The sequence below is a fragment of the Phocoena phocoena genome, chromosome 16, assembly GCF_963924675.1.
Source record: "Phocoena phocoena chromosome 16, mPhoPho1.1, whole genome shotgun sequence".
Lineage (NCBI taxonomy): Eukaryota > Metazoa > Chordata > Mammalia > Artiodactyla > Phocoenidae > Phocoena > Phocoena phocoena.
This window is the reverse complement of record NC_089234.1, coordinates 611067-891292: the sequence shown is the minus strand read 5'-3', so window position 1 is coordinate 891292 and position 280226 is coordinate 611067. Positions and strand designations below refer to the sequence as shown.

The window sequence follows — 280226 nt, the reverse complement described above, 5'->3', positions numbered from 1 at the left end:
ACCACCACCACCAACCACCCACCACCACCACCCACCACCCACCACCACCACCCACCACCACCACCCACCACCACCACCCACCACCACCCACCACCCACCACCACCCACCAACACCCACCACCCACCACCACCACCCACCACCACCACCACCCACCACCACCACCCACCACCACCACCCACCAACACCCACCACCCACCACCACCCACCAACACCCACCACCCACCACCACCACCCACCAACACCCACCACCCACCACCACCACCCACCAACACCCACCACCACCCACCACCCACCACCACCACCCACCACCCACCACCCACCACCACCACCCACCAACACCACCCACCAACACCCACCACCCACCACCACCCACCAACACCCACCACCCACCACCACCACCCACCATCACCCACCACCACCACCCACCACCACCCACCACCACCACCCACCACCACCACCCACCATCACCACCCACCACCCACCACCACCACCCACCAACACCCACCACCACCACCCACCACCACCACCCACCACCACCCACCACCTACCACCACCACCCACCACCCACCACCCACCACCCACCACCACCCACCACCACCCACCACCACCCACCACCACCACCCACCACCACCACCCACCACCACCCACCACCCACCACCACCACCACCACCCACCACCACCACCACCCACCACCACCACCCACCACCACCACCCACCACCACCCACCACCCACCACCACCACCCACCACCCACCACCACCCACCACCACCACCCACCACCACCCACCACCCACCACCACCACCACCACCCACCAACACCCACCAACACCCACCACCTACCACCACCACCACCCACCACCCACCACCACCACCACCCACCACCACCACCCACCAACACCCACCACCCACCACCACCACCACCCACCACCACCCACCAACACCCACCACCCACCACCACCACCACCACCCACCAACACCCACCACCCACCACCCCACCCACCACCACCACCCACCACCCACCACCCACCACCCACCAACACCCACCACCCACCACCACCACCCACCACCCACCACCACCACCCACCACCCACCACCACCCACCACCACCACCCACCAACACCCACCACCCACCACCACCACCCACCACCACCACCCACCACCACCCACCACCCACCACCACCACCACCCACCACCACCACCCACCACCACCACCCACCACCCACCACCCACCACCACCACCCACCAACACCCACCACCCACCACCACCACCCACCATCACCACCCACCACCACCCACCACCCACCACCACCACCCACCACCACCACCCACCACCACCACCCACACCACCCACCACCCACCAACACCCACCACCCACCACCACCACCCACCACCCACCACCACCACCCACCAACACCCACCACCCACCAACACCCACCACCTACCACCACCACCCACCACCACCACCCACCACCACCACCCACCACCCACCACCACCACCCACCACCACCACCCACCACCCACCACCCACCACCACCACCACCACCACCCACCACCCACCACCACCACCCACCACCACCACCCACCACCACCACCCACCAACACCCACCACCCACCACCACCACCCACCACCACCACCCACCACCACCCACCACCCACCACCACCACCACCCACCACCACCACCCACCACCACCACCCACCACCCACCACCCACCACCACCACCCACCAACACCCACCACCCACCACCACCACCCACCATCACCACCCACCACCACCCACCACCCACCACCACCACCCACCACCACCACCCACCACCACCACCCACACCACCCACCACCCACCAACACCCACCACCCACCACCACCACCCACCACCCACCACCACCACCCACCACCACCACCCACCACCACCACCACCCACCACCACCACCACCTACCACCACCACCCAACACCCACCACCACCACCCACCAACACTCACCACCCACCACCACCACCCACCATCACCACCCACCAACACACACCACCCACCAACACCACCACCCACCACCACCACCACCCACCACCACCACCACCACCACCACCCACCACCCACCGCCACCACCACCCACCACCACCACCACCCACCACCACCACCCACCAACACCCACCACCCACCACCACCACCCACCACCACCACCCACCAACACCCACCACCCACCACCACCACCACCCACTACCACCACCACCTACCACCACCACCCAACACCCACCACCACCACCCACCAACACCCACCACCCACCACCACCACCACCCACCACCACCACCCACCATCACCCACCACCCACCAACACCCACCACCCACCACCACCACCCAAGTCCCCCAGAAGATCTGGCAGTGAGACCCTGAGGAAACAGATGGGACCAGGACTGGGGGGCCCGGCAGGGTGAAGCACTGGGGGCCCCAGTCAGGAGCAGAAACTCACCGGCAGCAGGTCGCTCTGGTGACGAGCGAGGTGACGAGCAAGGTGACGTTTATGTACCTCCAAGTTCCTTTGTACTGTTTTCAGAAATTTGGGGCTGCCCTATTTTTATTCTCTTTAAAAATAGCTTTATTGAGAGGACTTCCCTGGTGGTCCAGTGGTTAAGACTCCACTTCCACTGCAGGAAACGTGGGTTCGATCCCTGGTTGGGGAAAAAAGATCCCGCAAAACATGTGGCTCGGCCAAAAAAAAAAAAAAAACCTTTTTGAGATATAACTCGCATACCATACAATTCTCCCGTTGAAAAGTACAGTCAGTGGTTTCAGTGCGTCCACAGGTGCTGCACACTGCAGCCATCACCACAGTCCACGTTGGAGGAGTTTCATCATGTCAAAGAGAAACTCTGTCCTGTAGCTGCCACCCCCTGCGACCCCGCCGCTCCCAGCTGCTGGTAGCCGCTCACCTGCTCTCTGTCTCTATACATGCACATTTTCCGGACTTTTCACATTAATGGAATCTTATAATATGTGGACTTTTGCATCTGGCTTCTTTCACTTGGCGTGATGCTTTCAAGGGTCATCCGTGTTGCAGTGTGTCACTAATTCACTCCTTTGATAGCTGAATGATGCTCTACTGTGTGGATGGACCACATTTTGTTAACCTTCATCCACGGATGGACAAGTAGCTTCTTTCACCTTTTGGCTCGTATGACTAACACTGCCCTGAACATTTGTGTCCAAGTTTCAGTGTGGACATAACGTTTTCCCTTCTCTTGGGCATAACCCAGGAGCGGAATTGCTGGGTCCCATGCTAACTTTGTGTTTGACCTTTTGAGGAACAGCCAAGCTGTCTCCTAAAGTGGCTGCACCTTTTTGCCTTCCCAGCAGGAATGAATGAGGGTTCTGATGACGCCACCTCCTCCAGCACTCGTTGTTATGTCTTTTTAATTCTAGCTGTCCTAGTGTGTAGGAGGTGTGTAAGAACCCTGCGGTGCTTGGGGGTTCCCTCACTTCCCAGTGAAAAGCTGAAGCAGATAAATGTCCAACAGCGGGGGATCAGATAAATAAATCACAGTAGGCCATAAACAGCACATGCCAAAGGAATGAATTCTAGGAAATGTGAAGTGGTGATTGAAAACAAGTGTGTGGACAATTAAGAAGATCGTGAAACTATTGCAAAACTTGAAGAGGCAGAAACACGGTTGAAAATGAAACTGGCGAAAGCTGCTAGTTCTCCTGATCCCATACTTTTAAAGCTTATTTAAAATTTTTTTTCTTTGTTTTAGGGTATTTAATTTTTAGAATAAAATGAATTAATATATGGGAAGAGCTCAGAACAGCTCCTCTGGGTTGTTATTGGTATTGCTCTGGTTATTATTTTCTTATTGTGTGATTATTTTCTCCTTCAAGAGAGGAAGTATGTCTTGATCAATTATATTTCTTGTATAATATTTTTAAATCCAGTAGAAACTTTCGTTTCTATTCTGTAGACAGTGCAAATCTATATATTCATGCCCAACTGATCCTTAAAGAATATCTTTAGCAATAGTTGCTCCTGGGAAAGGAGCTGGAAATCCCCTTGGAGGGGCTGAGTGACTTCATCAAACAGGAAGTTTTTTTCTGCCAGTGGCCTTCAATCTAAGAGGTGTCTTTTAATTTTATTTTTTAAATTAAAATTTTTCTTTTTTTAAATCTTTGATCCCCTTCACCCATTTCTCCCATGCCCCCATCCTGCCCCACCTCTGGCAACCTCCAATCTGTTCTCTGTATCTATGAGCTTGTTCTTTGTTTTTTAATTCCACATATAAGTGAAATCATGTAGTATGATTTTTTCTGTCTGACTTATTTCACTTAGCATAATGCCCTCAAAGTCCATCCATGTGGTCATAAATGGCAAGATTTTCTTCTTTTTTTTTAATCTGAATAATACTCCATTTTATGTATATACCACATCTTCTTTATCCATTTGTCTATTGGTGGACACTAAGTTTGTTTCCATATCTTGCTGTTGTAAATGATGCTGCTATGAACATGGGGGTGGTGCAGATACTTTTTTTTTAAATTAATTAATTAGTTTTTGGCTGCGTTGGGTCTTTGTTGCTGCACGCAGGCTTTCTGAAGTTGCAGTGAGCGGGGACTACTCTTCGTTGCGGTGCACGGGCTTCTCATTGCGGTGGCTTCTTTTGTTGCGGAGCACGGCTCTAGGCATGCGGGCTTCAGTAGTTGTGGCATGCGGGCTCAGTAGTTGTGGCGCACGGGCTTAGTTGATCCACGGCATGTGGGATCTTCCTGGACCAGGGATTGAACCCGTGTCCCCTGCATTGGCAGGAGGATACTTAACCATTGCACCACCCCAGGGAAGTCCCCAGAGATCTTTTTTGAGTTAAGTGTTTTTGTTTTCTTTGGACAAATACCCAGAAGTGGAATTGTGGGATCACATGGTAGTTCCATTTTTAATTTTTTGAGGAACCTCCATACTGTTTTCCACAGTGGCTGCACTAATTTACATTCCCACCAACAGCGTAGGAGGGTTCCCTTTTCTCCACATCCTCACCGATACTTATTTCTTGTCTTTTGATGGCAGCCTTTCTAACAGGTGTGAGGTGGGATCTCACTGTGGTTTTGATATGATTTCCCTGATGACTAGTGATGTTGAGCATCTTTTCATGTGCCTGTTGGCCATCTGCATGTCTTCTTTGGAAAAAATGTCTTTTCAGTTCTTCTGCCCACTTTTTAGTCAATTGTTTTTTGTTTTTTTGCGGTACGCGGGCCTCTCACTGTTTTGGCCTCTCCCGTTGTGGAGCACAGGCTCCGGACGCGCAGGCTCAGCAGCCATGGCTCACGGGCCCAGCCGCTCCGCGGCATGTGGGATCTTCCTGGACCGGGGCACGAACCCGTGTCCCCTGCGTTGGCAGGCGGACTCAACCACTGTGCCACCAGGGAAGCCCTAGTCAATTGCTTTTTGTTTGTTTGTTTGTTTTGCTATTGAACTGTGTGACTTCTTTATGTTTTTTGGATATTAACCCCTCAGATATGATTTGCAAATATTTTCTTTCATTCGGTAGGTTGCCTTTTCATTCTGTTGATGGTTTCCTTTGCTGTGCAGAGGCTTTTTAGTTTGATGTAATCCCACTTGGTTATTTTTGCTTTTGTTGCTTTTGCTTTTGGTCTCAAATTCAAAAAATTATCGCCAAGACCTATGTCAGGAAGCATACTGCCTAAGTTTTCTTCTAGGAGATTTATGGCTTCAGGGTTTACATTCAAGTCTTTAATCTATTTTGAGTTAATTTTTGTGTGTGGCCTAGGATAGTGATCTAGTCTCATGCGTTGACTTGTGGCTGTCCAGTTTTCCCAACACTGTTTATTGAAGAGAGTGTCCTTTCCCCATTGTATATTCTTGGCTCCTTTGTTGTAAATTAATAGACCAGATATGTGTGGGTTTATTTCTGGGCTCTCTATTCTCTTCCACTAGTCTATGTATCTGTTTTTGCGCCAGTACTATGCTGTTTTGGTTACTGTAGCTTTGTAGTACAGTCTGAAGTCAGGGAGCATGATTCTTTCAGCTTTTGTTCTTTTTTTTCCTCAAGATTTATTTGGCTATTTGGGGTTCTTTGTGGTTCCACACAAATTTTAGGATTTTTTGTTCTAATTTCTTTGAAAAATGCTATTGGAATTTTGATAGGGATGGCACTGAATCTGTAGATTGCTTTGGGTAGTATGGACATTTTAACAATATTAATTCTTCCAATCCATGAACATAGTATATCTCTTCACTTATTTGTGTCTTCTTCAGTTTCTTTCATTAATGTCTTATAGTTTTCAATATAAAGGTCTTTCACCTCCTTGGTGAAATTTATTCCTAGATATTTTATTCTTTCTGATGCAGTTGTAAACAGGATTGTTATCTTTATTTCTCTTTCTGATAGTTAGTTACTAGTGTATAGAAATCAACAGATTTTTATGTATTGATTTTATATCCTGTAACTTTACTGAATTCACTTATTAGTTCTAACAATTATTTGATGGAGTCTTTAGGGTTGTCTATATATAATACCATGTCACCTGCAAACAGTTACAGTTTTACTTCTTCTTTTCTAATTTGGATGCCTTTTATTTCTTTTTCTTGCCTAATTTCTCTGGCTAGGACTTGTAGTATTATGTTGAATAGAAGTGGTGAGAGGGGGCATCCTTGTCTTGTTCCATATTTTATAAGCTTATTTTCTTATTACAAAACCAATCCATGCTTCTTAAAGAACACTCACAAAACATTGACCATCAAAAGTCATGTTCTAAACCCCCTCACGTTTCCCGCACACCCTGAGACAGCTCCTGTTAACCCTGGTCTCGTCTTCTCAGAATGTCTTTAGGTGCAGGCACAGGTCCGTGTATGTAGGTAAGTGTGCATTTTTAGCCTATGTGAGTTTATGGGCCACCATGGTATTATAGCCAGACGTTAACTAGCCCCGAAAGGCTGAGCATTTAGGGTCTTTCGAAGTGTTCCTCTTACCAACAGCGTTGCAGGAGCAGCTGGTGACAGAGGAGAGGAAAGGAAAGTGAAAAGTGGGGAACTCGGGGCCTTTTAGAGAAACTGCAGGATGTATTTACAGAGCAAGTGAGCTGACACCAGAAAAGCAGGGGCTGGGCTTGGACCTGATGGCCCTTGTCTCCACTTTGTGTGTGGTTGGACACATCCACAATAAAAATGTTTTAAAAGTATGGAAGGGGACCAGAAAAATCTGAAAAAAATGGAAGAAAATACATGTGGTTCTTACAAGGTTGCTCTGGAAGACCCAAAGGGGCCGGGCTGGAGTGTCCCTCTTCAACCTCGGACTTCCGGGCCAATTGTTCCCACTGTGCTCCTCCCTGAGGTCACTGGCACTGACCTCGGGTCCACATGAGCAGCGAGGTGAGGGGACCCCAGCCCGCACTCAGACCGGGAGGGATGACGGCGCTGTACTTTTGTATGAATACAAAAATAATTTGCAACTATCAGCAGTGAGTTAGCTCTTTAACGGGACTTCAATTTTCACATGAATATTTGTGAACTGCTGCCAACTGCGCCTGGAAGTTCCCGACTCTGAGCTGCGTGACGGTGGCCTGGTTACCCTCCCAGACACTCCAGGAGGGGCTGGTGCTGTCTGGAGCTCCCGTCCTCGGGTCCACCCGGCCTTGCGCATCTGCCTGGTGCCCCCACCCTCTGCTCCTCTACAGTAGCCCGCGGCCCCTACCCCTGTCTGAGCACTCGGCCCCGCCTCACCCCCTCAGCCCTCTCCTCTGGGCTCAGCTAGAATCAGAGCTGGGGCCTAGGGCGTTCCGGGTGGGGGGAGCATGAACCCTCCATCCCCATCTCCTTTCCCAGGACACCAGGCCCCCTTCTAGGGGCACCTGAGACACAGTAAAGAAAAACCCTGACTTCACAGCTTCTGCCAGGTGTTTAAAGGGAGGCCCAGCAGGCGAGAGGGAGAATTTGGCTTGAAAATGAAGGCTCGGAACCAGCCACAGGGAGAGCTCTCAGTGACAAAGTAGCCGAGATTTGGGGTCTGTTCCCATGGAGATGTGCCCAAAGGCCCCCAGAGTCCTCGGAAACAGTGGGCGGGGCCGGGGGTTTAGGGGAGAGTCCAGGTGCCCCAGTGGTGAGGGAGGCGCCCTGTCATAGACTGCGTCCGGGTTTCTCTGCTGTGCATCCGTCCTGATGAGAGGCCAGCTGTGTCCCAGGTTGGGGGTCATGTCTGTGGGCAGGGGCTGTGCCCATAACGAAGGGCTGTTCTAGAAGTTTCCTTGGACAGGCCCAAAGTGGAAGCCACTAGCTGGTGAGCTGTTGTGACGGGCGGTCCGCCCTGGACAAGGCTGTCCTCGAGGGGACAGGCGGCCGAGGCAACCACAGCACCAGGCCAGCCGCGCGGCCCCTGTGCCCCACATGAGCTGGGTGCTGGGACTCGCACGCTGGTCATGGGCTTGAGGACCTGGCACTGCCCCTCCTGCTTCTGTCCCCTGGACTCCCACCTCCCCGCCCCCAGCTGGTGGGCTCAGGGGGAGTGGAGCGCCGGGAGGGGACTTTCCCGTGGGGGCTGGGGGCAAGGTGACAAGGTCCAGGCCCTGGTCAGCCTCGGGAGCCCAGGCAGCGGAGTGAGGGTGGGCAGGAGGGGTGGGACCCCGAGATCAGCTCGCTGGCTACTCCAACCCGCCCCCACCCCAGGAAGGAACGTGGCTGGGTCAAGGTGGGGTGGGCAGGCCCCCTCCTAGTCGGTTGCCGAGGAAGCCTCAGGTGCAGAGCTTTCCGGAAGCAGGGAGGCCTAGGGAGGGCTTGTAGACTGACCGGCTGAGAACCTCGCAGCTCCCTGCTGACTCACAACAGGAGAGACACAGAGGAAGTGCATTGGGAGGAGCTGGAGGAGGGAGGAGGGGGAAGGGGAGTAGAGGGAGGAGGGACCTGCGGGGCGGGAAGGTCAAGGGGAAGAAGGGGAGGAGGGGGGAGGAGGAGGGGGAGGGGAGGAGGGGGAGGGGGGAGGGGTGGAGGGGGAGGGGGGAGGGGAGGAGGAGAGGACGGGGAGGTGAGGAGGGGAGGAGGGGAGGAGGGGAGGAGGGGGAGGGGAGGAGGGGAGGGGAGGAGGGGAGGGGAGGAGGGGAGGGGTGGAGGGGAGGAGGGCCGGGGCAGGAGGGACCTGCGGGGCGGGAGGGGGGTGGTGGGAAGGCCAAGGCTGGGCGTCCAGGGCCCCCCCAGCAGGCCCTCCATGGCATGGCGGCTCCCAAGGGCCCTGGGTGCTGAAGGTCACAGCTAGGGGTCAGGGGGCAGGGTCCCGAGGGTCTGCCAGCTGGGCCACAGGGCCTAGGCCCTGAGGACTCAGGAGGTGGGCCTCTGCCTCTGCAGGCCCAGGAGGGCCAGAGGAGCAGTGCTCCGGGGCGGGGGCCCCTAGAGTGATCCATGTGGCCCAGGAGCCTGCCCCAACATGGGGTCGCGGGGAGGAGGCCCGCCTGGTGAGGCTGGAGGGCCTTGGGCTGTGGCGGGTGGGCCGGGCACGGCTGCGGGAGGGTGCTCAGAGAGGCCGTGGCGTGGGGGGTGCGTGTGTGCATAGGTAGCCGAGGTCTGGGCGCCTCCTGGGCCCCTCCTGGCCCGTCCCAGTCGCCCCCCATCCCCCCACCGACCAGTAGGCTTCCGGTTCTCGCACAGACCGCAGCCACAGCCACCCCTGACCAGAAGACCTGCATTCCTCCTCCCAGCGCCCCAGGGCCTGGCTGAGGCCAGATGAGGTGGCCGGAAAAGCCGGTTCCGTGCGGCTGCCTGACCCCAGAGGCCTGTGCTGACAGGTGGATCCTGGGGGCCAGGAATGCGGAGGTGGGGAGGCCCAGGCCGCAGTGAGCTGGGAGGCTGGGCTGGGCTGAGCCCAGGGGGCTGAGGACGTCTCCCCCACTCTTGGTGCCTCCCCACCAATTCCCAGGGACCGAGGGTGACGACATCTACGCTGGGTTCTGAGAGACTCCCTGACCCTGGAGCGGGGGAGGGCGGTGCAGGGGTTGTGCAGCGGGGAGGCCGGGAGCCCCGGAGCCGAGGAGTGGTCTCCCCTGTGTCTGGGAGAGGCTAGTGGCTGCTCCGGCAGAGCAGGAAGCAAACGGCCTGTCAGATTTGTAGTCCCATCCGGCATACGCGCTGGCTCAGCGCTGGGAGAAGGGAAACCCCGCCAAGGCCAGGGTTGCAGCTACCTCCGCACAGGAGGGCACTCAGCGCAGCGTCCAGAGTCCTGCTCAGCTGCCCCACTGCCCCCTCTGGGGCGCCCCACCCCAAGGCCCCCCAGGCCCGCCCCAGCCCCGTCCCAGCTGGGAAGGCCCTGAGCCGCCTGGGCTCAAACCTCCTGGGAACTTAGGGCTTTGCCTTACACTTTCTGTTTTTTAAATAAATGATAATTTTTAACGAAATAAGGTAGTGTAAAAGCTGCTCATTATAGAAAGAGTGAAAATACAAAAAGTCATCTCCATCCGGGAGAGTTGGAGAAAGGAGCGTGGGGATGGAGGGAGGGTGGGAGGCCGTGGGCTGGCTGTCGTCCAGGAGCCCAGCCTCCTTGAGCTCAGCACGGCATGGGAGAGCCTCTCGAGCAGTGCGCCCAGCGCCGCGGTGAAGACCCGGCTCCACGCAGGCTGGGTCAGCTGCTGAAAGGCCCAAGTCCTGGAAGCCCCAGACACGGGGCCCACCTGGGCCACGGTGAGGATAGGCGGGGACAGGTGGGGGCAGGAGGGGTCAGCTGGGACTGGGTGGCAGTGGCGTGGGTGTGGATGCTGGGCTGCAGCCCCAGGGGGGCACGGCCTGCACGGTGGGATGTCCCCCACGCCAGCCTGTGTGTGATGCGTGGACCAGGGTGACATGGACCGTCACCTCACAATATGGATCCCCTCTTTAAGTGTGGCTGTGATTCAGTCTATGAAATAATCACATCATCTTTCTAAATAAGAGCCTTCTTTATGGTGCCGCCATGAAATATTCAGTTCTGAGTTGTGCTGACCCAGCCGACACGCCGGATGCGGGTGAGCGAGCCACAGAATCCCCTTCCCAGGTGCCAGGAGGATGCTGCGGCTGGGACAGGAGTGCTCAGGGAGTTGGGTAGGCAAGTCCCACCCTGGCACCGGGACCCTCCCCACAGGCCGCGCCCTCCGCTCGGGAGCTCCTGGGTCCACATCCACCGGGCAGGCTGTGACCTTGAGCAGGAGATGGCCAGGAAGGGGGTGGGTCTTGGATTTCCAGGGGATGCCTTTGGTGAAGGGAAAGTGAGGGCCAGGATGGGTCGCCCCGGGAGCCACTGAAAGGGCCCCTGTGCCCATGTCACCCTGGACCTGGAGTCCCTCCCTGTCCCTCTCCCCTGCCCAAGCCCCCTTCCTCCGCACCTCCTCTGGCCCCTCCCCAGACAATGGCTGGGAGGCAGAGTGGGCCCTCCTGCATGTGCTCTCGGCCGTCCCCCAACCAGAACCAGGTGTGGGACCCTCCGCGCCTCCGCCCTTAGCAGGCCAAAGGGCTCCCCCTGTCCCGGCCCCTCCTGGGCCTGTTCCTTCCCGTCTGTGCCCTCCAGTTCTGGGGCTCGGATCTCTCCGAGGCCACAGCTGTGGAAGCCACCAGACGGCATGTTACCAGACGTGTGTGAGTGTGAGCACGTGTGTGCACGTGTATGTTCGAGTGTACGGCGTGTGTGTGGCATACGTGTGGGCATGCATGTGTGCACATGGGCATTAAGACTGCAGGTGAGTCTGTGGAGAGACCCCCGGGTCCTGGGAGGCCCTGGGTTTCGGAGACAAAGAACTGAGTCTGGGGGCCAGGAGGTCCAAGAGGCTCAGGCAGGGCTGGTCCTGAAGCAGACGAGGGGACCCCGGGCAAACACCATCCCCTGGGAGTGAGCTGCAGGCTCGGGTGATGGCCCCCCTCGCCTGCCTGCCAGCCCCGCCCAACAGGGCAGGCAGAGTGGCTCGTGGTGCCTCAGAAGGAACGTTCTCGCAGGAGAGTGTCCGGAGGGAAGCTACCCGTGCCGGCCGAGGGCTGGACGCACGTGCGGCTCCAGGCTATTTGTGGGGTGGCGGGAAGGAGGGAGCGAGGCAGCCCCTCCTGGCGCTTGTGTTGGGGGGACATTGTTGGGATGCTCAGCTGGACAGGAGGAGTTCTGGGAGAGGAGGGGAGGGAGGAGGGCCCACCTTGGGAGAATGGGGGGCCGACCTCGCCCCAGGTGTGCTTGGGGTGAAGGGACCCCATGGACTGCGGGGTCAAGGCCTGGGGGGCATGGTGAGCTGCAGCCATTGACGGAAAACCGTGAGCCCCATGTGGGGGGCCGCGGGGAGGAGGCTGCAGGCCCCCAGACCCTCCTGGCACAGACACGTGCTGTACCTGGCGGGAGGGGGGGAGGGGAGAGGTGCTCAGAGTGGCCACCAGAGCCTCCTGGTCACCCATCAGAGCACAGCCAAAAGTGCCAACTGGCCTCCAGTCCCGGAGGGAGGCTCCCAGGATGGGCCAGCCCAGCCTGGGGCCCTGTGCTGTCATCTGGGCACCCAGCAGGCTGGCCCTGCAGTCTCCCTGGGGGGTCCGCACCGCCATGGAGGGGCATGGGGGCCCTCTTCTGGCCGCACTGCAGAAGACATGGCCGCCGCCAAGCACGCAGCCCCCTCAGGCACCCAGGTCGCCCCAGGCCGGCCCACGTCCCTCACCTTCCCCAGCGGGCCCTTTACCAGCTCCCTGGCCTCATTGGGCCTGGCTTCCAGGACAGAGGGCTGACCCTCCATCCGTAGGGAGCTGGCTCCAGCCCTGTGGGGCCTCAGCGTTTCCAGCACCCCTAGGACTGGGCCCCCAGAGCTCACGGCCCACCTGGGGCTCAGGGCCAGAGGGATCCTGGGGAGGAGGGGAAGGCTGGAGTGCCGGGCTCCGCTTGGACACTTCAGGCAGCCGAACCTGGGCCAGGTAAGGACCAACGGCCTCCTGTCTCCGTTTCCCCCTTCAGAGCCCCTGGTGTGCGGAACTCCAGACGTGTGAAGCCCCTGCAAACCGCACAGCCATGTGAGTCCCTGCTGTCTCACTGGGCCCCTTTGGGACAATTCAGCCCCGCCGGGGACTTCCAGGGCATGGTCTCAGGCTGGGCGGCGGGGGCGGGGTGGGGGGGGGGGGTGCCCGGAACGCGACTCGTGCCCCCTGGCGGTGTGCCTTTAAGTGCGCAGTGAAGCATCATCACGGGACGGCGATGCCACCTGCCGACGCTTCTCAGCATCCTGGCCGGAGTGGCCGCAGCTGCTGCGGTGGGTGCGGTCGGTCGGGGAGGGGCGAGGGGCCCAGGCAGGTCTTGCAAAGCCGGCAGATGCAGACACAGTTACTCCCGCCTAAAGGAAGGGTTTAAAAACTGAATAGCGTCCACTTATCTAACAAACATTTGCTAAATCAAGGCAAGGGAGGAAGCGCACAACAGGTTGATTTCAAAGGAAATGTCTTTTCTTCTGGGTCTGAGCGTGCAGAGTTGAAGTAGAAGCCCTTCAGGTGGAGGAGGCTCGGGCAAGGACCAGGGCGGGCCGGCAGAAGACTGGGGGCCAGGACAGCAGGCGGGGGGCTCAGCCCCGCTGCTCTTCAAACCTAGACTTCCACTCTTTTATAGATGGATTTTGGGGTTTTTTTGGCCTTGCCGTGGCTGTCAGAATCTTAGTTCCCCGACCAGGGATCGAACCCAGGCCCTCGGTATTAAGAGCACGGGAGTCCTAACCACTGGACCACAGGGGAATTCCCAATAGGCTTTCCACTCTTTTGAAGTCCATACTCCACGTCTATTTATAAGTCTAAAAACTGTCACGGGGTCTTTGAATAACTGTTCCCACTTACAAACTTCCAACATTTTAAACTGCATTTATTAGTTTAATATATTTTGTTCCTTAAGTAGTTCGCTGTGTGGATTAACAAACACAACTCTGGTAACTGATGTATAACGTCTAGAAACCTAACACATTTGTTAAAAAACAATTTTCAGTAAAAGGTAAGATTGTGACTCCCAGATATAAAAATGAGCCCACGTGAAAGATGTTATTTACTTATTAGTCAAGGGAGAACCAGGCAGATGTTCTAAGCAGCTCCAGAGACAAGCTGCAGGACAGACGTACTGAAAGGTCCCTGATGTTGAAACCAACAGAGGAAAACCTGGTTTCTGCGCGGGGGTCGGGGAGGGGAGATGGAATTTCGCATCTGCCCCCTTGGTGGAGCTGAGCTGACTGAAAGTCGGGTCAGACACCCTCTGCACAATGCAGAATTCTCCACTGAAACATAATTTTTCGGTCTAAATTACAAGTGTGAACACTGAACTTTAGCCTCACTTAGTATTCTTGCAGCATCGTCAGCATCTATCTGGGAGGATTTGTCTGTTACGCACTTTGCAGACGTGAGGAAGCTGGCGTTCGGCCCACGTTCTCTGACACGTCACAGAAAAGACCAAATGTGCACAAGTACATTTGCAATACTCACGGTAACCTCGGATACACTGTGACTTCCTGCCCGTTTCTGCACCGAATCCCAGCTGATCCCGGGCAGGACGGGTGTCTCCCACTGGAACGGTCCTTGGGCCAGGTAGGCCGAGCCCTTGGTCCCCAAACACCCTGACCACGAGTGGTGGGATGTCGAGGGCCTGATGGGGAGGAGTGGGGCCCGCAGGGCTGGACAGAGGGGTGCAGGTCGGAATTGACCGAGACCTGGGGGTTTGGTTAGGGGTGGTTCTTTCAATGCAGGGGCGGGGGCTTGATCAGGGCTGGGGAAGGATCTGGGTGCCTCAGTGTGGCGGACAGGACAAGGTGAGGGCTCGGAGGTGAGAGATTTGCGGGAGCTGAGGCCCTGATGGTCAGTGTTTCCTGCTGAAGGGCCCATGGTCTCTGGAAGTCCCTGTCACCAGCAACCGAGCTTCCTGCCGGGCAGAGGCTCCGGGAGACGTGCCGTCCTGCTGATGAAGACGGTGGCCCCAAAGGCGTGTCTGGGATGGTGAGGGCTGCCGGTGCCCAGGGTCCAGGCTGCACCTCCAGAGAGTCTGGGGCAGGTCCCGCAGGGCTTGGGTAGAACTGGGAGACAGGCCTGCCTGAGGGCCCCTCGTCTCTCCATCCCCGTGCAGAGCTTACTCTCTTGTGGAAGGGTGTCTTGGGCCTGCCCCAGCGCTGACACACGCAGACAGGCAGGCTTGGATGAGACCCGGCCCCTGAGTACGAGCTCACCGAGGGGCAGAACCCTGGCTGGGCTCCCACCCCAGCCTCCCTGCTCCCGGGTGTCCAGCAGGAGGCCTTGATGTGGACAGAATCAACCGCCAGGCCGAAGGTAGTCATTTTCAACCCTGGGCTGGAGCCCAGTGAGCCGCCGATGACAGGGTCTTTGGGGTGAGTCACATTCAGACGTCAAGCGTGACCTAAAAATATGACTCCTGCAATTACGGCACCACAGCAGGGGGAGGGAGGCCTTCCAGATGAGGACACGAGCCCAGTCCCGGGGGGCCCTGGTGGCCCATCTATTATTAGAAGAGCTAAAACCTCCTCGAACCCACACAGTACAAATACCGGCTCCGTTCACCCCGAGTGCGGCGGCCACCTTGACCTCAGTCCAGGGGCTGCCCACTGCCCACGGGACAGAGTCAGCGTGGTGGGTCCAGTCCTGCCCATTTCCCGGGAACTGCGCCCCAGTGTGGGCTGGCGCTGGGGCACGGGTGGGGAAAGAGCAGCGGCCAGGGCACGTTCCCGAGGGAGCAGCTGACCGTGTCCCTGCTGAGAGAACCCCTGGGGAAGGCCCAGCCGGCCCCAACCCTCCTGTGACAGTGACAGCGAGTGCCCAGCAGGGCTGGTGGCACCCTGCGACAGCTGGAGAAGGCGGCCTGGGTGGGGTAGCCAGACCCTGCCCCCAGGCTGCTGCAGGGGGTCAGGGGTGCAGCCCGAGAGGAGGGGCCCGGTCCTGCCCACCCGCTGCAGCGCCCGCCACCGCCGGCAGAGGGCGCCCCGCACACCTCGCTCCAAGCCCCACTGCGACCCCGTGAGCTCCGTCGTGACCACCCCCCTCCTCACAATGCTCACAGCTCGATCTTTGCTCCAAACACCCTGGCTACAATGCCACAGGGGCTGCTGCAGGACACGCGGCAGCCTAAAGAGGAAAATGAGTGTCCGACCCAGAGGGTCTCTCCTCCCAGACGCTCTCCTAAGAGGGCAGCTTTCCTGCCTGTCTCCCCACGTCACTCAAGCTGCACCCTGTTTCACTCGCCCCGTCGCTGAGCGCTTAGGCCCCTGCCAGCTCTCTCCACGAGGACGAGGACGCTGCCGTGACAGCGCGCCGGCGGTGTGGGAGCCGCCATTGTCTTCGTCTCTGCCATCGCCATGTTGCTCCCTGCCCGCCCCCCCCCCCCCGCCCCCCGCCGTCGAGTCTGGACCCAAAGCTGCGGGTCTGAGGGCTGCAGTCCGTGTCAGACAGCGCGGGGCTTGTCCGCCCTGACCTCACGTGACTGGGCGCCCAGCTCTGACCTCGGAGGGCTTGACCACAGGGTGGGCAGCACAGGAGGGGCCGTGGGGATGGTCACCCTGTTACCTCTGCCCCCCGCAGTGCTCCCCAAGCAACTGTGACCCCAGACAGGCCCCTCCTGTAAAGCCACGGGGGCTCCAAGTGTCTCCCAGGCTGACCGTCTGCTGTTCGTGACCAGCATGAAGGCCAGAAGGACGGGGATTACGGGCTGGGGCGCCCAGGGCGAGCGGGGCGCTGCATCTCACCCCGCGGTCCTGCTCCCTGGAGCTGCAGCCACACACGGACTTACTGTCCACATGACGACCTGGGGCTGACCACAATCGTGTGGTGACCACGGGCGGTGCTGGGCCTGGTCTTGCCGTGTGTGTGTGTGTGTGTGTGTGTGTGTGTGTGTGTGCGCGCGCGCATGTGAGTGTGTATTTGCATATGTGCGTGCGTGTACACAAGCCACATTCTGTTCTTGGGCAGGACTCTCCGTTCCAAGAAGGAGGGTGTATGAGTTTCTGTGGCTGCTATAACAAAAGGCCAGAGTTCAGTGGCTTAGAAGATGCAAACTTATGGTCTTACAGTCTTGGGATCAGAGTCTGACATGGGTATCCCTGGGCTAAATCCAGGTGAGGGCCGGGCTGCTCCCCTCCAGAGGCTCCGGGGAGAATCCATTTCCCCTCCTTTTCCAGCTTCTAGAGGTACCTGCAGCCCTCAGCTCGTGACCCCTCCTCTACCTCAGGCCACCAGTTGCCTTCTCTGATCCTCTGGCCCTCCTGCCTCCCTCCTCCCCTGTGAGGACCCTTGAGATTACGCTGGGCCCACCTGGACGGTGCAGGACGATCTCCCCATCTTGAAATCAGCCAACCATCAACCTTCATTCCAGCTACAGCCTTGACGCCCTTCTGCCATGTGAGCAACAGAGACCCAGGCCCCGGGTCCCTTATTTTCCCACCACGCGTGGTCTCTTCTCCGGGCCCCAGGACCTGTGCCTGGAGTCGAGGCTTGGAGTGGACAACCTGTGCTGTACTCAGGCCGCCATTGGGATGACCAGCACCACCGGGGTGCCTGGCCATGGGGGGACCAGTCGCTGGGAGCACAGGCTTGGGGCTAAACCTGCTCGTCAGGTGAGCTGGGTCTTCCAGGGGCTGCAGCCTAACCCTAACTCCATCAGCTGCCTCTCCTTCCAAGGCATCAGCGTGGGCTGCCCACCCTGGAGTTCTGGCCCCCTCGGGGCCCCCTCCCCTTGCAGGCCCCCTCCCCTCCCAGGGCCCCTCCACTCCCCAGGACCCTCCTCCTCCCAGGTCCCCTCCCCTCCCAGGGCCCCTCCACCCCCTCCACCACACAGGGGCAGGGCGTTTCCTGGGGAGGGAGGGCTGCATAGCACGGAGAGGGCAGGGCGCCACATCACAGAGGCCTGAGCTCAGTGGTTTGGGCCCCAGTGTATGTCTGGCGCCAGTTTAAAGGCTTCAGCAGATGCCTCTTGAGCGACAATGAGGGACTCCTCTTTGCTCTGCGGGTCAGGAAAGCCATCAGGATGCAGGGTCGCCCAAAAGTGGAGCTGCCCCAGGACACTGCCGCAGCCCCCCATTGGCCTAGGAGGAGGAGGGGCTGGCCATGGGGCAGGGTGACAGCAGCCAGGGTGGGCCTGCAGCAGGGCCCAAGTTGGGGGCGGGGTCTCTCCGGGCCTGTCCCAGCCGTGCTGGCGAGCAGAGAAGTGGACAGGGCGAGCACAGCGATTCCCGGGGCGCCCTGAGCCCCCGGCCTGGGGCAGCTGCAGGCAGGTGGGCATCAGGCGACTGACTGTCACACAGGTAACCTGTCTGGGCACCTGTCCAGCCTGCATGCAGGTCTGTTCGGTCCTAGAGGGCTGGGCCTGCCCACGCCCTTGGAACCTGGGGGCCACCGAGGACTGGACTCTGGGCCTCACTCACCGGCACCAGCCAAGCCCCTGCCCTTCCCCTCCCGCTCCAAGAACACATGTGTCTCCTATGCCCCCCACCCCAGCTCAGTCCTCACCTCCTCCCTGGAGCCCTCTCCCATCCTTTCCCCTGCAAGGCCCCCCAGGCCTGTCTCTCCCCACGGCCCCAATGCCCCGCCCCTCCCGGGGTGTGAACTGCTCTGCTCCGGGTCCCCTGCACCAGCCTGGATGCTCACGTGCGTGTGCTCGAGACACTAGGCTGATGAATGAAAGTGGGGGGACTGGGCATTGCCCACCTGAGTGGGACCTGGCTGGCTGGTTCCCGGGCCCTGCCCTGGCGTTGCATATGGGTCCCCGGGACTCGGGCAGGACGGAGCTCTGGGGGCACTGGGTCGGGGAGTGGGGTGCTGGCTGCCGGCTGACGGCGCCAGGTCTCCAGGCTGGGGTGGGCCTTTCACTTCAGACCTCTTGGAGTTGCTGTCTCCCGCTGTGGAAGGGAACCTCGTGGGGGGTCCCAGGAGCGGAGGCTTGGGGTCCCCCCAGGAGCGTCGGCCGCGGTGACCTGAGTCTGCACCTTCCAGATCTGGAATGCAAGCTGTCCTCCTCACGGCGTTGCTGGGTTCCCCTGGGACGGGGTCTGCAGCTGGGGGCGGTGCCGGTGAGCACCCCGCTGGAGCAGCCTGCCCTGCCACCCGCTCCCGCCTGCCCTACCGAGCTCGCTGCCTTTGCGGGCGCCTCCTTCTTCCGAGGGTAAATCAGGTTACCCACAGCTTTTCCTCGAGGAATAAGGAGGCAGCCTTTGAAACCAGGACAGATGGCAGCCCTTCTCCAGGGGGAGCTGGCTCATTAATCGTTTCTAAATTAGTCAGAGGGATGGTGGGACTTCACGGGCTCTGGGAACCCACGGAGCCACCTTCCCAGCCCCAGCGGCGGGGCTGCAGCTTCTGCTCTGGCCCAGCCGCCTGGTCTCATGCTTCCTTCCTTCTCTCCCTCCCCTGCCCCTCCCCATTCTCTCCCCAGACCTGAGCAGCTTCTAGAAATATCTGGGAGAGAAGAGCCTGCCTGCAGGGGGCTGTGGGAAAGGACAGTGGGCCAGGGGGCATCAGGCTGGTCCAGGGCTGGGCCCTGAGTGCCCCAGCTGGGACGCAGTGGGGACAGTGGCTCGGGGCTGCTCCAGGCCCCCTCTCGAAGGGGAGGGGTGGGAGGGGCAGGCACAGCTGCAGTGGACACAGGCCAGGCGGGGCAGAGGGGCCAGCCAGGACCAGGGCAGGGCCGGGAGGCTGGTGGGCCGACGGCCAGGCAGGGCCAGGGCTGGCAGGGCACCTCAGAGCTGACGTAGGCGCTCAGGTGCCCAGTGCACGTGGTGGAGGCTTGAGTCTGGGGGCGGCCGGGACTAGGCCCGAGACGTGGGCTGGGGGTCTGTTTGGGCTCCAGCTGCAGGGGCCGAGCTCCCGGCACTGTGATGGTGGGTCTGAGGCCTCTGATCCTGTCTCCTCAGACGTTGTTGCTGATGGTGGCCACTCCCTCAGCTCCTTCCGGCTGTGCCAGCATCGGGGAACTTCCACCGGCCTGCCAGACACAGAGCCCGGGATGCCTGCACCCTGGGGCCTGGGGTCCAGGCCCAGCTCGCCATTCAGGGACTTGGGGAGGACTTGCCTCTCTGGCTGCTGTTTCCTGTAAACCAGGCCGTGGACCCCTTCAGCCTGTGCACCAAGGGGCTGGTGAGAGCCAGTGCAAAGACCCAGGCCGACTCTGCTCAGGGGCTCCCTTCCCTGTGCCCCCGACAGAGACCCCTCCCCACTCCCCCGACTTGTGTCCTCGGGCTGTCTCTCCTCTGCTGGACTCTACGATCCCTGAGGGCATGGTCCTCCTCGGCCCCCAGTACAGCCGGGACAGAAAATGAGCTCTCACCCTGTCTGCAAACCTGACTGACACAGAGGAGAGGAAGCTGTCCTGACAGAGGGTCACCAGCCCACCTCTGTCCCCAGGAGGGAGGCAGGGCCCCCTCTGCTGAGCTTCCCGCCCCACTGACCCCCTCACCGTTCAGTCTCCCTGCATCTCTGGGGCCCATATCACAGATAGGTAAGTGGGGCTGAGGGCGGAGTCACTCACGGAGGCCACCCAGCCTCAGACAGCGTCTCAGGGGTCAAACCAGGCAGTCTGGGGCCTTGACCCCGAGGCTGCCTGAACCCACACCCCACCCCCGTCTGGGGCCAGCAGCCAGAGCGCCCCTACGCTCCCATCACATGCCCCGCAGGCTTGTGGGATGGAGGCCAGCCCAGCAGACACCCTCGCTGGATGCCCACGTGGCCCCCAGGGCCAGCACCCGGAGAGGACAGGCCTGGCAGCCCCCGGCTGGACGAGGGGAGCCTGCGGTGGAGGCCGCCCGGCCCCGCCCACACTCCCTGGAAGGGCCGCCCGGCCCCGCCCACACTCCCTGGAAGGGCTGCCGGGCCGCGCCCACACTCACTGGGCCAGAGCCGCATGTTTTCCGGCTTCGATGAAAACCAGCTTGTTCTGTCCAAGCCTGGACCCGGCCCAGGCTTCCAGAAGGGGCCGAGCCAGCCCGAGTCTCACACTTGGCTCGGGGAAGGCCCGTTCTCTCCAGCATTCCTGAGCCTCCGCGCCGTCCGCCTGCCTGCCCGCAGGTGTGCGGACCCGGCTGGCCCAGCAGATGAGGCTCTTGGTGAAAGCTGACCCCAGGGCAGGTGTGGGTCTGGGCTGGGATGAAGGGAAACTGAGGCCCCAGGGGTGGTCACCTCCCCTGGTGGTCAGGCTGGCCCCTGAGTCTCAGATCTGTGTGCCTCACTGCTTCAGAGAAGCCTGTGGCGGGTCCTGGGGCCTGGGGTTCATGGGGCTGCCTCCCCCAGAGAGCAGGGGGGCTGGGATGGGACAGGGAGTGGTTTGTGGTGGGCGAGGGTGCCCCTCCTCCAGGGCACCAGACCTCGCGGAGGCCGCTCGTTCTTCTCTGGGAGCAGTGCTCAGTGCTGGCCCGAGGCTGGGAAAGGCAGTGCCAGGCCTGGCTCCCAGCAAGCGCAGCTGGTTTTCTTCTCTGGCTGGAGTCCATGGCGTCGCCTGCCATGACTGGGAAGCCTCCAGGACGCCCTGCAGGCCGAGCCACCACACCCAAGCCAGGCGGGAGGAGGAAGCCGAGACGCAGGCCGGGGACTCAGCTGCTCGCGGGCTGGAGCTCGGGCTCCGTACTGACCTTTCAGAGCCTCAGCCCTTCACCTGCGAGGTGGCGCCCACAGCCTGGTGCCTCCAGATCAATCACGGGATGGTGGGAGCAGCGGCCTGGCCTGGGGCCCACCGGCCAGGTCAGCGGTGGTAGGGCCCTCGTGGCTCCCTGGCTGCCGGCTCCTGCTGGGCCCGGAGCGGCCACTTTCTGTTTCGTGAGCCGGGAGCCGGACTAGAACCCTCGCTGGGCCCGCCTGGGCCTCGTCTCCAAGTCCCTCTTGGAGTCACACAGAGATCTAGCCAAGAGCTCCAGGACCCAGCACTAAAGGGCTAGGGGACCCCGTGTGTAGCCCCACACAGCGTGAAACGTGTGAAGGAGGTCAAAGGCCCGCTCTTTCCCGGACAGACTACGTGGATGCATTTTGGAAATGACAAATATCAAATCCTTCCACAAACGGTCGCCGGAGGTCCGCCCCGCCGGTGCCCAAGGCGTGCCGATGCGCAACCCCGAGTGCCTGCCTGAACCGCGGGGGGAAGCTGTGGCTGTGAGCCGAAGGACAGGCCGCACCAGGCTCCTCTCTGGGAAGCCCCTGCCGCTGCAGGCCCATGGGCTCCGGGGGCTCAGCCCCCCTCCAGGGCGGGATCTGCCCCAGGGCGGTGAGACAGCCTGTCCTAGCTTCCCCCAGTGCCAAGCTCACCCCACCCCGAGCCAGGCCTGGCTACCTGCCCACTCCATAACGGGGAAAGCTGAGGGGATCCGGGCCGCTTGGAGTGGGTTCCCCAGGAAAGAGGGTCCCTCTCGCGGGAGGGAGGGAAGGTGGCTGGGCACGCAGGAGCAACGCGCGACTCTTGACGGACCCGCCACTCTCGAGTCAAGGCCACGTGTCACCCCACACCAGGTGGTCCTGGAGATAGACCGCAGGCTCTGCTGTGTGCCCCATGTGTCTGGCTAGTCCCCGGTCCTCTGAGCACACCTGGACAGGTGGGGGCAGGGCCCGGGGCAGCGCCTGGTCTCATCTGATCAGACTCTCTTGCACTTGGGGACACAGTGGCCAGGAGGGGTCAGTCCTGCCTGAGGACGCAGGACTGCTGTGACAGCCCAGGGTGTGGGTGGAAAGAAAGACCGTCCCCATCTGGCCATCGCTGGCTGAGGTTGCGTGGAATCAGCCGCTGAGCTGGCTGCTCCTTGCAGGCAGGGACAGGGCAGGGCACATGGCAGGTGACACCCTGGGTGACAACTCGATGGGGAGGCCTGGAGATCCAGGCCCTGGGGCCATGTAGAGCACACGGTCACCAAGGCGCCCCAGCTCGTGGCCATTTGACTAAAGAAGGAACAATCTGGAAGAAAAAAGGCTGGCCCAGAGGGGAGAGTGTCTGCGGCTCAGGCCTCCTGTCTTTGGGCCCAGGGGATGCTCTGTGAAAGGGGGGCTTTCGATGAGGGGGGTCACCCGGCCAGGCCGCGCACCCACACCACCATCGCACCCTGAGAGCACCTGGCCTGAGCTGACCTGTGCTCTGGCCATTCCTGCCGGCCTGGGGGGCCGGGATTGGAGAGGCATGTTGGCACCTGTGGGGAGAGACTCTGGCCCTGCCCCCTCCCCACATCCCAGCCCTCCCCTCGGCCGCCCTCATCCCAGTGCCCCAGATCCTGCTTCTGGAAATACACTTGCAATTAAATCAAAAGGCCCAAGCGCTGCCTGGAGAGCCAAGCGGTGGTTACACAACCCTCATCCCTGTGGCTCCCAGCGGCCCAGAAGACACACGTGCCGCCCAGGCCGTGCTCTGGTCCTGGTCGCAGCCTCCCGGATGGGGCGAGCTTGGGCTCCAGGAAACGTGGGTCCAACCCGGGCGCCCTCCCGGCTGGAAGGCAGGAGGAGGGCAGGGAGCTGGTGTGGCTCCAGGGCCTGGTTGCCCTCTGCCCTCTGCCCTCTGCTTGCAGGTCCCTCAGGGCTTCATGTGGGAGGACACAGCCCCTTCCCCGGTCTGGCTAACAGACACAGTGTGTGCGGCACAAGGTGGCCCGACAAGCGGCCGCCCGTTTCCAGGCTAAGTCTTGAGGGAGACAGTCGTGCTGAACAGAGCAGCATTGCCTGAGGGTGGGCTCCAGGCCGGGAGGGGCAGCCAGACTGTGGGCTGGATTCTCAGGGCTGGGAGAGGGGTGACAGCCCCCTGGGATGTGCCCGGAGAGGCTGGTGGCGGCTCAGGTACGGGGGCAGCCCCAGGGATCAGGACCCCCGCTGGAACAAGGCTGAGAGCTGGCCAGCCCGCAGGGTCCCCAAGTCCGGACTCGCTGGCCTCCGGCCACCAGAAGGGGCCGCAGCAGGAGTGGCGGCACCAGCCTGGGGCAGGGCTCTCTGGGCCGGTGGACCCGCTGCTGCCCCTGCCCCGGGCCCGCTCCTGCCTCCTGGGCAATGGCTGGGAGTGGCCGGGCCACGTCACAGCTGAGAGGCTCTGGCAGAGCTGGTGCTGGCCGCCTGCCCTGGGCAACAGGACACTTCCGGGGCAGGAGGTGTTTACGGCCCTTTGACCAAGAGGAGCCCAGCCAGGCCCTGTTGTGTGGCCCAGGCCCAGCACCGGGCCCTCCTCCCTGTCCCGCCCCCTCCGGCTCCTTTCTTTGCTAAGTGTCCACAGATGAAAACTCAGTGGGTTCTCCTGGCATTGGCTTTCCCTTAAAAACAACGTGTGCTGCCTTTTCCAGTGATGGAGCTGACTTGTCAGTACAGCAGAACATCTGCAAAACCAGACGTCACTCATACATCCATAGACGAAGGGACCGTGGTGAGCACACTAGCCACGCCCTTCTAGCCTGTCCCCAGGACTCCTCTTGCCCATTCTGTGCCTGCCTTAGCGGTAGTCAGGGTCCCTGTCACAGTGATGCTCATGCCCTGGCAGGGAAACCAACGTGCAGACCTGCAAGAGACCAGGCACCAACAGGGATGAACCGGGTGTGCAGGGGCCGCCGTCCAGCCGGGCTGGCTACAGGGTGGGGGGCCCAGCTGAGGACGGTACATTTAAAAAGATCTGTTTGTATAAAGGAGGCAGCAGTGGGAATATCTGGGGAGAGTGTTCTGGGCAGAGGGCAAAGCAAGTGCAAAGGCCCTGGGGCAGGAGATGGTTCGTGGCAGGAGCAGAAAGGGCCAGTGAGTGAAGCCCTTGAGTTGGGCAAGCCTGGGGAGGCTGGGATCCCTGCGGGCCTCAGAGGCCCAGACAGGGGGCGGGTGTTTGTGGCAGGCAGGTTGGGGAGGTGGGGGGGGGGCAGGGATGTGCAGGGGCCTGGCATGGAGAGGGTGTCTGCAGCAGGGTGCAAACCTGACATTCTGTGGTTTAACTTTCAGCAGCCCTTCCTGCACTGGTGGGGGGGGCGGGGGGGGGGCTGCCAAGTTTGTCTCCAGGGGAAACTGCTTATTTGTTTAGGAAGATATGTTAACGGACCTTTCGTTTCTAAAAGGAAAATTCCAGGGCTTAGTCTGGACCAGAATCAAAACAGAGTCAAAGTGTCCCCCCCAAGAAGGAGGCACTCTAGAAGTAAAGCTATTAAGTGACGCCACCCCCCCACCCCCGCCCCCGCAAACCTTGGGCCTACAGCAGGGGAGGGAGAGGGAGAAGGCTGGACCACGAGGTAAGGGGTAAATCGGACCTAGTTTTCACTTAATTTCTCTGATGGCTGGAGAGGTTAAGTACTTTCATTTTAGACATTTGAATTATTTTATGTAAATTGTTTTATCCTAGTCTTTCCCCATTTTCCATTGGGATATTTGTCTTTTCTATTAGTTTTGGAAGTCTTCGTCTGTTACAACTATTTTTTCCTATTTGTCACTTGGCATTTAATTTTTCAAAGATATTTGTATATATAAAAATGTTCAAATTGTATGCCCTCAAATTTATCCATATTTTCCTTTCATGACTCTTCTTTGGGTTAATACTTAGAAAGCTCTTACCGAATTTAAAATTGGTGCAGTACCTCCGTACGCCTTTTTAATTTATACCATGATTTTATTCTGTATTTGCTTCTCTAATCCATCTGGAATTTATGTGGATACTTGGCTAGGGATATAAGTTTATTTTTCTCCCCAGATAATTAACCAATTATCCTGTCAGTGTTTGTTGAATATTCACTATGTAACAGAGTTCTCCTGCTTGGTCTGGTACTTTGACTAAGACTTAATAAAGGGGGTGACTCAGAGACGTGGGCAGGGTTTAAGGCAACAGAGAGGGACTGAGCCTTGCCCAGGAGCGTGGAACTGGGGGGTCCTGGGCCTGAAGCTGCACAGAGAGTGTCACAGGGCCCCACAGGGCAGCTGTTTGCAGAGAGACCCTGCAGGGTCCTGCCCCTGGGGAAGAGACATAGCCAGTCCAGAGCAAACTGGCTGAGCCCCTCAGGAAAGAATTCCCTGGCCTCTCTCTCCTCCCCTCTGGTAGGTGGAGGAGTTCTCAAAGGCAGAGGGAAACCTCTGCAGTCCCACCCCTCAGGGGGGATCTCCTCAGCCCCTCCCCCGGGGCGGTCACCAGATTGCCACCTCTCCTCTCAAAGCCCTGGGGCCAAGGGGGCCCGACCTGCTGGGCAGGCAGGTAAGGAGCAGACCGGGTCTAACTCAAACTGCTGTCAGCCCCGCCCAGCTCCATCCTCCCCTGGACGGACCACTCCAGCCCTCACTCCTCTGTCTAGAAGGTAATGTCTAGTGGAAGGGACGTCACCTGGATCTCACCGGTTCTTTCATGCACAGTGTTAAGCTTGTAACCAACCATTACCAAACATGGAAGAGGCAAGAAAACAGGACCCACAATTAGGAGGAAAAAGTAGACAATAAAAGTGGACCTGAAGATGGATGCTGGAGCTAGCAGACAAGGACTTTAAACGGAGGAAAAGATGAATAAATAAGCAGATGAAAAACGGAAAATTTCACCAGAGAATTGAAGTCTTAAAATATGATTTAAATTATAAAAAAAAAAATCAATGGACGTTTAATAACTACAATAGTCAATCAAGGGCTTTAACAGCAGAACACAGGATTGGTGAACTGGAGGGCAGGTCAATGGAAAATACCCAAACTGAAGCACAGAGAATGAAAACAGAGAAACATGGAACATGCTCAAAAGTTCTAATGTATTTAGAGTTCCCGAAAGAGGAGAGAGAATGAGGCAGAAGCAAAGTGCAAAGAGATAATGACCTAGAATTTTCCAGAACCGATGAAAGACATCAACCCATGAATTCAAGAGGCCCTGCAAACCCCAGGCAGAAAAATAAGGCAATGATTAACTCCAGGAAAATATTAGGTTGTATAACAAAGGGAATACAATCAAATGACATTTCATGCCTCGAGTCTGAATGGCATTGACCTAATCTAATAACACAGCCATCCATTTTGATTTAATAAAAAATTGTGATAAATTCCATAAAAGTGGGGGGAAGAGAAGTTCATGGGTCTGTGTGGGGCAGAGGCAAAGGGAGAATTTACCTTCATCTTCCAAACCAGGGAGCTGATAGAGAACACCTAAAACTGAAAAATCAAGCCATGGTAGGTAAGTATGTTGTTTAGAAGTGGATCAGTAAATAGCTGGGGGAATCTCTAAAAACGGCTGAAGGCAGTGACCCCTGGGGAGCAGGGAGAGGAGAGGGTTATGCATTATATAACCCCAGACAGGCTTGACGTTTAAGGTTGATAATGAATGTCCATCAATAGAGGAATGGATAAAGATGATGTGCTACCTACACACAGTGGAATACTACTCACCCATAAAAAGGAAGGAAATAATGCCGTGTGCAGCAACATGGATGGACTAGAGATGATCATACTAAGTCAGACAGAGAAAGACATATCATACGATATCACTTATATGTGGAATCTAAAATATGACACGAATTAACTTATCTACGAAACAAACAGACCCACAGACGTAGAGGACAGACTTGTGGTTGCCAAGGGGGAGAAAGGGTGGGGGAGGGGTGGAATGGGAGGTTGGGATTAGCAGATGCAAACCGGTATACAGAGAATGGATAAACTGTGTAGCACAGGGAGCTATATTCAATATCCTGTACTGAACTATATTCAATATTCAATTATGATAAACCATAATGGAAAAGAACATGAAAAATAATGTATATATATATGTACAACTGAATCACTTTGCTGTACAGCAGAAATTAACACAACGTTGTAAATCAACTATACTCCGATAAAATAAATTTTAAAAATTAAGGTTAATGAATATTAAGTATTATCAAATGCCTTTTGTGGTGTCTATTGAAAATCAGATTATCATATTTCTAATTTAATCTATTGATATGATTGAATTATTAATACAATTTAGATTGTATAATTTTGACTCATCCTTGCCTACAATGGATAAAATTAATGCACTCAATGTATTGTTAATTTACGATAGTGACTGAACTTAATTTGCTAAGAATTTATTCGGAATTCTTATATTTGTGTTCATAATTGACATTGTATCGTAAGGGTTTTCTTGTAATGCTATCTTTGCTAAGTCTTAGTATCAAGGTTAAATTAGAGGTATAAAATTAATATTTCATTAATTATCAGTTGATAACATATATATGCACGTGTATATATGTATATGGCATTGAAACTATCTGTTCCTTAAAATTATAAAATGATTCACCCATAAAATTGCACTGGTCTGTGGCACCACTTATGTGAATAACTCTTTGGCAACCCCTTCGGTTTAGTCCGTGGTTATTCATCTATTAAGGTTTTCAAGTTTCCTAGTGAGACAATTTTGGAAAAGCACATTTTCCTAGAAAATGATCCCTTTCTTCGAGGTGTACAAACATGGTAATAGTGTACGTGATTTCACTTATTGTTTTTACGCTACTGTGTTTTTTTTTTTTTTTTTTTTTTTTTGAGGTACGCAGGCCTCTCACTGTTGTGGCCTCTCCCGTTGCGGAGCACAGACTCCAGACGCGCAGGCTCAGCAGCCATGGCTCACGGGCCCAGCCACTCTGCGGCATGTGGGATCTTCCCGGACCGGGGCACGAACCCGTGTCCCCTGCATAGGCAGGCGGACTCTCAACCACTGCGCCACCAGGGAAGCCCCGCTACTGTGTTTTTTTAAGAATTGTTTTGACATTTAATTCTGTTTTGCAATCAACTACAATTATTTAGGCTAATTCCAGGTGTAATTGATTTCAAAACTCACTACAGATCGTTCCAATTTCAGGACGTCCCCTGTGCCCTTCGTCTCCCTGGGCAGAGGGAAGGCACCTCCTCTGACAGTTCCATCGCACAGTCCCGCTCTTCTGGTTTGCTTTCATTCCTCTGAGATCTCGCTTCTGCTTTCTTTCGGTCCGGCAACGCTTTTCGTTCTACCTGATGTTTGGGCAGCTGCTCTCTTTTTACAAAGCGAATCTTATTCCACTGAGACGTCTCATTTGTCCTCTTGTTTCCTCAGTACGTTTATTCTTGATTCTTAATGAAAGTACAAAGCAGACACTTTCAAATATACACTCTTCTCTATTAGAAAATATTTTGTAAAATGTGTTTTCCGTTTTCATCTTGGCTGCTATGTTCTCTGTCTCTCAGGATGGAGGATTTTTTTTACAGGGCCCGAGTGGGTGTATGCACATGGGTGCGTGTGTATATGTGTGTGCACACACGTGTGGGTTACACGTGGGCATGCATGTGTGCACGAGCATGAACACACGTGTGTGTGTGAACATGAATGCACTTGTGCACGTGTGTATGTGTGGGTGTGGGTATGCATGTCCGTTTGCCCATGTATTTGTGTATGTTTGCATATGTGAGTGTGAGTGTGTGTGTGTGTGTGTGTACAGCCTGAGTGTGTTTCTTGTCTGTCACCCTGGAGAGGCCAGAGGCCCCGTGCCCTGGTGAAGGTAGACATCCGTGTGTGGAAGCTGGGGTGCGTGGTGCCCCTGGCCGCCCTGCCATCTGCTGGCCCTTCACCCCACGTGGAGGCCACCGGCCATCGTCCCCCTTGAGAACCCGATCCAGGTGACCCCTGGCAGCGGGCCTGAGCGCCATGGCCCCAGGGTCGGCTGCACCCATCACAGACCGGGGGCGGAGGGGAAGCGCCCCCAAGCCGGCCTCCAGTGGGCTCTGCCCTGGGAACTCCAGTCCCAGAGAGGACGCAGGCAGGTGGGTGCCTGGGCTGGGACCTCGGAGCCCAGCTGCTGCCTGTGTCCGGAGGGAGTGCGTGTCCCACAGTTGCTCTGTGCCGTCCAGGATGTGTGAGAGCCCACTGCTATCGATAAGCCATTTACAGCCGTGGGAAGGGGAGAGGTGCCGGACCCGTGGCATTTGGGTGGAAGAGCATCCATCGGCAGCGACCTTCGCGTTTGTCAGCCGCCGGCCGGCCGCCCACGTGCTCCAGCAGCCTGGTCTGCCTGACGCGGTCACGGCTGTGGGGGTCCTCCCTGACTGGGAGGAACTGGGGGCTGCAGTTGGTTCCTCCCGTGACCCAGGCGCCTGGGAACCGGGGACCCTCCTGGACGCCCACCCTCATGCTGGCAGCCAAGCCCCCCGTCTCTAACAGGCGCCCCACCCCACTCTCAGCCCGCCACCTCCCTCCCGATAACACCTGGTGCCGGGCCCTCTGCGGCCTTCGGGAGAATCCAAGCAGCGGGCTGCTCTGCCCCGCCAGCCGGGGGTCCACCCCCTGCCCCTCCCGCCCCCACCTGGGGCCCTCTCCTCCTGGCCCAGGGGGTCTCAGGCCTCACCGCCTCAGCCTGGCGCACAGCAGGGGCCGTCGGTGGAGCTGTGGTGAGGGGGTCCTGTGTCCTGTCACCATCCTGCTAGTGTGGGCTGACCTGCTCCCTCCTAGATGACCTGGGAGACCCCTGCCCCTTCCAGAGCCCGAGGCCTCTGAGGGGTCAAGAGAAGCCCCTGAGCTCCGAAAGGAGTTGGAACACCTGCTTCCTGGAAGCCTCTGGGTGGATCCACCCAGAGGATGTGGGAATCCCATGGACACCCAGGATGCTGGAGGGCCGGGCAGGCCTGTCCAGGATGGCTGTGTGGCCAGGGGTCACGTCCATGTCCAGGGCGTGCTGGTTCACTAATGTGTGGGCCCTGGTCGCCCCAATCCACCTGCCTCTTGCTCAGAGGCAGCCTGGGACGGAGGTCCCTGACGACCAGCCGGTAATCCCTGCAAAGCCACCAGATGCCCCCATCACCGGGCACAGCGAGCTGTCCAGATGGCCTCGGCTATTTTTAGGTCTGGAGTGTGTGCCGGGGCGGAGGACGCCTCCCACTGGAGTGGCCGCCGGGGCCTGGGGACATCCCTCCTTCCTTAGCAGGTGGAGACGCACCTGCTCAGGGTTCCCTTGGCCTCTGGGGTCCCAAGGGTGGGTCCGGGAGCCACAGATCCACAGCCGCAGAGCTGGGGACAAGCTGAAGCCAGGCAGGGAAGGGGCCCAGCCAAGGAGCCTGGACGCACAGCAGGGCCCCTTGCTGAATCCCCACATCAGCCCGAGGCCAAGCAGGAGAGGCTCCACCGGGCCGGCCCCAGGGGCGCTGAGTGACGGGGGTGCTGGGGGCCCCGGGCTTCTGCCCGCCAGGAGGACCCGGGAAACTGAGTCCCACGTCACTGTGTCCATGTGGGAACGGCCTCCGGGGGCCACTCCGCGCGTCCACCGCCTCCTGGGCCTGGGCAGGTGAGGCCGGAGGAAGGAGCAAGTGTGGGCCCAGCTCCAGGCCTCCCCCTGCCGCTGCCGAGCGTCCTGCCCCACGGAGCAAGGCCGGCCGCATGGCTCTGAGCCTGGCAGGGCCACCTGGTCCCGGGCCTCTGAGCGATTTCTCGGGCTCCTCAGAGGCACGGAAGGAGAGTGTGTGTCACGTCACGGGTCTGGGAAACGTCCTCCTGGAGGCCCGCAGCGGGCAGGTGTGGCGCCAGAGACAGGCCCAGCCTCGGGTGTTGGAACGGCACCCGGCCACACCCGCAGACCCCTTGACCTGCTACCCGATGAAACAGAGCCAGGAGGGTCCCACCCACCGAGACTCCACCAGTCGCAGCCACAGGCCACAGCCGGTCCAGGCAGGCCTCCGGGAGCCCCAGCCCAAGGCCCCAGCCTGTTGGCTGTGGGATCCCCCCACCCTGGGGCCTGGGCTGGGTCAGAGCCTGAGCCCAGCACTGCCTGACCCCAGTGTCTGTCCCTTGACCCCCCCAGCCCTCCCCCAGGGGCCCGGGGCCTGGTGCCAGAGAGCGGAGTCAGAAACCAGAGCCGCCAAGCTGGTGAGTGCAGAGCCCTGGCCTCACAGCACGCCCGCATGCAGGCTAGGCGGGCCCCACCCCGGGGGCCGCAAGGAGAGAGGAGCACAGGGTGAGACGGAGGGCAGGGGGCCCCTCGGCCTCAACCAGCAGTTACTCCTCCAGCTAAAATCCAAGCAGGATGAGCTGCCGGGGAGAGTGGCCCCAGGGTCTCCTGAGCACAGAGCCTCACCCCGCAGACAGTCCCCATCCGTGCGACCCTGAGAAGCGAGAGCCCTGCCCCGGCACCTGCAGGGAGCTGGGTCCTGCCAGTGGGTCAGAGGCCTCCCCGGGCTGGGGAGGGGCAGTGGCGGAGCCTTGGGGTGGGCTGCGGCTGCAGTCACAGGCAGTTGCCCAGATCAGGATGAGGGCCCCGCCCTGAGCAAGCAGGGCCAGAGAACAGGAGAAACTCCCCACGGAAACGCCTGCCCTGGGAGCGCTCGCGGGGAGCCCGAGGGCTGGGCCAGGCTGGAAGGAGTCCAGACCAGACCAGAGCCAAGACGAGCCCCCAGGGCCCCGGACAGCGATGGGAGGTGGTGCCCCTCCAAAGCTCTGAGCCCTGCCCGCCAAGCCACATTTTATCTACAATTCTTGTAGCTACATTAACCAATGAGAGTGGACACCCTTCCCGCTGTCTGGCAGCCGTGGAGCCCAGAGCGACCTTCCTGTCTCAGGTGTACATGGAACACTCAGGAAAAGTAACTGCACGTTACAAGACGGAATATACCAGCCAGTTTCCATGAAATGATACCACATAAACCATGTTTCCTGACCATAACACAATTAGTTAGAATGGAAAACAATATTTAAAAAATAATCTTAATGATTTAAGACAGTAAAAATAATCTTTTACAATCTCCATTTATTTGGAAAATAAAATACACACTTCCAAACGATGCCTAGGTGAAAGCATAAAGCATAATGGAAACTAGAGACACTTGGAACTGGAGAACGGTGAGGATACTCCGTGTCGTGCATGTCGTGTGTGGGACCACCTGTATGCGGCATATTGCAAAGCGGGGCCAGGGAAAGCTGTGTAGCCTTAAAAGAAGAAAAGAAAAAAAATAAAAGAGGCAAGTATGCAACTTAAATCAGAGAAAGAATAAGAGGCTAAAACTGATAAAAGGAGGAGGAAAAGGCACAGATATGAGCAGAAATCAATAAAATAGAAAATGAAAGGCACAGTGGGGAGAATCAGAGATGAAAGCTGGCTGGTGACTGGACAGAGAAAAGCAAGAGAGAAAGAGAGAGGCAGACAGATAGACAGCCAAATTGACATTAGGAATGGAAAGGGGAAAGCATCTAACATACACAGAAGTTTTAAAAGATAAAAATATCGTGAACCACTCAATTTGAAATCTTATTCAAAATGAACAAATTCCCAGAAAATTATGACTTCAAAAAATTGATTCAAGGGGAAAGAGAAGACAAGATATTTCTATGACGTTTAAGGACGTTTAACCATTAGTGGAAAATATCGCTACAAGGAAACTCACTGATGGGATTATACAGATGTGTTCTACCAAACTTCCAAGGAATGACTTTTCCAGTCTTACACAAACTTACACAAAAGGGTAGACAAAGGGGGAAATCTCCCGAAATTATTCTGAGGCCAGCATAACTTTTAAAACAAAACCGTGCGAGAATAGTACAAGAAGCATATTTTAGTCCAGTCTCACTGTTAAGTAAGGATGTAAAAATCCTAAACAAATTATCAGCATTAGCACCCTGTAAACTGTATATTTTTAAAAAGTGATGATATATATATACACACACACACACTTAGGTACGTATAAGGAAAACCAAGCGGCCCAACATAAAAATGGGCGAAGGGCATGAACAGCTGAGAAGAAGCAGAGAGGGGAATACAGTGACCCCGGACCACGCCGAGGAAGGGCCTTTCTCATCTCCCTACGGGAAACGCAAACTAGCAAAAGTCAGGAAGTCTGACCAGATCCAGTGCTGGAATGCTATGTTCCAAAAGGAACTCTTCCAGAGCATCTCTGGGAGCGTACCTTGGCACAGCCTGCTTGGGAAGCATCTCGGCATCTCCTGTAAAGTTAAATATTCATAAAGCTTTGAGCCGGCAAACTGACTTCTCAACACAAGCTGCTCCCTGGACGCCGGGGCTGCCTCCCTCACCTCCCTTGGGCCTTTCTCCGCGCGGCCCCTTCTCAGCAAGTTTCCCTGGCACCTCCCGTCCACCACCGCCCCCCCAACCTGTGTCTTCGTTTTCTCCAAAGCCGCGTCACCGTCCAGAACACCAGGGCCTCCTGTGTATTTCCTTTGTCTGCCGTCTCCTCCAGGATGGTGGCTCTGTGGGGTTGGGTGTGTCTGCCACGCTCTCTGGCACACTCTGAGCCCAGGGCAGTGCCCGGCACGTGCTGGACACACAGTACGTATTTGGTGAATAAAGGAACGAGTGAGGGGACGGGGCAGTGAAGCATGTAGCGCAGGGCCCTGGCCTGGCCTATTGGCCACCTACGGCAGGCACACCCAGAATATTTCGGGGCCCAGTGGAGGCCACACCTCACACACCACATGTCCAAGCCTTAGGAGTTGTTCATCACGCTGCGGTGTGGGGACTTGCCAGCTCCCGTGTCCACATCTGCAAACAGCCAGGGGCCTGGGGTGCCACTCAGGCATAGGGCACCCCCTGGAGACAGACCCAGGGGAGGGACTCACACAGGCCCTGGAGGTGAGCTTGGGACTGTGGTGCAGGTGTGTGTTCTAGAGGTGGGACACGGCTCTGCGTGGACTCCTCATCCGTGGGCAGGGGTGAAGCGGGCACCTCTGGCACTGCGACGGGCACAGGGGTCCCACGGGACCTTGTTGAAATGCGGTCCTTATTTGGGGCGCTGGAGGGGCCTGAGGTGCTGCGTTTCTAACGAGCTCCCAGGTGATGACGTGGGGCCGGGAGCAGGGCTCCTGTCCTGATGCCTGGGGACAGTTCTCAGTACTGGACTCGACTGGCACAGACCCGGCCCAGCCGGGATGGGAGGAGGTGCGTGGGGGCCCTCGTGCTCATGGGCGCCTAGCCGTGCCTCTCGGGAAGGACTCAGAGGGAAGCCAGCCGTCCAGGAGGCCAGGAAATGAAGTGCTCAGGAGAGAAGGAAGCTAAGGGGGAATGCGGGAGGTGGCCCTATGGTGTCAGGGAAACCTGCTGAGAGTGGGGCTCGGGGAGAGCAGGCCATGGGACAGAGAGGGGGGCTACCCCGCCTCACGCAGCGCCCAGTCCCCCCCACCTGTCCTGGTGTCCCCGGGTCCCGGTGTCCCCATGTCCCGGCGTGCCGAGGTCCCGGGCCACACGGCTTTCCTCTCCTCCGGACTGGGCACCTCCATCCACCTGCTCCCCCTCCCTGCTCAGGCCCCAACTCTGGGACCACCTAATTCAGTCGCTAAGGCCCTGCTGCCCAGGGCCCCAGACAGCGAAGGCACCTCTGGGGAGACGCCGTCGCGGCAGCCTCACCCCAGTGAGGGCGGCTCCCTGCCTTGGAGGCCCTCGAGGGGCCTCACCCCGAGCTCTTGGGTTCCTGTCCCTCTGGCAGGACCCGGGTGACGCTCGGCCGTGTTCCTCTCTCTAAGGAGAAGCGAGAGCTCCTGACAATGGAGCTGCGAGCCACAGAAAGGCTGGACTTGGTCAAGAAATGGCTAAATATGTTACCAGGGCCTGGGAGGGGCCCCCTGGCCTGGGAGGCCAGCAGACGACTCCAGAATCAAAGCAAGAAGCCCATTTAGCTCAGCAAACCTCGGATTTGCAGCGGAGAGAATTGTATCAGCGGCCTGGAGCCCAGAGCCAACGAGGTTTATGCTGAGAGTGTCGCGGGAGGTGTGCCCTGTGCATCCCCCCAGCCCGTCCAGGGGGCACGACCCACTCCTGGTCAGAACGTGCTTTTCCCTAAGGGGAGACGCTGAGCCCAGGACAGCGACGTCCAGTTCTTCTCACACCGCCCTCTTCGGGCTCCCTGGGAGCCCCCTGGCTGGTCGGCCCTGAGGTGGGAGCACACCCCAAGAGGGTCTCCTTGCGTCCTCAAGTGAGGGTCGCTCCGTGGGCCTTCCTGGAAGAGGAGGCTGGAGAGCTGGGAGCTGCAGGAGCCCAGACCCACTCGGCCGCACCGACAAATCGGCACTTCACCCGCCTCCACAAGGATCAAATCCTGAGCGGCTCGCTGCAGCTGCTGACCTTCAGCACCCCCTGAAAGGAGCTCAGGGTGGAGATTGGGAAGGAGGCGCTCTGTGCACGGCGGGGAAACTGGCAGAACAGGCCTTCAGATGGTTAGAGATTTTCAGGAGAAGATTTTATGAGCCCAATTCTAGCATCTTCTTGGATCTAGAAAAGCACTAAAATCCATGGTGACGTCTGCTCCTCGAGACTGGCAGTAACCTTCTGCAAAAGAAAAGCGCTTCACTGCACGCACTCCCCCTTCACCAAAATCACATCTGTACCGACCTCCCCCGCACCTTTTGGGGGAAGTTTCTCGGAGCTCTCTGAGATGCCGTCTCCTGGGCCGTAGGCCTCATTTCGCCCCAAGCAGCTCTCACGTTGTGCAATCCTTTTCTCAGCCAGCAGCCTCCACCCCCTCAGTGTGGAGCGGACCCTTCTCTGCCCCCCGAACCCCTGTGCGGGCTCTGCGAGCGGGAGGGGCTGGGTGGGCTGGGCTGGGGTCTCTCTGTCCGAGGCTCCAGGCCCTGCCCTCCATCCCCAGAGCTCCCAGGGTGGACAGAAGCCACAGTCCTGGATTTCCCCCAACATCCGGGCCTTGTGTGTGTGTCGCCCCCCGCCCCTGTTCAGTGCCCCCCACCTCCACTGGTTGCCCCTCCACCCCCAGGGCGGCAACAGCAGGGCCCGGCAAAGGCGGGCCCAACGGGGGCAGAACAGCCGCCCCTGCGGGTCCCAGGAGGCCTGCCGAAGCTCATCTGGGCCCACCCCACACGTCAGGGCTGGGTCCTGGCGGCCTTACACCTATGGGGCGTCCCTTCCAGGTGCAGGCGTGTGACCAGCAGGTCCCACTGGATGAGTCTTACTTGGTACAGAGGACGGAAGCCCGCTCTCCTGCCCTGTTAGAACCTGGCAGCTTGTAACTCTCCAGGCCCCCAGGCTCCAGTGGCGCCAGAGGACCGAGGGGACGAGGGGACGTGCAAATGGGGGGATGGAGGAGGTGGGGCTCTGTCCCCGGGAAGCACCTCCACCCAGCTCCCAGCCCTCGAGCACCGCCTCCAGGTGCTGGGCAGGGGAGGGGGCTGGGGGGAGGAAAGAGCGAGCTCAGCGTCGTGTGGTGAGAGGCTTGGGGCCTCCCCGCCCCCGCCTCCTGGGAGGAAGGTCACCTCCTGAGCAGAGGGCAGTACAGTGCGGGGAGGAGACAGGCGAGGCCGGGAGCTTCTTCCCAGGGACGCTCGCTTTGCTGGCCAGAGACCTGGTGCATCGCAGCTCTGGCCAGGCCCAGGCTGGGCAATGTGTGTTGTGTAGGGTTATGCCTTCCTCAGCAGTCCTGGCTGGGGGGACCCTGAGACACGCTTGCTTCCGTCCAGGAGACGTCTTAGGTCCACCTTCTCTGCTGCTGCCCTGTTGAGAGTCTCCCGCAGTGACCTTGTACCCACGTCGCCCCCATGTCTCCCCTGATCCTCGGCCCCGCCAGGCACCCCGCCAGCGTGCTGTCTGGGGCTCCCTGGTGCTAGCGGGGGGCTTTGGTGTCACTGTGCCGCACTGGGTCCCAGGAGGATGTGAGGACAGGGTCCTCGCCCTTAACCTGCTGCCCTGGGCTCCCGGAAGTCCACTCTCACGTGTCCTCTGGCGCCTCTGCTGAGGGCACAGCCCTGGGTGGGATGCGGGGGACACGAGGTGTGTAGGGCCCCTCAGCGCTCAGGAGGGGCAGTGGTACTGCTTCCTGTCCCGGGGACACCAGCGGGCATCCACTGCAGCCCCGGAGAGGATGGCTGCACCTTGGGCTCACCCCTGTAAAGGGAGTAAAGCCCTCCCCTCAGGGCTCACCCCTCAGCACCTTGGGGCCTGCAGAGATGAGGACCCGGGCATCCCGGACTGCCCCTCGAGGGGCGTGGTCACCTTGGGCCAGCCGTCCTCCGTGGAAAGGGCACCAAGCTCTCCTCGTCCAGCCAGAGACTCTGGGTCCCAGTCGTGAGACCCCAACAGTGGCTGCCACCTGCCCGATGCCTGGGGGTGAGAGGGCTCAGCCCCCAAGGTCTGTGGGAGCTGCAGGCGCTGTCCAGTGGGGCTTCCCACCTGGGGACGGCGGCCACAGGCCCACCCTTCTGAGGACACACAGGCCGCTCCAGCGCTGCTCCTGGCCCCATCTCGCCCTGGCCCCTGAACCTCGATGACAAGGCCTGCGTGGTGCTACCTGGCCCCTCCCCACGCACCCACACCAGCGCACGGCCCGTCCCAGCGGGCCTGGCGTCCTCTGGCCCGCAGCCTTGCTTGGGCCTGGGGCCCCTCCCCATCAGCCTCCTTCTTGTTGGGCTGAGCCTGCTGTGAAGGGGCGGACTGGAGGCCCCCTCAAGACTGCCTTACTCTCCTGCCCGTGTCCACCCCTGAGCCTGCGGGGAGGACAGCGACCCCGCAGTCCCCCCCCCCACTCACCCCGCCGGTGTCCCTGAGACCTGTCCCTGCCTGTGCTGGCCGCCCAGCCACTGACCCTGGCCACAGGCGCCACGCCTGGCCTGGCCTCAGGTGCCCCAGCCGGGGGCCAGCTGTCCTTGCTCTGCTGTAGGGCTTGAGCCTCATCCCCTGTTGCAGAGGCTCCCCCTCCATTCAACTGGCCAGGCTGATGCCCCCAGCGCAGGGCTGGACTATCTTCCGTCTGAGAAGGGCCGAAGCCATTTCCCCTGACGGTTATCCGGCCACTGCTTCCTTCAACGGGGCCGTCTCTCTTGCCTCTACTTGTTTTAAATTTTTTAATTGAAATGATTTGCTTTAAAAGTAATACCAGTTTATTATAAAAGTCTGGTACATGCATGAAACAGAAGGAAGAAAACACGCTCCCATGGCCCCATGGCCCAGCCCACACTCCCAAGCGCCCTGGCAGTATTTCATGCCCACGTGTGTTGTCACCCAAGAGTGGACACAGTACACAGACGGCACAATTCACTGTTTACCGGGTTCTTCTCTGGTCGTAAAGGTGATACACGCACATTACGGAAGACTGGATGCCTCAGAAAGGTGCCATGCCCTGGAGCCCCCGCCCCGTGCCTGCAGCCACACGCGCTTCTCTGGGGTCTTCTTAGGGGCTCTGCTTTGAGATGATTCCACAAGCCAGATCAGCGTAAAAGTATCCATCGTCCCTGGCGGAGGAAGAATGAGGAGGAGATCGCTGTCAGGTAACCTACACTTGTGGCCTTTTGTTCTCTATGAATAAAAATAAATACATGCTTCAAGGAGAGGTTTCGTGACGCAGGAAGGTGTCCTTCACAGCCTTTGGCAAGAGCAGGACACCACCCTTGACGCACGCGTGCTTTTGAGGAGGGGGCGGTCTGCTCGTTTGGGCTTCTGCCACCAGGGTCTCAACCACATGAAAAGTTCCACTGCTGCTGGGATGGGAGGCTGGCACTGAGCCACGTGGTTTGTCCAACAGGCAGGGAGAGGTCTGAACTCCGGGGGTGGGGACGGGGGGAAGATATGCAGAAACGCACCTCCCAGAGCTGGGCCCAGGCTAGGGGCCGGCAGCCGGGCACCGGGCAACCTTGCCCTGGCTGCAAAGTCGGCACCAGACACACGGCTACAGACCCACATCGGGGGGCATGGGGTTCACGCTGCTTCATTTCTCATTTGGCCAAAGCGCATCTTTAAGGACGCTTGACAGTGTTACGTACCCTATCACAATCATTACCACCGTCTTTTGTATACGGATGTGTAATAAAGGCCTTTGGTTTTATCGGTAATAAACGTTATTATTACTTTCTCCCTTGGGGGTAATGTAAGAGCTGTGTTTGAATATCTGACGGGCAGTGGCTCGGTTTTTGCAGCATTTTGAGGCAAACTGGGTCTGGGGTCCTGTTCCGGCAGCGCTGCCCAGCGTCTCCTCGAGAGGACTTGACAGGTGGCCGTCCTGCCGGCAGAGGCCCTGGGCCGCCGGCCCCCGCTCTGCTGCGGAGGCCGTGCAGTTTGTCCTGGTCCTGCCCCTGAACTGACTGCCGCCCCTTGAAAGGCCTGCTGGGCCTCCTGTTATTCACTTGCAGCATCTTCCCGGATGAGTCTGCTGGTCCCCAGACCCTCCGGCCACCGCCCCGCTGGCCCTCTGTGCCTCTCTCTGCCTGTGCGCCAAGGGTTTTTCCCGTGAAGCCTCCTGCCCCGATTCTGCCGCCTGCGGGTCTTCAGCCCCTGACGCGAGCCCCGGCCCCTCTTGTCATGTCTGGAATAAACTCCCACTTTGCGTGGGGCAGAGTCTCCCCCATCCTAGAGTAAATGTCAAAGAGTTTTCTTCTTCCTCCAAAAGATCGTCTTCAGATGTGGTGGTTCTTCTACATCTTCAGAATGATGCTTCTTTTCCTGTTTTATACTCTTCTCCCGTAGTCCCATTAGTCCCTCATTCAGCCAGGGCTGACCATCCACCCAGACCGCCCTCGTGAGGTGAGGGGGGCCGCAGAGCCTGCTCCTCCGGTCACGGGTCCCCCTCCCCATGTCCATCCCACTGGCATGGCGCTGGTGGTCCCGTCGCTCCAGGCTGTGACGGTCGCTTCCCCGTGGTCACCCCCGCAGCCTCCCAGCACCTGCTGAGCCTGTGGCTCCATCTGGTCCAGGCCCATCAGCTGAACCTTCTCCCGGGCCTGGGCTGGCTGTGGGCAGGCTTGGCGCTGCTTCTCTGCAGGGCGACTTGATGTTCTTGACAACGATCGAGCCTCTGATCTCCCCCTGCAGTCGCCAAGAGTCTCCCACACAAGCGTGTCAATCTGTGAGCAGGTGGGTGCTTGGTGTCTCTGCGGAGACTGAGGCTTTCACACCCCAGGAAACCTGCCCTGGTCTAGGGGCTGGGCCTGCACCAGTGAGAAGCCTGGGCGTGGGGAGGGGGATGCCTACCCACTCGGCATCTACTCTGTCCACCTTTTTGTGGTAGAATAAAGCTCAGATACAGAAAACCACACCACGAAGACACGAGGTTGAGTGAGAATAAACTGAGCATCCTTATAACCATAGCCGTAGCCAAAGCAAAACTCGGCCAGCTGCCCCCAAAGCCCCTGTAAGTGCCCTGCCCCCAACACAGAGCCCCAGCCCCCAGAGTAACCTATAACCATAGCCGTAGCCAAGGCAGAACTCAGCCAGCTGCCCCCAAAGCCCCTGTAAGTGCCCTGCCCCCAACACAGAGCCCCAGCCCCCAGAGTGACCACTGGTTTCCCCGACACTGACAGTCAACTGCCCGTGTCTCTCTGGAGCTTTGGCCCCAAGCGTGCATATGCTGTAGTTCAGTCCTGCCCATCCAGGAGATCCATCAGACGCAGGTCCGGTCCCTCTGGCACGTCTCGAGGGGAGTGACCGTCCCTCCAGAGGCGTGTAGGTCTGCTGTCGCTCTTTCCCTGACGTGAACAGCCGTGGGGCCTGACGCCCAGATCCACTCTCCCACGGGGATTGCAAAATGGTGACATTTGGATTCTGTCTTTGCCCTTCAGTCCTGAGTCGACATTATAAAAAGTCACTTCCCCTCATCTACCATTTGGCTGCCTCGTGGTCCAGTGCACAGAGAAAAGGCAGGAAAAATGCTGGATACTTTCCCTTTACCTACCAGCTCTCAGGATAATGAATTTGTTCATGTCATCTTCCCAAGATGACCCACCAGATTATAGATGGTTCGGTTTTATGTAACCATTATCAGCTAATGTATTTGATGGGGTGTGTCAGGTGCAACGATTACATCTTTTGAATGTCAGGTCGATCCATCTTTGGTCGGCGGGAGCCCCGTCAGGCGACCCTGAGTCCTTCTGACCTGATGCTCGTGGGTTCAGCAGCGTCATCACTCCGCTGTGACTCGACGTCCCAGGCCCTTCTCTGCATCTCCTCTCCTGCCTCGGGAATCGGCCGTTTCTCCGAGAACCCCTGGCTTCCTTGTTACTGCGCTGATCACTGTTTCCAAACCTCTTCAGATGCCAATCTCAGGACCACAAGGTCGGGGTTTTTGTTTATTTTTTGTTGTTTCAGTTCTGTATTAGGTCTGTACTTCCTTCTTTCCACACTGAAGATCTTTGTTCTCAAGGAAACGGGAGATGATACATTCAACAGCACTGAAACATCCCACAATTACTAACTGACTTTATTCCAAGTTGTACGTACAATGGTATCCCAATAGCAAAATACCACAATAACCTTATAATTACTGAGAAGAGTTTTTATAACTGTTTGCTATGCTGTTCCCTGTTTTCTAATTGCGTGACCTCACCATTAATACCGAGCCCTCTCCTACTTCACCCCCTCTTAATCTTAGTTCCGCGTAATATCTGTAATGTCCACCACTGGTCCTTACATCACCAGTGCTGTTCTAGTTATTTTGATCGTCTGGAGCTTGGTAAGGGCTCAAGCGGAAGTAGTTCCTGAGTTCCCGTATGTTGATAACAGTTTTCTTGTAGAGTTTAACACTTGAAAGTCAGTTTTGCTGGGTAAGAAAACCCTTGTCTCACATTTTCTTCCGTTGAGTATCTTAAGTACGTTACCTAATTTTCTCCTGGCAAGAAATATTGTTTTTTACAGAAAGTCTGATGATAACCTGATTGTCTTTCCCTTATAAGTCACTGGCTCTTTTGGACTAGATGGCTGAGGCATCTTTCTTTTGCTTTAAGCTCCAGTTGCTTTACTGGACCGTGTCTTGGCTCTGGCATTTGGGGCGATACTCTCGGGTGCATGGCGTGCTGTTTTGAACGTAAGTGCTTATTCTGCTCTTTGTTTCCGTTTTCTTCTTCAGGAACTCCTATTGATCCTCTTTGCCCATCTTCAATCTTCGTCTGATTCTTCCCAATAGTTGTTTTTTTTTTTTTAAGATGTTGGGGGTAGGAGTTTTTATTAATTAATAAATTTATTATTTTTGCTGTGTTGGGTCTTCGTTTCTGTGCGAGGGCTTTCTCTAGTTGTGGCAAGCGGGGGACACTCTTCATCGCAGTGCGCGGGCATCTCTTGTTGTGGAGCACAGGCTCCAGACGCGCAGGCTCAGTAGTTGTGGCGCACTGGCCCAGCCGCTCCGCGGCATGTGGGATCCTCCCAGACCAGGGCTCGAACCCGTGTCCCCTGCATTAGCAGGAAGATTCTCAACCACTGCGCCACCGGGGAAGCCCCCTTCCCAATAGCTTTAACCCCTTTCTTTTGTTCTTTCTCATTTTATTTTGCCCTCTCTTCACCTTCTACTCCTCCTAAGGTATTATCTGTGCTAATTCACTCTCATGTTCCTTTTCATTTAGTCTTCATTCCTGACGTGAATTCTTCACTTTTATTTCTAATTCTGTCCTGAGTTCTGACACCTCACTTCTGAGTTCTTCTAATTCTGATTTATGTTATTCTTTCATGTCGTGTGTGTATAATTTTCTTAACATCTTTTAACTTGTTTGAAGTAGAAGTTTTCAATGTTATCTGTACTGTGGGCATACCTTTCTAGTATCCTTTCATTTTCTGTAGGAATGTCATTGTGCTCCTTATTTAATTTCTTCTCAAAATAGCATTATATTGGATATTGCCTTGATAATTTTTAGTGTTCGCTTGTATGTTAAGTTGATGTGCATGGACTCAGAAAACAGTGGTTTTTAAACTTTTAAAACTTCACGGAGCTCTCTGCTCTTGATTCTGTGTAGCACGCGGACCGGGATTCTCTTTCCCCGCTCGCACCTGGACGTTCTCGTCCTTCATCTCCGTGGTCCCTATGTGGCTCAATGTTGTTTTCACCCCCAGAGGTCCCCTCGGTGTGCGACCCTGTCCTGGAAGGGAGCCCTGGCAGTTCTGAGGGTGACAGCGGCCGGGCCATGGCAGCTCCTGACTGTCGTGTCCCAACAGCCTGCCCACACCTGCTGCTGGAACTGGCAAACCTCCTCTCGCCTCCAGCTACCCCTCCCCAGGGGCTCTGTGTCCCCAGGGCGGACCTGTGGGCTGTTTGGGGTTCCCCTGCTCACAGGTTTGTCAGGTGCCCCATTGCTTCCCTCTCTGTGTGCCTACATGCCTGCATTCTCGTGGCTGGTATTTTGTGGAAGGGATGAGGGAAGGACCAAGGATGGGGGCTCCCAGGTGCCAGAAATTGGGATGATGTTCCCACCCCTGGGCCTGGAGGGAACAGGGGCAAGTGGTGTCCTCTGAGCTCAGTGAGGGGCCGTCATAGGATTGGGGATAACTCCCAGCATGCTCTGTCCTACCCTTCCTCCTGGGCTGGTATTTTCAGGCTCACAGGAATCGTTTTCCCCTAATTTTGTTGCATATGTGTCCGTGGGTTGTGCTTTCTAATGGCTCTGCCTGTCTCTGGTGGGAATTTGGAGAGAGTCCAACGCTGGGCCACCACCATCTCCGTGCTTCCCCCGTCCCTTCAGCCCCTGGGGTCCTTTCAGGTTCCTTCCTCCTGCTTGGGCCCTCAGGTGGGAGACAGTTGTTTCATCTGCTTCATCATTTACCCTCTGTGTTAGCTCTGCTCCTTGTAGAAGCAGATGCCAAGATGGAATTAGACACGAAGGAGGTTTCATTGAGGGAAATACCGTGAAGGATGAAGGAAAGAAAGCTAGATAAAAGCGGGAGAGAGGGCTTCCCTGGTGGCGCAGTGGTTGAGAGTCCACCTGCCGATGCAGGGGACGTGGGTTCGTGCCCCAGTCCGGGAAGATCCCACATGCCGCGGAGTGGCTGGGCCCGTGAGCCATGGCCGCTGAGCCTGCGCGTCCAGAGCCTGTGCTCCGCAACGGGAGAGGCCGCAGCGGTGGGAGAGGGAAATGAAGCAGACTGGGAAGGGTATTAGTCAGGGTTCTGCAGAGAAACAGAACCAAGAGGTTTGTGTATATGTGCGTGTGTGTGTGTACATATATGTAGATAGATGTACATATAGATAAAGACAGAGAGAGAGATTTGTTATAAGGAGCTGTTTCACACAATTAGAGAGGTGAGCAAGTCCCAAGATGTATGGGAGACTCGGCGGGCCGGAGACCCAGGGTCACCGATATTTTGTTCCAGGCCATGTCTGAAGGCCTGAGGACCAGGAGAGCCGATGGTGTGGTTCTCATCTGAAGGTCAACAGGCTCGAGACCCAGGAAGGTCAGATGCCCCAGTTCAAAGCCCGTTGAGCAGAAAGAATCCTCCCTTCCTTGTGGGAGGGTCATCCTTTTTGTTCCATTTGGGACTTCAGGTGATTGGAAGAGGCCCACCTACACGAGGGAGTGCAATCTGCTTTTCTCAAAAAATGTTAACCTCATCCAAAAACACCCTCACAGCGACACCCAGCATAAATTAGACCAATACCTGGGAACCCCTGAGGCTGCTCAAGTTGACACATACAATTAACCATCAGAGGAAGCACAATTCCAAGACAGGCACAGCCAGGCCAGTGGGGAGCCCTCAGCCGAAGTCCCCACTGGAGGGGTTCCCCACCTCCTGTGTCCTGCTTGTTACTCATTGGGAACTGTCCATGGGAAGAGCGGCCTTGGGTGAACGAGGAGGTGGACCCAGAGTCACAGCACCTGGGCCATCTCGAAGTGTAGGTCTGAGCCATGTGTTTTCATGGCCACCACCCCTCCTGACGAGATCTCAGTGTTGAGTCATGGACTAGCCTCGGAGCTGCAGGGACTTTCTTGGATCCAAGTGAAAGAGACGCAAACCCAAACTTTAAGCCACAAGGGAAAGGGCTGTCCTCTATCCACGAGAAGCTCGTTCCAGGAAGGATGGCTGTGGACACACTGGGTCACCTGGCTCAGGTGCTGTCCTTGGGACACCCCACCCTCGGCTTTCCCTCACTCTGCCCATGGCCTCGTGTCTCCCTCGTAGGAAGCCTTCTCCGTGAATCCAGGGAAAGTGAACACGAGCAGCTCCAGCCAACACTGTCCCAGGTCCCCTGAGCCCCCAGGGAAGGAGGGAGACCCTGGTCTCCCGGCCCCGCTGAGCACACCTCCAGGAGGGCTGACAGACCCAGTCTGTATCAGGTGCCTCTCCCTGGGCCAATCCCGGTGGGCTAGGGGGAGGGCAGAAGGGTCGGCGAGGCGTGGGGGTCCAGGCCCCCACTGCCAGGAGGGAGGCAAGACACGCCCTCCAAGCAAGTCCCTCCCCAGCCCTCCAGTCCACCTTGCGTCCTCCCCAACGTGGACCAGACGTCCCTCCTCCATCTCTAATTTGGCCACCACTACCATTCACCCCTGACCTGAGGCAGCATTTGGGGTTGCTGAGAAAGCATGAACTTTGAAGATGGGTCAACTTGGGTGAGGATCCAGCTCTCATACTCACCAGCTGGTTGACTTCAGGCAGATTCTTGACCTCTCTGAGCCCCAGGTCCCAAGAGCACCAGACTCTCCCTTCTCCAACAGTGCTGGTGGTGCCATCGGGCATGGGTCACACCAGGTCTCAGGATGCGACTTGCTGTGGGCCACCTTGTGTACCGGGTGGGGCCTCCCCTGGCCTCCGGGGCACCCAGGGCTGCCTGCCTTCTCCCCTGGGAGCCTCATGAGTACCACAGCTCCTCCTTGGGGGAGCTCGCCTCCCTAGGGACAGAGGATGTCTCACGGTCCACTAAGGAGGCCCACCCCAAATGGAGATGTGGCAGGTGGGAGTCTGGAGCCCTCGTTTGGGGCTGACAGAGGGGTCACTCAGCCTGGGGCTGGTCAGGGCCACCTGGAAGCTAGTCTGCTAGAAGGTTCCAGGACCCTGGTCATTAGACGCTCACACAGAATCACATGTGGATGTTCAAATTTGCCATCCAGCTGGGACCAAAGTTTGCACTTCGTCCAAGTGACATGGGCCTGCTTAACTCGGGGTGCAGGCACACACGGTTACACAGACACGCATACGCACGCCCTCTGAGCCCCACGCCTGGCACCTTGTATGTGCCTAGTGAACACCCGTGCAGGTGACAGCCTGCTGAGGAGTTTCCAGGGCAACGTGAATAAGGTGCCGATTTGATCTCAAAGGGAGGTGCTAAGGGACCCCACTCCTGGGGATTCGTGGGCCTGGAGACCCAGGGAGGCGGACTGGCCCAGGCCGCGTAGACGTGTCACCTTTCAGGTCACCCCTCAAGTGCTGCTTCTTCAGAAAGGCCACGCAGACCCCCATCCAGGTCACCTCCCCTCCCAAGCATCCAGCACTCTCACCGTCTCACCTTTGTCACCGCTGCGATTCCTCACCCCGTTCCTGTCTCTGCGCTCTGGAAGGCGAGCCCCTGGCGGTTGGTAGGGGTGGGACAGCAGGGGCTGCGCCACTTGCCTCCGCCCAGGGCCTCCTGTCCAGGGGCCTGTGGAGGGCCAGCAGCTCGGACACTTGCGTGGAGGTGACCAGGAGCCCGGCGCCTTTGCCACTCAGTCTCTCCTACACACCCCGGCGTGTGAGTTCACGCCACATGGCCGTTCCAGGAGCAAAGCCCTGAAAACGTCCCTGGAACCAAAGTAGTCCGGCTGGAAGCCACACAAGAACCGCGCCAGGACCACGTTTCCCAGGTGCCTGCAGTGAGAGCTGCGTGGTGACCACAAGGTTCAGAAACACCGGAGCGGACAGGGCGCCGGGCGAGGGGTGCTTGCTCCCCTCTCGGACAGGAACTGGGTCACCGTTTTAAACCTTCTTCATAGAAATTCTGGGGAAAGTTCACAGAAAAGAACAGGGACGCTGAGATGAGCTTTAGACATAAAATGAACACCTCCAGCCGGGCCAAAGGTGGTTCAACCCAGAAACATCCTCTGCTTTGAACCAAATAGAAAAAGCAGCAAAGCCCAAATTCAGCCACAGCCGCGCGAGAGTGCCACGTGGGCCCAGAGAAGCCGCTGTGCCAAAGCCCCAGCACAGGGACCCCGCTACCGCCAGAGGCTTGAGCAGAACCCACGAGCCCTGCGAGCTCGTCACCAGCAGCCAGGCCCCCCCGCCTGTCTCTCCTGGAGTTGCACCATGACGGGCCCGCAGCGGGGACACGCCCTGCACTGGGGACAGTCTGCAGCGGGCACACGCCCTGCAGAGAGGGTGGGAGGGCATATCTGGAGCTGGTTCTGTCAGGCTGGTCTGGCTTCTCAGGGCATCTGGGAGGACGTAAGCCCCAGAGCCCAGGGAAGCTGAGTGGATCTGAGGCTGGGATGAGGGCGCTATGTCCTCCAGCCTTGCTCGAGGCCACACCCCGTCTGGGGCCTGTCTACCCTAGGACAGATGACTGCAGGCTGGCGACTCGGGGTAAGGACACTGAGCTGCCCCGCTGGGCTGGAATGGGGGTGGGGCAGCCCAGCGCACAGAGTGAGCTGGGTGATGGGTCCAGGCCCTGGGTCAGCTCTGCTTTCCACACGGTCACCCTCAGCACTCTGGTCGCTAGACGGCTGAAGCCGCCCCAGACCCTCACACGAGGGAGGCTCGGTCCCTCCGCGGGAGTGGAGAAGCTGCCCAGATGACCCCGGCAGGCCTGACCACGTACCCCCTGGCCCTCTGCCTCCTCGGGACCGAGACTCCACCCCGGGCCACGTCTGACCCCACATACACTGGGGCCAGAGTGGGACCCACGCCTGAACCCCGGGGCTCACGGGGTTTGAGTTCTTGGAACTCCAACAAGGACTCACCCAGTGTCTGTCCTCTGGGTGCAGGGGGCTGGCCGTGGTCAGAGATGACATCACAGAATGTCTCCCGCCGTCCCAGGAGACGTCCAGAGCAGGGGACGTGGAGGGACAGAAGGCAGATCAGTGGTTGCTTAGGGCGGGGTGATTACTAAGGATATGGGTTTCTTTTTTGGGTTAACGAAAATGTTCTAAAAAGGACTGTGGAGATGACTACCTGTGAACACACCAAAATCATCGAATCGTTTGCTTCAAAGAGGTGAAGTGTGTGGGATTATATCCCAAGAAAGCTGGTTTTCTTTCTTTTCTTTCTTTTTTTTAAAGGTAGTGTCCCAACAGAAAGAATTTTCTCAGCAGACGTTTCTAAGGGCAGGCACGGGCGAGGGCGGGACCCCAGGCCAGGACCCAGTCTGGGTGCCGGTGCGTGGGGAGGTTGTCCGCACACCCCGGGGTCCTCACCAGCCTGACCTTCCCCCGAGGGACCTGCCACAGACGCCAGGCCGCACCGCCCTGGACTCGCCTGGGGAAGGTGGCCGTCTCTGCTACACGGTGGGGTGTGAGTCTTTGGATACTTGGTATGTCGGACATAAGGAGTCATGGAAATTTCCCACGATATTTAGGCCAAGATGAGTCGAAGGCAAAGGAAATCTTTTTTTAGATTTATCCCTTGTGATGACGATTTGAAAGGGCCATTATTAAGGGTCTGCCAGTTAACGTTTTTATGAGTCAGTCCGAGCGAGCAGGCTTGTTCGCAGCACCCACAGGCAGCCTGCAGAGGGGGGTGGGCCAGGGGTGGCGGGGGGGTCATCCTTCATTGTTTAAAAAAAAGGCATCGATAATAATTCTGAGGCTTCCGATTTTTCTGCCAGGAGTGTCACTTTTTCTGGAAGTTTCCAGGAAGCAACCTCTCCCACAGCAGCACTTTGGATACAGGGGGGCTGTCTGGATCTCCTGTATCCAGACTGTTGGGATACAGTCTGTCTGGACCCCCGGGGAGGGGGGCTACAGGACCCCGGCCCTCCATGTGGGCTCCTGCAAGAGCTCACCAGCCCCCGGCCGTCCTTGCTGTGGCCTTGGAGACCATCCCTTCGTTCCTTGGCCTCCCTTCCCTGGCCCAGGGCCACCCGAGGGTCCTGAGCATTTAGCCGGCCCCGCACAGCCTCCCCGGGGGAAGGGCCCAGCCCAGCCCAGGTCTGGGGACAGAAGGTGCGTCCCATGTGCCAGCCGAGCCAAGCCCAAAGGGTGCCGTGGGCTGGGTGCTAGAGCCCGCAGCAGCTGACCCCCAGCCCCAAGAACCGCCACCCGCCCAGTGGACGTTTCCGGGGAGGCGTGCTGCCTGTATCCAGGGACCGGTCAGTGCAGGACGCAGGGCCCGGGGCCTGGCTAAGACTCGGCGACCCCAATGGGCCCTGGTGGCCCAGAGCTCCCCGTGGGGTCTGCCGAGGCTCATTGCCCACGGGACCCTCTGCCCGGGCTGCTTCCCTCCCTCAGAGCAGGGGTCCCGGGATCTGCCCTGCGGGCCGGATGCAGAGATGCACAGCCCACCGCCCGGGCAGCCTGTCCCTCCTGATGGATGGTGAGGGGGGCTCAGGGGCTCTGCCCCTTCCGGGAGTATCCTTGGCTTTTGGAGACTGTGGGAGCTAGTTCTTGATGGACAGTCTCTGAATCACAAATGCAAGGTGAGCTGTTGTGTTCAGGCTGGTGAACGTGGCAGGTGGAGCTGGGGGCCTATAGAGAGGCCCCCATTCACGCCCGTCCGCCCTCCAGCACTCCCTGTTGTTTCCTTCTGAAACCGGCTGGGCCCATGTGGCCCTGTAGCACCCTGGGAAGTGCCCGGAGACGACCGCCACTGCCTCCCAGGGGGGCTCAGCCCCGCAATGGTCATGCCCGGAGCTGAGCTAGGAGGGGCCCGTCCTTACCTGTGAGCTCATACCTGGCGGGGTTGGCCCCCGCCAGACCTCAGAGGGGCTTGTGTCCATAAAAGGAGCAGGAGAGACAGGGGCTCAAGGCGGGATGGAGCCCCCTCGCACCCTAGCTGAGCGCTGGGGTCTCTTTCCAAAGGCCGCCTGGCCCTCAGGCTCTCCCAGGGCCTTCCCTGTCAGCAGGACGGGACAGAACAGGGCGGGACGGAGGGACCCTGCACCAGCCTTCATGTCAGCCCAAGGCTCGGTGTCCTGGGTCCCCCCACGGGTCATACCCAAAGAGGATCTGTCACAGCAGACACTCGGCCAGCCTCTGGGCGTGAACTGGGATCCAGAGGCCGCAGAGCCAGGCCTGTGGGCCAGGGGCCGTCCTTACACAGAACAGGCAGTGCGTCCCGGGCCGGAGTGTCCTGAGCTTAAGTAGGTGGCTCACATTTCAATTTGGCAGGAAGATTATAAACCGTCCCAGAGGAGGCCGCCGGACGCTAGGCAGAGGAGCGAGGGCTCTGAGGAAACCCTCAGAAAGGGAGCCCTGGGGTCTGGACTGCCTCTGGCTTCTGCCTCCCCTGGTCAGGCAGGTGGCTCTGCGGGGCGCGGGGGCCCTGCTCTGTGCACCCAGGGAGGCGCTCAAGGCCACCACGGCCACTGCAGGCTGTGATATGGCATCAAGAGGGGTGTGAAGCCCGTGACTCGGGCCTCCCTCTCCGCCGAGGGTGGACATGAGGGCATGCACCCGCCGCCCCCAAATCCCTGCCCGTCACACCTCTGCCGAGCGTCCCTGCTGGGGCCACACTCCTCTCCCTACACCCATGCACCTCCCCAAAGCAGCCTGAGGCCCACACATCATTGACGGTGCAGCCCCTGTGTCTCCTGGAGAACTTGGACCTGGACCTGTGGACCTTCCAGCCTCTGCCTCACTCCAGGTCAGCTGCCCCCCTGCCAGGACACCTTGAAACGGAGGCACTGGACCTGCCCCAGTGCAGTGGCTGGCTGGACCTTCAGTCTCAGTGAGTTTCAGTCTCTGCGTCCTTTCCCGATGACCCCGGGTGATCTGAGTTGGCCAAACTGGGATTTGAAGTGACTTGAGGAAGGTTGGGGAGAGCAGAGGGGCTGCAGTGAGGGGGGCTGTGGTGAGGGGGGCACTCAGCTTCTCACTCCCCATGACGTCAGCCAGTGGTTGGCCTCCTGGAGCCCAGCGTCCTGGGCTGTGGATGGCAAGGCGTGAGGTTCCGCAAGCAGGAGTGTGTGAAAGCACCTTGTGAGCTGTCAGCATGTTCCCAGTCTTTGTCACAGAGGAGATGTCCTGAGTCCAGGCTACACCTCGGACCCCCTGGGGTGGGCCCCAGCATCAGCATTTCTATGAAGAGGCCCTGGTCCTTGAGAAGCCTGACACCCCGACAAACCAACACAGGTGTGCACGCCCCCGGCCGTGCCAGGAGCACCCGGGCCCCGCGAGCAGCAGGCAGCCTCACAGATCCAGTGGGCGAGCCTGCCTGGGAGGACTGGAGAGCGAGGCTCCGGGCACCACGCAGGCCGTCTGGCAGGTGACCACGTCTCAGGCCTTATTAGCAGTTGGATTCTCAGCAGCCAGTTCTGGGCCAAGCGCCCTGGGAACCAATCTCACGCACCTGCTGGGAGCTGACGACAGAGGCCGGCCCAGCTTCCTGCCCACCAGCCCCAGGTGGTCCCAGGGAGGCTCACCACAGGCCCGGAGGTCAGAACCGGCTGGCCTGGCTCTCCATCTGCCGGTCCCGGCCAATTTGAGTTTATAGTTTACTACGCAGACCAGGCAGAAACCCTCCAAATTTCACAGAACGGTCAGTAATGTCCCAAGTCAGCACACACGGGGACCGTGGACATCTGGACAGACGGGCCCTCCCGGTGGACAGGAAGTGGTCATGTCCCAGGCAGAGTGACTTCTCCACACAAGCGTCAGCAGGAGACAGAAACATTCCCGCAACAAAAGCAGTTTCCTCGTTTGCTTCTTTGAGCCTGAGGAATGACATGGGGAGTGAACGCGGGGTCACCTGGGGTGTCCTCGGGGGATGCTGAGTGCACCTCCTGGAGAGAAGAAAATCTAGCAACGGTGGGGACATGGCAGGGCAGCCCCTGGCTTTCCGCAGGGGCGCTGGCCAACTGGAGGCCACGGCAAGGCACACGCAGAGCCCAGTGGAGCCCGGATCCGCTGTGCTGGCCCTGGGGGCTGGCCGGGTCAGCCAGGGAAAGAGCGTTTGCCCCCGGACGAACGGGGTAGGGAGGTCCTGGGGCCGAGGGTAGGTGCACACCCAGCCCCGCCTGACCCCGAGGACGGTCATCCTGGCCACCCCCATCTGCCCACAGAGCCACCGGCCCTGCTCTCCTGCTCCCTGGGCACCAGTGGGACAGTCTGTGGGCCTCCAGTGGTGCAGACGGTCCAACGTGCCAGCTGCAGCTCCTGAGAAACGGCCTGGCCGCTCGGGGCTCAGTAGGGTCCCCGACCCCTGGGCCCTTCGGGGCTCTGGACTCTTCTCAGCAAACAGGGATGCAGCTGACAGCTTTCAGCCACGTGCAGATGACCCTCCTTCGTGGAGCTCCCGAGGGTCCCGGTCCCCACGTGCTTCACCCTCAGGGCCAGGAAGCCAGGAGTGTGCCTGCCAGGAGGCAGCCCCCAGACTCGGACTCCCTGACCTGCTCTCGGGCCCCATCGAGTGGGGTGGATTACCTGAGTGCAAACCCGGGAGCAGTGCTGGGCCCCGGGCTCACTGCATCAATGAGGGGAAGGTTGAGGGGCGAGAAGCCAGCTACTGCTGGGCCAGGGAGGCGAGCTCCAGGGAGGGAACGGCAAGTGCAAAGGCCCGGAGGCAGGATGAAGTTGGCAGTTTCTTGGGACAGACCGAAGGGTGGAGGGACGGAGGGAGAGAGCTGGGCAGGCGGCACAAGGCAGCTCCCTCTGCTGGGCCAGGGCCGGCCCGCAGAGCCCCCTGCAGCCCCAGGGTGGCGTGAGGGCAGCCCGACCCCCACTGTGTCTGCGGGTCAGGCGTGCAGGCTGGAACGTGTCAGACTCTGCGGCTGGGGAGGGATGGGGCCTCCACCCAGGACTCAGGAAGGAAGACCCATTATCCTTGGAAGGAGAGCCCATCTGGCTTCCAACGTCCAAGTCTGCATGGTCAGGAGTGAGATTCCGGCTGCGGAGAGGGGGCCTGGACCTGGGCGTCTCGTCCCCGATGAGCTGGCCCTGCAGGTTGCTCTGGGCAGAGTGTCTGTGTTGAAGGGATCCCCTCAGCTGGTGGGGCAAGGTGGTGAGTGTTCTCTGCTGCTGCAAGCTGCGCGGTTGGGTCTTGGATGGAGGTTGGCGTCTCCCAAGCAAGCACAGACATCCATCTACCATGGAACCTCACAGCCACCCTCACCCCAGCCCTGGCTCCTGTCGACCCAGGCTCGGCCCAAACGGCTCCTTCTCAGGAGGCACCGACCAGCAGCTCAGGTGACCTAATGCTGCACCAGACCTTGAGCCCTGACCTTTTGGCCACACCCTCACCTGGGACCCCGAGACTGGGCGGGGCCCTGTCCCATCGTCCCTGCCCCCACCACCTGGGACACACGTGTTCTCAAGCCGGAAACACTCAGGCAGAAAGCACCAAGAGCCTCGCTGGGCCACACGGCACCCACCTGTGACCTCAGGCCAGCCAGTTGTGTCCCTAAGCCCGGGACACGTCTCAGGTGGAGCGGGGATGCGGCCTCCTCCCCCTCGTAGGATTAATGGGACGGTCCCAGGGCCCTTGTCATGACCCATGGCACACAGTGAACACCTGAGGGATGTCAGCCAGGTTTGGGCATGATTAGGGATCCGGGGAGGTGAGCTGGGAGCTACTGATCCTTCTAGAATAAAATGATGTCTTCATCGTGTAGAACTACAAATAGCTGGAATTTTCAGAACGATATTAATTAACAGTGGTGAAGGGATAGGTCTGTTGTGACTGAAGCCATATCAGTCTAGACTCTTAATTACAAAAGACGGAAAAGCCAACTGAACTAGCTTCAAGGGCATTTATTCACTCACATGGCTTTGAGATTCAGGCATGGCTTGATCAAGCATCCCAGTCTAGCTTCTAAGTGTGTTTCTATGTTCCAGCTCAGCTCTCTTCTTTGTCATAACATGCCTACAACAGCTCTAGACCATATGTCCACTCGGGGAAAAATTCAAGGGAAGGGTGAGTATGTTTCTTCCAAAATTCCCCAAAAAGTCTCGTTATTTTCCATTGGCTATCGCTGGGTCAGTTGCCCATTTCTGGCCAGGAGAACAGGACGTTTTGATTGACACACCTGGGTCACATGCCCACCCCAGGATGGGCTGGAGAGGAGAGAGAAGAAGTCTGGCAGGCAAGCATTGACCAGCATAACTGTTGTTCCACATTCTGTAATATTCTGTTCAGAGTTTGCTAAGAATGCTGGGAAAGAATTTCAAAGTTTATCAAAGGCTCTTTGGCATTTGCTGAGAGGATAAGAGTTTTCTTCTTTGACCTTTGGCCGTTGTAGAGCTTATACGCTCCTTGAAATTCAACTATCTTTGCATTCCTGGGCTAAACCTTACTTCATAGGTTATTCTTTTCATTATCTTCTTGAATTTGATTTGCTAGTGTTCCGTTTATGATTTTTGCACCTGGGCGGTCTATAATTTTCTTTTTTGAATCAGTTTCAATTTCTTGATCAAGATCATGCTAACATCATAAATTGAATTAGGAATTATCTAGTCTTTTTTTTTTTTTCGGTACGCGGGCATCTCACTGTTGTGGCCTCTCCCGTTGCAGAGCACAGGCTCCGGACGCGCAGGCTCAGCGGCCATGGCTCACGGGCCCAGCCGCTGGGCAGCATGTGGGATCCTCCCGGACCAGGGCATGGACCCGTGTCCCCTGCATCGGCAGGTGGACTCTCAACCACTGTGCCACCAGGGAAGACCTATCTAGTCTTTTTATCAAAAAGTTTTTATACCTTGGGAATTGCCTGTTCTTTAAATGTTTGAGAGGATTACTTGGGAAAACTTGAGAACATTCTTCAAAAATCTTCTACTGTTATTTCCATGTCTAGTCTTTCTCATGCTTCTTAAAGCCATTTTGCTAATTTATATTTTTATAAAATTACTTTCATTGGGATTTTTATATTTTAATTCCATGTCTGCTGTTATTTTAATTTTGCTTACTTATATTTTAGTTCTTTTTCTGGATTCTGATTGCCATGGATTTCCTCATTTCTTGCTATTTTGTCCATAGACCAGCAGCTGGAGTTATTGATCAGTTTTTTTTTTTCTAATTTTGTAGCTTTTTCTTCTGGGATGATCTGTTCTTTCCCCAATTTTGTTTTTAACTGCTGCAGCTGGTTGATTCCAGATCTTCAGTCTCATTTAGAATGGCAACATGCCAGAGTTGTGACAAGTAGTGTTTTCCATTTCACTGTGTCTTACGCACCCTGGGATTGCGCCTTTGCTGGTCTCTTTGACCCAAGAGCTATTTTGGAGGATTTGCTTTAATTGCTAGCTGCTGGGGTCTCCCTGTAAGCCACGAGAGGTGGCACAGCCCAGCGGGAAGTAGAGGCTCCGGGGCTGGCGGCCATTGGCCCTTGGGGGGCCCTGGTCTGGAGCAGGACGGCTCTGTCCCTCCGCCTGGTGGTGGGGGACACCACGGGTCCCTTGTCCAGGGAAGTGATGGGTTAACGTACCTGTGGCCTGGGCCCAGTGCCACAAGCTTAAGCTGCTTCAGGGTCGGTATCATGCTGTTATTCATGTCGAGTTTACTTCGTTGTGGCGAAAAAATGTGGTCTCTACGAGAATATTTTTTGGAATTATTGAGGTCTATTATATGAACAAACTTGAGAAAGATCTAACACATGCTTGCAAAGAAATGTATTCTTTATATGACACATGGCATTTGACGAAACAATTAGGTCAAACTTGTTATTTAAATCTTAAATCTCCTTCACGTGTCAAAAGTGGGCAGAAGGACGTCATCATCTCCCAGCACCAATGGACCCCTGTGAGCGGGCCTCGGTGTTCAGAGTGTTTGCTCCTTATACTTGCTGTGCTATTATCCAAAGCTGGGGCTTCAAGCCCTTTATCCCCCATCACGTCCTGTTACTTCCATCTCGGCTCACCTCACCTTGCTCACCTCACCAAGAGCTGTCTCTCTTAATGGCACCTCTTGCCTCACGGAAACCATGGCTCCTCCTCGACCTTATGGCCTCCCCGCCTTCCTGCAGGTTCCTCAGCTCCAAAGATGTGCTCTTCTGGTTGAATCACCAGAATGATGACACTTTGTTGCCCTTAAACAGGGCTATGGTGTGAGCTCTGTGATGTGTGCGCACGTGTGTGCTGTCAGCGGCGTGCGGGGGGGGGGGGTGTGCGCACGTGTGTGCTGTCGGCGGCGTGCCCGGGTGTGTGTGCTATTCTGTTGTGTGTGTGTGTAGGGATCCACCCGTGTTAGCCGGCAGCACGTGGGCATTGGTTTTCTTCCTCCGGGTCCACCTGGGGGCTGGTTGCACCCTGTCCCACAGCTGGACAGAGCCCCTGGGGGCACCAGCCCCATGTCCAGGGTTCCTGGGTCCTCCAGTCACCTTTGCCCCAGGCCCCGAGGTCATGGCTGCTGCTCGCCTGGCCTACAGTCCCCTTGGGAGGCTTCCGAGCAGGGTCCACGTGCACCCAGAGGAGGTCCTCAGCCCTCCGCCTGCCTGGCAGGGTTCGGAAGGAACAGAGTCTCGAGGGGTCCTCAGGAATCAACACAGCTGCCTCACAAAGCAGTCCCCATGGCTGAGGGGGCCACACGGGTTTCCAGCGAGCACAGGCTGGGGGTCCTGAGTGGGAGGCCATCCAGCCTCCTGGGGTGCCGGCAGAGGGATTGCTGCCAGCCGCACTTCCCGGGATATCTGCCAGATTCTCAGAGGAACGCGTAAGCTCTGGTTTCCCCAGCTGCTGTGGGGTTTTGTGTTTTTCCTTGTCTTCGAGGGTATCTTAGTGGGAAGTTTAAGAGGACGCCTGGGACGCGGCAGGGAACCAGATAGTTTTAATGGAAGACTCTTTTCCAAGTGATTTTGAAGTTAATGAAAAGCAGCACAATGCTTTCATCGTGGAAAATGGCTCTTATACATCTTTTTATTTTCCCTTTACTTCCTGAAAGACAGACTTAGGAATAAAAAAAAAGATGCAGAATCAACAAGGTATAATTTACTGTCATTATCCATCTTTAGGAAGCAGTTTCTTCCCTAAATATAACAGCATCCTGATACTTGAAGCAGAGAAAACAACCAACAGACACGGCAAAGACTGTGAGTCCAAGGTCAACACCAGCAGAGCTGTCTCTCTTAATGACCTCATTCTGGGAAACGCATGACAACGTGCACCCCGCAGCTGGACAGCATCGGGACACTGTGGGCCCGTGGGAAGACACCGCAGGCAGACTGGGAGGCAAGGCCGCCGTCCCTTCCCTGGGACATGTGTTTGTCGAGGCCGTGGCAGCCAAAACTACAAGGAACTGCTGGGAAGGTGCAGCGCCAGGGCCTGTAAGAACTGCCCTTTCCAGCCGGAGGGCTCTGGGGTCTCGGGTGGGCTCACCAAGTCCACCCCCACCCCCAGCTCCAGGTGTCCCGTCAGTTCAGCCCCGCCCACGGCAGAGTCGCCCCAGTGCCCCTCCCCACCTCCGAGCCCAGCGTCCCCACAGAGCCGCTGCCCCGCCCTGGGGCCGGCCCTGGCTGCCAGGGTCCTCCTCCCATCTCAGTCCAGGGGTGCCGGAAGGCCTGACCACACAGAGACAGGCTGGGCCCACGCAAACCTCCTGCTGGGTGGGAAGGTGGTGGTGAGACGGACGTCCCTCTCTGGACCAGAGGATGCTGAAGAAACGGTAGTTTACTCCAAAGGGACCAAAGCTCCCACACACACGAGTACGCACATGTGCACACGTGAGCATGAGTTTGCCCACACGTGCCTGTGTGTCCACCGCCCTCCCCGTAACCCACACGTGCTTCCCCTAGGAGGGGACGGAAGCGGGGCCTCCGGACCGCCCAGGTGGTCGAGTGACACAGCTGGGTGGGAGTCCGGCTCCTCGGCCCCGCTCCGCTCTGGTGACCTGCTCTAGAAACCCTTCCAGTAATAAATGGCCCAGCGGCCGGCTGCTCACAGGAACTGGGCTGCTGGGGGCAGGACCAGCCTGGGGACACTCGGGAAGGCACCTCGGGCACCCAGTGCCAGAGTGAGACCGCCCGCCAGAGGCAGCTGGGTCAGGACCGCATTGGGGGCCAGGGAGGCGAGAAGGGTGGGTGGCCCCCAGGACTCCCAGATGCCTGCAGGGAGCGGGGAGACCCAGGCCCAGCCCCCCTGGGGCTCAGCACGGCTCCCCAGGAGGTGAAGGTCAGGCCACATTCTTTGCTGAGGCTGGAATTCTGACATCAGATTTTCCATGCTCTGCTTGGGGGAGGAGCTGGCAACGCAGGGAGGGAGGAAAGGGGTGGGTGGGGCGGACAGAGGGCCGGAGGCTGCCAAGCACCCACGGCTCCAGGCCCAAGGCGGGAGGGCTCCACTGGCCCTGGCCTGACTGTGCCCAGGGCCCGGCCTGCCCACACTCGGTCGCCTGGCGCGTCCCGGCCACTGGCCACCGTGTGACTTTCTCATCCCAGCGCAGGGCCTTGCTGAGTCACATGGGGCTGGGTTAGGGACTCTAAAAATAGCCTGGCAGCCGGGGCCAGCGCGGGAGTTATTATTAGGCTGGGACGGAGCCCTCCTCCCGGGGGGCTCTCCCTTCTAGGGGGCCCAGAAGAGCTGGGGCCTTGGCCAGGGGAGGCCGGGCTGCCGAACACCCCACCCTGGACACTCAGGCCGAGCCCTCCTTCCTGGGGCCCAGGGCTGCAGCTCCTCCACCTGAAATCTCCCTGGACACCCCCTTCTTCCCCTGCTCCCATGGTGCACCCTAGGGTGGGGGGCGCTTCTGGACCCTCTCAGAGGTCAGAGTGCCCCCAGAGAGCCTGCAGACGGGAGTGACCTTTGCTCAAAGAGCAATCACCGCCGAGGAGCCTACAGCAGCTTTGGCCACATCGGGGTGCAGGTCCCCGAAATGCCCAGACCTGCAGTGTGTTTCCTTGGAAAAGCAGCTGCCAGGCCAGCACCTCTCGGGGCACCTCGAGCCATTCACGTGAGGCCATCGACCTCAGGGTGGCCATGTCGGCCAGTGAAGTGAAGGAACAGTGGCCCCCAGATGTGGCTCTGTGAGCAGACCCCGGATGAGAGGGCTGTGCTCTGAGCCCCTCCCGCAGAAACTCTTTGGTTAACTTCTGAGACCCTGTAGGGGACTGACCCAAGGGCATGCTCACTGGGTCTCCTGCGGGCTGGCCCCCTCCGGGCCAGAAGGATCACCCCAGGGCTCAGGCCCCTTTCCCCCTCACCCCACCCTCACCCCACCCTCACCCACCATCTGACCCAGCACTTTTGGAACCAGAGGCCTGGGTGGCTGAGAAAGCCCCGATCCAAGCTCAGCCTCCGTACCTCCAATCCAGAGACCCTTCGGGGGTGAGCCCACTCGAAGGCCGGACTCTGGCCTGGCCCCAGAGCAGACCCGTCCCCATCCCGCCCACACGGGTCATCTCTGGTGCTAAAGCTGCATCCACGTGGTGGTGCAAGAAAGCGCTCGTGTGCCAGAGTGGACTTCTGGACTCAGAAGGAAAGAACCGACAGCCTGGGGCAGGGCCACCTGCTTCCAGAAAGGGAGTGAGGTCCATGTGGCTGGCGGGGCTCACCGGAGCAGCAGCTCCCCGGACCGGCTGCTGTGACTTACCAAATACTAATAGGGAGAGCCCCTAGGTCGGGCTGCCAAAAAGGTACTCAGGCCACAGATGCTCAGTGCCTCCCAGAGAGATGGCAGCTCCCAGGAAGCAAGAGACAGCATCGCAATCACACCCGCGAGTTGTCCCAAAGCACAGCAGACACCCGAGGGCGACATGGCTGGTGGCTGAGGTCGAGGCTGGCCCCCCGGTGGTGGGCTCACCTCTGACCCTACAGCGGTCGCTTTCAGACACCCCTCCTGGTCCTTTGACATTCTAAAAGAAGAAAGCATTTCCACACTTGCCTCCCACACCTTCTGGCAAAGACAAGACTTTTCCTGCTGAAAAAGTAATTTGCAGCCTGAAAGAGGCTGCCAGCTGGTCCTCGCCTGCCGCCTCCTGATGTCCTCACGCCGGGCCGTAAGCGCGAGCAGTGCGCGCGCCGGGTGGCTGTTGAGCCCCCGCATCAGTCAGCCCCCCTCCCCAGCAGAGATCCCCCGGGTGCACAGCGGCCAGCTCTGCTGGGCGAAGGTCGGCGTCCACGCCGCACTGAGCGTCGTGAGACAGCAGATCTGAGCTGTTGGGACGAGAACAAGTTTGTCCTGGGGCTCAGAGCTGCCCATGGTGTGGGCTGCAGCCATCACGTGCTGGAGGCAGCCACCTGCAAATGTCCCACTTTCCTTCCACTCGCCGTCACGTACATCACCAAGAGCATCGAATCTTCCCAGAGGTCGAGGGGAAAGCGGGAATTCTGCACCTGATTTCTGGTGCTGTGGGCTGCTGCCCTGACAGGCCCATCTTCCCAGGCGTCCTGCCCTCAGCCCCGTGCTCCGCAGCTGAGGCCTGGGGAATGGGGCCGGGCAGCACAGCCCCTGCTGGGCCACAGGATGAGGTGACCCTGAAACAGACGCTGCCCCGCAGGACCTGCCCTAGCATCAGGACTGAGGGAAACCAGCACCCCAGGCTGCTTCTGCCCTGTGCCACCAAAATGCCCTTAGTGCCTGGAGCCCAGGTCAGGACAGTAACCTGCCCACACTCTCCCTCAGGGGATCAAGGTGTGCGCAGGTGAGATGCTGAGGAAACGTTTCAGGAGGGATGGACATCTCTTGAGAGGGAGCTGGGTGGGTTCTGAGTCCGGCGTGGAGGAGATGGGGGAGGAGATGGGGCCGGAGGGCGGGGTCGTGCCCACTTGCCCTCAAGCCTCGATGAGGAATTAAAACCCCACATTTACCTTTTTGCTCAAAGTAAGTGCCACCCTTTGAAAGGAGACATCTGTTTTCAGGTGAAGAGAAGACTGACAAGGGGACAGGTGTGACATTTATGCAGCCAAGATCAAGGTCTCGGCCCGGGCAGAGGGAGGCTGTGGAGAGGAAACAGAGCAGGAGGGGGACGGAGCCACCTGCCGTCGGGGAGCTGGGGGTCCCTGGTGGCGGCTGAGGGGGCGTCTGACATGGCCCTGGCACCTCTGCACAGCTAGCAGCTGCCACCAGGCGTCCCACCCCGGGGTCCACCCGGCCCTGCCTCACCAGCCAGACGTGCGCTGAGGACAGCTGAGCGCAGGGCCCCGGCCTCGACCGGGAGGAGGAGGGAAGAAGGGTGCTGGGCTGCCCTGGAGCTGGGCTTCTCCTGAAACTGTGGGGCAGGGGAGCCTTGCACAGCAGACCTGGAGAGCAGCAACGGCGCCGACCCGCTTAACAACTTGAACAGACCGGCCTTCCTGCTCCAAGGGCTCGGCTGCGTTTTGGAAATTCCACTTGCGGACCAGAGCTCCAGGAGGGCTGGATTCCCGCCACTTCCATCGCCATCCCCGCCTCCTTCCTCCTGCCACCTCCCTCTCCTCCCCCTCCCCCCTTCCCCTTCCAGAGTGTGGGAACCTCCCCCCATTTCTAGGCCTCCAGGGGGCCAGACAGAGTCCAGAGGCCTGGGGTCGGGGTGGGCATAAGAGGCTGAGACAGAGGAGACGCAGGGAAGTGGGAAAGCCCGGGAGGTGATGCACCAGGAGGCCCCCCAGTGAGCAGGGACCCTGTGTCCCGCCTCAGGACAGGGCCCGGGGCCCTGGACCAGATGACATCCAGGCCTCTGTGGTGCTCGAGGTGGGGCGGGGCAGGGGGCACTCAGGCAGAAAGCTGCTCTCCTTGGGGAGGTGAGAGACCAGCAGTCAGGCCCCAAACCGGGGGAAGCCCGGTGCCTGAGACTGAAGACCCCGGCCTGGGGGTGAGCACCCCACGGTGGGCTCCCGCCGGCTCAGAGCCCCCCTGTGAGCACAGCCGAGTAGGAACCAGAGACAGGACCCTCAGCACCGACCTCTCTCTGCACACGGGCTAACGGGGGTCCTGAGACCTGGTGCTTCACGGCCTCACCAAGGTCTCCACTGGGGGAGGTACCACCCTAAGCCCTGCCGTCTGTGTCTAGGTGTCCAGCTCCATATACGCCGGGCGGGACGTGGCCACCGGGGACCCTGCAGCAGTGGGGTGGGGGGCACAGGGAGGGAGAGGTAGCCAAGGGCGCAGGCACCTGGTGGCAGAGGAATGCAGGAAGGGTCCCCAGACCCCATCAGGGACCGTGGCCTGAGCCCTAGGGGCGGTCCTAGGGAAAGATCCGGCCACATGGGCCCCCGCCGGCCGGCTCTGGGAGGGTCGGGCAGGGCGTGCTCTCTTCTCGCCATCCTGGGTGGTGGTGGGGCCCCGCTGGGCACACCCGCCCTGGCCTCTGTCTAGCCCCTCACCGGGTGAGTCACTGCCCCTCGGTGCTTGCAGGGCCTGCCAGACCGGACTGCCTGCCGCGTCCAGGACGCACCACACACGGAGCGGGGCTGGCGGTGGAGGCCTGGACGCACAGCTTGGCCAGCGGAGGACTCAGGCCTCTGGGCCCGCTGGCCAGGTCCTCGGCTCCAACACGCCAGGAGATGGAAATGTTCCTAAACCCGTTCACTTCACAGCTGCTTTTACTTCTAAGTCTGTGCTTAAAATAGCCTGGAGTGGCCGCTCTGGCTCCCCTTTTCCGCGGTTGAAAAGCGGTGCAGCCCGCGGGGAGTGCTTCTGTCACGGTGGCGCGTGCGCTGCAAGGCCTCTATCTGAAAGCCAGGTGAAGAGTTTGCTCCATAAACTTGCTCTTTGACTCGGACCAGAGGCCTGGCGGGGAGGAGGAGGCAGCACAAGGCCGTGCAGTGGGTGCGAGGGCTGCTTCCCTCACGCGGTTGCGCTCAGAGCCAGGACCGCACCCAGCGGGCAGCCTGGTGCCCAGGCTAGAAGCTGGCTGGGCCCTCACCTCACCTGCCGGCCGCGGGCGCTTCTCAGCGGCTTTGCCGAGGTCGCACGGGGGCTGAGGGAGACGCCTGGAGGCCCCGCACACACCCGCCGGCCAGGACCGCGCTCCTGTGGGGATGTCCGAGGGCCCGCCACGTCTCCTCTTGCAGGGGAGGGCGGCGGTCTTCCCATCTACCTGCGAGAGTCAGGCTGCCCGCAGGGAGCCCCTGTGTCCCCCTCCAACCCCAGGGCTCACCTTCCTGCATCTGGGGTTTGGAGGGGAGCCCAGCAGAGTTCCCTGGCCAGCCTGGATAAGGGCCCCTGGGTTCTGCAGGCGCAGGTGACAGGTAAGCTGTCCCCCGTGGGGCAACAGTGAGCACCCGCCCCAGCTGTGCTGGTCACAAGTAGCCCCTGGACGCCAAGGAGACTCCCCGGGCCTGGAAACGGGTGACACCCAAGGCCTAGTTTAGAGCAGGTGCACGGCCCAGAAGTGCGCACGCGGGGCACCTGTGAGGGTGGTCTGGGCCTGAGCAGAGGCCACCCACCACACAGCTGACACCCTGGACACACTCCTCAGTGCTGGCACAGACGGTGCTCATCCATGAGCAGGTTTCCTCGTGCGACTCTGATTCTGGTCTCATGAAGGTTTTATTTCTGGTCTTGTGAATATTTCATGCCATGCTTAATTAACATCGGCCCTTTGCTTCTGCACAAAAACAATTGCATGGCCTCTCGTTTGGCAGCCACTGCCCTGCCCCTTCTGTCTCTGGTTTTGGTCACAACAAGGAACTTCACAGTCATGCTGTCACTCAGGCCAGTGGTTGGGGACTTTGGCGCTGTGCCCCCGATTTGCACGAGAGGTCCCAGTGTGTTGAGGGTCACCGCTGAGAGCTCTGCCCGGGGTGGGGTCCCCTGAGAAGGGGGGACAAAGCTGACCATGGCGGACACCTGGCTGGACGGCGCGTCCTGGGTGCCGATGCGCTGGGGCTGCCAGGGGCAGCAGCGGCCTCCGGGCCTCAGGCTGTCTCTGCCTCTGAGGCTCTAGCTGTCCCAGGCTCCACTGGCCTGCCTGTCTGCAGGCTCCTGCTCTGCGTCCTCGCAGGCGGCCGCTTCTTTCCTTCCGCAGACGGCTTCTTCGGTGGCTTGGGGAAGTTGGCTGAAGCGGCTGCAGCCGGGGAGGTGAATCCCCCTGGACCCTGCACCCCCATGAAAGGACAAGCCCAGTCACTGGCACCAGCGGAACAGGGGAGGGGTCCCCGAGGAAAGGGACCTGGAAGAGCCTGAGGGGACGAGTGAAGGCCACGAGGGGGCAGGGGGCCCCCAGACAGTGGAGGGGGTGGTCCCGCCTTGGCTCAGCGCCCTCGGAAGCCGGAAGCCGTGCTGCTCAGGAGTCAGCCAGGAAGGGGAAGGGAGCGTCCCGGCTGGGAGGAGCCAGTGGGCTCTGAAGGATGAGGACAGCTGTGTCCAGAGGCTGGGTCCCTGTCTCTCCCTCCCCGGGTCGGCAGGAGAGCGGGGCCCTGTGGGCGCCCACGGTGTCAGGTTTACCTCTCCCCTAAGCACCCTTGTGGAGCTGGGAAGCATCTGTGCTCTGTGCCTTGAATGAGGACCTGGGTCGGAAAGTCCGGCCAGAGAAACACAGCGCTTTGCCCGGGACCAGGATGGTGGCCTTCTCTAAACCGTGCGTGTGGTTAGAAGTACAGCCAATCTCCTATCCCCACAGGGTCAGTCTCTGAGTCCTGGGAAGAGCCCCACGCCGCCACCCAAGCAGCCCCAGCTGCCCCCGGGGAGTCTGTGTCCTCTCTGGGTGTGGCCCACTGTCCCACTCCGCACCCCCCCACCCCATGGCCTGCTCCCCTAGGCCTCCCCAGGGCACCGCTGGAGCGCCATCCCCTTCGCGGGTCAAGCACCGAGACCCCAAGGGAGCCCGGAGAAGCTGGCCTGGAGCCGTGAGGGGGACGGGACTGTGGTTCTCTGTTTCCCCGAAATTTCAGGGGCTCCTGTCTGGTTTGTCTCCTGGGCTCTGGCTGGGAAAGGCGGAATCTGCAGCTTTAAGCAGGCTTTTAGTTTCAAATGGATCTTCTAACTAACAAGACTGTTCCAGGAATTGATCCTGGACTCACTTGGGAGGTTGGAGGGTGAGGCTGCCGGCTGCGGCGCGGGTGGGTAATCGTACCCGCTGCAGCTCGGCTGTGAGCTCTGGGCGATGCCTCCTGCTGGCCCACGAGCGTGGGCAGAGGTGGCTGCTGAGCCCAGCACGGCGACAGCAGAGGAAACCGCACGGTGAGGTCGAGGCTTGAAGACCCAGGCCCCCAGCGCCGCCCTGGCCGGGCCAGCAGGACCTGCCAGGAAGGCTGTTCTTCTTAAAGAATTGCTGGAAATGGTTTATTATTCACGGCAGGGCATTTAACATGTTCCGATAGGACAAGTTGTAAAGTAAATATGTCGTTGGCCTCATTTCAAAAAATAAACAGTTTAATTAAATCTATTTGTGGTTTGAAAAACTATCTGTCATGCTTTTTCCATTCTTGGGGATATCTTAATTTAGCTTTAAATAGCATTAACACCGTCATTTCAAATCAGTTAATGTGATTCCCTGCCTGAAAAATCCAAGAGAATGTCTAATAAATAATCGAAGAGAGAAAACCAGAAGCAATAGTTTCAACGTTTTAAATGTATGTTTAGATTAGTAGCATTTCTATTTACAAACCACACGAGTTGGACTGTGTGACTGAAGACAGTCACATTCCCAATGACAGTACAAAAGATGAAAATACCCAGGAATAGATTAAAAAGTATGCGTGACATTAAAAGTTTAAAAAGGAAATTACACCAGAGGATATATAAGAACCCTTGCATTAATAGAAAGTCTTGTTTTTTATATTAACACATTTTAACTTTATATTTAAGGGGAGAGTAAACACTTCCTACTAAACAAACAATGCACAGTATAATATTAGAATACTCTTAATATTACTAACAGTATATTTCTGTTTAATAGAGGAACAAACAACATAAATACATATAACAAGAAAATGAAACGTTTGGTTTTTACTAATTTTTCTTATTAGACTTGAATTTTCCTAAGATATGAACAAATGACGAATTCAAGTAGCTCGTGTAACGAGCAAAGAGGTATTCCTAATTAATTATAATTATACCCCAGACATCCCTGCTTTTAGGAGTGAACCTGTTTCAATAAGATATTACCGGGTAGAAATAAGTAAATATTTTAAATAGAAGAAGATTTGAAAACACGTGGCCTTTGTAACAGAGGTGAGGCCAGTGTCTGGGGTCACCCTAAAAGGACCACCCACATCAGGACACTGGAATTACCTTCGGCCACTAGGGGATGGGGCTTTGAGTAGTGACTTAATAACCATCCGCAAATGTGTGAAAAAGGCTTTCAGGGGACCAGGTGACCAACCTTTTTTTTCCTTTTTTCTTTCTTCCTTCCTTCCTTTCTTTTTTTCTTTCTCTCTTTCTCTTTCTTTTCTTCTTTCTTTCTCTCTTTCCCTTTCTTTCTTTCTTTCTCTCTTCCCTCCTCCCTCCCTCCCTCCCTCCCTCCCTTCCTACTTTCCTTCCTTCCTCAGAAAAACTGGCTCTAAAATACAGTCCAGGTGACGTTAGCCTGCATCCAAGAACACACAGGGACACGCTTCCTTCACCAAAGGCTGGTGGAGGTGCTTCGGTGTTTCCTACCATTTCCCTTAAAAACAGAGGAAATAATACAGCTGACAGTAAGTGATTTACGAGGATCCACCAAAGCAAAGATGTAGTCTGTTGGCAAAAACGAATCACTGAGAAGTTCATTTTAATAGAGAGACATATGTAATGCACATAAGTAGTGAGATTTAATTTTGAGCAGGCCCCTACTCAAAATAGTGTCAACATTTAACAGAATGGTATCTTCTCATTAAACCATTTCCACTTAGTGGACCCTTTATTCCCGTGTTTACCTGCTCCTTCACCACCCATTCACTTCCACGCAGGGCTGAGTCTCCACATCAACAAATAAAACCAACAGGATCCTGTCTATACAGACCTCAGGAAAGAAGGGGAAAGAAGAGACGTGTGCTCACAAACTGCTGTTGATTAAGGGCTAAGATACCTGTGGAGGGTTTTTTCTTGTAAAATAAAGTTCGGGTATTTTTGTATTCTTCTGAAGATTCGAGCAAGGGACAATGGAGACGAATCTTCTTAAAGCCGATTTGATAAATACAAAGTTGCAAAATAGAAATGACAGCTGAGTTGAGAATCCTTGAAAAATGGAGGCTGTGGGTTGCCTGTGCGAGCAGCGCTGATTATTGAAGCAAGAGCTGGTACTTCCTCAAGAGCCGGTCAGCGGGAGGAACACCAGCTTCTCGCTTGAGCCTCAAGAGGACCTGAGACACGTCGGGAGCTTCGACAGCTTTAAAAGAGCAGTGCCAACTCAGAGACAGATCCTCCTTGTACGATATTCCTGACTTTGTTTCAGTTATCATTTGGGACTCAACAACTCGGGAACCAATTCGTCCTTTTGGCTACAAAGGATTAACCTCTGGCCGGGTGGTCCCTGGGCAGGGCTGGCCCACCGTGGACAGCCCCATGCGGAAATGTGAGCACTTGCCAGCCAGAATCATGGAAACGCCAACATTTCTGCCTGCGCGATATTATGTAAATAATCTGGTCCCGTCAGCAATCTGTCTCTGCCAAAGGAGAGGAGTTACGCACCTTCGCCAAAGCAGCAGGCCTCGCGTGTGCTCGGAGGCGGCTGATTGCAGAGGCTGCTAGACTTTGCCACGAGGACCCCCAATTCACTCTAATTTCCTCCAAAGGCGAGTGACGGTCTCACCCCCTGGTAGGGCCGCAGGGAAGGTCAGGATCGGTCAGTGCTCTCCGGTGAGTGGCCGAGGGGTCCAGACTGCAAGGCCCAGGCCGGGCATGTTGCCTCAAACCTTAGGAAAATTTTGGGAACAGTTATGGTGCCGTTAATCTTATGGAGCGGATTAAGAACAAACGAAAAAGAGGAGCTAGAGAGGACCTCTGAAGGCAGAACAGGCGTCCTGCAGACCAAGCATCAGGCCTGCTGGTGAGGGCTCGCTCTCCAAGAGCCAGCTTCCTCAACGTCCAGGGTTTGCCGAGTGTGTCCTGGGACGCTGGAGCCCCAGTCTCCCTGGTTAGCGACTCCCTTCCGTGGAGGTTCTGCTTCAGCTGCTGGAGCAGGCCATGAGGTGTGAGGTCCAGGCCAGGGCTCTCAGCCTCTCATCCTGGCGCCCCCTCCCTCGCGGGCGCCCTCCCCGTGTGGGTGAGGAGGAAGCCCTGCTCCCAGCCAGCGGCTGCTGCTCTGCAGGCCCGGATGGAGACCAGCCTCTTGCGACTATGTTTTGAGACTCACGACACTGGGAGTGCGTTTTCTAAGAATGAAAGTGCAGGTCTGAACGGGGGCTGTTTTCTCAGGAGCTGTCACAATTAAACCTCCACATCGCTTATCTGAAACCCTTGGGACCAGATATAATTTAGGATCCAGATCTTAGAAAGATGATAGTCTACGCACCCCACGTATCACGTACCACAAACAGCAGGGGTTGGGGGAACCCACATCTGAGCCCATATCCAAGCGTTTCAACCTATGGGAAGCAATACAGATGCGTTCTCAGGCTGAGCAGAGCATGAAGACTGTTTTGCTGTATTTTCCAGGTTATGACTTTCCAGGTTATGCCAATAAACAAATTAAAAAACGACTTCCCAATTTTAGAGGATTTGGGTTTATGTTACTCTGCATAAGAAATTGTAGATGTACATAATCGTAATGATTAATTCCTTTTCCTTTTCAAACATTTTAGATTCACCTTATTGAGGTATGATTTTCTTACATAAAATGCACCTTTGTTCAGTGGACATTTCCGTGAGTTTTGACGAACGTATACACCATGTAATACCACTACAATCGAGATCAGGAATGTTTCCTTCTCTCCAAAAAGTTCCTTCCTGTGCCCCTTGCACGAAATCCTCCCCCACCCGGCCCAGCAACCACTGATCCATTTTCTGTCACTGGAGAGAGAGTTACCTTTTTCAGAAGTTATGTAAATGTTGTCACCCCTTTGTGTGCGTTTGTGTCTGGTGTTCCTGAGCCTGTCTTATGTCATTTCTGTTACTGAATAACAGAATAATAGAACAATAATAGTATAGTCCATTGTGTGCAGACTCCAGGATTCTTATTCTGGCCATTTCTTGATGGACGTTGGAGTGTAAAAAGGGTGGCTCTTTTCATTTTTTTAACGGTGTTTCTCAAAGAACAGAGTTTAAAATTTTCGATAAAGTGCAACGTTTTTCTTTTTCATTTATGAGCAGTGATTTTGGTGTCTTCTCTAAGAAATCCTCACTTGCTCCAAGTCTCAAAAATGTCCTCATGTGCTCCTAGAAGTGTCATAACTTTAGCTTTTGTGTTTGTGATCCATTTTTAGGTTAATTTTGGTATCGTGTGCATCAAGGTTTATTTTGTCTCCTATGGATGTCCAATTGATCCCAGCACTATCCACTGAAAAGACTATTCTTTTCCCATTGAATTAGCACCTTTGTCTAAATCGATGACCACATAAATGTGGGTTCTCTGTTCTGCACCATTTATTTACGTGTCTGTCCTCATGCCAACAGAACTGTCTTCATTTCTGTAGCTTCATGGTAAGTCTTGAATCAAGCAGTGTAAGTACCCAAACTTTGTTCTTTTTCAAAACTCTTCTATGTATTTTACATTTCCATATATATTTTAGAATCAACCTGTTAATTTCTAAAAAAAAATTCACACAGAAAAAGCCTTCTGAGATTAGACTGGGGTTGCATGAAATCTATGCATCAGCTGAGGAGAACTGACACTTCAGTATCTCTGAATCTTCCAACCTACAAACATGGTGTATCTCCCCATTTACTTAGGTCTTCTTTAATTTTAATCCTCCATGTTTTGTAGGTTTCTCGTACAACGTTTGTTACATTTATTCCTACACATTTAAATTTTCATGCTGTTGTGAACGGGAATGGTTTAAAATTTTATTTTCCCTTCTTTAGTTACATTTATTCCTACCCATTTTAATTTTCACGTTACCGTAAATGGAAATGATTTAAAATTTTATTTTTCTAGTGTTCATTTCTGATATATAGCCGTATAGTTGATTTCTGAATATTAACTTGCATTCCATGACCTTGTTAAATTCACTTATTCAGTGACATTTTCTGTAGATGGCTTAGGTTTTCCTACGTAGGTGATCATGCTGCCTGAAAGCAAAGGAAGCTTTACTTCTTCCTTTCCAATCTGTATGACCTTTATTTCTTTTCCTTATTTTATTGTACAGACAGCTCTTTCGTTCATGTTGAATAGAAGTGGTGAGAGTGGCCACTCCTGCCTTGTTCCAAGACTCAGGGAGCAAGTGTTCAGTCTGTCAGCACTAAATATGATGTTAGCTGTGAACTCTTCCCAGATGCACTTTATCAGATTTAGGAAGTTCCCTTTATTTTTAGTGTGTGGAGAGTTTTTATCCTAAAAAGGATGTTCCACTTTGTCAAATACCTTTTCTGAATTCCTTGACCTAATCACGCAAAACTGGAAACGACCTCAACTTACAACACTAGGGTGTCACTGGTCAGGTGAATGGCAAAGTAAATACTTCACATTAATAACACATAGGGAGAGTTTTCAGTGGTGCCGAGTGTGCAGGAGGGTCAGAGCGCTGGGGATGGGGCTGAGTGTAAACAAACCTCGACAGAAGTGCTACGGAGATGGTGAGATGCTGGGGATGTGTCGTGAAGTCCTGAGTGGCTGCTTCCCCTTGTCCCGCTCTGTGTACAACTCTCTTGTTTCAGACATCCTACGGTGAGCGTTTGGCTTCCACGAGGAAACGTCCAGTAAGCTGGCAGGGCACCACCTCAGCGAGTCCCTGCGCACGCATTCCCTGCCTGCTCTCCTGCGGGAACCTCGGGCTTCCTGCGGACCTTTGCCGTCTTAGCCATGGCGTCCAGAATAGCACACAGCACAGAGGAGGTGCTCGATAAATGTCAGCTGAAGGAATAATGAATGAATGGCTGGATGGAGGTGAAGGCTGCGTGATGCTGCTGGGGACCAGCTGGGCCTGGAGTCCTGGCCCCGTACCAGTTGGCATGTGAAGCTGGGCAGCTTTTTAATCTTGAAGGCTTGGTTTTCTTATCTATAAAACAGGGATACATACCTCTTAAGACTGCTGTGAGGCCTAGAAATAAGAATTGAAAGCACCTCACACACAACCGGTGGCTGCCAAGTGATAGAATTACTAAGCTGATTAATGAGGAGAGTATCCAGATATTTCAGAGGGAAAGAAACCTCACTTGCTCGGATGAATTTGAGGCCAGGGAGTAAAATTCCCATTACCTTACTAATGGCAAAAAATACCTCTGGCTAAAGCAACTGAGTCCAGCCCCTCAAAAAGAGGACAGAGCCCTAGATTCCTTGCACTGTGCGTCCAGCCAGCCTGTCTGCCTACAGAAAATTAGCTTGAGTGAGTCAGTTAACCTAGTGTTTTTACATACAACAGAATAAGGTTGACCCACCCTGCAGGAGTATTGAAGATGGATTATTAAATGATTGAAGCACATTTCGCAGCTACAAAGTGCCTGCTATCTATCTGTCCATCCATCTGTCTGTCCATCTGAAGAAGAATTTTTTTTTTTTTAATTTTTATAAATTTATATATTTAATTTAGTTTTGGCTGTGTTGGGTCTTTGTAGTTGTGGCTCGCAGGCTCCAGAGCACAGGCTCAGCAGTTGTGGCTCACGGGCTCAGTTGCTCTGCGGCATGTGGGATCTTCCCGGACCAGGGCACGAACCTGTGTCCCCTGCATTGGCAGGCGGACTCAGCCACCGCGCCACCAGGGAAGCCCCCGAGGGAGGATAACTTCTAAGCCTGTGGAGGAGGAATCCCAGCTGTAAACCTCTCAACCATCGGCTAATCTGAATCCATAAGTAAATTGGTTACTATCTTAAACGAAGTAAACATGTGATACACTTAGTGGCTAACATACTGTCCTTTTTTAAAAAAAGCTTACATATTGCTGTTTAATCAAAGAATTGGGTCAGCCTCCCTCCTGGGAGCCCAGAGGGTGTCTGGCTGAGCGGGCCGGGTCGCAGTGGGCTGGCTCCCCTGAGGAGCCTGTGCCGCAGCCCTGGCTGCCTCCACCTACCCTCCGCCGCCCTCGAACACTGAGGGGCTGAGCCAGGCCTCTCCTGGGCCAGGAAAGCAGCCTTTGCAGAACGTCTTCTTTCTCCTCCTCTTGCTTCTTCTTACTATGATTGCAAAGGTAACAGACATGGAACGGTTTTCCAAAGGTAAGAAGGGAGTCAAGCAAAAATGATTTTAGGAACGTGGCTTCTAACACAGGTGGTCAATGTTCCACGTCTCTGAAAGTTGGAAAGCCCTGGCCCCGGGCATGGTGATGGCTTCGGCGTGTCATCGATTCCTGTGATACATATTCACGGAGTGTTTCTCTGTGACAGGCTGTGCCTAGGCGGCGGGGGAGGGGAGGCAGTCAACAGGCAGAGGGGAAAGGAGAGCCTGGCTTCCATGGTGAGATGGGTGATGTGAGGGGGATGCATGGGGTGCACTGGGGGCGCTCAGAGGGGTCTGATGGAGGAAGGGGCATTGGAGAAGCCAAAGAAGAAGAGGTCAGTCAAGTCACCTCTGGGGCACAGAGACGACCACGGCTGCCATGGCCTTGACACGGCCGCGGGCCCACGAGGCAGCGCGAAATCAGGGGTGTGCGGCCACCCGCTGGGTTTGAGGTGGCTCTGCCCAGTGCGGCGGTCGGGCACACGGCTGAACCAGGAGACAGCGATCACGGTGAGCACGGCCCCAGTGGGCTGTGTGCACAAAGAGGCGCAGTCTGAGGGCCTGGAGGTGAGGGGGCCACGGGTCCCGGGGCGAAGGCTGGTTGACTTTAAGGAGTGGGTTGGCAGCAAAGGGAGTGGAGACATGGGAGAAAATGGTGGATGATGGCACCACCCAGAGGGGGTGGCCAGACGGAGGAGGCCCAGCTGCTGGGGGGCCTCAGACTGCAAATGTTCCCCTGTGAAGGGTAAGGGCATCCCTGGGCAGGGAGGACCCGCTGGCGGCTGGGAGAGAGAGGGGAAGGGGTGCCATCTTGGAGCGAGCGGGGCACCTGTGCAGAGGCCAGGAGTTCCGCTGCTCAGCACAGACACCCCCTGGGACCTGAGCTAGGGACGTGGGGCTGGAGTTTCTCTAGTTAATTTTCTCTAATTTAGGCGCAGTCTCAGAGTGAGTGTGTGTGTGTGTGTGTGTGTGTGCGTGTGCGTGCGCGCCAGCGCATGTGTACCTATGTGCCGGTGTGCACGTGGGCAGTGGTGTTTCTGGGCCACAGAGGGCTGGGGAGGGAGTAAGAAAACAGCTCGAGGGGAGGGGAGGGGAGGAGGCGATGCCATTTCCTAGGAAATAGGTCCCAGGCATCAGTGATGCCCTTGCATTTGGCTTCTGCTAAGGGCATCCCTGGCATGTGCTGCTTTTGTAAAAAAGTAAAACAAGAGATGCTGTGTCAGTCAGCTCACGCTGCCGTAACAGACTGGGCAACCTAAACAACAGAGGTTTATTTCTCACAGTTCTGGAGGCTAGAATCGGGGATGCTGTTCCAAAGGGTCCTGTGTCTGGTTTGTGGATGGCCACCTTCTTGCTGTGTGTTCCCATGACCTCTTCTCTGTCCTCTGTTCAGGGTGGGAGGCTGTGGGTGAGGGACAGCAGGTGCTCTGTGGTCTTTCCTTATAGAGACGCCAACACTGTTGGAAGAGGGCCCCACCCTTAAGACCCCATTTATCCTGAATTAGCCCCCAGGAGGCCCCGTCCCCACAGGCAGCCACACTGGGGGTTGGGCTTCAATCTACGAATTCTGGGGACACATTCGGTCCACAGCCGACAGCTGCTGCATGGACGGGACAGCGGTTTTAAGTGAAATGGGTTCAAGTTGTCAGGCTGAGCGGTCGCTGTAGGCAGGAGGGGATGCCTTCCCTACAGGGCCCGCAGCCCAGGACCTGCGCCCCAGGTCCTGACGGGTGGTGGTGTCGCCTGCCCTAAGCGAGCAGCGCGCACATCTCTCGTCTCCCCGTGGACACTGTCCAAACCGGCGCCGTGGAAAGGCGGCCGCGCGGCCGAGATGCGCCTTCAGAGCCTTGAGAACCGTCCTGGATACGCGGTCACCGTCACCTGCAAAGACCGGGTGGACAGAACCTAGTGCCACCGTCAGTGTTGGCGGCTACTTGTCATTTTTCACTGCACTGTCCGCGCGTCTCCCGTCACCAGTGGCCATTTCATTTCCGCGGACGGCCTGGCGCGGAGGGTGGGCTGGGGAGACCCCACCGACCCCAGCGCGCCTGCTGCCTTCAGCCGTCCGGTCCGGCGGCCCGGCCTCGCCGCCCTCCTCTCCGTGGGTCCGGCGCAGTCCGCACAGGGCCACGCGCTCCCACTGCAACCCCTGCCCGGCAGCAAGAGGGTCGCGCCCGGTCGAGCCCGGAGCAGCGCGCGGCCCCTTTAAGAAGCGCCGTCGAAGCAGGGCCATGACGTCATGGGGTGCGGGAGGAGTCAGTGCGCCGCCGCGGCGTGGGGTAAGGCGGGGAGGCCGCTGACTGACAGGAGCGTGGCTGCGAGCGCCGAGGCCGTCGCAGGAGCGCCCCGCGCAGGCCCCACCCCTCAGGCCCTGCCTCGATTCCACACCCCGCCCCTCCCACACCCTCTCCGCCTTCCCCGCAGTCCCCGCCCCTGCAGTCTCACCCCGCCCACATGCCCCTCCCCGCCCCTCATATCTCTGTTCCTCCCCCCTCAGGCTCCGCCCTGCCTCTCGTATCCCCGTCCCACCTCCCTCAGGCCCCGCCCCTGAAGCCTGCCACGCCCCCTGGCGGTCCCGCCCCACCCCCGCGCTCGCCCCGCCCCCGGCCCGGGCGGGCCTCGTCTCAGCTATCGGCAGCGGCGGCGCTGCGGGAGCTCCGGCGGCCGCGATCCTAATGGCTGCGCGCGGGCCGCGCTGAGCGCGGGCGGAGAGCGACGGGCGTGGGGCTGCGGAGAGCGAGAGCGAGCGCGGCCGGACCCTGGCCAGGCCCCGCCCGACCGGCCGAGCCCGCGATGCGCCCCGGGGTCTGCCCCCGGCGCAGCTGACGCCGCGGCCCGCGGAGACCCCGGCCGGTCGGCCCCGAAGAGCGGCCACCCCGGCCCAGGCCGCGATGGCGGGGAAGGCAGCCGCCCCGGGCACCGCGGTGCTGCTGGTCACGGCCAACGTGGGCTCGCTCTTCGACGACGTAAGTGCGGCGCCGGACGCGGCACCCTGGACCCCGGATCCTGAGCCCCGGGACCCCGGACCCCTGTCCTGAAGCCCGAAATCCCGGGACCCAGACACTGACCCCAGAGCCCCGGGACCCCGGACTCGGGCCTGAAGCCTGGGACCCTGGGACCCTGGGACCCAGACACTGAGTCCTGAGCCCTGGGACCCTGGAACCGAGACACTGAAACTTGAGCTCTGGACCCAGGACCCCAGCCCTGAACCCTGGCCCTGGGCGCTGGAATCCTGGTCTCCTGGTCCAGCCTTCACACTCCATAGGTTGAACCTGGAGCCCAGTCCCTGAACCCAGGTCCCTAAACACCAGTCCTAATCCCTGTCCAAGGTCCCCAAATCCTGGCCCCCGAGCCCTAGTCCGAGGGCCCCATACCCTGAACCTGGTCCCAACCCTGGTACTGAATTTTGTCCCCAGAAGCTCAGCCCTGAATCCTGGTCCCCAAACCGTAGCCCGTGTCTCCCGAGCCCCAGCCCCTGACTTCTGGCCTGTGACTCCCGACCCGGCCCTCCGTGGCCCTTGCCCCTGCCCGTCTGCCTGCTTTGTCTGCAGAGCTGTCTGTGGCTGCTCGGAGGTGTAGGCACCCTCATTTTACCTTGTAACTTAGTAGCTCTCTAGTTCTCAAACAAGGGGTTTCTGTTGAAAGCCCTGGAGGACTTTATGTTTCTTGTCTGTTAAAGAGAAAGATGCAAGAAGCTTTTCAAGGCCAGAGAAAAGGATGCTGACTGCCCAAGGCCTTTACCTTCTGAGACCTCCCACCCAGGCACCCGAGGCCTTTGGGAGAAGAGTCTGCCAAGGCCCGGCGCTCCCCCGGCTCCCGAGGCCGGCGGAGGCTGACCCAGTTCGGCGTTGCAGCCACGGTGCCACCCCGCTGTTGGTACTTATACTGCCAACCCAAATAAAGCAGAATGTGGCTCAAGTGGCGTGCTTGTTTAAGAAAAAAGGGTGATGGCCCAGATGGAGCCTGAGGCGGCCTCGCACTACCCGCCCCCTCCTCCCCCAGCTCCTCCCGCGGTGAGGGTGCGGCCACTGACCACGCAGACCACTGGTGCAAACATGACTTGCATCCCTGCCTCTTCCGAGCCTCCCTTTGCTGGCAGCGAGCATGGGTGAGATGTTTCTGTAGGCTAAGTTCATGTACAGGCGAGGTGTGATTTTATTAATCAAAGGTAGGCGCTATTTTTGTGTTTTTCTTTTTTTAACTTCCAAGCGCCATGTATTATACTTCCCTGCTGGAGATGAACTGCTGGCCCTCTGACTTGGGCACAGACAGGACAACTTTATCTAGTTTCGTGATTGATCATTTTCTACAAAAGTGCCCGGTATGGGTGTGTGTCTGTATATTTAGCATTCTATTCTCGGCTTTGCAGTAACATCCACGCTAACATGGTTTTACTCAGATGATTCAGATCCGTTAGCTGTGGCTTCAAAGCCTCAGAAATGTCAGGAAAATTAAGCACGGTGGGGGCATTTCAGTCTCAAAGGGAGGAGAATTTTGCTGTGCAGACATTCTTTCCAGTAATCTTTGATTCCAAGTTAGAGCATTTTTGTTGTGTTCCGACTGTATACACACACTTCTCTCTGTGGACATTAAAGTGGATCCCTTAATTTACTTTTGTTTAGCAACAGGTTCTCTCTGAGTCTTCATTTTTCTTAAAGGCTGTATGGAGTTTTGCGTCTTGTTTGTATCGGGAAGGAACCTTTGTTTTGGTAAGCAGTGCGTGGGTTAATTCTGCAAGGTGGCTTCTGACTTAAGGGCCAGTAGAGACATATCTGTCCTCACCCACAGCTTTCTTAACGTGTGCAGCTTGGTCTGGGGCCGCTCTTCCCCAGTGGCCTGGAAAAGCAGGGGGGGGTGTTAACCAGTCCCCTGTAGCATGGCTGGTGAGAGCAGCCGGTTCTTGAGTGAAGGACATTTTAACTCCTTGGTTTATAGTAGGTTTCAGAAGAGCTGCTTGGTGACTCTGTCTTTGTGTGACATGTGCCCCTGTTGACCCACTGTTCAGACGGTGGCCCGGCCTGGGCAGGGATTTGTTCTTGCCCAGTTTCATCGTCTGGAAACCAAGCTCCACTGAGGGGCCAGGCCTCACAGTGTGTGGCATCGGCCTCTTTCTGGAGGGTGCGGGCCGAGGAGGAGGGGTCTGAGTTAGAAACAGGCCCTGCTGGGAAGGGCGGGCACTGTTGCCTTTCGTGCTCAAGTGACGGGTGATGCGTATCTGCTTCCGTAGTTTCGTGGTCTCCCCTCACTACCTCTTCGCCATCCAGAGGCGATCCTGTTAAAGCTCTGGATGTGGACTTTCACCATGGTTTGGCCCTGACGTCCTGAGACCCACAGGGCATCTCGTCTGGCAGGCAGCTCTTTCCTCGTCTGCCCGCCCGGCTTGGTTGGGTCTGGGACAGTGCGGCTACTTTAGTCCCCACACAGGGCCCTCGGGTCGCTCCTCACCCTGTGATGTGACACACGAGGGGGTGGTCACCGTCCAGAGTACATTGGTTCTCAGGCTTTTACCCCTTACACCCTTAGAAACTATGGAGAGCCCCACAGAGTCCTTGGTCTCGTCGGTCATAACCACTAGTGTCTGCCAGGTCAGTGGGTGGACCCTGAGGCAAGTGGAAACTGAGACAGTTTCAGTAGCTCTCCGAAGGGTGATGTCATCGCATGTCACAGCCCTGGAAAGCTCCACCGTTCGTGCTTGAGACGGCGGGATGGAAAGCGAGCCACGGTGCTGCACTGTTGAGGGCATAGCCGTGACCTGCTGAAGCCCTGACCTCCAGGGCCCCTGTCTGAGCTGGGGCCCGTCCTGAGCCTGCGGGGAGGGGCCTGGCCTGGCTGGGCTGCCTGGGCCTGTTCCAGGGGGCCCCCAGAGAGCCCGGAGCTCTTCCCGGCAGTCCCCAGTCGGACCGTGCTGCCACCCCCCACCCCGTCGCTGGCAAGGGGTGGCTAGGCTTGCAAACCTAATTGCTTTGCTCGAGATAGCTGGATTTTTGACAAGGGAGGTTTCTAGCTTTTGGTTCTTTACGTGGTTTTGTTGTCGTTGTTGTTTTGCTAGAAGTGAACTGAGAAGGTGGATTCTTGCAGGCTGTCGTTTCAGAACTCAGTCCCACCCTTACATGGTAAGACTGTTGCTTGGGAAAGAGACGTAGCCAAGCGGTAGGATTCTGAGAGCACAGCTCGCTCTTGGGTGTCTGCCTGGAGGGCCGTTGTCCTGCTGCGTATTCGGAGCTAAACGTCAGTTTGGAGCTGGTTCCCTTTTTGCTGGGCCAGCTCCTGAGCAGCCCCTCTTTCCGCCCGGACCTGGGGACAGCAGCTCGCTGCGCATGTGGCTCTGTGTCGGGAGTCCGCGAGCCCCTCCCCTGGGCTGGGCACCTTGGGCACTTGTCCTCTGTCTCCCCCGCCCCAGCCCCGTGTGTGTGTAGGGCCTCCCCCCTCCATCCCGGGGTGCGGGGGGCCCGCTGGGGCCTCATGCGGGGCCAGCCTCGGGTCCGGGCCTTCTCACTTGCTCTAATGGTGTGGATCCCTCCACTTCTTTGAGGAATTTCGTTTGGTGACGGCTTCACTGAGGCGTCACTCACACGCACGGACTTCACCGTGTAAAGTGTACGACTCAGTGGTTTTTAGTGTGTTCTCAGAGCTGTGCTACTATCACCGCAGTCAGTTGTAGAATTTGTTTTGTACCTGAAAAAGAAACTCTGTATGCCATAGCCGTGCCCCGCCCCGCGCCCAATTCCCTCCATCTCCCCTGAAACCCCCACAGCCCCTGATAATCACCAGTCTGCTTCCTGTCTGTGCGTCTGCCTATCCTGAATGTTTCACGTAAGCGGAATCACGCACGCGGCCTTCTGCATCTGGTACCGTGTTTTCAGAGCTCAGCACGTCACTCCTGTTGGTGGCTGAGCACCGTTCCACTGTACGGCTGTGCCCTGCTGTGTTTATCCAGCGCCAGGTGATGGGTATTTGGGCAGCCTGCACCTCTGGGCTGCTGGGGACGTTTACTTACAAGTCTTCGTGTGGACGTGTTTTGCTTCTCCTGGGCACATTCCTGGGGTGGGGACTGCTGGGTCTGCGGTGACTCGTGTTTAACCTCTTGAGGAACTGCGCTCTGTTTCCCCGTGTCGGCCCCGTCCTGCGTTCCCACCAGCGGCGCACGAGGGTTCCGATTCCTCCACGCGCTCCAGTGCCGGGTGTTATCTGTCTTTTCTCGAAGACTTGCATTGGGGCCCCCACCTCCCAGCCTCCTGGGGAGTTAGTTTCTCTAGTCGCAGGTCTTTCACTAGCATCTCTTATGTGGATGCCCAGGACGCAGGGAGGAGACCCAGACCCAGTGAGGACCGCCTCCCTCCTCCTGCCTTTGCCTGGGAAGGTCCAGCGCTTTCGGCCAGTGCCGTGAAGCAGGGGCCGGTTCTCGTCAAAGACATTGGGTTTTCCGAATTTCGAATTTTGGAGGTGGCGGTTCCTCTGTTGTCCATGCAGCCCCTGAAGCCCCCAAGGGCTCTGCCGTGCTGGGGCAGGGGTGGGGCTGAGCGGGCCAGGCCTTTTCACAGGCCCCCTTCTGGGCTCTCCCGGCTCCTGTCCCGTGGGGATGGCCGCGGGGCCATGGCCGCGGGGAGGTGTCTCCACATTCTTCTGGCATTACTGCCTCTGACCTGAGATCTCAGTGTCCTTTCTCTGTGGGAATTTGGTCTGTTTGTCCCAGTTGGGGACTCTCCGTAGATGGGGGCCTGCCCGTCCCGTCCCCAGGGTGGTGGGGTCAGAGGAGTCGGTGGGCTCATACTGGTGGTGTTTCAGAACTGCTTCCTCCACGCTGGGAAGCTGTGCCTGCACCCCGCACGCCTCCAGCCAGCGCCGACGAGCTCCTGTCAGGCCTGCCTTGGATGCGGCTGGAATTTAAACCGACGTGCGGTCATCCGTCTGGGGCCGTGCCTGCCTCCTGGTCCCTCCTGCCCTCGTCCCCGATCTCTGCCGGCCCTGGACCGGCCGCGAGAGCACACTTTCATCTGCCGCGCCTCCCGCTTTACCGGCTCTGGAGATGCTGAGGGAGGGTTTAGGTTACTGGTGGGGGAGGCACTTCTTAGGTTTGAGGTCTTAAATGCTTTGCGTGTCCTGAGTCCAGAGGAGTGAGCACTGCCGGGGGACCTGCTGGACAGCCCTGGAGGATGCTGACACGGGGCGCGTTCACGTCCACTGCCTCTCAGCCTGCGCCACTCCGCGAGCTCACGCTCTGGGCCCACGTCGGGAACTCCGTCAGCACGTGGACTGCGTGCCCTTCTGGGAGTGAGCGGGCAGGGGAGGAGGGGCCGGCGCTGCTGCCCTGGGGTTGTCTCTGGTGGGAGTCTCTTTCTGGGGAGAGAGGCCCCTGCTGGGGGTGATGCCATGTGTGTCGGGTCTGATTCGGAAGTTACAGGACTCGGACCAGGCCTGCCTGCCCGCAGCTTGCCCTTGTTTAAAGAGCCTCCTGTTTGACCCGAAGGGAGGGATGCGGAAGCCGGGGAGGCTGCCTGGGGGAGGGGGCAGGGCTTGCTAAGGGACTAGGGTGGGGTGCCTCCTTAAATGTTGACCTCCTCAGTGTTTGCCCCGGCGGGCGGGTGGGCGGGAGCATCTCCTGTTGGGAGGCGAGCTTGGTCCAGGAATGGGGTCCAGTAGGTGGGGGTCAGCACAGGGCCAGGAGGCTAGTCAGAAAGGCAACGAAGGGTCTGAGTGGAGTCTCGGTCCCCTGTCTGTTGTCACTTCTCGGACGCGGCCCTGCTCTCCCTGTGTTTATACGGGGCGGGGAGGGGAACCCTTCTGATGTGAGCGAGCTGAAGGAGGATGAGCGTGGGCCCGGGGAGGAGAGGAGTGGAGAGAACGTGGCGAGTGCCCCAGGTGGACACGGAGGCAACTTTCGGGTTCTGTCTTTTGTTGCTGCTTCGGGTAATCGGGGCACACGGGACTCTCCTGTCTGAGCCTGAGAAGTGTCCAGACGTGAGCTCCTCTGCAGGCTGGGGCTGGGCAGGTCCACTCCCAGCGTGGCTCTGAGCTCGTCGGAGAGCTCATCCTGACGAAGGTACCGCCGAGAACGCCATCGGGTCTCGTCTCTGGTGGCGAGCGAGGGTGAAGCAGCAGCTCGTCTGGGGTGTCTGGAGTGTGGGACCAGCACAGGGCCACCACCCAGCCGTGTGACTCCAGAGTTGGAGCGGGCGGGGTAGCCTGTGGGAGCCCCATCCCTGTGCGTCTGGGGAAGGCCGGGCACACGTGGGCCTCTGTTTGGGAGCATCCAGGCCCTTGTTTAGTCATGGTCCCTGCGTCTGCTTGGCCTCTGGTGATTAGACCTGTTTTCTAAAACTTAAAATTTGAGTTTACAAGGTTTGTTTTGGGAGATGGATGTGGCCCTGGGACAGGGCATCCCCTTGGATCTGCTGCACTGCGGGGGGCGGGGAACAGTGTGGAGGGCTCACGGCTCCGTCGTGGGAGGAGGTGAGCAGGGTGAGTGAGGTCCGTGGAGGCGTGGCGTGCGCCATGCACACCTGACCTGAGATGCTCCGGGAGGCGGCTCGGCCTGCACAGCTGTCGGCATCTGAGGATCTGGGGCAGGTCAGGGAGGGACCAGCCTTGTGCCATGGCTGGTCTTGGTGCTCTCACACAGCAGGGGGTTCCCGGGCTGACGGTGTGCCTTGACCATCAGGGAAGCACGCTGGTGCCGACCAGGCTCAAGGAGTTTTGGTTTTCCCTTGAGTAAGAATAAGCCAGCTCCATTTCTGGAAGCATGGCTGTGGGGTCATGATGGGTCATCGTGACCTTAGGCCCTTTTTTTCCTGGTCCTTTGCTGAGCAGAACGCCCCGAGCTCTGGCCCCATCTGAACTACCCAGGACACCTCTTGGGTCTCCGGGCACTGCAGAGCCCACGCTGAGTCTTCCTCCCTCTTCGTGTGCATCCTGGCCCGGTCACTGCATGTCGTGCCGGCCCTCCCGGCTCATCTGGCCTGCGAGCACGGGAGCTGGTGTCTGGAGCTGTATCCTGGAGGTCGGGGGCCCCCGTGTCCCCCCTTGGAAGAGTCTGGCCACAGCCCTGCTTTCAAGACAGCCCTCAAACAGCCCTCCTTTTCTGCCCCGCCTCTCGGGGCCTCTGAATGATGAGCAGTTATTCTAGGAACTGAAAGGGCTTTGAAAGCAGAAGGCCCGGCTTGGGCCTGGGTCTCGGTGGAGGGGCAGCTCCACCTTTAGTGCCTGTCCAAGGCGGTGCACTCCAGGGTCTGCAGGGACGAGCGGGGACGCAGGACAGCTCCACCTCTGTGTACACGTGACGGGGCGTGTGATTCACCTTTTTATCGCCATTTGCACGTCAGGGAGTGTGGAATGACAGCGGCACACGGGCCGCAGCGGGGCAAGGAGGGAGTGGATGCCCTGGCGGTCGTGAGGCACCTGTGCTGGCGGGGCCCCGTCCTCTCCTTCCCCACAAGGCTCCGTGGGCGGCAGTCTTGTCCTCACCTGCGTCCAGGGCTGAGCTGCGCTTGGGCTGCTTAGCCGGTCTGTCCCAGCTGCTCCCCGCCGGGGCTCCTGACGTGTGGCTCCTGCCCTCGCCTCCCACGAGCACCTGCAGCTATCCCGGTCCCCGCTGCCCGGACGGAACACGCGTCTCCGTGCTTTGGCCTAAGCCCCTCTTTTCCCAGGAGCCCCCCAGCGTCCGGGAAGGCAGGATCGCACCTCCCTCCCGGCGCAGCTCTGCCGCCTTGTCCGCCCCACATCCCTTCCCCACCTCCAGTAATTACAAGCTTTGGGCTTTTGTCATGTCTCATTACATTTGCTTGTGCTGGCCTCTGACCAGCAGTGCAGGGGCGGGATTTGGGGCTCTGCCCTGATGAGCACAGGGGCAGAGCGGACGTGGCTGTAGGGAACCAGAGTTGCTGCCAGCCTGCTGGTTGCTGGACCCCCCTGTCAGAGCTGGGTGGGGGCTGAGTTGGGAAAGGTGCGTGCCCCACTGGCCTGGCACCTCGCGGGCACCGGGGGACCAGTGTTAGAGCCGCTCTCGGAGGTCGGTGGACAGGTCTGTGGATGCCTGGGCTCCGGCTGGCTTTTCCTTCTCGCTGGGACAGTCTGGTGGAGGCACGATTTGCGTCTCGCACGGTTCACCCAGCGTAAGCGTGTGGTTCGATGGTCTTCAGAAAACGTTTGCCATCGCTCAGCTGTCACCACGGTCCAGATTGAAACACTGCCCTCCTGGCCTTTCGCAGAGCTCAGCCCCAGCCCCTGGGCGGCTCTCCCCTCCACCTGCCCTCACCGCGGATCCCACAGCACCGACAGTCCGCGGCGCTCGTGGGTGGATGCACCGGCAGCGGACTCGGGGTTGTTCCCGGCTGCTGCGCGTGGCAGGGTGCAGCCTCTGGGGGCCAGGCCTGGTTGTGTGGCGGGTGAACGTTTACCCTTTCTGGGCACCGCTCACCTGCTGTCAGAGCGGCGGCTCCACTTCCCGCCTCTGGCTGCGTGGGCTCCAGCTAAGTGTGCTCCGGCCCCTCCGCGCGGGGCCACTCGTGCTGACGTCCCTTTGATGGTGGGTGTGGGCGGAATGTCCTTGCGGCCTCTGCTTCTGAACAGTAGGCCTCCCACTCAGATGCACGGTTTGCCATATTTGTGACGGTTTTTGGCAAACTGTTGACTGGGTTGACAGGGGTGGCTCCTTGGGGCTGTCGCCCTTCTCACTTCCTGGCGGGGGGACAGAGGGTGCCAGAATCCCCCCCAAGAGGCCTGCTTTGCCCAGGCAGAAGGGGGCTGTGGTCATGGCGCACCTCTGAGCACAGTTGCGGGGGAGGCGGGGCGAGGACAGGGCCGCTGTACGGCGGAGCCCGGCGTGGACGGCGGGACGGCATGTCTCCCTGCAGGGCTGGCGTGCTGGCCGCGTCCCACGCCCTCCCTGGAGGGTGCTGAGCAGTCTGTTCGAGGGGACAGTGGTGGCGAGGGCTCCCTGGAAGGGACTCGGGTGTCCTCCCCGCCCACTGTCCCCGGACATGGGGGACACCACCCCAGGTTAGGGGCAGAGCGTGCCTCTCCCAGGGGAATTCTTTTCTCCCAGCCCCTGAGGTGTGATGGCCCATCTTGGGGGCTGTCCTCCACCCCCTCCCCTTTGCCTTTCTCCCCCGGCTGACTGGCTGTTAAGCCCAGTACAGGTCTCAGAACGTCTCCGATAGGCCTGCTGGTGCATCGCCCGCCACCTGCCAGGCTGCCATCCCTCGGGGCCCTCACCTGGGCAGCGGGGATGCTCTCAGGGGGAGCATCTCCGTGAAGCTGCCCAAGATCGCCTGCCTGTGGGACAGAAGCCCAGCCCCGCAGGTGCGTCACCTCCCGGCAGGCACGCGGCTGTCCTGGTCTGGGCTCGAGGTCCAGTGAGGAAGTGCCTCCGCAGGACGGTGGGGGTGGGTGTCAGATGCCAACGGTTCCAGCGACTTCATGGTAGAAGAGCAGGAGCCGCCACTTTGGCCTGTTCCTCCTTTAGGGAAAACCTTGTGTGACCGCAGAGGCGACAGGTCTTCAGGCTCTGAGAGGCCTGTCCCCAGCCTGGCCTGGCCTCCTGCCGTCTGTGCCACACCTGGCGGTCGTTTCTTTGCAGCTGGACTTCATGGAGGCCTTTGGGGGTGCAGCTGCCCCTGCTGGGGCCTGGCCGTCCTTCGGGGGCAGGGGTGCGTGTGCTCAGGGCCCACCTGCAAGGGGCCGCACTGGGGTCCACTTGGACCAGCGTCTTAGTTAGCTACACGGCCCGTTAGTCCTGGGGTCCTGAGGATGAGTTGGGGGCAGCTGCCCCGACCCCAGCACGGACCCAAGCTCCGAGCACCCTACCGTGCCTACGTGGGCTTTGGGGTGGCTGTCAGTGGTCGGATGTTGAGTAGAGAGTTGGGTGGGGGGAGCTCTGGCCACGCGGGTGAGCCTGTGTGTGTGAAACAGACCTGGCTCGAGTGCTCAGTGCTTTGAAAACCATCACGAGGCTCCCTCTGCAGCATCCCCGGGAGCCGTTGCACTGAGAGGCCGCTGCGAAGGCTTAGGAGCAGACAGACCCACCTGTCCTAGTTTGCCTGACGATGTCCCGGGTGCTCTCAAGTCCTGTACCTATTCTGCCTCCCAGGGCTTCATTGGGGTGTCCTAGGGGGCACTTACTTTGTCCAGTTCAGGGCAGAGCACGCTCTATGTTCGATGTATTGTAATTTGGGGCGATGTGGGCTTTACTTTCAGTTGGATTTGTTCTGTTAAGAATGACATCTGTCCAAGTAACAAACACATTTGTGGGGACATGTGTTTTGCTTTTGTTTTCTCCTTCATCACTGTAACGGTTTTTCAGATCTGTTGCAACTTCCTGTTTTTGCTGTAGCACGACCGCTCCCCTCGCCGCTGCGTCCAGGCGGGGTGCTCTGTGTGCGTTCCAGGCGGGAGGTGGCAGGCTGGGCCGTGAGGGGCGAGGGTCATGGTTAGTAGTGGTGCTGACAGAACATGGGTGAGCGGCCAGAGCTGACCAGCAGGGGAACCAAAGCAGGGCCCGGGGGCCCGTCTGGGGACTGTCTCACCAGGGCAGGCGGCGTCTCACCTCAGCTGCTGAATCCCTGCCCCGAGGACTCCAGCCTTACATATGGGGCCCGGGGCACGCTTGGTGCTTTTGGGGGTCGTTCGGGCTCCCAGGTTCCATGGGGTTCTGCTGTGTCCCCTGCCGAGATTGCAGGCGCACGGTGACACGGGGACCGGGAGAGCTTGTCTTTAAGGGCTCCTAGTAGCGTGGCCCCAGGGGCCCCGGGCTCCTGTGTCTCTCCAGAGCCAGGCCCTCTTCGAGGGGCTGGAGCCGCCCCTCCCCACGCCGCGCTCCCGCCAGCCCGGCCGCCAGGCCCGTCTGGGGCGTCCTCTGAACTGGTGGGCGCGGCAGCCAAGCGCTGGGAGCCTCCCCGAGGCCCCTCGCGTGGCGCGCTGCACCCTGGCCCCGCACCTCCCGCGCCTTCTCCGTCCGTCCTGGACCGAGACAGGAGGAGGGGTTGGCGGGAGGTCACGGGCAGGTGGAGGCCCGGAGAGGAGAGGACGGTGAGGAGGGCCCTGGGAGGGGCGTTTTGGGAGTTCGAGGAGGAGTACTTCGAGAAGGGCGTGCTGGGGGTCTGAGGCGCGGGGCCCGGGCGGCCCCAGAAGCTGACAGGTCCGACTGCTCGTAGCCTGAAGCGCCTGCCCTCCGGGGCACGGCGCCTCTGTCCTGGCCGTCCAGGGACGGGCACAGTCCACCTTCAGGGCACGGGAGACCTTGCACCGGGTCGCCTGGCTCATGGCTTGTGTGCGGGGCCCAGGCCGCCCCAGCTGCCGAGCAGAAGCAGGAGGTGAACAGGGATCTGGCTGGTGACTCGGGGTGGCTTAGGATGCCCAGAGATGCCCTGAGCGCAGAGACCACGGAGGGCCCCCCGGGGCGAGAAGCAGGGGCCGGGCCTGACGGCTTTGGGAGAACTAAGGAAGGGGGGCCGTTGGGGCCACTGTGGGGCAGGAGCAGTGGCAGGAAACGGGGAGCTGGGTGCGCTGGAGAAGCCACGTGGCCGGCGTGGGTGGCGAGCGCGGAAGCCTGGCGCTGCAGGCTGAGAGGCCGTGCCTCCGATTGTGCAGGAGCCCCTGTTTCTGTCGCGCACGGGGGACGCAGCTGGTGACGCAGCTTCTGCAGCCGGTGGGAGGAGGCCCTGAGGTGCGGGTGCTGCCCCGGCCCCCTATCTCCCGCACGGGCCTTGGGTGCGGACAGTCGGCTCCCTCCTCCAGGGAGCTGCCTGGGACCTGTCTGTAGTTTTTAATGACTGATAAGCGAGTCAGTCCGGAAAGGGAAGAAGGGGGAACTCGGGGCCGGGCCCAGCCGGGAGGGTGAGCAGCTCTGAGCCACTCAGGGAGATGCAGCCAGAGGTTACTGGCGCCCCCGAGGTGCGCCCTGAGGTGTACGGGAGGGGCCCTTGAGGATGGGGTCCGTCGGGAATGGCGCTGGAGGAACCCGGGACGGCAAAGCGGAAGCACCGACGTGCGTGCTTTCCATTGCTGTTTTTCCAGTACAATAAAACTCCACTCAGAAATGTAAAAATTTATGCTAGTTCCTAGGAGAAAGTTGACGTCTCTGAACCTTGATAACCTTGATAATTTTAGTTTCCTCTAATGAGAAAGATTGTGTGGTGTGACCCACAAAGGCTCTGAAATGTCTCCCCTGTATTCTGCACGGTGTTGCCTTCAACGCTACCAACCCGGACAGACCGCAGAATGACTTCAGCGTTTTGTGGCAACGGCTGCATTCCAGACCTGTGCTGTGTGAAAGCAAAGTTCTAACTGTGTTCTGTCAGAGAATGAGCACCCGCCTACCGCTGGGTGGAGCCACCTGGGGGTCTGCGGGAGCCTCTGGGGCCCAGTGGGCTGCGGAGCTGGGCACGCATGCTGGACTCCCTCAGGAAGGAGGGGGGCACCGGGGCCCAGACACCTGTCGCGGCATCTGTGTGTTCTGGGGCGCAGAGCTTGTGGCGGAGGCACCCCCAGGCCGGCCCTTCCTGTTGCAGGTGGGCCGTTGAGTCCTTGTGCTGGGGTCACAAAGCGCAAGGGTCCTGGGGCACTCCTGCCGCTCCCACCCTGTGCTGCGTCCCCTCTCGATGTTGCGCCACTTCCTTGGCGTTGTAGCAGCCGTGGGATCCACTCTCCCGCACACAGCGCACTGCCTTCGCGGGGGGACCCCGAGGGCCAGTGAGCGCCCTTTTCCTGCGGTCACAGTGCCGAGCCCCCGGCATCTGGAGGGCCTGGCCCACGGGCTGGTGTGAGCCGCCGTCCTGCGCGCCTGGGCAGTGTCACGTGCCTGCGTGTCACGTCCACCCCACGCACACGTGCGTGCGCGTCACACACGTGCACGTGTACCCACGCCTCTAGTGATGTGGGGACGCCTGGTAATCACATCACACCAGCTGTTGGTTCTGTCAGATGGTATGACGTGGAGTCTGTTATCATTTACTTTGTTACCCTGCTTGCTTGTAGTATCATTTTTGAGCCTTTTTCCTTGGATTTTCCAGGATGTCTGTTTTAGAATTATGTAGCTCCTATGGATCTTGTATCTAAATTATTAATAGAGTTATTTGGACAGGGAGGTGATCATAGGGTCTATAGAATAGCTACTGTTCTTTTTGTTACTGACACTGTTATCTGGGGTCATTTATCTCCTCAGGGCTGCGATTACACAGAAGTCCAGGGAGGTCTGTTTGTATAGGACTTTCGACTGCAATTTCTTTCCTGTATCTCATGTTGTGCTCGCGAAATTTTGCAACTTTCTTGTGTTTTTTCTTCCTGTGCCGTGGCACTGTTTGAAAGCCCCTGACCAGAGATTGGTGAGTCTACCCGCCTAAAAGCACTCGGAGTTCCCGAGTGATCCTCCCCACTTGGTCCAAGGGCACCTTTCTGTTTCCTGCCGTGGGTGACTTCCTCGGACCTGAGACTTGGGCAGCCTCGGGCAGCACGGTTGGGACCTGCTGATGAAGTAGGAGTCTCTGTATCTGGCCGGGGGCAGATGAGTGCGCTTGGAGCAGGTAAGCTTAGGGAGAGTGTCGGCCCTGGGAGCAACCCCTCCGCAGGAGAGGCCTTCTCCTGCTGTCCCCCAGCACCAGCCGTGAGTGGCCCCGGTGCTGTGGGTGGAGGGTTCCAGGCTCCCGGAAGCTCCTTAGCTTGAATGAGAGACTGCAGAAATCTGAAGACGACGACCATTTGTCACTTTGGGGCTTAGTTCGCTCCCTTTGTGTAGGGCTGAGTAGATTTGTCTCTTCTGGCTCTTTCCCGAGTTGCTGTGACTGTGGGGTGGCAGGGGCCCCACCGAGGGCCTGCAGGCCCGCTGTTTGTCAGCCTTGGGCTGTGATGGTCCTGAGGTCAGACCGCATCCGAGTTACAAGGTGAGTGAGAGCGAGTGTGGCTTGCAGTGGGCGAGGGCCACCTGGGGCTCTGTGTCAGCTTTCTGTCTGACAGGGGCGGCACAGTGCAGGGTTACAACCTCAGATGGGCTTTTTACCCCGGGTGTCTGTCAGAGCATGGAAGCCGCTGCCCCCGCTGCCCTCCTGGTCGGTCCCCCGCGGCCTGGCTGGTGGGGTGCCCGGCTGACCCCTCTGAGATGGGCCTCCATCCCCTCCTGCTTCAGTCACTGCTTTCCCAGGGAGCCTGTTACTGTGAAAGTGAGCAGATCCTCCGCCACGGTGAATCACAAAATAAGGGGTGATTGAACATAAATGTGACAACCAAGACTTTTTAGCTTACAGAAAAAGCAGCCTGGTTGCCAGATGTCGAGTTTCTGCAGGGCGGGCAGGGGACTTCAGAGGTCCCCTTCCCTGGGCGGTCCTTCCTGCCCCCCACCCGTGCGTCCTGCTCTGCCCCGCGAGGCTCTCGCTCCACGGAGAGGGTTAGCGCCCTGATCGGGATGGTCCCGTGGTGCCCGCCGGTTCGGATCTCCTGCCTGGACCCTGAGCCCAGCGTGGCGCACGCGGCTAAGGTCGCCGTCGCCGTCCCTCCTCTGCTCTGGAGACCTGAGTCCCCGATGGGCAGGCTGCCTTTGGAGGGGGGGCCTGGTGTGTGTGGCCTCTCCCGTGGCGGCAGGATGGGGAGGGCACCGGTGGCTCCAGTGCGGGGGAATGTTCGGTGCGGAATCCCGTTGCTCTTCTCTCCACGGGGCGGGGCGGGGGCGAGCACAGTCCACGTCACCGCATGTTCACCCACCTCGCCGCGGTTGACGTGCCTTGACTCTAGCTCCTGCACTGTTCAGAGGCAGATCGGCCCCGGGTGGCGCGTCCCCGCAGCTTGGCGCCCTCTGTCGGCAGAGCTTCTGGGCGCTCGCCGGCTCCGGCGCACGTCCAGCCCCACCAGGGCCCCGGCCGGGGCTCTGCCTGCCCCTGCGGGCGCCCCACATCCAGGAGGCACCAGGGCCCGTGGACGTGTGTTCTCGTGGGAACCAGTCATCTCAACGGCCCCAACATGAGGCCTCTCGTCGCTGTGCCCGCCAGCCCCCTTCAGCCAGAGGCGGCCTCCGCCGGGAGCCTCCCAGCTCCCCCCGGACCCCTAAGCTGGCCTCTCCCCGTCTCAGGGTCCCTGATGAGGACCCGATGAGGTGCTACTGAGCCAGGGTGGGTGGTGGGGGAGTCCCTCCTGGCTTGGGAGGAAAGCTGGCGCACCTTGGGTGGGGTGCTGTGCTCTAGCCTTTGTGCGTGCTGTCAGGTGGGTGGGTTGTAAAGGGTTCGCACGGTGGAGGATGAGTCATTCCATCTGGAGGGCTGTATCGGCGGCATTTATCGTTGTTGTTGTTGTTATTTAAAGGTTGGGACAAAATTCAGGTACCGTAAGGTTCGCTCTTTCTGTGCATGCAGTTCAGTGTTTAACATATTCTCAGGGTTGCGCAACCATCACCACTAACCCCAGAATGTTTTCGTCACCCCTAAAAGAGACCCGGTACCCCTTAGCAGTCACTCCCCGTTTCTCCCTCCCCCCAACCCTGGCCACCACTAGTCTACTCTGTGTCTATGAATTGGCCTGTTCTGGACGCCTCATATACGTGGAATCAGACAACATGTCTGACTTCTTTTTCTTATCAGGTGTTCAAGGCTCATCCACGTCGTACCTGTGTCAGCACCTCACCCCATGTAGTGACCGAGTGCTGCTTCGTTGCATGCCAGACCGCGCTTTGTGCATTCAGCAGTGGATGAAGCCAAAGCTTCTGTGAATAGTGTTGCTGTGAACGTTTGTGTACACGTTTTTGTGTGAACATGTTTTTAATGCCCTTGGGCGTATAGCTAGGCATGGAATTGCCGAGTCATATGATAAGTCCTTGTATAACTTCTCGAGGAGCTGCCAGACTATTTTCCAAAGTGTCTGTACCATTTTGAATTCCTACCAGCAGAGCACAACGGTTCTAATTTTTCCACATCCAAAACAACCCTTGTTGTTCATCTCTTTGAGTCTATAGCTGTCCTGGTGGGTGTGAAGTGGCGCTGTTTTGCGTTTCCCTGATGACTATTCGTATAGATATTGAGTGTTCCCTCCATGTGCGTATTAGGTACTCGTGTATGTACTTGGGAAAAATGTTTATCATTTAAATCTTCTGCCTGGTTTAAAATTTTTTTAAATTGTTGAATTTTTCTTTATATATTCTGGATACTAGATTCTTATCATATATATGATTTGCAAATATTTTTTCCTGTTCTTTGTGCTGTCTTTTCACATCCTTGATAGTGTCCTTTGAAGCACAAGCGTTTAAAATTTTGATGAAGTCCAATTTATCTGTTTTTTTCTTTGGTTGCATGTGCTTCACATTGTCACATCTAAGAAACCATTGCCAACCCTCCTGCACTGTTGATGAGAATGTAAACTGGTGCAGCCACTACGGGGAACTGAATGGAGGTTCCTTCAAAAATTAAAAATAAAACTCATATGATCCTGCAATCCCACTCCTGGGCATGTGTCCAGAAAAGACAGAAACTCTAATTTGAAAAGATCCATGCACCCCTATATTCATAGCAGCACTATTCACAATAGCCAAGGCATGGAAACAACCTAAATGTCCACTGACAGGTGAATGGATAGAGAAGATGTGGTCCATATACACAATGGAATATTACTCAGCCATAAAGAAGAATGAAGTAATGCCATTTGCCACAACATGAATGGACCTAGAGATGATCATACTAAGTGAAGTAAGTCAGACAGGGAAAGACAAATATCATACGATATCACTTATATGTGGAATCTAAAAAAATGATACAAATAAACTTATTTACAAAACAGAAATAGACTCACAGACACAGAAAACAAACTTACGGTTACAAAGGGGAAATGGGGGGAGGGATAACTTGGGAATTTGGGATGAACAGATACACACTACTATGTATAAAACACATAAACAGGGCTTCCCTGGTGGCGCAGTGGTTGAGAGTCCGCCTGCCGATGCAGGGGACACGGGTTCGTGTCCCGGTCCGGGGGGATCCCACATGCCGCGGAGCGGCTGGGCCTGTGAGCCATGGCCGCTGAGCCTGCGCGTCTGGAGCCTGTGCTCCGCAACGGGAGAGGCCACAGCAGTGAGAGGCCTGCGTACCGCAAAAAGAACCAAAACAAAACACATAAACAACAAGATCCTGCTGTATAGCACAGCGAACTGTATTCAATATCTTGTAACAACCTGTAATGGAAAAGAACATGAAAAAGAATATATGTATGTGTGTATGTGTGTGTGTATATACATGTATATATATGTGTGTACATATATATACACACACACACATATATGATGGAATCACTTTGCTATACACCTGAAACAGCGTAACTCAAATATACTTCAATTAAAAAAATACCAATAAAGATGTATTAAAAAAATACACATAGGGAAAAAAAAGAGAGACAGCAAAGAAAAAGGAAACCATTGCATATCCAAGGTCACAAAGACCCCATCTTTTCTTCTAAGGCTTATAGTTTCAGCTCTTAAAGTCACGTCCTTGATCCGTCTTGAATTAATTTTTATATATGGTGTGAGGTAGGGCTGCCCCCTCATTCCTCTGCGTGTGTGCATATCTAGCTGCCCCAGCACCGTTTGTTGGAAAGACTAGTCTTCCCCGTTGAATTGCCTTCTTGAAGATTAATTGATCACAGATACATAGATTATTTTCCTGGACTCTCAATTCTGTTTTCTTCATCTGTATGTCTGTCCCTGTGCCAGGACCGCAGAGTCTTGATAACTGTAGTTTGTAGTAAGATTTTTTTTTTTATTTTTGAGGTACACGGGCCTCTCACTGTTCTGGCCTCTCCCGTTGCGGAGCACAGGCTCCGGACGCACAGGCCCAGCGGCCATGGCTCATGGGCCCAGCCGCTCTGCGGCATGTGGGATCTTCCCGGACCAGGGCACGAACCCGTGTCCCCTGCATCGGCAGGCGGACTCTGAACCACTGCGCCACCAGGGAAGCCCTAATTGTCTTTTTATTACTGAGTTTGTGAAAATTAATAAAAGGAAACCTCATTTAAAATGGAGTTGGGAGGCCAGCAGAGGGAGCTCCCAGGCAGGTACCCATTTTTATTTTTATTTTACTTTTGGCTGTGTTGGGTCTTCGCTGCTGTGTGTGGGTTTTCCCTAGTTGCGGCGAGCGGGGGCTACTCTTCGTTGCGGTGCACGGGCTTCTCATTGCAGTGGCTTCTCTTGTTGCGGAGCACAGGCTTCAGTAGTTGTGGCGCATGGGCATAGTTGCTCCGCAGCATGTGGGATCTTCCCGGACCGGGGCACGAACCCATGTCCCCTGCATCGGCAGGCGGACTCTCAACCACTGCGCCACCAGGGAAGCCCTGTAGTAAGTTTTGAAATGGGGAAGTGTGAGTCCTCCAACTTTGTACTTCTTTTTCAAGCTTCTTTTGTCTGTTCTGGGTGTCTTCCATTTCCACATGAATTCTAGGATTAGCTTGTCACTTTCCACAGAAGAGGCCGCTGGAAGTTTGATGGGGATGGCTTGAATCTGCAGATTGCTTTGGGGAGCGTTGCCGTCTTAACATTACGTCTTGCTGTCCATGGACCCAGGATGTCTTTCCATTTATTGAGGTCTCTTTAATTTCTTCCAGTGATGTTTATACTTTTCAGGACAAGTCTTACACATCTTTTGTTTACCCTATTCCTAATCTTTTTACTTGTAATTAGGTCTGCTCGGATTTCCTGTTTTTTTCTGGGTTAGTTTCAGAGTTTGTCTTTCTGGGAATTTGTCATCTCATCTAGGTTACCAGTTTGTTGGCAGACCTTTGTTCATCTTATTCCCTTGTGATCCTTTTTATTTCTGTAGGGTTGGTAGTACTATTCTCGCTTTCATTCCCGATTTTAATAATTTGAGTCGTCTGACTTTTGTCAGTGTAGCTAAAAATTTGTCAATGTCATTGATCTTTTTAAAGGACCAACTCTTGGTTCCACGGACGTCTCTCTGTTGCTTTTGTGTTCTTTGCGTTGGCCGCGTTCCGGGTTAGATCACACAGAAGCCTGTCTTGGACGTCTCGTTGCTGCCGTGGCTCCCGGGGAGGATTCCATTCTCTCCTTCTGTCTTGCCTTGCCTTGTGTCTGGTCGACACTGAGCCGTCCTCTACTTGTTCCTGAGGCAAGTGGCTGCCCTTCTCCTGAGCCGCTTGTGGTGGCCACAGGTGGCACGTGGCTCTGACTTTGGGTCCTCTTCCCATGCGATGAGCTTCGGGGCAGTTTTCCTCTGTTCCCCGGGCGAGGTGGCCCTCACTGCAGGTTCATTGGCTTCGCCTGTTGCTTGAATGAATGCAAAGTCAGCGCAAGCCTGCTTCCAGCCTGGTGCCCCTCTGGGCACTCTGGCGTCCCTGGGCCCTGTGCCCGCAGCTCCGAGACCCTGAGGGTTGTCACGGATGCACGTGCTCCCTTCTGCGTGCGGGCTGTCCTCTCCAACGTAGGAAGGCGCAGCGCGTGCCTGGGGTTGTCTGCAGCCAGCCTCCCGCTGGCCCGCGGAGGCCATGGACCGAGGGGAGCCCGCACAGTGCGAGCTTGGTTCACCCATCTGATTCCGGAGGATGACCCTGCAGTTGGCCCTGGTCTCCAGGGCGTGTGGACACTTCCTGACTCAGGGGCAGTTTTCCAGAGCCCATTAGGACCAGAGGTGGCCGTGAACCCTGCTGTCCGACCCCGTGTGTCTGCCCAGGAGGGAACCGGCTTCTCACAACGAGGCAGGTCTTGCTTAACCAGTGTGAGCAAGAGATTGACTTGAATCCGCGAAAAATGGAGCTTCTCGTGGAACACACTGACCCCAGTGTCCCCCACTCTTCCTTTCCCAGTGAGACTGTCAGCGGCCCCCTGCTGCGGCTCGGCCACTGCACGGTTGCCAGGAGCCCTGAAGGTTAAGGTCACAGTTCCCAGTGTGGAACCTCTTTGGGGGTGACCTGAGGGAGTCTCAGCTCTGAGGCTCGGCCGCAGTGGTGGGCTGGCCCTTGCCGACCGCAGCCCTGGCCCCTGCCTGGCCTGGGAAGAGGCCCGCCTCAGCCTGCGTGGTCAGCCTGGCGTCCACACCTGGCACTTGAGGTCCTCGGTGGTCCGAGCTCCGTCCTGTGTGCGTGGGTTCTGTCTGAGGGCGAGCGCTGGGGCCTCCTCGGAGTGGAGCCCGCTCCGGGGGGCGACTCTGCCCGCCCCCGCTGACTTGGGGTCTGGGCCCTGCCCTCAGTGGGGCGGAGTGAGGGGAGGATCATGGCCAGGTTACCTGCTGCCAGCGCAGGGCTCGAGGTGCAGGAGACAGAGCTGCTCTTGCACGTCTGAGCAGAAACGGAAGTTTTAACAAGCAGGTGGCTTCCTTGTCAGGCCGAGTCCGCCCCACCTCGGGCCCTCGCACTGCCGTCGGGCAGAGGGCACCACTGCCGGCCCCGCCTGGCGGCTTCGGACAGCTGGGTCCTCCGCCCCTGCCCTCGCCGAGGTGGGTGCCAGGCAGGCCTCTTCCCGTCACCGGTGTTGGGCTCGGCGGTGTGGGTGGAGCCCAGGGAACCACAGTGACAGGAGGACGGCCATGTGGGCCCTGCCAGGGGCACCGTCACCATCAGGCTGCGCTTCTCCCCCTGCCGGGCATTCAGACTGGTAGGTCGTTGACACACCCCAGTTTTAAATTCTGGTTACTGTGAAAGACAGTAATACTTTGGCTTAAAGTATTCTTTTCCAACAGCTTGTCATTAGCTGCCTGAAAACAGACATTTTAGTCTAAAATGTGAAAAGAAGAATTAGAAAGTGAAAACTCACTTCGTGGCTCCTGTTTGACTGACTGACAGGTGCTTCTGTGCAGCGCCTGAGACAGCAACCGCGGGGGCGAATGCAGGGCCGTGTCCTCGGCATCTTGGGGGCCCGGCCAGGACCTGCGGCCCCCAGGCGCGGAGCTGCCCGTGCGTCCCCTCTGCTACCCACGATGTTTGGAATCGGTTTGCGATGGAACACAGGGTGTTTGTTTGTATTTTCCTAGACATTTAAAAAAGTGGCATTTGCTGGGTTCTGAGATGGAGACCACATGAGTGTGTGTAAATTTAACACATCTGTCTGTAAATAGGTGTTGTTTAAACATAAACTACCTTCCATTTACTGTTCCTTAGTATACACTGGTTTTTAAAAATACACGAGTGGTGAGCAGTGTGGTCTCTGAGTTTCACTTCAGGGTGACAAAGGATGCAGAGCAAAGTGTTGATTTTAAGGAGGGGCATTGGTCCTGGCGGGGCTAGAAGGCCTGGAAGTGTTTGCCCTTCACCTTGGGCCTCTCCTTCCTGAGTCTGCGTCACGAGAAGGAGTGGGCGGCCAGAGCCTCATGGACATCGTTCCTGGGTTCAGACGTGGCCTGGGCACCGTCGCTGAGCGGCAAGATCCCGGACGTTTGGCCCAGGCCGTTGACCCGGGAAGGGAGGAGGGAGGCCCTCCTGCCGGTCGGGGTCTCAAGGAGCAGCGAGGCCCCAGCAGGACTGTCTCTGTGTCTGGGCTCCTCTCAGAGGCCAGCGCAGACGTGGCGCCCACACCCAGCACCCCTGCCCCGCCACGCCTTGTGTACCCGCCGTCTGCGCGTTCCCAGACGGCCCACCTGGCTCCTCCCTCGTGTCCCTGCGAGGGCCGGGGCGACCGTAGCTGGCTTAGGTGCCACAGAGGCCTCGCTTTGCTGCTGGGGATCCGTGCCCATCCCAGAACTGGTCGTGTTTGGAGGCGGCTAGTCCGCCGCCCACCCTCGAGGTAAAGGGCAGTGACACCCGCTGGTCACAAGGGGGCGAGGGATGGCATCCTTGAGGAAAGGGGGCGCCCCGAGGGGCTGTCCTGGCAGCAGCACGCTGTCTCCTCCGAGACTCGCCGAGGCTCTCCCATTGCCCGGTGGCCGGCCGGGGGCCTTTCTTCCCGCACTTTGCTCACTTGGGGGCACCCACCTGTGGGCTCCCACCTGTGGGCTAGGGCTCGCGCGGCTGGCGCCCTGGTGTCTGTGCGTGTGCTGGCCAGCTGGGAAGCCCTCAGAGGCTTAGCCAGAGTCTGCCAGAGGCTGAGGGGTGGCTTTGCCCAGTACTTTGAGGTTGGGAACTTTGACTTTGAGCTGGATGTGGACCGATAAGACGTGACAGGAATGGATGAACTTGCACTTGTGTGCAGCCTGCTCTCGCCTGTGGACCAGCTCCTGTGTCCACGGTCATCTGTGGGCCCGCTCTCATGTCCGTGGGCCAGATGTGTCAAGTGCTGGGGTGGCACCTGGGAGCTCGAGCACCTCGGAGCTGGGAGGGCTGTGGCTGGGCTGGCCGGGGCCTTCGGTGCCGTCCTCCCCGTCAGGGCCACTCGTGTCGTGGGGTCAGTTGGCCAGTTTTCCAGCTGCAGGAACTTGAGAGCTACTCCTGGCCCTGCTTGACTGGTCGGCCCCGCCTTTGTTCTTTTAAGACAACAAGCTTCGGGCGTGAATGTCTGTGACTCAGCTTCTGAGTCCAGCCTGGCAGAGTGCACTGTGGCATCCCTGAGGGCGCCCTGCTGAGCCTGGGCCAGTGGAATGCTCACTGGTCCACCCACCTCCCGGGTCCCCCGCGCACCCAGGCAGCCCTCCTCCCCGCTGCGGCCCCTCCTGACCCTGACTCCTCTCCTCGGCACCTTCTCCTGAGGGGCGCGGCCCCAGGCAGGTTCCTGGGGGTGGGAGGGCCAGCGGAAGGAGCAGTGCCCGAGGCTGCTCCCCCCAGAACTGCCCCCGGTCCGGACCTTCCCCTGAGCTCCCGGCAGCCGTCCCCCCCTTCCCAAGGTGCTCAGCCAGTCCACACCCGAGCTCTGGTCCAGACGTCCCCCAGCCCAGGCCACACCAACTCCTTCAGTCACGAGCTGACCAGCTCTTTCCCAGATCCAGTCTGTTAGCACAGCGCTTCCCAGCTCGCGGGGCCATTGTCTGCCTGGGGCCCCGCAGGGCCGTCCGAGGCGCTCAGTGCTCCCCCTCCCCTGGCAGGTGCACTGTAGGGCCGGGGGCCGGGGGCGCATCCTGGAGTTCACTGGGGACGTGCGAAGGCCTTGACATTGATCGTGTCAGCTCTGTATCTTGGTCTCCAACCCTGGGAAGAAAACCTGAGTCAGAGACGAAGGCTGTGGCCTTTCCTTGAGGTGACACGTGTCAGGCCCGGACCACTGACTGTGGTGGACTGTGCTGTCGCTGGGACGTGGAAAGACCGGGGGTCAAGGCCAGACCCTGGGAGGCCCCAAGGGCCACTTCCTGCCGGAGCCTGAACGGAGGAAGGTCCGGCGGGGCGCCCGCTTCCCGGCCCACGAGCCCCTGGGGCCCGGCCTGCTCCCCGCTCAGCCTGGGCCCGCCTGGCCCTCGCAACTGAGCTGCCCTCGGCCTGTTGCAAGTGGAGCAGAACCTCCTGGAAAGTCTTCAGAGGAACAGTCGTCAGGCTGGAACAGTGTTCCAGTGCTTGCGACGGTGGACTGCCCTGGGCCGGGTCCCCTTCGGGGGGATCCCCGCGGCCCTAGTCTCTGGTGGCGCTGACATCTGGGGACACGGCAGAGTCAGGACAAGCTCCGGGGCCCTGGCGAGCGGGAGCCGCAGGGCCTGCTGGGAGGAGGCGCCCGAGGACCTGGGGAAGACCCCACCCCGGGTGGAGGGCCCAGTCGGGGGAGGGCGCCAGCTGCAGGCCTGCCCTGCAGCTCTTGCAGGAGGTCCGGGCGTGGGAGGAGCTTCTGGGAGGCCGAGTCTCCTTGGCCGGCCTGGGCTGGGCATCTGTGTCCTGGGCCCGGGGCGGCAGCGAGGTATGGGGGTCTGAGGGTGTGGTGCTTCTGGGACCCCTGGCCACGAGGAGGGGAGCAGATGACGGGGGCCTGCGTCCTTGTGGTCTCCATGTATGCGTTCTCTCTGAAACGTTCTCCGGACTCCTGCTGTGGCTGTACGAGTAGAGGGGTGATGGGTGGTAATAGTCTGACTTGGGAGCTTGGGCAGGACCGGAAAGCAGCGTGAGCTTTGTTCAGAGTCTGGGCTGTGAAGCCGCTGGGGCCCCTGGAGCCGGCCGAGGGGTCAGGCTGGCGCCGGGTCTGCTTGTTGCCCCCCTGCCCTAGAGTTCTGGTTCTGGCGTTTCCGCGGCCCTGCGGGGGCGGCTCCATCTTTCCTGGCCAATCAGGTGTCTCAAATGCAGATGTTGGCTTCGTATTTACAGCAAGGGAATTAAACGGGAGCGTGTTCGTGTTCGCTAGTTTTACAGAAAAGCTCACGTTTTGTTTTGTGTGTCAGGGCAGGAGAGCAACAGAAAATACCAGTAAGTCTGAAAGGATCATAATTATGGGTTGCCGTAGTGAATAACTTTAAAATCGAGAAGAATTCTCAGGGCTGCTACTGAAAACGAAGCATGAGGGGGTGTCCCCAGAAAGATGACACCAGAAAAAGGAGCGGAAAGAGGAAAACAAGCCCAAAGTCTCCCCGGCACACGGGGTCAGCTTTATGGTTCCACCGTGATTGCTGGTCGGGACTGACACGCAGGGGCTCTAGTGCCTGGTCTTCATTACTCCGTGCTTTGGTCGAGGCGTCAAGGACGTACATCCACTCAAAGTTCATCTGTCAGGGCCCCCAGCACAGGCTCGCAGACGCCACCTCGGAGGGCGGGCGTGCGGGCCAGGCACATCTTCGGGCCCTGGATCTGCGGCCTCCTCCTCTCCTGTCATCATGCTGGTCGCCGTCCTCTGAGTGTGGCAGTGTGTCCTGGGGGGCCTCTCGGTGACCTCGTCAAGCCCTGGGCTTCCTCCTTGGCCTGGGCAGCCCTGCGTGTTGTGAAGAGCATCTTGAGTGTGTCTGGGCAGTTGTGACCTTGCCTCTGGGGGCGTGTGACTCAGGGCATGGGTCGTCCCTGGCTGTCAGGCCAGCGCCTCTCATGCCGCTCCTGCCCCCCCCCCCCCCCCCGCCTGTCGGTCACCTAGTCAGTCCTTACGTACCCACGTGATTGAGAGTCAGTTCTAAAAGTTCTGGAGTTGTTTGGAATAGAATGTATACATCAAGAGTGTTGTTTAAGTGGCTGAAAGCCCCTGATGAGAACTCAGCAGTGGGGTGGGGCAGCACGGGGGTGTGCAGTGGGATTTCTGGGCACCCAGCATGGCTGTTAGCGGGGTGGCTTTCCACGGGGCCTGGGCACTCCAGCCTTTGAGGTGCTACGTTCAGGGTTTATTCACGCGGCACGTGTGTACCGTGTGCCGGACCCCACGTGGCCCGCGGGGTGGTGCTTGTGGGCAGGCTGTGCTCGGAGAGGCCGCTGGCTGAGCCTCACGGAGCCACCCCTGCTCCGCGGGGAGCAGCGCGGATACGGCGAGCCGTCTCTAGGGCGCTGTCCTACAGCCTCCGTGCTGAGCAGTTTGACATGTCTCCACATGTTTCGTAGAGCTTGTTTTAAGTGGTGCCTATTTGAAGATTTATTTTAATTCCAAATCTAAAAACATGAAATGAGCCAGACTTTTCTCTAAGGCACTTTTCCTCTCTTGGTCTTCAACCTACAGCCGTGGAGGCACGCCTGCTGGTGTGGACGAGACTCCAGATGTTTGGGGTTTGCCGTCGTTCTGAGCGCGGCCCTTGCAGGTGCCCCTGGACTCGAGTGTTAGCCGGTGGGCGAGGTCGGGGCTGGAGCACCCGTTTTGGCCTAGACCTTTAGATCAGCAGCATCGCCTTCTCCACACACACGGATACGGCTCTTCCCCCTGATTTACAGGCTCTCAGTTTGGGCCTATGTCTTGGAGGCGACTTCAGCAGGACCTCGGGGCAGGCCGTGCCGGGTGGTCTGGGGGTGTGGCTGCCGCCTTGCCGCTTGCACTGCTCCCCTTGGTTCTCCAGGGACCCTTATCAAACCTAAAACAGCTCTAAGGCATTAATTTGTTCAAATATGTTCAAATAATTTTGAAAAAATTAATGAAAGGGATACTTTTCTAGCAAAATATACATGACCACGTTGACCCTAGAGGAGAGAGAAAAGCTGAACCAGCCAGTTATTTGAGAAGAAAAGATCAGTCGATTTGTCAAGGCCACGGCCCCAGAAAGCCTCCAGGTGCAGATGTTCCAGAGTGGGTCCCACCAAACGGTCAAGGGACAGCCACCTGCAGTTCTGCTTGACCTGTCCCCGCTCCAGAGTGACTCCAGGGCCACGGAGGCAGGACCGTAGACAGCTGCAGTCCCCCTTCTGCCTGGTGGCGGGATGGCCCCAAAGAGGGTCAGCAGCAAATAAGAGGGGTTAGACCCGTAAGCACTGCTTCGTATTCAGAAAGTTTGGGCCGTGTAGTTCGGCGTGTTATAGTTAATAACTTATCAATAGGAAGAACCCCTCGCTTGGTCACCTCTATAGCTGCTAAAGATGTATTTGATAAAGTTCAACATCTCTGGCTTAAAATTGATTACTCTTAATAAAATTGAAACAGGCAGCTATTTCCTTAATATGATTTAAAACATGGAAAGCAAACATCTGCAGTAGATTCAGGGGTAAGACAAAGATATTTGCTCGAACCGTGATTATTTAATATGTTCTAGAAGCTCTAGCGAGTGTAACTAGCAAATAAACAAGAAGAGTGTAGCTATTGAAACGTTAGAATGGACAAAGTGATCCACGTCTGGAAAAGTCAAGAGAGTCTACCGCAAACCTACAGTGTACAATAAAAGGAGTTAGTAGTGAATTTAATACATAAAGTCGGTAGCATTCTTATATATCCAAACAGTAAACAGAGGAGATCCCATGTGTGATCATAAAATACACAGGCATGAACTTAAGAAATATGCTGTCATTATGTCACGTCAGGGTGGGTGACCTCGGTGGGACTTGGGGCCATGATGCTGGCCCCCATCTCCGGTTAATCTGGTGCCTGCGTCTCCCCACCATCAGGTGACCCTCTTCCTGTCCTGCCCTGCAGTGGGGGCCGGTCACCAGGTCCCCAGCCCCCTACACTCAAGGGGGTAACAAGCCTCACCTCCTGGGGCATCCACTTGTACTGTTGGGTATCTCCCAGTTCTTCCCGTTTATTTATTCTTTCAGTTGTCCGTTTACGCCAGTGTGGATTCATGGACATTTGTCGTATTCCTGGGTCACAGCCCATCACTGTCATACATGGGGGCTCAGACGGCCCGACTCTGGCCGTGGCTCTGTGTTCACGCCCATCCTGCCGTTTTCTGAGCACTTCCTGACTTTGCAACCCGACAAGATGCTCCGAGCAGCTCGGCTTGGAATTTCCCTGCCCAGCCCTGAGTCGGCCACTTCTCCAAAGAGTCTGGTTCTTCATTGGAGAATGGTATTTAGAGACAGGATCTGGGCGCTGGTGTGCCCGTTTACCCCAGCGGTGTCACGTGCCGCTTCCTATCAGGGAGGGAGTCTTCCTGGAAGGCACCCCAGGATTCCCCGGTCTTGTCCAGACTGTCTGCTACCTGCCCCAGGCCAGCCGGCCGAGGGAAGTGGGATTGCACAGCCCTGGGATACCCCTGGGTGGGCACATTTGCATCTGCAAATGTCTGGGCCCTTGCCCCCCTAGACTACCCGCAGTGCTGTCTCACATCTCTACTGCACTGCTTTGGAATTCGACAGGTACAGGGACATGCAGTGGCAGCCAGGAACACTCTATAAGAAGAGTGGTGACTCAGAAGGGATGCTTGAGCAGATGTTACAGTGGACCACAGAGCTGTGGGACTCAGACAGTTTGGAACCGATATCAAACAGAGGTCAGGGGACTACAGTTGCCCAGGCCGAGTTGTACATTTGAAAGTTGCCAAGAGAGTAGAGGTTAAACGTTGTTGTCACAAGGGAAACTGTGTAACTGTGAGGCGATGGCTGTCACCTAAACCTACTGTGGTGATTATTTTGCAACAGATACAGATATCAGTCCATCACATTGTTCACCTGAAAACGTACACAGTGTTCTGTGTCAATTACATCTCAGAAAAGCTGGGGGAAAAGAGAGGTGGGTCAGGGGGACGTGACAGTGCTAGAAAGAGACACAAAAGTGCACGGAAACTTGCCACGTGACGGAGGCGGCGTTTCCCTCCCAGCAGACAAGTTTCAGTGAGGGTTTCTGAGGCGGCCTGGTGGCCCGTGAAGAGCAGAGCTGAGTCAGAGACTGACTGTATTTCACCACATCTGAGAGCGTCACTGGGGCGGGGGACCAGGAAGGAGAAAGAAAACCACTGCCACAGTAGGATCACCCACCACGCGTTCGCTGGTAAATTTGCACGTGAAAATAGATAGAATAGCGAATTGGAGAAACAGGAGCAGAAAAAGTACCAAAATAATTTTAAAAATCTCGGCGTAGAGAAGACCTCTTTGAGTAGCACACACGCACACGTGCATGCGTGCACACACACGCACAGAATCCACAGGCATCTTAGGAAAGTCGGTACGTTTGTTCTACATGTGTTGGCCTGTCTGTTCTGTTCCAGCCCCGTTCTGGGCTCTGGGGAGAAGCTGGTGAACTGAACAGAACAGAACAGAAAGCCCTTGTGTTCGAGCATCTTATATTCCAGCCAGTGTCTAACTCATGTTCATGTTCAGAATGATTATTTCCATTTAGAACTGCCTGTTCAGGTGAGGCTGCAAGGCTTGGTATGCTTCTGAAAGCCACTCTTGCACCCGAGGCCCTGCCATCTGCCCCGAGGTCCAGCTGACCTTCCGGTTTTATTATTCCAATGCCTGGTTATTTAAAATACATGATTTAATTTTCTCTAAATACAAAGTTTATTGTAATGTGAATTATACTCCCACTTTTTTGTGAGTCATCACGTGATAACTTAGTGCTCAATGACAACATATGGAAAGCATTTTTGAAAATTTTGGCGAGACCCCAGCTGTTCTTGTGTCCATCTGCTGCCGCCCGTGTGAGGTCCGGCCGATGCTGTGTGGCCAAGTCCTCACGGAGACCGTCTGCACGAGCGCTGCTGGTCAGCTTTGTCCTGATAGTTCAGAAGAGTGCCTAGCAGCTCCATGAGATCAACAGGACTTTTAACCTGTCGTTAAGTAAGCCCTGAGTTTTCCATTTCAAGCAAATTGTTAAGAATTTTTCAGAAACAATTGAAGCTTAGTTAATAAAGATTGAAATTTTATTGCCCAAAACATGTAAATTCATTACATGTATTTGCAAAAGTAAACATAGATTGCAATGGTATATTATTTGTACGTTTTGGAAATTCTTTTAAATACTGGACATCTGAAAACACCTGATTAATTCTACTCGCGCAATAAACTGCTAAATTCTGATACTGCATCTTTTTCTTTTGGACCGTCATTGATTCTCTGTGGTTAAAAACAATTTAAGTTTTACTTAAATGTCTCATTTTATGAGGCTGACTTAGGATAAATCTTGTAAGGTCTTCCTCATTGGTGAGCCCCGTTTGTACTCTTGCCGTGAGCCGTGGCCGCCTGGACCCCCACTGGGACCCAGGGCAGCGGGACACCGCGAACCACTGGCCCTCGGCACGGGCGTGGGGAGCAGCGTCCCTTGTGGGGGGTGGTTTCCTTCCAGATTCTGTTCATAGACTCTTCCTGGTGCCCCGTGCTTCTGGGCAGTGTCACAGGCTGCGGGGAGGGCTTGGGGCCGGGGAGCTGTCCTCCGGTGTCCCTCGGTCTCCTCGTACCCCTCCCCTGGTGCACCTGAGGACGAGCCACCTACCCACACAGAGGCCTTCGCTGTCTCTTCATTTTGGGTGTTTGCATTTAACATTCTGTTAGATGTTCTTGTCTTTCTAAGTATCAGCGTCCTCACGCTTCCCCCCAAATTGCAGAGCACTGGTGGTAAAACCAAGGGCCAGCTGAACCGTCTGGAAGGGGCAGTAATTGTAGTTTGGGGTGGTGATGAGGGAGTGGCTCTTCTGGAGGGACAGGGTAACTGACGGAAGCTGGGTGTCTCTCAGCTGTCGGGACAGCGGGAGGCTGGACCCCGACCTCAGGGGTGTCCACGCACGTACTCAGGGGCACACGGCAGTCCCCCTCCCTCCTGCGCTGTCGTTCACCGCCGAGGCCGGCATCCCGAGGGCTGAGGGCTGAGACGACGTTGCAGCTCCGCCCGGCTGCCCGGCCAGGGCTGGCTCTCCCGCCAGGGGCTCAGGCCCTGGGTCCTTCGGGCACATTGCCTGGCCCTGACCAGCGGCCGCCTGGGCCTGCCGACGGGGCAGGGACCCTGGGCTGGAGGCCGTAGGTGAGCAGAGGGAAGGGCAGACGAGCAGCGGAGGTGGGTCCCCAGATTCCAGGTTGAGGTCCAGGACCGGCCCGTGGGGCAGGTGGCGGACGCCCGTGCGTGCACCTGCCTCCCGAGCCCCCAGGGCCGGCCAGGGTGCCCCGCTGGTGGCCCGACGGCTGCCGGCCGCTCTGTGCGGCCACACGTGCTTCTGTGAGCTCGAGATCGTGGAGAGTCAGGACCACCACCTCGGACGCAAACAGCTGTTAGGGAGCTTACCTGACTCAACCCCAAAATAGCCAGAGTGGGTCTGGGAGCCGCGGGCCGAGCGGCGCCGGGGACAGGGCCAGGCCACCCCTCTCCGCTGCTGCTGGCTTCCTCCCTCCTCTGTGGCCCCGTGGAGTCGGGCTGCGGGACGAGGGCCTCCGTGCAAGTGCGCGTGGGGAGTTGCAGCTCATGTCTGTGTCAGACGCCCAGCTGAGGACGGTCATCCAGTGAGAGCGTCGTCCAGGGAGCAAGGGCTCTGGAAGCCCCAGGCTCCGGACCCGGGCACCCCGACCCTCGAGCCCCGGAGAGGCCTGCCCCGATCCAGGTGTATCGGGAGTCCGGCCCTGCGTGCGTGTGGCCCAGTGCTGTGCCCATGTGAGGCCGGAGGCTTCAGTGGAGAAAGTTAGTGACAGGACAGTGCCCTTGGCCCAGTGGTGTGTCCTTTGGGAGAACACTGAGAGTGTCTTTCTCAGCGGTGTGATCCCCTAAGCGTGGGGCTGAAGACGGCTGGATGGAGAGGTTTTCCCTGCGGTTCTCATAGGCGAGGCGGACGTTGGGTGTTGGGGGAAGCCACGTCCGAGCGGCCGGCAGAAGCAGAGGGCGTGGCGCTAGGGATGCTCGGAACCGTTTTTCCCTCGAGTCCACGGGTTCACGGTGAGGTGCATCTCATTTGCTCTTTTCAGCGCGTCTGTTTTCATGAAGCATTTTAATGTTGCGTGTGGTTGTCTGCTTACGCACGTGGGCTCAGGGGCTCATCTGGCTCTCCTCTGTCGCCTTTGTCACCGGGACAGAATTCAGGGGAGGCTGCGGCTAGGCAGGGAGCGGGGTGCTCCCTCGTCGTGCTGAGGGCTGACATGTCGAGACCTGGATCATTTCCTGAGTCAGAACGAAAGTCCCTTTTACACGTCAGCTGAGCTTAGTTGTGTATATGCTGCTTTTTGCAGACGTTGGGTTTCCTTGAGCTGTTGCTTGCGGTAGACGTGGCATGTGGGCCCCGTGAGGACGGGCATCGTTCCTGTTTAGGGCGCCCCCGGGGCTGGCACGGGCCCAGTGGACACAGGCTGGGGGAGGCTGTTTTTCCTTCTAACTTAAAGGGGTCTGTGAAGGCGGCTTCAGCGAGATGCACCTGGAGCTCCGGGGCACGGGAGCAGGTGGCAGGCAGGACACGTGCTTTCCCGGTGGGGAGGAGCCTCCCGTCTAGAAGCCTGACAGCTGAACGGACGATAAAAAGTGCAAAGCACGACTCGGGCTGCTTTCGGGGCCCCTGCACATGAGCAGACATCGTCTGCAGTGTGGCAGCTGAGGTTTCTCTCCAGCACAGGCGTGCCGAGTGAGGGGTCTGCTCCTGGAATTTTGAAAGCCGGTTAGGCAGTTTTAACGGTAACTCGAGGAGGGAGCCCCTGCAGACGGGGGTCGCAGGCCCACTGGCTGTCCGGGCTCCTCTGTGCGTCACCTAAAGGCCCGCGGTCTTCCTGGCGGCCTGGGGTTTGCTGGCCTCTGAAGGGTTGCCAGACGCCTGCCTCTGTGGCGTGGGCAGCACCTGCTTTCCGCGTGTTGGTTGCTTTTACCTGATACCTGGGCCCCTTGCAGATACCCACGGACAGCCCCGTCCCAGACAGGGTTTTCGGTGGCCACCGGCTTTGGCCCAGTGAGCTCACGGGGTCAAAGCAGGTGGGGGGGCAGGGGGTGCACAGGCAGAGGCCCCGGCGGGACCCGCAGGAGGGAGCAGCGCCCTCGACAGACACGCCATCGGAGCATCAGGCTGGCTAGAGACCGTAAGATGAGTCACCGAGCGATGTGACCACATCCACAGTCATCTGGAAACTAGTGAGAAAGGGAAAAGACCACATCATCCCACTTCCTCACCCGACCACAGCATTTGAGTGTATTTACTTCTAGGCTTTTTCTTGTAGAAATCCGTTTATTTGAAATTCTGTAAGCAGTGTTTACACTGGTTAGGAGCGGCCAAGAGTGAACGTGAGCCCTTGGCTCGCGGGTGCCCCCGCTGTTGGCCAGCACAGCTGCCCTGCTTGTGCCCGGTGGCCTCGCGTATCCGCGCGCCCGGGTCCAGCGGGCGGCCTCTCTTTGGCTTCTTTCTTTCTTGTTGAATCGCTTGCTGCCAAAGGGCCGTCTGATGTAATTAACGTCGTGGCTCTTGTGGATTTAAAAACCCGTGGCTCCTCTCCACTCCTGGACACGGTACTTTGGGGAAAGGATTTCCCCTGCTCCACCCCAGGCCTCTATGCACCGCAGCTGCAGGCTCGCCCGCGAAGCCCCTGCAGCAGTCTTCTTTCTGCCCTTCCCCGCTCGCCCTTGGTCATGTTGGCGGAGGCCAGGCCCGGTGTGCAGCCCTGACGCAGCAGCGGGCTGTGGGCTGGGAGTGCTGAGGGCCCCATCTCTCCCCCTGAGGGCCGGCCCCTCTCTCCTGTGCTGGTCACGGCAGATGGAGCTCTGGGTTGGTAGGGTTTTGGTTCTGTTTGCAGGCTCAGGATGGGGGGACCTATGTTTCTAGGACCTAGTCCTGGGGGAGTTGGGGGGTCCCTCCAGCCAGGGTGGACAGAGGGAGAGAGCCTGGGCCTGGTCCCCGGGGCAGCATCTTCCTCCTGTCCCTCCGTCACTCCCCGACCCTCGGCCCCGCCCCAGGCCTGCACTGCATGATACGGCCACCTGCCTTCTCACCGGGTCGGCCAGCAGTGCACGTGCAATGTTTCGGGCTGTCCTGGAACATGGACCATCTGCGTTACTTTTAAGTGTTGTGTTCACCTTCAAGATCAAGCGGATGTCTCAACGGGCTCGTGTCCTGCCCTCACTGACCAGAGTGCACGCTGTCCTCTTGGACCAGGGCCTGGGAGAGGCCGGCTAAGAGGTGGGTGGCGGCCTCCACTCTATCTTAGAGAAGATCTGGTCCTCGTGGGTAGGGTGTCGTTCCCGGTGCTTCTCTTGCGTGCTGGGCGGCTCTCTCCGTCCCCCTCCGTCCCCCTCGGGCCCCTCTCTCTCCCTGGTTCCTGGGCAGCCTTGGAGCTCCTGATATGAGAGAGAAGCGTGGGTTTCCAGGCCTTTAGGGGCTCAGCGGCTGATACTCAGGGGCGAGCAGCCGTGACGTTGTGATTTCCGGTTATTTTAGTCGCGGGTGTATTTGCTAACGTCAGCAGTTTGGCCTCACTCAAAATTTGTTTTGAGATTAGACTCAATATTGAACTTGAATTGAAAGGAGAAAACTAGGGCCCTCAAATTAAAATAGTACAGAAAAAGTTATTTTACCCTGGGGAGGTAATTATGCCCCCAGCAAAATACGTTGCAAACTTGGACTCGGCATCAATAAAAGAAGACAAGCACCCTCGTGTCTTTGTGCCTGTTGCTGATGCTGTGGCACGTGACCCTGCACGGGACCAGGACTGAGTAGCTCCACCTCCCGCCCCAACACTCAGCCTCGGATCGCCCTTCACGTTGTTATGGCAGGTTTTGCAGCACAGACAAAACTTTACGAAGGCCCGCGTGCGTGTGCGTGCGTGTGGGGGGGCGGGCACTTCAGTGAACGCTGGGGACACGTGCTGCTCACCCCTCTGCTGGCCTCTGGAAACCGGAGGGAGTGAGACCCCTGGCTGGAGGGGCTCTGGCTGGGGCAGGGTGGAGGCCCGCGAGGAGGAGGGTGGGTTGTGACCGACACCCGGGAAGGTGTGCAGAGGGGCTGGACCACAGGCCCTGGAGAGCAGGGTGGGCAGCCGGGAGTTAGGGGGCCAGGGGCGAGGGCGGCGTCGGGCTCGGCGCGGGCAGGGGGTGGGAGAGTGGTCCAGCGTGGGATGGCCTGGCCGCGGGGCTGTGGCCCTGGGAAGGGTGTCCCAGAGCCTGCTGGGGAGCTCGGTCCCGCTGTGGGTGAGGCGAGCCGGGGAAGCTTAGGGTTGCCTGGGTTCACATCTTCCTGGCTGTGACCCTGGGTTTCCTCCGTGTCCAGGGGGGGTCCGAGGACCCATCCTCCAGGTGGCGGTGAGAGTAGCCACCACTCCCACCCCTGGGGGTGGTGGCGCTGGTGGGGTGCAGCTGGAGGGGCGAGCGGGGCAGCTGGGGGGCCCCTGGGGTGAGAGTGCTCCTGGGAAGTAAGGTCACAGATCCCGGCCCCTGTGTGAGAGCTGGTGGGAGCCACGTGGGAGCCAAGGGGGTGCTGGGGCCGCAGGAAGGGCCACGTCTAAGGAACAGGCAGAGAAAAGGGCAGAAGCACGTGCCCGGCCAGGGGTGCAAGACCGGCCCCCTGCGGCGGCAGGAAGAGCGGTCCCTGGTGGCCTTGCGTTCTCTGTGCAGGGTTGAAACCCACGGGGAAGGGGGCGTGGCAGGCCCTGGGCGCTTCTAGAGTTCTCCATGGGTGGGGACGGGGGTGGGGGAGAGAGTTCGTGATTTTCAGCGTTCTCTGTTCCGTACCACACGCCGTCCGGAGGGCCCCGGAGGGTTGACCCGCCATCGTGGAGGCGCCCGCGGTGACTCGGCGCGTCCCGCAGGTGTCCCGAGCAGAGTAGGCGTGGTTTGTGTCCCGTGGTCCCTGGGGGGCTGCTGCTGGGCTCCAACAGTGACGCTGTCACCCATACCACTCCTCCGGGGCTGGTCTGTGTCGACTGGGCCTTTGGTGATGACCTGAGGGGGTGATGCTGTGGCTCCAGACAAGCCACAGCCTCTCGGGCAGGACAGGACGGCGGGATCGAGTGGCTCTGGACAGAAGCAGGGACAGGAACGACTTCCACGGGGTGGTGACGCTTCATTTCAGGAAGCTGCTGCATCCAGACTTCCTTCTAGCCCGTTACCGCTTGCGCGTCGGGATCACACTTGACACTTCTGCAGCCTCTCTCGCCATGGCTGGAAGCTTTCTGCTCCCGGGAGCAGGCGGGGAGAGGGGGGCGGGAGGGTGGCGCCCGTCCTCTGTGGCCTCCCCGGCTCAGTCACTGACCCCACTCCCCCCTCACTCATTGTTCGTGGATGCTCCTTTGCTTTACTTAATAGGAATTTTGGAAAAGTGCGTGTTTTATGAATTTACTTTATTTTCAGGAAGATGTTTTCTACTTTTTGCTTTGGAAATATGATAAGATTTGTAAAAGCGTATGCCCTGTCCCTCAGGACCCCACGCCTTTCCTGCCCCAGTTTCTCCTGACCCCAGTCCACGCCCCTTCACCCCTGCCCCCCACTCCTGCCCCATCCTCATCCCGCACCCCGTCTGGTGTGAGGTTGGGGGTACCACTGTGGACCTTCGGGGCAGGGGACCAGGAAGCGGGTGTCACATGACACAGCGCTGGCTCCCGTGTGCGTCAGGGTTGGAGCGGAAGACTGTCCACCCAGAGCTCAGTGGAGCTGGGGTCCGCGGGTCCCTCAGTCCCCATTCCGGGCCCGTTGTGTGTATTGACTGGGGCGCTCACCTCCACCCTGCACCTGGAGTATCGGCCAGTGCTGAGCGGGGGTCCCAGAGTGTTCTAGGTCAGGGGAGGGGACGCTCTGAGTCCTTGGGGGGCTGTTGTATGTTCTGTGTCCAAGGGGTCTTCTATGTGGAGGAGGAATGTTGTAGTGGCAGGGGGAGATGCTCCAGGTCTGGAGAGATGCTCTAGGTCCAGGGAGGAATGTCCTGAGTCCCGGGGTTGTCCTAGGTCTGGGCAGGGAGTGTTGCAGGTTGAGGGAGCCCTGGAGGGGGAGGGGCTCCCAGGCAGGGCCAAGACCTCGGTGTTGCGCTGCCCCCGTGGCCACCTTCCCCCAGCCCCGGCCTCTGTGCTTTGGCAGCCCAGCACTCAGCTGTGCGCCTCGGCCGTGGGACGCGGTGCTCATTCTTTGAACTGGTGCAGTTTTGACTTAGTTTCCCCCAAAGCAGTGGGGGCCTGTTGGGGGTTTTCAGTAAGAGTGTAAGGGTGGGAGTGCGGAAGGGTCGCTCTGGAGAGTGAGCTGGTGGGAAGGGGGGGGTCCCAGGGGAGGGCGATTGGGCGTCAGGTGGCCTCCAGGTGACCTCAGGGAAGACTGAGGCTTACTAAGGTGAGGGCACCCTGAGGCGCTGGGGCAAGGTCACGCGAGGTCATGCATTCTCTTGGGGGTCAGCAGGCCTGGAGGGGCAGGGTCTGCTGCAGGACACGTCATGAATAACAGGAGAGGCTGTTGGTCCGGAGCAGCGTTCTCTGCGAGCCCGGGTGGCCAGAAGAAGGGCTGTGCTGGCTGGAAGCAGCGGGCGGTGCTTGTTTGTTCGGGAACGTGTGGACAGGAGGGGCTCTGTCTTGTACTGACCATCTGATAACTTTGAAAACAAAACCATGATTTGGGGAAAGCACAGATTTTTTTCCAGGTGTATGTTTAGAGCTGGATGGGGTGAAGCCTGCCTTCTCGGAGCCCGTCCCGCTGCTGCTGTGGTCACGAGCCTCCATGTGCACCAGGAGGCTGGGGCCACAGACACTGCCAAGGGTTCCGGCGGGAGCTGGCTCCACTCAGGGCCTCCTCTCTGCTGAGACTCAGGGGGGCAGCCTGGGGCGCCCAGCCCTGAGGGGGAGGCTGCCAGCCAGGCCGGCCGGGCAGAGGTGGGCGCCCAGGTGTGGCCTCCAGGTTGCGTTATGTGACAGGTGTTTCTGTTCCGTGCATCAGATCTAGTCCTGACGGATTCACATGGTTTAGGGGAGTCGGTGACTCAGCCAGTGCCTGCTTACCCGGCTGCAGGCTAGCTCCCCAGAGGGGGCCCTGGCTCCTCAGAAAGCCGATGTCTGCACAGAATTCCTCAGCAGGAGAGGCCTTGTCTGAGTGGGTTCTGAAAGCTCCGGCCTCCCGGCGGGTAGGGGGACTCTGGGGACACAGCGGGTAGGATGCTGAGTCTGGCGTGTCGTCTGCAGGGCACGTTCACGCGGGTTTCATCTGCCGGGGACAGCGGTGGGGTGAGATCCTGCCGGGCCACGCTTCCACAGAGGCACATGTGCACACACCGTACGTCACAGGCGTCGGTGACCCCATGTCCTGCGGGCACAGGCGGGACTGACCCCGCATCCCTGCTCGAGCCTGTGCTCGAGCTGCCCATGTGCCCTCCTCCCCACTTGCCTTCCTTTCCTTCCACGGTTCAGGGTCCTTGTAACAGTGCACTCTGGGCACCATATTCTCTATCAGTCAGGCAGCTTTGGGTGAGAGGGGCAGGAACCCCGACTTGGAGAGGCTTGAGTCCACGTGGGATCTCCTGGCTCATGTGACTCTCTCCACGCTGGGTTGGCTTGGGCCACAGGCTGTCTTGCCTCCTGGTTGCAAAGTGGCTGCAGCCTTGCAAACTGAGCTACACTCACCATATCACCCAGGGCGGGGTGGGGAGATAGAGGCAGGGAGTCCTTGGCCCCCAGGGCTTCACACTGACCGGATGGCTGGTCGTGGGGCTCACCCCACCCAGGACACCCCCTGTCCCTCAGCAGTTGTGTGCTTTCTGTTTCGGGACCGGGCTGCACGTCGGGTGTTTTGTGTTTGCTGGGGCATCCCTCGGGGCTGGGGAGCCCAGGGCCGTGCGTGAGACTCCCACCGCACCCCCTGCCGCCCCCGTCCCCCGGGCCTTGACTCTTTCTGGACCTGGGGTCGGGCATCGGGCTCTGGGGGCTCTGAGCCGTCTCCCAGCACTCCCGGTAGCTCGAGGGCATGTGCAGAGCTACCCTGGCAGGGGTGGTGCGGGGTGATAGCCGTGGTTTCCCACCAGGAATGCCGTGCACCGCTGCCAGTGGTGGTCCTGGGCCGGGGGCCGGCGGGGCGGGCGGGCGAGTGCGCAGCTGGCTTACGCATTTCCCCGCATGTGTGTGTCAGAGGCCGTGGGAGGACGATGCGGGGAAGAGGCAGGGCCTCCCGTGCGCTGGCGGGAGCCTCGTGGGCTGGGCTGGTCAGATGGTCGTCGGACGTGGGGAGGCCCGGCCCTCGATCTCCTCCCCACGCCCTCCCGTTCCATACCTCGGCTGCCCTCACCATCCCTTCTCTCGTCCCCAGCAGGCGCTCGTGTGGAGAGCGGGCCTCTCTCTTGGCAGTGGGCAGGCTCGCGTGGGTGCCGCTCCATTGAGCGCACGCGGCCCTGCGGTTTTTCAGCTGAGCGCTGATGGCAGGGCCGCTGAAAACTGGGGTCGGGCGACCGGGGCCCCTTGGCTCCAGCTGTGGGGAGGTCAGAGGGACAGCGTCCCGGGAAGTACCTGGGGCGATCTGGCTCCCTCACAGGAGGGACGTGTGCGTGGGGGAAGGTCAAGGGGAGGGTGCCAGCCCTTGACCTTGGAGGTTGGACGCTGTTGGGGGTCTGCCTTCCCTGAGCCCGGGAAAGGGCCTCCAGCGCACAGAGCTGGCGCCCCTCTTGCTGAGTTGGGCTTAGGTGGGCCGGTGCTGGCGGTGGGCCGGGGGAACTTGAGGGGCCGTGCCCCTGGGGGCTGCCGCGTCTCCCCTGCTCATCAGCCGGGCCCTTTGGGGCCAATACGCCCCCTCCTCTGCGGCCTGATTCCCGCCTGCTGTGCCCAGCGGGGAAAGCCGGGGCGTGGGAGGTGCTTGTGCGCGTGAACCAGCCCTGCCTGCAGCTGGGGGCTTCAGGCACCCCCGGCACCGTAGACCTGTCCCTCTCCAGCCTGCGGACCCCGCGGGGCTTGGGGTGGGGCTGTGACGCTCAGCACTGCTCAGGGCCTGGCGCCGTTGTGATTGCCAGTGAGAAGGAAAGGAGAAGCTGGAAACATTTTGCATGTATTTATTTTACAGCCGCCCTATTTTTAGACTTAAGTTACTTTGGACTTGAATTTACAAATTTTCAGAACTCTCCGGAGACTCAGAATTAGCATGTCTGATGGTTGCAGGCAGGATGTCGGGCTTTGCCGCTTCGTGACCCTGACCGTCCTTCCTTCCGTGGCTCCCGACTCCTGGCCTCCTCTTCGGCCCCCAGCTGTCCTGGCTCACGGGGGCCACTCCCTCCGTCCCCCAGCATGGGCTGCAGAGGGCCCCTGCCTGGAAAGACGCCCACCCCTGCTGCGGTGCTCTCCTCCTGGTGGGGACTTATGGTGGCTCTTGGGTTGGGGCTGGATCAGCTTTATCAAGTAACCTGCCCAGAGGTCCCCGGGGCTGTGTCTGCTTGGTGTGAGAGGAGGGTTCATTCAGTTTGAGAAAAAGAAAAGCAAAATCTGTCGTCCTGGAGCTGGCCATGCTCTGTGGCAGAAGTCACAGAGAGGACCTTGGAGACCATCAACTTCAGCCCTTTAGTTTTTCTTTTAAACTCTTTTCCAACGTTTTATTATACAAATTCCAAGAATGCAATCAAGTTGAAACTTTTATCATTAGCACTCGTTTGTCAACCACTTAGATTCTGTCACTAACATATCACTAGGCTTGTTTTATCACACGTTTATTACACGCCTATTCATCCATCAATCACTCTTGTCTCTTGTGCATTTCAAAGTCCCGGGCTCCTTCCCCTGTCTCGTTGGGCAGATCCCTCTGCCGAGTTCCCCTCGTGCTGTGGTGGCTTTGGCTCTTCTCCTGGAGACACACACCTGCGCTGTTTCCACGTGCGGCCATTAGGGGCAAAGACACCGTGAACGTCCTTGTACAGACCTTTTTGTGAGCATGTGTTTTCACTTCTCTTCGGCAGCTCCACCTGGGAGTTGAATTGGGTTGTCGTGGGCTGCGTGTGGGTTTAGTTTCCCAGGTGACCCAGCCGCCTCCCCCCCCCCCCGCACGCCTGTCCCGCCGTCACTGTGGACGTTGCGTTGCTCCTCACTGTCCCCCCCCCCTCCCCGGGGGCTCAGGTCTTTGCAGTCTTAGCCCTTCCGGGGGGGTGTGCGCTGGCACCTCGTTGCTTTGCTTCGTGTCTCCCTGACGACTAATGGTTGTAGGCGTCTTTTCAGGGGCTTGTTAGCCATTCGTGTATTTTGAGGGGGGGGTAAAGTATCTGTTGCTATCTTTTGCCTATTTTGTTTGCTGAGCTGTTTGTTTTTATTACTGAGTTGTACGAGTTCTCTATGTATCCTGGATGCCAGTCCTTTGTCAGATGCATTTTTGCAAGTTCTCCCAGACTGTGGTTTGCCTGCTCGTTTTCTTAATGGTGATTTCAACCCCCGGAAGTTCTTACCTGTGACTCTTTCATGAGTGATTCTCGCTTTTTGTGCCCTAAGAAATCTTTGCTTACCAGCAAGTCGTGAGGACGTTTTTCTTGCTTCTTTCAGGAACTCTGCATTTAGGAGTTCCATTCATCCCAGATTAATTTTGTGTGTGATGTGAGGTCTGGGTTGAGGTGCGTTGTCCCCACATGGATGTCAGCTGGTTCATTGCTACCTGTTATAAGAGTTTGTTTTCCGCCGTGCATTGCTTTAGCACCTTTGTGGAAAATCACAGTATCAATGTGTGTCTCTTTCTGGACTCTGTTCTGTCCCATTGATATGTTCAGTGAGTTTTACTGCAGGACCACCTGTCTTGATGAGTGTAGCTTGATCGTAAGTGTTAATGTCAGGGCAAGTCCTCTGTTATTCTTTGAAGATTGCTTTGGGTATCCTAGGCCTGTTGCATTTCTGTACATGTTTTAGAGTTGGTGTGTCAGTTTCTACAGGAAACCTGCAGAGGCCATGGCTGTGGGGTTGCACTGAATCCATAGGCCAATGCGGGGAGAATTGACATCTTAGCTATTCTGTGTCCTCTGCTCGTGGACCAGGCGTCACTTCCTTTAGGTAGGTCGTTAATTTTTCCCGCAGTATTTCGTGGTTTTCAGCGTAGAGGGCTTGCATGGCTTTTGTTAAATGTATTCGTATATAATTTACATTTTTTAGATGCTGCTGTAAATGGTATTTTTAAACATTTCATATTCCAGTTGTTTGCTGTTGTTACATGAAAATGCAAATGAGTTTTTGTGTATTAATCTCGTGTCCCATGACCTTGCTAAATTGTAGCTCTTTAGAGAAGTTAGGACTCTGTGTCGGCTCCACATCTGCAGACAGACGGGCTGCCCACCCCTCTCTGTGCCTCCCTGCCCAGTCAGGACCTTCCGCACCGCGTGAGACAGGTAGTGAGTGTGGGCCTCCACATCCGTCTCTTCTTTTAGGGGAAAGGATTTAGTAGCTCATCAGTAACAATGGTGGTGGCTGGAGGATTATTTTTTTCTTCCTTTTTTTCAGTTGTCCCATATCAAACTGAGGAAGTTTCTAATTCTTACTTTGCTGAGAGGTTTTTTTTTTTAACCACGAAAGAATGTTGAATGCTGTAAAATGCTTTTTCTGCATCTATTGAAATAATCCTGTAGTTTTTTTTTTTAGTCTGTCAATTTGGTGGATTATATCCGTTTTTCAGGTGTTGAACCGAACTACTGCATTCCTGGGCTACTTTGTCATGTTATATTCTTTTTTCTTTTTCTTTTTTTTTAATGTATTTCTGCACTTGGTTTCTGTATGTATTCATAAGAGACATTGGTCTGTAATTTTCTTTCTTTGCCATGCCTTTGAAGGCCTTTGGTATTAGGGTTGTGTTGGCTTCTTAGAAGAAACTGGAGAGTATTCTCTCATCTATATTTTCAAAGAGCCCTGTGCGATGGTTGGTGTTTCTTCCTTAAGTGATCAACGGAATTCACTAGTGAAATTAGTGAAATCCACTAGTGAAATTAGAAACACTAGTCTGTGTTTTGTGGGAAGGTTTTTGGTACAAATCCAATTTCTTTAACAGATAAAAGTGTTTGGTTGTGTGTCGTTTTATTTTTAAGGACTGTGTTCATTTCACCTGCATTGTCGAAGCCGGTGGTGTGATGTTCATATTTCCTGTTATTACTTCTGCGTCTGTAGTGATAGCAGCTCCTTGTTGATTCCCGACACTGATTATTTGTGTCCTTTCTTCTTGCTCGTTCTACTCAGGGCTCAGCAATCTCACTAGTCTGTCCTCTTGCTGCCATCTTGGCTGAGGGTGGTGATGGCAGCTTCCTTCTGCTCAGGACTCCCTGGCCCGGCTGGGGCTGCTTTGTTTTTGTAGGTTGAAGTGGAGGGTCCGGGCCCCACTTTAATGTTTCCAGTGTAAAATGTGGCTTGTTTACAAACCAGAGTGAATTGAGTGTTGGCCCTGCGTCCTCGCCATCCCTCCCGGGCCTGCCTGCGGCTGCCTCTGGGAGAGGCTGTCCTGCTGCCTGAATTTCTGCCTGTGACCGAGCCGTCCGTGTGGCGGGGAGGGCGCGTGCCGTCCGTGTGGCGGGGAGGGCGCGTGCCGTCCGTGTGGCGGGGAGGGCGCGTGCCGTCCGTGTGGCGGGGAGGGCGCTTGCTGGGGCTCTGGCTCTGGCTGGACCAGGGCGAGTTCTCCCCTCTCACTTTTCCATGGACCTGCGATCGTGTTCTTCAGACACCCACGCTGCCTTTTCCCCTGAACTCTATGCATTTTGTAATTTTCCCCGGGAACGCGCTCCCCATGACGTGGACGATCTGCAGTCCAGCCCGGCGAGAGTCTCGCCCTTGCTCCGCGACCGCTTCTCCTGGCCCTGAGCCAGGCCACCTGCTGCGGCGGAAGGTCACACGGGACGGCTGGCCTCCCCAGGGTCCCCGCGACAGCATCAGTCCACCGTGATCAGAGCCGGGAACTGGCCACGTGTCCCCAGACCCCAGCGTCCGTGTTTGTGTGCAGACGAGGGATGGTGTTGTGTTGCAGGTGGGAAAGCCTGTCGCTGAGCGTGGGGTGTGTCCTGCGGGAGAGCCGGGTAGGGGCTGCCTGGCCAGGCCGGGTTGGGCCTGTTCTCCCCTCGGGGTCTTCAGAGAGGCAGAGGGAGCTCCGTCAGAGGTCACGTCATCTCCTGTCCTCCCAGGACCGTCTCTGGCTCTCGTGCTGCACCTGGGTCCACCCGGCAGGGGTGAGGGGCCCTCAAGCCCACCGACAGGGCTGCTGTGGAGTCCTGTCCTCGCGACGGTCACCTGGACAGTCCCCTCCCGGAGAGGGATGTGTGAGCCTGTCCCCGGAATCCTGCGGGGACTCCTCACCCTGCACTCAGAGGGGTGCCCACTGTCACTTGTCACATGGGGTTGGGAGGCCCCCTGACTGAGCAGCCGTGCTGGACAGCCAGCTGGAAGGGTGGGGGGCAGGGGACCAGGGACTGTCCCGCCACCGATGGTGTGGTGATGGGTCTGAGGTCCCCAGGGGGACAGCAGCTTAATTGTATTTCTGGGCTCCCCTCTTGCTGAATTTCCCAAAATTTCTGAAAAGACTGTGATTCCCTTTTGAAAAGAAACCTCCTTGTAAATGAGACAGAAAGGCATCGGTGCCCTGACTCGGGAGAGGGGCAGGTGGACCTCCACCCGTCTCTTCCCCAGGCAGCCCCCCCACCTCGGGGTTTCCTCTGTTGCCCTCCCGTGTTTCTAAGTACAGGCTCATGTTTGGGGTCTGTGGCGTCTGTGGACTGAGCTGCTCTGAGCCCCGCCCTCCCATGCAGTTCTGGGCCAGGGCTCCATCAGGTCTGAGGTCCTTGGGACCACGCGCACGTTGTTCATGGCTCAGCTGCATGACCTGCTCTCATTTTATTTCTGCTCAATCACCTTTCTATTAAAAAGAAAACAGAAGCAGTGGGAGGAGAACAGCACAGGAACCGTGTTAACGGGCTTTGGAGGGTGGGAAGGGGACGGCCGGGCGGCAGCTCAGGTGTGGGCCCCTGCACCAGCTGATGCCACATGGGGGCAGCAGGATGGAGGCGGGCCTGCGGGAGGCGGGTGTGGGGCAGGACGGGCAGTGAAGGCCAGGTGCCCGAGAGGAGCCCCACCCCTCCTCTGTGTCCCCAGGTACCACCCCCAGTGCTCCGGCAGTGCTGGCCAGGGGTCCTGGCGCGCCCCACTTGCTGTTCTAGCCAGAGCGACGTCTTGGAAGGATGTCGTGGTGCCAGAGGGAAGCGTGGTCCTGGGGAGAGGTACACACGCGTGAGGCTCTGTAATGCGGATGCGCTCAGATCGGAAGCTGAGGTGTGTTTCCATGCCGATGTGCACACCCGCCTCGGGTGTCAGCCTTTTAGCTGTTTCCCTCTGCATCTGCTGCTTACGCTCCAGCTGGATGGGTCTCTGTTAAACGGGCTCAGCTTGGTCTTAGCCCTAATGGCTGGCCTGAAAGGTGGATAATTTCATTTTTTATAGGCCGCTATTTCAAAGTTAAACTTGCCTTGTTTCTTAGAATTTGATCCTGTTTGATGATTCACTGTCATTTAAATATACTATGTTCCAGGGCACTCTTTAGGGGAAAATGTTGATTTTGTTATAAGAGTCCCCAAGCCTTCCTTCCCAATGACTACGGTTCTCAGAGTTTCCGTCTTTGTGAGAGGTTGTGGCGTAATTTATCGAGACGTGCACTGGCTTTTTGCTTTTCTTTAATTAGAGGAGGATGTTGTTGAGTTATCCTTCATGGGAAAACCTGTCTCGCAGTTCTTATTTTCATTTTGTCCTGATTCTCTTACTCTGCCAGGTTTATCTAAAGGCACAACGTGTGAAGAGGAGAGACGGGTTTCAGGGCGTGCGGGCTGCAGGCCGGACCGCTATGCGGCTTGCCCTTGCCATTTGGTGGAAGGCCCATCGTTACTTCCTTCTGCAGAACTATTTTTAACCTCAGTATTTGTGACTGCACAGACAAGATTTCCTTTCTCTTGAAAGGAAACGGTTTTCCGCAGGGATAAGCGGGTGGCGTGGGGCAGGATTTCCTGAGGAATCGGGCAGCAGGGCGGGTGCACGCCTCGGGGCGTGTCCCCAGGGGCCTTGCCCGCAGGATGAGGGAGCCCAGGGCCCTCGTTTGTTTCTAAATGACTCCCGTTTGAAAGTTTTAGGAAGTGCTTGAGAAAGACGAGCTTGTGTCCTGTGTCCACGGTCCTGGGGTGTCACCGTTTCCTCGGAAGGCAGGTGCGCTCAGCTCTCTCGTGGGCTGGGGCTGCTGCAGCCGGGACTCTGGGGCTTTGGTGGCCTTGAGTCCACATCTGCCCCGGGCCTGGGCTCCAGCGCCATGCGGCCCCTTTCCTGCCGGTCACAGTCGTGCTTCCCGGCTGAAGGACAGCGCCCACGCCAAGCAAGTGGGCAGGCTTCCTCCTCTTCCAGCAGGTCCCAGAGGAGAGGGATCTCGGGAGGCGGGGGAAGGGCCAGAACTGGGGTGGGGGCCTCCTGGTTCCCGGCCCTGAGAGCCCCCAGGAGGACAAGATGCCCCAGGGGCCGGTCAGCTGCAGAGGCGGCCCGCCCGCTGCTTTGCGGCGCCTTTGCGGCCACGCGGCCCCTGCCCCTTCCCGCCGGCCGCCTGCCCTGACGGGCTCCCCTGCGTCCTCTCCTCGGGGGCCTGCCTCTGCCAGTTCTGCCCCTGCTCCCCGCGTCCGTCCTCAGGCCTTCCGGGTGGGGGGGATGCTTCCTTCTGCGCAGCCGCCGCCGCCCCCAGCACTGTCCTCCCCGGAGCCAGCGGACTCTCGTGGCCCCGGGCTGTTGGCCTCCTTCGGGGACCCTCCTTGCGGACGCGTCTGCAGGATTCATGACACTGCAGTCAGTCGGTCGATGTCTGAGCACCTGCTGTGTTCCCTGCCTGCGAGGCCCAGGCAGTAACAGAGGGACAGAGGGGCAGAGGGGGCAGGGCCCATCCTGTCCTCTCCTGGCCCTGAAGGGACCGATCTGAGGTGCTCTCTCCGGCCTGGCTCTCGCACCTGGCGCATGTGCACGGTGTCTGGGGTGGAGGGGGGCTCCCCGTCGCCCGTCTGGCGCCCTGCAGCCTCCTCCGGGACGGCACTGGCGAAGAAGGAGTCAGGGTGGCCCTGTGATGGGTGGACGCCCGGGCACATGGCTGCCAGCGCAGCTCCCTCAGAGTCCTGAAGCCACGTTTCATGGATTCTCAAAGAACGTTTTCTCCACATTTTCCGTCTGTCTGAATTGAGACTAGTCTCCAAAGTTCAAAACCTCATGGGGTGGCTGACGTAGGGGCGTGTTGGACGCGTGAAAGTGACCGTCACTGGTGGAGGCGTGCCGTGGCTGAGGGACCATCCCAGAGCTGGCGGCCTTCTCAAGCGGCCGGAGTCTGTCCTGCGGGAAGAGGGGGCCCTCGGCTCTGTTCCCGGTGGGGGCCCTGGGCTGGCGGGGCAGTGCCTTTCTAGGGCCCTGGGGGGGGAGCTGGGATCTGGCCCCTGGCTCCCTGGTGCCTCGTCCTAGGCGTCCCTCTGCCGCTCTCAGCCTGGCTCCCTCCGTGACGCGGAACCCTGGGCCGCGGAGAGAGCGGGGCTGGGAAAGCGGGCGGCCGCACAGGCTCAGCTGAGCCCCCGGCTGGGAGGGCGGGTGCAGAGGCTGGGGGGCCCAGGCCAGCGGGAAGCAGAGGCCCCTCAGGATGTTGGGCGGCGGTTGCTCAGGGAGACCACTGGCTGGTGTGGGCAGGATGAGGCGCCAGGACCAGTGCCGCCCTCCAGGCCGGCCAGGCTGTCACCCCAGGTGACCACCGAGGGGTCGGGGTGGGAGAGGGAGGGGGATGGAGGGGGCACTCGGTGAGAGCTGGGACCTCCGCTGAGGGTCACAGCTGCTGTCGGGATGCACGCGCCCTGCTCACGCTCTGTTGGCCTGGGGTCACGGTTTGTCTTTCAGTCCCGTCCCCACCCTGGGTCCTTCTGCCGCTGACCGTGGAGGCTGCTCGTCCTGCAGGGGGCCCGCAGTTTGGGTCCCTGGTTGTGTCTCCCTCTTGGTTTCGGGTTGGATATTGGGGGCCAGGTGCCCCCTGCCCCACCTCGGGAGCCCAGCTCCAGGAAGAGGGCGGCCTCCGTGCAAACGGAAGGTCAGTCAGGGGTCTTCTTTGCGAGGCTCTGTTTGGGTTTTCTCATATTTTGCCTTCTTTTTTTTCCTGGATGTTAAGAGTTCTTCAAATATTAGGAAGATTAACTCTTCATCTGTGATATATATGACAGATATTTTCAATCGGTTTGACAGTTTTTGATTTTGCTAATTTTTTTGCCATGCAAAAGTTGTTTTTTTTTTTTTAATTGTAGACGAACATATCATTCTCTTTAAAAATTGTATTTGGATTTGAGTCATAGTTTGTTTCTCCGAATGAACTTTAGAATCAGCTTATCTAGTCGAGCTGGGTGTGGGCGGTTCACTTATTGGCATCGTCTGGGGGAGAACTACTGCCTTTATGGTGCCGAGTCACCCTCTGAGGACCAGAGAGGGCTCTCCAGTGATCCACATCTGTTTCTTGTCTCTGCCCGGAATGTCATAACACTTTTCTCTTATAAAATTGTCACATTTTAAAATTTATCCCTAACTTGTGCCTTTTCTTACGTTGCTGCTATAAATGGGGCTTTCTTTCCCAGCGCATCTTCCTACTGGCTATTGTTTGTGTTTACGATGGCTGTTGATTTTGGTATGTTAACTTTATATCCTGCTATTTTCCCTGAATTCTTCTGTTGTTTGTTTTAGTCTTACCATCGATTCCCTGGGCTTCCCAGATGCACTGTCGTGTCATCTGTGGATGCAGGCAGCCCCGCCTTCCGTTCAGCTGTTATACCCGTAGTTGTTTTCTCGCTTTGATCTCATTCCCTAGTATCTTCGATGTAAGGTTATGTGGACGTGGGAGTAATGGGCATCTTTGCCAAGTTCTCGACCTTAGTGGGAGGGGCTAGTGTTTCCCCCACAAAGAAGGGGCTAGCTTTAGGATGAGGTGCGAAGGTGTGCGTGGTGTATAACTTTTCCAATACATATATTCTGTGATATTCAAAGTTGTTGCTATTAAATAAGAAGCAATAAAAACAAAGAAAGCTTTTCAGTCCAAAATAAAATACAGAACTATGCCATTAACTGAAGGAACACAGGAAGGATAAACATAAATCCAAATATTATTGAATAAGAAAACAGGAAAAACCCAGGAAAACAGTAAATTAAGGAAATGTTAAGAGTTGTTTGTTTGAATACGTTAAGTGAGATAAATATTTGATAAGCTGATTATTGGAGGGAGGGAGGAAGGGAGGGACAGGCAGATAGACTAACCACACAGTATCACTTGGGGACAAGGATTACTCATACAGTTTAACCATTTGGATTACATTGTAAATTAGATCCTTACCGTAGACGTTATACCAAAATAAAATCTGAGCGGAGAAAAATGTTTAGAGTGACATGTTTCATTTCGTTATACACACACAGACATGTTTGTAATAGCAAGGACGTGTATGGGTTTTCTATGCTGTGTAACAAATCATCACAGACCTTGTGGTTAGGATAAGCGACCGTTCACTATGTCAAGTTTCTGTGGGGTAGGAGTCGGGACAGCTGAGCTGGGTCCTCTGCACAGGGTCTCATCTGGAGACCCCAGGAGGGAAGGTCTGTGGATCAGCTCCCTCAGGCTGTTAGCAGAAATCATTTCCTTGTGGCTGTAGAATTCATGGTATCTTGCTTCTTCGGGGCCAGCAGGAGAGAGAGAGAGAAAGCCCTTTGCTCCCAGCCTCTGACGTTAGATCCTCCTTTAAATGGCTCACCCGATATCTGATAAGGTCGGACCTACCCAGCATAATCCCACTCTGATTAACTTAAGATCAGCTAATTACGGGATTTCATTACATCTGCAAAATCCCTTCACCTTTGCCATATGTTACCCAATCATGAGAGTGACATCTTACCGTATTCACAGCCCCACCCCCACTCGAGTGGGAGGGGTGGTGCAGGAGCGAAAGCCTGGGTGGGGCACCTGCAGGCTTGTTGGGGTTCTACCTGCTCAGGGAGCACCTATCAATTCTTGGTTCATTACAGTTTTATCATAAATGTTGCTTTTATTGAAAAACTTTTCAGTTCATTTTTTAACCTTCATTTATTTCTTCTCCATCATTTTTCCCTTATTTAAATCCAAATATTTGACCTATATAATTTTCCTTCTCCCTGAAAAACTTTTGAAAACATTACTTTCAGGTCATGTCTACCTGTGATGAATTTCCTCAGTTTTGTTTGTCCAAGTAAGTCTATCTCCCCTTCTTTTGAAAGATGATTTTGCCAGATACATAATTCTAGGTTGGTGTTTCGGTTTTCTTCTTTCACCACTTGAAAGATTTCACTTCACTCTCTCCTTGCTCATGTGGTTTCTGTTGAGAAGTTCATGTAATTTTCATCCTTGTTCCTCTATAGATGAGGTGACTTTTCCCCCTTCCTTCTTTCAAAGTCCCCTTGTCTTTGGCTTTCAGCAGTTTGTGCCTAGGTTCAGACATTTTGGTACTTATCCTACTTGGTGTTCTCTAAGGCTTTTGGATCTGTGGTTTGGTGTATGTCCTGAGTTTTGCAAAGTTCTTGGCCATTGTTTCTTGAAACTTTTCTTCTGCTCTCTTCTCACTTTCTCCTTCTGCTATTCCTGTTACATGTACGTTCTGTCTTTTGAAATTGTCCTACAGTTCTTGGATGTTCTGTAATTTTTTCAATCTCCACATTTCAGTTTTGGAAGTTTCTGTTGACGTATCTTCAAGCTCACTAATTGTTTCCTTGGCTGTGTCTAGTCTGTTAATGAGCCCATCGAAGGCATTCTTCATTTTGTTACTGTTTTCGATTTCTAGTATTTCCTTTTGACTCTAAGAGTTTCCATCACTCTGCTTATATTACCCATCTGTTCTTGCATCTTGTCCACTTTTTCCATCACAGTTATTTTAAACCCCCTTTCTGGTAATTCCAAAATCTGTGTCGTAATTGAGTCTGATTCTGATGCGTTTTAAAAATGTCTTTAGGGAATTCCCTGGCAGTCCAGTGATTAGGACTGTGCACTTCCACTGCCAAGGGCCCGGGTTTGATCCCTGGTTAGGGAACTAAGATCCTGCAAGCTGCTAGGTGCAGCCAAAAAATAAATAAGTAAATAAAATAAAATGTCTTCAGACTGTTTTTTTTTTTTTCCTTGCCTTTTACTATGGCTTGTAATTTTTTTTTTTGAAACCTGGACATGATGTATTGGGTAATAGGGACTGAGGCCTTCAGTGTGAGGCAGGAGCTGGACTGTGTTTACTGTTTGCTGTAGCTGTGGTGTCAGAGGCTTCACATCCCCCAGTGTCCTGGTTTTGGGGTTCCCCTAAGTACTCCTCCTACATCTGACCCCTGTTTCGGCTGGAGTCACTGCCATTGCACTGGAGCCCTCCTGGTGTGGTGGTAAGGAGTGGGGGAAGGGGTGTTCTACAGTCTGTGATTAAATCTCAGTCTGCTAGTGGCCCCGTGTCCCTGGGCTGTGACCCTCACACATTTCTTATTTCCTTCTCCCCATCCCTTAGATGAGGTAGGGAGGCTAGGAGTGGGAAACGTCCTTCCCGCAGGTGGGCTAAGGCTCCGGCAAAGTCCTTCTCTGCCAAGTGGGCTTTTGAGAACACGTTGGGTGTATTTCACAAAGGTTACTCTTGCCCTCCTTCTGCCAGAGCCAGGAGGGGATCTTCACTGTGAGCACTCTGTGGGGTACCTGGAAGTAAAGCCTAGAAATGTGCAGGCCTGCTTAGAACTGTGGTCCCAAGGAGTTCCCCACGTTCATGCTGTCTGCACCCAGCCTCCAGCCTTTCTTCAAAATTACCATCTATTATAAGTCTTCCAGTGATGTTCTGACTCAAGCAGCTTCTCCTCCAGGTCTCAGGGAGGTGGTTTCCTAGCCATTGCAGCTCTCTGATGGGTCCAAGAAAAGACGTTGTAAGGATAAAAGTGAGGACTTGCAAGCTCTTTACGTCATGGGTCTGCAGCTGCAAGTTTCTAGTTAACATTTCGGTTCATTTTAGAGATAATCATTTGATTTTCTTAGTCTTGTTAGTATGGTAGGTTGTATCAGGGGCTTTCCTCATATCGAACCGTCCATGCATTCATGGTTTATTTCACTTAGCTCTGGTTGTGAATTTTCAATGTGCTGCTGCATTCTTTGTGGTAGGGTATTTGCACTGACAGCCATACGTGAGACTGGCTTGAAGTTCCCCCTCTTTATGTATGCTGTCTTTATCTTGTATATATGTCAGTATTACACCCTTTTATCATGATAGAGACTTTAAAGTTTTTCTTCTTTTTCTGTGACCTAGAGCTGTACTGTCTAATAATGGCTAATTATATGTGACTGTTATACTTAAATTAATCAAAGTAAAATAAAAAATTTTTAATTCAGTTATTTAGTCCACACTAGCCACATTTCAAGTGGAAATTTAGCTGGTGCCAATAGAGAGCATCTTTATCGTCACATGAAGTTTCACTGGACAGAGTCAGAGAAACTTCCCATGTCTCTGAAATCTGCACTGTCCAGGCCAGTGGTCACTAGCCACAGGTGGCTTTTGAGGAGATTTGTATGTGTGGTGTGTGTGTGTGGTGTACTTGTGGTGTGTGTGTGTATGGTGTGTATGTGTTTGTGGTGTGTGTTTGGTGTGTGTTTGGTGTGTTTGTGGTGTGTGCGGTGTGTGTGTGTGTATGGTGTGTGTGTATGGTGTGTATGTGTTTGTGGTGTGTGTTTGGTGTGTGTTTGGTGTGTTTGTGGTGTGTGCGGTGTGTGTCTGTGTGTGTATGCTGTGTGTATGTGGTGTGTGTGTATAGTGTATGTGTGTGGTGTGTATGGTGTGTGTAGCGTATGTCGGTGTATTTATGGTGTGTGTGTGGTGTGTTTGTGGTGTGTGTGGTGTGTGTTTGGTGTGTGTGTTTGTGGTGTGCTTGTGGTGTGTGTAGTGTATGTCTGTGTGTGCTTGTGGTGTGTGTGTCGTGTGTGTATGGTGTGTGTGTTTGTGGTGTGTGTGGTGTGTTTGGTGTGTGTGGTATATGTCTGTGTGTGTATGGTGTGTGTGTGGTGTGTGTGTTTGTGGTGTGCTTGTGGTGTGTGTAGTGTATGTCTGTGTGTGCTTGTGGTGTGTGTGTCGTGTGTGTATGGTGTGTGTGTTTGTGGTGTGTGTGGTGTGTTTGGTGTGTGTGGTATATGTCTGTGTGTGTATGGTGTGTGTGTGGTGTGTGTGTTTGTGGTGTCCTTGTGTGTGTGTGTGGTGTGTGTCTGGTGTGTGTGGTATGTCTGTGTGTGTATGGTGTGTGTGTGTGTGTGTGTGGTGTGTGTGTGTGTGGTGTGTGTGGTGTATGTGTGGTGTGTGTATGGTGTGTGTGTGGTGTGGTATGTGTCTGTGTGGTGTGTGTGGTGTGTGTATGGTGTGTGTGTGTGTGGTGTGTGTATGGTGTGTGTGTGTGGTGTGTGTGTATGGTGTGTGTGTGTGGTGTGTGTATGGTGTGTGTGTGTGGTGTGTGTGTGGAGTGTGTGTGGTGTGTGTGTGGTGTGTGTGTCGTGTGCTTGTGTGTGTGTGGTGTGTGTCTGTGTGGTGTGTGTGTGGTGTCTGTGTGTGGTGTCTGTGTGGTGTGTGTGTGTGGTGTGTGTCTGTGTGCTGTGTGTATGGTGTGTGTATGCTGTGTGTGGTGTGTGTGTGGTGTGTGGTGTGTGTGTGGTGTGTGTATGGTGTGTGTCTGTGTGGTGTGTGTGTCTGTGTGGTGTGTGTGGCGTGTGTGTGGTGTGCTTGTGTGTGGTGTGTGTGTCTGTGTGGTGTGTGTGTGGTGTGTGCTTGGTGTGTGTGTGGTGTGTGTATGGTGTGTGTGTGGTGTGTGTATGGTGTGTGTGTGTGGTGTGTGTATGCTCTGTGTGTGGTGTATGGTGTGTGTGTGGTGTGTGTGGTGTGCTTGTGTGTGGTGTATCGTGTGTGTGTGGTGTGTGTGTGGTGTGTGTATGGTGTGTGTGTGTGGTGTCTGTGGTGTGTGTGGTGTGTGTGTGGTGTGTGTGTGGTGTCTGTGGTGTGTGTGGTGTGTGTGTGGTGTGTGTATCGTGTGTGTGTGTGGTGTCTGTGGTGTGTGTGGTGTGTGTGTGGTGTGTGTGTGGTGTCTGTGGTGTGTGTGGCGTGTGTGTGGTGTGTGTATGGTGTGTGTGTGTGTGGTGTGTGTGGTGTGTGTATGGTGTGTGTGCGTGTGTGGTGTGTTTGGTGTGTGTATGGTGTGTGTGGTGTCTGGTGTGTGTGGTGTGTGTATGGGGTGTGTGTGTGTGGTGTGTGTCTGTGTGGTGTGTGTGTGGTGTCTGTGTGTGGTGTCTGTGTGGTGTGTGTATGGTGTGTGTATGCTGTGTGTGGTGTGTGTGTGGTGTGTGTGGTGTGTGTGGTGTGTGTGTGGTGTGTGTAGTGTGTGTGTGGTGTGTGTATGGTGTGTGTGCGTGTGTGGTGTTTGGTGTGTGTATGGTGTGTGTGATGTGTGTATGCTGTGTGTGGTGTGTGTGTGGTGTGTGTGTGGTGTGTGGTGTGTGTGTGTGGTGTGTGTGTGTGTGGTGTGTGTGTGGTGTGTGTGGTGTGTGTGTGGTGTGTGTGGTGTGTGTGTGGTGTGTGTGTGGTGTGTGTGGTGTGTGGTGTGTGGTGTGTGTGGTGTGTGTGTGGTGTGTGTGGTGTGTGTGGTGTGTGTGTGGTATGTGTGTGGTGTGTGTGTGGTGTGTGTGTGTGTGGTGTGTGTGTGGTGTGTGGTGTGTGTGTGCTGTGTGTGTGGTGTGTGTGGTGTGTGTGTGGTGTGTGTGTGGTGTGTGTGGTGTGTGGTGTGTGTGTGGTGTGTGTGGTGTGTGTGTGGTGTGTGTGGTGTGTGCGTGTGTGGTGTGTGTGTGGTGTGTGTGGTGTGTGGTGTGTGTGTGTGGTGTGTGTGTGTGGTGTGTGTGTGGTGTGTGTGGTGTGTGTGTGGTGTGTGTGTGTGGTGTCTGTGGTGTGTGTGGTGTGTGTGGTGCGTCTGTGGTGTGTGTGTGGTGTGTGTGTGGTGTGTGTGGTGTGTGTGGTGTGTGTGTGGTGTGTGTGTGTGGTGTGTGTATGCTGTGTGTGTGGTGTGTGTGTGTGGTGTGTGTGTGTGTGGTGTGTGTGGTGTGTGGTGTGTGTGTGGTGTGTGTGTGTGGTGTGTGTATGCTGTGTGTGTGTGGTGTGTGTTTGGGGTGTGTGTGTGTGTTTGGGGTGTGTGTGTGTGTTTGGGGTGTGTGTGGTGTGTTTGGTGTGTGTATGGTGTGTGTGTGGTGTCTGGTGTGTGTGGTGTGTGTATGGGGTGTGTGTGTGTGGTGTGTGTATACTGTGTGTGTGTGGTGTGTGTGGTGTGTGTGGTGTGTGTGTGGTGTGTGTATGCTGTGTGTGTGTGGTGTGTGTGGTGTGTGTGGTGTGTGTGTGGTGTGTGTATGCTGTGTGTGGTGTGTGTGGTGTGTGTGGTGTCTGTGTGTGGTGTGTGTATGCTGTGTGTGGTGTGTGTGTGGTGTGTGTGTGTGTGATGTGTGTGTGTGGTGTGTGTGTGGTGTGTGTGGTGTGTGTGTGGTGTCTGTGTGGTGTGTGTGGTGTGTGTGGTGTCTGTGTGGTGTCTGTGTGGTGTGTGTATGCTGTGTGTGGTGTGTGTGGTGTGTGGTGTGTGTGGTGTGTGTACGCTGTGTGTGTGTGGTGTGTGTGGTGTCTGTGTGGTGTGTGTGTGGTGTGTGTGTGGTGTGTGTGTGTGGTGTGTGTGGTGTGTGTGTGGTGTGTGTATGCTGTGTGTGGTGTGTGTGTGGTGTCTGTGTGTGTGTGGTGCGTGTCTGTGTGGTGTGTGTGGTGTCTGTGTGGTGTGGTGTGTGTGTGTGGTGTGTGTGTGGTGTGTGTGTGTGTGGTGTGTGTGTGGTGTGTGTATGCTGTGTGTGTGTGGTGTGTGTGTGGTGTCTGTGTGGTGTGTGTGTGGTGTGTGTGGTGTGTGTGTGGTGTGTGTGTGTGTGGTGTGTGTATGCTGTGTGTGTGTGGTGTGTGTTTGGGGTGTGTGTGGTGTCTGTGGTGTGTGTGTGGTGTGGGTGGTGTGTGTGTGTGTGGTGTGTGTGGTGTGTGGTGTGTGTGTGTGGTGTGTGTATGCTGTGTGTGTGTGGTGTGTGTTTGGGGGGTGTGTGTGTGTTTGGGGGGTGTGTGTGTGTGTTTGGGGTGTGTGTGTGTGTGTTTGGGAGGGTATGTGAGTTACTGGTCTTCTGATTTACAGAGACTTTTTGTGCAGTGATATGCAGATTAGCCCAATAGCTTTCATGTAAGCTGCAAGTAGTTTTCCCTGTTTGTCATTTGCCTTTTTTTCCCCCGTTGTTCACAGTGAATGGTAGTTGTTTCAAACGTTGCTAAACTATTCTGAGAGCTTTCATTGTTTTTCTCTGCCTTAAGCTTTTCAAATTAACAATTAAAAACATGAAAGTAATGCATGGTAATAATTATAAGAATATTAAAAATGAAGAAAAGAAAAGAAAAAGCTTCAAATACAACTACTCAAATTTTGGTGTTTTTTTTCTCAGTCTTTTTTTTTTTACCCTGACAGAAGGTTCAAAGCAGCTGCCCCACAGGGAGGGCCCACGGTTACCTTCTGCTCAGCCATTCATTCCTCATGGACCCACATGGGTCCCTCCGCCCTGCGTTAGCCTTGGCTCTCTGGGGACGAAGTGGAGGGCGAGGGTGGCCCGTTGCTGCAGGGTCCTCTGCAGATGGTTGCGCTGGTCTGGTCCTTGCCGTTGGGCTTGTGCGTGGGCACGAAGTATTTTTGTGTTCCTTGCATCTCTGTTAAGGTATAGACTGCTTCCATGTTAATATGTGCTCATCAGATGCTGTATTTCTTGGTAAAATACACCTAGCATAGTATTTACCATTTTAATCTTTTGTAAACGCACAGTTCATTGGCATTACATCCGTTTACAGTGCTGTGTGCTCGTCACCACTGTCTATACCCAGAACTTCTTTATCATCTTATGGATTTCTTGCTGCTGCCTCTCTTTCCTTCAGCAGACATACTACATGACTTTCTTTATCGCTGAGCCATCCGCAGTACTATTCTGAAGTATTCTTAATTGTAATTCTCTTATAAATGATGTTATCGTGAACTTCTTTGTGTGCAGAGCGTTTTTGTTGTTTAGAATTACATTTTTTAGGATCGACGTCCAGAAATAGAATTTCACATTTGGAAGGAATGAGCATTTTAAACATTTTTTCCCAGCCACATTTTGATAGTTTTTGTATTATTCTGCAAGGTCATGAGAGCAAATTGAGGGTGTTTAAGAGGTGAGCAAGGTGTGTGCTTTCTTCGAATACACACATAGCCCTGCCTGGCTCACGCTTTGGGCTGAAATGAGAGTATTTCTTTAAGAGCTAGTACGTGTGTTTAGCATTTATTCTTACTTGAGTGGCTTTAAAAATCACTCTGCACTAGCCAGATATGGGCTGCAGCTCCGAGGAGGCCTCCAGGCCTTGCCGCGCAGAGTCACCAGCTTGTTGATTTAGCCGCTGGGACATCAGTGGCCCCGTGATTGCAGCCCAACAAGACCTGTTTGGGTGGGGCTCTCCGTTAAAGGGAGCCGTGCTAAGGTAGGTCTAATTTTATAGAAAATTCTGGGATACGTACACTTGAAAAAATCATTTTTGTGTTTGGTCTTGGCAGAAAAGCAGGCCTCTGTGTGTGTGTGTGTGTGTGTGTGTGTGTACATGCACACGCACTCACGTTTTAATGTGTGAGCATGTATTTTCTAGATATTTGGAACCACAGTGACAAAGCTTTTCCGGTGTTTCCGCTGTACCTTTCCCTTTTTCCCACGGCATCGTGGGAGGTGTGTCAGGCGTGTGCACGCGTGGCTGTGCCGCTGTGCGCTTATCCGGGACAGGCCCTGGGCGGCATCCGCTCTGTTCCTCCAGTAGCAGGAGCTTTCGGTCGCCCTGATTTACCTCCTTGAGGACATCATGGTCTGTTGTTAAACTCCTTACATTCTGTGAGATAAGATTTGAGGCAGATATTAGGATTTCAGACTGTAATTCCAGTTGTAACTTTCAAGAATTTAGTGTTTTTCCACACATCTTCAGGAATGCATTAAGAAAGGGAAACAATAGGGCTATATGCTGGGTGGGGACATTCTTATCTGTAGAATTTTAAAATTATGAATTATGTTGGCATTGCAGACCATCTTCTCATTCTTATTTTTGTTTCCAGTGTTTGCCCTTTCGATGTGTGTTGTGTGGTCACGGTACGTGGTGACATTGTGCTGTGTTCGGCAGCCCCAGAGTTTTCTGTGTGTCTCCATCGGGTGGACCTATGGGACTTCCCTTTCTTATCACTGGGCTTGAAACTTTTTTTTTTTTTGATAAAATAAGAGTAAAATGCAATAACGTACATAGAACAGCTCCAGAGACTGCTGAGCCACAGCCTTGGGGGCTTTGCTCCAGTGGAGCTGCAGCTACTTCAGACTTGTTTCTCTTTAGTTTTGTCGTGGTCAGACACACATGACATACGACTTACCACGTGACCCAAGCGCCAGGCTCAGTGGCATCAGGTACATTCACATCATTGTGTAGGCGTCGCCACCATCAGCTCCAGGACTTTTTCATCTCCCGAAACTGAAACTCTGCCCCCATTAAACACTCTGCATCCCCTCCCCACCACCCCGGCCCCCACCATCTGCTTTCTGTCCCTAGGGACTTGACTGCTGTAGGGACCCAGCATGAACAGAGTTATGCGGTATTTGCCCTTTCGTGACGGGCTTATTTTGCATAGCCTAATGTCTTTAAGAGTCATCCATGGTGGAGCACGTCAGCATTTCCTTCTCTTTTCAGGCGGAATAACAGTGCAGTGTGTGGATGGTACCACACTGTGCTTGTCCATTCATCCACCAGCGGACAGTTGCGCTGCTTCCACCTTTTGGCTGATTGTGAATAACAAATGCTGCTGTGAACGTGGGTGTGCAAATGGCTGCTTGAGTTTCTGCTTTCGATTCCTTTGGATAAATACCCAACGTGGAATTGCAGAATCGTATGGTGAATTCTACTTTGAATATTTTGAGGGACCACCGTACTGTTTTCCAAAGTGGGTGCACCATTTTACACTCCCACCAACGTGCACAAGGGCTCTGATTTCTCCGCGTCCTCACCAGCGCTTGTTATTTTATTTATCTATTTTAAAATGATGGGTGTGAAGTGGTACCTCACTGTGGTTTCGATGTGCATTTCCTTAATGGCTGGTGATGCTGAGCATCTTTTCATGCGCTTATTGGCCCTTTTTGCACGTCCCTTGGAGGAATGTCTATTCCAGTCCTGTGCCTGTTTTGAATAGTCTTATTTGTCTTTTTGTTGTTGAGTTGTAAGAGTTTTAAAAAATATATTCTGGATGTTAACCCACTATCAGATATATGATTTGCCAGTATTTTCTTACATTCTGTGGGTTGCCTCTTCACTCTATTGATAGCGTCTTTTGATGCACAAAAGTTTTAAATTTTGGTGTAGGCCAGTTTATTTTTTCATTGGTTGCCCGTGCTTTTGGTGTCATGATCCAAGGAATCATTGCCAAATCCAGTGTCACGAAGCTTTTCCCCAACGTTTTCTTCTAAAAATGTTATAGATTTAGGTCTTATGTTTAGGTCTTTGATCCATTTTGAGTTAATTTTTATATATATTGCTAAGTAATAGTCCAACTTTATTCTTTTGTATGCAGATACCCGGTTTTCCCAAAATTATGTGTTGAAATTACCGTCTTTTCCTTATTTCATGGTCTTGGCACCTTTGTGAAAAATCATTCGACACACATGTGATGGTTTATTTCCGGGCTCTCTTCTCTCTTCCACTGGTCTATACGTCTGTCTTTGTGCCCGTCCCATGCTGTTTTGATGACTGTGGCTGTGAAATCAGGAAGTGTAAGACCTCTAATTTCTTCTTCTTCTTCAAGATTGTTTTGACTATTTATGGTCCCTTGAGATTTCATATGAATTTTAGGATGGGTTTTTCTATTTCTGTAAAAAAAGTAGTTGGAATTTCAGTAGGGATGCCATTGAATCTGAAGATTGCTTGGGATGGTATCAACATCTTAACAATACTGTCTTCCAATCCATGAGCTCGGGATGTGTTTCCATTTACTGATACCTAATTTCCTGCAGAAATGTTTTGTAGTTTTCAGTGCCTTGGTTATCTTATCAGTTTTCTTGCCTTGGTTATCTTATTCTTTTTGATGGTATGGTAGATGGAATTTTCTTTATCTCTTTTTTGGATTGTTCATTGTTAGTCTATAGAAAACCAGTGATTTTTGTGTGTTGATTTTGGGCCCTACTACTTTGCTGTAATTCATTTATTAGTTCTAACAGTTTTTTTTTTTTTTGGTAGAATCTTTAGGGCTCACTACATATAAGATCATGTCATCTGTGAACAAAGATAATTTTATTTCTTCCTTTGCAATTTGGATGCCTTTTGTTTCTTTTCTTGCCTAATGCCGTGGCTAGGACTTCCAGAACTGTGTTGAATACAAGTGGTGAGAGTGGGCATCCTTGTCTTATTCCTGATCTTAGGGGAGAAGCTTTCCATTTTTCACCATTGAGAATAATGTTAGCTGTGGGTTACTTCTATTTTGAGTGTTAGAATCTATAGGCATTTCCCCCCTTAGGTTCCTTTCTGTGCTTTTATGTCTAGGCAGGCTATCTTTCTAGCATAAGGACAGCTATTTGCTTATGTCTTCTTCTGATAGTTTTTCCTGTTTCAAGTTTTGTGTTTATCTCCTGAAGTCATGTAGAGCTTATTTTGTTTGCAAAGTAAAGAAAGGATCTAATATAGCAGTTTAAAAATAAGCATTGAACTAGTTGACTACGACTGCCTTGGCCCTCACCAGTGTGACGTGCCCCGTTACTTCCTGCGGCTGCCTCAGTTCTGTACTTAGGAAGGGGGCTGCTGTGTCTTCGAGAGTCTGGGTGCCTTTCTCTGTCAGGGGGTGTGGGACAAGCATGCTGAAATGACTCTCAATTCCTTCACGCTTCCTGCCGAAATAGAATTCTTTTATAAGGTCCTTTTTTGTTTTCCTTAAAGTCTAAGCATTATAGAAAAGTACAAATCATCCCACAACCCAGAAGGAGCCATTGTACATGTGTCCCCAGCTCTCTGTGTGCAGGGCGGTGCAGTGAGCAGGGTGGGCTGAGTGAGCAGGGGCCACACAGCACTGCTGTCTTCAGTCCAATGTCAAATTGAATTCTATTGGAATTTTCAGGAGAAAAAAGTCCTCGCTTGCAACTGAAGGAACTTGAGAAAAATGCAAACTATATATCTCTCTAAAATTCTCCTAAGTATATGAAAACTTAAAAACAAACTTTAAGAATTTGTAGTTTGAAAATACATCTTAACTTTAGACCATGTTCGTGAACTGCCTGCTGTAAAGAAATCACTCTTGTTCTGCAGTGGTTCTTTGCTTGCCACCCACCCCCCCCCCCACCCCGTATAGATTTAGTATCTGCATTTTGTCAGGTTTCTGACATCACATCCCTTCACGTCTAGTCCTTAGTCCTGTGCGTAGGTGGACGTTGGGCTCGTCCCCGTGGTCTTCCGGTTTCTGTTTCTGTTCCTGAGTTCTGGGCCTACGGGTTCCGCATCCGTCTGTCAGTCAGTGACCAGGTTGGTCTTGCTGTCCGTCTTTCCGAATCCCCTTTTCTCAGAATACTGTTCCCTCGCAAGCTTGGTCGGTTTTCCTTCCCTTTTAGGGAAGCATCTGCTCTACATTGGCTTCTGGGCCCTTTGTGTCCCATTTTCCAGCTCCCTCCTCGGGGATGCCCACTCCTGCTGCTCCGCACCCTCAGGCTCCCGCGCTCGTGGACTCAGGACTGGAAGCTGAATCTCTTTGCCCTCTGTCTCCAGGCCGAGCCCACGAGCTGAAATGCTGGTGGGCCCTCTGCGCCCCCAAACCAGCACCCTTGCCCTCAGCCCAGGACAGGGGTAGGGGGGCTGCCCTCCCCTTTCTCTCGCTCCTGGTCAGGGCATCTGGGACCTTTGCACTCGAAGTCTTCTTTCTTTGATCACCCCGGGGCCCAAGGCCGACTGACTGGCCATCCCTGCTCGCGTCCTCGCCATGGCGCGGGTTGCCCCGCGTCCCCGGTTCAGGTGGGGGATCGTTCGGGTCGGTGGGAGAGGGGTGCGCGGTGCTCTCCGTGCTCTCAGAGCTGTGCCACCGTCACCACCGTCAGCTCGGACCACCTCCACCCCTCAGCCACACCCGGGACCCGGCAACAGTCTGCGGCCTGTCTCTGCGGACCTGCCCGTTCTGGAGTTCCGTAAACCGTCATCAGACGTCATCTGTCCTTTGGTGACGGGCTTCTTTCACTGAGCACAGTGTTCTTGAGGCTCATCCACGCCGTGGGCCATGTCAGTGGCTGTCGTGTTCTCTTGGACCACGTTTTGTCTCTCCGCGCACGCTGGGCTGGCCTTTGGGCAGTTCCTGCCTTTCGCCTGCCGGGATTCCGTGGCTACAAGTGCTCGTGGCCGAGCCTCTGCTTGGACAAGCGTTTCCACGTCTCTCGGGCGCATCGCTGGGCCACAGCCGGCGTTTTGAGGAAGCGCCAGACCGTTTCCCACAGCGGCCGCACCGCCCGCACCCTCCTCCTCCGCCCCCAGCCATGTCTGAGGGTCCGTTTCTGCGCAGTCTCCCCAGACTTGCAGGCTTGTCTCTGTGTCAGCGTCCCGGGCTGTGGGGCGGCATCGCGCCGTGGTTTGGGTTTGCGTTTCCCTGACGCCTAGTGATGTTTGGCATCTTCCATGGGCTGTTGGCTGTCAGTCTGTTCAGAGCCTCTGCCCGGTCTTTCCGTGGGCGGCCTGCCTGCTCGTGCTTTTCTTTGCTCACCTGGGAGGGTGACAGACGGAGGCACGGCGTGCCCTCCTCCCCGTGCAGGACGTGGGGGCTGGAGGCTGGGCCCCGGCCCCGAACTTGGCCTTGGAGACTGGAAGGCCCCACACCCGGCTGGACGCTGGCCTCTGTCTCTTGCGCGGATGCGTGGAGACTCGTCCACACCCTTCTGTGTGGTCTGCGAGGCTCCGGTTTCCCAGCCGTTTCCCCTCGTTCATTGCTCAGCCTGCAGTGCAGGCTACCTGCCCTCGGGACACACAGAAGCATCAGCGGGCGACAGCACCTCCCGTGTGGCAGCCGTGCACTCTGGCGTCGTGGGCCGTGGGTGACGCGTTTGGGCCCAGCCGTGGTCAACCTGGACTCTGGCTCCGGGCCCACAGCCTCGCCGTCCAGAGCTCTGCTCGGATCAGGGGTCTGAGTCCTGAGGTGTGGTGGGTGGAGTTTTGTTTTTTTGTTTCGAATTGTGGTAGAAAACACAGAACATTAGATTTGTCATCTTCACCATTCGTAGCGTGGTCCAGCAGTGTCAGGGACGTTCACACTGATGTCACCAGATCTCAGGAACTTTTCATTTCCTGTGTCTGAAACTCTGCACCCACTGGACGTATGTCCCTGCTGTGTCTCCCGTCCCTGTCCAGGCCTGCCGTGACCTCTCAGCACCTTGGCCTCGTTAGGTTGGGTTGGACCATGCCCCTCACTCGGCTGGCTGGCCTGGTGGTCCAGGACCCTGGCAGGTCGTGCGGGAAAAGGCGGCGTCCTGTTTTCTCAGGGACCGGGCACTCGGTGTTGGCTGTGTCCTGGGGTGTCCGCAAGCCCGTAAATAGCACTCGGTGCCGCGCGGCTCTTTCCACGTTCTCAGAGCCTGGCCCAGGCCCCCTGCCGCCTGGCTGCGGGCAGCCCCTCCCAAGCCCCCCACCCCGGGGAAAGAGCAGGGCTGTGGCGCCTGCCCATCACCAGGCAAGGCTTGTCCTCGCTCTGCCCCTTTTCCCTGGACGAGCTGTGGACCAGCTCCCCGTGCAGAATGGGGTCTCCCGGGTGGAGCAGCGCGTCCTCGCCCCGTGTTGCGCCCCCATGGTGAGGACGGCAGATGGGCCATCACATTGGCGTCTGCTCGCGGACGTCAGGGCTGTGTCACTGGCCTGACTGTCTTTTCTTCTTAATTTACAGCCAGAAAACCTCCAGAAGAACTGGCTGCAGGAATTTTATCAGGTAAGAGCCCCGTGGCGGCCGGGCCTGCGGGAGGGGAGCGGCTCACATTGCGAGAGATCACAATTCGTCCTGTGGCCTCGCGCGGGCAGCTCAGGGGTCCCATCCACTTCCCAGTTCCTCCTCGGAGGCCCCTCCCTTCTCAGATGCCCCCACCCAGGCCGGGGTCTCTGGTTGTCGGAGGGGAGGCTGTCGAAAGCTGGCGGGGACATTTGGGTGCCTTTTGGGGCGCCCTGGGTTCTGGGCAGAAAGCACGGTGACCGGCTGGTGGGTGGACGCCGGCCGGAGGCTCTGGGGGAAGCCTGTCGGACGAGCGGCTAGTTCCCGGCACCTTCCGTGGAGCAGCTGTTGGTTGGGCCCCTCGTCTGTGGTCAGTTCTGTCCTGGATGCCGGGGGGGCTGCTCTGGAGGGATGACAGAAGACTCTGTTCCTAGAGCCTGTGCTCCACGGGGACAGGCAAGGAACACAGCCAGGACCAGCTCAGACGTCTCCCCATGAGGACCAGCCTCGCAGTATCGGGGTCCTTGGCGGAGCGCATGGGACCCTGACGGGGCGTTGAGAGGCCACTCTGGGAACTGGTGGACAAGTAGGGCATCCCGCTCAGCGGGGCTGCAGGCTGACTGTGGGCCACCAGGAGGCCAGTGTGGCCGCAGCCCGCAGAGCCTGGGGTAGGGACAGCGTGACGAGCCCAGCACGTGTGTTCTGTGAACAGGAGGAAGTGCGGATATTGGGGGCCGGCCTCAGGGCTGCTGAGACCCCAGGGGCTGAGGGGTGGCACCTGGCGGGTCCCCTCGGGGGCGCTCGGTGTCCTGACCATCCCATGTGGGACACGTGGGCCACTGGGCAGCCCTGGGCTCCTGCCGTCCCTGCTGGCACTGGGGGGTGGCCGCCTGTCAAGTCTGTTGGTCTGAGCTGTCCACGCCTGACCCCACCAGATGCTCAGCCCACTGGGGGGACGGGGGTGGGCTGCGGGTTCTGCTCCCGCCCTGGAGATGCAGCCGGGTCCAGAGGGAAGAGTCCAATGAGGTTTGTCTGCCTGGGCTGTTTGGAGGTGGGCGGTGGTCTCGGCTGGGAAGGCAGGCGGGTCCCTGGGAAGCATCTGAGGCCCCGGAGGGTGGGGTTGGCAAGAGGCCGTGGCGGGGGTGTCTGTGGGAGTGAGTGGGGCTCGTTTCCCCGTCACCTGGGGGTTCTGAGCTCTTCCTTCCCCACATTCTGCCCTGCCCAGGTGGAGAGCTGACCTCAGGGCCCCGGCCGAAGCCTGGCCTGGCAGAGCTGTTGCATCAGCTCCAGGCAGGCAGCTGTCCGAGGGGGCAGGGCGAGACTACCTTCCTGGTCGAGGGCTCACCTCGGGGGCGCGGTCCGGCTCCAGCGGCTCCCTCTGCCTGTGGCCGTGGAGTGAGAGGCCCTGGTGTGTGGCCGTAGCCATCCGTCCAGCTCTGTCTGTTCCCTGGTCTGTGTTAGTTTCGGCCAGAACAGCTGTCATGTTTGTTCGTTTGTTTTTCATGGCTGGGCCTCGGCAGTGCCCGAGGAGCACAGGGTGTGAGATGTGGTGGGTGGCGGGCCTGGCTCCGGGCTGGGAGGGGTCTTGGCGGTGATGCCCTCAAGGATGCAGGTGGGAGGCCTGTTCGGGCGCTGGGCTGCCCTTGGTGAGAGGCCCCTGGGATCAGTCACGGGGAGCCGGCGTGAGACGCCGACTTGACAGGCCCCAGACTGAAGGCGCGGGGCTCACGTCCAGCCTTCCTTTTCCCTCCTGTTTTACTGATGACCTGGAGCCTCGGTGCAGTTAGGACCGGTGGTCTGGGGGTGAGTTCAGAGGGCGGCGGCTCCACTTTTTGTGAAGTCTGATCCCCAGGAAACACAGACCTCCTCCTTTCTGAGCCTCCTGGCTGCGCACTCAGCCATGTCGGGCTGTTTCCGGAACCAGAGACCGACTGGCGGGTAGGCAGCTTGGTGCTTCTCTCGGGGTCGGTGTGCAGGGCGCCCGCGTCCTTTCTGGAACACTCCGCCTTGGCAAAGGGAATAGAAGTAAGGAGTGATGAGAGCTGCGGGACGTTCTTCCCGGTTTGTGAGCAGAAGCCTCTTGAGGAGGAAGAAATTTCAGTGGCAATTCTTAAAAGTAAGATTTTAACACAAGCCTCCTCCCCCCCGCCTTCCTTGGGCCGACTTGGTCAGTGGGGTGCTCAGCCCCCTGCCCGCAGCCCAGCAGCTGTGGGTCGGGAAGCCGAGCAGCCCCACCCAGAGCAAGGCTGGCGCTGGCCCAGGGCCCAGGGGGCAGGGCCTTGAGACACGGGGAGCTGGGTGGCTGTACTTTTTAAAAAAAATCCTAGAGTTTCTATTACGCGGTTATGATATTTTTCAAAGTAGTCTTTTAATGACCTGCTTTTATAAACAGGAGAATTGAATACAACCTTCATGTTTTCTAGAACCCTTGGAGTAATTTTTGCTTTTTTGTCAAACTTGATCACCGTAAAAATGCAGGAGACAGGAGGAAATACTGTTTATGTTCCCATCCTTAGTTCTGAACTGAGATTTTCGTGTGCTCTGTCCCGAACGTGGCCACGGCACCAGAGAGGGTGGTCAGCCTTCCAGAAGACGCAGAGCCTGGCCTCACCCCTGCTGGCCTCCCCATGCTTCCCTGCCCTCTGTGCCCATCCCAGCTGTGACCTCTCCCCAGGCCTCAGACTCCTGGAACCATCGCCAGCGACCCTCACCCACTTCCAGGCCAGCGGCAGCCTCGCCAGCCCCCTTCATGGTCCCTCGGGAATCTCCCTCGGGGGGCCGCCACACCCCCGTCCTTTCTCTGTGAGCAGCGGAGTGCCCTGCAAATGGAACCCAGGTCCTGCTGCCCTCCTGCTTCCCGTCTCCTGGGCTGAGGGCCCAGGGTCCATGCGGGGCCTCCAGGCGGCCCCACTCACACCGCTGCCTCCTTCTGTGCCTGCCCCCCCGCCCCACTCTCCTCGTCCTGTGGTTGCTGCCCCCTGGAGAGGCCCCTCCGGTCACCCTCTTGGCCTCCCCCAGCCTTATCTGGCTCTGTGGGCTCATCACTACCTGGACTTGTATTCTGCACATACAGCCTCCACCTCTGCCCCCAAGTTCATATGCTGGGGCCTCATCCCCACTGTGATGGCATTTGAGGCGGGTCCTTTGTGAGGTGATCACGTTCAGGTGAAGTCATGAGGGTGGGGCCGTCATTGGATCAGTGCCCTTATACAAAGAGGAACAGACCATGGCTTGGGAGGTGCCAGCCTCCGTGCAGGGTGCTGGGGGCCAGAGGGGAGTGGGCCAGACACCCCGCCCTCAGGAGCTTCCACGGTGCTGCCAAGATACAGCCAGAAACAGCCCAGGGTGGCCTAGGGCTGCTCTGGGCTGGGCTGCAGGAACCGGCTTGCAGGGTCCTCAGGAAGGCCCTGGACGAGGCTGCAGCCAGACCTGAGGACGGGCAGGCGCAGCCATTCTGCCTCTGATGGTCACTAATCCTAGTGACTGCAGGCCAGGTTGGTGGGAGGTCGATTTTAACTTTCCAGTTTACAGAGACGGTGCACTTGGGGCAGGGCCCGTCCTGCTGCTGCATCCCTAGAGCCTGGAGCGTGTCTGCACGTGGCGTGTGCTCAGCTCTCAGCTGAACAGCAGTGAGGAAACAGCACAAAGTGGAGGATAAATAAGTGTCCCCGCCCCCATTCTGCCTGTGCTTGATGTCACACCCTCACGTCTAATGTCTGTGTGTCCTGGGGAAAAGGTCCCTTCCTTAGCCAGTCGCAGGTCAGCGCACTTGGACATCTTACTCTTTGTTTGGTAAACTGGGAAATCTTTCTCTGTAGATTAATATACACTCTCTTTTAATGGCTTCAGGGTATTTCATCAAATGGATGGATAGGCCATCATGTTTTAAAGTCATTTTTCTATCGATGGCCCTTGGCTTGTTTCAAGTTTATAGTAATGCTATAGATAAATTATAAAACAGGTATGACGCTGGCTCACATCCAACATGAAAAATGAGCAAGTATTGCTGATTTTTTATTGAGATAATAAATATTTGTTATTTACTAATGAGAGATCCGGTAAGATGTTAGAACTGATTCAAAGAAGAATCCAAAGAGCAAACATATGGGCTCTCCTGTCTGTGGTGCTGAGACGAATTTGTAGAAGGGATGTAGGACTGGCCAGGAATGAGCTGTGTGCCACCAGACACTGGCATTCTTTTTTAAAAAAAAAAAAATAATAATAATATTTATTTATTTATTTATGTATGGCTGTGTTGGGTCTTCGTTGCTGCGCGCAGGCTTTCTCTAGTTGCGGCGAGTGGGGGCTACCCTTCGCTGCAGTGCACGGGCTTCTCATTGCCGTGGCTTCTCTTGTTGCAGAGCACAGGCTCTAGGCACACAGGCTTCAGTAGTTGTGGCACGCGGGCTCAGTAGCTGTGCTCGCGGGCTCTAGAGCGCAGGCTCAGTAGTTGTGGCACACAGGCTTAGTTGCTCCACGGCATGTGGGATCTTCCCGGACCAGGGCTCGAACCCGTGTCCCCTGCATTGGCAGGTGGATTCTTAACCACTGCGCCACCAGGGAAGCCCGACACTGGCGTTCTTGAGGTCAAGAATCTTTGCATCACTGCTGGTGTTTAGAATTCACAGAACTGTAAAACAGCTCAGAGATCATTAAAGACAGAGATAACCTGAACAGGGACAGGGCACCTCTAATCTTTTATGCCCATTTGAAAGTCTTTCACAATTTTCCCTGACAATAACTTAAAGAATAATGGGATGAGTAATATCTTCTTCCAGCTAACATGGAGAAACAGGTACCAAATTTATCCTCCTGCTTAAACAAATTAAGACCAGAAAACATATATGAAACAGTAGTTTTCAGACCTCAAGCAGCAGGCAGGACTGAGGGGATGAGAAAGGAGCCTGTACTCACCCCAGTTTATAGCCAGAGAGAACTTCTAGGCTAGTGTCCAGCAAGACAAAATTTACAATTTGATGGTTTACAACCAATAAAAAATGACCACGCAGGCAAAGAAGCAGGGAAACAGGACCCTTAAAGAGGAGAAAAGTCAGTCAACGGTATGGCTAGAGGTTTATCAGTTTTATTGACCTTGGAGAACCTGCTTTTGGTTTTATTGATTGCGCCAATGTTGTTTTCTGTTTTCTCTTTCACTGATTTCTGCTCTTTATGTTTTCCTTTCTTTTCATCACTTTGGGTTTAATTTGCTCTTCTATATGTAGTTCTGAAAGGAGAAGACAAGAGTGACCAATTTTAGAAATTTTACATTGGGGAATCATCACTAAAAATCCTGCAGACAATAAAAAGATAGTAAGGGAAATATCATGAACAACTTTTTGCTAATAAATTTGGACACTTACATGAAAGGAAGATGTTTTTGGAAAAACAAAGGATCAAAGCTAAGTCAAGAAGAAATAAATGAGCTCTCTATTAAATTAAAATTCTGCTAAACACTTTCCCTCAAAAAAAACTCTCTAGGACCAGATGGTTTCACTGACGAATTCTGTCAAACATTTAAGCAAGAAACAATAACAATTCTACAGAAACTTTTCAAGAAGACTAAAGCATGGGCGATGCTTCCTAACTCATCCTGTGATGCAAGCAGTGCCCTGACAGCAAGGGCAGACAGAGGCGCCACAGAATAAAAAGATAGACCTGTATCCCCCACGGAGTAAATGCCAAAATTCATGGAGCTTTAGCAAATCGAATATATGAAACTATTTATATATATAAAGATACAAGCGACACAAGCATGCGTATAAACAACAACATATCAAAAAGTTAATGCATTAGTACCAAGGAACAGAAGCCTGGTGTTAACATACGAAATTAATAAATACAATTACCCATGTCAGCCGACTGAGGAAGACAGACCACGTGATTATCTCGGTAGATGCACAAAAAGCATTTGCCAAAATTCTACAACCATCTCTCATGCAAACTCCCAGCAAACTAAGAATAGAGAGGAGCTTGCGCAGGAGCTTCTGTAAAGGGCACTACAAACCCCACAGCTGACGCAATGCTTTTTTGCCTCGGGAGTGGGAGTAGAGCAAGGGTGCCTGGTCTCACCTCTCTGTTCAGTGTGGCAGTGAAGGTCCTAGCCAGTGCCGCCAGGCAAGAAAGGAAATAGAGCCACACAGATCTGAAAGGAGGAGGTTAGACTGTGTCTGGGCCGAAGGCATGACTGGGAATCATGAGGAATCCACAGAAACTTTACTATTACAAATATAAGTCAACTTATTTAGTTTGCAACATACAAGATCAATTTGAAAACATATTTTTCTGTTAGATATGATCACTTATTACAGTAGCACCAAAATGAAATACTTGGGTATAAAGCTAATGAAATATGTTAATGTCTGTACACTGAAAACATAAAACACTGATGAAAGAAATCAGGGAAGATACAAGGAAATGGAGAGGTGTACCATGTTCATGGACTGCGAGACTCAATTATGCTAACATGTCAACTCCACTAGTTGATCCACCAGTTTTGCAGTTCCAATCAAAATCTCTGCAGGACATTTTGGTAGAAGACTGCAAGATGATTCTAAAATGTAAAATGTATATGGCAGAGCAAAGGAACTAGAATAGCCAAAACAGTGTTGGAAAAAAACAGTTAAGTTTAAGGAGTCACACTTTCTGATTTCAAGACTTTCTACAAAGCTACTGCAATCAAGACAGTGTGCTTTTGGGAAAAGGACAGAGATATGGATTAGTGGAACAGAAAAGAGATGCAGAAACAGACCCACAAATATGTCTAAGTGATTGACAAAGGCTATAAAAAGACTATTCATTAGATAAGGGACAGTCTTTTCAACAAATGGTGCTGGACCAATCAGACATCCATTTGCAAAAAAAAATTTTTCCATACTTCACACCATACACAAAAATTAAAATACATTGTAGACTTAAATGTAAAAGTTAAAATTATGAAATTTCTAGAAGAAAACTTAAGACAAAAATTTTGTGGATGGGGCTTCCCTGGTGGTGCAGTGGTTGATAGTCCGCCTGCCGATGCAGGGGACACGGGTTCGTGCCCCGGTCTGGGAAGATCCCACATGCCGTGGAGCGGCTGGGCCCGTGAGCCATGGCCGCTGAGCCTGCACGTCCAGAGCCCGTGCTCCACAACGGTAGAGGCCACAACGGTGAGAGGCCTGCGTACCGCAAAAAAACAAAAAAAATTTTGTGGATGGCAGCTGGACTGGTGGTGGTGATCACTCTGTAGTGTATACAGGTGTCGGTGACAATGCTGCACACCTGAAATGTACATTAAGCAAACAGACAAATAAATTTAGCTCTAAGTCCCACCCCCCCCCAAATCTTTATGAGCTTTGGTTAGGCAACGATTTCTTAGATATAACACCAAAAGCACAACTCATAGAAGAAAAATGCTGATAAACTAGAACTTTGCATAATTAGGGACTTCTGCTCTTTGTTAAGACACTGTTAGAGGAAAAGGCACCCCAGATGTGGGAGGGATATTTGTAAATCACTTTTGATGAAGGGCTTGTATCCAGAAAGTACAAGGAACTCTCAAAAGTCAATAATAAGAAAGCAGAGAACCCAGTTTACAAATGAGCAAAGGATTTGAATAGACACTTTACGGAAGAAAATACACAAATGGTAAACGTGTGAAAAGGTGCTCAACATCACTAGGCTTTCAGGAAATGCAAATTAAAACCACAGTGAGATATCAGTTCGTATGTGTCAGACTGGATACAATTAACAGAACCCTGACCACGTCCTGCGTTGACAAGGATGCAGCGCATTCTGAGCCTGCTGGCAGGAACGCAGGATGGTGAGGCCACCGTGGGAAAGCCTGTCTGTCCATTTCTGTGAAGTCAACACATGCCCACCACGTGACCGAAGATTCCCACCCTGTTCACCCACCTGACGTGGACACGTATGTTCGCACGAAACCTGAGGCGGTGTTTCCACTGCTTTCCTTGTCGTCCTCTGCGAGCCAGACTCTGGTGTGTGCCCTGATCCGCTAATGTGGCTCATGGGGACAGGAACGGCGCACTCCTACAGGAAGGACGGGGGCCTGGAGGAGGCGAGACCAGGGGCACGGGCCTGCTCGGATTCTGGGTGGCGCCGGGGGTGCAGGAAGTGCCAGTTCTTCCCTCCGCCCCCTGCTGTGGGCTCGGCCGCCGCGGGTCTGCAGCTGCCCTCCCTCACCCCGTGCCCAGCCTCACCCTACGCGTCAGCGTTTGAGGTCCTTTACAGAGACACAGAGCTGGTGGTAGGCTGCAGACATCGCTCGCCTGTGCTGTGCCCGTGGACGCCGGCTCATCCTCACGGCGAGTGAGGCACAGCACAGCGATTCCAGGGGACCCAGTGGTGCAGCGGAGAATCCTCATTGGCCCTTGAAGAGCCACTCGCTCGCTGGTGTCATCGTGGCTGCATTCTTTGCCCCTGATACTGGGACGAAGGCCCACGCCCCCTTGGAGCCCACTGACGTGGTGCCACCGGTGTGTCCAGGCTGCCCTTCTGGAAAGTGCTCTGACCCCTGACCCCGGGACCCCCTCCGAAGTGGATACTGGGGTGGGGCTCACGCCCACAGGGCCCCGCAGCTCAGCAACTGGTCGGGTGTGATGGACTTTCAGTGATAGGGCAGAGGGTTCGTTGTGCTGCTCGCTGTAACGATGCGAAGGCACCTGCGTTAAATCCACACGCATGGGAACAACGGGCCACAGGACTCCAGGCGACCCATGTCTCACGTTCCTCCGGCCTGTTTCCTTCAGTTGTAGCTGCTGCGTGGCGGGCGCTTGCGGCCTCTCACTCCTGCGATGGGCTCAAACTGCCAAACTCTGTTTCCCACGTGAGGAAAGGGAGGTTTAGAGGTTCCGAGACCTGCCGGGTTGCATTAACAGGACGGTGCCCGTCGCTGTGATTCCAAAGGCCCCTAAGCTGGGAGACGCGGTGCTGGGGGTGCGAGGGCCACAGAGCAGGCAGAGGGAGGAGGCGGGGGGGGGGCGTTGATGGGAGTCGGGCCCAGGGGTGGAAGGGGGTCAGGTGGCCTCCCTGACTGAGGACAGAGGAGGAAGAGGCGAGGACACAGGGATTCCGAGGTGGGGAGGAGAGCGGCGGGAAGAAGGGGTGAATGCAGGCCAGCTGGAGAGGCGGGGCCAGCTGGAGGGGTGGGGCCTGAGGACCTGGGGGGACTGGGCTCACCCGGGCACCTGGGACCCCAGCGCAGGGACCACGTGGCAACTGGGAGAGGCTTGGAGCCCCGGCAGGGAGAGGAGATGGGTGCAAGGCGGGGAGCCTGCGGGCCGGGACTCTGGAGGCTGCCTCCTTGGGGTCCAGGGTCCCGGGGAAGAGATAGTCTTTAGGGGGTGGCTGGGGCTGGGGGGAAGCCACTGTGATGAAAGGCCGGGGCGGGGGTGGGGGCTTATCTGGACTCTTATACGGTGATCACAGTACCCTGTGCGCTGCAAATGGCCCCAAGGAACACGGGCCGGCTTCAGGAAGCAGGGTTCCAGAAGGGATTCCAAGGCACCTTGTGCTGTGCCCAGGAGTCTGTGGCCGCCAGCTGGCCCTACGGTCAATGTGGAAAGCCGGGTGGGCGCGTGCGGGGCGCGCAGTGGCCTCACGTGTCGGCCCAGGACCGGCTTTGGTCCTGCTCCCACCTTGGTTGGGAAGAGTGCTTTTTAAATTAAAATCAATCCGTTCATATAAAATCTGATGTCCCAAAGCAACAGGTTTTGTTAAGAGTCAACCAAGCTCCATATTTCTGCCTCTTTAAAAGGAGCTGTCCTGTGTCCAGCTGTCTGGATCTGGTGTAAAGCAGTGGCTTGCCCTCCCTGCCGGACGCTGCTTCACCTTTGCAGTCGGCGGTCCAGCGTGCCTGTAGGTGCCACGGCCAGTGGCTGCACTAAGAAAACTCCAGCCCTGCACTTTGGGCTGGACGGCCAGGCCCGCACCCACCCCAAGGACGCGGAGCGGTCCTCCTGCCCCACACGGGGCCAGGGAGACAACTTCGCTGATGGGACGGCCAGGCCCTCTGCCTGCTGGCGAGGTCACAGAAACTCGTGGTGTCCTGGGTGCCGGCCGGCGGCTGCTATGGGGCCTGGGCTCTGGGACGGCGCCCCGTCAGGGCACCAGGAGCTGAGTCTGGGCCTCCTGGGGGCGGGCACCCAGCCTCCACCCACAGCCAGTCCCAGCGCAGCCCCGGGGCAGTCCGGGTGTCCAGAGGACACCCCCGCCTGCCCAGGCCAAGGGTGGGCAGACATTGTGTGCAGGGTGTGCTCAGGCATAGTTGGTAAGTAGCAGCCATCTTTCCTCTGGAGGAATTCCTTTGTCCCTTTTCGGCTCCTTATCTTGGCTCTCCCGGCTTCCACTGGGCTGTTTGTAGGATGTAATTCCTTTTTAGGTCACTCAGATACTTCTCTTTGGAGAAAGCCTAACCAGGCCTGGCTGTTTCTATTTTTAGTTGGGGGGAGGGGATGGCAGGGCTGCTCTCCTGCATTCTGGGAGCCGAGGGCCGCCCTCTCACTGGGCCACCTGCACAACATCAGGAAGGGGCTGCTTTTTGGCCGCATGGTGTGTATTTTTTGGTTTTTTTAATTCCCTAGGCTCTTCCTTGCCAAAATTTCTACTTCGCTCTTTTCCAAAATATTTTTCTTGAGCCTTCCTATGAACGAACCCACCTATTTTTATCAGTTGCCTACTTTTTCCCTCAAGTTCGCAGAAGCTCCTTTTTTTGGTAAAGAATTTTGGCCGAGCACGTGTGCAGTTTGGGCAGTGACCTTGTCCCAGGTGGGCAGGGTGGGAGCCAAGCCAGAGCCCAGGTGGGCCGAGGCGCCAGACACCGACCCTCCCGGGGGCCTGGAGCCCTCTGCCCCATCCAGTTCCCGCTTTACTGAGTTCCTTCCAACCAGACGTGACCCGAGCGTGCTGCCCACACCTTGGAGGGACATTCCTGTCCATCCTCAAGATGTCCATGCCATCGGACCCAAAGGGATCTCTGTCTGGGCTCATTCAGGTTCCAGAGCTCCTTCCCAGAGGCTGGGGAAGGCCAGCAGCTCCATCCTTAGCTGCCCAGAGAGCTCTGGGCCGGAACTGGCACGTGTGGCTCTGGGGCGGGAATGACTGCGCGGCCCCGGGGCCTGGGTATATCCCCACAGCCGGTCCCGGCACCGCAGCATTTGTGGTGGCGTCGAACTGACATGCCGTCTGGTGCTTCCTCTGTGTCTGGCCTGTGCGCGGCGACTGTCCCAGGCAGGCGCCTAGGGACGTGGACGCTCAGAAAGCCCTGGGCAGCAGGCACGGGAACTTACTGTGGCCCAGCGATGACCCTTCTTGGTGAGTGGGCCACGGAAGCGGGTGCGCCATGCAGCTGCGGCCTGGACTGTTCCGTGCGGTCTGTTAGGGCAGCGTGCGCACGCGTGTGTGTGCGTGCGTGTGTCTGTGTGCACGTGTGTGTGTGCTCCTGTGAGTGGGAGTTTCTGATACTGGCCATGTACACATGTGTGGTTGTGTGTCTTCCCGACGAGTTCTGTCTGGTTACCACGCATGCTCTTCACCCCCTGGGGTCCCCTGCCGTCACTGAGGAGGCCTCCCAGGCTTCCCGTGTGTCCTTCTGCCCGTTCCCTTCCGCGTGTGACTCTGCACGCCCATCTCCCCTGGTGCTGGCGCTGCCTTGTCCCGCAGAACCTTCCATGCTGTTCCGTACAGGGGCCCCTGCAGCCCTACCACTCAGCGTGGGCCCAGACCATCCACATTTAACGTAACCATTGATACGGTTGATTTGAGGTCCGCCGTTTAATTATCTGTTTTATGTTTGTACCTCCTGGTTTGTCCCTTTGTTTCCCCATTTCTGCTTTCTTTTGGATTCTTTCTTTCTTTTTTTTTGTTTTGCATTCTATTTAAATTTGCTTATTGGCCTCTTGCCTTTTGTAAACTATTTTTAAGTGGTTGCTGTAGGTTTCGATACACGGGCCTAAAGGTTTCCCCCTGCTTCTGGTTAACGTTATGCTCCTTCACGTATGATGTACAAACGTTGGCATCGTATGCGTTTCTGTGTGGCGTGTGCTTTAGGTCCACACGCGTGGAGGACTCCGGCAGGCGGTATTATCATTGCTGCTTTAAGTAGGAGTCAGCACCACCTCCCCGCCCCACAGCCCATCCCGCCTGCTGCCTGGTTTGGGATCAAGTTCCTGGGAGTGGCCACGCCTACTCACACAGCATCTTGTCCACACCTGCCCAGTGGCGTTGCCGCGGAGACTGCTGGCCTGCAGAGCCTACCGTCTTATCTGGTTCTCGAGGTTAACGTTTGCCCAGCCCCGCTCCAGTAGATCCTCAGGAAGGGCTCGTGGGGACAGAACTGACCGGATTTTCTATGTGGAGAACTGCTTTTCTCTGGCTTTGACGTTTGAAGGGCAGTTGGCTGATGTGTGTGTAATCCTTGCCTTACGCTTCGTCTCACTGAGGTCTTCAGTGAAGGCTGTTCTGCTGCTGCCGTGACTTGTACGTTGGTCCTGATGAGGGTCTCATTGATGTTGTTTCCTGGAGACCTGGAGGATGGTGTCTTTACCTTTGAAATCTAGTAGTTTCGCTAGGGTATGTCCAGGAGTCAGTGGTTTGGGGTTAATTTTCTCAGGTGCTCAGTAAGCCCTTCAGTGTGTGAGTTCAGGTCTTTTCCTGTTTTTGGAAAGTTTTCTCGGGTTATGGTTTTAAGTATTAGCTCTGGTCCCTGGGTTTGCCCTTCCTCTCTGGGGCCCGTGGTGGCAGATGTTCTTCTTTTGCTGCCTGTCGGCCACCGTCACTCCTTTCTCCACTGCTCTCTTCATGACGCTGTTTTCACTTTCTTGCTGAATTTCCCTTGAAGCTGATTCTCCCTCGGGCACTTTGTAATTTGCTCTTCTTCTCTGTGATGATTTTGTCTTTTTCTCCCATTTCTTTCCTGAGGTTAGTCCACACTTTTCTTTCTCTCTTTTGGGTCCATTTCTAGTTTAGTTTTGTGTTTCTAATTCCAGGTGTGTTTTCATCACCTCCGTGCTTGTTTGAGTGCGTTTGCCTCCGTTTGCAATGTCGGCTTGTAATTCTGTGCGGCTTCGCGATTCCTTCTCCGGGCGGAGGGCCTTTTCCTGGCGTGGGACGTGTACATTTTTGCTGACTTGTTCACAGCGGCTTTGTAGGGACTTGAACTTCCTCTGGCTTGTCCCCACGGTGTCGGCATGGGTAGGATTCCTAGCTTCACAGCGCCCTCTTCTGTCCGTCCAGCGAAGTCCGGAGCACGGAGGCCACCCTGCCTGGCGTCGGTCGGGCAGTGAAGGGGCAGCCTCTCCTCTGTCTCAGCGTTTCCGTCTCCCCCTTTCTCCTCTGCCCCTTTATCCGGTTGCCAAGGCCACCTGCCCTCTTGGCTTCCCTTTTTCTCTCCAGAAGCAGAGTCTCACCAGCGCCCTGCAACCTGGTCCTGTGGGCCGGTGCTTACGGGGATTTTCCCTGGAGGGTTTCTGGTCTCCAGCCCCTCCCCCAGCCCCTCCCACGCCCGCAGGGCCTGGGGCGTGCAACTGCGCATTGTGGACTGGTCACCAGGCTGTGCGTTAGATCCAGAACTTGTTATCTTATCACTTGAGGCTTGTGCCCTTTGACCTACATCTCCCACCCCCTTCTCCCTCCCCAGCCCCGGAAGCTGCCTTTCTATCCTCTGTTTCTCAGAGTTTGGCTTTAGATTCTACGAGTGAGTGAGGTCATACAGGGGGTCTCTCTGTGACTCGCTTCGCGCGGTGGGATGCCCTCCAGGTTCTCCCTGTGGTCGCGGCTGGCCAGGCAGCTGGGATGCTTCCTAAGGAGACGCTTGCCCTCCTTGGTTTCCTTCCCCAGAGGCGCAGGTACAGAGAGAGGCAGGATGAATTCTTGCCTCGTTCTCTTTATCTACCAGTTTTCAAAAGAATGTCCTGACTCCAAGACGACTAACGTGTGGGGTTTTTAGTATCGCTGTGAACTCGTGGATACAAATATATTGGTGTATGTGATTTTCAATCCAATTTATGCCCTAGTGGCCTGTCCTGGATGGAGTTGCGGTGTTAGTCACTGCTCTTAACGTGCCTGCAGGAAGGCATCCAGCCATCCACGTGACGCCGTCAGGCTCCTCCTTCACCGTCGTGAAGCCCCGCGCTGCCCCGCTGGTGCTTTTGCTGCCAGAGGTGGGAGCGAGGCTCTTCTGAGTCTACTCTTAGAGCAGGAGCTCCCGGTACTTGGCTGCAAGTTTATCTCCGGCTGTTCAGGGAAAGCCCGTGTGGATCTGTTCCGTCACCTTTGGTTGTAAATGAAACGTGCGACTTGTGGGCGTAGAGAAATGGCAGCGGCGTGCCCCTTAGTGTGTGCTGTTCGTTTCCATGATCATTCATTACTTTTCTTCTGAAATGTTTTGTGATAAGGATCTTGTCATTTGAATAGCTTCGTTTTCAAATGAGACGTGACTTTGGCCTCTTTATGTTACATTTCGGCGTGATTTCATCTAAACACCTCCTTTTGGCTTTTGAAACGTCCTCTCATGCCCGCTGTGTGTGGATGGGGCACCTGAGGCCACGCCAGCTGGAACCTGCGACCAGGCATGGCCAGGCCTGGCGAGCGGCCCTCGAGGTCGCCGACGTGTGCGGGGTCCCGATAGGTGGCATGTCGGGCGATCTCTTAGCAGCCCTGAACTTGGGGCCTGTGTCCATGCCACTTGAGGTCACTGTGGTTCAACAGGGCCGCACTGCTCCCTGGAGCTTGGTTTTCCAGGGTTGCCGCTCCCTGCACCCCTTGGCCACCTGCTCTCGTGGTGGGGAGCGAGGGCCTCCCCTCCTCCACTGTGTCCCCATCGGGCTCCCTGCCCCTGCCGCCCAGGCTCCACTGGCAGGCGCTCCGCCAGGTGCATCCATGTAATGCAGGTGGTTCAGGTTTAGGTGGACGGGACCTTTGTCAACAGCCAGGCGGAAGCACGTGCTGAGGTCTCCTGCACATGCTTCTCCACGCAGAGGGGAACCCAAGTAAGACACACACTCGCTGGGAAGTTCATAACCGTCGTGACGGTAACCGCTCATGATCTGACTTTTCACACGTGTGCGCTTAAGGCAGGTGTGCCTGTTGTCCCTAAAGGTGGTCGTGCTCGGCCATCGGGAAGTGTCGTTCGGGTCATTGTGTGGAAGACGCTGAGTTTCAAGAGTTAAAATAATATCAGTCATTTTATTTGGCTGTTGATTTAAACTGATGATCAATGGAAATTCAGTTTCAGGTTAATTTACTTTCACTATAATTTAAATTTGGAATTAAATTTAGTTTAAGTTTAATTGTGTTTAAATTTAAATCTAATTGTGATTACCAATTAAAATGTGTTGGATAAGGGTCATCCTTCCCCAGAAAGTGGCTCAGTCGGGGATGGTGTTGTGGGCACACAGGGGCTTCACCTCTGCTGGGTGGGGCTCCCCAGCCTCTGTCTGGGCAGAGCTGCAGCGCAGGGAGTCCAGCCGGAAAGTCTCCCTCCCGCTGTGCTGGGACAGATGACTTCGTGTTTGAGTAAGATCAGAACACAGTGGCGGGGACTGGAGGGCAAGGCGTGGAGGGGCGGGAGCTGCCCGCACGGCTCCAGGCCAAGGACACGTGGGGACATGTGGACACGCGGACACGCGGCCCTGTCTGTGTGCCGAGTCGCAGGCGCCGGCACTGGGCAGGCTGGAAGCACCTGCATGTCTGTGGCACGTTTGCACCCAGCACCTTGACTGGGCTGGAGCGCGGCCTTCTGAAGAGGGGCTCAGGTCGGGGGGGCTGTCAAGAGAAGAGGGACAGCAGGTTCCTTAGTCAGCAAGCCCTTTGTCTGTGCCCAGGGCTTTGCTAACCAGTGGTCTTCAGAGACCATGGCACCAAAGGGGGTCACAGATGTGGCCACCCTACAATTGTCCTTCAGCCTGGGACTCGGGAGACTGGAAGGTGGGTACGTGGTGTGGCGGAGGCTGCAGCAGAGGGGGCAGACGGCACCCCCCCCCCCCGATGTACGGTTGCATGTGACCCACACCAGGCTCTGTTGCTTGCAGAGTGCCAGCCAGTGCCACCTGTGCGTGGCTTCTGGGGGCGTCCTGTGACACAGTGTGTAGGCAGAAGTCCCTGGCGAGAGCTTTCTTGTCTAAAGTAGGCAAAGCACTAGAAAAGAAGCCCTTTCCCCTTTTCCTTTAACCTTATGCCCTTTCCACTTCTTCCCGCCTGGAATGTAGGCATGAGGCCTGGGGGCTTTGCAGCCATGTTGCAGTCACGAGGATGACAGCCAGTGCTCGCAGTGGCAGAGCAGACATGGTGGAAGCAGCTGGTTCCTGGATGCCGTCTGCGAGCAGGTGCCCCATCTCTTCCTGCCAGCCCGGCCTCCTTATGCAAGCGGCTGGTTGTTGGTTTTCTGTTGTTGGCCAAGCACAGTCCTAATGGAAACCTCGTAAGCCAGTTTTTCTGAGAATTTCAATTCTTCATTTTGTCCCTTTCCTTTGTGAGTTTACAGCACGAAGAAGTGCTCCTGGAGGGCTTTCAGGCACCACGTCTTTTCTTGGAGGTGGAGATGCAAGAGGCCCTGGGAGGAGCATGGTGGGGCAGGGGAGACACACGTGGAGATGAGCCTGGGATCAGACGGACTTGGTGCGCAGGTGTGCGGGCTGGGAAGACGAGAGGCAGGGGAACCCCAGCTCTGCTCTTGCTCTGGGCGCTCTGTGGTGCAGCCCCGGACCCCAGCCTCGCACGCCAGGGCGAGATGGAGCCGTGCGTCCAGGAGCCAGCAGACCCTCCGGCTTGATGCTGAGTGTCACCTCTTCCCAGTTGTTTAAGGCAAAACCCGAGCGGACGGGCTGGTCCTTCGGGAAGAACGTTGGCAGTGCTGTAGGGAGACGTGCTCTGCGCAGGGTGACCTCAGACTGAGAGGAGTGGGCTGTCTGGCCCCGTGAGTGCCCGGGAAGCCCACAGCGTGCCCATCGGCGTGGTGCCCGCCCCGTGCGTCCCCGGTGCCGCTGTAAGCTCAGGCGCGGCCCCCCACGGGCGCGAGGTCCCAGCCTGCCCACCCCCGGGCCGGCGTTTGCTTCCTCAGCTGTGGCTGTGAAGGGGCTTCCCTGGCCCACAGCAGGGCCAGAGCCCCAGCAGCTCCTGGAGCACCCACCTCGGTGGTACTGCCAGGCCCCTTCCCTCGCCGGTGCCCGGTCCCCGCACCATCTGTACACAGGCCTCGTCTCTCCTTTGCAGCTGAGGCTCGGGCGGGTAGGTGGGGGCTGCCCTGGGCCCCTGCTCCTCCAGGCCCTGTAGCTCAGGCAAGCCCGCCACGGGTTTCAGAGGTAAACCACCGCGGAGACGGCTCCACGTCCCAGGAAGGGGCCCCTCTGCTGGGCGCCGCCCAGATGCTCTGGAGTCCGCACGAGGGGCATCCGCCCACTCCCGAGGGGCTGCTCTTTTTGGATTCCTCCATTTTCTGAGATTTGTGGGATCAGAGTCAAATGTCTGAGGAGTTTCCTATGACTTAAAGAGTGAATTCTGTGCCATAAACGGCGATTTCAATTTAAACCACAGCTGAGAGTCGTCTCACGAGGGCGACGTGTATGGGATTCGGGTGAAGGCAGACAGGTGGGCAGGCCTGCCCAGAGAGACCCCGTGTGTCTGTGACTTAACGCGGCCGCACGTGGGCCCCTCGTCCTTGCTGCCCTAATTCATAATGGAAAGTCCTTGGAAAGCGGCTCCGCTTGGCTTCTCCTGGGGACTTGGGTCGTGGTCCCAGCCACGATCTGGTGACCTGCAGCCTCGGTTACAAGAGGTGACAGTGTGAACTGCAGGAACCTGTCACTGACTCGGGGCCCCGTCTTCACCCACAAAACCCAAGCGTCTCTGGGGCTTCCTTCTCCTTTTCCCGCCCCTGTTGTAGAGCTGGGCAAAGAACACGCTGCAGAATTACAGGAACTGGTGTCACGAACCTTACAGTCGCGCTCGTGACGATCTGCGTGTGTCAGAGCATCGCATTCACTTTTTGTGAAGTCACCAGCTTCCCAGGGAGGAACTGCTCCTGGGGGAATTCTGTGCCCCCTTTGTGAAGCTCTGGTTTATATGTTGATCCGGGTACTGCAGAGGGTGGGTGACAGAGCTGCACACATCAGGGAGCCTTTGGTGGCTTCCGTGTGCCCAGGCTGCTGTGTGCGGCTGTGGGCGTGGCTGGCATTGTGCACACTCGACCTTGGGCCTGAGGGCAGGTCGGTCTGGCGATCTGACCCAGGCTGGCCCAGAGCCTCTCCTGACTGGGGTCCCCTGTGCCCTTTGCATCCAGGCTTCAGGCCCGGAGACCATTCTGCAGTCTTTTCCGGTTGGTGAATGTGATTTGCTGCATGGATACCCCTGGGATTCCTGAACTTTGTCTTGTGATCGTTCCGTGCCGGCAAGGGCTGCCCGGGGAGCATCGTGTGTGAGGGCGCCTGCCAGGGGGCCACCGGCGGGTGGCATCCAGCTTGTCTCGGAGTCTGTGTTTTAGTGCCTGTGCGGAGCAGGACTGAGCTCGCACGAGGCAAGCCGCCTGTTCCTCCCCACCCCTGCCCCCGGGCAGGGCTGTGGTGCCACCAGCTGGGGAAACGTCTGGGCCTGTTCTGGTCCCCGTCCCCGAGAGCCTGAGCCCTGAGGCTGGTGACCAGGGACAGAGAGAGTCCACGCCTGTGTTCAGTGGGAAGAGGAAACACCCCAGTGGGCGTCCCGTAAACCCGCTTAAATAGAGCATAGGGTGCGAGCCAGGGCAGGCCACTCTACCCGCTGGTATCGCCTTTCCCACGCGGCTGAAAAGTACACTTTCTGGTCTGAATTTTCCTCCTGTTTAAAGAGCCTCCCCGTCTTGGGGATTGTGTTTTGATGTCACAGCTGGAGCAGGACCAGGTCCAGTCACTCTCCCCGAGGCTGGACGTGCTGTCTGCCGTCTGCGGGTCAGGGGCAGCTACTGCTGGGCAATGCTTCCTTCTGAGACTCGCAGAAGCGTGGCACCCAGGGCTTGATGCCCTGCGTCCTCTGTCCCCGTGGCCGACTTTCTGGCGTGGCCTGGCCGAACCCTCGATGCAGCCACTTCCCATCAGGGACCACATAGCTGTTGTTCCCAGAGCACCCATCTCCGCAAGGCCCGTTGGATGCAGCCCTCACCTGTCCATGGTGCACTGACCTCCGGGCAGGACACGGTGGTGGCCAAGGTCGGGTTCAGGCGCTGACACTGTGGCCTTAGGCGCGGATGGCCTTGTGTAGGGGACCTGCCTCTGGGATGGTGGGCTTGGGGAGGGACAAGGTAGTTCTGTGGGTTTTGGTGAGGGCTTCAGAGCCGGCAGTGTTGCCGTGTCAGCAGGTACCAGGGAGGGGTCGGAGAAGCGCAGAGCCGAGGAAGGGCAGAGGGGCGGGCGCAGGTGGGGATAGGCAGCCTCTCGGCCTCCAAGTGCCCTGCCTGGCCTCCTGGTATGCCTCCATCGCTGCCCTTCCAATCCCAGGAGCCCTTGCCCCTGCTGCTCCCCCAGGCCGTGCTGACGCCCCCGGTGCATGTCCTGGCACGGCCGCCTTGTCACCACACAGTGTGCCCCATCGGTGACTCGCTGTCCCCGGTACCCCAGGAGGGCAGGGCCATGGATTCCTGGCCCCCTCGTGAGCACGTGTGGGTCGACACCTGCTCAGGTGACCTGTGGGTTGCCCGGAGACGCCTAGCGTGGCTTACGGCAGGGGTGAGACGCAGGTCCGTGCCACCGCCTGGGGGTGGCTGGGTCCGTGCAGGGTTGGGTGTGGGCAGCGGGGGGCAGCTGGACGGCGCTCTCGGGACCATCCCTGTGAGCTTCCTGGAGGAGCCGCTGGGGGGGGTCAGCGGCCGCAGCTTCGAGGACAACTCCAGGTCGAGTGGCCGAAGTGTGGGCGGGTTGGGTGCTGCCTCGGGGCCAGTTTAGTCGGAGCCCAGCAGGCAGGGGACCCTGGCGACCAGGGAGACGCGGCGGGCCTGGCCCCGTGGGCTGTGGTGGGCGGGCGGCGCTGAGAGGAGGTGGGCCAAGCTGGCTCCGCGGCCCAGGGGCCGCGTGGCTGGACCAGGTCCCGCTGGTGGCCGTAGCAGCATCAGTGACGGCTGCCCTCACGTGTGAGGTTAGGATGCATGTTTGCTCCTCTGGGCCTTTGCAGGTGCCCTGCAGCTGCCACGCGGGACTCTATAGTTGGGAGGAAATGCCCAGATTACCGAGGAAGGTTCTGAGGAATTGGGAATCCTTTCTGAGGATTTGTAGTAACGGGGAGGGAACGGCCCTGGGGACCGAGATCCTCAGGACTTGTGGGGAGAGCACTGTGGCAGGAGCCCCGCGGGGCCTGACGCTGCCGCGTTTCCTCCCCAGGTCGTGCACGCGCACAGGCCGCACTTCCTGGCCCTGCACTGCCAGGAGTTCGGAGGGAAGAACTATGAAGCCTCCATGTCGCACGTGGACAAGTTCGTCAGGTACGTCCCGGGGCAGCCGCTTGTCCCTCTGCTTCCTCCTGGGGTGGGGGGCACGCTCGTGTGAGCGCGAGGCCCGGGGTGGGGTGACAGCGCCCCCCGGGTCCAGGCCGAGATGCGGTCACGTGGCCCGATGGCCGTGAGCCTGCTGCTTCTATTTCTGCTTCTGCTGCGGCCGGGGACAGACGGGGCTGATGTCCACGCAGCAGCCCACAGCTTTTCTGTGACAGTGGGACGGGCACAGAGCGCCATCGTCGGTGTGGCTCTGTGGACGGCGGGCCTGCCTGGCGCCACACGGGAAGCGAGGGCCCGGGCCTCGGGAGGTAGGCGCAGGGGCAGGGGCAGGACAGGTGGGACGGCAGGCCTGGGCCAAGAGGCTGCGTGCCGGACAGCCCTGGGTATCAGCAGCCGCCGGAGTGTCCTTCCTGCCTCTGGCCCCAGTGCCTGGGGCACCCTCTCTGCACTGTGTCCCCTGCGATGTGGCCCTGTCCTCCCAGACCCCAGACCCCGGGCCCTGTGACTGCTCCCACCGGTGGAGTGTGGGGAGGTGACACGTGCCACTTGTGAGGCTGGTCGTTGAAGGCGGCTGTGGGTGGGGTGGGCCGGGGCCATGTGGGGTGTGCAGGTCTGCGGGTGGGGGGCCTCTATAGGCTCTCAGCCTGGGGCCCCGCCTGAGGCTGAGTCCAGCTGCTGTCCCAGGCCTCGGCCCCTGTCACAGTCCCCAGTGACGTGGAATGACACAAGCCATCCGTGTTTTCAGCTGTCAAATTGTGGGGTCCTTTGTTAAAAGGCAGATTTTTAAAAGCTACCACACTTTCCCCAAATAATCTATAATTTAAGGCAATTTCAGTCAAAATGTTTTCTTAACACCTTAACACTAGAATTAATATGGAAGTGCCGAGAGGCAGGACTCGCTGCAGTACCACTGAGACACAGCAAGGGGGTGTCCTCAACCCCCCCGGCCCGAGGGCCTCGTGCGTGTGTGCGCGTGTGCGTGCAGGCGGCACCTGGATGCGCGGCAGCGGAGCTCCTGCCCCGCCTCACCCCAGTGTGTAGCAGGTGGCGGCTGGGTCAGGGGGCGGTACCACCGGTGTCCTGGGCCAGGAAACCATGAAGCTGGGTCCCCAGCACGTCTTGTTCTCTCCACACACAGGGATGAATTTCAGTTATTACTGAGTCAATGTAAAAGGCCCGAGGACAATTCAAGAGTAAAGTCTAGGAGAGCATCTAGGGAGAGATTTCTTTAAAAAGGTGCAAAAGTGCAGCCCACAAGAGGAAAGACTGACGCATTTGACCATGTTGAAGTTAAAAGCTTTATCAAGAGACACTATAAACAAAGTAAAAGTTTAGCCACACCTGGGAAAAGATATCTGCAACATACTTTACTGACAGAAATCGTCAGTATTTAAATATATAAAGAGCTGCAGTAAGTCAGTAAGAAAAGAACACCTTTGGAGAAGCTGGGCACATCAGCGACAAGCAGACGCAGGTGAGGGGCAGCGCCCGGCAGGGCTGTGCGTCCGAGCTCGCGGGATCCCACGGCTCCCGTCCCCCACCGTCCCCTGCCGTCCCCCTGCTGTTGTCGGAGATGTTTTACTCCTGCCTGTGCTCTGCGTCACATACATGTTGTTATTTTTGCTTGAAACCGTCGGTTGCCTCTTGAAAAGGTTAAAAAGTGAGAGAACATGTCACCTGTTTGACTAGAGTCACCTGCCCTTCCCGGGGTGGGTCCTTCTCCGTACAGTCAGCTTTCTCTCCAGCACCATTTTCCTTCAGCCTGAGAACCTGAACATTTATCTCAACACAAGTTGCTGCTGGTCAATTCTCTCAGCTTTTGTTTATCTGAAAAGGGTCTTTGTCTTTGTTTTTGAAAGATGCTTTTGTTGTAAGCAGAATCCTAGCTTGTCCATTTCTTCCCTTCAGTGCTTTAAGGGTATTGTCCCATTGTTCTCTGTGTGCCATTGTTCCTGAGGAGAACCGGGCTGTTGTTCTCGTCTTAATTTTCTGTATATCTTGTGTCTTTTTTCCTGACTGCTAAGTTTGTCTTTCTAGCTGGTCAGCAGCAACTTGATTGTTTTGCTTTAGTTTGATTTTCTTTGTGTTTATTTTGCTTGGGGCTCTTTGAGCTTTTTCAACCTGTAGGTTTATGACTTCATTGAGATTTGGGAGAAGCTTTTGCGTGGTTGCTTCCCTTCTCTTTTGTTCTTGGACTCTGGCTTCCTGATGGGAGACTGTCACACAGGTCTCTACAGCTCTTTCACTTTTGTTTTTTTTTTTTCAGTCCATTTTTCCTCTTTGCTGCAGTTTGGATATAGTTGTGTCTGTTCTTCTTTACATTTTAATCTGCTGTTAGGCATATTCAGTGAATTTATTTCTGAGGCTGTATTTTTCAGCTCTAGAACTTTCATTTGTGTCCATGTTTTCCTTTAAATCTTTGGTTACATTTCTAATATCTGTTTCAAGTTTATTTTCAGCAAACTCCATCATTTTTATTCTTTCTACATCTGTTTCTGTTGCCTTTTTTTGTAGATTATGGGTCATATTTGTTGCTCTTCAACATGTCAGTAATTTTGATTCTGCTGCTGTGTGTGTTTCGTGTCTGCGTCTTGCCTCGCCCCCTAAAGCATGTTGGGGTTCATCCCAGCAGGCAGGTAGGTGCTTGAGGACTAGTTTGATCCTCTCAAGGCTTATCTTCTTCCTTCCCCTCCTCCCTATTCCTTCCTGCCTTCCTCAGTGTCACTCCTTAAAGCTGGAGCCCCTCTTCTTCCTGTCCTGAGTGCTGGCTGGTCACACAGCACCCATGTCCTCCAACCCCTGCCGGGGCACTGGTTGGGGGGGTGTCAGGTGCCTCTGTCCATCCGGCGCCATCACAGAACTCAAGGGTGCACCACAGCTCTGTCCCGGCCATGTCTGTAGAGATGGCGGCGAGGTCACCTGCTGAAGGGTTTTCTGGTGACAAAGTGTGGCCGTGAGGTGTGCAGTCAGGGCTGGAGCCTGTTCATAAGGGACGTCTGGAGACCCTTCCTTCCTTCTTGCTGCAAAGCCTTGGCCACTTGGTCATGGTCCTCAGCTTCTCTCCCGTGAGGAGCGAATGCGGGCGGGACTGCCCAGGCCTGGGGGCGCCTGTGTGGCCTCTGTGAGGGCCGGGTGCAAATAGCCAGGATGCCCCACAGGCTGTGGACTCGAGCTTTCCTGGTGTGTGGCCCTGGGTGAGTTCCCTGTGTCAGCTTCCCGAGGGGCCCCCATCCTGCTCAGCTCACGGCTGGCATGGAGCGGCCTGCGCTGAGGGTGCATAGTGGGTCTCAGTTTATGCCACCTTCGCCTCTCTTCCCCTCCCCCTCCCCGTCTCCTTCCTTCCTCTTCCCCTCCCCCCCTTCCTTCCCCCCGTTGCTGTTGTTTTCAGGACAACGTAAAGCATGGTTTCCAAGCTGCCATTCCTGTGCTTCGTAAGCGCTCCTGTAAGAGCGTGCGGTGTCCGTGTGGCTGTGCGTTAAACGCTCCCTCTTTTCCTTCCAGAGAGCTGCTGTCCGGTGATGCGATGAGAGAGTATAGCAGGGCGCGGGTCTACCTGGATGAAAACTACGAGTCCCAGGAACACTTCACGGTGAGCACACTTTCCTTCCTGGAGTAAGCGTTGGCCGAGCCAAGAGTCTGCTGGAGCTGCCATCCTCTGATTACGTAAAGAGACTCGGTGGCCAGCTCTGCCACGGGCACAGGCGGCTGTGCGTGAATTACAGTGTGACAGTGGTCTGGGGGACGGTGGATGCCCGGGGAAGCAACCCCGGCTGGCGTGGTGGCCACGGGCATGCCGGGTGCAGGGCCAGGCGGGGGCGTCTCGGAGCAGCGAGGTCGGCCAGCTTTGAGTGGCCGTTGCTGCTGGGAGGCTCTCACCGTGTTTGGGGAGCCCTGAGGCCGCCTGTGCTCCCTAGTGTCTTGTGTCATCTGTCCTCCACGGCCTTCCGCTCACACCGTCCCCTGCTGCAGGTGCTGGTTGCTGGGTCCCCTCCTCAAGGCATCCCTGGCCCAGGGATCCGGCAGCAGGTGACCGTATGCCCGCTGCCTGGACCGGGGCTTGCGTGCGGGGAGCGGGGGCTGGGAAGAGCGTCCTGTGTAGAGCGGCCGGGGCAGAGGTGCCACCGCGCTTCCCCTCTGCTTAGAGAGGCTGCTGCCAGGTTTCAGGCCTTAAATTCGGGGCGTCTGATGCCAGTTGTGAGGTGGTCACGGGCTGCAGGTTCGTTTCTCTGTCTTTAGCTGCATTTGCAAGATCCTGCATCCCAGGGTCTTGCCTCTGCCACGCTGCTCGCCACGGGGACCCTCCCCGCATTCGCAGGGGCCTCACCCCACGGTGGCGGGCCCAGCAAGGCCTCGAGGGCGGGGACACAGCCCCCCTCTCTCTCCCCTTTCTCCCCGACGGCTCCCTCTCCGCAGTTCATCCTGCAAATAAAAATGCTTTCCCCAAGTGGGACTTACTCAGATGGAAACGGCAGCGTCTGGAGTGAGAACCACACCGTTAGCAGCAGCTTAGGGCCACAGCGTCAGGAAGAGCTCCCTGAAGGGCCGCAGCCGCAGGAGCTGTGGAGAAAGAAGGACTTGGCGATGGGCGTCGCCCAGTGCCAGGACGTCAGGTGGTGTCTCTGGAGCGCCAGGAGGGCCGGGAGAGGAAAGGGCTGGAAAAGGTCATGGCTGGGATCTGTCAGAGTTTGGTACAATGTGTAAACCCCATAGATCCAGTCACTGTGACAAGCGTCAGGCCGTCAGCATCGTCCCCGGGCTGCTGCTGGCGGGTTAGCGGAGCCCCTCGTCGCCTCCCCCTCTCAGAGACCTCGGTCCCTGCTCGGCCAGTAGAGCCGCCATGGCCCACCGTGGCCCTGGTCGCCTCTGCCTCGTGGACACCATGCTTGGGTCCTCACAGTCTCCTTTAGGTGGCAAGATGGGTATTTTACAAGTAAAAGGATGAAGAAAAAGACCATCCACATGGGTTCTGAGAAGGTAGGAGTGGCCAAGTTGATACCGAAGGAGCCTCCAGAGCGAGAGCTGTGACGGGGCCAGGGCACCGGAGGCAGCTCCCCAGGGGGATGTGGCAGCCCATCGTGCGGGTACCCGTGTCAGAGCTACGTGTGTGGGAAAGCTGGCAGAGTCCCTGACAGCCGGCGTGAGCTCACGGGCCTCCGTGGGACACGGGGCTGGCGGCTGCACGCGCAGCCCTGGGACGTGGACAGGGCTTGTGGCACGTGGCATGCCGAGGGGCAAGGCGGCCTCCACTCCCTTCCCTGGGAAGGCGAGTGTTGCTCTGACGTTTGTCGGGGTGGGTGCAGGGTCGCCGGTGGTTGGGAGGGGGTCCGTCCCGAGGACTCGAGCATTCCCACCCTGGTGGCCGGAGCACAGACGGTCTGGGGCCTGGACGAGCCTCGGCCTGTGTGTGCACATGGAGCATTCCACACACTGAAATCGGAGCCGAAAACGCAGCTCAGCACGTGTAGGAGGTTGAGGTCACACAGAGGAACTAAACTAGGAGTAAACAAAAGCGGTGTCTGGAAATAAGCCCCAAATCTTTGGAAATAAACAAGAAACTTGTAAATAGCCCATGAGTCACAAAGGACATTAGAAATTATTTCCAATTGCACGAAAAACAAACTAAAAACCTTCAAAATGTGTGAGATGCACCTAGAGTAGTGCTTAGAGGGCAATTTCTAGCATCAAATGCTTACATTAGAAGTTTTTAAAATGAAGAGCGAATTTAACCAACGCCCGTACAAGAAAGGAAATCGTAAAATAAGACAAATCAGTGAAATAGAAAATTAGAGAAAATCAACGAAATCAAACTGATTCCTCAGAAAGGCTGACATATCTGATACACCTTCCCCAGCGGACCAGAGACTGAGGCAGGGGTGGGTGGCCGAGGGAGCGTGGAGGCATTTGTTTCCCTGGGGCAGAGGCCATCCATCCGCTGAGGGAGTTATTCTGGCGCCGGCCTCCGTGCCCCATGGGGCTCTGTGTGCGCCTGGGACTGAGTCAACAGTGAAGCGTGGGTATCAGCTTGTCAGTGGACGGGGCCCTGGTTCTTGCGCACAGAAGCTGCGGCCCCAGGAAGGCCAGGAGCTCCCACTGTCTCTGTCTGTGGAAGTTTTCCGAAATGCTGAGTTTTCTAGTTCTCCGTGGTCTGTTTTGTGTCACCTGTCGTGACATGCTGACGTAAAACCTGCGTCTCTCCTCCAGCCAAATGCTTGGTGGGCTGAGAAAAGGTTTGCGTTGGAGGCGCCTGGGGGCTGAGAGCTCCATTTCGGTCTTCCTCATCCCTGGAGATTTATCTTAAAATGTGACTTCCCAGTTTGCAGTGGAATACAGAAACCTGCCAGAGCGTTGCCATCACTCAGCAGCTTCACTGGAGAAGTAGCCGTCTTGCAAACTGTTGGTCATCAAAAATTATTTGATAACAAAAGTTGGAAGTAATTTTAAGTACCAGAGTTAGGTATTTTTACGCTGTGGACCAGCCACATGGCGGAGTAACGCGCAACCACTGCAGACACTACAAATGACACGCCCGGAAGATCTTCCTGTCCGGTTGGTGCATGGAGGTACCTAAGGACGATATTACCTCCAGTCTGTTCCTCCACCGGTCGACTGTCACATTTACATCTGAGACCAGCGTGCATCCAACGCCCCCAGCATCTCTCAGAACCGGCAGCGTTTTCCTCTCTTGGTCTTAAGTTCGCTGATGGCACGTTAGTCGGTGACAGGGCCATCCTGCTTGGTTCCAGTCTGGGATGGCGCTCAGGGCTGGCACCTCCCTGGGCAGGACTGACCCTGCACGGGACGGCACCGCATCAGACATGGAGATGAGCCCAGGTCTGAGGCGCTGAGGCTGTGGCTCCAGGTGTCTGCAGGACTGGACAGTGTCTGGGAGTTGAGGATGAAGGTCCAGCCTGCCCAAGGAGGGGTGGGTGTGTCGGCTGGCCCTGCGAGGCTGTGGCCTGGCTTGCCTTCCAGGGTTGCTGTCCTGCCGGCGGTCCCCTCCTGCAACCACAGTCCAGTGTGGGCATGTTTCCCGGGGCGGGGGTGTGGGGGGCGGCGGGAATGGCCCAGCGGTGCTCCGCTCTCCGGGTCTGGACCTCATCCCAGACTCTTCCCCGGGGGAGGTGTGTGTTTCTCACCCGTCTCCTGACTGGGACCGTAATGGCTTGTGATAAAATCCTGCTTGGCCCTGGCCCTGCGGCCCTATCCCCGTCGTGCCCGTCCATCGCCCCTTCGGTGTGTCGTGCGTGGAACCGCCTTTGCTGGGTCCCCTGGACGTCCTGTTGGAGGGGACCTGGGCAGCGCTGGCCAGGTACATGGCCACCCTCTCCTCCCAGCCTGGTGGCCTCTGGCTGTCAGAGGGAGGAAAATTTAATTTTTACAAGATTAATAGTATTGGAACAATATTTTTAGCTGAGTGTGGTTCAAATAATAGGCCATTAATTGAAAAGGGAAATTGAAATGAATTTATCTTGTACATAAATGCTGTCACAGGTACTCATAGGGATCAGAAAATTGCAGCCTGTTCCCAGAAGGAGCCGAACCTGCAGCTGCACCTGGCGATGAGCATACTGGTGGGGGGCTCACGGAAACATGGGGGGCTGTGTGTCCTGGGGGTCGGCGTCCTGGGGGCCTGTGTCCTGGGGGTCGGCGTCCTGGTGGCCTGTGTCCTGGGGGTCGGCATCCTGGGAGTCGGCGTCCTGGGGGCCTGTGTCCTGGGGGTCGGTGTCCTGGGGGGCTGTGTCCTGGGGGTCGGCATCCTGGGGGACTGTGCCCTGGGAGTCGGCGTCCTGGGGGCCTGTGTCCTGGGGGTCGGTGTCCTGGGGGGCTGTGTCCTGGGAGTCGGCGTCCTGGGGGGCTGTGTCCTGGGGGTCGGCGTCCTGGGGGGCCGTGTCCTGGGGGTCGGCGTCCTGGGGGGCCGTGTCCTGGGGGTCGGCATCCTGGGGGGCTGTGTCCTGGGGGTCGGCGTCCTGGGGGCCTGTGTCCTGGGGGTCGGCGTCCTGGGGGGCTGTGTCCTGGGGTTCGGCGTCCTGGGGGGCTGTGTCCTGGGGGTCGGCGTCCTGGGGGGCTGTGTCCTGGGAGTCGGCGTCCTGGGGGGCTGTGTCCTGGGGGTCGGCGTCCTGGGGGGCTGTGTCCTGGGGGTCGGCGTCCTGGGAGGCTGTGTGTCCTGGGGGTCGGCATCCTGGGGGGGCTGTGTCCTGGGGGTCGGTGTCCTGGGAGTCGGCGTCCTGGGGGGCTGTGTCCTGGGGGTCGGCGTCCTGGGGGGCTGTGTCCTGGGGGTCGGCGTCCTGGGGGGCTGTGTCCTGGGGGTCGACGTCCTGGGGGGGCTCTGGGCCAGCAGGGTCTGCAGCCTGGAGGAGCTGTGGCTGGGTGGGCAGTGAGCTGGGGGGCTGTGGCCTTGGGGGCAGGGGCACACCAGGAGCCTGCAGGTGCTCATTTTCACCAGGAGATGGCGGCAGAGCAGCATTTCCCATCCCAAGCAGGAGCTGCTCGAAGGGCAAGTTTCAGACTTGAACAAAATGATTATGGTAAATTTTGTCTGCCTCTAAGAACCATCCCGAGTGGCCGCTCACTTAAGCACGTGGCTCGTCTGGTCTGCTCAGGCCTGAGGAGGCAGAGTGTCCCCCACTGGGCGTCCTGCGGCGGGCCACCCTCCCTCAGGCCCTGCCCACTGGCCGGGTCCCCGCCCGCCTGCGTGTCCTTCGGGAAAGTCGAGCTGGAAGTCTGTTCGTCCAGAGGTGCCACCAGCGTGGCGTGCTGGCATCGCCCGTCCGGTTCCCGGGAACTCATTAACCGCCGTCATGGGCCAAGGACCTGGCCCTGGGCGTGGACAGAGCCACGGGCGGGCCGCACGGGACGGAGGGAGCGCTCAGGCTGCTGCAGTGCCTCAGACGCCGGGCCCTCGTCTCTGGGCACCGGCCGCCTGGTGTGCTTGGGGTTAGCCTTCTGATTACCGTGTCTTCCTCCTCGAATCCAGAGCCCGGGAGCAGCAGCCTTGCTCCCTGTGCTGCCTGGGGCCTGGGCTGGTGCCAGTGCCGGTGCCCGGCAGCCGTGCTCTGAGCAGGGAAGGAGGCATCCTGGGGCAGAGGGGCCAGGATGCAGTGGTGGGCTGGACGTGGGTGCCCCCAGCGTGGGTCCAGAGCCATGGATGCACCAGTGTGAGCTCACGGGGTGTGCCGGCCTGAGGACAGACCTCCAGGCCATCGGGGTGTACGTGCATTGAAGACCGCGGGTTGGGCGAGTTTCCCCGAGAGGAGGCTGGGAAGACAGAAGGCTCATGCAGGGCATAGTTGGGGAGGTGGGGGCAGGGGCGGGCTGGAGGGCACGCGACAGTGAAGGAGAACCCCCGGGGGAGGGGCTGCCCCCCAGGCACCTGCCCTCCCCGGCCCCGCCCCCAGCCCAAGGCTGCCGGAGCGGACGTGGGCTTCTGGACGGGGTGCCCAGCAGAGGAAGGGCGGGGCTGTGCAGCCAGCGCCCTGGACGGCCTTCGCCCAAGCGTTTTCCGTGGTGAGGTAAACACCCTGGGTCTCCTGGCCGACGTCGACGCCCGACATCCCCCAGTGATTTTGTGTTTGGCTGAAAGAGGCAAGGTGGCCCAGTTTTAATCCCCCGGAGAGTTCAGACGTGGGTTCTCTTCCCGCCATGCCAGGTGTGCTCACGGAAGGTGACCGTCTCCAGAGAGCGCAAGCAGGAGTGCCCAGAAGAGGCCACTCCGGTGAGCCCCTTGCGGGGTCCCTTGAGGTGTGGCTGCGGGAGTCCTGCAAGGCCTGACCCACCCGCTCCCTGTTCCCACGGCGGCTCCCGAGTCCCTCCCAGGCACCACGTGGTGGGGTGAGCCCGGTTATTGCTGGGACGCCCTTCCAGCGCAGGGGGTGCGGGTTCGATCCCTGGTTGGAGAACTAGATCCCACATGCTTGGCAGCCAAAAAACCAAAACGTAAAATAGAAGCAATATTGTAACAAATTCAATAAAGACTTTAAAAATGGTCCACGTGGAAAAAAATCTTAAAAAAAAATGCAGAGGCGACCAAGAGAAAGGGGCACGGTTGTCGTTCAGCCGTCCCTCCTGCACCGCGGTGGTGCTGCGTTCTGCAAGCCTGTGTCCCGAGGAAGGTGGCTGCCACCCCGACGCACCCTCTGTCCTGCTCTTTCCCTCCTCCGTCCCCTGCAGGTACTGCAGGCCCTTTGCACCAGCCCTGCCCTCCCCGGGTGCCCTTGCTTCGCAGACCCCGTGGACCGCCTGCCCCAGGAGAGGTCAGAGTGCTAGCCTGCCTCCTCCCGGGCCTCTCCCTTCCCTCCTCCCTCCAGTGCCCCTCCTTTTCATACGCACACCCTGCCCCTTCCCAGGGCCTGGCTCCCCACGTCTGTCATGCGTGCTCAGTGGCAGCGTCAGCACCCCCCTGTACATCATTGGATTTAACCATGGAGTCCAGCGGAAGAGCGTTAGCAGTCGGGCACGTGATGTGAACCCGTGACTTTGTCAGAAAAGTGATTCATACAAGAATGCTTGGAAGAAACCTTCTCAGTTACAAGGATGGGCCCCAAGGTGGGTTGGGACTTTCCTCAGAGGAAGGAGAGTGGGCTGTTTATCAGTGTAAGTCCAGGGCTTCTCAGGGCTGGTGAAGGCTCCAAGCAGGCACAGCCAGTGGCCACTCACGTGCCCCTCTCACCTGGGGCCCCCGCATCCTCCCCCGTCACCTGGTCACCTGTGATGAAGAAGGGGAGGAGAATGGGGTAGGCATCTCGCTCCTGAGGCAGGACACGCAGCCTGGCCCAGAGACCCCAACGTGCAGTACCAGAGGGGCCACCTGAGGGGTGGGGCTGACGCAAGTCCCTGGGGAGCCCCCTGGTACAGAGGGTTGGTGCTCCAAGCACGTGAGGTGCAGGCACAGGCCCTTGCTTGGTTTTCTCCCTGAAACACCTGCTGGTGGAGCAGCTGGCGGCCATGGGCATCAGCTCCAGCCTGCTGGGCAGGACCCCCCAGAGCCTCCCGACCTGGCCTGCTCGGGCGACTGGGCGGGGAGCCTGGAGGGCGTCGCCCCCTCAGAGGGCGGGCGGCTCCCACCGTCTCTGCGGCGGGGCGGGCATGGCTGCCCCGTGCCCTGGCCTCACCCCTCCCCTCCCCGCCCCTCCCGCAGTGGCACCACGTCAGCCCCGCACGCGTCTGTGCCGGGAGGGGCCTTTCTGGCGGCGCCTTCGCGAGTCCCCCTTGTCTGGCGTCAGCCTGCAAGACCTGAGCCGCGTGGCCGTCTGTCCAGTGGGCGTGACGCCTGGGGAGCGCGGGCCGGAGGCTGGCGGAGGGCTCCCCCTGTTGGCGCTGGGCTGGGGTCGTGGGCCCGGGGGGAGCCATGCGGTCGAGGGAGCCACGCGGTCGGGGCAGCCACACGGGCGTCCGTGGGCTGGGAGAGTGCCGACTTCCCCTCAAAGCTCGGAAAGTGGGGTTGCGTCTGGGCAGACTGGTCAGCGGCTGTCAGTGGCCGGCACCTGTGTCCTCAGGGCACCGGGAAGGCCGGCGGGGGGAGGATCTCCAGAGCTGCACCTGGAAGATGGAGGCCCTGCGCTGCCCAGGATCCCAGGCTCGCCCTCCTCTGCTTCCCACCACTGGCCTCCAGCTTCATCCGCGGCTAACTTGGCCCCTGGAAGGGGCGCATGGGTGGGCTTCATTTCCTGTGGGGTGAGAGTGCGGCCAGACCAGAAACCCACTGACACAAATTCAAGGCTCACAAAGGTTTCCCGGGACCGTGGCCTCACTGGTCGGGGGCGGGGGTGATGTTGAAGTTGGGAGAAGCGACCCTTTCAGGCCCTTCCAGGAAGCACCTCTCCATCCCTGGCCTAAAACTGCGCTTTGCAAACCCACCTGTCCATGGGTCCCCAGGCCAAGAGCGCGCAGTTGCCTGATGGCATTTCTCCCTCCACGTCAGACCAGGAGGCCCAAGGACAGGCCCTGGCGCCTGGGGTGGGCGTGGGGGTCTGTGTGTGCCCCAAGGAGGTCCTCGCCCTGGAGGGTCCATCTGCGTTCCCACTCACTCCACTGTCCATGCTGGTGGCTCCTGGGCCGGGACCCCGTGAAGGCAGGTCACCACCAAAGCAGCTCCCTCTTCTTCCTTCTCCCTGTCTTGGGGGCTGCTTCCTCTCCTCACCGGCGGAGCACAAGTCTGGAGGGTCCACGCTGGCCTCAGTGGTCTCCTTCTGCAGGAGGGTCTGGGCCTGCCTTCCAGCCGTGGTGGCAGCTGCTCTTTTCTGTCGTGTCCCAGGGCCCTCCCCCCGCCCCTCGGTGGCCCGGTGCCTGTGCAGGGTCAGGCCGGAAGCCACGCTCCTTCCGAGGAGACGCCCTCCTGGACCCTCCTGGCTCCTTGCTCCGAGACCTGCCCCTTCCCTGTCTCTGCTCTCCTGGATAAGATTTTAGGGAAAATTTATAGAAAAGTAATGGAGCTTACTGACGTTCTCTGATCCAGGGAAGGGGAGGAGGGCAAACGCATCCTGATGAGGGAACCGACCTACTTTAGGGGGCCCCTCCGGCCCCGCCCCGTCTCCCAGCCTCTCGCCCCGCCTGTGGGTCCAGACAGGCCTGATAAAGTGAGGGGAGCAAGATTGGTTTTCCGAGGGCACCGGGCCCTCCACGCTCAGCTAAATCACAGCTGTCGGCCTCGGGGGTGGGGGACAGCCGCTCCCGCTGCGGCCCCTGCAGCCCCGTGGGACGTGGTGATGTGCGGCCGGGCAGCGGCAGGGGCTGCAGGGAAGGTGAAACTGTCATATCGATCTTTTTAGCACTAAAATATGAGCCACTTTACTCTGCTCCCCGCTGCTGTGATGTGAAAAATAATAACTGAGATCCAAATTAAAAATATTGATCTCTGGAAGGTGCTGGAAGTAAATAAACGCCTCCCGAAGTTTTCGGGTCAGCCGAGAGACGGCACTCAGCAATAAACGTGTCCGTGGGCCAGAGCCCAGGGTTCTTGATCTGTTTTTTCTTTAAATTGATTTTTCATTATTTACTTCCTAAAAGTGTTGGAATTTGGTCCTCAACTGTTAAATCCCAGCGTTTGGGCGAATTATTTCTTTGGGGCTTATGAGGTGCGCCTAATCCACTTGTTCATTGATTGATTGATTTTTGACTCAATAAGCTTGCAGCCGGGGCCTTATTTAGGGCTTCCAACATAATTTTTTATGCATTTAGGCTCGACTTCTTTATTTCCCTCTAACGGATGAGCTGGGGTTGGGCTATCAAGCGAGGAGGACAGTTGCTGGGCTAGTTTGATCTGGCCGTGCGTTCCGCGGAGCTGGGTGTGTCCTGGCTGTGGGCCAGCGGTGGGGCAGAGCCCTCCGGGGCCTCTGAAAACCCACTTGCCCACCGGGCTGTGACCCCGGGGGTCCGAGAGCTGTCTGCAACCACGCGGCTTGAGTCTTGGATGCAGTGATCTTCTGGGAGCCCAGGAGACGCCAGGCTGGGTGCTTCCGGAGGCTCTCCTCTCCAGAGGCCCCGAAAGCTTGGGCGCATCGGGTCGCCGCACAGTCTGGGTCCGCGGGCCTGGCAGGAAGGCGGGAGGGCTGGGGACTGGGGACCACTCGGGAAGGACAGAGGAAGTGCTGTGTGGCGCCTTCTGTGGGGCCGTTGTGAGGTGAAAACTCACCTGGGAAGACCTGGCAGACTTTAAACGTGTCTCGTGACCGACAGCGGGTCCTGCTGCCCCGAGAGCCAGTGGCCGTTCCCACTGGTGGCTGGAACAGGGCACCGCCAGGCGTGGGAGCTCCCTGGGCTGGACCCCGGGGTGGCAGGAAGAAGGGGGCTGTGCCTAGGGCCCCGGGGGGGCGGTGTGCTGCCCCACCCCGCGCTCTGTGTGCCCAAGGCTGCCGTGTGGCCCTTAGCTCCAGGAGGGCCCCTGTGTGCCTGCTCGTGGCCGTGGGAAGCAGTGGCTGCAGGTCCTGTGTGGGCTGTCCCACAGGTGATGCTGAGTGCTGGTGCCATGGAAAGCACGTGTGCAGGGCCCCGTGTCTGCTCCGGCGGGAGCCGTCCATGGAAGGCCTCTCCCGGCATCCTCGCGCGGCCCATGGTTGCCCATACTGGGTGCAGGAGGAGGCCAAGGCCGTGGCGGCTTGTCTGCCTCACCTGGACTTGAATCCCAGGCCACGAGGCTGCCTCAGTGCCTTGCCCGAGAGTCTGGGGTCCTGACCGCCGCCCAGGCCAGGCCAGGTCGGGAAGGCTGGAGACGTTTCTGAGAGTGGCTGGCGTGCTGGCCAGAGGGAAGGAGGGCCACTGGCTGGGGCACGGAGGTGTCACTGGGTCCCGCAGAGGACAGAGCCCTCGGGGGTTTAGGCGGGCCTGTTGGGGAGGGATGGAGGGTCCAGGAGGAAGGAGCTGCTTTTCTCCATCCTGTTTGGAGGTGGTGGAGTGAGGGGGACATGGCAATGGCTGCTGTACCAGCATGATGGTAGGGTGCAGGACCCCAGGTGTGGCGTCAGCCAGTCGGGGTTTTGGGTGGGAGGTGGGAGGAGCCCCACCAGCCTGGACACGTGGCCTGCCCTCTGGGGGCTGAGATGACCCCTCTCTAGCAGGGAGCTTGTCCGAGTGCCAGACACCCCTGAGTGTCCAGTCCTGGGTCCTGTTTTCCAGCCGTAATGCCCATTTCTGGAGCACTGGTACCTGCCCCTCGCTTTGGGCACCACTTCCCCCCAGAAGCCACGTTTCAGATGAGAACATGTGTCTTGGAGGATGACGTGCCCTTCAGAGGCTTGCTGGCTGCCGTAGGAAGTTCGGAGCACTGCCCTCCATTTCCCACCAAAGACCAAGAAGATTGCCCGGGGGCAGCCGCAGAAGGCTCCTTGCGCAGGCTTGGCCCGGTCCTGCTGCTGTGTTGGCACGCACGGAGCCGAGACCACAGGCGTCGGCCTTCTGAGAGCTGAGTCTGCTGTTCTCGGCAGGGGGCTCGAAGGTGCAGTGGAGCCTTTCAGTTTGGCTGCAGGACACGCGTGCTGTGCTCTGTGTGCTGGGCCGCCTGTGGGTGCCACGGACGCGGAGACACGGGACACACGCCACGCTGCCTGCGATTCCCCATGCGCTACACACAGCGCACTCACGCTCTTTGCCCTCGTGGAGCTTGCACACTCCAGTGAGCAAACATGCAGACACGCGACACTCAACCCACAGCATGTGACGTGCTGCATGTGACCCTACGTGTGACCTGACATCCTCACACTCTCTGCCCTCGTGGACGCTGGGGCAAACACACAGCTGTGCAGTTAGGAGGTGTGAAGAGAGCTGATGTGCCCGTGTCTGCTGCCCAGAAGCGCCCGCGGGGCCTGATGGTGACAGGAGTGGAGAGCAGGCTGCTCTGAGGACGGCATTTAGTGAGACCCTGAAGGATGTGTGGGAGTGGGTGGGGAAGGAGGGGGGAAAGGGCAGTCCAGGCAGGGCAGTCATGTGGGCACAAGACCAGGGCAGACTCGGAGATGTGCCCCCTGGGCCCCTTTGGGGATGGCCTGCTGCTGGCCGTGGGGCACGTGGTCCTGGGTGGCCTCCCCTGCCTGCCTCCCCCTGAGGCCATGTCCTGCCTGGGCAGCCCACCCTAGTGACTGAGGGAGTGAGGGCATAAAGACCCAGCATCGAGGCCCCATGGGGCGACTCTAAGGGAAGAGAGGGAAGGGCAAGGGCCAGAGGGGCAGGGACCCTGGCAGTGCCTACTTCCAAGGCCACACTGGAAGGCAAAAGACAGACCTTAACCTCTGGCATGCCGGAATTTCCATCCAGAATTCCCATCCAGCCACAGCTTATAAACGTGCAGAAAATGGTACTTCAGATATGTAAGGCCTTTTAAAATAGCATGTCCCCAGTGCCCTCTGTCAGGAAGCTTTGGTTCTCTACCCAAAGGTCCAGGAAGCACAGGAAGCAGGGGTTTGAGCACACCAGCTCCCTTGAGGGCAGGAGCAGAGAGCTCAGACGTGAGGGTTGGTTACCTCCGCCCTGACCAGGTGTCTGCTGGGCTCTTAGCAGAGGACCTTACCTGGCTCCCTGGGCGTGAAGGCTGGATGCCCTTTCTGTTCAGCTTGGGAAACACTGATGTGTGCTCCTCTGTGCTAGGCCTGATTCTCAGCTCTCAAGGGAACCCCCAGGTCAGTAGTGAAGGGAGATCCCAGGAGGATAACCATGTAATAGGCGAGAGAGCAGTCATGCAGCTGGTTAAGTTTCTGAGAGAGAGTCTCCAAGCAGGTGAGATTGATGTGGAAACATACTGAGATGAGGTTTAGAGAGTGTGTGAATGACTTATGATAAATGTATATTCAAGAACTCAGTTAACAAAAAAAAGAAGGCGGTAACGAACTCCAGGGAAAACAAAGAGCTGTTCAAGAGAGGAAAAGCAGTTGTAATGAAATAAGTGGTTCTATTGTGAAGAGCATTTTCAAAGTTATAATGATATCAATACTGATTATTAATTTAAGTAAAAATGTGTTTTTATCTGGAGGATGGGGATGAGGGATAGTGTGTGTGTGTATGTGTGTGTGTGTGTCATGTGAATGAAGGAGGAAGATGGTGTAAAGGGATTAAATCCTCATCCTCCACAGTGGAAAAATCAGTAGTCAATATTGAAGACTAGAAAATCAAGAAGTAGCATTGTAAACGTTAGAGATACAGAGGGACATGCCAAAGGAAACAATTAAAAGAGAGTAATAGCCTCTGGGGAGTGAAACTTGAAATGGTCAGAGCACTGCTATTTTTCCATTATAAGCTTTGCAGAACTGTGACTTTTTAAGACAAACTTTTAAAAAAAGAAATAGCAGGAAGAGATTCCTTCCCTTATTGCTGACCTCAGAGGAGACGGCCGAGGAGCAGGTGGAGGTGGTGCCCGGGCGGCCTGGCCTCAGGGAGATGGCGTGTGGACTTGTGCGCTGATGCACAGAGGTGGCTGTGGGCAGTGCATGGGGGTAGTTCCGGCCGTTGAACACAGGCTGTCTGAGAGAGATTACAGTGAGGAAGGAGGCTAGCATCCTGGAGATTCCTTGAGCATCAGGCAGAGGAATTTGAGTGGTCGGCAGGGAACCACTGCAGAGTTTTGGGAAAAGAGGTAAGGCCATCAGAGAGGCAGGGAAGGGATGGGCGGGTTGTTTGGAATGTGAAAGGCCTATAGATGTGGCTTTGAAGTTCTTGTTGAAATCAGTACCCAGAGTGCACCAGAAGTAGTGACCCACTTTGGTTTTATTTTCTTGACTCTGTGCCTTCCTTTCTCTGAGCCTGAGCCATCCAGGGCACGTCCCCTAGTGAACACTGAGGAGAAATGGGCCGAACCCAGGAGGTGAAGACAGCACAGACTCTTGAGTCTCCTGGGATGAGGAAGCCAGGGTGTGACCAGTCCTGGAGTACAGCTTACAGCCCCCGTCCCTGCACACACACCCTTTCACTCCAGCCAAACCACACTGCACCTCCAAATGCATATCTCCACCCCTCTGTGCTGTAGTTTTGAAAACACAGTCCAGAGCCAAGGGCAAATTGTTTGAGGCTTGAGATCAACTTTACTGAATTGACTGCATTGAACGTAGTGAGGACAATATCTCCTTCAGGGAAAAACAATACAAAATGCAGTGCTTTCATGACTAGTCAGAATGGATTTGCTAATGGAAAAGTGTTTTGTTCATGTCTTTAAAATCTAGTCATGTAGGTACAGCTTGTAAGCTGTCAGCTTGTAAATGATTTAGGTGGAAAATGAAATTCCAATAACGTTACCATTTATAGTAGCACCAAGATGTGAAATACTTAGAATAACTTAGGCCAAAGATAAGCACTACAACACACTGCTGAGAGAAATTAAAGAAGAATGGAGAGATATACCATGTTCATGGATTGAAAGGCGCAGTATTGTTAAGATGTCATGTCTCCCAAAATCTATGTGAAGATTCAGTGCAGTACCAATCAGAATCAGAGCAGACTCTTTTTTTTTTAAATAGACGTTGACAAACTGGTTCTAAAATTTATATGGAAATGTAAAGAACCTAGATTAGCCAAAACAACTTTGAAAATGAACAAAGATGGAGGAGTTATACTACCTGATTAAGATTTATTATAAATCTACAATACTCAGGACAGTGTAGTCTTGTAAAACCAGAGAAATCGATCATGGAGCAGAATGGAGAATCTAGAAACGGGCCCACCCCACCATTGATTTTTGATGAAGGTATTGGGGCAACTCAGTGTGGAGACAATAATCTTTTCCCAACTGGTGCTGTAGCAGATGGCCATGTACAACAACAAAGCCTCAATCCTTACTTCAAAACTTATGAAAGTTTAACCCAAACAGACTACAGACCTAGTGTAAGAGCTAAAACCGTAAAACTTCTACAGGAAAACATAGGAGGAAATCTTAGTGACTTTGGCTCTGGCAAAGAGTCCTTAAATATGACATAAAAAGCACAAACTACTACTAAAGAAAACATTAAGCTATCATCAAAATGAAAAACAGTTGTTCTTCAAAAGATACAAAAATAGTTCACAGCCAAAGAAAAAATATTTGCAAAATATCTCTGACAAAGGACTTTATGTAGAGTACTACATATGAAGAACTGTTACGAATCAGTACTAACCAGACAACTGAATTTCTGAAAGATCTGAACAGACAGTTCACCAGACGAAGTATAGAAATGGAAAATAAGCATGTGAACATACACTCAACACCATTAGTCACTAGAGCAACGCGACGAGGAGCACACTGTTTGTTAAAGATCACAGATGTTCCACTATTGGCTTAAATGAAAAGACGTCGCGTCAAGTGCTGGAGAGGGTGAGGAAGAGCTGAACTCTCAGATATCACTACAGTGGAAATGTCAGGTCACACAACCACTGGGGAGACACGTGGGGAGTGTCTTAAGTCAAAAATACACCTACCATATGACCTAGCCTTTCCACCACTAGGTACCCAGCCAGGAAAGATGAAAGCACATGTCCACACAAGGACTGTACGTAAGTGTTTATGGGAACTTTACCCCCAAACTGTGGACGACCCAAACATCCACCAGCAGGTCAGTGGATAGACCAGCTACAGTACCACTCGGCAGTGGAAGGTGAAGAACTGTTGATACAGGAGATGGTACGGATGGATGTAGAGATTATGCCAAGTGAAAGACGCCAGACGAAACACACATTCTGTGTGACTCCGTTTGTAGAATCTTGAAAACGAAAACTGATCTACAATGACAGAAAATAGTTAGTGGTTTCCTCAGACAGGGACTGGAGGGATCCGGGGACCAAGGGACACAGGGAAGCCCCCCCGGATGATGGACGTGCTTGTTACCTTGATTGTGGTGTTGGTTTCACAGGTGTGTAGATATGTCACGCCTCATCTAATTGCAAACTTTAAGTCTATACAGTTTTCTATATCCATCAATAACACTGTGAAAAATATCTAGTCATGTGGTTAATGGCTGATAAGCAAACTTTAAATGATTTAACTGAAAAAGGATATTTCCATTACAAGCTGACTGCAGGTAAAAGCCACACAAATTGTTCTGTACGTTTATGATGGAGGAAACTTAACGTTCCGCAGGAAGTAACAGCAGGGTGTGAATAATTTTCAGTGTCACATGTGCCCTATGCAGATATTATCAGTATAAAATTCATTCTTTAGGTAACATAAGGCTTTATGGATTTTGAATGTAGCATTGTTCCAACTCAGTGAAATGATTAGTGTTGACTTTGATGCACACTTTTTCCTGACTTTGGGCTGGCGGGCGCTGTCTTTTGCTGTGTAGTTGGCCAGTCCATTTGCACGTGATTTACATTCCTGTGATGGGGCCTGTGAGACGGGCGTGGGGTCTGCAGGCTGGGTGTGGGGAGGGGCTAGGAAGAAGCTCCTGGGGCGGGGGGGGGGGGTGCAGGAAGTGGCTCACGCGCAGCCATGCAGTGTAGGAGTGAGTGGTCCCCATCGCGGCCGCGGCTCCCCCACCCACCACAGGCTGCTCACACAGCTGCCCGTGCTTGCCGGCCCCGGTTTCCCCGGCTGTCCCCCAGCTACATAGCGCTCACTGTGTGCGCAGGGTCACGGCCGTATGGATGTGATTCCTTGGTGAAGGGGCCCCTGTTCCTTTGCCCAAAGCCCTGCTTGGGGCAGTTTTCCTGATCCAGGAGGTTGTTTGTCTCTGCTTCCGTCCCACCACGGCGGGCCACTGGCAGGGCCCTTCCCTCACCCTCGGCCGGCTCTCTGGGTGGGAATCGGGCCGGGCTCTCGGTGGCAGTGGCAGGGCCCGGGTGACGATCGGTCAGGGGCAGACGGGTGTGATGGAGCGCGTGTCACCCGCCGCCTGGAAACAAATGCAGCTCCTGGAATGTCCTGGTGAACAACTGAAAAATTGCAAAGCTCTTAAGGACTTTCAGGCTTGTTAGCATTTTTGACAGGAAATCAGTGAAGCAGTGAACATAAAGAGTGGTCCCGTCGACTCACAGTTTACCTGTTGTCCGTTCATTCAGCCTGAGTGACGCGCCCCCGCCCCCCAGCCCTGAGCTCGCCCAGATTACCAGGCCCCCGTCCTTCTCCCGGGACCCTGCGCCACTGCGCCGGGGCTCCAGCCTCACGCTCCCAGGGGACCCCCAGGAGCCCTCCGAGCAGACCCCTCCTCTGACGCCTGCAGCTGGACGGCAGACTCCGGGAGCTGAGCTCCAGGAGTGTGGCCCATTGGGTTTCACAGCCCGTTCCCAGAGGAGGGCGGGCACAGGGTCCCGTGAAGGCCTGGTGAGGAGGGGTTTCCTGAGGCCTCCCCGGAGCTCCCGGGGAGGTGGGCATCGGCCAGCCTTCCGTGTGGGCGACACCTGAGTTCCTGTGATGGGCCGGGGTCCGGGAGGAGCTCGGGGTGGTGTGGGCTGGCCGGGCTCTGCCTTGTAGACCGTCCGCAGCCCGTCGAGGAGAGCGAGGTGCAGGGTCTCCGGGGAAGGACAGCCTGCCGTGGGCCAGCGCCTGACTCGTGCCCACTGCGTGCACGGAGCTGCGTCCGCCGTCCGGGCGTTAGTCCTCACGCTGGACCGTGAGGGTGGCCAGTGCAGGGCTTTGCTGGCTGGTCCCCGGTTGTCCTGTGCCTTCACCCCCAGGCCCACGTGTGCGAACAGCACAGCCTGGTGCCCGCCACGCGCAGCCAGCTGGCGGAGGTCCTCCTCCGCGTCCGAGCCTCGTGGTGCCCCTGGGTTGTAACTCAGTGTGGGACGTGGCCATTGGGCTCCGCGTGTCGGCCACATCCTTTCTGGATTTATGTCTGTTAGACTCACCCATCCAGACTGTGCTGCTTCCTGTTGGTCCCAGCCCTGTCCCTTGAAAGAGAGGAAGTGGCGTTGGGCAAGCCCGGTGCAGGGTTCCCGCCGGGGGGCCGTCTGCGGCTGCCGTCTGCGGTGGTGCGGTGTGGCTCTCAGGGCTGGTGCTGGATCAGGGCCCCCATCGGCGGGGGACTTGTTGGCAGGGGCTCCACACCCCCCTGTGCAGCCGGGTGCTGAGCCGTCAACAGGCCGCCCCCCCCTGCCCAGACCTTTCTGAGGTGGTGGCTGGGTGCCAGCGTCTCTGGGCTGTGCCCCCCCAGGGTGAGTCCCACCAGCTGAGCTGTTCCTACTCCAGGCCCATCGGACAGGAGGAAACGAAAAGCGGACGGAGCTCGGAAACTGTATGTGCGTCCCGTGTTCCCTGCAGAATTCCTGGTGTTTCAGAAAAGGCCCACAGTGTCGAGCCCGTCACCTTCCACCTAGAGCCGCCCTCCCGGGTGCCTTGTGTCCCAAGAGCCCCGGACACCACCTCTGAGACTCACACGAATACCTGTCCTGAAAATCAGCGTGTCCCATGGTTTTCCCTTGATTTTGTGTCTCTTGCCTTTCAGAAGTCCTGCTTTTTAACTATTACAGGGAAAAGTGGGCTGAGATTTGGGGTTTTCCTCGTTGTATGATTGTGTTCCGGGTTGAAAGGGAGGAATGTCAGCACCCTGATGGCCCCTCCCCGCGTTTGCCTTAAAATCGAATAATCACGTGCCCAAGTCTCCTCCACGTCACGGTTAATTTTAATGCATCATTAAAAGTTCCTTCCTGTCTAGTTCCTCACCTTCGAACCTGATAATCTGTAGTTGGGATGTTTGCAGTTAGAAGCCAAAGAGGAGAACCACGTGCAGACATGCTGCTACGATTGCGTGGATTTTCCGCCATATCCTGCTGGCGGGACGGTGCCCACTGCGTCCCAGTTGTTGTCGCATCGACAGACGGGCAGCAGGCAAGGCCCATTCAACATGCAGGCCGTGGTGGGGAAGTGCTGACCACAACCTCCCTCTTCTGCAAAAAGTGGAGGGACATTCAGGCGACGGAAGGCTATAAAGCCCGCTCAGCTGCCCTGGATCGGGGAGGCCCTGGCCCTCTGCCGCGGCTCTCCTGCTCCCAGCCGCCTTCTGGGGTGGCCCAGTGTCCGCGATGGTCCAAGGAGGCCCTGAGAGATGGGCTGCAGGGCACTTTCACATCTTTCAGACGGAAACTGCTACACTTCTCTCTTCATCTTGATATTAATGTTTGGTTGTCAGCTTTTATTGGTGATTTGAAGGATGAGGCCCAGGGACGGCAGGTGTCCCCTTGGAGCAGCCCCTCCGGTGCTGTGGACACCGTCCCCCGTGTGTGCCCCCCCCCCACCCCGCCCCGGTAAGTGGCTCAGGTGGAGAAATACCTGTGCAGGAGAATCAGTCAGAGGGTCTGACTTGTACTCTGGGCCCATTGCTCCAGGTACTGGGCGAGCAAAGGTGATTTTTTGTTTGTTTAATTTTTTTTTTATTAATCCTCCACTCCCACCCGCCACTCAGGAAAAAAATGGCCGGACGCATCTTTCCGGGCTGGGGCCAGACCAGCCAGGAATGGGCAAGGCTGAGGTTTATGTATCAGTTTACGAGAGGCAGTAATGCAAGATGTGATTGTGCCTGTCTAAATGTGGCTGCTACGAGCGGCAGCAGCTGTTACACTGTGACCTGAACCGGTGGGGCTGCGGCCCCGTTTGGGTCAGAGCTACGCTATTTAATCAATGCGCACTCTTGTTCCAACCATCGAAATTATTTAAAGGGTTTTCAAAAGAGAGAGAACAAATCAAATCAAATCACAACTGTTGTATCTCATTCCGGAGTCAAGTGTAGTTTTTAAAATGTGGGCCTTGTATAGCATCTCCTCCCAGTTTTCATCTATTATCACAATAATTGAGTTTGTAGCTGGAATTAAATTTATCAAATTGTGTTATCCTCTTTAGAAATTGGAGAGGTAGCCTGGCAGGGCGCGGCCGAGTTAATCCGCTTTGCTGAAGCCCCCGGTGGCTCCACGAGGCCCATCCAGGCAGCTCAGACATCTTCCTGTCACCCTGGACACGCTGTAATTTCTCCTCAATCCCTTGTGCAAATAATGACATTTGAATCGAGCATTAACAGGCTTAATTACTTTAAAATTGTCATTTTAATTTACACCGATCTAGTATTGATCATACAAGCAGAGATTAAGCTGTTCAGTGGAGCGGATGATGGGGAATTAAACATTAAAGGGCCCTCCAGGGGCTGCGCGCCGCCCGGCGGGAGCGCAAGAGGGATGATGCTTCTCGGTAATGAACTGGCAGCATGCGGGGACATGAATCTCGGGCTCCTGGAAAAGTGGAAATAATGGGGTTTGGGCGGCATTTGCAGGTTATTCATTCGCTGCCATGCATCAGTTCTCCGGTGGTTCATCTACCTCGCGAACATTTGTTTATCTAGCAAATTCCGAGCTGTGACCTTTTGGCTGAGCACATCGACCAGAAGTTGGAGTGGAGATTTTTCAGGTGTAACTTTTGTAAGTGTCTGTTATGTTTTCTTATGTCTCGGTCACACCCAACAGACGCCTCCGTCTTTCAGATGCGCTGGGGATCTGGGCCGCGTGGCGACAGCGGGAGTGGCGGGGCCGGTTTAAGCGGCACTTTGGTCCCTTTTCAGACGACACGACTTGAGAGTCTTGCATTTTCAGCAAGGAAGTCTCGGCCCTTTGCCTCCTTCCGGTTCGCCTTTAAGTTTTCTTATAGTCAGAGCGACCCCCGACCGTACAGGTGCTGCTGGTGGAGAGAGCGTGGAAATGAAGCGGAACATCCCCTTTTCAGAAGCAAGCACGTTGACAGACTCCTCCCGGCTCGCGCCAGAGCACATCAAATGTCTTAACCTCAAACCGTTTCACTCTGTGGAGGTTACGTAATAAAAACTTAACGTGATTGATTTTATAGCTCAGCAGGGAAGAATGAAAATCTGGATCCGCGATGGCTTTATTTTAAACAGCGGCCTAGAGATTGAATCAGAGCCTGATCGGGGAGGTGAAGAAACGCCGCTCCCTCGCTCAGGAGAAGCGTGGATTTGCACTTGGGAGCGTTGGAAGGGCTTTATCGTTTCTCTTCAGCGCGACTTACAGGCTTGTCTTCCTTTTTACTGGTTCTTGACTAGCTCACCGACCTTCAGCCTCAGCAGTAGCTCTTTCTGTTTGGTTGAGTTCTGTGGCTTTCTGCAGAAACGGCCTCGCTCTGACGCATCAAAGCGCTACTCGCTTTTATTGGGCACCTCCTGTTTGCCAGGATTGTCCCGAAAGCGCGACCGTGATCCCCCCATTTTATAGCTGGGGACTTGGGCACAGAAAGGCCAGAAGCACTAGCGACTGGACCCGGTGGGCAGTCCAGAGGGTCACAGGCACGGCCCCTGCAGCCCTGCCCGAGGCGCAGATAGACGCTAAAGAGAGGGAACGCACACGCGTGTTATCTTAACCCTCCGCTCTTAGACCTGCCAGCACATCCTTACAGGGGAGGACGGGGCCTCAGTGACCCGGGTTCATAAACTAGGCAGGACGATTCCCAAGGACACTCCTGGGACAGGTGGCCGTGCTCTGTCGGGCCCTTTTCCTTGACAGCCGTGGGAGGGTGACGGCCAGTCTTCCGTGCGCTCGCCAAGCCCCATTGGCGTGGCATTGACGCGCCCGTCAGCTGGTCAAGGGTGGGTCGCGAGGCAGCCGGCAGGGCGGACTCCAGGAGGGCTCTCCTCTCTGGCACGGGACGAGGTGCCACCAGAGGCTCATTGAGACTGTCCGGGCATGGGGATGACAGGCTCGCAGCGCTGGGGTCTTTGCTGTGAGCCCCAGGGCAGCTGTGCTCCATCACGGCTCTCCCTGATCTCGTTACGTGTGTTTCCCGAGGTGGCCCCAGCTCTCCTCGTCGGAGTCGGGGGGTGAGGCTGCACGTCCCACGATGACTCAGTGGCTCCCAGTGCATGTAGTGTCACGCGTGCACACAGGAGGGCCTGCCCTCCGTGCCCTCACTGCCCCCAGCACTCGAGGGGCGTCCTGCGTCCCTGCCCAAGAGGCCCCCACCCCCCCTGCAGTTTCTGCGGCCCCTGAGCCCCCGGGTCCTCGCGCCACCCCTGGCCAAGCCCAGGCCCACAGACCTCCTCCGGAGAATCCCCTCTCCCGCCAAAGCCTGGCACCGCCCCCAGGCCCCCGGATCCGCCTTCTGCCCGGGCCCGGCCCCGGGGCCCAGACCCCCTGTGTCCCCCTCACCACTTCAAGCCCCGTCCCCTTCCCGCCGGCATCCACCCGCGTGTCAGACCCTCCCCGTAATCGTTTGCCAGTGACTCTGTGACCAGTGGGCAGGCAGGACGTGTGAGGCCCCGGCCACTGAGGACAGGGTGCACCTGGGCCTTGTCCGCCCCATCCCGACTGTGCAGGGACGTTGGGCTCACGGCCTGGGGGGACTCGGTGTCCCCACCGGCCTCCTAGGAGGTGCCGTCAGGAGTTCCCCCGCCATCGGTTTTTCCCGCTGGGCCCGATTGTCCCCATCAGCGCACAGGCCAGTGTTTCCCTCTTTTATGGAGAAAAGCTCTCCCGACCTTCTCCTCCCCTAGATTCTCTATCCTGGGGAAACACTGATTTCTCTTACTTTCTAAGGGAAGGGAGCTCTTCGGTTCCGGGGGGAGTGCAGGCGAGGAGTGGTTGTCGCGCTGCTTCTCCGTGACCTCGTCGGTAGGGTCAGTAGGTCCCATTCCTGTCGAGGCCGCAGGGGGCGGCTGTTGTGACCTGCCTCAGAGAGGCAAGGGAGGAGGGGCCTTCCTTTCACCTTATGGGCATCACGCTGCCCGCGTGATGTGAAATGTGGGGCGCATGGGAGCCACCGCCTTCCTGCCTTTATCTGGTGCAGTGCTGAGGGGGGGCAGCAGGCTCACCGAGGGGGCGACGCAGAGACAGTGGGAGCCTCTCCCGGCTGACCGCCCCTCCCTGCTGTGCCATTGTATTCCCTGGGCCACGGCGGGGGCTCCGCGTGGTGGAAGATGCTCACCATCCGCCCAGCCTGGTGGTCAACTCTGAGCAGCTGCGTCCCGATCCAGCGCCACCCGCTGCGGGTCAGAGCGGCCCTGCAAAGCAGACACGGGGCGCACCTCCCACGCCACCGCTGGGGTCCCAGTAACGGGACTGGGGTCCCCAAGTCAGGAAGAGCAGGTACGGGACATAAGCACGGGGCGCTGCTGCAGGGCCGCGCTCTGGACCCCTGCGCTGCTCACCCCCGAAGAGGGCGAGGGGAGGAAGGTGGGCTGGAGCCAGGGCAGCAGCGGCCGGTCAGCGTCGGGCCGGGCAGGTGAGCGCGGGCGCCGAAGCCTGGGGGCCGCTGTGTGCAGCTGGCGGGGCCCTGACTCCAGGGAAGGACAGGAGGCCGCGCCGCTGGTGCTCCTTTGAGGACACTGTGTCCATGGTCTCTCCCAGACCTCTGTAGGCAGACTAGACCGGGCACCCCTACAAATGAGGCTTTCCTGGTGTGTTTGCCCAGATCACAAGGCTAGAAACTGCAGAGCTGAAGACAAGATTAATGAACTGCAGCGGGTGGGCCAGCAGGAAATGGTGAAAGGAATCTGGAAAGACAAAGGCTGGGGTGGGAGGTGTGTGGTCTGACAGACGTGGAACTGGAGCTGAGGGGAACGCTGAGGGCATCAGTCGTCGTGTTTGAACAGAGAATAAGTGACCGTTTTAGCATATAAGAGACAAACACACAAACTCTGCAATCCCAATGGGCCCCAAACAGGATAAAAAAACAAAATCTGTGTCCAGACAACAGATGATAGTGAAAGTGAACAGAGCCCTGGACAAAGGGGCAGAGACGGGGTCCCTCCCAAGGGGCAGCCGTGACGCCGACGGCCTCCTTCCCAGCCGAGGCCGCGTCCCAGAAGGAAGCTGCTGGCGTAGGATCCCGGATCCACAGAACACCTTCAGGATGGAAGGTGAAATCGACGTTTTTATTCAAATGAAACCAAAAAGGATTTGTCCCCAGCAGACCCACCCAAGGGGCGATAAATCCTCAAGGACGTTCTTCTTGCGGAAGGAAAAGGACCCCAGGTGGAAAGTAGAGGCCGGAGGACCGCGAGCGGTGGGCACGTGCGGGGCGAACGTGGGGGCAGGATCACCTGCAGTGTAGACGCGGGGTTGAAACCCACCAGCACCAGCACGAGCAGGAGGTGGTGTCAGTGGAATTGGTGTCCGCAGGGCTGTGCCACGCTGAGAAAGGGCCGTGAGGCTTGAGCGCTGGGGTCCCTGCGAGCCGTGCCCTTCGCAGATGCTGCTCTTGTAGCATTTCTGTGGGCTCAGGACTGGGTTAAATTATTTGAAACAGAAGTAGGTGGCAGTTTCCCAATATAATTGAAGTTTAAAAATCAATTAAGCCTTTTCAGTAGCATTTTATATTCCCAGGCTTTTCTGATGGTAGAAGGTGGTTTGTAAACGGCGTGCGTCCGTGTTGGCTGCTCTTAAATGCATTTTTCTTTACTTAATCCTACGTCCATAATGCGCATAACCTGTTTCTCCAGAACATTTGGAGGAATGAAACTGTAATTGAAAAGCTAATGATTTTTAGAAGACAAAAGCTGAGAGTCAGAGCTGTTTTAATAATTACGATGCAAACTCCCTACATAATTTAATTGGCATAAAGTTGATTGATTTACTTGGTGAAATCATTTAGACGTGGAAGTATGACAACAAATTTCATAATTAAAACTGTTGTTATTTTAAGTCTGATATTTTTCTTTGCTCGTTATCAAAACTTTCCATTTGCAAAGGTATTATTATTGAAAAGAACGTTCCTACCGCAAAGGAATCTCATTTGGGGACGAAATACTTAGGTGATGTAAAGTTAAAGATGGTTTGTGGGTGCTTGCCGACGGGCTCGGGGTCTGCGGCATTTCTCACTGTTGCCTTGGAGGTTGATGGGCCCACAGCGTGAATTCTGTCTCGTGGACGGATTTACTTTCCCACCTGCTGTCAGGCGTCAGCTCCTGGAACTTGTTAATCAGGCCAAGGCAGTAGCATTTCCCTTTTGAAAAGGAAGGTCCACGATACTGCCTTGAACAAAAGCGAGTGATTCCGTGGGGGGAGGAGGGTGTCGGGTCGTGGACAGGGGCCTCTGAGAGCATCTCCCAGGTGCTGGGTGGGTCTGGGGCCCCCACATGTCCCTGCCCTCGGGGAGCAGCAGCTGCCTGGGATGCTCAGCTGCGGGACCCTGCCACAATTTCTTCCACATCACCACTGCCCCGAGCCGTGGGATCCGGGTCGGTGCCCAGCCCCGGGCACTCAGCGTGCCGGCGGGTCAGGCCCCATGACCATGCCCCCTCAAGACCACCCCCAGGACACCTCCTGCCCTTGTCCTGTCCTCTTCCCTGACTGTGCCTGGCCCCCGCTGACCATTCCTGGTCCCCACTGACCCCCTGTTCTCATGACCTCCCTCTGTCCCTGCTGACCCCCCGGTGTCCTTACTGACCTCTACCGTGTCCCCGCTGACCTTCCCATGTCCCCGCTGACCCGCCGTGTCCCTGCTGATGGCCCCCTGTCCCCTGCCCTGTGCACTGGCTCTTGTCCTTCCTGGGGGGCTCTCCACACACCAAGCACCCCATTGACATCTGGGCCCAAATGTCTGTCCTGGACTCCGGGCCTGATGTCCCCCTGAGGTGTCTTAGGGCCATTTCAGCCCCAGCTTGTCCAAAGCTGGACGCCTTCCCTCCCGAACCCTCCCCGTCTCAGGCGATGGCAGAGCCCACATCCAGCTGTCTGGGCAGCACCCCAGCTCCACCTGTTCTGTCAGGATGTCCTGGGGATGGCGCCCCCCGCTCAGAAGCTGACCGTCCCTCCGAGGCCCCCGTCACCGCCCCACGCCCCGCGCCGCCCTCGGGCTCTCAGGCCAGACTTCACGCTGCCCAAGTGCGGCTCGATATGGTGCGGACGGCTTGCGGGGTGCGTGGGTTCCCTGGGAGGGCTGTCCTGGGCCCAAGGTCGCCGTGCGCAGGTTGGGGTGGGACCAGCGTCCTTGCAGCGTGGGGCCATGGCGATGTGCCCTCCCCGCAGCCCGCCCGCGAGGCCGTCTGGTGACACGCCAGCCCTCTTCACGCGGCGACTGGGAGAGGTTAGCAGCATGTCACCCTGGTGGGGTTTGTCGCGGGCCAGGGGACGCTGAGCGGCCGTCGCCGCAGTTTGCCCCCCGTCAGGACCACCGTGCCGGCACTGGGTACCGGGCAGCCCAACGGGGGACAGCACAGCCAGGCTGTGACGGGGCCCAGCGCCCGGGGGCACAGCATGCCAGCCGCTCTGGCGCACGCTTTGTAAAGTGCTTTTTAATCCAGCAACGGAATATCATTAACTTCGCAAGTGGGTGAATACAGTGGACAGCCGATTTGATTAACTTCAGATGCCGCAGTCGGCGGGAGACCAAATGACATTACGCACGTCCCTGGCGCAGGCGGGCTGCCTGGACTGGGGCTGCAGGGTCAGCGGGGGTCCGGGGGCGTCCTTCCGTGTTGAGCCCACAGGCTGATGTGGAGAGTCAGTCAGCTCCTGTTGGAGGTCGCAGAGCTGCTCGGAGAAGCAGCAACACCTCAACGCAGTGTCCCCGCGGCCGCCTGCTGGTGACGTGGGCTGACACGTCCAGTCGTGCCGCCTTGTCCAGTTAGGCTGCCCGTCCGAGAGTTTATTATACGGAGAAGATCAATGAAGCTCTGCATTGATGGAAGCAAGAGCCTTGTTTCATTTATTATTGTTTATAATCTAATGAATGTTATCGTAACTTTGCTTTGATTTATTACTGCATCTATTAAATTGTTTTAAAACCCGGAGTCTTGGGGCTTACTCTTGTGAAACGGTTGTTCCCCTTATTGGTGAAAGTGCGTTATCCTTTGCAGTCAGGCTCAGCTTCTTGGAGGCGCTGGAGGCTGCGTTAGGTTGTCTTTTGAACTCTGTGCGTTGGCTCCAGAGCCGTGGACCTGTCTCTCATCGGGGTGTCCTGCGCCTCTGCGACTCTCTCGTCTGACCGGTGGATTCGTGCCATGTGCCAGGCCTTGTGCGGGGGACTCAGAGGTGACCGGACCACCCTCAAGGAGCTCCCTCCACTCCCGGTAAAGAAGGGAATAAGCACACAGCCAGAGTGGGCAGCACTGCAGAAAGACAGGGCTCTGCGGGGCTGCAGTCCAGGAGGGCTGCTCAGAGGAGGCAGCATTTCCATGGAAACCTGCAGCCTCAGGGCTCTATTCCCATGGAAACCTGTGGCCTCAGGCTCTCGTGAGAAGAAGCTGGCACAGCAGGTAATGCCTTGATGACGGCAGAACTTGGCCATCTCCAGGCCTGGGAGGGCCAGTGTGGCCAGAGCTTTGTGAGCTGGGCGGGCTTGTCGTGAGGAAGGGTGACTGGAGAGCAGAGGAGCACAGGGCCAGACTCCTGGTGGCCCTGGCAGCAGGTGGGGGAGAGGCGGGGAAGCAGTGGAGGAAACGAGGGTCCCACCTGGTGCGGGGCAGGGGAGGTTAGAGACACGTTTCTGTGATCGCGGAGTTCATGCGGGGAGTGGACGTTTGGGGCGGACGTGGTGGTGGAGAAGCAGCGGGAGGTGTCTAGAGAGAATGAGGTTTTCAGTGGGAGCAGGAGGGGGACCGACGCCGTAATGTCTGAGTCGGAGAGGCTGGACTCTTGTGGGAAGTCGCGCGGGGACTGAGTGCCCTGCACCTGAGGCTGGCCTCCGGGGTGGGCGCTGCAGGGTGAGCTGATGGCTGCTGCCACGTGGAGCTGGGGAAGAGACCCCGGGGAGGCCGAGAGTGGTGTCCTGACACCCAAAATGAAGGCCCGTGCAGGAGGACGGGTCGGTGACAGGAGGACAGGTCCCATGTTGCTGGGAAGCTCAGGGTCCCAGAAAGTCTCCTGCGGATTTGCAGCTGGGCCGTCACGAAGACTTGGCTTAGTGATTTCACCGGGTGGTGAGGACAGAGACAAGGTTGGGAACAGGCAAAACCCGGGACACGGCGCAGCAGACAGAATCCAGCGAGGCGTAAACACGTGCATCGTGATCAAGCCAGGCCGATGCCAAGAATGCAAGACTGGCTTAGCATTTTAAAATCTCTTAAAGCAATTGGCTGCTTTAACCATCCAGAAACCAGACCTCAATATGGTTAAAGATATACCATGTTTATGGGCAGGAAGACTGAGTAGTATCACAAAGACGTCAGCTGTCCCCGAGTCGATCTGTGTGCGTGATCCTAACCCCGGCAGGATGTTTCAGGTGTAATCTGGCCGTTGTTCTGGAGTTTTATATGCAAGTATAAAGGGCCGAAAATCACAGAAGCAATTGTGAAGAAAAGCAAAACGGGGCATTCATTTATGCTACCTAATATCAAGACTTATTATAAAACTAAACTAGGAAAAAGTGCTATTAGAAATAGACCAATGGAACAGAACCGAGAGCCCAGAGAACAGATCCCCAAACGGATGGAAATGTGGTAAATGAGTCGTCACATACGTAAAGGGGAAACCGGACAGTATGGAATTCCATATGGAATGAAGTAACGCTAGATCTCACCTTGTGCCATACCCACGAATAAGTCCCTGTTATTGTAAAAACCTAAATGGGAAAGAAACAACCTTACACGTTTTACATGGAATATTGAGACTCATTGTGGGATCAGACTAGGGAACTGTTTCCAAACAAGACGTAAAGGCGAAACCATAAAGGACTATGTCGGCTACTTTGACTACCTTAAAAATAAAGGCTTTCCTTTCATGAAAGATACCATAAAAAACTGACTAGGTAAGCCACAAAGAGTGGGGGAATTCTCTGTAATACAAGCAGTAGACAAGGGAAATAGAAAATAAGCAAAGGGTAAGAACAAGGTGTTCCCAGGAGAAACCCGTCTCCACTCCTCTCAAAAAGAGGTGCTCAGCTGTACGAGTCGAAGGAAAGTGCAAACAAGGCAACAGCGACGTGGAATCGCACCCAGTCGGCTGGCAGAGATCGAGGCGTGCCGGCACCAGGTCCTGGCGAGGGTGTGGGGCCGCAGGCACTGCTGGGCGCCGTGTAGAAACCTGTGTGGAAGACGCCCAGCCACCGTGACCCAGAAACCCCAGCCGCATGTCACATACACGTACACGCACATCTAATACACGCGGGTGTGTATCTCTCCCGGGTGCTCAAGGGCACCGTGCAGTGTTCGTTTCAGTATTGGTTCTAATAGTGAAAACCTTGGAAGCAGTCTTCATGTCCAACAGCAAAGCTGGATAAATAACTTGCAGTATTATTGTATATTGGATCTTATAGCATTAAAAATAAGCTAATGTTACATGTTGCAACATCAAACGTTTCTCAAATAGAACTTTGAATGGAAAATAAAGCAAGTTCCTTAGCCAAAGCAATGTTGAGGAAAAGAAATGGAGCTGGAGGGATCAGACTCCCTGACTTAAGACTGTACTACAAAGCTACAGTCATCAAAACAAGTTCCTGAGGAGGGAGTAGGTACGATGGTGCAGATAAAGTTGGTGAAGGCTCTGAGCCCTTCCAGGGGTGCCTTTGACCTTGGTCACCGACACTGAGGATGGCAGCCACCTCTGGGGGGACAGTTGCGTTGGGAGTGTCCAGCACAGCGGACGCCTTGGAAGCCCCCACGCAACCTAAGGCCTTTCTAGAGCAGTTGCTTAGTGCCCTGCTCCCCCCATAACCCCCATGCTGACTTTTGTGCCGATCACTTTATTCCTTCGTTCTGTTTAAACGCACTCTTTTGATCGTGTTTCTGTTACCTGGGCGCCACGCCCTGTGAAGTTGCAGGACCTTTCGTCTCTCAACATTGCGAAGCCCCGTGTGGTTTTCGGCCTGGTTGGCTTGTTCTCCTTGCTGTGCAGTGCTCCACTGTAGGGCTGGACACAGGTGTGTCTTCACCTCGTTAGGCATTTGGTCGCTGGGTCTGTTGGTGTTTCTGGCAGCGCCGCCTGCCTTCCCGTGCGTGTGTCCTGAGAGCCCCGGCTTCCGAGAGAGAGCTCTGTGTGTGTGTTTATGCACGGCTTCCCCTGGATGTAAACTCGCTGTGAGGCCGTGGAGCTGTGCGTCTCCCCACGGCTGTGTGCTCAGAACTTGCGGGTCCCCCGTGTCACGAGGGATCCACAGATCACAGCCTCTCGTGTCCTGGACTTTGTTCTCCGCGGGCGGAGATGTTTGCATCTGATCCTCGTGTCCTGGACTTTGTTCTCCGCGGGCGGAGATGTTTGCATCTGATCCTCGTGTCCTGGACTTTGTTCTCCGCGGGTGGAGATGTTTGCATCTGATCCTCGTGTCCTGGACTTTGTTCTCCGCGGGTGGAGATGTTTGCATCTGATCCTGTTGGAATGTCCGTGCTGAGCTGAGTACAGCTGCTTCCCCGACGCCACAGCGCGTGTGCGCATGCAGGACCGTACCTCATTTGGGGGCCCTGTGTCCACGGGGCGCTGTCTGCTCCCCAGGACGGAGCAGGTGACATGTCAGGTTCATCATAATCTCCAGACCAAGGGGCCTTTCCAGCCGTGAGTCATTCACGCCCATTGATTCTAACGTAGAGCAGCTCACGTTCTGTGGTTTGCTGCAGACTTGAGGATTAGTTATCAGCTGTGTCTTAGGAAGTTTTTATCGTCTTCTCAGATGCACTTATTTTATTTTTTTAAAAAGTGACATGTTGAAAATGCTTTATCCGTAGAAACAATGTAATGTAGTGCCTTCCGGGAGGAGCTGTGTTGCATTTAAAGGCAGTTGGCCTTCCCGATGGGCAGATTCCCTGGCCCTAGGCTGTGTGTGACCACCTGGCTCGCCCTCTCCTGTCCTAGAATGCAGCAGCTGGCTTCTCGGGGAGCCCCCTGCCTGGGGGACGGCGGTGGGTGTTCCCTGGGACTTGGAGGAGGGACGCTCCCTTCTGCAGGCGCCCTGGGAGCTGAGACCCGGCCTTCTTGTTCCCACGGTGCCCTCAGAGGCACTGTTAGCGCCTTGGGGTAGTGTGCGAGAAGCACGTGTATGGTTTCCTCTTTCATCGCATCCGGAGAAGAACATTTCGCTCTTGTGCCCCTTCCTGCTCAGTCGATTTGACTTGAGGGTTCGGAACTGTCTGAAAGCCAACTGGACGTGGGGGCCGAGGGCTAACCTGTACCTGGGCCGCTGACGTCGGCGCAGAAATGATCGGTTAATGAATGTCTGATCAGTTTGCAAATAAAAGGTGGAGGGGTGTTTCCAAGCAGTAGCTTTTGCCGGTGAGTCCCCAGCCCGCGGCGGGTGGGCGGCGGCTCCGTCCGTGGTGCCTTTCGCAAATCCACACTTCGCCAACGTCTGCGGATGCGTGGCTTCCTGTCCAGCGTGGGGGACGTCTGCCTGTGGCCCCATCCCGTGCCCTGGCTCTGTGTATCTGCAGAGCGGCCTGCGGCTTTCAGAGCTCAGCTCCCACAGGCAAACGAGCGCCCAGGTGTGGCCTGTGGTCCCGTCAGCCGTTAGCCAACCTGCTCCAGGCGGGGGACTGGCTTCGCAGCACTGCAGACCCTCGAGGATCCAGTGGAGCCGGGCAGGTGGGACCAGGAGCCACACGGGCCAGATCCGGTCCACACCCAGCACCCCTTCAGAGCCCTGTCGCGAGAACTCTGGCCTTGGGTCCCCGTAGCCGCGGGGTGAGGCCGCCCCTGAGGCCATCCTGCTGCCAGAGGTCAGGGCGCCCACCCTGTGTCTGCTGCTCCGGGGACACAGGAGCGGCTGGACTGCATTTCGCTAATGGAGAATTAATAAGCACTCTTGACAGTCAGGTTTATAAATATGTAAAAAGTATTTTAATTGTTTCTAGCAAAACAGGCAAGGAGTCAATACTCTGAGACGTGACGAACACACTGCTGACAGGTGTGGGGTCAGAGGACCTGCGAGCCGGCGTCCCGTCGGCAGGCTGCTTCCTGCCCCCTGTCCTCACAGCCTGTGACAAATGGGCCCTGAACTGTATCGATGGAGTCGGTCAGACGTTGAAAAAGTTGAGTTGAACTTTGGCTTGAAATATTCATTAGAGCTAATTATGGATTTTCTGACTTTGTGAGTTACAGCTCTGCACCTGCGTTGGCAGTTGATTTTCCATTTATTTACTGTAAACTTCTTAATATCATGTTAGCTTTGTCACATGCAATGAGGCAATAGTTCAAATCTTTGCAATTGCGTTATTTACGTACGCTTTTTCTGAGTGCTTTCTTTACCCAAGCAAACGGGAAGACATCCGTTCGCTCGTGGGTGTGGTCCTGCAGCTTTCCAGGGCCCGGTACTGCCCACGTCCCTCTTCTTGGAGGGGCCTTGACTGTCCGCGGTCAGAACAGAGAGCGAAGGCTGGTCCTCGGGTGTGTGCGCCAAGGTGCCTAGCTCCTCTGAGAGGATTCGGGGCAGAGACCCGATGGGTGAGTCAGGCAGGCAGCACGTGCGCTCCGTTTACTTTGTGCCTGCGCTGTGGGGAGCCTGTCGGCACTGACCACGTGCCTGAGTCCCCGTCACACACATGGATACACACGAAAAAGATGTGTAACCACACGCGCGCGCACATACCCGGTTAAGTCTGAATCCCAGGTAACGAGTGACCTTTGGTGTCAGATGACCCATCCCCACCCCAGCCTGGTCCCTGCACTTTGGCCTCTTCCTGAGGGGGGCGAGCAGGGCCGACTCGTCGCCCAGAGCGGCTCCTGGCACCCGGCGGGCGCTCTGGGGCTGCTCGTGTTGTTGATCGTGGATGGGCAGGGCCGGTGGCTCCGGAGGCTCTGAGGTTGCAGCTCAGTCCTGAAGGATGAACAGGGATTGGACCGGGCAGCGGGGCGGCCGGCCCGCCGAGGGGCAGGGGGAGCCACAGCGAGGCTGTGCTGCTCGGAACGGAGCCGTGTCCTCACTCAGGAGCCGTCCACTCTGTCCCGACCCTCGCCCTCTGGACCACTGGACCCTGCAGCAGACGGGAGGCGGCGGGGGCGGGGCGGGGGCGTCCACAGGGGAGATGCCTACTCGGGGTTGGCTAGCGGCCGGCGCTGCTGGCGTCCTGGGTCGGGAAGTGTCTGCGGCTGACTGTTGAGTTTGGGGGCTGTGATTGGGCTGCAGTGAGCTGAACTCTTTTTCTCACCCACAGAGCTTCTTAGTCACCGCTCAGGACTGCTTTAGAAACGCTCCCGTGCTAGCCTCACTCCATTTCTCTGTTTGCTCTACAGGCACTAGGAAGCTTTTACTTTCTTCACGAATCCTTAAAAAACATCTCCCAGTTTGACTTTAAAGGTAAGACTCCATGCGTGCTCTGCTGTCTTCTGGGATTCTCCATCTTGGTGGACCCCCGACCCCCTGCCCGCTAGTCTGGTTTCTCCTGGTCCCTCCCACCCAGTGTTCCTGCGAGAGCACCACATGGTCTGGGTTTGATCGAGGGGTTTGCGCAGTCACTAAGCAGGGAATCGTGAGGACACCTGCTTTCTGGCTTCTCTGAGGCCGAGGTGGCCGGCCTGTGCTGGGCGGCTTCCCCCTCCCCGTCCCGCCCCGCCCGCGGCCGTCCCAGCCCGTTCCCGCACCTCTGCCACCCCTCATGGCTCTGGCGGGTGACTCTAGCTTTCCTATAATACAGTCAAGAGGAGAGGGAAGTGTTTTGTATCTGTGTACCTGTCGAACGTGAGAAAGTAAAAAAAATGAGAAACACAACTGGAGGGTAGCATATTTCAGAAGAAAATGGGCGAGAGCATATGTTTGTGGCAGAGCTAGAAAATGTAGCCCTGTGTTTAATGGGTAAACACTGTGTGTCTGTACTGAGAAGAGTCACCTAAGATGCTCATGACACGAGGGCGTGTGAGCCTGTCCCCTGATCTGAGGAGTTGCCGTCCCTGCTCCATTCAGTCTGCGGGATGCGTGTGCATTTATCTTCCATGCAGGGTCGTCTCTTCACGTTACATGTAAATCCGTCTGAGCTCCACTTGGGCTGTTGAGCCAGATCGCATTAATCTGAGATGCCTCCCGAGGTGAGATAGCTGTGGGAGTGGCTGATTATGCCGGTTTGTTCAGATTCATTGTCACCACTAACTCGGGAGACGGATCGCACTCTCCAGGTTGGGAGGCAGTGATTCCATCAGCGTTGGGAGCAGGGTCCCAGCCAGCAGGCGATTGTTCACCGGCCCTGTGGCCTGAGCCTTCTCTGCTCTTGAGATGCAGCGTCTGCCTTTCCTGCCGAGGAGCTTGGAGCGGCCCAGCAGACCTGGCAAGGGCCGGGACTGGGGCCGCTCTTCCCATGACCCTAGCAGACACTGGACATCGAGTGTCCTGTCCTCGGGCTGCAGAGCTGTGAGCAGAGGGGCTGTGCAGACACAGCGGCTCCAGACGAAGCTGAAACAGAACGGCTTGCGCTTCTAATAAACCTGCACCTCAGGCTCCACAGGTGCCACGTCTGTTGAACTTTTCCTTCTTCCAAGTAACCATTTGCAGACATATTTTATTACTAAATCAAACTCGTCCGAAAGTACCTGGCTAGCACACAGTTTATTTACAGCCGTACCTTCGATGTACATTTATTTGACTCTAGCAAAACCTTCATGCTATCACTGACAAGAACCATTATAAGATGGGCAGCGGCCGTGCCCTGAGCAGGCGAACCTGGCGGGAGGCTGTGTCGAGTCTGAAAACACCCCGGGGCGTGGCGTGGCAGGTGTTGCTGCCGATGGATCCCCAGCGCGGGCGAGGCCGGGGTCTCAGGCAGGCGTGGGCCGCCGGCCCCTGCTCCACAGCCCCAGCTCTTTGAGGCTCGCACTTCTGCCTGGAATTGAACTACAGCAAAAGCAATCCAGGTTTGTGAAGTTTGAATCAACTTTTGAAAAGAAACAGCCTGAATTTTAACAAATGTGTTCCTACTTAGAAACTTGAGATGAAAAGGGATGAAAGGGACTCCAGTTTCTGGTCCAGCACGTGATGAGCTTGGAAGCTGTCACTCAGTCCTCAGGAGAGACAATCCAAACAAGCTGAAAATGGATGATTCTTCTTAGGTCCCTCAGAGGAGCAAGGTCACAGGGCAAACTGCTGCCCCAAACCGGGGAGACGGACAGACGGGCCCAGAGGGTCAGAGCCCACTGAGCAGAGAGCACCACAGGTCAGGACACTAAGACAGGCCGAGCCTGGGCAGCTGGTGGGGGAAGCGCACCCAGGCTCAGGGCCTACACTGTCGCGGGCTTTACCTCCTGGAAGCTAACCAGGTTCTCACGCCGAAGATGAAAGAAAAATCCCCAGACATTTCTGGCAGGGGAGGGGAAAGTAGCTATTGTGAAGTATGCCCAGACAGCTCTGTTCTTCTTAAAGGCCTGCCCTCAGGGAAACCCTGAGCCCAGCCCACTGGGGTCTGATCAGGGCCTAACCAACGGGGGAGGGAGATAGCCGATTGCAGCCTCCTCTAGCCTTCCTGTGCAACCTGGGAAAACAAGAAGAGCAGATTAAGTCCAAAATAAGCAGAAGAAAGGAAATAATAAAATCGGAGCCTATACGTCAGTGAAATTGAACAGAGACACTCAGGAGAGAAAAGCAATGAAGCCAAAAAAGCTAGTGCTTTGAAAAGATCAATAAACTTGGTAAACCTTTAGCCAGGCTAACCAAGAAAAAAAGAAGGCACAAATGACTAGTATTAGAAATGAGAAAGGGGTCATCAGTACGGATCCTGTGGACATTAAAAGGATGATAAAGGTATATTGTGAACAAGTCTGTGCCCATAGATTTGATAACTTAGATGGCCTACTTCTTTGAAAGATACGATCCACCAAAACTCATTCAGGGAGGACTAGATAGTATGCATGGGCCTTTGTCTATTAAAAGGAATTCAATCAATAATTAATAACCTTCTAAAAACATCACGCCCAGATGGTTTCCCTGGTGAATTCCACCAAACATTTAAGGAAGAAATTATACCAATTCTCTACAATCTCGCCCAGAAAATAAAGGCAGAGGGAAAACTTCCTAATTCATTCTATGAGGCCAGCATTACCCTAATAACAAAACTAGATAAAGGTATTACAAAAAAGGAAAGCTATAGGCCAGTATCTCTCATGAACAGAAGATGCAAATTCCTCAATATAATATTAGCAACTCACAACTAACAATGTGTAAGAAAAATTATACACTATGACCAACTCAGATTTATCCCAGATATGCAAGCCCGATTCAGCATCCAAAAAATCAGTTAATGCAATCCATCACATCAGTAGACTAAGGAAGAAAATCCCATGATTATATCAATAGATACAGAAAAGGCATTTGATAAAATCCAACACCCACTTACGATAAAAAATCTCAGCAAACTAGGAACAGAGGAGATCTTCCCCAACTCAGTAAAGAAGATCTACAGAGATTCTACACTAACATCAGAATTAATGGTGAGAAACTAGATACTTTTACCCTAAGGTCAGTAACAAGGCGGGGATGGCCGCTCTCACCATTTCTCTTCAACATCATACCGGAAATCTTGGCTAATACAATAAGACAAAAAAAAAAAAAAAAGGAAATTAAAGGCTTATTGATGGGAAGGGGCTGTCTTGGTTCTTAGGTGACATGTTTACATAGAAAATCCCAAGGAACCACCACCACCAACAGTAGCAACAAAAACTGGTACCAGTAAGCAAGGTTGCAGGATATGAGGTTAATATCATACGTTAGTGGCTTTCCTCGATACCAGCACTGAACAGGTAGAATTTGAAAGTAAAAACACTATCATTTACCTTAGCACACGTACAAAAAGAAGTACTTAGGAATAAACCTGACAAAATATGTATTATCTACATGAGGAAAACTACAGAATCTGATTGAAGGAATCAAAGAAGACCCAAAGAAGTGGAGAGGTGGTTCATGTTCATGGATAGGAAGCCTCCGTATTGTCAAGTTCTTCCCAACTTGATCCATAGATTCAACACAAGCTCATTCAAAATCCCAGCAAGTTATTCTGTGGATATTGACCAACTGATTCTAAAGTTTATGTGGAGGCAAAAGACCCAGAAGAGCCAACACAATATTGAAGAAGAAGAACAAAGTCGGAGAACTGACAGTACCCAACATCGAGACTTTCTATAAAGTTACAGCAGTCAAGACTGTGTGGTGTTGGTGAAAGAAGAGTCAGATAGATCAATGGCACAGAAGACAGAGCCCAGAAACGGACCCACACAAATACAGTCAATTGATCTTTGACACACGAGCAAAGGAAACAAAACAGAGCAAAGAGACTCTTCTCAACAAGTGGTGCTGGAACCTGCCGGACATCCACACACACAAAGAGGAATCTAGCCACAGACCTTACACCTTCACAAAAACTTAAAATGGATCATAGACCTAAATGTAAAATGTGAAACTGTAAAACTCCTAGATGATAACATAGGAGAAAATGTAGGTGAATCTTGGGTTCAGTGATGACTTTTTAGATGCAACACCAAAAGCATGATCCATGAAAGAAATAATTTTAAGTTGGACTTTACTAAAGTGAAAAACTTACATTCTGCAAAAGACACTGTTAAGAGAATGAGAAGACAAGCCAGAGATGGGAGAAAATATTTGCAAAAGACACACCTGATAAAGGACTGTTTTCCAACATATACAAAGAGCTCTTAAGACTCAACAATAAGAAAGCAACCCAATTTAAAAGTGAGCTAAAGATTTGAACAGACATCTCACCCAGGAAGATATACAAATAGCAAATAAACATATGATGAAAAGATATTCAACATCATATGTCACCAGGGGAATGCAAATTAAAACAACAATTAAAACCACTACACACCTATGAGAATGGCTAAAATCTGAAAACTTGACAACGCCGTGCTAGCAAGGACGTGGGGCAACAGGAGCTCTCACTCACTGCTGGTGGGATGCAGAACCGTCCAGCCTCTTTGCAAGACAGGTTGGCAATTTCTTGCAAAGCTAGACATACTCTTAACACATCCCTTGGCATTTACCCAAATGAGTTGAAAACTAATGTCTGCACAAAAACCTTTACAGCAATGTTTATAGCAACTTGATTCGTAATTAGCAAAAACTGGAAGTAACCAGAATATGTCCTTCACAGATGAACAAATAAACAAGCTGTGGTCCAGAGACAAGGGAGTATTATTCAGCAGTAAAACTAAGTGAGCTATCAAGATACAAAAACTCATGGAGGAACCTTTTAGGAGGAACCTAAAATGTGTGTTCCTGACGGAAAGCAGCCCACTGGAGGAGGCCGCCTGCAGCATGTGGCCAACGACTGAGGAAGGGACGGAGACAGTAGAAGCATGGCTGGTTGACAGGCGCTGGGGGAGGGAGGGATGGACAGGTGGAGCACGGGGGTCAGGGCCGTAGAAGTGCTCTGCGTGCCACTGCAGCGGTGGATACATGGCGTTGTGCGTTTGTCAGGACCCCTAGCGCGTACGAGCCCACCACCACAAGATGCTGGGAAGCTGTTCGGGGGGCGGATGGGAACTCTGCACTTGCAGCTCAGTTTTTGTAATCCCCGAACTGCTCTACAAATACAGGCTCATTTTTAAGGAAGAGGCCTCCTCCGCCCCACCCCCCCGTCTCCTTCTCTTTCCTCAAGGGAGCTGGGGTTTCATCTCAGCAGAGCTGCCCGCTGCTGCAGCCCCTGCCCTGTCCTCATTCCCAGGAGCCTGCAGGTGGCTGCCCATGCCTCAGGGCTGGTCCTGCACCTGTGCCCGCCTGGCTCACCGAGGGCTGGTGCGTCTGCCCTGTGGGCATCCATGCGTCCTGAGGATGTCTGTTCGGGGGGGGCGTCCACCCCTCTGCAGCTCATGAACCGATGCCCCCAGTGGGCTGTTTTGGTGATTCAGCCTTTGCTACGAGGATCCCCATCCTGAGCAGACCTTTAGAAAGAACTTTCTTTATTCTCAGGTCCAGGCGATACTGGCGGTTAGCAAAGGGGTGTAGGAAGGAGGGATAAATAACCCCCTGCAGGGCGCCCAGACAGTGGGCCCGCATGGCCCCAGCAGCAGCTCGGCGCCTCCCAGGGACGAGCCCGGATGTCGGGAGGAGGGGGGTCCCTAGGACCTGGCAGAGGCGGCCGCTGCCAGAGGCTGGACCTCCGCCCGGCCCTCACCCTCCTCAGAGGCCTCGTGGGGGCCCAGGGCCACCCCTCACTCCTCCATCAGGCTCAGCTCCGCCCTGCTCCGGGGCTCCCCTGACCGCCCCCCAGGTGACACCCTCCCGTCCTCCACACTCGGGGAGTATCCACGTCCCGTGTCCTAACCCACGTCCATCTCCCCGCCTCATGCCCAGGCCCACTCTGTGGGTCGTGTCTGCGTCCCATGTCCGCGTCCTCAGCTTCTGGCCGGGCCCCACGGCACTCAGTGGACGTCCTGGTGCCCACTGGTGCAGGGAGGGCCCAGGAGGGGAGTTGGAGGCCTGGGCGGGGTGGAGGGAGGGGCGAGGCGGGTGGGTGCACACTGCAGGCTGGAGCCGCCTGAGAGCCTGGCGCCCCGGGCGGTCTGTGCGGGACAGGCCTGCCGTCAGCAGGAGTGGTCAGCTGCCCCGCTCTGGGGCCGGGGTGGCCCGTCCGCCTCGCAAAGGGGAGCTGGACGCGACGTGCCAGTGACGGCAGGTGTGCCTCGCAGACAGCACTCCCCCCCGCCGCCCCCCTGCCACCCTGATGCCGGCTGTGCGGGGTGATGTTTGATCAACGCTGTCCTTCCACGGAGATGGATGGGTGGTTACAGTAAGTGCCTCCTGTGATTAACACAGTCCTGCGTCATCCCCACCGCAGGTGGGTGTCATGAGTGGGTCGTGGCTTCGTGCCTTATCTGTTTACACTGGCCTGTGCCCACCTTCCCAGGCACCAGCCTCCTGGCTCGTGGGTTCGCCTGCGTTTCCCCCGATGGGCGAACCCGGGGGTGGGAGGGTAGCCTCAGAGCCAGCTGCACCTGTCGTCTGAGGCTCGTCTCCGTGGTTTGGGAGCCAGGTCAGAGGAGCAGTGGGTACAGCGCAGCTCCGTCCTGGGGGAGGGGTCCACGTCACGTGCTGTCTGTGTGTCAGTGGGCCCGTGGGGGCAGGCAGCCCAGAGACTGCAGGCGAGGCTGCCCGTGGGACGTGGAGCAGGGCCTCCACAGACACTCTGACGGGACGGCTCGTCCTTCGTCCCAAACACCAGGGATCTCCACACACCCCAGGACCCTCACCCCAGTGTCCTGGCCCGGGAGCAGGGGACAGGTGATGCTCCGGCAGCCGGTGGGGGCAGTCTGGTGACCGCCTGGGCTGGGGTCTCCCCGTGGTGGTCTCGGCAGGCCCCCCGTTGCCTGGGCTCTCTGCTGGCATCTCGTGGGGAGGCTGACAGCCTTCCCACCCACCAGACAAGTAAGAGTTTGAGGAATAGACACATTTGTGCATTAAACTCCACGGTGGTCTCTGAAAAGGAACGATCCCAGGTCTGGGTGTGAAAGGACCAGGCCAGGCCCTGTGTGCAGGGCGTCAGCCAGATGCAGGGAGAGCCCGCGGGACACTGGACGGGGCGGGTGGCCCAGAGTGCCTGGCCTTCATCCCTTTCCCCCGTCTCACGTAAGGACTCCCCTTCCCTGGTTAGGAGTGATGTTGGCTGGATGCAAGGAGGAAATCCATGTTATTAAATGAATTCATCTTAAGTGTGAGTGGACGGTAACTCCACGGCCCTTTTAAATACAGTCGCACTTTGCTCAGAGGATGCCAGTTAGCCCCTGTAAATCCGCAGGCCGGGAGCTCGGAGCGGGTAATGACGCCCCATGTCAGATTCCAGGTCCAGGGATGGCAATGCACGAGCCATGGTGTCCCCGGGAGCAGCTGCCCTGCCTGGGGGCATGGCCCTCGTCGGGTCTGCCTCCTGGGCCCTCCCTCGCCTCCACAGCACTGCCCGGGTGGGACACGGGACCCCACGTGGCCCTGAGCTGGGGGGAGGGGGAGAAGAACTGAAGTTACCCCCGGGTCCTTCTTCTGCTCTTTCCTAGCCAAGAAGTATAAAAAAGTCACTGGTAAGGAGATCTACTCAGACACGCTGGAGAGCACGCCCATGCTGGAGAAAGAGAAGTTCCCGCAGGACTACTTCCCCGAGGTACGTCGGGGCCCCGCCGGCCACACTCGTACTAGTGCGTTTACTTTCAGGTGGAATTTAGGACGTGAAATCTTCATACTTCACAGTGGGGATCCCCCGGCTGCCGTCACGCTCCAGTATTCTGTCCTGGGAGGTTCTAAAACCCACGTGGGTTCATCTGGGCAGTCTTAGATGAGGGCTGGGAGAGCCCGTGGTGTTTATCGTTACGTCGGTAGGTAAATTTTCCAATCATCATCGTTTCCAGGCAAAGGAACCTTCCCCCAGAGAGGCAGAAAAACCATAATCTGTTCATTTGGGGCCTGGGGTGTGCCAGGGGCCTCCCAGCAAACCTCAGCGTGAGCAGGTCGATCTGGCCAGTGATGCAACCCGAACAGAGAGCTCGGGTGTGCTGGGACAGTGGCACTCGGGGGGCTCTCCCCATCCCCAGGGTGCTGAGTGAGCCCCGGGCTCTTCCCTGGCAGAGCCTTGGGTGTGGCCAGAGAGGCGCAGCCGTATACTCGGAGCCGGTGCCCCCACCCTGTGCGCTCCAGCAGAGGGAAGTGCGGGGTTGCTTCTCACCCTCTGCTCAGACACAGTCGGGAGGCGTGCGTGTGTTTCCTCTGGGTTTCAGTGCATTTTTGTCTCGTTTGTTATTCTTATGTAGCCATTGCGCTGTACACAGAATTTTGGATCCTGGGATTTTTAGCGAATACTCTCACGGCCAGCGTGTCTGGAGTCTCGTCACCTGTGTAGTCCGGGTGTTGATCCAGACTGGATCACCTTCCCTTTCGGGGCCTGTTGACTCGCAGTAGGAAGTGACCCGTGACTGAAGCATTCGGGGGTGAGACTGAGAGCCGGGCGGCCCCTCCTCACAGCTGCGTTTCCACACGGCCCCTGAAACCTCACGGGGCAGGTCTGCTTGGTCGAGGATTGCCCGCCATGACTCTGTGGAGCCGCCCCTCCCGCGGCACTGGGAGCTGATTTCAGCAAGGCCGCAACTTTATTAACTTGCTTTATGACCCGATCCTGCGGTGGAGGAAAGGTGGCCGGCGCCTTGAAGGATGGGCCGCGTCCCCGGCCAAGGACGCGGTGTCAGGGGCCCGTCTTCCGCCCCGCCCGCCGCTGCCCCTGCCCCTCGGCACTGCTCCCCTCTGCTCTGCGTCCAAGGTTGGAGGAGGGTGTGACTGGAAAGCTCCGGAAGCTTCCGTTCTCAGCCTCCCATGAGTGCGGCCGAGCCCGTGAGCCCTGCAGTCCTCCCGGGACGTTGGCCAGTGGACGTGTCCAGCAGGAGGCCGGCCCAAGGTTCCCCGGATCAGGGCGAGGGCTGAGAAGTCAGTTTCAGAGGCCATCAGTGCCGGTCTCCTGGCCCATCCCGATCCAGACTCACCCTCCCTCCCCTGCAGGTAGCACGGGAGCCGGCACTGGCCCTGGCCTGAGAGCAACCAGGGACCCCGGTGAAAACGGCGCAAGCTGTGGGGAGGCCGGGGGCGGGGCCTGCAGCGCCACAGATAGGGTCTCGGCCTCTTCCCCCACGCGGGCACCTTAAGAGCGGGAGAGCCAGCTTACAGAGGCCCGCTGGGGACAGCCCTGAACGGGCCAAGGAAGAGGCTCTGGCATGTCAGCCGCTGCTCTGCAGGAGGGACCCTGACGCCCCTGCTGACGTCCAGGGTCCACGCACCTCGCAGAGAAGGCAAGGCTGCTGGGGACGGCCGCGAAGCCAGCCTCGCCCAGATCAGCGCAGGGGCTGGGTGGCTGGTGGGCAGTGCTGGGCCCGGGCCTGCGTGGGGCTGGGCGGGGAGCACATGAGGCAGCCCTCTGAGCAGTTAAGTATCTTTGCAGCTCTCCCCTTTAACTGCCACTGGAGTCCTGAGCCGCGGCAGGTGCCAAGGCGAGCCGGTGGCCTGGGACTGGCGGGTGGCAGGGATGGCAGGCGGGCCTCTGCTCTTCCCGAACCCGCCCGTTCCCTCGAGGTGCTGCTCCCCCAGGCCACTGCCCACCCAGGGGACGCCTGGTGCCTGGGATGGAGTTCCCATTCTGCGCCCCCCGCCAAGGACTGGGACGCAACTGGGTGACCTGGCTCGTGGTTGGACGCCCAGCGCGCGGCCCCCGTCGCCCCAGGGACTCGCTCAGCCCACAGCTGTCCCTCATCCTCTCGTCACTTGCCGATGACTCCAGAATTTGGGGTCCTCTCACTTCACCTGTGCCCTCGGAGCTGGGGTCACTGGAGGCTCCCGGCATCTGTCATCCAGGAGCTGTGCTGCTCCCGAAGAGGAGGCTTCTGTGACGGTCACCGTGTCCTCCTGGGTGGGCAGAGGGGGCCCCACTGCTTCCTCCGGAGAAGGTGCCCGGCACCTGGGCGGGAGCCTCTGCGTTCCCGGCTTGCCCGCTGCCCGCCCCCCGCCGGCCCTCAGGCTCTGCCCTGTGCGGGCTCCCTCCCCAGAGGCCGCAGCGTGTCTGGGGGTCTCCCCGCATTTCTCTTCCCACCAGGGCCCAGGCGGCTGTGAAGCTTGGGCTGAGGTTGACCTGTGGGGGGGGGGGGCAGGTGTGGGGACCTCAGCTGTGGTTCCCACCTCCCTGCACACCCCATGTGCTGTGCCCTCCGAGGTGCTGGCCGGTGCCGGCCGGGGGCACTGAGCCCTCCTCAGACCCAACTCCAGGCGGCCTCACTGTCATCCATAGGCAGAGGGGGGAGCGCGTCTCTGGGCGGAGGAGGCTGGGGGGGTCTCTGGGTAGACCCCGATGTCTCGACTAGAGCGGCGTGTTGCTGGGACAAGGTGACCCCCGCCCCGGGGTGCTGGCCTTCCTGGGGGCCCCGTTCTGCTCCATGGAATTGCCCGAGCGTGTGCTCCGCTGGGTCTGATGACATATGAGTTTTCAGGGCTTGTTCATTTTCCTCTCATCTCGATAAATTAACAGAAGGAAAATCTTTGAGAAAAACACAAATGCTTCTGATGTTTGTCAACTGCGTGGAATTTCTCAGGTGTAAGAAACTCCAGGACCGTTGCCGGGCTCCCGTATCCTGCTAGGAGCCCCTGCCTGGCGTGCGTCAGGTCAGCAGGCCGCCGGGCAGGGCCGCGGTGCCCAGGAGGCTGTGCTGTGGCTGCTCCCCTCCTGCTGGGCCTGCAGGCCAGGCCTTTAGCCTTATTGGAACACGTTTTGGGGGAGGGAATTAGTTTAAGACTGATTTCTCTTTCCTTTATTACCGTCACTTAAGGGCAATCTAAACGTAATCACCATGATGGAGGCGTGATGCAATTCCAAATAATTACAGCCCACTGCACATAAAACCGACAGAACTTCCCCTGGTGGCTTGTGGGCGCTCTTGGCTCGGCGCGAATTCCACGTGCTGCCTCTGGGGGAAGCACTCCAGACAACGCGAGACCGTTTTTGAAAGGCAGGTCTGCGTCGTCAATCGGGGCCGAGGCATTTTATTCCTCTTGCCCGTAGTGAGAAATTGGTTGTTTCCATACATCACAGGGACCGTTCCAAGCTCTTATGAAAGATGAATTAATTTCACTAATGCTCTGAAGCGGGCCTTTCATGGGGAGGCTGGGTGGTGATAACCTTCCCGCAGCCTCCCTTTTCTCACCGTGATTTATGCCGTCTTTTAGTAGATGAAACCGCCTGTATTCGCCATCCATCTGCTGGTAAAGGAATCCTATTAACAGGGCGTCTGAGCAGAGACCTAATATTGTCAGGTGGACGACGTGGCGGCCCCCCACCGCCCCGCCCAGACCCGGGCGTGATGTGGTTCCCACTCCAGTGTGAGAGCCTCTCTGAGAACTGGGGTGGACACCCCCGGGGCACCCCAGCCACTGCCGTCCCGTCTGCCATCGCCTGGAGCCTTGGGTGGCTTGAGAAGGCGGCCGATGACCAGTGAGCCTGGGAGCGTGCACTGGGCTGGGAAGGGGCAGAGGAGGCCCAGCCCCGCCCGCTTGCACCCCGCCTCCATTTGCTACGAGCGCCTGCATCCGGAAGCTTCTGTGCTGGAGGCCCCAGCCTCCCTCCGTGTGTGCTGACCACAGGCTGCCCTGCCGGCTGCTCCCAGGGAACCGGCCCAGACCCTGGTCCCGCTTCCGGAGGCTCGCCCTGAGCCCAGGAGTCAGGCCGCCCTGTGCTGCAGCTCCTGGTTTCCGAATGTGCACGAGGGCACCAGGGTGGCAGCGCCTGCTTCCCACTCTCTGCAGGATGTGGCTCCAGACGGAAGACAAGTCGCTGGTTCTCCTGGAGAGGCTGTGGCGGGGCGGGGCGCCCTCGACAGCCGGTGTGCGTGGCGACCCCCTCCCACTCCCGCTGCGGCAGTGGGAGAAGGCGACGGACCTTCGGGTGGATTTGACCGGGCCCACGTCCAGCCTGGCTCCCCTGCGGCCTGCCCCAGCGGGTGACCACTTGCCATGTGACCTTGGGTGCGATTCTCAACCTCGAGGGCTCCTGGGTCCCGCAGGTGCTGCGCTGAACAGCGGGCTGGATTCTGAACCCGACGTGGTCAGAGAGAGGGTCAGCGAATCAGCGGTCCGGTTGAGGACGCGTCCGGAACTCAAGGCCGTGGTGACCTTGTGAGAGCAGTCTGGGCAAGGGGTGGGGTTAGGAGCCCACGGGGCGCCAAACGAACGGAGCAGAAGAGGGCGGAGCTCCTCGTGACGGCTGGCTGTCGGGGGCGTAGAAACAAATGGCACGGTGGTTAGGGAGGCGCGTGGAGAGCGCTCTAGCCGCTGAACTGTCTGCACGAAGTAGAGAAATGCGTGGCTGACCTGGGCCCCCACTTCCCTGGACATGGCCGTCAGCAGGCAGTGCTTTTCGCCGCGTCGGTCTCTGGGTCCCACCCGGCTACCATCTCCGGGACCACACGGTCTCCGCCCTCTGCCCCCGCCTGTCACCACGGCACAGCCCCACGTGCCCCCTGCCCGAGGACCAGCCCCTGTGCTCCGTGGACGCTTGACACGCTGCCCTGGGATGTGGGCAGAGGGTCCCGGAGAAGACAGACGTTCCCTCCAGCACCGTAAAGTTTGCCACCAGGGATTCAGGAAGGTCCCCAGTGCCTCCCGCAGACTTGCAAGGGCTGCCGGGCGGAGCCCCACTCCCAAAACTGCTCAGGCCGTGAAGCTACCCTGTGCTGTGTGGCCATTTAAGTGAAAGTTGATTATGACACTGTCACACGCGGCCCCCAACACGGAACGTCCTTCGTCACAGAGCGGCTGCTGGGCAGCCCGGCTGCATCCCACCCTCCTCCCCTCCCAGCGTGAGCATGAGGGGACGAGGTGGCCGCTGACGCTGGGCGGGGCAGGTGCCACCCCAGCTGCGGGACAGCAGGACGGGTGGCGGCTCAGCGAGGCTTCTCCCAGCTTCTCCAGCAGAAGTTCTTTTCTTTGAGGTGGGGTTGGTGGAGCAGAAGTAAAGATGGGGTTTCTGTGTCTGTCTGCCTCCCGGGGTCCCACACGGCTCTCTCGTGGCGATAACGCCGCAGGCCCCGAGCCTGCTAGTGGCGGCCTCTCCACATAGACCGCGCAGCTTCCTTCCGGCTCAGACGCGTCCTGTCACCCGCCAGGCCTGCCAGCTGCGTAGGAGGTCTTGCTAGAGCCGCCGCTCGGGGCCCCCTGAACTTGGCCAAGGGCGTCCTCCTATCCATTGGGGCCCCCCATGGCCTGGCCGACTGAGCCCCTGCAGCTGGTCTGGGAGATGGTGGTGGTCGTGCCTCATGGTCCCCTCCCTGCCCGCAGCCAGTGCGGAGCCCGTGTGGTCCCACTTTTCTCGGCGCCCCGACTGCCTGTGAGCCAGGCGTGCCCTCCTCCCCCCTCACTGCTGACAAGTGTGACCTGTTTGTTTTTCAGTGCAAGTGGTCGAGGAAAGGCTTCATCCGGACGAGGTGGTGCCTTGCGGACTGGTACGTCCACCGTGGTCCCCTGCGTCCCAGGACGCTCCCCCTTTAGCACTGCGGGGGGCACTTCCGTCAAAGGCTGCCCGACCTGACCCGACCCTCTACTCTTTGACCCTTTTTGTTCTGGCGACTCCGTGTGACACAGAGCGTGGTTGCCGGGCACATGACTCTGGTGTCCCAGCACTCACTCCCACCCGCCCCCCCATCCCATGGGGGCCCTGGCAGGCCCTCCCCATGGCGGTCCCCCTGCTGCTGCGTCCAGCAGCGGGTCCTGCTTCCCTGACGTGCGCTCGGCCACCTGGGGTCGGGCCCGAGGGACTGAGGCCACGGTCTGCACCGTGAGGTCCTGGGCTTGGGGTGTCTCCCTGGGGAGAGGCCCGACCTGCCGCTAGCTGACCGCTTGTTCAGGCCAAGGCTGCGGCCCATCCTCAGGAGCTGCACTCCCGTCAGGTGCCAGCGTCAGCCAGTGACCGCGGCCCCCCTGCTATTTCCACGCGGGCCCCTCCTTGGGGCCACGCAGGTCAGGGCGTTCCCTGAGGCCAGGGTCCCAGAGCGTGAGAGGGAGCTGAGACAGCCGCAGCCTTCCTGATCTGACCCCCCAACTCCTGCCCTTGTCCTTAGTCCCACGGGCCCCCCCGGTGCAGCGTGGGAGGGGCACGGGGTGGCCGCCTGGGGTCAGTGGGTCCTCATGAGGCCACAGGAGAGAATTCGAGCTCTTTATCTGGCCCGGGACAGTGCTGTCAGGTCAGCGCACGTGTCTCACTGGATCATGGGGCCTGGTGGTCCCAGCTCTGCGGATGGCCCCCACCTCGCTGTGCGGCAGACAGGCTGCAACGATGCCCCAGGGCTCCCTGGGCCCGAGAGGCTGACAGGCCAAACCCGCCTCGCCACGTCCCTGCAGAAGCCCAGGCGACACTGGGCTGCCGGGGTTTCCCCAAGGGTTTTCCAAGGGCTGTGAGCTTGGGGCTGCTTCTGGAGAGTGAAATGAATCCCTTAGTGACCCTCATGGCATGGGGACCCCATGGTGAGCACTGGGCGGCACAGGGGGCTTCGGGCTGTAGCACCAGCTGCCCGCGGAGGGAGCTAAGGCCTGGGGAGGGGCCTTGTCCCCCCTCCCCCCTCCCGTCACCCCTTCCCCGGCCTCCCTCCCGCTCCCCCCGCCCCCCCGTTCTGAGGAAAGTTCCTGGGATCCTGTGTAGGTCCCTTTCTTCAGAGAAACAGCTCCCTTTTCCGTTGGCCGAGTACAGCGTCCGTGTGGGGACTTCACTGTGTGAGGACTCCAGGTCTTGTGTGTCCTCTCTGACCACACCTCGGGGGAGGACACACCTGGGCAACGTGGGTGCACCTGCCTTGAGGAGCCAGGTGGGGCGGCATGGGGGGCTGGCCCAGGCGGCCGGGCAGCTCCAGCCCTCCTCCGAGCTTCCTGTCTCTGTCCCCACAGTGCCTTCGACTTGGTGAACATCCATCTTTTCCACGATGCTTCCAACCTGGTTGCCTGGGAGACCAGCCCTTCTGTGTACTCGGGGATCCGGCACAAGGCCCTGGGCTACGTGCTCGACAGGTGGGTACTGAGGGGGGCCTCCCCCCGCCCACCTCCTGGGAGGAGCGTGGCTTGCTCTTTAAGCCATTTTTCCTATTTACCAAAAATACGAAACTTGTCAGTGTCGACCCAGGGATAATGCACAAAGCCCGACCCCTGCACCAAGGCTCCCGTTATCCCGTCCAGACGCGCTGGACAATGGGTGGCCTCACTTTCTTTTCCGTCTTGGGGGGAAGATGAGCCATGGCAGACGGAGGTCTCCTTTGGCCTGGGGTCCCGCTGGCCGCGGGCTGAGTCTTCCCAGACTCTGGCCCACCCGCCGGGCTCCGGCTGTAGGCCCCTTGGAGCGGCTGGCCGGGCAGGTCTGCCCTGCCCGGCGGAGCGCCGCCTCCCACACCGCTCTGCCCCAGCTTCCCGGCCCAGCTTCGGGCCCCTGGCCAGAGGGGAGGCAGCCTCAGTGGTCGTCAGAGTGCGCGAGTTCCTCCCATCACCTGCCCAGGCTCCCAGCACACCCCTCCGACCGCCCTGGCCCCCGTCACAGCTGGTTTTCAGGACCCTCCCCCCTGGTCCCTCTGAGGCCCTCCCTCTGTCTGCGATGGTCTCATGTGACCTCTCACGGGGTCGCCGCTGATGGGCTGTCATCTGGGAAAGAAAGGGAGCTCCTCACACCCAATTAACAGGCTGCGTCGGGCCCTGATTTGCCGGAGCGCGTCCAGCGGCCGAGTCCTCAGCTGGAGTCCTCTCCCACCAGCGCCCGTGCCCTAAGTGGGGCCTTTGGTCCGCTTGGGCTTGGGGCGGGGTCTCAGATCTCCCCAGGACCTCGCCAGCCTGCCCAGACCATGAGTTGTGCCTGTTCCTTCTATGCGCGCTCGGCCGAGACGCGCCCTGGATGGAGCCGGAAGGCCAGGAGCCTGTCCCCATGCCACCAGTCAGCGGGACGAGACAGTGGCCGCCAGTTCGCCTCCAGGCTGCCGGAGATCAGGCCCCTTGCCCCATCCAAGGCCCCCTCGTGGGGGACACGGGGGTCTGCTTGCCCTCACCCTGTCTGCAGCCAGGCGCCAGCATCACCCAGTCTGTGCTGAGGCCCTGGGCTGTCCGCCCTCACGGCACCAGCCTGATGCGCACGGTGCCTTGGTCCGGGAGGAGGCCCAGGAGCGCGTGCAGTCACATCAGACTTGGGAGCGGCCCTTCTGGGAGGGCTCATCTCGCAGCGGCCAGACCGGCCTCCCGGGGCTGCTTGGCTGGGGCGCGGCTGGGACCCTGCGGTCCCCGGGCCCTCTCTGGGGCCTCCTTTGGGGCTGGAGCCGGCTGGATGGGGAATGAGCTGGGCTTGGCGGCTGTGGTCAGGTCGTCAGATGGATGGCCTGAGGATGTGTCACTGCCCCAGACCGCCTGTGCTCTGCAGCCCCCGGGAAAGCGGCCTCTGCGTTTCGGGCCCTTCCCCAGCTCTGCGTTCCCATGAAGGGCTTCTGTGGGGCGCTCAGTCAGCCGCATCCGGACCTCCGCCGCGCGGGGCCGGGCCGCCCGCACAAAGGGCCGCTCTGTCGGCGGTGAATGACGGGCCGCCCTTTCATCGGGGATGCTAACCTTTTGGCAGCCACCAGCAGACCGCATTCTCTCTGCCGATTGGGAGGACAATGCCATGCTGGCCCTTTGAATGGACGCTGCCACCAACAGTTTCCCATTCAGGGCGTTGGGAACCTCTGGGAACATTGTCTGCGGCCGGCGTGGACGCAGGGAAACAGTGCGGAGCCCGAGGGGAGCCCGCCTTCCCGGCTTAATCTCCCCGTAAAGCCTCGCAGGCTCGCGTTTCCGTCCGAGCGAGGGTGTCAGGCCCGGGAAAGGTGGCACGTCAGCCCAGGTCCTGTCCCCACAAGGTGGTGGGGGGACCTCGGGTTAAAACCGAGAGGCACCCGGTGCTGTGTTTGCAGTTTTTCTGTGAATCCAAGATTATTCCAAAATAAAAAGCTTATTTAAAACAAAACAAAACAAAACAAAAAACCCTGAGAGTCAAACTCTCGTCTGAAGCGTGTGAACTTTCAGAATTGTTTACGCTACGAGCAGCGCCCGCCATGCATGTCCCCTGCAGAGCACCATGCCCATGACACCCTTGCTGTGACGGGCTTAGTGGGAAGGATTCCCCTTGGAGACGTTGGAAAATAGGATTTCCAGTGTTAATAAAGGGCGGCCAGTGGGTTCGTCTGGGTTTTTATGGTAAATTATAACTGATGTTTTTGTGCAATAATTTTTTGCTTTAAATCTCTTGTTCTGGGACTTCCCTGGCGGTCCAGTGGTTAAGACTCTGTGCATCCAATGCAGGGGGTGTGGGTTTGACCCCTGGTCGAGGAACTAAGATTCCACGTGCCGCGAGTCGGGGCCAAAAAAAAAAAAGAAAATTAAAAAAAGACCTCTCGCTCTGCAAGGTTAAGAGAAGACAAACCTCTAATTAGCAAAGGGCGTCAGGCTCAGAGACGCTGCAGTGGGCTGTGTTGGGGCCTCTGCGCGGGGCCTGGGGTCCTGTCTGCCTGGAGGGGTGGCTCAGACCCTCCTCGGGGCTCTGGGGGGCTGTGTGTGCCGCGTGCACCTTTGTGCCCCCGTGGGGACAGGTGGTCCCTCTCCAGGCGCACAGTCGCGCTCCTGGGGAACGTTTGGGGCATTAACTCAGCAGCAGGGACTGCAGCTCACACAGTCCTTCCTGGACTCTCCCAAGCTTTCGGCCGTGAAGTGAGATTTTTTTTTCCACAAGTGACAGGGCTCTTGTGTCTCCCTATGCAATGCGGCCGGGCCAGGTCCTCAGGAACATTTTTACATCACAACTGTGAAATCTCGGCATAAAGCGCCCCTTTGTCCCCCAGTATCTCTTCACAAATACAGTCCATTGTCACAGCACTGAAGTTAATTTGATCAACATTGGGACATTTAACTTTTATGTCCGGTCAAAAGAGTTGTTTCATGCTCATTTTGGGCTTTCAAAGAAAATGATTGCCAGAAAAATAATGCTGCCCGGAACAATTCAGAGCAATTAGTTTCCCAGGGCGCGGCGGTGTGATGCGGCTGCCACACAGCTCCCCTTTGTCGTTCTGCGGGCGGTCATCCGTCAGCTGTCAGCTGCTCAAAGACCCTCGTCTCAGGGTTTCTCTTAGGGCCGTTCCCAGAACTCGCCTCGCTGGTCAGCCAGCAGAAGAAAAGCCACCGGTCTCCAGGCAAAGACAGGCTCGGTGCTAAGGATGCGGGTCATCGGGACGCCCCACGTGGCCGGTGGCCCCGAGAGCGGGCTCTGGTGCCTGTGGCCCCCACCTCCCCACTCAGGCGTCCCTCAGCCTGGAGGCCCAGGTGGCCACTGTCCCGTGTCTGTTTGGAGCCCAGCTCAGACGCAGGAGTCCCGGGCCCACCAGGCAGCGTCCTCGCCGCCCCAGCTCCTCCCCAGCCGAGGTCTGGGCTCCTGCGTGCTCCTGGCGCCAGGCATCCAGTGAGGTGTGGAAGGCTACGATGAAAGTCATGCGCCCTCCGCTCGGCAGTGTCAGGTTTACGTTTTTCCGTGCTTGTCCTGTCCAGAAGTGAAACGAGGGTGCCGTCGGTGCCCCTGTGTTCTCTGTCCTGAACCCTCGTCGTACCCGCCCCCCCAGTCTGCCCCCCCGCCGTCTTGATCCAGTGCCTGTCTTTCCTGGACCCTGTGCACATCCCTGGACCGCTTGTGTGTGTTAACATGTGTGCAGTATTGTATATGTTTTTATTGCATGTTTGCATCCTCTGTTGTTTTGGGGGATGCAGGCTTCCGTGAGCCCCTTACATGATGTCCTGGAGTGTCACGTGAACGGCAGCACGGGCACCTCCCTCTGCGGCTCGTATCGTGGGTTTGTCACTCCCACCCTCCGGCTCCATGTCCCTCGTGGCAGCTCCGTCCGTGCTCGTCCACCATCTTGCTGGCCTTCGTTTGCGGTGTTCTCAGGGCTTCGCTAGCATTCAGGACGTCTCGTCCTTCTCCGCCGGACTGTGGCCCCGCCAGCTGCGTGCTCACCCAGGCTGGGGACCGCGGGTGGTCTGCATCTCCCGAAAGCCGCTGACATTCAGCATTGTTTCCGACATTCTTTGATATCAAAAGTCTTAAAGCCTCCCTCGGCTTTCTGAGCTTCCAGCTCTTGTTTTCTCTTCCGGGTACGCGGGGGAACCGAGGGGCCCCAGGAGGCTACGGGTCTTCTCTGCTTCTCTGGCTTGTGGTGGCATCTGAGCAGAAAAGGCGTATTTAACGTTATGATGCTGTTTAAAGAACGAATGAGAGAACTGCTGACGGGAAGCTCAGTCTGACGCCTGCAGGAGGTCTCCACCCACAGCCCTGCCCTGGAGACCGTTGTCATCAAAGGGAGCATGGACATCCAGAGGGTGACAAACAGCGATTTGATTGAGAAGTGCCGGCCATGGTGGGGCCTGAACCCCTCCTGTTCCCCCCGACAGAGGCAGCCTCGTGGGCTGGGGGACATCTCGGTCCACAGACAGGAAACTCAGGCCCAGGCTGGAGCCGGACCAAGCGTGCAGATTACTGGAGAGCCCGCAGCCACGATGCACTTCGTTGCCCTCAGCTCTGGAGGCCACGGGTCTGGGGTCAGGGGCCGGCGTGGTCCAGCTCTGGAGAGACCCCTTCCTGCTGGACGCCGCTGGCTGCCTTCTTGCTGTGTTCTCAGGTGGCAGGAGAAGCCCTGGTGCCTCTTCTTACGAGGACACCTGTCCCATCGGGTCAGGGCCCACCCTCATGGCCCCATTTGATCTGGATCATCTCCTGAGCGCTCCGTCTCCAGTACTGTCTCAAGGGGCTGGGCTTCCACGTAAGACTGCAGGGACAGTCCAGCGCCCGCGGGGCCTCCTGGCCTCATTCCAACAGCCGAGCTCCGGCCACCAGCCGGCTGAGACCAGAGGGGCATTTCAGAACCAGGCGCGGTCCCTGGAAGCTTACGGAAAAGAGTGGGTTCAGTAACCAGCCACAGCGGCTGCCCCGGCGCTCTCCGTGTTCTGCTGCTCGAGGGTGTGGCCTTATTGTGCTGAGACTCCCCCTGGTCCACCCACGCAAGTGGCTGAGGGTTCGTGTGTCACCCGTGCTGGGGAGCCCTGGGCCCAGCCCCAGGGCGCCTGCTGCTGCAGGAGGCATGGGTGACCTCACAGGTCACGGGGGCGCCAGGCCTGGGTAGACGCCGGGCTGGAGGGGCGCGTGGTGCCGGCTGGCGGGGCGCACGCATCGCTGGGACTTGGCTCAGGCTCCGTCCCTCAGATGTGTCCTTCCTGCCTTCAGACGGGATCCTCCTCCTCTGTCTCTGCCTCGGGGGCGTCTGGGACAACCCACCTCCCCACAGGCTCCCTCGTGCCTGCAGCTGTCACAGTAGGGGACTGCCCCCCGGGGCTGCCAGCCCCACCGGCCCAAGCCCGAGGCCAGCACGCGGGGCAGAGTGAAGCGTGCAGTCCTGAGAATAGCTTCCAGGAAGGTCGGTCTGTAGAAGGCAGCTTAGATGCACGTGTGATAAACCCTTCAATCTGACGCTTTAAGACTAAGGGAAACTCCAAAGACCCTGAAATCAGCGGCCAGTCGTAGGAATCTCCTGCCGTCCATGCTTCGCTATTTCAACTCGTTTGACCTGAGCACGTGGCCTCTCCCAGATCTGAGACGAAACCTGAGGTCGGTTTCCACCACGTTCAGTAGCTAAAAATAACAAAGGAAGGACCCTGGAGTGCAGCCTGGTGGGCAGGCCCAACGGCCCCTCGTCTGCCCCTCCGCCCGGCGTCCTGTCCAAGGCCCGAGCCGCCCCCGGTAGAAACGTGTGGCCTCAGGTATTCAATCTGTGGCCCCTTCAGGGCTGTCGCCTCTGCCATCGGGCTCTTCAAGCCGTGAGGCGTCCTCGGCCCCTTCCTTCCGCACAGGCAGCCTGAGCGGGTGGGGACCCTTCGGCACAGCAAGGTTCCTCGCGTCATGAAATCGCCCGTGAAAACAGAAAGAGACTCCGTTCTCAGGGCCTAAAGCATTGATTTTTATGGCTCTTCTTGTAATTCTCTTTCTGAATTAGGCACATGGTATTGATGTGGACCTACTTTTTAATCATAATAGCTACTGACAAGGTAATTAATTTTAAAACAACGCTTCTTTCCTGCTGGCCCAAATGGCACTATGTTGAAATTAAAAGTGAGGGCTGCGGGCCGCGGTCTGGCACTCGGACGGCTGCTTCCCCGTGACAGCCCTTCCATCTCGCCTCGGACGGCGATGTTATTAATGGGCTCAGGCCATTACATCAAAAGGAGCAGGGCAGGGGAAGATGATAAAGTTTAGGGTTTTAATGATAGAATTACAAGACCCGAGACAAGCTGATGAAATCACGTCACCCGTCACCGCGGGCCACCCCGTCCGTCACCAGAAAGAGGCCGCGGGGGCCGGGTTCCAGGAAGGCCGCCAGATGCAGCATTCTCTCCCTCCGAACCCCCAGAGCTCTCTAAAGTTGACTTAGTCCCATATTAAATCTGAAATTTGTTATCTTTTAAAAAAGAAATTACCTCTAAACGGATTCTGCCATTTAATTAGCCAAATAGTCTTTTGCTTCCCCGGTGCAGTGTCGGCCGTCTGCACTGCTTCCTGGTCCCTTGTTTCCCGCCCATCCGTCAGGGCGAGGATGGTCAGCCGGGGTCAGCCGGGCTCACGCTTCACCCAAATCGTCTGACGCCCGCCCGCCTCCACATCCTCCCGGGAAACCGCCCGCGTGGGGACTGGGGCCCAAGCCTGGGCCGGACCTCCTGTGCGTCCCTCGTGGCCCCCTGGAGCAGGAGAGCTAGTGTGGCCGTGACCTCCAGCGCCCTCGGGCACCTTCCAAGGCTTCGACCCCAGGAAATGTGGATCTCCAGCCTTTCCTGCCGCAGGGCTGGAGCCCGGCTTTCCAAGCCAAGATTTAAAGCAAATGCTCTGGCTCGAGAAATAGTTCAGGATCGAGGGGCACTGTGAGCGCTCTGGCCTCGCGTCTGAGCCGTGTCCGCGTCGCCTTGCTCAGGTGTCGCGTGTGACCCGACACCACGTTAAGTGTAAGAAGCCGCGAGAGAGCAGCCGGCTCGCCCGTGAATGCAGAGGTTTCTCCACTTGCCACACCGACTTTTCTCGAAGACATGGTGCCCTGGGCTTCTTAATAAACAGAAGCTGATACACCCTCAGGATAAAATGTGTAGGTTTAAAGTGGACATTTAAAGTGTTTCTGCCCAGGAAGCGTGACAGCTCGCCCTCCTTCCTTCAGCAAATCAAGTCGAAACTTCGGTTTGGTTTAGTTTTTCTTAAAAAATAAAAAGAACGAAAGAAAAGAGAAGTCCCCTTGAGTGGCCTGAGGTCCGAGTGGCGGTGGTGAGGAGGTGCCGTGCGACCGCTGAGCCCAGACCTCGCGGGGTCCCAGGCGCGGTGTCAGCTTGCTCCCCAGCCCCTTGCCCCGGGGACACCCCAATGGGCACCCCCCAGGCTCCTGTTTGGAGGCAGCCTTGCTGGGCCGGGGGCGCAGGGGGAGGGGGCTGAGGCCGGGAGGTGCCCCCGAGGGCCTCCAGGAGGGCTGGGGCCGACGGGCCTCGGGGAGCTGCAGGGACTGACGGTCCTTGCGCTGGGGCTGAGCGGCTGCTGGGCGCAGAGCGGTGACGGGGGGTCCCAGAGCCATGAGGCTGGAGGGTGAGGCATAGGCCCTGGGGCCGCAGGCGTCTCTGGCCTCCGCACACAGCCAGAGTCACTTGGCAGGGCTGCAGTGAATAGCTCCGTTTGGGGTTTTTTAAAGAGCAGTGTGGCGGAGCCCCAGTGGTTGTGTCTCTCTCATCCACTCACTGGTCCTGGGAGGCGGGGCCGGGAGGGTCATTGCTGCTTCTCCTTTCCTGGTGGGGCTTGTGCTCTGGGTCCCCCTCCCAGAAGATGGGCGACCACGGAGTCCGTGCCCCGACGGGACACCCTATCGGCCTTTCCAGGAACCTGTGCAGGTTCTCTGAGGTATTTTCTTCTTCTAAAGCTTTAGGGCAGAAGAGATTAACTTTCTTCAAGATGGCTTGGATAGCCTCCTGCTGACAGACAGTCGATGGGGGTGGGTTCCTCCCCCTCCCCCGCAGGTGCCAGGCAGTTGGGACGGGGTGGGGTACACGGCCGGTCCTAGATGTACGGCAGCCCCAGGGCCGACCCACCAGCCTCCCTGTATTTTCATCCCTGAGCGATGTCTCCTCCACAGAAAGACTTAACTTTTTTTTCTTTTTTTGCTGTACGCGGGCCTCTCACTGTTATGGCCTCTCCCATTGCGGAGCACAGGCTCCGGACGCGCAGGCTCAGCGGCCATGGCTCACGGGCCCAGCCGCTCCGCGGCATGTGGGATCCTCCCAGACCGGGGCACGAACCCGTGTCCCCTGCATTGGCAGGCGGACTCTCATCCACTGCGCCACCAGGGAAGCCCAGAAAGACTTAACTTTTCACACAAGAAGTGACGTCACTTGTCATCTGCACCGTTAATGACAATCTGTTAAAATACGTCCTTTGTCTTCAAATTCGCATGTGTGAGAATCAGTCCAACTAAACAGGAAAACAAGACTTTTTGTGGAATTTAGCTCCGTGATACAGCAATTAACATGCAAGAAAATATGAAAACAGCTGAGACGATTCCTAGAAGAACTTCAACAAGCAGGGCTTCCCCATGAGAAGTCCTATGATTTAAAAGCAACAGGAATAGATAAAAGATCTGCAGAAAAGGAGAGTCTCAAAAAGACCCATGTAATCTAGGGACTCCTGTTCTGTACAAACTCAAGGGGAAGAGGACTGAATGTTTAATAAAGGGTTTGGATCAGTCGACTGTTGGGAAAATCGATAAACTAAGACCCCTTCTTCACACATAATTCCAGATGGATTAAAGTCTGCACTACAGGCTCTGCCAGGAAGATGAGAGAAGGACTTGTCGGGAATCAGCCTTGGGGGGAGAAGGGCCAGCAGCTGGGGGGACGTGGGTGTGTTTCCTGCGTGAAAATTAAGGCTCGTGCGTGACAGGTACCGTTAAGCACAGACAGCATCACCATCACACTTCACAGGGAAACTCTTGGAGCTGAAAAAGCAGGAGGCAAGGAACCAGAAAGGAAAGCAGGCCAGGCGCGAGCAGAAGCCACCAGCTTGCCGTCCCCGGGGGTGCGGACGGGACTGTCCCTCCAGCCCAGCGACCACCGTCGTGAAACAGCGGTGATGTCATCGCTGTCAGTCACCTTTCCTTTCTCAGGCTAATGCATCAAGTTGGGAAGGCCGCTCCGGGGTTGGGGGCATGCCTGCTCCCTCTGCACTGGGGGCCGGACGGGGCAGGGCCAGCGGCACCCAGGTTTCTCGGTGCCGGCCAGATATTTCTGAGTCGATCTGGGTGAGGGGTGCTCCCGGCTTTGTCCACCTTTAATATTTATTTTCTCAGAGTCCATCGCAGCACGTGGGCCATGGGGGCGGCGCCCCACGCTGTGCCCGTGGGCCCTGCTGCTCTGTCTCGGCGGGGGTGTCAGTGCAGCCACCAATGGGCGGTGGAACTGGGGACCTGGGTCACTGAACCTCCCTTCCCTTCTGCCCAGACCACACGTCTGCTCTGCGGCCTGTCTCGTTAGCTGTGGTTCGCATTCCGCTTTGAGTTGGAAGTGACCCACACTTGCTTCCTTTGCCCTTGAGGCCAGTGCAGCTGGGACCCTGCTGCCACCAAGGGCGGGGAGGGCGTGGGGGAGTGAGTGAGCGGAGGATCGGGCTTGGGTGGTGTCCTGGCCTCTTACCGGGGCAGAGGGGTCTGTACGGGGCCGGGGTGGGGGTGACACTGACATATCACTGTCACGTTTGCCGCGTGTGCGTTTCTCAGCTGAAAAATCTCTATGAAATACATTGTGATTGATTTAAAATACGTGGCGAAAGTTTTCTGAGCCAGGCAATACTTAGCTTAAAAAAAAGACATAGTCACTCTCACTTTGTAGCTTCCAAACATCCATGTGGGGATAAGCTACAACGCTGAGAATGAGGTCAGGTGTCCACCACCGATGGGAGGAACCGTCCACGGACCAGACGGGAGGCGTCCTGGGCTCACGTGGGTTGCCCGCTCCTGGCTGCTCTCCTGTGTCTGGCGTGTGGCGTGGCCCTTTTCCTTTCCTGGCGCAGGCTGTCGTTGCCCGCCAAACGTGGTTTTCACGGCCCCGGCCCAGCAGATGGGACCACGCTGGCGCACACCTCAGTGCTGGCAAGCTAGGAGCCGTCTGGGGAACACGTGTTGATCACGGTCACTGGGGTGCAAGCGTCCTTCAGCAGGAGGCGGTGAGAAATGCGTGGTGGGGCGCCCGGGGAGAGGCCGGGCGTGGCGGGCGTCGTGCCTCAGTAACCCCCTCTGCTTCTCTCCTCCCAGAATCATTGACCAGCGATTCGAGAAAGCGTCCTACTTTGTCTTTGGCGATTTCAACTTCCGGCTGGATTCCAAGTCCGTGGTGGAGGTAGGCCACGCCGGGAGCCTCACGCGTGTTCGGTCATGTTGGGAAGACAGCGGAAGCCCGTGATCCTCGACGGGCGCGTTCCCACTGTCCTGCTCACTGGTTCTATTTAAGGCAGAAACTCCTAATGGAGAACGTTTTACTGTCAAAAGGGGGCTGTTATGGGAGCCCCTCCGAACGAGTAGTTGGGCAGTGGTTGGGTCACTCAGCACGTGTGCGCTGAGCCTGGAGATTCCTCTGTTGACCGTCGAGAGAGGAAAGAGGAGGAAGCTACCTGTAAGAAGGCAGCCCCTGGTCAGCTGTATGCGCCAGTTCCCCCCAGCTGTGGGAATCTCCTGGGTGCCCTCAGGCCCCTGGGTGACGCTCCCCCTGAGTAGCAGGCGCAGGTGGAACCTGGATGGGCACCAGCCGCGAGGCGACCGGGTTGGAAGGCCAGCTCGTCGGCCCCACCAGGTCCCGCCACGTGGCCTGGAGCGTGGTCTCCTCTGCGTGGGGCCAGCTTCTCCCAGAGGGTCTGCGGCCCTGAGCCCCGCTGCCACGCCTGCCCCACTCTCCTGGGGCTGCAGTGCTGATGGCAGGGCCCCAGGCCGCAGCGAAGGGGGCCTGCCAGCCGCCCAAGGTGAGCGGGTCCACCCAGGCCCAGGTGCAGGAGGGAGACCACAGCGTGCAGGGTCCAGCCCAGCCCTGTCCAGAGCAGGGCACACACAAGCGTGTGCCTGCAGTGATGGTGGAAACAGCAGGGGGAGACCCCGGTGGTCCCCTCTTGTCATCTTCCTTTGGCGTCTCAGGTACAAGTAATCCTCCCTTCTCGGCAGAAGATTCTGTCTTAAAACTGAGCAGTGAGAGGCGCCTGAGTGTGGGGAGGGGGCTTTCGACCACTCGGAGTGTTTTCAAATAGACAAATGAATTCCACTGAGGACCATAAAATCCTGCGTTTGGTTCTGCTGACTTTTCCCCTCCTCATTTTGAGTTTGGCTCAATCAGCAACCTGGATCCAAGGTCCCATGGGTTCCGTGCCTTTGAGCCATGGGTGCGATGCCCGCCTGTTGAAATCCGCCAGGGCACGTGTGATGCTGTGAGGGGCGTGGGGAGCCCGGCCCAGTGCCCGCAGGCCAGGCGCCCTCACCAACAGTGCCTCCTCTGGTATTTTAGCCGTGCTGGTTTTGCTGGGGTGAGCCCCCGAGCTCAGGTCACTTCTGGCTGGTACTTGGGCCCAGTGAGCCTACTGTGCTGGAACGGCCTCTCTGCTCGCCCGAGGGCCCCGTCTAAGGGCTCTGGACAGACCGGAGCCGATGGACGGGAGCCGCCAGCCGCAGGCGCATTGGGAAAAGGTCCGGGAGGTTTCCAAAGTGGCCTTTTCTTTGCCAGCAGAACAAATGCCACAAAAAGGGCAGAGGCTCTGGACGCAGGCAGAATTGTCACGGGACGTGTGGCGCGTGCGGGGCTCCGGTTTCCATGGGGGGCGCCGAGCAGGGCGCGTGGCCGGCTGCGGGGAGGCTCCTGCAGAGTCATGATTTCCTTTTCTGAGTGGGAAGCAGGAGGACACGGCCCTGGGCGTGAGCGGGCGTGAGGGGGGCGTGAGCGGAGCTGGGCCGACTACGCAGGGTCGTGACACGTGTGGCTGCCGCTGATCATGTGACCCCCTCCCCTTCCCCAGACTTCTCTGTCCGGCGCCCTTTCTCCTGACCCTTCACCTTCAGACCTTGGCTTCACCTCAGGGACCCGTCCCATCCCCTAGAGGAAGGACTCCTGCCACACGGTAACCGCACAGGTGGCCAGTGCTGGCCGGGGTCCTGATGGACCCTGGACTCGGCCAGGGAGGCACTGCCCGCGGCTGGAAGGCTCCATCCTTCCGTGTTTCCTCCCAGAGTTGGCAGCCCGGCCCCGTATCATCAGGATGTCGGGGCTGGTGGTACAGGACCCACGGCCACACGTCCTTGACCGTGAGTGAGAGGGGGCAGAGCCTGAGCAGGGACGCAGGCGCTCACTTCCTGGTCAGTAACAGCCCGAGGTCGTCCCCCGAGCAGCAGAGCTTTGAGGGCCAGACCGCGGAGGAGGGAGAGGGCTCGCCCCCGCGTACTGAGGGGCTGCCTGGTCTGTGGATCCACAGTGAGACCCCCGATGGGCGCATTGTTCTGAAGGCCACCCGGGGGCCCCAAGCGTCTCCAAGGACCAACAGCCTGAAGGTTCCAGGCCAAAAGCCTCGATATTTGGTGGACTGCCCAGGTTTTAATAAGTTCCTCTTCCTTCAGGAAAGTACAGGGGATCTTCGTTCTTGAGCGCTTTTCCAACTAATTAACTGACTTAGATAAGGAGCTACATGAAACGCTGTGTTTTGTAGGCAGTTCTCACAAACAGCTGATTTTTCAGGGAAGCGGAACTACGTGCACGAGCTTCCCCTCCTGGGCCCCTGCGGACCCACCTTGGCCTCCCCGGCCCGCGGCTTCCCTTGGCCTGGCCGCCCCTGGACCTGCCCCCGGCCTTGGTGTCCCGCTGTCCGGGCAGCTGATGAGCACACCTGGGAAGGTGTGGGGCACGGAGTGTCTGCCCCTTCCCTGTGTGGGCGGCTGTGTGTGAGGTCAGGTGCCAAGCAGCAGTTCTGCTGCTGGTAAGAGTCACAGACGTTACGCATTTGTGTGGCCCCTTCCCCCAGGAGGTCATTTCCTAAACAGTCGATCATCCGTCTGCTCTAGGCTATGCATTTCCATGTGCCTTAATCGCAAGCCCCTTGGACTGTGCTGGGGACCCCATGTCAGTAGTCCTGAGATGTCAGAGGGACCCACGGCAGGGACGGGTCCTGGGCACACAAGGGCACGCGAGGGCTGACCCAGGCGGGCCGCCCACCACAGGGGGGCAGGAAGCAGAGGCCCTCCACCCCGCCAGCCCCGCCCACCCCACCCCGCGCGGGAGAGTGGGTTCTGGTGAGGGAGCATGGCGAGGACGTTCTCGGGCCCGAGGAGGTCCCACTGCACCCCAACGGGACGTGGTCGTTTTGAGCAGCAGCTCTTCCCAGCGGGCCTGCTGGTAGGCATCGGGCTTGGCGGAGCGGGACGGCTCCAGGAGACCCTCGTCCTCCGGGCACACAGAGTCTCCCTCGCGGAATCGGCGGCTTCACCCAGGGCTCCGTTCAGTCTCCTCGCAGCCTCTTCTGGGAGCCGCCCGGAGTGTGGCAGCGCATCTAAGTGGACCTGAATGCCACCAGGACACCCCCGCACCCCCAAGCTCTGGGCTTGCCCACGACAGCTCGCTGGACACTGCCCCTGCCCCGCTGCTGCCAGGGAGTGTTTGCTCTGGCTGTGCACCACACACGTGAGAAGCCCAACGCTCCGTTGCCCAGGGCTGTGAATTTGGCACTTTCAAAGGAGGGAGGAATCAATAGTGTTTAATTGAATTACTTGCTCGATGAATAAACAGATGTGTCTGAGATTCGTGCATTAATTTTTGGAGGGTTTTCTTGTGCACGTGGTTCTTTAAACCATACGGTCCATCTATCCTGTGGATAAATGGCTGTTCAGTTGACGAAAACTTATGTCTCTGCACACAGTTTACTGTGTAAGTAAAGCAAACCAATGGGAAATGATTTTTATTCCCAGCACGTGGAGTATGATTTTTGGTATAGCGAGTTTTTAGGACCGTTTGGTCAAATGAAGACTTTAGCCCTAGGGATTAAAGACCATCTTCTCACGCCTCATCAACACAGTCATCAGCTGTTCACAAAACATCCAGGCTGTGCAGGAAGCTGCCATGCAGTCCCGCGGCTGAGCGCCCTGGCAGAGAAGCAGGGATCCAACGGGGGAATCATAGGCGGATAGCGTAGCGCATGACACCCGGACCCCACCCTTGCGCCCGCGTGTCCCCTCCGGGTTGTCACGTCACCTTTGGCCCCAGACGTGTCCAGCTGATCAAGAAAATTATAATGAACTTGGTATGTTCTGAAGTTCCCACGGAAGACACAGCTTGTGCCTGGTGGCACCTTCCCGTGTTGTGTTTCGTGTCCCCGCCTGTGCCAGTGTTCCAGCCGGCGGCTGGGACACTGGTCTCGAGGCAGAAGTCTGAGGTCGGGGGGCTCCCTCCTGCCTCCTCGGCTCTGGTGGCCCAGGTGCCCCTGGGCTGTGGCCGCGTCATCACTGCCTCTGCTCCGGCCTCACGTGCCTCCTCCCTGCCTCACTGTCCTTGTGGGCACAGTCACTGCACTTGGGCCACCCTGAATCCAGGGTGAGCTCGGCTCGAGAACGTTGACCAGTCACATCTGCCAAGGCCCTGGTTGACAATACAGTCGTGGGCTGAGGTCTGGGTGGACGTGAACTTGGGGACACTCTGCAGCCCCCTTCCTGCCAGAGCCCCGTTTCCTCTCCCACCGCTGGAGAGATCGATGCTAACTCAGAAAACATACTTGTGGGCAAAGCTAGATCTAAAAGTTTAACTGAAAGAGACCAAGTTTCTTTTGCGGAAGCTTAATTTCAGCAGCATTCATTAAGCTACCTGTTTAGGTCTTGAATTTTAAAACACCATGGAAGCACCTCTTGGAACACCACAGTCTGCTGGCCGGCATGGCTTTCTGAAAGGGTTTCTAACTGTAGAAACAACTTAGAGAAACTCTGTGGACACCAGAGAAGAGGTCTCCGAATTTTCCCGAAAGGTTCTTAGACGGAGTGGATGGCTTCTCGAGGCCTACCAGCCGTCCCAGCTCCCAGAATGTGCAGAGCAGCGTGAGGACAAGGCCACCCGGGTGTTCCATGGCTCCGGGACACCTCTTCAGGGGCTTTGCCTGTTACAGGAGAGCCTTGTATGGAGGTGAAGGCAGCCACTTCTTGGGACTTGCACAGCGGGGAGTCAGCGGGGCACATTTGGGGATGGGCTGCCTGGTGGACAAGGCCTGGCTGGGGCCACAGGGTCCTGCAGGTTCTCAGGCAGCGCTCGGGGGCATCACTGAGGGTGGCAGGCGGCCTCCAGGTGGGCACTGGGGCACCGGGAAGAGGGGGAGGGGGCTGGGATGCAGGCAGCTCATCCTCTGCCCCACCCCCTCCAAGGACTGTGCCCAGGAGGTGCAGCCATCTGCCCTTTCCTTCCAAACAACACGGCCCAGGAGAGAGCACCGGTCAGAGCAAGGCGCACCAAGGCTTGAGCCGGGGCCCAGGCCTCGAGCTGTCCCTTCCCCGGGTGAGCGGTTGCCCTCAGCGGTGACCCTCTAGAGACACCGGCGTTTCGTGCCTACAGGCCGGGTCCTGGGGTGGGAGAGGCCATGCCGGCCCCGACCCGTATGCCTGGGGAGGCCGGTGTCTTCAGCTGGGTCACCCCACAGACGGTTTCCAGATTGCCTAAGGTCAGCGTGGCACCCGAGGTGACCACAAGCGCCCCAGGCAGCACTGCAGTCGTGCAGGTCAGAAGGTCCGAGGAGACGCAGGGCCGGGGATGCGGGACCTCCGTCTGCGGCGTCGTCTTGTCTGGAGGTGGCAGGTGACCCCCTTGAAGAGGGAAGTTGAGGTCATCCTTTGTGCCGGCCCAACGAGAAGCTGGCTTGGCTGGGCTTTGGTATTGGTTGCTGGTCCCCCCCTAGAGTGGCAGGTACACCCTCCCCAGCCGTGGGCCCCTGAGATGCCCAGGGACGCCCTGCCTCTGGTGCTCACCCCGCCAAGCTCCTGGAAGCGCCCAGAGGGGAGGCAGGTCCTTCCGGAAACACGAACATCCTGACCTGCAGGGAGAAGGAGGCCGCAGCGGGCAGGGGCTCCCGGAAGGACGAGTCGGCGAGGGGCTCCAGGGCAAGGTGGAGGCCCACCGGTCCTCTGCAGCAAGGAGTCGCGGGCATCTCGCTGGCACCAGCGTCGGAAAGAAGTGCTTTGTGCAAAGTGAACGGCTGCCCCTCCCACCCCCGGAATTAGAGCTTCGCGTTTCAGATGCAAATTAATACAAACATGCTTGCCTAGCAGAACTGAAAAGATGATCCTGTGATCAAACTTGGCACCTCTTAAGCCGTAATTAAAACAGACAAATGACAAACACTATGACCATGCGCCGTCTAATGGGCTGTGCATCCCGCACTAATTAACAATGCAGCCTCCCACTCAGCTCCGCAGGCGGGATTGCTCAGAGTATGTTTCATGCCTGGCGCAGTGGCAGCTGGCAGCTGGGCGCTCAGCTGGCCAGTGACAAAGGGTGACAGCGGTGCCAGGCGCTCCCATCTCCGCGCACCCCGGCCGCACCCTCCTGCCGTCCGTCACCGCTGACAGCCGTGGCGATGGATGCGTTTTTGGAGGCTGGCGGCTGTTTTGAAAAACCGGTTGCCGGTTGCTGACGGGTACAGGTTCAGGTGCCAGCAGGGCCTGTGAGGACCCTGGCTTCTCAGAGGAAGCAGCCGTCCCTACGCTCATGTTCGCGGGGCAGGGGCAGGCCGGGGGGTGGGAGCCCAGGCGGTGCCCCAACAGCCGGGGTCGCAGCACTAACCGCGCCCGCCTTGGAAGAGGACCAGGGGCACCGCACAGCCCGCCCCGCATCCCAGTGCGGCCAGGGAGACTCTGCAGGCTGCCCGGTGGCCTGAGCCCCTGCCCCAGACCACGGGCATTTCTGCCACCCAGCCTCCTGCCCTCTGGCTGCACATGCGACCTGGCGAGGGTGGGTTCCCACTCAGCCAGGAGGGGGCATCGCACCTGGTCGTTACCTGTGCCGGCCCTTCGTAAGGTCCCGTGAACTGTCCCCAGCCTGTTTCTGCATTTTCTCACTTCTCTGATTCAAGTTATTCTTTGGAACTCAGGGAAGGCCTAGGAGGCTATAGTTTTTCTGCAAACAGAGGCAGGCAGGGGACAGGGGCAGGGAGTCTGTCCCGGGGAGACAGAAGGAGGTGACAAGGGGTCCTGCTCTCCCCCCTGCCCCTTTTCCCCCACTGCCCGGCAGGTCTGAGCGCTGGTGTGTCTGTGGAAGGCCGGGGACGTTCTCGAGAGGCCAGACCAGGAGCGTGGCAGGTCCCCCGGCCGGATCCCCTGCGGGCAGGGCGACCCCCGAGCGGCAGTCCCGTCCTGCTGGACACGAGCCTAGAAAGAGCCCGCGCTGCTTCCTTCTAGAAAAATCAGTCAAGCTCCCCTGGTTTGCGCAGCCGGCCGCGGGCGGGCGCTGTCGCCCCTCCGTCAGCAGGTCGGGAGCTGGCGGGGTGTCTTGGGGAGGAGATGAAAGGGTCTTTATGGCGGTTGTTGTTCTCGTGAACAGCTGATGATACAGAACAAAAAGGACGAAGGCGCCTCTGACGCTGACACAGCCTCACAGCAGCGCCTCTCACGGACCCCGGGCAGCGGCCTGCCGCCCTCCCGCGCCCGCCTGCTCCCGCCCGCTCCCGCCCCCCGTCTGCGCCTTCAGGCGCTCGGAGTCCATGTGCTCTCGGCCATCAAGGATGTCCCTCCTCCCGGGGGCTGGGGTTTGCCAGGAAAACCTCTGAAAAGCTGCGCTTCTCCAGAAGGGTCTTCCTTGGGGAAGTCAGAGTAAACGGAATGGGGGGTGTTCGGGGTCGCTCCCGCCCGATGCAGGGCGACCTCCCCACAGTGCTTCCCGGTGAAAGCCCGACACGGCCACGCCCCTGCTTGGCCTCAGGTCCTCGGCGCGCACCCAGCACGGTCCTTCTCTGTGTCAGGCAGGCCACTGGGACCCTGAAAACCAAGGAAGTTAGCGCTCTGCTGAGCTCCCCCGAGGGCAGGGTCCCTGCCAGGCCCCTCCTGCGGCCGAGGCAGCAGGTGCGCGTGTTTCTTCATGGCTGTCGCCGAGGCAGCAGGTGCGCGTGTTTCTCCATGGCTGTCGCCGAGGCAGCAGGGTGTGTGTTTCTTCATGGCTGTCGCCGAGGCAGCAGGGTGTGTGTTTCTTCATGGCTGTCGCCGAGGCAGCAGGTGCGCGTGTTTCTTCATGGCTGTCGCCGAGGCAGCAGGTGTGCGTGTTTCTTCATGGCTGTCGCCGAGGCAGCAGGGTGTGTGTTTCTTCATGGCTGTCGCCGAGGCAGCAGGTGCGCGTGTTTCTTCATGGCTGTCGCCGAGGCAGCAGGTGCGCGTGTTTCTTCATGGCTGTCGCCGAGGCAGCAGGGTGCGTGTTTCTTCATGGCTGTCGCCGAGGCAGCAGGGTGCGTGTTTCTTCATGGCTGTCGCCGAGGCAGCAGGTGCGCGTGTTTCTTCATGGCTGTCACCGAGGCAGCAGGGTGCGTGTTTCTTCATGGCTGTCGCCGAGGCAGCAGGGTGTGTGTTTCTTCATGGCTGTCGCCGAGGCAGCAGGTGCGCGTGTTTCTTCATGGCTGTCGCCGAGGCAGCAGGTGCGCGTGTTTCTTCATGGCTGTCGCCGAGGCAGCAGGTGCGCGTGTTTCTTCATGGCTGTCGCCGAGGCAGCAGGTGCGCGTGTTTCTTCATGGCTGTCGCCGAGGCAGCAGGGTGCGTGTTTCTTCATGGCTGTCGCCGAGGCAGCAGGTGCACGTGTTTCTCCATGGCTGTCGCCGAGGCAGCAGGGTGCGTGTTTCTTCATGGCTGTCGCCGAGGCAGCAGGTGCGCGTGTTTCTCCATGGCTGTCGCCGAGGCAGCAGGGTGCGTGTTTCTTCATGGCTGTCGCCGAGGCAGCAGGGTGCGTGTTTCTTCATGGCTGTCGCCGAGGCAGCAGGTGCGCGTGTTTCTCCATGGCTGTCGCCGAGGCAGCAGGTGCGCGTGTTTCTTCATGGCTGTCGCCGAGGCAGCAGGTGCGCGTGTTTCTTCATGGCTGTCGCCGAGGCAGCAGGTGCGTGTTTCTTCATGGCTGTCGCCGAGGCAGCAGGTGCGCGTGTTTCTTCATGGCTGTCGCCGAGGCAGCAGGTGCGCGTGTTTCTTCATGGCTGTCGCCGAGGCAGCAGGGTGCGTGTTTCTTCATGGCTGTCGCCGAGGCAGCAGGGTGCGTGTTTCTTCATGGCTGTCGCCGAGGCAGCAGGTGCGCGTGTTTCTTCATGGCTGTCGCCGAGGCAGCAGGTGCGCGTGTTTCTCCATGGCTGTCGCCGAGGCAGCAGGTGCGCGTGTTTCTTCATGGCTGTCGCCGAGGCAGCAGGTGCGCGTGTTTCTTCATGGCTGTCGCCGAGGCAGCAGGTGCGCGTGTTTCTTCATGGCTGTCGCCGAGGCAGCAGGTGCGTGTTTCTTCATGGCTGTCGCCGAGGCAGCAGGTGCGCGTGTTTCTTCATGGCTGTCGCCGAGGCAGCAGGTGCGCGTGTTTCTCCATGGCTGTCGCCGAGGCAGCAGGTGCGTGTTTCTCCATGGCTGTCGCCGAGGCAGCAGGTGCGCGTGTTTCTTCATGGCTGTCGCCGAGGCAGCAGGTGCGCGTGTTTCTCCATGGCTGTCGCCGAGGCAGCAGGTGCGCGTGTTTCTTCATGGCTGTCGCCGAGGCAGCAGGTGCGCGTGTTTCTTCATGGCTGTCGCCGAGGCAGCAGGTGCGCGTGTTTCTCCATGGCTGTCGCCGAGGCAGCAGGGTGCGTGTTTCTTCATGGCTGTCGCCGAGGCAGCAGGTGCGCGTGTTTCTCCATGGCTGTCGCCGAGGCAGCAGGGTGCGTGTTTCTTCATGGCTGTCGCCGAGGCAGCAGGGTGCGTGTTTCTTCATGGCTGTCGCCGAGGCAGCAGGTGCGCGTGTTTCTCCATGGCTGTCGCCGAGGCAGCAGGTGCGCGTGTTTCTTCATGGCTGTCGCTGAGGCAGCAGGTGCGCGTGTTTCTTCATGGCTGTCGCCGAGGCAGCAGGGTGCGTGTTTCTTCATGGCTGTCGCCGAGGCAGCAGGGTGCGTGTTTCTTCATGGCTGTCGCCGAGGCAGCAGGTGCGCGTGTTTCTCCATGGCTGTCGCCGAGGCAGCAGGTGCGCGTGTTTCTCCATGGCTGTCGCCGAGGCAGCAGGTGCGCGTGTTTCTTCATGGCTGTCGCCGAGGCAGCAGGTGCGCGTGTTTCTTCATGGCTGTCGCCGAGGCAGCAGGTGCGCGTGTTTCTTCATGGCTGTCGCCGAGGCAGCAGGTGCGCGTGTTTCTTCATGGCTGTCGCCGAGGCAGCAGGTGCGTGTTTCTTCATGGCTGTCGCCGAGGCAGCAGGTGCGCGTGTTTCTTCATGGCTGTCGCCGAGGCAGCAGGTGCGCGTGTTTCTTCATGGCTGTCGCCGAGGCAGCAGGGTGCGTGTTTCTTCATGGCTGTCGCCGAGGCAGCAGGGTGCGTGTTTCTTCATGGCTGTCGCCGAGGCAGCAGGTGCGCGTGTTTCTTCATGGCTGTCGCCGAGGCAGCAGGTGCGCGTGTTTCTCCATGGCTGTCGCCGAGGCAGCAGGTGCGCGTGTTTCTTCATGGCTGTCGCCGAGGCAGCAGGTGCGCGTGTTTCTTCATGGCTGTCGCCGAGGCAGCAGGTGCGCGTGTTTCTTCATGGCTGTCGCCGAGGCAGCAGGTGCGTGTTTCTTCATGGCTGTCGCCGAGGCAGCAGGTGCGCGTGTTTCTTCATGGCTGTCGCCGAGGCAGCAGGTGCGCGTGTTTCTCCATGGCTGTCGCCGAGGCAGCAGGTGCGTGTTTCTCCATGGCTGTCGCCGAGGCAGCAGGTGCGCGTGTTTCTTCATGGCTGTCGCCGAGGCAGCAGGTGCGTGTTTCTTCATGGCTGTCGCCGAGGCAGCAGGGTGCGTGTTTCTCCATGGCTGTCGCCGAGGCAGCAGGTGCGCGTGTTTCTCCATGGCTGTCGCCGAGGCAGCAGGTGCGTGTTTCTTCATGGCTGTCGCCGAGGCAGCAGGTGCGCGTTTCTTCATGGCTGTCGCCGAGGCAGCAGGTGCGCGTGTTTCTCCATGGCTTTCGCCGAGGCAGCAGGTGCGTGTTTCTTCATGGCTGTCACCGAGGCAGCAGGTGCGCGTGTTTCTTCATGGCTGTCGCCGAGGCAGCAGGTGCGTGTTTCTTCATGGCTGTCGCCGAGGCAGCAGGGTGCGTGTTTCTCCATGGCTGTCGCCGAGGCAGCAGGTGCGCGTGTTTCTCCATGGCTGTCGCCGAGGCAGCAGGTGCGTGTTTCTTCATGGCTGTCGCCGAGGCAGCAGGTGCGTGTTTCTTCATGGCTGTCGCCGAGGCAGCAGGTGCGCGTGTTTCTTCATGGCTGTCGCCGAGGCAGCAGGTGCGTGTTTCTTCATGGCTGTCGCCGAGGCAGCAGGTGCGTGTTTCTTCATGGCTGTCGCCGAGGCAGCAGGTGCGCGTGTTTCTCCATGGCTGTCGCCCAGGCAGCAGGTGCGCGTTTCTTCATGGCTCCGCGGGTGCCTGCTCTGGGCCCCACTTAGTGCAGCTGAGAGGCAAGACGCTGCCCAGTGGCCTCGTCTTAACTCCACGAGCTCCCCGCCCCCCGACACCCAGGGACAGCCGTCACGGCCCGGCACCTGGCCGCAGACCTTCCCCCTAGAGCACGGTGACCTCCTGGGCCTCGGGCCGGCCTGGCCACCACTGGAGGGGCCCTGGAGCTGAGCACGGGCCAGGCAAACCAGGGTTCTTGCTCTCCAGAAGATGTGTGTGTGTGTGTGTGTGTATGCGCGCGCACACCGAGGGGCTGTGTGTGCATGTGTGATAGGGAAGGAGGCTGAAGCTTAGGCTGGAGCTCGTTGGACCACATGTCCGTGCACTGGGAGGTGCTGTTCCTGTCGCAGGCTCAGTGGCCCCGGCTGTCCCCCGGGGGCCCCCACGGCAGCGTGTACCCTGGGACCTGCTCACCCGGCCGCAGGCGGTGTGGGCGGCTCCGAGACGCATTTCTATCTGTCTGCCCAGCGCCTACTTTTCAGGCCGTGGCACGTGTCTGCCCTGAAGGGGATGGTCAGAGGGTTCGTGAAGACTTTTCCTGGGCACTTTCCTGCGGAGCCGTGAGTTACCTGTGACCAAGGCAGGTTCTGAAGCCGCTGACTCCGCGTCCCTTCTTCTCTGCTCCCTGGACACCTTTAGGACTGAAATGACGTCTGTAGACGCTGGTGACCAAGGACCGGCCCATCCCTGGGACGGATGGTGCTTCTCTCCTGTTCCTGGCGGGTGGGTGGGTATCCAGGGCACGGGGCTGGCTGGCTGATTCTCCGTACCCACCTCACAGTGACCCAGCGTTGGACCAACACCTCCCACACGCTGACTTGTGAGTGAGGTGCCAGAGGCAGCCTTTAACCCCTCGATTCCAAGAGGTGGATCTGGGCAGCCCGGGTCGGGACCGCAGCACTGTGGGTCCTGGAGACCCCGTTCTCCTTCCAGGGCTGAGGCAGGTGTGGGGTTAACCCGGGTCTGCCTCGTGCCTCCTTCCAGAGCTGAGGCCGGAGGCAGACCCGGGTTAACGTCCAGTGTCACGGGGAGAGTCATCACAGAAAAGGTCACGTTTATCCTCTAGAGTGGGATCTGTTTTCCAGTCATTTGAAAAAACTCTAAATGTAAAAGGTAATGATTTTCCATTAACTTGTTCTAAAGAAAACCCATGTAAAGGACTCAGGTCTCTGTTTGCACGCCGTCGTTTAGAAATCCTTCTCTTTCTCTCTGTGGTCTCTGCTGCAGGAGGATGCAGACGGAACGTTCATTGTGCGCCTGTTTATTTGTAGACATTTTTATGGCTAGAATTAACCAAAAGTACCAGGATGACAAGAACAGCCGTGGGACGGGGGTGAACTTGATGACGAGAACAGCCATGGGACGGGGTGAGCTTCTCCCTGACGCCCTTGGTTGGCTGGTTTTCAGTGAAGGGTGTGCGTGCCGAGGCCCGCTTTCTCTGACGTCTCTGTGATATTCGGGGGGGACCCCGAGGACTCAGGGCCCTGCAGCCCAGCTGGGGCGGCAGCTCCACGCCGAGGTCCTCGTGTGCAAATTGCTGGCCTCGGCCTGGTTCCTGCTGGACGCACAGCACAGAGATGGCGAGGGTGTCCGAGTGCCTGGGGAGGAGATGGCCGCCCCCGCAGGAAGGAGAAGCTGCTTGTGGCTGCGGCTTGCTGGAACCAGGAGCTCACCCTGTTCCAGCTCCCCGACGGCTTCCGCTCCCGGAGCGCGGACCCCTCTGCGCAGAGGAACAGGAGCTGAGCGCGCGGGCCGGTGGGAAGCCGGGCTCAAGGCCGGCCGTGCGTGGCTGCAGGTGGGCGGGGCGTCTCCGGCCCCTGCTCCCGGGAGGTGCCGGCACCGGGGCTGCAGACACAGCTGATGAAGCACTGCTCTGTTCCCGCTTCTGCTTCCAGCAGGTGGACCCAGAGCCAAGCCCCACGGGAGTGGCCAGAGCGCGGGGCCACCGCCCATCCCTGGGCCGTGGCGAGTGGAGGCTGGGCTCCCCACAGCGCCCCACCCCCGTCGGAGGTCTGGGCCTTCCTGGCCTCACGCCCTGCGTCTGAAACGCAGCTCAGAGCAGCCAGCCACCCCCTCACGCGGGGTCTCTAGAGCAGGGTCACTGTCCTTTTGACATTGCGCAGGAGATGAGGCCACGGATGTCGGTGGGTGGAGGGTCCTCGAGGGGCCGGGCGGGGCCAGGGCTCCCCCGCGTCTCCCCTGAGATGCCAGAGGCCAGGCCGGCGGCCCCGCCGAGCATCCTCACCCAGGGGCACGCCACGTCCGGGCTGTGTTGAAAGCCCTTGAGGACGTGTTTCTTTTACGTGCTTTTCCTTTCAGCTTCTCAGGGGTCAGTCATACGCGCATGTTTGTGGCTGAAGAGAGAACCGGTGGCCATGGCCGGTCGGCCTCTTTGTGCCCCGGCTTTGTTTCCGATTTCACGCTATCAGAGGGTCCGCGTGTTTTCCTGCGTGAAGTTGTCAGGGGATGAAAGCTCCGGAGCGGGGTCGCACGCCAAGGGCCGGGCATGGAGCCCACCCGCCAGCCTCCCGCCCTCCCCCTGGCCCCTCTGCACAGTAACGGTGTCGAGCAGGCTGGCCCGGCCCTTCGCTGCAGAACCAGCGCTTCCGTCCAGACCGGCTCATTTGTCTCCCTTGGGGCCAGAAGGAGCCTCGTCCAAGGATAAAACAGGGCGGCCAGCTCACCCTCCCCAGCGGTGGCCCACTGCCCAGGCGCGGACGGCCGAGCTGGGTCCCTGACGTGGTCAGGGGAGGGGGAGGTGAGGACGCTACCAGCTCCCTGTGTTTTCGGGAACAGGTAGCTCTGTGACGGGGCAGGTGGAGTTACCGCCCCGTCCTTACTCGGGAAGGACCCCAGCGGCGCAGAAGCTGTGTCCAGTCTGGTGGGACACAGTGTGCAGCGGGCCTCACATTGGAGGCTGCTGGCTGTCCTTCCAGAGGGCCCGCGTCCATATAGAGATGCTGGAAGCCAGACCCCAGGCGGCGGGATGCCACCACGGGGACAGGGTGAACCCTGCGGGGCTGGGGGGGGTGCGGCTGGGGGCTCCACAACTTCAGGAAGCCACTCTTTGGTTATTTTTCATTTCAAGGCTGTTGTATTTTCCACTTGATGGAAAAAAAGGTTAATCCAGCCCCCAAGGTCTGAGCAGGGGACAGGGGACCCCGTGTAGGTGCCGGCTCGCCACCCACGCCCTTGACTGGAAGCGGCCTTGTCACCAGCAGGTGGGTGTCGCCGAGAGAATGCTGGACCTCCAGGGGGCCGGACACCCTTGGTCCCGCTGGTCCCTGTTTCTGGGGGCCCGTTCCATGGTGTGAGCTTCTCCTGGGGGCCCAGGCAGAAATGGGGGCTCCGCGTTCCGTCCTGCAGGGGGTCTGCGTTTCAATAAAAAGAGGAGTGCTGTCCTCTTACTCAGAATGAGCCAGAACATTTCCAATGTCTGCTGGTAGTGTCTAAATTTGGGTGCCAGAGTGGCTTGGTGGTTCGTTTTGATTTTGTTTGAACCTCCCTGCTCCCCACGTGGAGGGGAACAGCGCAGAGGGCTCAGAGGAGAGACGCACGGGGTCGGCCACTGCCTGTACCTGAGACGGCCACAGTCATATGGCCACACCGGTTTTCCTTGCTGCCTGAAATCAGGATTAAACCTGCCCCACCCTCTGTGCAGCCCCACGAGTGACGGCACGCCAGACAGTGACCCCGCTCACCGCTTCTGAGCTCAGGCCCTGACGAGCCCCCTTCCCCGGGTGCAGGTGTGTGTGGGGAACCAGAGCAGCAGGGGGCAGGAGGCCACAGGGATGAACTGCATGCACGTCCCCTGCTGCCCCCCACGTTCCGCAGCTTGGACTCCTGGTCACCTGTCTATGCCCAGCCGCCCCGGGGACTCTGGCACTCCTCGGAGCCTCCTAGAAGCCAGGGCGTGAGGCCCGTCGCTGAGAATGGGGGGCGCCTGTGGCTCTCGGGGACCTGGGGGGCTGGCTGCCGGAAGGGAGTCCGTGCCTCCACCAACACCCAGTCTGTGTCAGACTCGTAAACAACCGCCAGGATAACTCGGGAACGAGGTGTCGTTGGGGCGGGAGGCGTCCCCCTGAGCCCGGCCCCTCGTCTGGAGGCCCAAGCGCCCTGCGGGGCACGAGGGGAGGGCGCCGCGTGCCAGGCTGGCAGGGAGCACCCTGGGGGGCGAGCCCCAGCGCCTGCTGACCCCTCCCCGCGCCCGCACCCTCCGCGGGGTCTAGAACCCGCAGGGCAGGGCCCACACTCGGGCTGTGGGCCGGTGGGCTTCTTCGGGGTCCCTCAGAGACCCCTGCACGCTCACATGTCGGGACTCCCGACTCCGGTGGAGAGAGACCCAGACGCAGTCACCAGGCCACACCGGGCTTTGCAGACAGAAGCAAGACCAGCTATTCGTGTTCATTCGAACTATGCTTCCAATACCTGCATTGCTTCCTATGTTTTCGCAGGTGGAGAGAATAGGTAGAATGGAAGTGTGTTCTGATTCTCTTTTTGCCTCTGAGGAGAGAACAAACCCGCTGGGCCACTGGGCAGGCCTGTGACGATGGGGCATGCCCTGAATTTCTGTCCTGGCCACCTGGGAGCTCTGTAAGACAGGCTGTGTCCCCTCAGCTCTCCTCCACACCGTGTGGCCCGCCGGCCATTCCCTGCCTGCCCCCAGCCCCCCTCAGGCCCTGTCTCTACCTCTCACGCTGCCACCCCGGCCTTTGCCCCACCAGGGCCCTCCACCTGGAACCCGGCTCCATTAGCTCCGTTACACGGTCACCATCTCTCTAGTTACCCCGACACCCAGCCCCAGGCGTGCCCCCCTGTATACACTGCACGTCCTGGACGCCGACCACAGGTGCCCACCGGCCCGGCCTACACTAGGTCCTTTGGAAACTTGGGGTGTGTGTCAGCTGGGGCTCCTGGGGGATCCCCTTCCTCCGGGCCTAGCGTGCTGGGTCCAGACAGAAGCCGGGTCTCTGGAATCACAGTAACTGGGTCTGAAGCCTTGGCGAGCCATCAGTAAACGCAACTGAGATGCTTTTTTTTAATACCTACTACCTCTCAAAGTGGATGCACAGAAGAGAGCCTTATGGCTTTTATTTACCATTTAGAAGCTTAGCAATTACAATGAGAAAACGACCGGTGTGCCTCTGACCTCCACAGACAGAAACTTACCGCCCAAACTTTCCAGAAGGCGCATCGTGACCCAGACTCTGAAACCCGCCGTATCCCCCAGGTCAGGCTTCTCAGACTCGAATGTTCCTGACCAGCTCCTGGCTGATCCCAGGGCCTGTCCTCGGGTACGGGGCTGGCTGTCCCCCTACCCCCGCGCCAGTCTGGCAGACAGCAGAGTGGGTTCTGTAAGGCCGCATTCGTGGGCTTGCCTGTGGGGACCCCAGGGGCTCTGTGTGCATAGAATTTGGACCCTGGTGGGGAGCGTTTGTGACGGCGGGATGGGGGCAATGGGGCGGGCAGCTCTGGGAGGAGCGGGGCCAGCTGCACAGGCACCCTGAGCCCCAGGGGGTTGTGCGGATTCAGTGGCTGTAAGACTGCGGGACTCGCAGAAAATGCGGCACACTGCGCCTCTGGGCTGACACCGGCGTGGGGTCCTGTGGGCGCCGCCCCAGCAGCCTGTGCCCCTAAATTCCAAGCGAAAAACCAGGGGCTCCGGGTGCCAGTAGGACAGTGCTGGGCCGCCTCTCCTGTGCCCTTCCTGCCGCTGCTGATTGTGAAATAAATCTTACACGGCTCTTTAAGAATAACATTTGGGAAATTGTTTTCTCCTTTCAAAAGAGGAAAATGCCTTCCTGTAAGGAGGCGAGCCGGAAAGGCCCTGGCCCAGGGGTTTCTGCATGAGTGGTCACGACTGCGATTGAAAGGCCCGCCTGGGAGGAGGCCTGGCGGGTGTGGGAGAGAGGCCCGAGGCTCGCCGAGGCCCCTGCAAGGGCTGGGCCGGTCAGATGTTTATCCTCTGGGAGCCCATCTGAAGTGGCGAGAGATAAAGCAATTTTTTAAAAGTTTCCAGCAGATGCCTTTGGGAGAAGACCATGAATTTCCTGAATCGCGTCCGAGAGGCTACAATGCCGTCTGCCTGCCGAGCGCTCCCCATTCACTGTGCTTAAGCCACTTAAGCGCCTTAGCATCTGGATGGGGTGACCTCCTCGCCGGGGGCTGGGCAGGGTGGCTGCGCTGGGCCGGATGGTCCAGGCGCTTGTTCTAATCCGGCCGTTTGAAGGCAGCCAGACTGATTTGTGACACATGAGTCCAGAAGCCAGTGTGGGGGGCTTGACCTGAGTAGCTGTCTGTGCTCTGAATGTCAATGCCTGTCCTGGAGCGCGCGGCCCAAGGGGGATCGGCTTCCGGCTTCCGGGCCTCCCCGGGCCCTGGGGCCTGTTGCTGGAGGATCTCCCGCAAAGCTGGCTGCTTCGAGCCTCTGAGCCCCGCGGCCTCTGAGCGCCCCCCCCCCCCCGCCCCCGGCTCCGCCATGAAGTGGCCTCACGAGGGCTTCTTAGACAAAGAGGATTTTTTTTAAGTCAACATTAGTTCAGTTGCGGTGGTCTTTCTTTCTTTCTTTTTTTAATAAAAATCACCTAGTGCTTTTTCCAAAACAGCCCTATCGAGGTATAACTTACACACGAACTGAAATGCAGCTGTGACCTTCTCACCCCACCTGGCCCCCGCGGCCCCTGCTCTGTCCTTTCTGGACTCCGCGTGGATGGACTTTCCCGAAGGGAGGTGTGCGGGGCCTGGTCTCCGCACATCCTCGCCGGCACTTGCCGTACACCTGGGGTGTCTCTCAGCCCGTTTAGAGCTGCACTTCGTCTCTGCGGTGTTGGTGTGGTCAGCGCGGCCCTGCGGTGCCCCTAACTGCACCAGGCCTCGTGGCCTCTGCGCCAGCCTCCAGCCTCGTCCTGACTGGGGAGCGACCCTGTTTAACCCCCATCCTGCTGCCTTTCCTCACCCCACACCCAGGTTGGGACAGGAAGGATTTTCTAAAGGAGCCTGGATTTAATAGAGTTTTCAGCCTATCTGCAGTCAGCCTGTCACCCGTGCCCTTCCGTCTGCCCCGCCGCAGCTGGTGGGCGTCCCTGCCCAGGGCCCCCGGCGTGGCCTCTGTGTCCCCCGTGCTGCCCCCGGGGTCTGTCTGGCTGCCCTTCACTGTCCCTCCCGCTGTGGCTGTGGAGGACCGCCAGTCAGACTGTTCCCTGCGGAGCCTCCACAGGCCCCCAGGGTCCCTGGTCCTCGGGGCAGCCTGGGGCGGCGGGCAGAGGGCCGGGTGTGCGGCCCCGCGTGTCTGGAGCCGCGGGTCCCTCCACGGGAGGTGTGAGCCCCTGAGCCGAGGTCGGGGAGCGGTGGAGGCGGGCAGCGGGCTGGCATGTCTCCGGGGACTGAGCTCCTTCCGTGTCTTTCCCAGACTCTCTGCACAAAGGCCACGATGCAGACCGTCCGGGCCGCCGACACCAACGAAGTCGTGAAGCTGATATTCCGAGAGTCGGACAACGACCGGAAGGTGAGCACCTGTAGGTGCGGTGGGTGCCGTGCCCTGTGGGCCCCGCGGCGGGACAGGTGGGGCCCCGCCTGCTCTGACGGCCCTTCCCTTGGCAGGTGATGCTCCAGCTCGAGAAGAAGCTCTTTGACTACTTCAACCAGGAGGTTTTCCGGGACGACAACGGCACCGCGGTGAGCTCTGGCATCCAACGTGTGGCTGGTCCCCCGGCAGCTGCTGTGGGGTGGCGCTGGCCCCCGGCCCCTCCCAACGCCCCCGCTTTCCCAGGACCATGCTTCCCGGTGCCGTCACAGCCTGTGGGTCGGCTCCTGAACCCTCACCCTCCCGTCACTTCTCCACTGGGCCCTTCCTGGGGGCGCGTCCTGCCGCCGGCTGGGCTGCGGCCACCCGCCTCGCTGCCTGTGCCGGCCAGTGTGGCTCTCAACACTGGGGTCCTCCCCGGTGAGAGGCAGAGGGCTAGGAGCTTTGGGCGCGGAACCCCTGGCTCAGGGCCGGCCCACAGAGGCCTGGGCTTCCTTTGGAAAGAAGAGAACCACCGTGCAAATTTGCGGGGGCATCTCTGTGGCTGCGAACACACGTGTGCGTGTGTGTGTGTGCAGAGGGAAGTATTGATATGTGTGAGCAGATGCCTGCAGTTCAGACCACCCGGCGGGCACGGCCCCTGCAGCGGGAGAGCCGAGGGGGCCCTGCACCTGCGGTGCCCTTTACTTCTTGTGCGCCAATTGGGCCTGCTTTTGACGCATCGGCGCCTGAGGGCGGTTGGGACACCTGTGGGAGCCTCACCACACGCCCAGGTGTGCACCTGTGCCTCCCCCCTCCCGCCTCCTGGGGGCCTTTCTTGTCTTTCCGCCCTGGTAAGGGGCCGTCTGTACCATTGTCCCCATTTTCAGTTCCCGGTTCACCCCACCTCACCTGCTTGCCACCAAGACCATTGTCACCCCTCAGGGACGTCTTTATCCCAAAGGCCAGGGATGGTGCTTGGATTTCAGGGCCTGCCTCTGAAGCATCCCCCCCGGGACCACACCCCTCATGGGTCAGCTCCCTGGTCCCCCTCTGCCCCCAGCTCAGCTCTTGTGCCCTGGGCGCCCCTTAGTGGCCTGGTCACCCGTTGGGTCTTGAGTTTCCAGCTCTGGACGATGCCTCTGTCTCGCGTCTACCTCAGGCCCCTCCGAGCACTCACACCGGCCCGGCTGGGGGCTCCGTGCCTCTGTGTGGGAGGGCCCCTAGCTCTCGTGCCAGGCGCTCAGAAGAGGGCTCACGTCTAAGTGGAGAGGGGCTCTCCAGATGTCCAGCAGACTCTGCCAGCCCGTGAACCCGCCCTACCTTCCTGTCCTCCCCGGAAGCCCTCGTCCCCTGCCGGGCCTCCCTCGCCTTGCACGTCCGGCGGCTCCTGGGCCTGAACTCGCCACACGTCTGAGTCTGCCGCCGCCGGCCGTCGCCCCCTCTGCCTCCTTCCCGACCCCTGCCCCTCTGTCCACCCCCAGCCTGGAGCCCGCCCGGGCCTGGTCACACGCCCACCCAGTCAGGCCCAGCTTTGGGCCTTGGCCACCTCCCACTGCCGTCGGGTAAAGCCCGGGACCCTGACCTCTCCTCTGAGGCGCGGCTCACGCCCGGGGCCTCTGTGCTGACCCCCCACCCCTCCTGCAGCCGCACGGGGGGCACCTCTGCCCCCGCGGATGCTCCGAGCCGCCTCACGCACTTCCCCCTGCCTGTCGTGCTGCGTCCCCGCGTCCCCGCGGCCAGTTCCCAGCTCGGCTGTGCAGGGGGCCTCGGGTCCCGGTGAGGTGGGCTCCTGCTGTGTCCCGCAGCGCCTGGGCTCAGCACACGGCACTCACGGCTCAGCTGCGGCCCTGCTGGGCTGGACGGGAGGCTCTGTAGGGCGCGGCCGTGACTGGCTGCCGTCCTATGACTTCCCAGGCCCGGAACACGTGGGGCAGGTTTGGGGACACGACGCGTTCAGTGTGCCTGTGTGGGGTGAGGTGCCCAGGAGACTCGGGGTGCCGTCCGCTCCCTGGGCAGCCGTGCGACCCTCTGAGCTTGGAGTAGGGCGGGAGGGGTGGGCTTTGAGGGCCCCTAGCACAGAGACGGCCCCTTGAAGCCAGGGACAGTGTGGTTACCAGGGTGAGCAGAAAGCGGAGGCACCCTGGGAGGGGAACGGTGGACACAGAGAGTGGCGCTGGGGTGGCCAGGGGGCCAGAACATTCTGGAAGGAGCCAGGACACTGGCGAGAAGGAAGGTCCACCGTGTGAGGGAGAAACAGGGTCCTGAGGCAGGTATGCGGGGCGGGGGTGGGGGGGGGCACAGGGATGTCACAGTGGGTCCAGAGTCCCCGCTGCCCTCGGTTAGCACTTAGAGAATGTGTCACCACCCTGGAAACTACAGATGTCACCGTTAGACGTAAGCTCTAGTTCTGTATTTATTCACCATGTGAAACTGTGCTCCTTTAAGGTGGAGCAAAGTTAGTTTGAATATCTGGGAGAAGTTTGAGGCTGACTCAGATGAGAAGATGCAGTGGAGTCGAAGCGGAGACGAGGTCTACACGTGGGTCTGGAAGGCCCGTGGTCCCGCCTGTCGGGTCAGGAATCTCCGGGGAAGGGGGTGGCCTCGTGCGTCCCCGTGGTGCAGGGCCGAGGCTCCGCGGTAACTGCCCTGGCAGCTCGGCGTGTCAGTCCCACTTGGGAGGCGGGCGTCCAGAGCCCCCTGGGGGACGATGCATGGCCTGCGGAGCCCTCAGAGGACATCTCACCTTCACGCGAGACGCCCACAGCAGGATGGATGTGCTGCTCCGGCCTCGGCCCCCAAATCCATCGCATCCTTGATCAACCACCAGCCTTGCTCCCATCTGACAGAAATTTAATTCAAGCTGGCTCTGAAAATATTGTATTTTAAGAGTAGTAATCATTGGCCGGGACATGATTGAATGTGTCCATGCCTATTGACTTTTTCTATGATTTATAGCTTTGTTTAGTCGATATTCCCATCGAAATTGTATAATTAATTATAAGTGTGGCTGTCAGGGCTGCAGGATGGAGTGCCCTGGTGAGGATTTGGAGAGATTAAATTTTCTGCGGCTGTCCCAGGGCAGGGCGCGTGAGTTTTCACCACGCTCGGCCTGTTGGATAGAGATGTTTTCTGGGTGTGTAGCAACTGCTCCAGCTCAGGGCGCATCGATTTTCCGGCCTCTTTCCCTTCATCAGCGCGGCGTCTCTGCAGTAACTGAGGAATGTGTGCAGCCGGGACAGCGCCTGACAGATACGTACGACCAGCCTCCGCTTAATCATTGTCTACACACGCCCTACTCTGTTTTCCACTTTGTAATCAAGAAGAATGTTAAAGATACATGTGAAATTAGTTACCACTTTGTGAAAAATCTCAGAGAGATACAGATTACCCTTTCAACAGAAATGCACTGTCATTTCTAATCGGAAACACCTCACGCTGGCCTCCTGTGGCAGCAGCCGTGGCTCCATCCCCCATCGTTCCCGTGGACTCAGGGCGTGGAGCCGTGGGGGCCGTGGGGCAGCAGGAGCAAAACACAGCCCGGGGTACAAAGCCTGTAGGAAGCACTCCACAGTAGAGAGAGTCCACAGACATCAGATAACTGAATACTTGATAAAAATTATAAGATGAGATTTAAAGGTATTGAAAACGTGAAAGCATCAGAAACACAAACAAATACCATACCCTGAAAAAAGCAGGCAGATTAAAAGGTATGAGAAGTGCCAGCAGCAGTCACCGAGGTGGAAGTCTCCACAGGTGGGTTAAGCGTCAGGACGGACGCAGCCGGACGGCGGAGCTGAGACCCCAGCGCGGCGCAGACCTCGCAGGTCGCTGGGAGGCAGCGCCTGGAGGCTCAAGGCGGGGCCGGAGGGCCTGGTCCTCAGGAGCTCGGCGAGTCCTGAGCCGAACGCCAAACGCGAAGATGGAGAGCAGCCCGAGCGCCAGGGCCCCACAGGAAGGACGCGGGCAGCGGGCCTTGTGGGAGCGACAGCCGCCGCCGACCGAGGGATCGGCGGGAGGCCCCGCGGCGGGGCCGGAGCAGCGGCACCGAGCGAGCGTGCGGGGCTCTGCGGACACGCGTGTGCCCATCGCGCACGGGACGGGGCGGCGAGCCCGTCGGGACGCCTCGCGGACTTACTGTCCAGGACGCCTCGCGGACTTACTGTCCAGGATGTTCCTTTTCTTCTCTCAAGGGTCTGAGTTAAATTTGGGAGAAGCTGAAAGGCTTGGCAGCTCTCGGTGGGTGAGGCTCGGGCCGCTCACCGCCTGCAGGTTCCCAGGTGCTGGACCGAGTCCTCTGTGGGGAGGAGGCCGCCGCCAGCGTCGGGCTCGGTGGCCGGTCGTCAGGGGTGCCGCGGATGCACCTTTCCTGACGGTCGCGCCTGCCTGCAGCCGCCACGCAGCATCACGGCTGTCTTCCCGTCTGACCTGCGAAGGCCAGGAATTCACGCTTGGAGCTGGCCTCCGCGGGGGTGTGTGTACCTGCGAGTGTGATGCGAGGGCATCTCTAGGCCCACGTGCGTGCAAACACGTGTAAGCACGGGACTGGTCCAGGCCTCACACTCATGCTTCACCCCCCCCACCCACACACACACACAGTTCTCCTCCATCCCCGGCACCCCTGAGGTGCTAACTCTGCAGCCTTCCGGAAGCTGTTTGGCCTGGGCTGCTCCCTGGAAGTGGGGTGTGTTTCTCCTTGACGCAGAGGCAGGGGCCACTGGGGCCGGGAAGCTGAGGGGCTCGGCCACCCCCCCGTGCCCCCCCGCCGCCCTTCCCCTCCCGTACCCACAGCTCCCGCCCTGTGCCTCCCCTCCCCCATCCCCAAACCCTTCCCCCACCCCATGCCCCTCCCCATCCTGCATCCCCTCTCCTGGCCGTGCACCCCTAGGGCCCCTGGCATGGCCGCCAGGGGGTGCTGAGTGGGGTGAGGTTTGCCATGGGCGCTTCTTCGCAGCAGATATGGGCTAACAGGTGTCACCTGTGGGGTCCAGTATCCAAGCCTCGCCAGGCAGGGTCCGAGGCTCTTTGTGCCCCCATCTCCAGGTGTCCAGGATGCTGCAGGAACCTGTGTGAGACTGAAATCAGGCAGCTGTGTCTGAAGTGGTCCCGTTTATGCAAAAGGAGCTTTGGCTTATCCCCCCACGCAAACCACAGACGCCATCAAGGGCTCCTGCCGGGGGAGGTGTCAGCTCTGCCTCCCTCTGACCGGCCGATGGCTGGCCTGGTGCACGCAGGCTCAGCGGCGAGGGCCACGTGCAGGTGGCTTAGGTAGCAGCCTGGCGCCCAGTAATTGCTGTGTGCACAGCACCGCTAACTGCACGCTCTGGGAGTGATGGATGAGGTAGCAGAGGGGGAGAGGACGGGTGTGGCTTCGGGCTCCCGCACAGCTGCAGGGGACGTGAGTGATGACCGCGTCCCCAGGGTGTGCGTGGCCATGGTGGCCAGACACTGCCAGTGCCCTTCCCTCCTGGGGGCACGGTGCCCCGTGGGGTGTGGCTCTGAAGGGTCCCTCAGGGCCAGGTCTTGTTTTTTATCTTCCTGTGTGAGGTCAGTGCTCTTACTCTTTTGACTTAGTTTGGGCAAAACGGTGTCCCCCCTGCTGGACACTGCCTGAGGGCACCTCGGAGGCGATGCCAGCGCCCACGGCGGCAGCACCGCGTGGTCTCAGCAGGGCGAGGTGGCCCTGCGTGGCCAATCAGCACAGGTAGTGTGGGTCCAGCGCCGGCGGCAGCGGGGCTGAGTCCGGAGCAGGCCTCGCACAGAAGGGCCTGCAGGGTGCCCCGGGTCTCTCCGGCCACACGCCCGGGGGGCCTGCCCTCGGGAGGCCTGCACGCGGCCCGGGTGATGTGCAGGGCAGGTGCTGGAGCAACACCTGTTTCCCGGAAGTTGCAGGTCCCTGCTGCAGACAGACCCTCCCCCAGGGCTTCTTGGTGCCCCCTGGGAGGCAAACCAAAGTGACCCTATATTTTTTTCTGTTTCTTTTCTTCAGCTCTTAGAATTTGACAAAGAGCTGTCTGTCTTTAAGGACAGACTATATGAACTGGACATCTCGTTCCCTCCCAGGTAAGGACCGCCGCTCGCTGGGCCAGCAGGTAACTGTCCTCCTGTCCGTGCGTCTGTCTGTGCCCACCTGTGCCTCTTCCCCCTCCCCCACCCCCCACTGAGCACAGCAGGGGTCTGTTCGCTCCTTTCTCCCAACATGGCCTCAGATTAGCCTACGAGGGACCCACACAGGCAGCTCTATGTTCTGGATCTTTCTGGAACCGTCGTGGCGGGGGTTTTGGTTTGGTTTGTCCGTGTTTGTCTTTCTCGGGTATGTAAGCTTTTGCTGGATTTTGCTCTGGTGTTCACAGAGTCTTGAAATCTGCAGCAATAACAGTGCGTTCCCTCCCGACCAGCCCGGGGCTGCAGAGGGCCGGGGTTGGGGGAGAGAGACGATTACGAGGTGGCCAGGACACCGGGTGGGCGCTCGGCCCGCGGGCCCGTCTGGAAAGACACGGATGCCCCATCACGGGCCTCTCCCACCCATCTCTCTCCTTTCGTAGATTCCAAGTACGAATTCTTATCACTTGGGAGAAAACGGGCCTTGGGCAGCTTCAGGGAAGCTTTCTCAGGTAGACGGGACCTGGTGAGCAAGTGAGGCCGAGAGCGCCGCCTGGCTCCCCCCCCCCCCCCCCCCGTCTGCGTCGGGCCTGGCAGTAAGCGCCTCAGATCCACGCCAGAGGAACGGTTGGCTTCAGAGCGCGCTGGTGGGCCAGGTCCTCTCAGGCTCCCTCTGAAGGTCACCCCCTGCTTCCTGGGACACTCCGGTGGTCAAACGTGTGCAGGCTTGAAGGGCCCCCCACCATCCACTGGACATGGGACTCGCTACGGGTCCAGGCTCTGGCCAAGGCGGCCGGGCGCTCGCAGCTCAGGGTCGGTGCCCAGACCAGCGGTGCGAGGTTCGGGGGCCAGGGAAGCAGGGACCTGGGCCCTTGGGGTGCCTGCTGGGCCCCCAGCAGCGGCTCCAACACCCTTGAACTCGTGACTCAGCATTTCAGGATCAGAAGGGCGGCCCTCAGCAATGCCGTCCAGGTGCTGACCACCACGTTGCCCAGTCTCTGACGCTACTTTAAACGTACACGTCACGTGCGGTGAACCGTGCTCCCAGGTGCAGCTAAAGTCGAAAGACGTCCTGAGAGACTTGCTCGGCCCGCGCCTCCTGAGGTAGTGCCGGCATCTGGAGCGTCCCTCCCGCTTGACCGGGGTCCAGCGCCTCTCTCAGGGCTGTGGAGCCGGCCAGGAGGGAGGGGGCCTGGGGCTGCCAAAGGCATAGCCCTGTGGACACGTGTGCCCGGAGCTGGCGTCAGCCCCTCGAGCGTCTCCCAAAGGCCGCAGCCTTGAAGGTCACCCAGGTGCAAGGTGCAGAAGATGCAGGCAGGACCGGCCACAGGACCTCGTGGTCCGTGCTCAGGTGGCCGAGGGACGAGCCCCCACCCCTAGGCAGCAGAGAGACTGGCACGTCCAGAGTCGGGAGGGACAGGGCTGCGTGGTCCAGCCAGGCCCCGGCTGGCGGTCTCCAGGAAGCAAGGGCCGTCCCCCCGGAAGGTGGCCGTAGCCCCGGCCTCTGAGATCCCAGTGGTAGGTGGGGGTGGGCATGCTCTGGTGCCAAGCCGGAGGAACTCCAGGGAGGGCCTGGGGTTCGTCAGTGTACCTGGGGCTGCGGGCACCTCGAGGGCACCCGCGCTCAGTCTGGGGCACACCTGCCTCGGTGTTTGATGGACTCATGTGGCAGGAGAATGACCCCGAGAGGTCCCGCCCTCGTCTGGGAACCTGTGGACGTCCTGTGACTTTGCAGGTGCATTAGGAATGTGCCCATGCTGTAGGTGTGGTGTCCTGGGCCGCGGGTGCCCCCCGCAAGCCCGTCACAGCAGAGGCCCCCATCCTCCTGGAGGTGGCGGCTGCCACCCGAGGGAGGTGGCCTGGGTGGGGCAGGCCTCCGGGGGCACTGGGAGGACCATCAATTTAGGGGCCGGGTTTTCTCCCTTTAACTGGGAGGTAGCATTCGAAGTCTTCCGAGGTGGGAAAAATCGTGGTTTACAGACTGAGTCATCAGCTCCCAAAGCTGGGGGTCCAGCTCACAGTAGGAAATATACCTGCCTGTCAGCCCTGTCACAGCCAGTGGTGCAAGACCCACCAAAGGGTCCTGAGGCCCTTCTGGCCACTGCCCAGCTCATCCATCCCTCCCCCACTGCCCAGGTCATCTCCCCGCACTGTCCAAGTCACCCACCCCTGCCCCGCTTCCGGGGTCATCGTTCCCCTCCCGCACTGCCCATCTTCCCCCTCGTCTGGTGCCTGGGTCACACCCATCCCCTCCCTTGGCTCTGTTGCATTTTCAAAGCATGTTTGTGACCATCGGGTAGAGCTCACAGCCCCCCTGGGTTGCCACGTGGGGTCTGGAGGGCTGTTCCAGACATGGGACAATGTCAGCGGAAGCAGAAGCGGGACAGCAGGAGGGACTTGGTTAGAAACGGTGGCTGTGTGGTTTGGTACCCAGATGTGGTCTCTGACTGTGCCGGAAAATAAGTGATCTCAGGCGTGCTGTGTGTGTGTGTGTGTGTGTGAGCTGCCGTGCACACTGTAGGCACGTGTGGATGTGGCACGCATGGGTGTGGGTGCACGTGTGTGCATAGTACGTGCACGTGGGTGTACCGTGTGTGCAGGATGTATGCGATCGGATTATAGACTGCTTGCGTGTGTTTGTGCAGTGCATGGGTTTGCGTGTGTGCATATAGTATCCACGTGTGCACACGGAGTGTACGTACGTGGTGTGGGTGTACACGTGTGCATGCAGAGTTGTACGCATACATGGTTGTATGCAGACGTGTGGTATGTGGGGGTGTGTGCATGGGTGTGTGCAGTATGTCGGGGTGGGGTGGGTCGTGTATGCACGTGTGCACGGTGTGTGTACGCATGGGCCTGTTTGTGGGGGTGGGTGTGCGTGCGTGCAAGTACATGGCTGTGTACAGGCGTGGGTATGTGTGTGCATGAGCCGTGTTTGCACGTGTGCATGGTATGTGCACATATGAGCGAATAGGTGTTTGCACGTACACGGGTATTTACATGGGGGTGTGTGCGTGAGCTTGTGTGTAGTTCGCGCGTGTGGTGCAAAACTCGTGTGTGTACGTGTATGCACGTGTGCTTCCTGGGTGTATGCACTGCCTGCACGGGTGGAGTGTTTCTGGGGCATGCAGGGGGTGTCCTCTGTGCACAGCTGCTAGCCTAGGGCCATCTCCCGCTCTTGGAAGCTGTTGGGGGCTTCTGGCCTGGCGTGGTTTCCTTGCAGACCGTCCGTCTATCGCTTCTCTCCGAGCTGAGGGGTGGGAGCCACTGAGGAGCCGCCTGAGGAGCCTGGCGCCCGGGCTGCCCTGGTCCTGCGCGGGGAGGGGCAGGAAGGGGCAGGTGGGCAGGGGAGGCGCCCTGGAAGGAGGCAGGAGTCTGCGGGGGTGCCCGCCAGCTGCACGTCCTGCCCACAGGGCCGTCCTGCGTCCAGGCTCCACCACGCTGCGCTCTTTGAGGTGGAAAGGCGGAACCTCCCGCTTCTGTTTCTTCTGGTGTGGCTGAGCCCGTTGGGACCTTTCCGGAAGCCGTGCTGGTCAGTGAGGGACACCACGTCTGCGTTTGTCTGCGTGGCCTCGGGCAGGGCGGGGTGTGCATGTGGCAGCCCCTCAGTCACAGAGAAGGGCCACGCCAGCCCCTTCCCACGCTCCCGAGGCCCGTGTCATCCTCACGACTCCGTTCTGTGAAAACGGCCCTTCCCTCCCACGTGGGCCAGGCGGTCGGGACAGAGGCGCGTTGGGCTCCGAGGCCATGGGCCCTCACACGTGACTCTGGGCGTTTGTGGGGACGGTCTGTGTTTCACTGGCTGCCGGACTCTGGCCCCTCCTGGGGGCGGGGGACGGGGGGTGTGGGCAGTGTCCGTTCAAGGGGTAGTGGGCACCCCAGGCCGTCGTGCCTGTCCTCACCCAGCTTTCCTCTCTGTGAGGCCTGTTTGCTCCAGCTTGTCAGCCAGGGAATTAGCAAGAGCCATGGGCATCCCTGGTGCCAACGGGCAGTGCCACGGGAGCAGGGTGTCCTGAGCGGCATCCTCTGGCCGTCGCGCCTGGTTTTCAGAACCTTTCTGCGCCTTTTGCCTTTGTTATCCAAGCAGTGGAGTCACCGCAAACTGGCTGTGGAGTCCTGTTCCCCGTTCTGGTGGAGGCGAGCTCTCAGCTGCTGGGGGCCAGGGGCTGGGGGCGGGGTCAGTGCAGAGCCTGGAGTGGAGGCCACGGGGGCCCCCGTGGCTCCAGGCTGTGGCTAATCGCATACCCGGGACAGTCCTCAGAGATGCTCGAGCAGACAGGTCTCCTAAGGAGAGCGAGGGGGGCGGGGGCGAGTTTCTTGAGCAGAGGCGTTCGTGACTGTTCTCCGCGGGCTAACAGAACTCCACTCCTAATGGATTGTAACTCAATGCTGTGTGTCACTTTGCTGAAAGAGGTGCTAATATTTCAGGCGTTTGTAGAGCCTTCAATTCTCGTTCTTCTCAGCCTCGGGGACAGTTTTGCATCTTCGTGAGGGACAACCACGAAGTGACCGGCGGGTTGGGGTAGAGGCAGGGAGCGCGGCCAGGCCAGGCTAGTGGGCGCACGGGGTGCCCGCCACAGAGACCCTCCGGGGCCCACCCTGCGCTCCAGATGACGCCCGCCAACCCCCAGTGGCCAGGGACGGCAGTCGGGACCAGGCCAAATGAAGGCCTTTAAGGCCACGTGGTGTTTCCACGTGCTGGTGATGTAAAAGGCTTTAAGTTCGTGCTCAGAATAACTGGTGGGCAAAGAGTGTGATGCTGGCGCTGGCATGAGCCGTGCCCACCTGGTCTGTCTGTGTGACCGGCCTCGAGGGGATGCAGAGCCGCTGGCATGAGCCATGCCCACCTGGTCTGTCTGTGTGACCGGCCTCGAGGCTGGTTGTTTGCAGTGGACAAGGCGACAGTCAGCTTTCCGTGTCCTGTGTTGTCATCCTGTCCACCCTCCCTGCTCTCCAGCCCAGCGTCCGCTTGCGGCTCCCACTCTCAACCCGGATTTGGGCCGATCGCGGGAGCCCCCCAGGATGGCCCGGCGTGAGTGGCAGTGCTTTGGGACGCCCCAGAGGTGACCACCAAAGCCTGCCCTGTGCATCCAGCAGGGAGTTTCTAACGTAGAGTGTTTTTCTGAGTCACTGTCGTTGGTTTTAAAATAAAGAGATCAAAGTATGAAGATGAGATGGCTTAGCTGCCTTTTCCACTAATGTGGTGGCAGCAGGCTTCCTGTGGTGTGGAATCCTCCCGCGGCCCTGCACGCAGCCCTGCCCTGGACCCAAGTCCCTTCGGAGCGCTGCTGCCCACCTGCGCCCTCAGAACCGCCCCCGCCGCAGGAAGCCTCCCATCACTGAGGCTCGAGAATTCCCAGAGGTGGCGGGATGCGCCCCACACGCTCCCCTCTTGTCCCACTGACTCCTAAACTGTGTCTCCCAGGCCTGAGATTCAATCAAGGAAGCATTCATGTGGCTTTGCCTGGGTGGGGCTGAGGAGGGGACCGCCCCCAACACCGTGACAACAGCAAGTAGCCTCTCCGTGTAATCGCAAACATAGAGCTTACCTTCCAGCCCCTGACAGGGTCTCGGGGCCCCTGGGGGTCCACACGTCACGGCCGAGAACTCCCCAAACCTGGAAGTAACCAAAACGCCGCCTTTAGCGGATAGATGTCGGCTGCTGAAGCGGCCGGACCGCTGCTCCCCGCGGGCCTGGGAGCAGCGGGAACCAGGGGGCCGGGCGCTGCTGTCTGTGGCGCGGGAGCCGCCGGGGGGTGGAGGGCTGCTGCGGCCCCTGCGCTTGTGGCCCTGCGTGCCACGTGTGCCTCAGAGTGAAGCTGACCAGGGAGGTGGACGGACGCACAGTCAGAGGTGGACGGACGCACAGCAGAGTACATACCTCGCCGGAGAAAAGTCACACCTTCCCAAGGACGGACAAAAACGCTCCACGGTGGGAAAAAGGTTTTTACTGGGCAAATTAATTACAGAAAAAGACCCAGCGAGAGCTTTCGAAAAAGACAAACATATACACAACACAGGGATGAGATATACCACACGGCAAAAATATACACAACACAGGGATAAAATATATCACACGGCTCTGGCCAGAGGAGGCTGTCTCTCTCCAGTGGATACAGTTATTTTTATATTAAAGATTCGGAGGCACTTTTCAGACTTCTTTTGGGGCCATAATTCAACTTTGGACCATCTATAGATTCCTGTCTGTAACGATAAGTATAAGATGGTGACAATTGGACAGAAAGGCTGAGCTCCCTGCTGTGTGCCCGGCCTGTTCTTGGGAAGGGAGCCAGGGAGCTTGTCCAGCTGGTCACCGAGCCCCGGGTGGATACGGCCCACACCGAGGCACGGGGGCAAGCGCTGAGGGGCGAAGGGAAGCCGCCGGTCGCCCCACGGGGATGCTGCGGGCACCTGTGTCCACAGAGCCGGGTCAGCTCTATGGCTCTGACCACGGGCCCCTCCTCCCCACGGCAGTGTGAATGTTATTGCCCAGTTCAGGTGCAGCTTCCTTCCGCCTCCTTTTCTTTCCCAGGAGTCTCAGGTGTTTGGAAACTGAGTTCCTGCGCGGCCACTGCCTGCCGGCCTCCGGGGCTGCCATGCACGGGTGGACGGTCTGCCAATTTGCTGGCCGGGCGGGCCCGTCTGCCCTCAGCAGGGCCGTGACTTGGGAACACTCACGTTCTCCCCGAGCGAGAAGCCCCGGAGGGTCTCCCCCAGCACCCCCAATTCTCCGCCTCCCGCTTCGGTGAGAACTGGGCCTGTCTTGCCAGGTTCAGGGGCCCCCGCCCCCTCCACCCTCAGGGTCCTCCTGAGCCCGCGTCTCTCGCACACAGCGGCCGGCCCTGCGGAGTCGGGCGGCCGACACAGTGGGCCTTTGTGCCGCCGCGGCCTGGCTGCTGGCCTCGGGCCCTGGTGACACCACCCGCCTGCCCGCCGCTCAGATGTAGGCCGAGCCTTGTTGGCAGCGCCCTGGCAAGGGGGCCGCTTGCCCACATCCTGAATCCTGCGGGAAGGAGCCCGAGGGGCTGGGCGGACAGGTGGGCGATTGTTAGCTTTATCGCAGAGCCATTCGTTGTGGCGTCACTCCCCACCACGCGGGGCCAGGCCGGCGGCTCGTCCCACGTCCCCGCCCTGCGCAGCGTTTGCTTTCAGATAAGTCCGCGTGTGCAGCGAGCATTAATCATTGGCAGCCCCGGCAGGCAGCGCTGGGCCATCCTCGGAGCGGCCTGGGCAGGGCCCCCCTCTCGGGCCCATGCCGGCCTTGCCCGGCCCGTCTGCGCCGGCACCGCCCTGCTCGCTCCTGGCCTGGCTCTGGGAGTGGCTGGCCCCTTCCGGGAGTCTGTCCACAGCAAGGGCCCCCGGTCCGTGGGGTGAGGGTGCCGCCCCCAACCGCCCTGCCTGTCCCGGCCAGGGCGCCCCTCACGGCCAGCTGCTTTTGCCTGCTGAATCACACGTGGGCAGGCCCCACGGCAGCAGCAAGGTTGAGGACACGGACTGAAGGCCCAGGGGGAAGCTTGTCACGGCTCCGGGCCTCCCGGGCCCTTCCCTGTTACTCCTCACCAGGCTGACTGTCCCCGTGATGGCCTGTCAGTCAGCTCCTGGCGGTGGACGGGGGACTGGACTCGGGCCCGGACACCCTGTGACGATGGCTCCGCGGTGTGCGTGGGGACTGTCCGTCACTTACCTGAGTGGGGTTGTCGTGCCGTTTCTAACGCAGGACGCTCGCCCCGGGCAGGTCCCCAGGGGGCTCTGTGGGCACTGGGGCGCAGCCTCAGTGGGACCCCCGACGGCCAGGGCTCCCGAGGGCTCTCCCGTAGCAACGTCATGGGTGCAGCTGAGGTCACGCAGCGGTTCCTGAAGCCCCCGGGACTCGGTCCCACTCCCGTCTGCACTGCGTCCCTGAGGGATGCTTTGAGCCGGCCGTTCAGCACTCCTGGAGCAGCGTGCGTCTGTGCGGCTCCTGCCTGGCGGGGGGCGTGGGCGAGGCCCGGGGTGGCCGGCTCCACCTCCCAGACCTGTTGACCGCAGATGTCCGCCCAGGTGAACCTGGCCCGCCCCGCCTCACGGTCAAGGACCAGCTTGGGTGGGCTCAGAGCACACACGACCTTCCCAGCCCCGACCACAGCCCTGTCGGCCGCTCTCTCCCCTGACCTTGGCCTCCAGTGGAGGGGGCCGGGGGCTTGCTCCGTGCTCAGCACATCTTGCGCTGGGCACTCAGGGTCGGCCCGTGCGGACCCCGATTCCTGCAGCTCCCGGGAGGATGGGGTGGGCAAGCGTCGCTCCTTCAGGACCACAGCCAAGCTAGGCTGGGACGTGCCTGAACAAGCCCGCCGTTGGCCGCCCTTTTCCCTGAAGGAAGTTGTCGGGTGGTCAGCGCTCCGTGCTGTCAGCAAGGGTAATGCTGTTAGAAGCAGAGATTAGGGACGTTTTGTTTGTAGCCGTGTTTGCTGCTTTGCGTCTTCAATGAACTAAATTCCTGCAGGGCCTGGGGCCGTAAGTCGCCGTTTCTGGCGAGAGTGCGTGGAACGCTCTGGAGGATGGAGTAGGCTGAGAACCGTTAATGCGGGTTCTGTGGACCCTGACCACGGGCCACAGGGGGAGGGAGGAAGGGCAGAGGCCCCACGCGAGCAGGTACCCAGGACAGAGCAGCTCAGGGAGACGGTGGCATTTTTCTCCTCCAGCTGAAAGCGCGGGAAAATTTAATAGAGAGTACGGCGCCATTCACAGCAGATACCATGTGGTATTTGGGAGCTGGCCTAAAAAGCACATTAGACCTTGGCAAGGAAAAAATTCAGACTGTATTGAAGGCCATAGGAGGTGCACCACGAGAAAGCAGACCCACCATCCTCATGGGTGTGCAGGGAGCACGGCTGAGGGTCTCCCAAAGCCCGTTAGTTCATTCTGGTTAAATGCACCTGCTGTTAGTTCAGTGCAACCCAATCCAAATGCCCACGGGGTGGGGTGAGCAGCTTTACATGGACCAGGGCGGGCCCGCTGAGCAGTGCAGAGCCCGGAGCCGGAGGTTCCGGTGAGTTCTGGGCCTCAGCCAGGCGGCTAGTGGCAGGGTGTCGGGGGCTCAGCTGGTGGTCACAGGCCCCACCTGCTTCTCGCCATGTCAGTCGGTCGGCTGTGGTGGCTCCATTCCCAAGGGGCCCCAGGCGTCTCCCCGCTGCCGCACCGGGCCGGTGGGCGGGAAGCAGGGCCCGTGCGGCCAGGGCAGTAAGTCAGGACCAGGCACACACTCCACCACAGCGAAGGTCCAAGGCCACGGCCCCGGGCACCTGGGCGTTTCCTGAGGTGGACGCCTCGGTGGGACATGGGTGTGGCGTCAGTCTGGGCCCAGGCGTCCGTAGGCTCCTGGGCAGGTTTTCGTTGGGCTGTAGGCCGCATCCAAAAATAAAACCAAGTTTAATGGACGTGTCCATGTCCTTGGGGAGGGTTTATCTGAAGTGCTGGGGGGGAACAGTCCTTTGACTTTATTCTGGAAACTTCCGTCTGCCTGTTCTCACCCTGGACAGGCTCGGCCTTTCTGAGGTGCGTGGGGCAGAGCCCACACCACCCTCCCCCCGGGCGCGGAGGAGGGGCTGGAGGAGGGGCCCCGTGGCTGCTGACCGGTGCCTTCCTGTCCTGTCTCCCCAGCTACCCATACAGTGAGGACTCCAGCCAGGGCAGGCAGTACATGAACACCCGGTGCCCCGCCTGGTGTGACCGTGTCCTTATGTCCCCGTCCGCCAAGGAGCTGATTCTGAGGGTAAGTGTGGGGGCTGTGCGGGCCAGAGCCCGGGCGGGTGGGGAGCCTTGGGCCAGGGGACGTGCCCTCCTGCCGGCCCGGATGAGCCCTGACCCCGTTCTCGGGGCTGGGATGGAGCCCGATCTCCAGTGTCTTTCTGGATTCAAAATAGGCATAAACTGTCGCCAGTGCTTTAGGAATCGTTTAGTTTATTGTGTCCTCGGGGTGGGGGGGGTCAATGAGCTCTTGTCTTCGAAAGAGCTTGGGAGCTGTGAAGTCCGTCCTTATTTTCCTAAGTTGTAAATCAGAGCCAGAGTCACACTGGGGCTTGAGAAGTTAAAGATGCACGGCCAGCACTCAGGAGGCAGCCCCGTGAGACTCGGTGCGGGGAGACTTTGAGTTTCCTGGAGCCTCCGGATTTCCCGGGGTTTTTCAATGCCCACGTTTAACACAAGAGGGCTGCTCTAAAGAATCAGTATCTGCATTGGTTTTGTCAACCCCATCAGTGAAAAAATATAATAACGAGGTGCGTTGATTCATCAGGGCAGCGGTCTGGCCTCTGCGTGATGTGGGCCGCCAGCTAGGAGGGGGCAGGAGGTCCCCACGGCCCAGGCCGTCCCCCAACCTCAACCCAGTACGTTTTGGGCTCTAGTCACCACCCTCCACAGCCCCCGAGGCTGCTGCAAGGAGCCCTGTCTGCGCCACTGGACCCCGGGCCCTTTACCCAGAGACGCAGCCAGGAGGGCAGAGCCCCCTTGGCCTGCCCAGGTGCACGCCCGTCCCCCTGCTCAGCAGCCCCTGCAGCCCCCCTCCAGGAGGCCCCGCTGCTGGCCTTTCCGGGGCGGGCCAGCCCTCCACGCTCTGCCTTGAGCCAGAGCCCCCGGGTGCGTGGGGAGGGAGGCCGCTGGGCCCGGGTTGGAGGTGGGGACGCGTTGGGTCTGCGGTGAACTTGCTCTGACGGGGCCTGGGGGCAAGGGCCTGCGCCCGGCTGTGACACGCCCGCCCCGAGAGCACATCACAGAGGACAGGCGCTGGCTGGGCTACTCCCACAAGCAGCCTTCCCGAAGGGAGCTGCACGGGACATTGGCCCTGACCACACAGACCCGGGCAAGCATGCCTGGTGCCCGGCCTTGGATGCAGCCCTGCCCTCTCTGCTAGGCCTGCCCTTGGGGCCCTGAGATGCCACGTGAGGAAGCAGAGAGTGGACAGTGGACATAGCGGCTCACACCGGCAGGCGAGCTGAGCACAGGGCTGCGTCCAGAGAGGGTGCCTCAGGGGCCTCGGGGCGCAGAGAAGAGGCGAGTGTCCTCTTCCAGGGAAAAAGACATCCTGCGGTAAACCCACCAAGACAGCAGGAGTGCGTAGGATGGTGAGGGGGTTGCCCAGGGCTGCAGACGGGTCCAGCAGAAGGCGGCACTGCAGGCTGTGTTACCTGCGTTCACATCATGTCAGCTTCGGGGCCCGAGACTTGATGCTGCAGACACAGCGGGGACAGAGCTCGGCTGGGTGGCCCAGTGTGGGGAGGGCCCAGCGCCTTCCTGGGGGGGTGGTAGCCCCGGCAGGCCCTCCCCTGGGGGCTGGCCGGCGGGCGGCAGGCGTTACCAGCCCACTGGCCGTGGTGCGAGCAGCTTCCGCGGCGTCACCCATCATGCCGCGCTCGGTCACCTCGGCACCGTGTCCGTTCTGCTTCCCGGCCCCGGAACACGGAGGTGGCGGGCATGCTGAACGCGCGGCGAGGTGAGCGGCGCCCGCTTAATTTGTTTACCTGTCTCACGACTACGCACTTGGAAATCCAGTTTTATGCTGCCTTTGTAAATCACCACGCTGCGCTTGAACGTTTCCCCACTCCGGGGAGGTGCTGTGATGGCGAAGGATGCGCAGAGGGGTCTGTCCTTATGCCTTCTGGCAGCGACCATGCTGGAAAGTAAATCTGACCTTAAGCTTCCCGCCGCATTAAAGATAATTCAGTTTATAGTCTCAGACGCTTCAGCCGAGGATGTGAAATCCTGGCCCAGTTGGAGCCACAGCCGACTGACTGCGGGAACACACCCTTGGCCGCACACCTGGAGTTAAGGTGCCTGTAGGCCGGCAGAGGAGGGAGGGCACCCTGTGCACACAGCCTGCGTCACTGGGCGCAGACCGCTGGGTGCGGCAGCGTGGCGTTCGGGGAGTCTGTTCTCGTTTGAACAGGGAGTTCTGGGTCACAAACAAATGGCAACAGGGCAAACAGGAACCGGGTGGGCTTCCTCAGTGCCGGGGGCACAGCTGGAAAGAAAGCTCACAGCTGCCCCGACTGCGGCGAGCATGGTCCAGGGCCCGGCCCAGAGGCAGAGGGGAGCTCGGGCTCCACACCAGCGGCCCGTGTCGCCACCTCCCAAGGCCGGAGCCCTCCCACCTGGGACAGTCGGGTGCCGAGGTGCTGCCCGGACTGCCCGGACCTCCCTCCTAGGGGCCAGAGGCACACTGGCGGCTCTGAGCCGGCCAGAGCCCCACGGAGACGTGGGCAGGGTGGCCGCGGGCGGAGCATCGCTGGGCTGCCACCCGCTCGCTGCTTTCCCAGGAAACCCCACCATTTCCGCCGTCCATGCCTCTCCCTCTGTTTGCTTTTCCCAGTCGGAGAGCGAGGAGAAGGTTGTCACCTACGACCACATCGGGCCCAGTGTCTGCATGGGAGACCACAAGGTGACAAGAGCCGTGCCGCGGTCTGGGGGCTGGGCCCGAGGGGCGGGCCGTGGTGGGCTCTCCAGGCTGGGGGCCGTGGTGGACTCTGCTTCCACTGCCCCTCTTCTCCGCCTCCTTAGTCTGCTTCACAGAGGAGGCCAAGTTGGTCTGTTTTTATTTAACTTTAATGACATACCAGAAGGTAGGTGGGTAGGGGCTAGATAGGCAGGTAGATAAGGCAGAAGTGACTGGTCACAGTAGAATAAAATACACAGTTTTACTATTTGTAAAAGGAGGCTGTGTCCACCACTGGCTATTTGTGGAGGCCGTTTCCTGAACGTGCACTCAAGTATATTCCTGGCTTCCGACGGCGACCACCCACCACCAGTGCGGGCGGGAGACGGGCGTGTCACTGACCCAGTGCCTCGGGGGAAACACCGAGTATTTGTTCCGGGACTAACTTTGTACGTGTGACTGGCCCGGGCCCCTCCGAGGGGGGTGTGGTGACGGGTCGTGTGTCACCATCAGCCACGTGAGAGACGTTCACCGTTTCCCATTTTCAGGGCCTCTGGGCGGGTCGCCCACACTACCCAGTGGGCCGGATCCCAGGACGGGCTCTGTCCTTCCCCATGTTCTTTGGGCCTGAAATCAGCTCTCACGTTGTCTTTATCTGGAAACAACACCGTCTTTAGAGAACACGAAGGCCCTTTGCCTCTAGCCTCTGGTCGCCCAGTCCCACCAGCTCCTCGGGAACTGGGGCCCGGCGCTGGGCCTGCGGGCCGCGGCCGGGTAGCCCGGGAGCGGGGTCTGGGCGCCCGGTTCTGACAGCCTCTCTTCTCCCGCTGCAGCCCGTGTTCCTGGCCTTCCGCATGGCGCCCGGGGCAGGTAAACCTCACGCACGTGTGCACAAGTGTTGTGTGGTGCAGTGAACTGGTGGTAAATATGCCTCCTCCCTCGAGTTCACCTTTCTGAGCTTTTTGTGGTGTGTCTGTCCCCTTAACAAATGGCTGATTCCACGGCAGGGAAGCGATGCCAGCGCCACGAGGGGACCCCCGGCGAGACCCCCCTGCAGCACAAGGAGCCGCGCGCTCCGACAGCTGCATCGACAGACCCGCCTGAGCGCCACTGCTAGACGGCCGGCCCCACACGCCGCTTCAGCCCCGGACGGCGCTCCGGACGAGCCTCACATACCTCACTGTCGTGTCTGCTCGTGTGACATCAAGTAGAAACATTGGGAGTTTTTAAATAAGTCACAGTCCTGTCGCCAAAACTCTAATAGACAGCAAAGAGATTCTGCATTTCAGACTTCACGGTTTTCGATTTTTAATTGTCAGCGTGGAGGAGCTTGTCCGGCATAGAAACCCCACAGGGCTCGGAGTCCCCTCCGTGGCGGGGCGGCCGGGGCTCTGCTGGCCGGCGGCGTGGCCCTCGCTTTCACTTCTGGAGGCCCCTCTTCCCTGTTAGTCACTCTACTGCCATGTTACATGGTTTTTGAATCACACTGCAGCTGCTTTCCATTTTTATATATATAAATATATATATAAATATATACTTTTTAAAAATAATTTATAAACCTTACCAAAACTTACGCTAAATATACTTTCCAGTATGAACGCTTGAGTGTCATATCAGCAGGTAGAATTGGCGTCTAGGGGTTTGGTTACGTGCACGTCAACACACAAAGCTATACAACAAGTACTACGACCCAGCAGAGACGTCAGGGGTCAGACCGACCACAGCACATCCATACGAGCAGTTGGAGACTCCTAGGCCTTTTTCTGTCTAATATTAAGAACTGAATGTGAAGTTTATAGCTAGCTCGGGTGTACCTTTTAAGAATTTTGTAAACCGTCTTGTCTGTCTTTTGTTACTGTTCTATGGTGCCAAGTATTCTACATAAAACAATAATATCATGGGAGAAATAAAAATAGCTAGTCTGCTTCTGATAGAAACTGCTTGTAACGTGGCCTGTGTATAAAAACATCCAGAGAAACAAACTGTGCGCGTCCTTGGACGCTGAACCTCTAACGACCTGTCGTAACCCTGCTGCACGTACTTGCTCCTGGCACCCGGCGGAGCCGTGAGAGGTGGTCCCAGGGCCCACGGATGAAACACGAACGAACGTTTTATGAACTTGCTTTAACACTACAGAATTCCTGGGCTGGGTGAAGGCGCTGGGTAGAAGCTTGCTTTAGGTAAATCACAGCCGCTGCGAGTGAGCCGGCGTCCACGTGCCGAATCTGTGTCCTTGACGGTACCGTCGGGGTCTGCGTCCAGCTGCGGTCGCTCTGCTCTGGCCGACTCACGGCGGTTCTGTGCAGCGGGGTTTCAGCTGTCGGTCACTCAGGAGGCCTTTGGAAATGACCGCCCCGGTCCCTAAGCAATAAAACCGATCGTGGTGAAAATATCCCGTCTGCTTTGCGTTTCCTCCTCCCGTGCTCCGGCCCGTCGTAGCCTGCGGTGCCTCGGCGCTCGGCGGCGATCCGGGACTCCACTGTCAGATGCCGTTACAGAGCTGAGCTCTGGCGTGAGAGCAGAAAGATCATCTTTTGGGTTTTACTGCAGAGGTTACTGCTGGGGTTTACCCCTCAGCATTGTTTAAATGAGATTACATCAATGTGTTGCTTTCCTCCAAACTTGAAAACTGGAAATTCCTTTGCTCTTAACTTGAGCTGAAAGAAGAGTTCACTCGCATAAATTCTGAAACAAAATGAATGCTCCCTTAGAAAACCAGCCAGTGAAGAACGTCGGTATTTTAAATTAATGCAGCCACGTAGCAAAAAACACCCAAAAAACAAAACTTCAGCCTTTTACATTTCTCTTTAACGTTTTCAGTAATGCCTTCCAAGAAGGATCTTTCTTGCAGTAATACAACCCTTTATATTCAGTTATGCAGCCACGTGGAGCGTCCGGAGTCTGCACGGATGGGGTGGTCTTCTGTGGACCAGAGCAGACGCAGGCTGCTGTCAGCTGGAATCCTGGCCCTTGGATTCCGGGGTGAGGGACAGGCCAGAGAGAGGGCTTCCCGGACCTCCGCGGGGCTGGGGGGCCGGGTCGGTCTGGCCGATCCAGGGAGGTGCCCCGGGTGGAGGCCGGAGGAGCTGCCCAGGAGGAGGGCAAGGTCCAAGCACTGGCCAGACGTGCTTCCCCTGCATCCCAGGGTCAAACGGGCAAAGAAAACTCCAGGGCCCCCGACAGAACCGACGCCGGGGCAGCAAGATTATCTTGGATTTCTCTTTGTAGTCCCGGTTTGAATTAAACCCCGCTTTCCACCGATGAAAACAATCTATTGAACCGCAGGAGAAGTGGTACGGTGCTGATGAATTTTAGACCTGATTTACTTCAAATTATGTAGCTACTGAGGCTGGGCACGTTCCAACCTACATAATCAGGGCAAAGCAGGACAGCAGGAGCTAGGGCCCAGCGGCGCCCCTCACCGCCCCCACACCCACCAAAGGGGAAAGCCACCACTCCGGGTGGGGCAGGAGCGGGGGTTCACCTGGCCCTTTCCAGCAACCCCAAATGTGTTTAAATCTGCCCACACCTCATCCACCTAAGCCAACAAAACAGCGGGCCTCCAGAGCCCTGGGGAGGGCGCCCCGGGCTGGGGGCCGGTGGAGTTGCGGGGTGGGACGGGACAAGGGGTCCTACCTGCTGCCCCGCGCGAGCCACAGCTGCCTGCGCCGGAGGAGCCGCCGCCGCCGCCGCCGCCGAGCGCCCAGCGCCCCGCTCCATCCCCCCGCCGTCGGCTCCGCTCCCGCTCGCCGAGTCCTGGCTCTTCCCGGCCCTCGGCCCCGGGCGGCCCCTTCCCTTGGCCGGCAGCCCGAGGGTTCTCGGGCGGGGCCGCCTTGCCCGCGCCGGGCCTCGCGGTGCCCTCGGTCCTGCGAGCTGCTGCCGCCGGGGCAACCCGGGGCGCGAGGCGACCGGGACTCCATCGCACCCCGATTCTGAGCCGGACCTGCGCCAGACCCAGGCGCCCCTTCGGCCGAAGGCGCGGACCCCGCGGCATTGAAGACTGGACAAGGGGACCCGGGACACAGGGCCCGGCAGAGGCAGAGGGCCGCGCCACCGCGCCTCGCCCGCGGTTTTCGATAAGGAAGAAACACGCGGTGCAGCCTCGGGAGCCACGGCTCCGACGGGGGACGTGTTAAATAATTTATTGATTATACAAAGTGATTCCTCTCAGGACGCGCGGCAGCGGCGGTCCCGATCCCGCGCCCACGCCGAGGACAGGGACGCGGGCGCTCTGGGGTCCCCGCACGCCGAGCCCGAGCCAGGCCGCTTTATAACTTATTCTGTAAAAATATATATACACACTCCGGCGCGGGCGGCTGGCGAGGGCCGCCGGCCCGCGTCCCGTACCCTGGTTGTCCGGCCTCGCCGCCGCGTCCTCACGAGGCGTCCCCCGCGCCGCCGCCGCACGGGCTGACCAGCGCCAAGTTCGAGGGTTTGTGCTTCTTGAGCAGTCGCGTGATCTTCTCATCGTCCGAGTTGGGGTCCAGGGGCCGGTTGTACTCGTCGTCGTCCTCCGCGTCCGAGCCGCCCACCTTCAGCTTCTCGGCGTCCGAGTCCTGCTTCTTCTTAGCCGACGCCATCTCCGCGGCGTGCCGCTTGCGCCACTTTGTCCGCCGGTTCTGGAACCACACCTGGGGTGGAGGATGCCCATCAGGCGGCGCCTCCCGAAGCACCCGGCCCGCGGCAGCTTGGCCCCTCGGCGGCCCGGCCGGAGACGCCGGCGGCCGCGCGGACGCAGAGGGACGCCCGAGGCCACCCCTCTGCCCGGGCCGGGCCGCAGGGCTGGGCGCCCCCGGGACCGAGGCCAAGGCCGACGGCCGCTCGCAGACCGTTCGCAGGACGCGGGGGAGCGGGTGGGCCTGGGCGCAGCGGGACCCGCGGGGGGCCGCCCAGGCCGCAGACGCCTCACCTTGACTTGGCTCTCGGTCATACCCAGGGAGTAGGCGAGGCGCGCGCGCTCCGGCCCCGCCAGGTACTTGGTCTGCTCGAAAGTCTTCTCCAGGGCGAAGATCTGCTGGCCCGAGAAGGTCGGCCGCGAGTGCTTCTTCTTGCCGTCCTTGTCCAGGACCCCGCTGGCCTGGGCTGCAAAGGAGGGCGGGTGAGCGCGGCCGGCGGCCCCGCGCCCCCGCCCGCCCCGCCGCCCCACGCCGAATCCGCGGGTGGGCCACTTACCCGGGCCGGCCAGGCGCGGGTCCCTCCAGGGCGAGCCCTGCACCACGCCAGGCCAGAAGATTGGCGGGCGCCCGGGCAACTCGGCCAGAGGCTTGGGGTAGCCGCGCGCCACGGCGGCCGCGGGCCCGAAGTAGACGCCGGCCGACGAGGCAAGCCCACTGAGACGGGGCAGGCCGCCCAGGAGGCCGCCGCCCGCCGCGCCCACGGGCCGCCCCAGGATGTCGCTGATGCCGTGCGGGGTGCCGAGCGGCAGCTGCGCGCCGAGGCCGCCCAGCGCGGGCGCCTTGAAGCCGGCCGGGCCCTGCAGCGCGTACGGGAACAGCGACGTCTTCATCTCGGCCATGTTGTGTAGCGCGGCCAGCGGCGCACTGCTCAGCACGAACGCGCCCGGGCGGTTAGCGTCCATGGGCGCCGCCGCCGCCGGCCCGGGCGCCCATCCGGGCCCCGCCGCCGCCGCCCGCGCCCGCCGGCCCGGGAAGTTTGCGCGCGACCCCGGCGGGCGCCGGCTGCAGCGGGGTCTCGGGGTGCGGGCGCCGACGGCGCGGATGGCGGGCGCGAGGGAGGGCGGCGGCTCCGGCGCGGGGTGGGCGGCGGCGGGGGTACTCCGCGCTGCGGCGGTGGCGTCTCCGGGGCCGGTCGGAGCGGCGCCGCGCCGCGCGGGCTGGACGCGCTGATAACCGCGGGGCCCCCAGGCGGCGCGCGTGCTGATTGGCTGCCGGCGACCGCGGCCCGGCCATTGGCCAGCGGCCCCGCCGTCTGCGCGCGCCCCCGCTGGCCGCGCACTCCATGAAGGGCCCATTAGCCCGGCAGGTGCCTCCCGGGCCGTAAATTTGCCCCCTGATTTATCTCCCCGGGGACGAAATAAATCCCGTTGGATGGGAGTTTAGTTAGGCAAAGGTTTTAGTGGGAAATCAGGAAAAAATACGAGAACATATTTTATCACCGAAAGAATGCAGATTTGAGGATCCACTTGGCACACTCCGTGCGCCCCATTCGGTGAAGAGGCACAGGCGGGAGGGCGCGGGGATTCAGCAGGCACCTTCGGGATCACAGTCCGCGCCCCGCCTTGCGGCTTCCCGGCCGCCCCGGTCTCAGGTTTGAGGGAGGAACGAAAACATTTCCGGGAACATTCTCCTCTGGGATGCAGAAGGGCGGAAGAAGCGGGACGTCAAGAGTCCACGGGCCGAATGCTAGACTTGGCCCGCGAGAATCTGCTCTGGTTTCGCCAACCAATGGCTGGCGCCGTGGCGAGGCCTGTCCCGGGGCCACACGCGAGGCTACCGAGTTGCGCGCGCTGCCGGAGGGGCGGTTCCCGGTCCCCTCCCTGCCCGCGGGACTGAACAGTGTCGGGTCAGGGCGCGGGGACCGCCCGGGCCTCCCGGTCAGTCGTTTCCCGGCCGCGAAGTCGCAGCTTGTTCCCGGGGGGGGGGGGGCAACCTAAGTCCGGAGCTTGGACCTGGGCGCCCCGACCTAGGGCACAGCCGTTCCCTTGTGAAGCGCGGCCCGAGCCGGCGGTCGGGGACCCTGGCAGGCTCAGAGTCCGGGTCCCAAGGCGTGCGGGGCCACGCTCAGGGCCTTAACGTGGGTGTGCGCCCGAAGTGCAGCCAGCGGGCTGAAGCGTGGCGTTTTGACGGGCACGCAGGGCCCATGGTGTCCTCCTCTGGGTGGAAAAGCCTCCCACCCCGTGGAATTGCTGTGCAGGTTCAAATAAGATCGCAGGGGACAGCGGGCGCCGGCGGAGAGCCAGTGCTGAGTACGGTTCTGGACGTCGCCTCCTTGCTTCTCTTGGCTGGTGTCACAGCAATTACTACGTGGCGGCTATTATTATTATTGGCTGCCTGCAGGGAACGCGACGGGAACGTGTGCGAACCGACGGCTGCAGTTTCGTGGCTGGGCGGCGGTGTGCGCCAGGCCGGCCTCTCTCGGGCCTGGTGTGGTCGGTTAGCAACGACGTTCCCGTTTCACCCCGGCCGCCAGGGTTTCTGTGGCGCGGACGAAGGCGACCCTCTCGGCTCTGTGCAGGGACCCAGCGCCCGCTGGCACTGAGGCCTTTGGGGGGGTCTATTTTCGTTTTGTGCAGTTAGCTTTCGGGTCTTGGCGCTGCGAGTCCTTACGCCAGATCGCCGCTCAGAAAGCCATTGGCCGCCGGGGCTGGGCGGACGTTCGGTGGCCGCCCCTGCCCACGTGTGCGCGCACCGTGCTGTCCCGGGCGGCGCGCCGTGGCGTGTGGTGGCCCCGGCTTCAGGCGCGGTGCAGTCTGCGCGCATGGGAATTTCTCTCTTCCCGCCTCCTCGGTCGGGGCCGCACTCGCGGGATCCGGGTGTGGCTGCCCCGCAGGCGATCGGCACCTGCGGAGCCAGGCCCGGGATACCTAACGAGCGCTCACCTCTCGCTTTCCCGCGCTACTTACGGGCGGCCAGGCCCCGAGACCCGCCCCGGGCCTCACTTGAGCCCCACTGCCTCGGGCGCAGCGTAGGTGCTCCCCGAGAGCCCAGCCGCAGGGAGGATCCTTCCCAGCAGGGTTTGGGGCCCTCTGGGCTCCTCGGAGGCGGCTAACGGGGGGCGCCAAGGTTCGGGCTCTGAGGGCGTGGCAGTTACTGGCTTGGGGGCGGGGCCAAGTGGGAGGGGCGGGGCCGGGTCCCTACTCCCGGCACCAAGGAGCCGACTCTGGGCAGCTGTGGTCCGACAGTTCTCTGGGGAGGGCCGGGGGCGGCGCGCCCGGACGGGACGACAGGGCGCACTGTCCTCCCTGCGACTCTGGCTCGGTGGCTGGAGGAACACCGCAGCTCTGGGTGCCGCGCTGTGGCTCCTCGAGCACCCGGGCTGGGGCCTCCGCAGCCCTTTTGACCGCTGAGGAAACAGACACCCCGAGTCGCTGCCCTGAGTCCCGAGTCTGTCTACGCAGCCGGGCCCTCCCTGGACTGCGGCCGGAATGCTTGGGGTCGCGAGTGGGGCTGCTTCTCCCCTGGCCGCAGAGTGCTCGGCTCTCCAGGGAGCCAGTGGCCCTGGGTGCCGGATGGGGGGCCGGAGTGCGGTTTGGAAGGCCCAGAGAGCATTGGGGGCGCCCGGGGTGCGGGGTGAGGGCGGCCTCTTCTCCATGCTCTCTGGCGGTGGGTGTCTCGGTGCCCTCCCCATGTGTCCTGTCCTGCCCGGCGCGCGGGGGTTCCCAAGCCCCGGACGCAGCCCCCCAACCCCCCAGGACGCCACGGCACGGGACACCCTCCCCCAGTGCCCCAGTCCCGGGTGTGTAGGCTTGATAACTTGCTCAACTTGCCTGCCCGCCGTCTCTGCGCGCTCCGAGGCTGCGCCCCTCCACCTTCTACGCGGCTCCCACGCCACGCCCTCCTCCTGCGCTCCCGGGAGCCGCCCCCTGGGTAGGATCAAGGGAAACGCCCCTCGTCCGGGGAAAGTGCCGTGGCCGCCTGCGGGGAAGGAGCGCCTCTCGGCCTCCGGCGCTCGTGCTGATTGCCGCCGGGGTGGAGAGGTTCGCGAATGCCACCTCCTGGTGCTGAAGGAAAGTCCTGCCTGGGAAGGCGGCGGGCACTTCGGCGCTCACACTTAGACGCTGTGGGAACACGCAGAGCGCGCGTTTGACAGAGACCTTTACTTACTCAACGCTTATTTATTGGGCACCTACTAGGTGCCAGGCGTGCTCTGGGAGAGCCACGTGAAGGCAACGAACTCCACCTCTGCACCCCACCCTGCCCCCAGGGGAGGAGTGGGTAATAAACAATAAACCAAAAAACTTGCGGAAGTCCCTGCTGGAGGGGAACAGGACCGATGATCGCTGGGAAGGGGGAGGTCAGGGAAGGTGGTCCTCCTGGAGGGCCAACAGGTGTCCAAGTCCAGGGTGGGTCAGAGCCCGGCCGGCAAGGGGCGGGAGGGAGGGGGGGCGGAGAGGGAGGTGGGTAAGGGCGCTTGCACCTAGAAGGAGCTTGGATTCTATCTCCAACCACACCACACAGGTACCCCTGGAGTTGGCAAAAAACCTTGTCAAAGGAAAGATTTGTCATTTTGCGGGGCTGGTAAGTCATGGAGCTACCTGCTGGGTGGCTGCTCGGTGGCTTCCCGCAAAGGGCAAAGGGCCCTGGCTTTGTCCTCCCATGTGTGAGCAGTTCTCAGCCTCTGGGAGCTTGAGGAGGTGACCACACCTGGGGGCGGATTCAGGGAGCTGCTGACCCAGGGTTGGTAGGTCAAGAGAACCAAGTGCCGCCCGCAGCTCTGGGATGAAGGGGCAGAGGCGCGGTCACCTGGGCCCTGGAGCTGCAGGAACTCCCAGGTTCTGGAGACGCTGAAGGAGCCCTGCTGGCGCAAATCCCACGCGCCCCCAGCAAACGCCCGGGCCACAGGAAAAGACCAGACCCCTGCCCATCCCGCTGGGCGCCCTCCACTGGCTGGCCCCCGGAAAGGCGGCTAGCGGACACCCGTCACTGCCCAGGGGCGCCAGTGGAGGCTGCTCTGCTCACTCCCAGTGCCACCAGGGCAGTGACTCTCGCTGTCTGGAGGCAGCGAGAGTACTGAGTGCTGAGGGTGTGCGGGGCCTGGGGTGAGGGGAACGGGTGGCTGGTAGGGGTCTCCAGCTGGTCACCGGGCCCCGCCTCACCCCTCTCCCACCTGCATTAGGGCCGAGTGCCGCGCACCACGCTCCAACTCGGTCTAATCCCCACGTAGTGACCCGTGTGCCTCAGACTGAGGCCCCCTGTGGCCTCGCATCCCTCTGACCCCCACACTGGTCCGTTTGCTGCCGCCCTGCCTTCCGCCGTACCCCGGACCACTGTCCCCCCGTCTTCCTGTGGCTCACTTCCTGCTCCCTCGGCTCTGGGCTGGACCCTCACCCCCAGCCTCCGCCAGGCTGGCCTGCCCGTCTGCACGGCAGCACCTTCCAGAGAGTGAGCACCTGGGTGCAGGGTCCCCGTGCTCCGGCCACCTGGAGGGCTGAGTAAGAGCTGCCGAGCCAAGGAACGAACACGCACCCAGGCCCAGGCTTCTGAGGCTTTCCCGGAGCCCGTGCTCCGCCAGGGAGATGGCGCCTCTAAGAGGCTCCAGACACCCTGAGCCAAAGGGCACCATGGGCACGTGGGCCCCAGAGGGACGCCCGTGGGAAGATGCCGGCGAGACCCTGGGAGGCGGGGACTGTTGGTGGGTGGGAGGGGCCTGGGAGCCGGCCGGCCGAGGGGCCCCAGCTGACCCCCTCCCCGATCTCTGGGGGCCTCCTATCCCTCCCCCATCCTCTGTGATGCTCCGGCTTCACTGGACTTGAAGCTCCTCCCCCAGCCTGGGCCGGGTGGGCGTCTCCCACCTTGCAGAGCCCCTCCCCACACCCCCAGCTCCTTCACTTCTTTAAAGGTTATGTATTTTGATAAATGTAATAGCCCTAGAGGAGTGTACAGAGCTATACTACGCGTTCTTGTCACAAACCCGAGTCTCTTTTACCATTTAGCTGTGCTGGCCTCACCTTTCTCCTCCTGAAGGAAGAGCCCGTCCGCCAGGTTGAGATCTGACACAGAGGCTGGGCGTCCACCAACACGCTGGTCTCCCAGGACCTGTGGCTGTGCAAGCCACCGGTACTGGGTGACTTGACCTCACGACTCTCTTTGGGGCACGTGGCCACAGGCCTCTCGTGGCTGCTGGGAGGTGCCCACATATGAACGAACCCCTCTGTTGATTTAGGTCCAATTATTTTCATTCTCTTCTCAGGCAGCTTCTTAAGAGGGTGGCACACTCCACCCTCCCTGGCCAGTGCATCTGGGCTCAGTGGGGCTGCCCTGTCTGATGGGCAGCCTCGGGGTTCAGGCGCCTGGCCTCTGCACTGGGGGCGGCACTGGCCGTACTCCCACGACTGCCGGAGTCCCGCGTGCCTGGTCCTCCTCCCTCCTCCTTCTTCTCCTTCCAGGGTCCCTCCCCCAGGTCTGCTACTCTCCACTCATCTCGCACTCCCCACGTGAATGTCCGACAGGCATCAAGGCTGTGTGCCTCTTCCCTTCCAGGTGTCCTGCAGGGTCCTTGGTGCAGGACAGGCTCCAGCCCACCAGGGGCACAGGCTGCTAAGAGCTTGAGTGAAGGAATGGCTGGATGAATAACTCCCTGGCAGAGAGGATTTGGGGCTGAAGAGGGAAACGTCCCGTGTGGGTCTGGTCCAGGCCAAAGGCGCGGGCGAACCCGCCCCCAGTCCCCCCTCGCCCCGCCCCCAGGCCCGCCTGGCCCCGCCCCCAGGCCCGCCTGGCCCCAGCTCTCGGGCACCTTTCCTGGGGTCGCCGTTTTGCTCTGCTTTCCTGCTTCTGGGTGGCGCCTGGCTCTGGGTTGGAGAGTGTGGCCACCTTTCCCCTCAGCCACCTCCAAGCTGGGCCTGGCGAGGGCTCTGGCCCCCTCTCCACACCCGGGAGCGGGGCCACCACTCCCTCCGGCTGCGGAGGGCCGGGCTGGGGCGTGCGTCCCCAGATGTTCTCACCCGAGCTGGAAAGTGTCCCCCAGCCCATGGCTGTGGAAACGGGAGCCAGGCGAGGGGCCCCGGGAGGAGGTGGCCTCTGCCCTGACGGCAGGTGGCGGGCACCTGGCGCCTCGGAAGCACTCTTCTGGGCTCCCAGGACTCTTGTCTCCCTCAGGAAAGGACAAAAAGCTGCAGCCGTGAATCCGCCCCCGAGCTCAGCCCTGGGGCCTCGCGGCACCAGATGCGCTGTCGTGGGTAATGAGCTCTCTCCCGAGGCTGCTCGCCTAGGGGTCTGACCGCGTGCCAAACGCGCTAATTGGGCGCCAAGTACAAGATTTGTGTTAGGGCGTCTGCTCCAGCGCCTTTGCTGTGCTCCCAGGATGGGCCCAGACAGCACTGGCCAAGGAGACGCTTCCGGAAGGGCTCCTGGCTACACTCCAGGCCGCTCCGGCCCCAGGGTGGGGCTTCCTGGTGGGTGAGGGATCCAGCTGTGCTGTGGCCAGTGCCCTCCCATCACCCCCCCTCAACCCCGCCGAGCGGGGCCTGGGCTTGGGCCTCAACGTCTTTGTCCTCGTACCCCCAGGTCTTTATTAAGTGCCTTTCATGGCGGAGAGGGGCAGACGGCAGGCAGATTAATAACCGAGCCTGACAGACGCAGGGTAGCATTATTGACACGGTGACCCCTGCACTGCTGCTGAGGGCGCTTGCGGCTACCTGGGGGAGGGGCAGCTTCCCTGGAGCCCCGCCCAGGAAGTGGGGTTCAATCTTCAGGGGAGGAGCTGCCTATGATGGGAACCAATTTGCACTTTTAAAGGGCCACTGGGCGGCGGATGGAGGGCTGGACCCGGCGGGGTTTCAGGTAAGAGTGAGGGGGTCCCCTCCCCGTTCCCGCGGAGGGGCCGGCTCACAGGGGGCCTTGGTCTAAGGAAAGCCTTACAGCCGGTGCACAGGTCAGGGCTACTGTTTGCCATAGACTGGGCAGCCTGTCCTGTAGGCTCCTATACACGAGGAACAGCCAGGCTGTGAATAACGCCCCTGACTTTGAGGCAAAGAACACCCCACACCCCTGGCAGCACACGAGGGGCTTCCGGCTCCCAGCCCAGGCTGCCCGCTGCCCAGGCAGTGCATCCGGCAGGGCTGGGGAGGGGAGTGAACTGGGCCCGGGGGTTGGTCTGGCACATGACCCCCAAAGGCTCAGAGGCTGTGTGCGGCTGCCCGGCCACTAAACCCCTCTGCCACGGGGGTAGGGGGTACGGGCACCCCCAGGCGCTGGTGGCCTGTGGCCTCAGTATGTGGCTTGGTCTGCAGCGGCCCAGTGAGCTGCCTCTTCCTACAAAGGGCCCAGGAGAGGTTGTTCAGCTAAGGAGGTTAATCCATCCTGCCCGGCCCAGGGGACTGGCTTTGCTTCTCCCGGGAAGACCCCGCTCTCTCTCCTGATGACCAGCTGATGACCAGCTTGGCCATGTGATCGCTGTGGCCGGGGAAAGGTAGGCAGGACAGACGCCAGCCCAAGTGGAATCTTAGGATCCCTCGTGTCCACCAGCTTCCTCGCCCTTTGTCTCAGCATGAGAATGGCGCGTCCCAGACCTGCCCCAGGTGGGAAGGCCGAGATCCGGCGGTGCGGGTGTTTCTTATACAGCACTGCTGAGCAGAAGCTGGCTAATGTATGAGCAGAGGGTAACAAGGGGCTCTTTCCAGACCCCCAGGTGAGGAGGACGATTTATGCTTTGACGTCTCTAGTTGGGACAAGCGTTTATTTGGGTGACACTGGAGGGATCCTTGTGGTTTCCTCACTGTCACTTTTCCTGGGTTATGGGGCAGACAAGGAGTGTCTCCAGGTCGTGCACGGAGACTTGAGGGGCAGAGACTGAATGCAAGCCCCTGCCCTCCAGTGGCAGGGACAAGCTGGCGGGAAAGGCCTCTGGACACTTACTCAGGGTCCTGGGACAAGGAGGGGCCTAGGGACTCCCGGAGGCTCCCTGAGGAAGGGACGGAGAGCTGAGCCTCCGGGAGGGTAGGAATTGAGGCTGGTTTCTCCTGCTCTCAAGGGAAGACTTACAAACCCAGGAGAGAGGCCCGCACGGGCAGGCCGGACCCCAGCCACCACACGGCTGTCCTCACAGGTCTCTGGGAGCCCACGTGGCGGCCTCACCTGACACCCTGGGATTTCCACCCCTGGAAAGACCCCAGGAAGCCCCCAAGGGAGCAATAGGAGGGGGCTGGAAACATCCAGCTGCCTAAAGAGACGGAGGCCAGGGCAGAGGGCAGATGTCACCGAAGGGGACTTGGGCCAGACCACGGAGGCCAAGCACTGCATCCCTGCCCGGCCCAAAGGCAGAAAGCAGGCGGCTGCTGGGTCCCCGACTCAGTCTGTGTGTGGTGTCCCTGCAGCTTCCCCTAGAGGCACAAATGTGACGATGGACATGGAGAAGAGACGCAAGGCCCCGTCCCTCCCCAAGGCCCCGTCCCTCCCCAAGGCCCCGTTCCTCCCCAAGGCCCCACCCCAGAGGGTCGCCAAGATTTCCCCTGCAGCCCCTGCCTTGCCACCCGAGGGCCAAGGGAGAGCCTCAACCCAGCCTGGGCCTGGACATTCAGGGGCCTCTGGGCACACGGGGTGGGGGGGTCTTGGGCACATAGAGGGGAGTCCTGGGCACACAGGGATGCAGACTGGGACTCCATGTGCTTTGTGGGCTCCAGCCACGGTGCAGACCGACTGACTGCAGCGTCTGGATTGTGGTTCCACCAGCGGGAGCCCTTGCTGGTCCCAGGCCAGGGCCGCATTCTTGACATCTCTGGAGAGATGACTGCTGTCAGAGATTTGGGTGGAGAGAAATTGCATTTTCAAACAAAACTTTTTTTCTGGTTATGGTGACAGACACCAGGTGTGAAACATTGAACACGATGAAGAAAGTAACTGCCGCGTCTCAGCCCTCAGCCCCAGGCGGCGGTGTGGCCAGCGTCCTTCCCACCTCTGTCCACTCACCCTCCTTCACTCGTTCATACGACTGCTGAGTGAGCACCTGCCGGGGGGAAGACACTGCCCCAGGCCCCGGGGACAGCGGCCCCCAAGGACAGAACGCACAAAAGACCCCGCACGTGGGAGGTCTCACTCTCTATAAGATCCGCCCCCCACAGAACTAACACACACACTCACACACACACACACTCCTGTCTGTGCGCCTTTTCCCACAGGGCCTGTGTCACGGCATCTTCACAGAACCGCTGTTCAGGGCCCGGAATTGCTCGGTCCTGCAGACCAGGTTTGTGGGTGTCCCGTAACGGGTGTCATCTTTAGCAGTTACACTGGGAAGACCACAGGGTACGCATGCAAAACCTCTGATAGCCTTGTTAGGGCAAATTACTGCAGGCCCCTGACCGGACCTGAAGGCTTCTGTGTTAGTCCTGCTGGTGTGTGGAGCTGCAGCAGGTGTCTTCGGCCTCCGTGATCTTACTTCGTCTTGCTTTCCTTCTCGCCTGCGGCTCCCCCGTTTCTCATCCTTTGTCGCCCGGTCTGCTTTTTAGTCTCTTTTGGCTTGGGCACAACGTGGGGACCCAGGGGCTCCCCCAGGAGTCCTGGGCGGTCCAGGCGAGGAAGGTAGGGCTGTCCCTGCCGGACAAACACAGTTTGTGGCTGACGTACAGACACCTGTGAGCAGAAACCGTGGGCCAGACAGTAAAACCTCTGTCATCTCGAGACAAAGCTACAGTTGACAACAGTGGAAGCTACAAGCTGTTCTGAAGACAAACCTGGCACCAAAATCCTTAAGAGTTAAAAGAAAATGACAGAAATGCACAAAGAAGCAAAAAGAGACGCAGTTGTGGTCATGAACTTTAACTCACCTTCCCCATCCAGAAGGCCCAAGTCAGCTGCGGGACGGGAAGGATAAATGATCAATGCTGGGGTCTAATAAATGTATCGAATTCTCCGTCCTGAACACAGAGGCATGACAGAGTTACATGAGTTGACCATACATTATTCACAAAGAAGATATCAATAGTTTCACCAAAATAAACAGACTGCTTGTATCCTGGGAGCACAGTAACCCGGGGTGCGGCCATGTATGAAGTGTGAGACGCCCACAAAGACAGGCAAAGTGGGGGGACCCCGCTATGACAGCACTTATAATATACTAGCACTTTGGGGAAATCTGCGTGTCATTTCATCATTAAATATATGGACACTCACCCAAAGAAAAGTCCTGGAAGTACCCGTGGCACCAAACCCTGCCCTGGGGAGGAGCCTGGAGAGGAGGGGCGGGGCTTGGAGTGGGAGGGGCGGGCAGATCTTGCCCGCCTTCCTGCAGCGTCTGCTGCGCTCTTCAGATTTTTTCTCTGAGCAGGGATTACTTTTACTAATAAGAACGACAAAGGCCCGCATCCTGGGAACTGAGTGGCCATCGGTCATGACTGACGAGGCCAGGCTGGGCTCCGGGAAGACCTGCGTTGGTTTGAGCTCGAGGACCATTTTCTCCGGCCGAAGTGAGTTCGGAACAGCCTGCCCTGTTGGTTGTGGGTCTGTCGGCAAAACCAGCAACGCAGCAGGAGGATGGCCGAGCCCGCGGGGCCGGGCGGCAGCGGGGTCAGCGGGCCGAGGGTTGGGGCCGGTCAGGCGCTGCCCGAAGCAGGCCGTGGGGCGAGGTGGTCCTGGCCACGGGGTGGCCGTGACGCCCCCGTCCCCTGAGCACGTCCCCCCTGACTGGCTCCTAAGTGCACCACGAGCTGGCCGGGCCGCAGCCTCGGGCTTATCCGCGAGCCGACCTCGCCCGCTCGTGGCCCTGGCTCTCACGAGCCTCCTCCGCAGACTGCACCCCGTGGGACCTTCACCGCGAGGCCATCCCCGTGCCTGCGTGGGAGCTGTCGTGAGTGCGAGGACTTCGGGGCTGGTCCCCGCAGCAGCGCGGCCTCCTCGGGGCCGCCCTGCGCCGGGAGAGGCCTGTGCCGGCGAGGACCCCGCTCCTTGCCGGGAGCGCACCGACGTGCGCGTGCCTGCGAGCTGCCTCACCCCGGACTGCAGAGTCGGCTAGAGGGGCCGGCTGCAGGCGGAGCCCGGTGGGGCGACGGACACGCAGTGGTGGTCAGCGAGGGCAGGAGAGCTGCGTGGGGGTGGAGGGGGGCTGGAGAGCAGGGCAGGGGCCACACAGGAGGCGGACGGGCCCCGTCAGGATGCGACCCCTCCCGGCCCTGCCTGGAACAAACTCCCATCAGGACCGGGCGGCTCTCCTCCAACTGATCTGAGCTCTGCGTCTGGGCAAAATCGTTTGTTTTTATCTTAATTTCTCATTAAACCGGTTCCAGAGCCAGCAGATCAGGTGGTGATTCTGTAGCTTTATAATACTGGCACTGCAGCTGGGCAGATGGAATCAGCCAGGATGCCTGAGTGGTCAGGATGCGTGGATGCTTGGAGCCTTGAGCGCTCTGATGCTTGGACGTTGGCCCCAGGACAGCAGAGGCTGCAAATAAATCTTCTTTCCACTTTCTACTCGAATGCTAAGATTTAGGCTCTAAGGGTGATGTCTCTACTCAGTTTTCAGGGAAATCCAAAATCACCTCTTGTGAGCAGTGGATCGGAGGAAAGGGCTCGGAGGGCAACAGGCAGCCCGGGGTGAGAGTCTTGTGGACGGCGGCCTGGGCCAGGATTCCGGCTCCTCAGCGGATGGCTGCACCTGTGGCCACACTGGCTCTCTGTCCACACTTGTCCTGGCTCCTGAAACCTGTCCCCATCACCTGTCACTGCCCTGTCGTTCCTCAGGGGTCAGGTGTGACAGGTACATCACAACCAGAGGAGGCTGTCCGTGTCAGTGACGTCCACGCAGACAGTGTCATGACACGGTCCCCAGAGGCAGCGGCAGAGGCCAAATACTGTCCTTCTCGCTCGGCTTTCCCTGCCTCCGCGCCGCAGCTCCCCGCCTGCCTGGGGCTCTGTCCTCACTGTCCCGGCCCCCGTATCCAGTATTCCCAGCCTCCCCCCGCAGCCTCTCCTCAGAGCCTGGGCCCGTCCAGGCACAGCTGCCCCTCCTGCAGAGGCCAGAGTCTCCCCCGTGGGGGGAGCTGCGCAGGCCCAGCAGACCCCTGATCTCGGGGCACCGGGGCAGAGGAGGCCTCTACCTTATTATCCTGTTGCCATCTCTCACCTCGCGTCACAAAGAATTGAAATCTATAATAAGAAAATTTAAGAGCTCCCATCAGCTCCTTCCCGGCCATTAGCCAACCGCACGGGGGTATTAATCTCATCTCCCTTTGGTCTCAATGAATTGTGATAAAAATGTCAAACAATTAGATTATATTGGCCGAGAGAGCCGTGTGATTGATTGGCAAGGCAGGGCGCATCCCTTGAATCACCCTGACCAAGGGGGTGGGCTGCCCGCTGCAGTACATCCCCCGGGACCCCATCCGAGTCTGCGTGGGCACCCGGTCCATCTGAGGTCAGCGTTGGTGCAGTGAGCAGGGCTGTCCCCAGGGAAACCTGCTGCTGGGCGTGGGGGCCTTGGGGACCAGAGTGATGCTGGGGGGAGGGGAGGGGCAGGCAGCACCCGCACAGGACAGACCCCTGGAGGCGGGGGTCACAGGCCCCTCCCAGAGTCTGCCCCACGGAAACGCTCTACACAGAAGGGCTGGCCCGTGGAGAAGCCCCGGGGTCTGCAGTCAGGCCCGAGCCGGGAGGGAGCTTGCGGGCGCCACTTCCCAGGAACCACGCCGCCTTCTTCTTTATAAGAGTGGAGGCGTATTGAAAATTGATTTCTCTGCTGGAAACGGGATAATTAAACTGGTTGTTTCTATCTATCTCCATCGTCGTCATAATAAAATGAGAGGACAGTGGGTTGTGCAGGGCATGAGTACTGTATGTCTTAGTGCAAGGGGACATTAATTGAATACAGACGGCCTTTCTTGAAGCGGCTGGGTTATATTTCAGAGATATGGGGTAATGATGCCAGTTAATCATTTTTACAAGATATAAAATTACTGGCTCCTCCAGGACGATCATTAAGGAAAACAGTTGTTCACAGTAATTGAAAATAGAGTTTTAATTATTTAATATAGAAATTAAACTATTAGAGACCAGCGTTGAACGAGGGAACTTAATAGAAATTTATATACAAGCGCCTATGAGCATTTTAGCTTTATTAACCTGCCAATTTCTTAATCCAGATCAACCTGGAAGGGCTGCTTTAGCTGTGATTGTGAATTAACCGCTTGCAGAGGAGGGTGGGCCCGGGCTCCCCAGGCCCCAGGTGGATGGGGGAGCTGGCCGGAACCACAGGAACCACAGGTTCCTGGGAAGCGTGGTGAGGGGCAGCCGTGCCTTCAGGTGGGCACCGGAACACCGCACTGGGAATCCCGGGGTCGGGGGGGCGGTCCAGGAGCTCAGAGAGCCTGTGCCTGGAGGTGTGAGCCCGGGGCCATGGCATACCGAGGCCAGGGTCTCCCATGCGGCGAAAGCGGTGGCCACGTCATGGAAGGTGGACCTCGGTCAGTGCTTGGTGATGCTGTTCCTCGGGATTCGATGAGGATGGAGGTGCGGACCCGGCCGGGAGCTGGGACCACCCACGAGGCAGGTCCAGCTCCAGAGCCCACCGTCCCCGGGCCCCCAGCCCAGTCTGCTAATGCTCCCACTCACCCTCTGGCCCCCCGACTTCCCCTCCAAGCCCGAAGGACCCTCGTCCCGGTGCATCAGATCTGTCGTGTTTGCAAGCAGCCTGTTTGAGGGTAGGAATGCTTTGAACAAGGTTTCTGATTAATATCTTGAAATGGGAAGTCCTTTACCATGTTGTGTGAAACCACCCAGGAGCTCACTGTGCAAAAACACAGAGAAAAATCCACGAACTATCAAAACATGGGTTTCTGCCTTTGTGTGGCTGTGAGGGCTTTTCTCCCTTTAACTCCCCCCCCAATTTCCTACAATATAACATACCGTTAAAAGAAACTCCATATTTTAAAAATATGAAAATCACTACTTCCAAGACATAAATTCGGAAAACAAACTGAACTTTTAAGCAGGTGACTGACGAACAGGAACCGACCGGTCCGATTCGCCGGCTGCCTTGGGTGAGGGACCGACGCTGCCGCAGGGGACCCGGGGGCGGGGGGTGGCGCGGAGCCTGGACGCAGGCAGAGCGGCTGCGAGGACGATGCTGAGCCCCTCTCCTCCCCATCCGGCCTGCCCTGGGTGCTGCACTTTCCGGGGGAGGGGCTGGGGCTCCTGGGCGACCAGCTCAAGGCCGTGGAGCCCATCCGGATTCTGGAGCTCAGCTTGGACCAGAGCCGACTGCCGATGGGGAAGTCGTAGGCTGGGCGAGGGCAGTGGCGGGATCTCCCGGGGCCCCCGGACCCCCGTGCCCCGTGCCAGGGCGCCCCGTCATCCACCCGCGTCCTTTCTGGACAGTTTAGAACTTGCAGATCTGGTCGTCCTTTCTCAAAGGGCTGAAGGGCTGTCCACCATTCAGATTACATTCTGTCTCCTATTATTACCAATAAATTCCAGGTGATCTTTCTTCTCCTATAGTTTTTAGGGTTACATAAATTTCCCCTACGCAGCCCTTTCGTGCTTGAATATATTGTGGAACGCCGCTTCTGTCACAGGAGCTAATTGACACTGTGATTTGTTATGTTGCTGGGACATAATTCAGAAAGTTACTGTACGATACACGGAACGGCCCTCACGGTTGAACATTTCTCACGGGAGCAGATGCAGGATCAGGTGAAAAATGTGGCGCTGCACAGATGAAGTATTTCCAGAAGCTTTTATTCTTGTTGTTTGGGTGGCTGCCAACATCTTTCTAGAGAAAGCTCGTATTTCCAACGCTGCTTGATTTGAATTTATTCCCTGGTCATTAGTTAGTGCTTTAAAAAAAAAAAAAAAAAACTGGAACGAGCATGTGTGTATATTTGAAAAAAGGGAAAAATCAAACACAAAAGAGGGGAATCACCACCTCTCAATCTAATCAAAGATGAGCTTTAAAAAAAATTTTATGGTGGATTAATTATAGATTCACAGGAAGTTGCAGAAATAGCAAAGGCAGTGCAGCGCGTCCTACACAGCACACACTCCCCTGGGGAGTTGCCCCAGATAGATAGCGGCAAACCAGGAGCCCAGGTCGGTGCTGCAATCCGGGCTGTGGACCCGGTTCTGTTTCCACCACTTCAACAGGCATTTGTGTGTGTGTGTGTGTGTGTGTCTGTATTCTGTGTGTCTGTCTCTGTGTGTCAGTGTGTGGGAGGGGCACTGTGACATGTTATCCCATGTATAGATTTGTGTCTCTGTCACAACCGAGGTACAGAACCTGGCTTTGCCCCAAGGCTCCAGTGGGCCTGTTCTCCATCTCAGGTGTTCTGTCCTTTGAGGATGTTGTATAAACGATACCACAGGGCGTGATCTCATTGATGTTGGCTTCTCCACTCAGCACGATGCCCTTGAGGTCCAGCCAGCCCCTCGTGGGCATTCTAGCAAGTAAATGTGCTGTTTGCTTAACTGTTAGAAGTGAAGGCATTTGGGTTGTTTCTAGTTTTTGCTCTAAGGGGATGGAGCTGCTATAAACATTCATGCACGTGTTTGTGTGAACCTAAGTTCCCATTTCTCTGGGATAAATGCAGAAGCTGGGCCATATGCTAACTGCACACACAGTTTATGAGAACCTGCCAAACTCTCTTCCAGAGGGTCTGCACCATTTTAGATTCCCAGGGGTAACGTATGGGAGACCCCGTTTCTTTGCCTCTTCCCCAGCATTTGGTGTTTGTCACTATCTTTCATTTTAGCTGTTTTAGTAGATATGGTAATGATGTTTTATCTCGGTCTTAATTTGGGCCTTTTTTACTGTTTGGGCTGTTGTGTGTCTCGACCCAGGAATCTCAGCACTGCTCACTCTGCACCTAAGAGCAGGGAGACCACGCCGCAGGGATGCAGTCTTGCCAGCTGGCGTCCAGGGCACGAGGTCAGGACGGAGCTCCGTGCCTGCTCACGTACCAGGGGAACCTTCCCCTGCTGTGCCACCTCCCACGTGCTCAGCTCCTGGGCCTCCCAGCCC

General features: G+C 58.2%; 2 protein-coding genes across 2 annotated transcripts; one reads left to right on the top strand and one right to left on the bottom strand.

Annotated features, from left to right (window-relative positions):
• Window positions 1–75572: 75572 nt before the first annotated feature.
• Window positions 75573–259522, top strand: INPP5A (inositol polyphosphate-5-phosphatase A). The gene is made up of 15 exons (XM_065894444.1): window positions 75573–75647; window positions 138682–138723; window positions 159054–159154; window positions 162668–162755; window positions 195635–195698; window positions 203384–203487; window positions 209295–209347; window positions 210783–210902; window positions 221261–221345; window positions 240008–240103; window positions 240199–240273; window positions 246090–246163; window positions 255842–255953; window positions 258546–258614; window positions 259442–259522. Exons 1-15 carry the CDS (start codon window positions 75573–75575, stop codon window positions 259520–259522), a joined length of 1239 nt encoding a protein of 412 aa, XP_065750516.1.
• A 3462-nt stretch (window positions 259523–262984) lies between these two features.
• NKX6-2 (NK6 homeobox 2) lies at window positions 262985–264186 on the bottom strand. The gene is made up of 3 exons (XM_065894742.1): window positions 263781–264186; window positions 263518–263690; window positions 262985–263239 (listed from the first exon to the last, which is right to left on the bottom strand). The coding sequence occupies exons 1-3, from the start codon at window positions 264184–264186 to the stop codon at window positions 262985–262987; spliced, it is 834 nt and encodes a 277-aa protein (XP_065750814.1).
• Between the last annotated feature and the right edge of the window lie 16040 nt (window positions 264187–280226).

Bases quoted from the DNA above. Each gene is read 5' to 3' on its own strand.
- INPP5A (XM_065894444.1), top strand. From the start codon at position 75,573: ATGGCGGGGAAGGCAGCCGCCCCGGGCACCGCGGTGCTGCTGGTCACG. The intron at 138,724-159,053 runs GTAAGAGCCCCG...TTTCCTCCCCAG, and splicing joins GGCTGCAGGAATTTTATCAG to GTCGTGCACGCGCACAGGCC. The intron at 255,954-258,545 runs GTAAGTGTGGGG...TGCTTTTCCCAG, and splicing joins CCAAGGAGCTGATTCTGAGG to TCGGAGAGCGAGGAGAAGGT.
- NKX6-2 (XM_065894742.1), bottom strand. From the start codon at position 264,186: ATGGACGCTAACCGCCCGGGCGCGTTCGTGCTGAGCAGTGCGCCGCTG. The intron at 263,691-263,780 runs GTAAGTGGCCCA...CCTCCTTTGCAG, and splicing joins CCCGCGCCTGGCCGGCCCGG to CCCAGGCCAGCGGGGTCCTG. The intron at 263,240-263,517 runs GTGAGGCGTCTG...CCTCCACCCCAG, and splicing joins TGACCGAGAGCCAAGTCAAG to GTGTGGTTCCAGAACCGGCG.